Source organism: Fundulus heteroclitus, chromosome 1, assembly GCF_011125445.2.
Source record: "Fundulus heteroclitus isolate FHET01 chromosome 1, MU-UCD_Fhet_4.1, whole genome shotgun sequence".
NCBI lineage: Eukaryota > Metazoa > Chordata > Actinopteri > Cyprinodontiformes > Fundulidae > Fundulus > Fundulus heteroclitus.
The window spans coordinates 24,100,731-24,344,092 of record NC_046361.1 but is presented as its reverse complement, the minus strand read 5'-3'; the positions used below and the strand labels follow the sequence as shown (position 1 = coordinate 24,344,092).

The following is a 243,362-nucleotide window of genomic DNA, read 5'->3' as shown; positions in this document are numbered from 1 at the left end:
TCTGTAAATTTTCATATTTAATTTAAACAATTTTCAATATAATCATGATAAACTGAACAGAAGTGTACACAGACTCTAAATAAAGTGATGGACACAAAAACAAAAGTACACAGCTGCCAGCTCCTAATGGTCTAGCAATAACAAGGAATACTAGAGAAAACACAAGAAGCGTACTTTATGGTTGCATGAAAAACAAATACGCTTGTCACTGTCTGATCTGACAGAGATTTTACAGTAAACAGTAACAAGTCTGCAAAATCTAAATGACTAATAGAGCAAGTAGGAGAATCCTTAAGTGGACAGTTAAAAAAAGAGGAGGCCATGTGAACTTATATTAACATTGCAGGACAAGTCTTATGAATATTGCTAAACAAAGAGGTAGAATTAAAAAAAAATGATAACCTGTGTAGAGAAAATTAATATTTGCAAATTGAATTCAACATCATTGAGTATTGTGGTCAATAAAAGGCCTCTAAATTGACATAGTGAGGAACTAAGAGTAAATATTATACAAAAAAAAAAAAAAAAACATAACCCTAAGTTCAGTTTGGACTGTGATAGCACTAAAGGAAACATCAACAAAAAAAGGAATCAGTGGGAGCTGTCTACCTTGACATCCATTAATTACGTTTTTGTCACATGATCTGCCAACTCCAATGATAAACAGGAACTCTTTTATGAGAGTGAAACTCCTGGCTATAAATTGTAATGCTCAAGCTTTTTCTTATAAATGAATAAAGAGTGAACACAACAGCTGCACTGTACTTAAAACATTACAGTATTTCAATGTCCTGTCTCAAATTAAACATAATCTTGTAGGACGTTGATTGAGTTTTATTCAGTCTTATTTGGTAAGGACATTCAGCATTCAACATATTGACTGTGGACATATTTGCCCACACTACCTCCAAATATTTCAGCTTCTCTCTCCCATTTTTCCTTTATATATTGTGTGTTTACTTATTCTACCTGGGCAAACCCTTGATATATTTTAGAAATGTATTTAATTACTGGTATTGATTTGTATGCCAACAGGAACACCTTCAAAACCCCTGACTCCACAGCCTCCAACTCCTTAAATATGCTTGTTACATAATGTCTTACTTGTAGGAATCTGTGGAAGTCCTGGGTTGTTAATCCTTGGTCTTTTAAATCATCAAAGTTTTTTTTTTAACATTTCCCTTAAATAAAACATGACTAGATCTGCCTCTTTCCAGCTGCAGTGTCTTAAATTTAATTCTGGGTCTCTTACCGCACCAAATGAAATGAGGAATCCATGTATCAGGCTCTTTAAATTTTCTTCCATGGGTCTCCATTGATACAAGCAGTACTCGTGGGAGTATATTCATCTTAACTACTTTTACTCTTTGAGCTAAACTTAAAAAGGGGAGCAGGCTCCATCTCGTCAAATCAGATTTTATTTTGTTCATAAGGGGGTCGTGATTTATTTGTATAATATTTGGAGGAGTTTTGGTAATGGTGATGCATAGGTATGTAATTGATGCACAGTCCCAGTTCACCTTAAAGGGATTCAGTGCATATTGTTTTGGGACGTAGTTAAAAGTTAGTATTTGAGACTTGTTCATCTTTAGTTTGTAACCAGATAGATTACCATATTCAAGCAAGACTGAAATGAGTTCTGAAAGGAATAATTCAGGGCTACCTAAATATAATAATAAATCATCTGCAAATAGTGCTAGTTTTATTTTCTGCTTGATGTATTTTGATGCCTATTATTTTTGTATTTACTCTTATACACTGACTCAATGGCTTAATGAAAATAGAAAACAGAAGCAGAGAGAGAGGGCAGCTGTGTCTGCAACCCATCCCTAATTCAAACTGGGAGGTGAATTTGCTATTGATCTTTATCATAGCTATTGGTTTGTGGCAGAGAGCTTTGATAGTTCAAATAAAATCATCTTGGAATCTGAAATAGGATAATACTTTGTACAGAAAAGACAGAGTTAAAGGCCTTTTCTTCAAGTCCAAGAATAACTGCATCTAAGTTATTCTTTTGAATGTGCTGAATGATATGACGGGTTTGTAGGATATTATCGTTCGTTTGCCTCTGTCTGGTAAAACCAGTTTGATCAAAGTGTATAATAGCCTATCTGGTAAAATGGATTGAAAGTCATCTGGCAGTTATGGTAGTAAAAAGTTTGTAATCTTGGTTTAAAACACTGACACTAGGTCTGTAATTTGAGCATTCTAACTTGTCCTTGTTGGGTTTTGGAATAACAGCAATGGTCCCCTCACTCCAAGAGGTGGGGGGTTGCACACAGATTTGAAGCACATGGTTTAAAGTGCTTAATAACAGGGGTGATAGCTGTTCACTGAATGTTTTGTACCACTCCGCTGTGAAACCATCAGGCCCAGGGGACTTGTTTGCTTTGAACCATCTGATTGCCTTTTCTAGCTCGTGAGTTTGTATTTCTGCCTGCAATTTTTCATTTTGCTGGTCTGTGACTTGTGGTAGGTTTAGAGTTTGTGAAACAGCCTCAGTAGCCTTAGTTCCTTTGTGTGACTGTTGGGCATAGAGATTTCCACAATAACTTTTAAAGCACTTGAACTATGTTCCTGTTCAGCACAATTCTGAATCGCTTTTCATATTAATTCCTAAAGATTGATTCATATAACCAAAAAAAGATTTTAATAAAAGCATTTTCCACTGTGAACTTAAAGTGTAACGCACCCCCATGTAAAAGCATATTACCGCCAGCCCAGACGAATTTAAAAAAACTCCATCAAATTTAAATTGTTTTGAAACAGGGTCCCTCATTGTGTAAATTGTCCTTTCTGATTATTGTTTTCTTATTTTGTTCACTAAAAGTTTTGCAGACTTACTGCACACTTCATAATAATTTTGTCTGACAAACAGCAACCTTTTCTGTATTTCCTGTGTGTATAAATCTCCTATTTGGTTCTTTAATTCTTTAATATTTGTGAAATAGGAAGGTTGGTTGGTAAATTTATGTTGATCTTCCAAATTCTTTAGCTCAGCCTGAAGTGCATTTAATTTCTAATTTTTTTGCTTTTTATGAAATGTCATTTTTGCAATAACCCCCCCCCCCCCCCCATAACTGCCTTGCAGGCATCCCAAAGAGTTAAAGGAGACACTTTGCCTTTGTCATTTTCTTCTACATATTTAAGAATATCCATCTTTAACTGAGTTCCTGTTCGTTCTCGCAGTGCATTTATATTTAATCTCCATTTAATCTTCGTTAGAAAACTGTAGCAAATAGTGACTCTTTGGGTCACCAAGCATCCATACCAACCATTTAGACACTATTTATTGGTCAGCTGGTTGTCTGGGAAGTCTTTTCTGCCCTCATGTAAAAAAGTGTAAACAAGTGAGGTTCGCTAACTGTCAGACGGACTTTACCTGGAACCATTAACCGTTGGTCAGTAAGATGGAGTTTTTCTGCAACAAACATGAGGTAAACAGAACCAAATGAGTATACAAAACCACAATGATTAATAAACTCACTAACTGAACTGAAGACAGGCAGGCAGGATGTAAGGATCTAACAGAAACAAGAGTAACTAAATCTGTAAAGAACAACATACTAAATAACGAAAGGAGACAAGAAGTAAGGAACAGAATCTACAGGCTAACAAATAATATGAAAAAGGAGAAAAAAAACTGATGGACTTCATGATCCCCAGAAACAAAAACTAACAATAATCAAACACCTGGGGATCGTGACATAGAATTCAAGCCTGAATCAAGTCTACCCTATTCATCTAACCTGTTTTGCTGAAACTTTTAAATACATTCTTTTTACCCTATGTATTTAAAAATACATCGTTCTTACCAATCTTGTAAACCTCTCTTTGTGAACGTTCTATGTTTTCATCACTGTAATTCTGACAAAACAGCAAATATTTTGTTAGTATGTGAGGATAATCTCAGCTGTTTCCACTGTCAAGTCTTACGTGTTGCCTTTACCAGAAATTGACCTTCTTCTATGTACACATCTCTTAGGGTTATTTATTTATTTGGTTGTTTCTACTGTTGCCTCTCCTTGCACTACCGACCTTTCTGTTACCCCCTAATATGGATTTTGCCACTTCTGTGAAGGTTAAGTTTTCAGTAGTAAAGGAGTTGGTTTACTTTCTTTCGTCTTTCTGCCGGCTGGCTTGTCCCCCTGTGGGTTTATGTGGTTATAGATAAGGAGTGGTCAAAAAAATCCCTGTTCAATACGTGCCAACCTGAAATATAGGAGATTTAAATGTGCCACTACTAGAACAAAGTGGGGTATAAAAAGAATGAACATTATCTTTATTTGTATATTTTATCTGAGCATACACAGACAAACATTAACTAAGAGAACTGAAACGTATTGCATGACATTTACAAGTTCAAGCATATTGTACCGTAGAGGGTTGTAATTTTCTAAAATTTTCTGTGTAACATCATACTGCTGGAATAAAAGGTGCATCATTTTAAAGATGTTTAAGAAACACATCTTTACTAGGAGTTGTCAATAGGCATGGATGGCACGGTGATTAGCTTCAACTAAACGCAAATCTCAAACTCATTTTCTGATTTACATACTTTTAATATCGTCACTTTCCTAAAAAAATGGGTTACGGCGGGGTTTTTTTTGTGTGTGCCAATAATTATATTTCTCCCTAAATCAACTTAATAGTTTAATGCCGTATAATTTTGTGTATTTTTTTTTAAACTGGGAAACAAAAGGACTTAGGCCATTATTTTCGGACGGTGATGACATTTGCTTTCACGTTTGCATCTGTGTGGACAATTAAACCGTCCAATCACTGCTCGCTCGTGCTGCCCCACCACATCTCTTGCTCGCGCACGCGCCGGCTCGGTTAGCGCGGCCACGCGGACCCGATGGTAGGACAGGTCACAGCTGAGCCGATGAGATCATGGAGGCTGCGCTGAGGTCGGACGGGATACGGCCAACGGGACTGTTCGGTGATGGAGAGCTGCCTGTTTGGTAAGATGGGGTTGCGCATTTAGTGCGCACCTGGACTCTTTTTTTTTTTTTTTTTTAAGGCGGGATCGTTATATGATGCTATCATATGAATAGAAAAATTAAATTGAGATGGGTCAGTTTGCTTGGCAGATTATATCTTATGTAAGGTACAGGCTCGGACTCGTGTGGCCGTGTATATGTGCAAGAAACTAATCCTTCATGCCGTGGTCGTAGTAGAATTATTCGGGCGTCCGTGTCCGGGGTTGCGTGGTCACAGGGACGGTCACCGCTCCGCTTAAAAGGTCTTCTCCTCGGTAGGTTGTTCGTCTGTAGCTTTAAAACTATGCCGAACTACACAATAGACCCTTTTAATAATGATAAATTGTTACTCTGCTGTAACAGCGAGGGTGGTAACTCCACTTTTCTCTCCGCAGCAACAGCTGGTTGTCTACTCCAAAGTAAGAAGCAGACGCTTGAGGTCTGATGTAATATCAGACTCGCTTTTAAACCGAGCGTTTTCAACACTTGCGGATTTCTCTGCCCGTACTTTTCTCATATGAAATGCTAAAGGTTCTCAGAGCTGCGTGAACTTCGCTTGTATTCTCTGTAATGAACCAGCCATTTGTGGCACCTCCATCTTAATGTGTAAATACTACAACAACAAAAAAAAAGCTTTATAGGTGCTGGCTAACATGTATGTGCTTTTCTTTTTAAACATAATTTTCATTCTGCATTGTCTCATTTATAATAAAGACTGCATCTTACATTTCTATAGGCCCCCCTGAAATGCCTTAGACAGCTGTTGGTTCCATTGCATGCACAGGACATTCCGTTTATTGTCCCAAGCTATAATGGATAAGGGATTGACGGCTATGTTATGACTGACAGGCAGATTTAACCAATCTCTCAGTTGCATCCTGTTCAGGGACTCCCAGCAACCAATCCTTTCAGATTAGAGGAGGGATTACTATTTGGATTTGCCTCTGCTTCATAGCCCGTTCTCAATGTCTGCTGTCCCAGCAGACTGGGTTATGCTTTCTTTAATTCCTCCTATGGTATTTTTTTAAAAAATTATTATTATTATAAGATGCTGTTAACATTTTAAGTTTTTTTAACTTAACAAACCTAACAAGCTTTTTTTGTCACCGCTACATATGATACAGATACATGCCTGTTTATTGTATGTTAATTTACTCTCACATTGACAGCCTTTAACATAATGTACCAAGAATGATTTGGCCTAAATTCGTAGAACCCATTTTCCATCCACTATTTTTAGTTGAAGCCCGAGGTATATCTATGGCCTTGCAAAGTCTGACTGTAAATTCGCAATTAGCCCACAGGGATGGAAGATGATGAAGAGTGGTCTTTCAATTCTTAATCTCCGGAGCCCACAGCAAGTTGCACAATGTTTTCTTTTTTGTCAGACCTCTGCAGACATTTAAGTCCCAATGATTCCATTTGTCGCTGTCCGTGGTGCTAAAACAGTCACACCCATTTGCATTCTTCCTGTTTGCATTTGCTTTGGTATGTAGGACCTGGCACACGGCTTTAGGTATAGTGCTTTAGATGCAATGAGCCGGGGTTTATGAGCGATTGGTTGTTTCTGTATTCCCTCGATGATGTATAGTCTCATGGTTAGCATAGATGTTGATATTCTGTTTCTCAACACATACAATTCCTGCATTGGGAAAAGAAAGAATTATGAGGTACTACCGTAATTTATGAAGTTGTTGAGTGGCTGACAACTTGTCATTTTTTAAAATGTGTCGGCTAGAGCCAAAAAATGGTAGATATTGATACTTGTGTTGGTTTTGTCAATTTTCTTTATCTATTATTTGCTATCTTTTAATTTATTTTGTTTGTATGTCTGTCTTACTTTTTGCTGCCTAGAATCCATGATGACCTGCAGTGTAGCTGAAAATACAAGACATCCTGCTTATGTCTCTTGGAGCCCCATTGCCAACAGTCTCAATTTTCTTCGAAAAAGACTAAATAAGTCTCAATGCCTACACAGTCAGATATGGACAAGTAAAAAGTATGTGGCCAACAAGTGCCCTTTGTTGCTTATTCTTATTCCATAAATGGATAACCCAGTTTTCCCATTTCTAACAATTTCCCTCCCGATGTTATATTTTGCCATACAACTATGCCTTTAAACATAAGAGCCAAGCCCTCACACAGCAAGCTGGCTGCTGCTGCAAAGAGTGGTGGGCAAAACGATGGCAGCACGCCTCATTCACGCTTCTCAAAGTCTGCAAAACAAGGAAAAGGCAAACAGGCTGTCATCTCAGGTCCTGGGTCCCGCTCAGGACTTGAGCCTGGATCTGTGTCAGGGGGTGGGCCTCCACCAGTAGCTAAACTGGCCGGGGCACAAGGTTCAGTTTCAAAGCCGGGTTCAAGAACCAAAGTCAGCACATCAACAGGCAACAAAGGCTCAGCTCGTGGTTCAGCAACAGCTCCAGGTGGTAAAACCCTGTCCATGGAGAACATCCAGTCTATAAGTGCGGCCTATGCCACTTCTGGCACCATGTATCCCAGTGAGCGGGAATCCTTGGAACCCTCTGGTGGATACCCTAAAGGTACCATGACATTAGGCCGAAGTACCCGCCGCTCATCTTATGGCAACCGCACAACAGCTATTGGAAGCACCCCAAACATCACTCAAACAGCCTCCAGTATGCATCACATATCAGACTCTTGTGGAGACCAAACTGTGCTTTCCACAGGTACTTCCAGTTTGCGACGGCAGTCTGGAAGGTTCACTCAGACACTGGATTCTGCTGATCGGGGAGAGGTTTCCACCTATGATCTCCAGGCTCAGCTGAGGGATCTTCAGAGGGAGAATGAAAATCTCCGGAGAGAACTGGACGGAGGGAGGGATGGAAAGACAAGCTATGGCATGAGTAGTGTTAATTTCTGGAGCCCAGACGTAAAGAGAGACAAGGGGAGTAGGCGTGAAGAGGGAGTAAGGACGCCAGCTCTAAAGGAGCAATGCAGGTTAAACCAAGACGATTTACAGGTGAGAAAGCAAACTGCTACAAGGTACTGACCCCACTTTACATTTTTTCACATTTTGTCACATTACAGCCATTAACTTCAGTGCATTTTATAGCTGTTATATACTACTATCTATTAAATATTATGTATTTACTATTTATTAACATGTAGTGCATAACAGTGAGGGGAAAGGAACAAATTCTACATGGCTTTCCAACTCTTTTACAAATTAAAATCTGAGATGTGTGTACACATGTGTTCATCCTCCTTTAAGCTCGTACCCTAAACAAAATCCAGTGCAACTGCATGTCTTCATAAGTCACATAGGTCATTAGTGAACAAACAGCATTATGAAGACCATGGAAACACACCAGACAGGTCAAGGATAAAGTATTGCAGAAGTTTAAGGCAGGGATTCGTTGCAAAGCAATATTCTAAGATTTAAACATCACAGGGAGTACTGTTTTGTCATCCAAAAGATAAAAATCTCAATGTAGAGGAGTCTTAGAAGATGTTTGAGACTGCAAAAGACCTGAAAGTGGCACAGGTGTTCACCTTCCCTCAGCATGTAGCTAAAGATACAATGTAAGAACATAATTTAAAACATAAATATGTTAATACTAGAGATGCACTAATTGTGCTCTTCCAAGGCAATACTGATTTTTGGATTTTTCTTCAAAGTCTGCAGAATTTCCCCCCTTTTTTCATCTAAGAGCTATATTTCATAAAAATATAAAACTTGTGTTGCAGGTACTTGTAAAGAGGTAGGAATCTTATAGACCAACAAAAAGGGCAAACTAGCCAAACGTAATCTGTGACCAGTAGTTTGCTGCATCTCTATTAAATACAATGGATAATCTGTGTCAAAATTTAAGAAAGGCTGTTCAGTGACTCTGTTCATAGTGTCTGTGTTTGAGGTATTTTGAAGGGAGGAAAAGGCAAAAATATAAAAATGCACTCCTTTGTGTTGGTCTGTCCCATTGAATAATAATCAAAAACATCTAAGATGGTGACTGCAGTGGGACAAAATGTGAAAAAGTTACTTCAGTGAATCCACTCATTAGTCAAATTCTGATGTTTTGTGCTCATCTCTGAAAACCACTCCTCTGTCAAAACACTATTTGTTCTCATCTTCAAGGTTACACTGAAAAGCTTGGGTGCTGTTTAGATGTAACAATGTTTGCTATCCTGCCTCGATGTGTTTCCATGGAAACTTGCTCTAATGGCATGCACTCAAGGTGTTTGCCGAGTTCTCAAAGGGCTCACAGCTTCTGCTGAAGGAACAGCGACCAGTCTGTCCTGTGCAGTCTCTCCCCCGGAGTCTGTCCCACTCATTCTGAGGTGTTATCCATCTGTCTGCCTCACCCACTGCTTGGCCACTGTGGAGTGTCTCTCCTTTGTTTATCCTCCCTCTGCATTTTATCTTGTTTCCCTTCTGTTTCTTTTTTTATCGAGAAGTTTTCATCTTTGCGTCTCTTTGTGTCTGTCTAGAGTTTTTTTTCCCCAGGAGAAAATCCAGATACTATCTGCTATTAATATTCTGACAAAAATGTTGTTTGTTTGAGGCTTCATAAAGTACAGAACGTCAAAGCTATAAGCATTTTGTTGCTTTCACATATAATAAACAAAACAAGGCATAACTGCATTCCCCTGTTGTAACCAAGGAGCCTGCTCTGCATATGTATTTTTAACTTTTTCCTTTCACGTAGTCATAAAGGGTGAGAACGCTGCAGTTGTACAAATGAGTGCCACACTAGAATTTATAAAGTTCGAAATAGAAAGGAGAATTAATTAGAAATCAATGCCTATGTCAAGCTGTGTCCCTCAAATACATTTTAAAATTACTGATTAACAGTTCTTTTCTTCCTCTGAAATACGTTGAGTTTACTTGTCCTTGATAACATCTTTGCATATTAATTCGCTCAATCTTTCATGGTCTGAACAAGTTAATTTAACAGATCTACTTTATATGTAATCCTTTGTTTGGTTCTATTATACAGTTTAATCACAGTTAGTTGCTTTATATTAACTTATGTATGTCATTCTAAGCAATTAGAAACATCAGATGCAATTAAAATCATAGGTAAAAACACACTGTCCCCTGGAGTACATTTTGCTACATCTTACCCTCTGTCTCTGTTTGTGTCTTTTTCTGCTATTGTCTGTCTTTCATACACACCCGCCCACAGCTGTTGAGCTCCAGTTGTTCAGTTTTCTTCCCAATATTGATTATACTACTCATTAAACAGCAACCGTGTCTTTCCCCAGGCTTTAACCAACACTGTATCTCAGTGTTTCCGACTCCGAAAAGAAAGGAAAGTTCACTTCGATCCTCTCACTTATGTGCCTCCAGTTCAGTTCTCCTTCCCATTTCTCTTCTCCATTTCTCCCCCTCCTCCCTTTTTGAACTTTTTTATCTTTTGTGTCTCTGGAAAACAGGTGAGTCAGACAAGATAACTCCAGTTTAGCATAAAGAATGTCACCTTTTCTTTCATCCGCACTCGGTTAACCTTTCCCCTCCGACCATTTGTTTATTGGACGTGCGTGTTTGTTTGATTTGTGAAGACGTATGTGTACACATAAGCATTTGTGTATCTACACTCTCAGTTGTGTGTTTTCAAGGAGGACTGTCCTCCCACTCTAATTTGACATTCAGTGCGAGTTGTTGCATTGATTATCCATATACTCCCTCGCCTCGCTCCTCTACATCTCCGCTCTGTGTCCTTGGCACTCCCCACCTTCTGGACAGTAGCAGAGAAATCAGTGTTGGCATGACAAACAAGCAAAGGTTTCCCACAAATAATTACAGTCAATGACAATATATTAGAGGTGTATTTTACCAAATTCGAAAATATATGTGAATTACATGCGCCAAACTAATTGGGCTCTACTAATTAACTTGAAAGTTCACTGTTGTCATGCAATTCTGCAAAGTAAATGTCAGATGTATCTGAACGTCTATGACATGTCCAGTGGTGTGCAAATGTAGAAAGTAAAGCTTTCTGATGATCAAACAAAAATTATGAATTAAAAAGGGCAGTTCTCAAATGAGGAGGTCACGTATGAAGTGGAAAAAAAAAAACTATCCAAACCAAAACAAAGTGAAAAGGTAGTACCCCCGCTAAACTTGATAACATGCGGTGCCACTGTTGGCAGCAACAATTGATGGCATTAAGTCTTTTCTGTCTCTGTGGAGGTATTTTAGGCCTCTCTGTTTTCCACAGTTGTTTCAGCCACAATAGAGGGCTTTCAAACATTAATGCCCTCTTCAAAGTCACACCACAGCATCTTAATTGTAATTAGGCCCATTGCATGAGCAAACCATTCCAAAACCTTTCATTTTGTTTGCTTTTATGTGCCGCTGGTGTTTCTTGGATTATTGTGCTTCTGCACCTCATCTTAGAGTCACAAAATGTCTAGGCATTCCCCTTCAGGATGTTGTTTTAGAGAGCAGAATTCATGCTACCATCAGTGATTGCGAGATGTCCAGGTCTTGAAGCAGCAAAGTAGCCCTATTACACTATGTCAACAAATGTTTGACTTTAGGTACTACGATCCTGTCTATTTAACTTTAAATTCTATTAAACAGGGTGAGATGATTAAGAACTAGTTTTCATTTACAAACTGGGCTAGAGGACGAGATTCTCAAATTTAATTTTGTACCAAATGTCATGCAAGTTGACAGAATATTGTACCAAAAGTACTGGAGATCATTAAGATATTTCTTGATGTATATATATATATATATATATATATATATATATATATATATATATATATATATATATATATATATAGACCTTTGTGATCTTTTTGGTCAGCGATGATTTTTCACCTTGGTACTCTCCCATTTGTGCCCAGTCTCTTTCTCTCATAAACTCTAACCTTAACACTGGAAAATGAAGCATGTAGTTCTTTATATGTTATTCTGTGTCCCTTTGTGGCCTCTGGGAGGAGTTGTCAATGCAGTTTTGGAATAATTTTAGTTGGTCACTGTTCCTTATTTTCTCCATTTGCAGATAATGGCTCTCACTGTGGTTCGAATGGAGTCCCAAACCCTTAGGAATGGCTTTGTAACCCCATTACAGTTTAATAGATGTGAAGGAACCTCTCTTAATCTGTTCTGGGATGTCTTTATATTGGGGCATGATGTTTTGCTTTTTCAGATTAATTTATCCCTCTTAATGTTGTAAACCAGGTTCTATTTAAATTTCTGTGGCAAGAATTAGGACTGGGTACGGCTTGTGAAATTGAACCCCAAAAAGTGGTCAATTGCAGTTAATTCATGATTTTAAAAGGGGAGCAACTACTTCTTTACAAAAGACCAGATTGGCTTTGATAGCTCTTTTTTTAATAATTGGAATCAAAATTTGAAAACTGTATTAACTCAGGTAGCCTTTGTCTGTTATTAAAATATGTTCAATGATCTGAAACTTGAGTGTAACATAACATTTAAAACAGAAGTAATGTGTGTGTGTGTGTGTGTGGGGGTGGGGGGGGCTCTTTATGTTGTCTTTTGTCTCATGTTTGTATGTTTAACACTGTGCCCTGACATATAAAAAACAACAGCAAAACAAAAAAACTCAAACCAAATATTTCAAGGCAATTCTTAACTGGCAGGTGGTGCAGGATGATGAGGGTGGCTTGAGGTAGTAACCTCCACTTGAGCCATGTGCAATTTAGTCAGTCCAGTAATACATTGAATTAGAAATCAGTTTGTTATTGCTGCAGTTCATCTTTATGGAAATGTGTTGAGGATTTTGCAACCCCCTCCCAAAGAAATTAAATAAATTACTAGAACAAAAAACAAACCAACAGAGCCACTAGAATACAAAGAGAAATATCCTTCAGTGTCCCTCACTGGGGAAATCCCTGTGTACCACCAGCAAAGTGAAAAATGAGAATTGCAAACCATGCAGGATGGGCAAATTTAGAACATAAGAACATGTACTGTAGAGTTATCAGCTGTTAAAATTAGCATGATCAAAAATGTAAGTTGTGTGCAGCTGAGTAGGGTGATTAAAAATGTAAAACAAAATTGCATATTTGTGCATAAAACACCTCCAAACTATTTGCAACAATGAAAAAAAAAACAGTAAAAAAGAAACAAAAAGGGACCTAAACTTCAACATAACCACTCAAAATTGTAATTACTTTGACAAGTTGATAGCAAGTAAATTTTTTATACAATCTTTCAAGATAAACATGGCAAGGTTCTTCACAGCAAAAAACACAAATGACAAAAAGATTAAAACAACATCTCTAAAACAAGTCAATTGCGTCCCCCCCAAGAACAAAGCCTCTGTCACCAATTATCAGAATGTATAACTTTAGGAATTATATATACTTGTCTGAAACAAGCTTTTGCTGATGTTTTCTAGATTTTTAAAATCACTTCACTCAGTTGCACATTTCTTTAAACTAAGTATAGCATATTTAATAACTACAGTTTCTTATGTTCTTATTTGTTTTTATATTTTTACCTTTGTGTATATCTGCATGCTTCCATTAGCATTTCACTATGCTGCTGGTACACCTGAATTTCCCCACTGGGGGACAATAAAGGATATTGCTATTATATTGTGTAGGAGCAGAAATCCCCTAAAATGAGAACTGAAGGACACACAGCTGCTACAGAAACAGCTGCAATACTTCTTACAGGGGTTTTATGGAAACATGAGAATGTAAGTTGCCTTTCATATCTTTATCTTGAACTTTGAAATTCTGTAATAATAAAACTTTCATTTTCAGCTTCATGTCATTTGGAAATCTGTCATTCGATTTGGTGTTTCTCAGATGTTCAACCAGACATCCCTTTTTCAAGCACTCCGACTTAGGGAACACATAAAAGTATCCCATAAACATCTATCCAATTTATTATTGTTGTCTTTAGAGATTTATTATAATCTTAAAGAAGCAGTGTCATTAACCGCAGTCAATTTTAGAGGTATTAAAATGTAATCAGTTGTATTCATTTAAATTATATTTTGTATTGTGCATCAAAAGCGTACTATTATTGGCAGACAATATTGTGATTTTTAGTCATCTGAACCAGAGTAAATGTTTTTTAAGTATTTAACCCAAGTCTATTTCATTTTATACTCATCTGTTGAGTTAATTTTTTCTGTCTTCTATAATCTGTATTATGTCTAGGAATTTGGTGACATAAATATAAAACAGTTTTTATATGGAGTAATTCTACTTAACGCTTACTTCCACCCTGTAATGGTCTTTCCACTTCAAACACATGCTCCCTGTTCCTAGTCCTAGTTTGGCATGTGTTTCTAGAGAAATCGCGCCCCCTTGTGACCTGACTGTGTAACTACAACCCAGCAGCTTTACAAGTCAAGTTATTGACTTTTGTTTCTGTGCTTGTTTGTTTTTATCACTTTCTGCTACAGTTCGGGGATATCAGAAGAAGCAAGGTCTGTTTTTTTTTTTGGTTTTTTTTTTTGCAACACTTGCTCTTTTGTATGCAAATGTTTGTATGGATTGTGCTCAGTTTTGGCATGCGTGAATTGATTTATATGATTACTAAATATAGTTTAACTTTGTTTTTGTAGCAGCTTCCGTTAACAGTTCAGGAGCTACAGGAGGAGCTGAGAGCTCACAGAGAGACAAACAGCCGTCTGCGGCAACAGCGGGAACAGGGCAGCTCCTACCGGGAACACCGTATGGACCAGGAGTTCAGAGGGGGGGTCAGCCCTGGGCACAGTCCCAGACAAAGTCCCATAAACCTGCACAGTCCTGCACCGAAAAACAGCCCCAGAGCCAGCCCCTCTAACACCTTTAATCCAAGGCAACAAGAGGCTGACATCATCATTCATAGTCCTGGCTATGGGTCTAACACATTGGCAGCCACACAGAGACTTAGCCCAGCCAACACCCTTCATCCTGGGCAGAGAAATAGCCCCAACCAGCTCCTCTACAGTCCGAACCATGGTACGAGAGCAGTGCCCAGTTCTAGCCCCGGTGGTCCCTGTAGCCCCTGTCAGGTGCCTGGGTGTGACGGCTTTTCGTCACCTCCTCCTCAGGATCCAACGGAGGAAAACTTCTTCCGACTGCAGTCAGAACATGAGCGCCAAGCCAACGAGCTGTCCCTGCTGAGGAAGACTATGGAAGAGATGGAGATGAGAATTGACTCCCAGAAGCAGACGCTGGGTGTACGAGACGAGAGTATTCAGAGGCTTCTGGAGATGCTTCAAGGTCAGGGGCACTGGGAACGAGGACAGCAGACAGGCGTAGTTACCATGGCTGCAAAGGAGGCTGACGCCCACTTGGAGAACATGCATTTGAGAGAGGTGTGTAAATCTTCTTCATAGTTTTTCTATGTGAAATCTTCACAAAGTTCCCAATGATTGGTTATCTTCAAAAAAGAAAATCTGTATTTCTTTGGAGGATTTCAGCTTGTATGGGAGTGTTTAGTAACTTTGAAAACCCATCATACAGTTTTATGCAAAAGGCACAATTATGGTCCTTTGAAGTTTTGTTTTTACTTTGTTGTCACACTTACATGTTTTAAATTTAAACACGTTTTATTGGACAAAGATGGAGGGAACAAAGATTACAGTTTTCCTATTACTAATAAAAAAAATAATTTACTAATAAACAATCATACATATCAACTTGACACCATATGAGTAGGTGAGCATTTTTATAAGTGATTTACATCTCTGATGACATTTGGCATGTTGAAGACATGGTTTAAGGTCAAACCACAGCATCTGAATTTGATTTAAGTTTCCACCTTGACTAGGCCACTCCAAGACCTTAATCTGCTTTCTTATAACCATTCAGAACTGGACTTCCTGGTGTGCTTTGGATCATTGTCTTGCTACATAACCACTAAAATGTGTTTTAAATGTAAAACAGAAATCGGGACTTTGATGCATTGTTTCTGGTCATGTTTGTGGTTGCAAAGTTATTTGGTCTGGTATAATTTGTGAAATACAGAAAATATTAGGAATATGTGTACTTCTAATATGGGGAGTGGTGGCCTTGTGCTTAGAGTATTGTGCTTTCGTACCGGAGGCTCTCTGGGTCCTCTGAGCAAGACCCTGAGCAAAACCCTGAGCAAAAACAATCAAAAAAAAAAACTGATGGCCAGTGATTCTACTTAAGGATTTTCTGGTTAAGAGAAGAATCCATGGCTCCATCATTTATGGCAAGGTATGCAGACTTTAGCAACAAAGCAGCATTTCCACCAACATGTTTTTTTTTTCCATTAGATTTTTTTTTAACTTTACAACTCAAAAAGCAAAACAACATCACATGAGCTCAGACTCAACATGCCACACAAATCACAGGTTAGGAAAAAAAACAAAACAAAAACAAACATTAACATAAGAAAATTCCTGAAGCGTAAGGTCTGAGATTTCAGGTTCAACAAACTCCAAATATGGTTTCCAAACCTCAAGGAAAAGGTCTGTTTTAGAAAGTAATGTGCTTGTTAATTATTCTAATGGAGCTAAGTCTTGCAGTACCCTTTGCAAGCCTTTAACAGTAGGCCCTCTTGCACTAGTCCATTGCATCAGGATATTTTTCCTTACAGCAAAAGTGATTATGCAATACAATCATTACTTATCATTCAATGTCACATTTTTAAAGGTAAGGACATTGACTTCATTTTAATAACCTTTATTTGTCATTGCAACATGAAACTTGTCCTCTGCATTTAACCTATCCTTTAGGGAGCAGTGAGCTGCCACTATGCGGCAGCCGAGAGAGCATTCTTGGGCTCTTGCTCAGGGTCTTGCTCAGAGGACCCAGAGAGCCTCCGGTACGAAAGCACAATACTCTAAGCACAAGGCCACCACTCCCCGTATTAGAAGTACACATATTCCTAATATTTTCTGTGTTTCACAAATTATACCAGACCAAATAACTTTGCAACCACAAACATGACCAGAAACAATGCATCAAAGTCCCGATTTCTGTTTTACATTTAAAACACATTTTAGAAACCAAAGTAGTGTTTGTGGTTTGGTAATCTATGCATCCTAGGAAGAATTATAAGTGGTATAGATTTTCTTTCTATTGCACACGTGGATGGTTTTAGCATATTTCCAAATATTACTCCAGTCTTCATCATTAATTATAACAGAAAGGTCATACTTTACAGTGTCTTTCAGTTTGTGCAAAGAGACCATTGAGACGGAGGATAACACTTTGTATAAGACGCTCATAGACATCTTTGCATTCCCCTGAAACAGTGCCCTTTCAGCTGATGAGATTACCACAATTGAGGGGTCTTTACCCCTCAATTGTTGTCAGACAGTTTCTATTTAAGTTATGTCTTGATTTTGCAGCTCTGTCAGTAATCAGACCTGTCTTGTGAAATTGAACACAGCTGTAAAAAAGGGTTAATCACAGTTAATATTTGATTAAATGATTGAGACAATATATGTTTTGCTTGGGAGCCAAGTTGGTTTGGATAGCATTTTACTTTGATACACCGTGTGTATCTTTGTCTGATATACATTTTTTAATTGTCTAAAACATGTAGATATAACAAAAAATAAGTAAAATGTAAGTTGGTTTTTAAAGTACTGTTAGCAACAAGACATCAGCACCTTGTGTTTTCTAATACCAACACAGACTTTTATTAAAAAAGGTTACCATTAGGATCTTGTTGTGTTAAAGCAAATGCAATTGTGTCTATATACTTTTTTTTTCCTCCTATTTCTCAGTATTTGGCTTTGAGTTTTTTTTTTTTTTCATTTCGTGTGCACCTGTTTTTTTCCATGTATTTTGTGGGGTGTTAAAGCAGAAAGCAGCTCAGCAGGTCTTATCAATGGACCAGATTAACATGCGGAGACCTCTAAGCTTGTGTTCAGCCATGCAGTTTTACAATCTCGTGTCATGTGTGTGTGTGTGTGTGTGTGTGTGTACATTCAAGTACACGACCATGTTGTGTGTGTAAAGCTGCTGATCATTTCCCAGTTGTAGTGCAGCCATCTTTGCATTTGGCATTTCACTGTTCATGACATGTGAGGAGCTTTCTGTGCAGTGAAAGGTATTATTATTAAATAACTTGGGATTATGTTGAAGCATATAAAAAAAAAAAATATTCAATGTTAATCTTTTTGTCTTAACCTGGCATTATCAGAGTCCATAGCTGCGGGAAGTAGTGTTTCTGCACAGGTGTGTGTGTGTGTGTGTGTGTGTGTGTGTATCCTCGAATTTGAGGGCTCACAATAGACGGCTCTGGAGCTCCTCACTCCTGCCTTATCTATTTTTAACTTTTAAATCTTCTTAGCCTTTAATTTCCCTATCTCTGACTGTGTGTGCATGTGTGAAGCCCATGTTTGTGTGTCTCTCTGATACTGTTTGTGTCATAATGTTCTTATCTTTCTTTCTCTGAGTCTACCTCTCTGTGTCTAGTCAGAATAAAGGCATATGTGTATGTGTGTGTGTGGGTGTGTGTGAGCATGTGTACACATCTGGATCCTTTCGGCTTAGCGTTTCACGCAAGAGAACACCCTCTAAGGATTGCAGATGGGATATCCACCCATGGCGGTAGCTTGGCCAACAAGGCGACTTTTGGTTGGTTGGCTCAGGCCATGTTAATGCAGACGTGTGTGTATATGTATCTGTTTGTCATGTATGGGACCTAACCGTGATTTGTACGTAAGAAGTGAGTACCTGTTCACACAATCTTTAAGCCATGTTATTTTTAAGCATTTGACAGCTTAAGATAGGCTGTGTACGCTACAGAGGGGGAGGGCAATCATGTCTGAGTGGTCTGTCAGAGGGAGAGGGAGACATGTTAGAAAGGTTCTGTTTTTCTAAAGTAGAAAAACAGGCTATGTTTATCTGAATATTAATGTATGATTAATGAGCGAAAACACTCTGACCTCCCTGATTGAAAAGAGAGGGAGTGTTGTTCTTTCAGCTTCTTTTTTTAGTTTCCCTCTTGGAAGATGGGGGTGATAGAGTCTCTGTTGGAGCACACACACACACACACACACACACACACACACACATACATATATATATATATATATATATATATATATATATATATATATATATATATATATATATATATATATATATATATATATATATATATATGGTTGTGTTAAAGCTTCATAGGACTTATTTCAGATACTTCCAAGAGTTTTGACAGTTAGATTCCTTTGAAACTCTTTGGTAGCTGTATCAGTTTTTGAAATTCGTCTGTTTGAAGCATCTCTGAGCAGAACAAAAAGCGGTTGACTGCTGCTTCACTTTGTGTGTTACACTTGCTCATGTCATGGTTCTGAATGCGAGCCAGGATTGGCAGCAATTGTCTCTGTTAGGGGGGCACTTCTCTTAGTTATCTGATTAGCACCAACAGAAATCAGCCCAGCTTCTTTTTATTATGTCGCTCATGTTTAAATGAAAGTGCTGGATTAGTTTGAGTCAAAGGTAATAAATGTCTCGTTTTTAGTTTTCTGGAAAGTTTGTTGACAGAATCACTCAATATTTGTGCTGACACAAAAATTATTTAATGTAATAAATAATCTAACATTTGGGTGAATATTTTACAGAACCAATGATTTAGCTACAGATATGTAAAAATGTATAAACTCTTTGTTGTAGCTTTCAGAACTAACATATAATAGCCAGATGTGAAATCACTGGAAGCAAGCGTCTGCATTGATGTGTTCTGCAAGTAAATTAGTACATTTTATTCATATAGCACCTTTCTCAAGTTAAACGTCACAAAGAGCTTTACAATAGAGAAAAACCCATAGAAGATAAAGACATAAGATAAAAGATAAAAACAAAATAACAAAATAAAAGTAGTTAAAAGTCAACCTGAATAAATTAGTCTTCAACCGCTTCTTTAAAAGAATCAACAGACTCAAGACAGCATAAAGATGGAGGTAATACATTGAACAATCTTGGGGTCATTGCTCAAAAGGCTTTATCCTATCTATTCTCAAAAATGTGTTTGCGGAACAACTAACTACCTCTGACCAAAAGATCTCAGACGGAGAGAAGGATTGTTGGCCTAGAAGGTCAAAGATATAGGCTGGGGCTTGACCACAAAGGGCTCTAAAAGTAAAGACTAACATTTTTAAATTAATTCTAAAAAGTACAGGTAGCCAGTGCCAGGTTTGAACTTGAATAATGTGCTCTCTCTGTTTTTTTTGTGCTGGTTAAGAACCTTCCAGCAGCATTTTAAACTGACTGGAGACGTCAAGATTTTTCTTAACACCAGAGTTCAAAACTTGGAAATATTTCTGTACTGAGAGAAACTTAAGATTATTCCACAAGAAAGGCACTCAAATGACAGCAGAATAAAAAAAAATAATACCAAGGCGTCTGATGTTTAGTTTGACAGAGGAGACCAATACACTAAGTTATAGAAATGGATCTTGGATATACTTCTGTAATTGTTAAGCTCTGTAGGATCCTAGTTGTATTATTCTAAATAATGGCTCAACGCCATGCTTGAAAGAACTTGAAACCAAACCTGTTAAAAGTAAAGTATTAGTAATTTCTACAATCTGTAGATGTCCAGGGCCTTTCGAAAGTTTTTTTATACCTCTTTAAGTTTTTGTCCAACATACAGTATTTTATTGAGTTTTATTTGACAGACCAAAGCAAACTTGCCCATAATTGTGAAGTGGAAGAAAAGAAAAAGTGGGATTTTCAAGTCAAATTGAATGGATTTTGTTTGTGAACAACAATGTTCAAGTATGTCTACAGAATCCCAGTTGGGTTTAGGTGTGGACTTTAACTGGTCCATTCTAATACACAAATACACTTTGATCTAAACTATCTTATTTCAGTCCTGGCTGATTTTTTTATGTTGTTGTCCAGCTGGAAGTTGAACCCCCTCTCCAGTCTTTTATTGTCTCTTCTTCCTGGCTTGCTCCATCAACCTGTTCATTAACTTTGACCTGCCTCCCTGTCCCTCCTGAACATAAGCCTCCCCATGACATGATGCAGCCATCACCATGTTCCACGGTGGGGATGGGGTGTTCAGTGAAGTACAGTGCAAGTTTACACCATGCTCAGAGACATTAAGTTCAACTATGGTCCCATTTGACCAGATCATTTTCTTCCACTTGTTTGTGTGGTCCATGTAATGTCCAGAGTGTAAAAATTGTTTTAAAACCTAATTGAGTTTTATCTCTGACTTTTTTGGTATGTTCTTTAGCCTTTTGTAATGCGTTTTTTCGTTAATAGTCAAACATCTGAGGCCTCCACTTAACAGCTGTAAAGAAATTAAACTCTTGTGCACCATTTGCTGACTACCTGACTGCTGAAGAAAATTGTTAGTGCTCAATTTTATTTAGGAGTGTCAGACTGAATACAAATCTGTGACACAACTTTAAAAACGCGTAGTTCACAATTGGGCACTACTTTTTGTCAATCTAACATATGAAATCCCAATATGATGCATTTAACTTTGTGGCTGTAAGGCGACAAAATGTGAAGAAATTCCCTGGTTATGAGTATTTTAGCATGACTTAGCATAAGGTTGTGGAGCTGCCTCAGTCTGTGATGATGTAGATCTGTCAGCAGACGGTATAGGTAGTGTTGCATTCTCACTTGTTTTTCCTGTTTAGCCAACATAATAACATTAGTGCATATTGTCTGTATATTCTTTTTACTTTTTGAATCAATATACAGTATTTCACTAATCGATATTGAATAACAAGGATCAACATGGGATCCACAAAACTGGGTGAATTGTTTTGTGTCAAGTTAGTCTTGGCTGTGCTGTCTGCTGTAAAATGTGAACGCTTGCAGTAGTAAAAATGGCCACAAAGTGGTACTGTTCTGTTAGAGTTTAGCTGCTGTGGCCATTACATGCACGGTGAACCAAAGTCATGTGTGATGGGGCACACAAACACACATATGCATGCTGAGAGGCATAAATCTGGGTCTAATTGACTCTCCCCAGCTGCCAGGTCCCTGTGGACCCAATAATAACAGCAGCACCACTGGTCTTATCCTGCCCAACCCTGACCTGCTGCCAAAATTCATACACGCATATACATACACTCTCACTGTGAGATTTCTGCTTTGGCATTTATATATTCTTACATATAGTGATGTTGTCATATGTTCTGTAGGGGCTCTAAATAGAGTTAGGGTCCCTATTTCATGTGAAGACATCTCACTCAGTGTGGGATCAGTAAGGTTGAGTATATTGCTCTGCTGTTAAAAAGAAGCAAGCAAGCACTTATGACTCCCCTGGCTTCAGAACTCCTACTGCTTGTTTTGGCAGCTGCTCTCTATCTGCTCTTTTCTTCAAAAACATTGTTGAATGTTTTTAGTCTTTTAAACCCTTTAGTGCTAACCTGTTGAAATGGTAAATTCACGCCAGCAAGTCCTTATTTTTTTCCATCTTTTACAATAAAATTTCTTCTTGCTTAGTTTTTTCATGCCAACATCTGCTTAATTCTGCTTATGTCTCTTTGGGTGTCCCTGTACTCTCTCATTCTTTCCTTCCATTTGGATATGCTTTTGTTTTATTTTGGTTAGTTAGCCAAGATTCTTGGTTTCAGTCTTTGCTAATGCTGTTTCTCAGAAGTGACCTTAGAGGACTATACAATAAAATACCAACAAACACACGTATATTTTTACTCCCCTGTCCTTTTACATAACCAAACTTTACACACTCTGTTGATTCCCTAGAATGTTTGGCCAGAAAACCCTATTAAGACATTACGTTCCTCATACTTTCTTATGCAGTTGACCAATTCTTGTTCTAAGGTAGGCTAACTCACTTTCAGTTTCCAAATGTCTTGATGAACTGCTCAGGAATTCTCTTAATGAATCGGTATGTCTAAGATCTGTAATGCGACCTAGGTAAGGATTCACTGATTGCTTAGCAGTACAGATTCAATTTTGCTAATAACATATAGAGTAAGGTTTTCTCTTACTGGGTCAAGAGCGATGTAATCCCATCATATATCTAAACCCAACTTACTTTTTGATAAATAGAAATTATAAGTAACTAATGTAAATAGCAATATAATACTCTGCTAATGAAGCCAAGCATACAGTTTCAATACATTTTTTGATTGATTTAACAGTCTTCTGCAATAACAAAAGCATCATTGTGCTTTTTCAAATGTGCTGTAGGCCAATTCTAAAGTTTTAAAAAAAAATAAGGACTTGCATAGAAAACATTTGGATGTGGTCCACCTTAATGCTTTGTGGAAAGAGGGTGGGACAGTGTGTGGGTGATGATGCAACAAAAAAGGAGTAAAATATTTAAGTAGTCTGGTTATCAAAATAATGTTATTTATTTCTCTATGTTTCTAGCTTTTTATGATTTCTATTGATGGCAATATACATTTTATATACTGTATAATGTATATGCACACTTTGTATTGCACCCTATATAAATTTATTTTGGTTCTAATTCCCATTTGTTCAAAATTGCAAAACAAACAAATAACAGAAGCTCTAACTCAGATGCTACAGCCATGTTAAATGCTAAAGTTCAAGACTGCTAACGATAAAACCAAAAGAGAAACGGCATTCTCTCTGACAGGCATATAGCAATATGGTTTAGGTTAACAAAATTGCATCTAAATGAATCACTTGACTTCTAGAAGAAGGTCCTTCGACATTATGCACTGCAACAATGTTTGGTAACACTTTGACACCTAAAACCTTGAATAGCGTACAACTGTGAAACAGTAGGATTGTGGGGTGATGATTTGGGCCTTTTTTGCAACCATGGGCTTCAGGCACCCTTGCAGTCCCAGAGCTGCTCATGAACTCTGGTATATTAGAATCAAATGTGAGGCACTGCTTTGAAATGCTGGAGGTTTAGCTAAATTGGGTTGTGCAGTAGGACGAAGATCCCAAGCAGAACAACAAATCTACAAGGGAATAGCTGAAAAAGAAAAGAATCAAGGTACTGACCCAGTCAATGAGGGGGACGAATACTCACTTTATTGCTATTTTTTTTTTCATGTGTCCTGTCTGGCAGTGTAACATTAAGAATTGCTATTGAATAAATGCAATGTAAAATTTGCAATCCTTAAAAAAAGTTTTTACTTTCTTATATACTAAATTGGTGCATCTTAAACTTTTTTGCTATTCCTTTGACAGTGTTCATTGGGTACTGCTACCCTAAGACCATGACAGGCAACTTATATTATTGCTCTCATTGCATTGCTTGTTCCTGCTTTATGAGAATACTTTTCAATGTTGGATTTTGGTTAATACGTTTTCTTTTTATTATTTCTATAACCTAGTTCAGGTTTTGTTGTTTAGTTAGGCTTACAGATTGTTCTAATTTTTAATGTTTACTTTATTAGGCATCAGTGCTTCCTTTTCCCTTTTATCTGTTTTATTCCATATTACACAAACTAGTCACATATTTTCACACTCTTCATTTGTCAACAAACTCTAGAAAACGTTAGTTTGCATTCACTGGTTTGTGTTTGGCACACATAACGGCATTGTCTCAAGGCTAGAATTGAAACATCATATGGAATCCTTCGCTCAGTATTGTAGAAACTAATTGCGTGGTGTTATATTTATACCTATTTCTTCCATATGCTCAGATCTGACACATATGGAACAAAGAAGACAGCCTTTGATGACATGCTCTCTTGCATGACTTAATTTCCTCCTCTGAGACAGACAAATTTTCCAAGATCATAAAACTGTGCACACACCATGACAAACGTAAATTGTGGCACATGCATGCTCAGACTGACACACTGATACACATTTGGTCACACGTAGATGCAGGTTTTCATGGCTTGGGTACAGTGCTAAATCAAGAGTATCCAGAGGGATTATGACCGGTCGCATTTGTAAAAGTTTTTGAAAGCTCCGCTTCTCTTAGAGGAACTATCTGTGCTATTGCTGCAAAGCGAGCCAAATTGGAGGGATTGGTCAGTGGAAAGATCGAATGCTCGGTATAAAAGATCTTCAGTTTATTCTACCCACCAAACATCTTCCCATAAGGCTAAAATATCTCCAATATGAATCAGGGCATCTTGAAATGGAAATAACTGAGCTAATTTGCAACAGATTCTATTGGACTAAGATGGGATCAGCAGTGGAACAATATGGAAAATTGTGGTAGATGTAACATATTGTATTTTTCAGAAAATAAGCCGCACTTAAAATCCTTAAATTTTCTCAAAAAGTGATGCCGGTCTTTATAATCCGGTGCGCCTTAAATATGTTTACAGTTGTGCTTACCGTTGTGAGCGATTTTATGTCGTACAGTAGGCTATAAAATCAGTTATATTGTGTAAGTACAAAGCAATGAAGCTGTTCCGCTCAATGGATATTCGGAGCATTACGTTACACTGTGTCACTACCTGATCGGACCCCTGAGCAGTCTATAAGACTGCCTGACTTTCTGTTTTTAGAGCCTGATTCTAAAGGGTATGCAAAAATTGTTGCAGTGACATTTATTTTTTACATGGTACCCTCAGGTGTTTCCAAGCCAAAGACCAACAAGCATCCACAGTTGTGACTTGACCATTTCCTTGTCCACTACGGACTTCCTGCATGGATACATTCTGACCATGAAATGCCATGACAGAGAACTAAAAAATACAGCTGAACACAGGGAGCTTTTCAAAACATTTAAAATAAATGTTCTGGTGGGAAACAGTAAAGTGAAGAGAGTCCTCTCAGGAACAACTGTGAGGGAGAGCGCCTTTTGGCTGTATAGGATTCAGTGAGCATAAGTAAACTCAGACATAACAACTCAGTGTCTCAGAGTGTGTGCCCACCCCCTGGAACACGTGAAAATTCTTCATGAACTGCAAACTGCCAAAATAACACTAATCCATCCCTTACCCTAAACCTAAACAAACACTAGTATACATGTTATGATACACTACTAAGGCTACCAACAGCAACTTTGTGGGCAAAATCTTTTATTGCTGGTCATGAGGCCACTAATCTCAGAATCCATGTGGGGGCGATGGTCCTGATCAGAGGTTCCTTCAGCTCCATTTAGATCATGAAAGTTACAGTTAAGAGTGTGATGATGTCACAGCAGACTGTGTCTTGGAAACAGCAGGCAACTTTAAGCTCAGTACTAGGGGTAATGGCTGAGACAATAGAGGGATCCATAATACAGGTGAGGGTCATACACTTAAGACCAGATTTAGGCAGACACATTCAAGGAGCAGATGATGTGTCCAACAAGGGCGAGGTGAGGCAGGGGAATCCTATAAGAGAACTTAAAGAAACACATGCACAGTAGGCAAGAAATCCTGGAAATCTACTCGCACTGTCTCTCTGACAGGACTGCAAGAAAAACCCTCAGCACACAAGAAGCAAAAATACAGACAACAGCATAAGCAGACACATTTCAGGTGGGAGGGTTTTCGGGTGGGGGTCATCCAAGTCCAGTACCCTAAGTGAGCAGCGCGTATGCTCGCATCCGACCTAGGATCCTGTCCCAGGGGGAAAAAAAACAAATGTGCACTGAGAATGTAGTGAGGTACAGGTGGGTGTAATTATCACCATGTTCATATGTGAGTGTGCATGTGTGCTTCAGTATGGGCCCATGACTCTCCAGCTGCCCCCCCCCCCCTTCAGCCATAGTCTTACATGGTATATTATCAGTAGTTCAAGAAGGGCCCTGTTCAAGTTCACAGGTGTCATGAGCGGGTCTGAGCAGGGTTATAGCATTTTGTTTGCATAACATCCAGGAGAATTTGGGATAAGCCAGCCTCGAAGGTCAGTCATTTGGGCGATAACAAGGAGATTGTTTTATTGTCAGGCTGAGTGGGAATTTAGTGTCAGGTCATTTCAACAACCTCGATGGACGAAATAGACAGACACATCATCTTCCAAACTCCCTAGGAATCCATGATGTATCGTTGAGAAAATTTTATCAATTACGTAGAGCGATCAGCTGATCAGATCCATAGTTTTCCATTCGGATGATTTGCAGAAAAGGCTCTGGGAGAGTTATACAGCGGCATGTAGACAGAGAGCAGAAGCTGGAGAGGTCCGGGGAGAAGAGGCGCAGAAAAGCGTCCGCCTTCACTTAGAGCAGGAAGAGAAAAACAAAAGACAATTTGATATTAAACATGTTTAAATATTTAAAAATGTATGCAGAGACCTTGTGTACGCTGGTCAACATATCAAGTTTTTTAAGAGCTTGACATATTTACAGATTAAAGGTAAGATAATATTGGTAAATGACATGGGTTGCTCTGTCAAGGCCTAATACTGATAAGAAATAGATGTTACACAAGGAAAACATAACAGTAATAACAGGTCACATTACAGAGGGAGAGGGGACTTGTCGTGTGGGCCATTGTAGCTTTTTGGCTATTGCACTTTTAACAAGTCACATTACGGATCTGGAGTCTCGTTAATAAAGAATGACGTGCACTTTAACAGATTATTGTGACAAGGTGGGAGGCAACTAGGCTACTTTAAAGGCTGTAAACAGTCAAATGCACTTGTCCATAATGCTGCTCTGGGGTTGCAATGGCCAATGATGATGACTGGCCATTATGCTGCTTTAGACTCCGAGCATATTCTGCATGGGAAAGTGTCTACACCTCCCTGGGCTCCAACCCCTAGAGCGCAGGTGCTCACACCCATGCAGCTCTCAGTGACCATCAGCTTCCCAAATGCTTTTTGCCGTGTTCTATTTTTTTTTGTGGTGGTGGTTTATATAAAAGAGGTTTGCTCGTACAGCGAGTGAGTTCAGAGTAAATGAACATGGACAACGAGGAAGAAGAATGCCGATAGTTTGTAGGCTGATTTTAACAGAGGAAACATCACAAAAAGAAAAGTTGTCATTTAAGGGAGTGGAGACAGCACGGACAGGGGATTTACGTTTGAACATGTTGAATATCCTGATTTGTGGTTGGAGAAGTCCTGACGTTCTACCGACCAGATCACTCTAACACACCACACACTGCAGGAATATCTCTTAAGATAGTCAGGGCCTGTCAGAAGGGGAAGATCGGGGCAAAATTGGGGGTAATTATCCTGACATATGATAGCGTTAGGAGACCGACATTTTGACTTTACTTTTTTTTTTACTGCCATTAGTGTGGTGGTGGGCAGCGTGAGCCTCTTCATAACCATGGGCCCAGGGCAGCTGCACCCTCTGTCCCCCCGCTGGCTCCGCTACATAGTAATACGCTTATTGAAAACTTAAGTCTATAATATATCACTTCTTTATGTTCTTAGGATCTATTGTTATATATCTTTAGTTCATCAATGTCTTGAACAAAAAAAAAAGTGGCTCCATGACATATTTGGCTCGTGGATTTGATTTAGAACTCGCCTTGTTCTATTGTTCTTTGTAGTTTGAGTACAGTAAAACCTTTGATCAATAAGATCTATATTAAAACATGTTATACATGTTTTTATCCCATATTTCTATGACATTGAGGGGAGAACCATCTCTTATTTGTTTCTACCAAAACACTGATTAAAAGGAACATGTAATGGAAGAAAAAGTGGAATAAAAGAAAAAGGATACTTGGAAACAGACTTGACAAACAAATATTAATCTGAAAGAAGAGCATCAATTATGTGACCATCCCTCCACCGCTGCTAAGAATATTGGATCAATATGACCGACTGGTCTATATATATATATAAATATATATATATATATATATATATATATAATGTGTGTGTGTGTTTGTGAACTTTAATCGGAATCAGCAACACAAGCTGATTATGACTGGAGCTTGGGTTCAGTCTACATTGTTTGTGATTTCATCTACTTGAGTCAAAAGTCAGTAAATCTGTCTCCCTATTTAGTGTAACTGCATTCACAAAACAATTATAACCACTTTGATAGCAGAAATATTTCCTTTAAGATTAATTAAATGTGGTTTAGTCCTGTGGCAGTTGGTTTTAGAGACTTTTTTGAAACAGAGGAATAATTGGGCATTTTCGCAGCAACTTTTCAAGTGCCAGAACATGTATTTGTGTGTGCCTGCAGCTTGAATGTGTTTGTGGTCTTGTGTAGGCATCGCCGCAGGTCAGAGCTACCATTAATTATTGATAGAAAAAGCTTAGCGCATGTGCTGGCAGAAAGTGTTGCCTAGCACAAGCTTCAACATGCCAGAGACATCTGCAAGAGAGACAGTGAAAACAAGTGGGAGAAAATAAATCGAAGATTCACGCCAAAAAGAGTGATCGAGACAGATTCATCAGTCCTAAACGTGAATTTTCCGTCTACTACCTGCGAGAAAGGACAGTTTTAAAAACAGGGCAGAAAAAAGTCTCTTCTTCAGATATAGAAAGCGTATTTTGGATAGTATAACATCAGGGACAAGACTAAAGATTATACGAAAGGTTTTATTGACTTTTTATGGAAGCAGAGCAATGGATTTCCTAACATTCTTTAAGAAAACACAACCTGAGGAGCTAAACGGAAGGAGCCAGTGAGATTTATCAGTGTATCTTTGCAAGTGCCTCTGAAGCTGTGGGAGTTAGAAAAAGCTAAAGATGATGAGCCGCCAAGCTTATTTTTACCGGGTCCCTCCCCCGGAGCTCCATCGGCGTAACCAGCTCCAGGCCGATCCGGCTAAGACCAGAACTCTGCAAACTGTTATTGATATGAAGGTAGGACTGAGCAACTCCACAAGCACACATTATTTTCAGCGATAATGTCACACTTTCCTGCTATCTGTTATCAGTTCTACTACTCATGTAAATTTATCTTCAGATAAATTCTAGGTATGTAAGTTAAATTTTGGTATATTTGGCAGTGAGTGATGTTTCCTTTTTTATCCGTGTCCACTTCTGCAGCATGCTCCTTCTTTAAGCTGACTGCATCGATTTCAAATGCTACCAAGAATATACATTATACCTTGATTATCAGTTGAATAGATATTGTCACATTGTGCCTTACTATCTGTATAGCCGCCATGCCCAAAGTCCATTATTGGCCCATGCCGAGTTGAGCACTTATTCAATTTGTTTCAAATGTCACATATGGAAGCTTTCACTCTCATCTCAGCCCTTTGAAGCTGTTACTGCTGTGAAAAATGCAGTTGACTCCACATGTGTCTTTGAGTAATCCCCCACACGCATATCTAGTGTTCTTTCAGTAAAACACTTGTTCCAAAATTGAGTTCCTTACCTCAAAGCCACACATACTTTGTGACTTTTCCACCTTTTAGTAAGTCCCGTAGTGTTGTACACAAATACAAATAGAAAATGTAAATCTGACAATAAAATGCAGAAAGGCGTGAGAGACATTTTCCTAGATCTTCCTAGAAAATACACTGTTGATGTATAAGCTGACTTCGTTATACCAGCTTACTTGACAAAAACTTTCCTCATCTTTAACTTTTCTTTTGTTTTAGTCTTGTTGTGTTGCTTGTTATAAGATGTGCAAATTTCTGCTTTGTAATTGCAGAACACGAACCCCTCATTCTGTTTTGATCCTGATGTTATCTGGCAGGTACTGTAATAGTGCTCATGTGTTTCTTTTTTTTTAATCTATTAACCCCTTTACCTAAAATGTATTCCTTTTTGGTTGAAGTGCTGCAGTCTCATGTACAGTACAATTGTTTGCATCTCAGGCCTTTGGAAGATCAGCTTCTACTACACTCCAATCCTTCTGCACGTCATGTTCATTTTAATAGTCCGCTGTTTTTCTTTGCTGTCTTATTTTTTAATTATCCGATGGAAATCAGAAACATAACCTAAAATGCAGAAATTTGAACTAGTGTGTCACTGTTTTCCTTGCTATCCAAAAGCAGAATGTCAAAGTGAAGACACTGGCATGTTTGTTTCAATAATTTAATGTGCACCTTTATGTAATCCTGTTTGCTCTACCTGTGTGCTTTTAGAAGTTTACAGCACAGTGTATTTTGCAGGGCTGATGTCAGAGGATGTAATGGTGGTAAAATGTCTACATCTCTGGTTTGAGCTGATGGCACTGCACCATCTACTTCCATGTGTTGAATTATGTTTCAGTGTTTTTTTAGGTTTAGTGTTTAACACTTGTCAAAACACATGCAGCTATACAGCCGTTCCCTTATGGATATAAACAAAAATATTTGTCTTGAGCTGCACACAAATGTATACATTCATCTGTAACCAGTTTTCTTTCTCCCCACTGAAATTTCCAAATGACACAGGGATGTACAATTGTGATCAGAGGTGTACATGAAACTAGGACAATGAATGCAATGTTAATTTTGGAGTTTAAAGTGTTTTTGTACTGTTTCTTTGTACAAAATGAATGATCATACAACATCCACGATGAGCTATGTCATTTTTATTCATCATGGATACAAATGACAGCAGTTTATTTAAGCTTCTGGTCCCTTCTGATTTCTGTTGATAAACTGCTTCAAGATAATCAATCATATTTCTATTTGTATAGAATAATCCACATGATGTCTTCTTCCCTATTATTATTTTTAAGGGTCACTTAACATTATGACCCCATTACTTTGTAGGTGCAGCTTATACTGGATAGTTTTCGTCTTTGGCTTTTTGGTGATAAAATCTTATGTGTTTGCGTTATTTCTACTGTTGTATTAGTAATTTACTAGTTTCTGACATTTTGCCAAAAAAAAAAAAAAAAACTTTTGCTGGTGCAGGACACCAAGATCTCTTCCCTGGAAAGAAACATCAGAGACTTAGAGGATGAAGTCCAGATGCTAAAAACGACCGGCCTGTTGCACCCTGATGACAGGCAGGATGAGCTCAAGCAGGTGGATGTCTACAAGAGCCACACTAAATTTATGAAAACTAAGGTAGATGCTTTTTGCATGTCACCTGAGTCATGCTGCATGATGTGAGTGATGCATGTTAAATCACCAGTGTATGAGCACTTGTTCGTAAGCATGTCATTAAATCTCTATTTGATGGTTATTTCAAGCTGTTTATCATCTTGCCATGCATATGATGCGTTGAAAAAAATGGGAACAGGATTGTGGGAATGAATGTGAAGAAATTAAACATGTTTTTTGAAACATTAAGTTTTGTGATTTATATATAGTATGCACACTCATTGGTCATTTTAATAGATATACCTGGTTGTACTGGCCTGCCCTCAGAACTTCCTCAATTCTTTCTGGCATAGATTTGATTGGGTGTCAGAAACATGCCATAGATATTTTGATTCAAGCATTATGCAGTTGGATCATCCATGATATGGTAATTTTGTTTTAACACAACCCAAAGGTACTCTATTGCATTTTGATCTGGTGACTGTGGGGGCCCATTGGAGTAAAATGACTTCATCCTCAAGTTCAAGACTCCCAGTTTGAGATGATCTGAGTTTTGTGATGCAGATTAGATAAAATAAAAAATAAAACTTTTTTAATTCCAAAGGGAGACTAAATGTTGTAACTTATATTATCCAAGTTTCTTTAAAGAGTTGTTGTAGATAGTTATAGCTGTGAGCAGAAAGGATGTCCTGTAGTGGTCTGGTTTACAGAGGTTCTAAAGGAGCCTCTGACTAAAGACAGTGTTATTGTGAAACTGTCTAATGAAGTGGGTGTTCGGGGTACGGTGCATTTTACTGGCTGGATAAAGCCATCAGTAGGTCAGTACACTGTTGTCATAAAACAAAGGCCAATAGCAATACTTTTTACCAACTGAGCATGTACCACCTATCCAAACTACCAATACGAGCCTGGATCGATCCATGCCTTTATGTTGTCTACAACCATTTCTGACCTTACTATCTTAATATTTTAGCTAAAATCAAGACTCAGCTGCTCAGGGAAGATGTTCCCTGTCTACTTTCTAATTTTGGAGAGGCAGTTTGAATTGTAGTCTTTATTTCCTTGGCTGCTTTAGTCCATCTTCTTCAAGGTTCAACATGTGTATTCCAATGTGGTACTGCACATACCTCAGTTGTAATGAGCAGTTATTTGCGTAACTGTTGCTTTTCTTTCACCTCGAGCCAGTAATATCCATTCTCCTGTGACATCTGCCATCAGTAAGGCTTCTTTATCCAAACAACAGCCACTCACCGGATATTTTCTGTATTCCCAGTAGTTCAGCAGTTTCTGAAATACTCAGCCCAGGAGGTCTTGAACTAATAAACATCCTATGTTCAGAGTCGCCTAAATCCCCATTCCTACCCATTCTAATGTTCAGTTTTAATTTGAACACGTCATCTTCACTAGCTCTTGATGCACAAATGCACTGAGTTTCTGACGTGTGATTGAACAGGTGTACTTAACAGGGTGACGAGTATGTGTCAGTTATGACGTACATTTATTATGCGGATTGTTCAGAGAATAGCAGACACTGCCCTCACTTGGAGCCACTTTAAGCATTTGGCTCTCCAAGGTGAGTCAGTCTTCATCAGTTCAGACAGAGCATCTGGATAATATTAATGATTGCATAACTGCTGTGACACTTGAGTAGAACGTGTGTGAATTCTGTAGCACTGGCACAATGTTTTAATTATTATGACATTTTTGGATTGGGACACTCATGTTAATTATTTTGTTTCACCTTTCCAAAACATAAGTTGTGACAGCCTGGCATAAATGCTATGTAAGATAGTTTCAAAGATGATCGTAAACACAAGCCAGGTACACAACTTGTGTGTGTGTGTGTGTGTGTGTGTGTCTGTGGGGGGGTGGGGGGTGGTATCAGAGTCATCCTGTGTGTGACAGTAACATTTTTGAACTTCAGGAACACCCAGGAAATCATGTTCCGCAATTTAAGACTTGATCAAGATTCCTCTTTGTAGGTCTGTCCGCTGATTTTACATATGCACTCAAGTGTGTATGAACAGCATTTCAATGACATACAAATTTGAAAAAGACACTTGAAGATTTTGGATGCTCTATGGATTGGAGAGCTTAACTGGTGGAAAAATCTTTGGCGAGTGTAGAATGTGTCATCAGTTTATCTATATATATGTGAGGGAAAAAGCGGCATGTGAAACATGTTTAAATAGATATATGTGGCCTCTGGGTTAACATGCTTTCAGCGGTCAATCACAGTGCAAAAGTGTGTTATTAAAGCAATCCATTTAACATATGGTCAGAATCCCTGCTTGGAATTAGGTTTCAAGTTTCACAGAGTTTTTGTCCATATGGCTGTGATGGCTATTTATTCTACTTTGATGGCTGAGGCCGATGAATCGTGCTACATGTGAAAAGGTTTCTCTTGGGTTCATTAATGGTGCTCTTTGTATTGGCCCGTTTGTCATTGCATCGGGGGGAGTTCCAGATGCAATCATAAAAGAGATGTTTTTATGAATGGGGCTCTGAAAGATGTATGTGAGCTTACAACGGCAGAGGAGCAGAGGAAGGGCGTTCTCTCCTCACCCACGATATACATCACAGTGATGGTTCTGGCTTGCTTTCGCATGTCTCAACTTTCTGTGTACAGTCACACAGAGACACAGAAAGTCAACACACATTCAGCCATGCACAGACTCATTCTATAGCCTTGAAGTGTTTTGGGTTCTGGTGTTTCAGCTGTGGTGGTGACTGCTGCTGGGGTGCAACTGCTGTTAGAGAAACTGGAGAGGACATTGTCCCTGTCCTACCTAGTTTCCTCTATGGATTTAGATCTGTTCAAACACTTTAAAACTGTTTGGTAACATAGTATGGTAAATACTTTGAAATAGTGGTCACAAATTCAATTCCTTGAGGGTAGATGTCCTGCAATGTTTAGTTGTGTCCCTTTTGCTACACACATAATTCAAATGGCTAAACTATTTGACTAGTATGCAGTCCAGCTCTACAGAGCTCTGCCAATGAGTAGATGTTTGAGTCGGGTATATTGAAGCAGACACACGTCTAAAAGTTGCAGGACATCAGCCCTTGAGGACTGCTTTAAGAGGTTAAGCTACTCTTGTAGAGCTTTACCCTTTCAAAAGCCTTGGTTGTGTGAATCAGAACATTGTTTCTGTACACACAATTAGAACTTTAGTTTAGTGGTCGCTGTTGTCTTGTCTCTGTGTTTCTGTAGGAGCAGGCATTGTCACCATGTGTGTCTTCCATCAGACCAGCTCCCACCTTCCTCATGCCCCCCCTACTGCCTTGGATCACAGAACAAGAAGTACTTGTTTTTTTAGCCTCTCCACTGTTTGATTGTTTTTTTTTTTATTTACTAATATTTAAAATATTAGTCTGTTTTTTTTTTAATATAACGTTAAGTCTTCTGCTCGTCCATTTCCTTATGTCTCATTCTTGTCACATCTCTGATCCCGTTTTAACTACGCCTTTGCAAACATTCCACTGATTTTGCAATTCTTTCTGCCTCTGTTCGACCTTCATGGACCATTGGACAATGTCTGGTTCAGTCTAAATTTCTTTTTTTATGTATTGAACCTGCTCATTGAATTTGAGAAACCTCTCTTTGGAAGAACCTCTCTTTGGAAGCACCTACAATGACTCTAGTATTTTTCTACTCGGCAGATAAACCTCCTTTTGTTGGTGTGTTTGATTTCTTGTGTAGTTTTCTGTTATGTTTATGTTAATGGGTTTCCAAAACAGTCAGTCTGATTCCCTCAATGATTTTCTACTGTTTGATTTACCATTTCAACACAACTGACCTAGTACTTCTGAGTGAGGATTGATAACACAATAGCTATATTATTGTTGCCATTTCATATCCTTGAAAGATCTCATCCACCTATTTAAATACACATTCTGTTTTTGTTCCCTTTTATTAAATAATGGCTAAAATAATTGGATTGTGCTAAGCACCCTGGAAAGAAGTAGGGCTTGAAATGCTAATCAGCTGTAAAAAAATTGTGAAAAGAATCACCACTTCAAATACACTTATTTTTATAGAAATTATTTGAGATCTCAATAGTATTGTAATAAACTATTAGTTTTTCGTGCTTTTCCCTATTAAATTCATTTAATCAAATTGAAGCATTTTCCTTTGAGGTTATACAACAAAAAAAATCACCCTTGTTTACCATTGTTATTTAATAAGTGTGGATGGGGGTCACTTATAATTTGGTCTATATTACTCATTGTAAATACTTTCTTTTTTCTACATTATACAAGAAGAGAGAGAGAAAGAACATTTCATAAAGTCCTGCGTGTTGTAATGAAATTATGTTTTTTTAACAGTAGAGTAAACTGAAAAAAAAATAATACAAGATGTCTTCAAGTTGACACACCAATCAGCCATTTTTGGTGTAATGCAATAAATAGATTTGTTTTTGTGTGATTTCCAGACAGAGCAGATGAAGCAGGACCTGAACAGGAAGGACTCAGAGATGCAGGCTCTGCAAACCAAACTAGAGACCCTGACCAATCAGAACTCGGACTACAAGCAACACATCGAAGTGCTAAAAGAGTCGCTCAGTGCCAAAGAGCAGCGCGCCAACACTTTGCAGACAGAGGTGAGAGTGTGTACATTCAATAATGCGAATAGATTACCAGGTATGTAAATTATCAAGATTCAAGATTTTCTTAATAGAGAAATTGTTTCTGGACAGGAGAAAGATGCTATCGCAACAACCAGTCCACAAAATAAAACATTAAAATGTTCAATAAATAGCATAGAAAATCTTTTTAATAAGTTCAAAAGCTCATAAATATTAACAAAACACTCATCACTACATCAGCATCCAGTCAACTTCACATACATTCAGTTGAGTCAAAACCATGCTTAGACAAAACTATTCATCAACAGGCCCTCGAAGGCCTCCTGCATTCATCTTTGGATTCTTAAAGAAAATAGCCCATTCTGTACATAAAAAGCATTCTTTGTGCTCCTCTATTTCGTCCAATGACCACACCTGAAGCATGTGCAGTTAAGGTTTCATAGCTAAGAAGAAGATGAACCACGTAATGGTCTGGGTGAGAGGAGGTCTTGCTCTGGTTGTATATGCATGTTTATGTCACCATAACAACTAACAAGAATATTGTCATTCTTGGTGCTATATTTAACACATTTATCAATGCCAGGATGAATTGCATCCTATTTACAATGATTGATATCACCAAGAGTAGGCATATAAGCATCAGGTGTATTTTGTGGAAATGAACACAGTCTGAAATGTGGCTAGCTGCTGTTTTAGCTTTTCTATTTGGAGGAATAAATGCAACTTACACAAATATGTTTTTATATTCCCTTAGGAGGTAAAATGTCATAGATTAAGACACAGCAGATCCTGATCAGAATGATATCGGCTGATACACAGCGACATCCCAGCTTCCTGCAATACACATAGATAGAAATATGTCTAGAAAGAACACACTTTTTAGTATTATTATAGCACAATCTGGGATAATTAGAAAGCAGTTCATTTCCCGGGCATTTTTAGGAGTCATCAGGTGCTCCATTTTAAGGTTTTAGTATTTTGCTTATGTGTTATCATACTGTGCTTTTGTTTTTTTGGTTTAAATTTGTGACTTAGGAGCAAAATAACTGGAGGCAATATTTTGCTTTTTTATACAAAATTAGAGCGATGACCACATTTACATAGTTGGTTTGAGGTGTTTCAGTTTATTTTGATCTGACAGAAAGAAACTGCACACGTGAACAGGTTGAGGTTGTTCTACCTTCTCCCTTCATATTTTCTGCCTTTCTTTTGGGCATTGAGGTGGGTGGAAAGCTATCAATGCGTGTGGCTTCTTTTCTCCTCCACCATGTTTGTACATGTGGGTGGGTCAGTCAGCAAGCTGAAGAAAGCTGGCAGCTTTTGGTCATGTTTGAAATGTCTAAAGCTTTATGGCTTTAACGGTTTTATTACAGCTGTTACAAATGGAAAGGGGTTGATTGCAGAGGTGTGGAGAAGCATGCATGTAAGATGTGTGTGTGTTGGGTTTGTATGTGTGTATTCAAGCATTTACCATTTTTTTTCTCCGTCAATCTCTTTGACTTGGAACTGATACTTCAGATCTCAGTGTTTGGCAGTTGAGAGTGGCCTGCTAAGTATGTCCACTCATCATTACAGGAAGCAATTTGAGCCAAAATTAGGCTTAATTGTTGATACATGTGCAAAGAATGTTGGCTCTTGCTGTTCGCTGAATACATCATACTTAAAAGAAATGCTTTTCAGTGGGTGGCTGTCTTTGTGTCCATGTTTAACAGCTCTAAAAGCAAAGCTGCAACTTCAAGAAATGTTGTGTCATCACGGCAGAATGTGCTCCAGGGACACATGCTGTACTAGGACTTATAATTCTTCAAGCTTTAGAAAGTATTCATCAATCATATCGTTTCTGCTTATATTTTGTCCTTGTTGGCTTTTAAGGAGTATACAATTTGTATGCCCAAAGCCTGTTCATTTGGTGTGGAGAGGGTCTCAACTGATATACACAGACACACACACACACACACACAGACGCGAATAAACAGAGACCCATGCTGGCTCAGACGTCTCCCGGTCAAATAAGGTCTGCTAACTGTTGAGGAACCTGGGCACTATGAGCGACAAATGGTCTACTGGAATGCTATTGGAATGCTAGTACTCCAGTAACCCTAGGCAGCAAGGCTACATGAAAAGACTGTGGGAAACATGGATGCTTCGATACCCCCAGTCTAAATTCTAGAAAAGTTAAAAACAAAACAACTGGACTTTTTTTCCGAAGCTTGAAGATGTTTTGCTTCCTATTCAGAAAGCTTTCTGAATTCAAAATGTCAGGAGAAGTGTGGAGTTGCAAGCTTTGTAGTACTGCCCAACAAAGGCCTTGTAATGGCTTAGATAACATGCAAATTGAACCAAAACAGGTCCACCCCCTTAGCAATGGGGAGTCGTTTACAAGTCATTGTTGGCTAGCAAATTAAACTAAAACTGGTCCACGCCTCTGCAATGGGGAGTCTTTAGGGTCGTTATTGGCCTGGCTTACAAGAGCGATGTTTTGATCACCCGAATGGAGGTGGGGATTGAGGTGATAATTGGAAGGAATCAACGCTATAGACCAGTTCACGCGTCACGTCATGCGCTACATCCGGGTCCCACTGGTAGGCAAAAAACAGTACTGTTCTCGTCTATTACATGACAAAACAGGTGATTTAGAGCGTACTTTTAGTTCGTTTATTTTTGGAATCTAAACAATGCCTACGACTTGCTGTGCTCCCGGTTGCACAGAGAGGCATTCCAAATCGTCAGATGTACGTTTCTGTCGTTTACCGAAGGACGAAGAAAGAAGAAAGAAATGGATAATTTCAATGAAAAGAGCGCAGGCAGACACTCCCATTGGACTGGGGTAGCCATCATACCCCGACAGAATTTGCAGTCTACACTTCATCTCCGGTAAATACAACTTAATTCTGCACTAGTCATTGTTGTACTTAAATAGCGGCGGAGGGGAGGTGGCGATCGCTAGACGGGGCCGGGAGAAGCGGAGTCGATCCGCTGCAGCAGCAGCACGCCGCATCATTTTAGTTTTCTTCATGCAATCAGTGTGCAATAATGTTCAGACAGCGGCTGCATTACGCCCCTGTTCACGCGCGCTAGTACGTCTGTGTTCACGCTGCAATGTCGCCGACACCCCCACCCATTTTAACAAGACAAAAACACCAAAATAATCCGTAGTGAACAATGTTTTTGTTAACCTACCGGGCGGGTCTTCCGCTCTGTTGAGAGTTTGAGAGTTGGAACCTAAGTCCTCCTCCTCTGTTTGTTTTTTTTCTATCTTAATGTCAACGTACTCAAACTTTGGAAAAAAAGTCCAGTTATTTTATTTATTTATTTATTTTTTTGGAATGACCATGACCTGGATGACTGAGAATCTTTACCAGCATACCCCACTCTAAACTAACAGCAAAACAGATAGCTCAGGGTTCCAACATCCAACAAACGGCAGTTGCTTTCACAACTAGATACGCTGGAGATACAACACATGAATGCTATGGCAAGTAGGACTCAGGACACACGGTCAGATGGGGGAGTTAAAATCAAACCCCCGGATATTGGGTTCCAAGCTCCAATGATGGGAGAACAACTGACTGTGAGAACGTCTGAGATAAGATCATAGCTACATTAAGAGTCTGTCAACCCCAACATCAGCTTGAGAGGTTAACTGAAGTGCCTCTTGAGGACCTCTTAGGTGATGTGAATTTGGCACTGTTAGTATGATCCTGTAACCCCCACACTGTAGAAGTGGCTCCAACAGATGCATCTATCTATCTATCTATCTATCTATCTATCTATCTATCTATCTATCTATCTATCTATCTATCTATCTATCTATCTATCTATCTATCTATCTATCTATCTATCTATCTATCTATCTATCTATATATATATATATATATATATATATATATATATATTATATAATATTATATTAAATTATAGTATAGGGCCTGTTGATGCCTAGTTTTGTCTTATTCATGTATATACACACGTACATGCACTGCTAAAAAATGCAGGGAACACTTAAATAATACAATGTAACTCCAAGTCAATCACACTTCTGTGAAAACGGTCCACTTAACACGCAACACTGATTGACAATCAATTTCATCTGCTGTTGTGAAAATGGAATAAACAACAGGTGGAAACTGGAGGAAATTAGCAAGACACCCTCAATAAAGGAGTGGTTCTGCAGGTGGTGACCACAGACCACTTCTCACTAGTGGTAGCATGAGATGGAGTCTACAACCCACACAAGTGGCTCAGGTAGTGCAGCTCATCCAGGATGGCACATCAATTCGAGCTGTGGCAAGAAGGTTTGCTGTGTCGTAGTGTCCAGAGCATGGAGGCGGTACCAGGAGACCTCCGCCTTTGTGCAAGGAGGGACAGGAGGAGCACTTCTAGAGCCCTGCAAAATGACCTCCAGCAGGCCACAAATGTGCATGTGTCTACTGAAACGATCAGAAACAGACTTCATGAGGGTGGTATGAGGGCCCGACATTCACAGGTGGGGGTTATGCTTACAGCCCAACACCGTGAAGGACATTTGGTATTTGCCAGAGAACACCAAGATTAGCAAATTTGTCACTGGTGCCATGTGCTCTTCACAGTTGAAAGCAGGTTCACACTGAGCACATGTGACAGACGTGACAGAGTCTAGCGATGCTGTGGAGAATGTTCTGCTCCCTGCAACATCCTCCAGCATAACCGGTTTGGCAGTAGGTCAGTAATGGTGCGGGGTGGCATTTCCTTGGGGGGGGGGGGGCGCATAGCCCTCCATGTGCTCGCCAGAGGTAGTCTGACTGCCATTAGGTACTATATGCTGGTGTGGTTGGCCCTGGGTTCCTCCTAATGCAAGACAATGCTAGACCTCATGTGGCTGGAGTCTGTCAACAGTTCCTACAAGACTAAAGCATTGATGCTATGGACTGGCCCGCCTGTTCTCCAGACCTGAATCCAATTGAGCACATTTGGGACATCATGTCTCGCTCCATCCACCGATGCCACGTTGTACTACAGACTGTCCAGGAGTTGAATGCGTTAGTCCAGGTCTGGGAGGAGATCCCTCAGGAGACCATCCGCTACCTCATCAGTAGCATGCCCAGGCGTTGTAGGAAAGTCATACAGGCACATGAAGGCCACACACACTACTGAACCTCATTTTGACTTGTTTTAAGGAGAGTACATCAAAGCTGGATCCGCCTCAAGTGTGTTTCTCCACTTTGACTTTGAGTGTGGCTCCAAATCCAGACCTCCTAATAGATTTGATTTGCATTATATAAATAATTTATTTTATTTGATTCTGTTGTCAGCACATTCAACTATGTAAAGAACAAAACATTTAATAGGAATATTTCATTCATTCAGAACCAGTATATGTCATGGTTTTTAAGTGTTTGGCCCACATGCAGACACAGACAGAAGCAGTAACAGTCTTAAGGTGTTTATTTAAAGGGAAAGCACACACTGTGTTCCACAGGCGAGGTCTGAACGTCAGAGCTGGAACGACTGCGGGAAGAAAGAGGATATGTTTACAGAGGATCGAACCAGGGGGAAATGTTCCAGAAGCGGCACTGCTTACCGTTTGGATGGGGAGACCTGTCCAGGGGGGATGAGTGAAAAGGGAACTCAGTGACCGTAACTCTCTGATGTAAGGTGGTGGTTGAGTGACAGGAGGGCTGGCAGATGTAATGCAGGCGGGGGGCAGGAAGAGCAGCTGGAAGAACCAAAGTGTGACTGACAAACCAGGTGAATCCAGGAAGGGGGTTCTCATGCTCGGCCTGGTATCACCAAGGGAGTGTGAGTGGAGATAACAGAGCAAAATCTGAGTGGCGGGGATTCGGACGACTGGTCCTCAGAGCACGGAGCCAACACATGTGAGTAAATCCAAAACACGACAAAACTGGAGAAGACAGGAGAGTTTTATAAAAACTCACAGGTACAAAACTCGGGAGACAGATCTAGGGCCTAGACATACCACGACGGGGTAACACTCTGGCGTCTTCCAGCTGTCTGTGCACTCCTTTTAAGCCAGAGATGAGGGTTCCTTAATGAGACGCAGGTGCGGGCCACGCCAACCTGTCAACTGCAACCACCTGTGAAGTAGAGTTAGAGAGCACGGAAACAGAGAACTTTGAAAGTATATATATATATATATATATATATATATATATATATATATATATATATATATATATATATATATATATATATATCAGGGCTGTCAATCGATTAAAAAATGTAATCTAATTAATTACATACTCGGGCTGCACAGTGGGGCAGTGGGTAGCACTGTTGCCTTGCAGCAAGAAGGTCCTGGGTTCAAGTACACCCCTGGGTCTTTCTGCATGGATTTTGCATGTTCTCCCTGTGCATGCGTGGGTTCTCTCCGGGTACTCCGGCTTCCTCCCACAGTCCAAAAACATGACTGTTAGGTTAATTGGCTTCTCCAAATTGTCCTTAGGTGTGAATGGTTGTTTGTCCTGTTTGTCTCTCTGTGTTGCCCTGTGACAGACTGGCGACCTGTCCAGGGTGTACCCTGCCTCTCGCCCACTGAATGCTGGAGATAGGCACCAGCATGAGGGATTAAGCGGTTTGGAAAATGGATGGATTGGATATATAATTACATACTCTGTAATTAATTAATCTAAATTAATTGCACATAATTTTTGCTGTGAAATGATTCAACGTAAATACTTTAGGCGAAAATATTACACTTTTTAGTTGTTTTTCTTCAATCCCACGGTGATGTTTAGTAATTTCTGCCAAAGGCTGCAGCATTTTGATTTAATTCATCTGAATGCAGTATTTGCAAGCCATACTCTGATTGGATGGGGAAAAAAACTGTGATAGGCTTTAACAGCCGAGAGAGCGCACAGCTGGTGTTGAGCGTGGAATGAGCAGGTGTGCGCGAGCAAAGTAGCGCGCGAGCAGAGATGGAACTCACCGCGAGGACAGTGGGTTGAGAGGAGTTTTTCAGACCGTGCCAGACCGGTTTTGAGCGTTGAGAGTTGTTTCACTGCGCGGTTGGATTGGTTCCTGCGTGCTCAAACAGAAGGCACAAATATCGCTACATAGTTGAGCGGCAGCGGTGTCTTCTTCTCTGTCTTCATGCGCCTCCCCTGTGACTCTTTGGCGCCCCCCAGGGGAGGCGTGCCTCACCTATTGAAAACCCCTGCTATACGACATTGATTAATCTGTGTTATTTTTTTTAAAATTAATTAATCGAAATTAACGCGTTATTTTGACAGCCCTAATATATATATATATATATATATATATATATATATATATATATATATATATATATATATATATATAGAGAGAGAGAGAGAGAGAGAGAGAGAGAGAGAGACTACCGGACTACCAGTAAAAAGTTACCATTACAGGTGACTAACCCTCATGAAACTCATCGAGAAAAGGCCAAGAGTGACCAATGCAGTGATCAAACTAAAGTTGGGGATGTTTAGAAAGATATGTTGAGTTATTTAACAAGTTTGTGTTTAATCCATAAATCTATATACTTTTGAGTCATTGTTTTGATGTCTTCACTATGTATTTGCAACGTAGAAAGACACAAAAATAAGGAAAAGCCAATAAATTATAAAGTTGAATCCAAACTTTTGACTGGTTGTGTAATCTGTCCAATTTTTACTATTCCTTATTTTCACATGACTATATAATGAAACAGTACCAGATGGAGTACCTTCATACTAAATATAAATGTGTATTTGTTGCAAAAAGCAATTTAGAGTATCTTCAATTTGATACCAGAACTGGAATATGGATAGGTGCTGTATGCACTAACATATTGTTTAATATCCACATGTGTTTGTTTATGGATTTGTCTTACATTTTATATTGAAGAGAGAAAGCTATACTATTGTTGATTTCATGTGTAACACTGCACTCTGGCCTTTCTTCGCACTTCTCATAAGGCACTGCTAAGGACTTGTAATCAGATCCGGTCACACATACACAAACACACAGTTGAGCACACACAGCCCCATAAACACATAAAAAACATACGTTGTCAGGTCTGATTAGTCGACTCACATCTCCGGTCTGGAGTAATTTTTCCCGCTATTGAAGTGGCATCTCCCCCTTCTTTGGAATGACTCGAGTTTCCTAAACTAAGTGGGCAAACCAGAGGATGACTAAAGATATTCAGTGTGCTGTAGTGAGCCAGTTGTTGGAATGCATTCCTCTGCTGCCTGTCATTCAGCAAGAGAGAACAGCCATTCTCTCTGGACACCCCTTCTCTTCCAGTCATAGTAGTATTGGATCTTCAGCTTTCAGACCAACGTTTTCAAACTTATGCAACTAGTGCATTAGAAATCTTTATAAAAAAGGGTATATTGTTCATAGCTGATTTTTACCATGAAAACTAGTGACTGGTATGTTCCAAAGCCAAACTTCTTTTTATCAAAGACACTGTAAAATCAGTTCCCATCAGGATGGGACTAAAAGATGGCTGGCCAAAGAACAGAGAAGCCACTGTATGCAAAGGAATGAGAAAATGGAAGCGTATTTATTTGTCAGTCAAAGTTAAGGACAGCTTCTAAATGGGTGTGATTGAATCTGTCTTCAGATAACTAGAAAATGTGGAAAATAATGAGTGTACACTTTTGTGGTAGCTATGTGGGTCTGCCAGAGTCTGTGGAAACTTAACCCTTTAATACAGTAAGATGTGTGTGTGTGCCTGTCATGTGCTGATCAGGACAATGCAGGGCTGTAATGATACTCTACCAGATCGGGTAACCTATCAGGGACCTTTCTGCATATTTAACAAACCCAGGGAACAAGAGAACAGCCCATAGCTACACTGCCACATAAGTTTGACCTGGTTTCAGTTCTCAACACAAAAATTGTTTTAAATATGATGACCACCTATAGAATATTGGGAAAAACAACTCAGTAGGACTGCAAGTTTTTATTTACCTGAAGTTAATTGATAACATAAGTAAGATTTTATTTGCTTTATTTTAAATACAATTATGTCTAACCTTGAAACATTGTTTCATGTAGGCTATCTATGACTAATTTCCATCTTTCCTACTTTTAATATTTGTTTTCTATCTTTAAAAAGCAGCATATGATTATGCAAGAAATAGTATTCAATTTATATATTTCAGACAATATAAATTACTTTTGTAAAAATCATTATTATTTTTGGATTGACATGTTCCTTTTATAAACCTGACGTTTTGCAAGAGGTTGCTTACTGAGATAAATGTAACTCTTGGATTTGACTCAATACATCGTCAGAGTCTGAGCCAGGGGCATTAATAACTCAGAAAGGAAACTTAAGTTTTTTCTTCTGACTAGATATAAAAAAGAAGAGAACAAGTTCATTTTTATTTTTATTTTTTTTTGCTTTTCTGGTGCTTTCATTGTGTGAAGAAAACATATCTTGTCCAAAGCCAGCCACCAAAAAAATGTATAAAACAAACAGTTCCAATTCATATGAAGATATGTAATCAAAACAATCCAACTATGTAAACAGCTTCTAATTTTGCATTACAATTAATTACTGGAAGCGTCTGATAACAGGAAGCATTGCAAGCTAAAGGAGATAGAACACCAAGCTAGGTGAATTCTTATTAAATGTGTTTTGCTTTTTATTTTACTGTGGTACACCTGACAATTTGTTTAAGGCACAATATTGGATTTTGTAATCCATCCAGCTTCTTCAAAGATGTTTCTGTGACCAAAGAAAAAGTTAATTTTAAGACATACCAGAGTAATATCAAAAACCAAATAAAAACAGACATACTGCCTGTGTACTAGGATAAAGGGTTTCATATTTAGAATACCATTGTGTAATTTTGTCATTTGTCATTATGATCTCCTGACCATCTTGAATTGCTCTAAGCAGGGTACATGACTGCTCCCAGTAGTAAAAACACTATTAGCTAAAATAATCTGAACAGAGCTCCATGTTAGTCCCTCCAGGCATACAGTGAATCTGAAAATTCTTATGCTAATCGGGTGTCTGCATAGGGCAGCATGTGAATGTATAACTTTCTTAAATTTTGTTACAGTGGAGCACAAGTGTGGTGAATATGGCTTACATGAGTTGCAACACTAATATAAATGTATTGGCATGGCCAAAAAGATCTGTGGAAGGCTTTCCCTTGTTTTCTTTGACATAAATGGCTATGTCTTAGGTACATTATATTTTACTGTGAATAGTCAATGCTTACATGCGTGCCATGCTGTTCTGTTAACATACCCTGTCGTGCACGCACTGGAGGAGCTGCTTAGCAACGGCAGAAAAAGTTGTCCCCAGGTTGTCTCCAGTTTGCTGCTTATTCCTGCTAAAAAAAGGCTTGGACTCGCTCAATTAGTCAGTTGTTATTATCAAACTACGCCTTTAACTCAAAACATTGTGTAAAAAGCATTTTTCTTAACCATTTGAAAATATATTCAGGTATTGTTCCTTTAAAGCAGCATATCTTGATGAGAGGTTGCAAGTAACGGCAGACATGTGATAGGGTGAAGGTGGTCTCAGATTGTTAAACCCCAGTATTGTTCACTGTCTTTCACTGTGAAAATGCCAGTCCCATATGCTTTGTACCATTCTTCCCATCAGATTCATCTGGTCTGGTGATTTTTGTTGATGATAAATGATAACTAAATCATTAAATTAAAAGGCCATGAGTCTTGACTTCAATTAGTATACATACTGTATTATCCTTTGTCTCTAAAGTTATATCACAGAATAAATTTGGAGATTGGTGAAGAATTCTAGGAAGTTTTTTTTTTTTTTTTTTCTGGAGTGAGAAGTCATCAGAGCTATTCACAGGTCCCTATTCTCCCTTTTCTCATGAACAGAATTTCAGACTCATACCCATTGCTTTAAATAGGTTTTCTTAGTTAATGCCTAAGATGTTCTATTTCCATGCCTGAAATTTAAGTCCATTGAATTTATAGGAACCCATCTGAGTTTTAAGGAAAAATATATCTGTCAGCATGAGACAATGTTTTTCTTTTAACATGGTCATTGATATTTCTTCTCAGTTTTTTTTAACTTTGATTTTCTTGTGTTCTCTTTTGTTAGCATTTCCTGTCTGTCTGCCAGAAGACCTCTACTGAGTTTTGATTTTGAGGTTGAAATGTAATGACTCGAAAAAGGTATAAATGAGTCGAATAACTTGCTAACATTGACCACAGTGACAGTGATAAATAGCGAAAACAATAAGAGAATAAAAATGTGCTAGAGGGAATAATTCATGGACAGATAGAGCGACAAGAGGAAGTGAAAGTGAGATGTTTGAGCTGCTTAATAGATTGAAATGTTTATAGGCTTTTGTCAGTGAATTATGCAATGGTACAATGTACTGTGGTCCCTGCTGGTCTATTAATGTTGATTTTTCCTTCTCCTTGCTGATTGATGGTTCATATTGCTAGTGAGGCAGAGACAAGATGTGGTTTCAACCTGGTTGCGGTACACCATGGATTGTGCCCCTGGTGTGTTCATTCTTTCTTTCATTCTTTCTTTTTGCCTCGTTTGTTTTTGCTTCTCCTGTCCAGATTGTCTCCATCTCCATCACCCCCACCCCCCAGTTTCTATCATGTTTATCCTTCTTTTCTCCCCATTCCCAACTCACAGCTGTTTATAATATTAGAATCACAGATAGGCAACAATTAAAGCTTAGGTGAGAACTTTCAAAAATGAACAGGGACTTGTAGATTGAGGTTGGAAAACTTCTCTTCTGTTTTTAGCTTAGGTTGACCACTAATGATAAATTACACACTGATTCCTGGAGCTCTTCTAATGAGTCCCAAGTGTTGTGGGCTAGTTTTAACATGGCTTCATTCGAACTTGCCAGACCATGGTCACTGTTCTCAGGCCCAACAGCATGATCTTGAGTTCTTGGATTGGTGTGGTTTGGAATTTAGTGTGAATTGCACACCACTGAGCTGACTAGAACAAACACGGTATGGTCCAAAATAAAGTCCCTGCATGTTCTTCAGAGGATATGTGGAAAAGCCATAAAATGGAGTTACCAGGGTCATAATAGAGGTGAGATGTTTAATGGTTTGTACAGCGAATTAAGTACAGTAAGCATGTGAACACAATTTTTAATGTGTTAGCCCATGTAAACACATTTCTGGACCCTATGGTAGGGATGTCTTAGAAATGTTAATAAATTGTAAACTTTTTTTTGTCTCTTCTTTGCCAATAAAATATACATTGTCACCTGTCAAAAAATATAAATCTTGCCACCAAATGGCAAAATAATCCCTAAAACTCACTGTTAGAGTACCACTGCAGTGTGGCATCTTTTTCTTATCTACATGCTCACTGATTGTTTGGGAGTGACGCCAGAAAAAGTGAGTTTTCTTTCCATCCATCCATCCCAGCATATCTTCCTTTACATTTGTGGATGTGCATCGTGTTGGTTGGTAGTGGTTAGAAGATTCAAGAAGGGTTGAGGCAGCTGTGTGAGATTTGAGCCAGTATAAATGCATTCAGAGTGAAACTTCAAGAATTATGGTATTATTTATTCATCCGCTAAGTCCTAAAGAAAATTACTCACTTTTGGAAGAAATCATTCTTTTAGACAATGCTTATGTTCTAGGTTTTCTTAATCACCTTTGTGTGTAATCTTTTCCTCTTTTGGGTCTCTGGTTTCCACTGTGTTTTCCCATGTTCCTTTTATAGCCTGTGGGCAGACAGCTGTGCTGCTAAAGTTTTATCAACAGATGTTGCGGTGTACAAGGCGACCAGGTCCCTCTCTCTACCCTGCAGCCCCTGCTGTGAGGCAGTTCACATCCGCTTATTATCCTCTGCTGGCCCCTCAGGTGATCTGTCCGTTTATACAATTCCTGATCAGAGCTCAGACTGTTTCCTCAACCTAACTTTTAAGACATCCCTCAAATGACACACAGGTTGAGCCTTAGGACAGGGAATGGCACTCATTTCCGGACAGATCTGACCTAATGTCATCTTGTCTGGGTGTGGTGGACGTTATGAAGAACTTTTTAATGCATTTGCTTGTTTATTTAGTCTATGATACAACCATTTTTTAATCTGGAGTTTTCATATGTTTAAAGTGGGAGAAAGAAGTATCACCACAGGGCCCAGGAAAAACTCACACCTTAATCATAACATACTGATTGATCGACTGAAAATCCCTTGGGTGGGGTTTTATGGTACTGATCAAACTGGTTTAGATCTTTCTTGAGAGATGGGGACTAATTTATGCTTTTTGACAATTAGAAATATTGATTTTCTTAAGGCTAGAGTATCATGCAGCCTCTGTGTTGTCTGTTGTTTTGGGCTGGATGGCTGTTCTCCACCTTCTGCTCTGCTCCACTCAGCTAATTAGTGGAGCAGCTTCACCTGCACTGACTCTAATTACCTGGAAGTCATTCAACCTGTCTCTGCCTTTTTTTACCTGCCTCTCACAGCCAGTCAGTGCCAGATCATCTTCAACCCTTGTGTGAATTGCCTTCCTGCATTTATGTCCACCGCCCAGTCTGACCTATTTGCCTGTTCTTGATTCTCTGCTCGCCCAGTTCCCTCTGGATAGCTCATCAATCTTCTAACGCTTCTCAGGACTTTGACTGTTTTCTGGTTTGGATTACTGCCTCGCCCCTCGGATTGTTCATTTTGGTTCTGCTGCTCTACCGTGTATGACCTCCGCCCATCTCACGGATCTGCTCTCTGCCTCCAGTCCATTCAGCCTGTCATCTGCCTATACTGGCCAACATCCCTGCTGTGAGCAGCCTGTTAGAATCTCTGCTTATCACCTGCTCTTCCTAGATTCTTTCCTGCCATCACCTGCCTTGGTCCTGTTATGGTGTGGGTGTAAACAGGATATGAGGGGTGCAGCAATGTGGCATTCATGCTGGTGCCCTAAGTTTAATTTAGCTGGACAGAGGGAAAACTATCTCTTGGGATTGTAAAGGTTGGTTTAGGAAAAACTGTATGGTGGATCAGGTTGTCTTCCCTGTCATAGGGCAGATGTACTCTAAAAGAGGAGTGATGGAATCTTCCCCCTATTCCAAGATGAAATACCATACCTAATGTGTGTGTGTGTGTGTGTGTGTGTGTGTGTGTGTGTGTGCGTATACACAATAAATATGTATGTATTTTTGTGCCACCACATGATCACCATCCTTTATAGTCAGAGTGGGTCTGTCCATAGACGGGTCAGAAATTTCTCCATCTTAATGCAGAAAATACAGAAGGCATTATTTTGGCCCCAAAACTACAAGCTAAACTCAATAAGGGTACAAAACTGAGAGCACATAAGAGAGGTTGGAGCTGTCATTGACTCAGACCTACATTTTGAAAGGAGTGAGCAAGTATTGTTCTCCAAAGGACCAAATAAGCATGTTGTTTTCAGCTAAGGTCAACCATTGGCTAAAAACAACCTCCCCTGTTTAAATAAATATATTAGATTTAAAAATCTGTACCTTCTTCTGGCAGCAATAGACATTGTAACCAGCCAATTAAATGTGATCTATCATACCAACTACTGATTTTTTTTATTTTGATTTAACATAATAATCTTTTACAAAAACAGGTGTCAAAATAAGCATGTCTTGTATTTTACTATTTGCTTTTATTATGAGAATTAATACTCAACATGCCTTGCCTTGGTTATTGTTTGAGGTTTTTACAGTATTTCCCAACATGTACTATAAGTTTCTGTTGACTTATCAGAAAACCACGGATTATTTTACAATACCCCCCTTATGCTCATGTACGTAAGCATTGTCTGAAGTCAGGTGCCCACATACCATCTGTTTCAGGCAGTACAGTGCATATGCTGTTGGTATAGGTATTCTATAAGCTGGATAAAGCAGTTTTAGAATCACCTTTCACCAGTCTTTAATAAGACAGAGATTTGCCTGAGCAAAACCAGCTTCTTAAACCCATTAGTCCATATTAATTATCTTCTTTATTCATAGCATAAGAGCTTTTTGCATTCTCTTTAATATCTACATTTTAGCAAATAGATATTTAGATGAATGTATGTAACGTATGTAGGACAATGGTAATCTTGAATAATCTTTTAAATAAATATTTATTTCATCTTGCAGTGATTCAAACCAGACATGGTCAAATAATTGGTTTGAAAAACATGAATTAGGCAAGTATTATGCCATAAATTTGAAAGATTAATTTTCCCGCACAAAAACTTTAAATAGACGATGTCTAATAGGGCACTTTAGCTGTATTTACACAGGCCTGAGGGATGTCACACAGCCAGGAAAGTGAATAGCTCCTGACAGCGTTGTGTAAAGGCACACATGAGCTCAAGATTTTTCTTCATTTACAATTTTAGCTTTTGGTGATTAATTCATTTCTATGAATGTCATTATGGTTTAAAGACTTCGATTTGGATTTATGAGGAATTGGCCAAAGACTCTTTTCATGGCACTGGACACAAAGGTGGGTGAATCAGTGTACAAATATTACTATGAGACTTTTGGTGAACTCCCAGGCCTTTGCTGTGGTCTTTCTGGTTCTGCAGTTTAGACTGTGGTATAATCATATTGTCTCTGTGTTGCTTATTGCGGTCAAACACAGGCAATGACACCAATACCTCTGCAGATTTGCCTGCCAGAAAAACTTTTATGATGAAATCTGATGCATGGAAAAGGGAGTTGAGGACAAACAGTGAAGCTGTTTTCTTTAAGCCCCTGTTTTGCTTTGTTAACAAGCTTCCAACATCCACATTTGCCTGTCATTGTAAGCACGAGAGAAGGAAGTCTGAGGGAATTAGAGCCCGCATATGTATCAGCATTCATGCATGTTGCATGTGAGATTATGGATACATGTATGCTGATATTATTGTAGAATGTATGCATGTGTGCATGCATGTGTTAGAATAGCGTGTATCTGTGCCAATTGAAATAAAACCCACATGTGGCCAAGAATCATCATCTTATCAACTGCAGAATCTTGAATGCATATTAGGGTAATTTTTTAAATAATGTGGTGTTGAGTGAGGAGCATCAAACTTTTGTTACCAAAATGTTGTATATTAGATATGTGTTTAGTTCATTACTTTCTGGTTTCAATTCTTTTTCCAGTGTTTTTTTTTTTAATACCGGGTAGAGTTGTTATACCACCCTCACCCCAAATTCACAAGTAAATAAAAAAGATTCATTGTTATTTACAAAGCTCTCAGGACAGACACTTCTATAATCATACTTATAAGGAGTTTGCATTAGTTTTGAAAGATAAATGGTTGAAAAATAGGTATCATTGCTGCTATAGGACCGAACTGATTTATAAAGGTTATAACTAAACTAAATGGAGAGAAAGTGGGAAAAGGTGATGTTAGGTGATGCATGTCTCTACCAGCTTTGCACATTAGCAGGTATATTTTCTTTCCTATTCTGCTTTACAAAATAGCTCTAGCTTTGTCAGATGTCCTGCCTACATAAAGTATGGAGAGCATTTCATTCAAAATTAAATAGATAAATAAATACATAAATAAATACATTATTGACAAATATTCCCTCAAATGTATATCTATCTATCTATCTATCTATCTATCTATCTATCTATCTATCTATCTATCTATCTATCTATCTATCTATCTATCTATCTATCTATCCATGAAATAAAGCAAAATATACATTTACAAAATACATTTTTACTGTTTTTTATTTATTTACTTCAATAATTATCAATTTATTTATTTCAATATTTATTTAAGCCTTTTTTTATTTAATGTTCTTATATTCAAATGAGGGGTTGTCGTTTTCTCTGTGGGGCGGGTCTGGTCAGAGCTTTGCGGATTGCCTTGGCCTGCCCCCCACACACCGCTGTGGCCCTGGATGAACCCTCAAGCTGACATACAGGGAAGCCAATGGGAAAGTTTACTGGATTTATACTTTGACCATAATTGTATAACTTTGATAGCTCTGTTGTAGTTTGGGGACAAACCAAAATAATAAACTTTTACAGACTGGTTACAACTTGGTATGCTGGCAGAGCTTTGTGCAAACTGTTCATGATCAGTAGCTGGATTTAGCATGATGGGTTAATGCTAGGCTAGTGAGCAGAAGCAACTGATGAGCTATTGGTGCTCGTGACAACAGTTTGTTAAATGTCTAGACCAGGGGTGTCAAACATACGGCCCGCGGGCCGGATCCGGCCCGCCGAACAATTTAGTCCGGCCCTGTGGCTAAATGCATTATCATTATAAAAAAAAAAAAAAAAAAAAATGTTTCCAGTGTCCTAGCAATGTGGCAATAAGATGCCACAAAGAGCTCATCAGATTTGACTTTCACAAGTGGACAAGATAAAAGGAAGAGAATGATAAAACAATTATTGAAAAAAACATGTACTTCGTTTAATTGAAAATATGCAGTTCCTATATTGTCCACGAGGGGCGCTGTGTTTTAATCAGCAGATTAAGCTTCAGGTGTGGAAAAATTCAAATCATTTCTTAATTTTTATCTGTTTGATGTATTTTGTCATGCAGGACAGTGTTTTTAAGTTCCAAAAAATGTGAATAAATGTTTTTCAACATTGTATAATCACTGTGATCAGTTCTTATGCATAATGCACAAGTAAATGTTTAACTGAGTAAAAGTATTGTTGAAATTGCACATACTTTTTTTAAAAACGCTGAGGTTATTCATAATATATTGTGTAAAAGTGAAATTAACTTAATATAAAAATCAACAACAAGTCCACATTTATTAGTTCTATTTAATCTTGCAATGAGTTTACTCGTGTGGCCCTCTTGAGATCAGATTAAGCTGTATGCGGCCCCTCAACCAAAATGAGTTTGACACCCCTGGTCTAGACGCTTATTGGCATGTTGTGTGATGGCAGCAAAGTTGAAATTAATCTTAAATTAAATAAATACGTCTCGGAAAATAGATAAATTAATCTTGAAATAAATAATTAAAAATTAAATAAATAGATCTGGAGGTAAATAAATAAATGTCAAAATAAGAGACAAATGTCTTTTTTTGAATACTTATTTTGTTTAATTTCATGGGGATAATAATTTATTTTATCAATAATTTATCAAAAATAGTATCTATCTATTTAAGTATTTATAAATTTTTGAATTTTTACAAAATTGACACAGATTCTCAATTTTATTTAAGAATTTGACTTGGCTATTACAAAGGTGATTTGATCGAAATTTTCTGACTGACTCTGTTGAATTAGGTCTTTGAATGCTGGAAAATTAACTTCTGCTCCTCCTGAAATGTTTTGCAGCCTCTAATAGGTTACTTCCCCAGCATTGTCCCGTGTTTAGCTCCGTCCATTTTCCCATCAACTATGACTAATTTCTTAGTCCACTCTAAAGAACAGCATCCCCACAGATTGATTTTCCCATACCATGTTTCATTTTGTAGATATTGTGAATATGTATGTAATTAAGTGTTTGTCCTCCAAACACAGTTTTGCATGTAGACCAAAAATATAATTTAATCTAATCTGAACAGAGCTCCTTGTTTGACATGTTTGCCATATCTTCTATATGGCTTGTGACAAACTGCATATGGGAGCTACTATGGCTCTTTTTCAACAAGAGCTTTCTTGTTGCCCCTCTTCTACAAAGATACAGATTAGTGGTATGGATGCCTAATGGTTGTCCTGTTAACAAAGTTACCCACTTGACGTGTGGATCTCTGCAGCCCTTTCATAGTTACCATGGGCATCGTATCTCCTTCTGTGCTCAATGCTCTCCTTACCTGGCCAGCCAGTTTAGGTGGTTAGCCATGTTTTGGTAGGTGTGCAGTTGTGTCATATCCTTTACATTTTTGTAAGAAGGATTGAAGAGTGCTTATTGAGATGCTCAAAGCTTGGGGTACTGTACTCGGGATGATGTCTGCCTGCTGTGTTGCTTGGTGTTCATGATGCAGTTTCATTACAAATATCATATACAAACCTCTGAGTTCTTTACAGGATTTTTGTATTCACCAGTATTATGTCTAGATAAAGCTGGACCCAGAAATAACTTCCAAATGCAATTAATTTGACTGAATTTTAGGGGTATAAGGGTTTACATGGGCTAAATACAAATGCACACAACACTTGTCAGATTTTTTCATCTTCATAAAATAATAAAACCTTTTTAAACCAAAACCTATTATGCACCATCTTGCCTGGTCTATCACATACAATTCAAATAAAGTACCCTGGTGCTTGTGGTTGTAAGGTGATTAACTGGAAAAGTTCAAGGGGTAAAAATACTTTTGCAGGCCATGTCATCGGATGAAGTCAGATGGGCTACTGCTACTTCTCATTGAGTACTTTGAGCCATGGGGGAACAACATCTCTGTGGTGTTAATATCCTCAAGCCAAATTAACTCTTAAGAAATGCCATAAACTCGTTCCACCTTTCCTCACTCTGTCTGCTTTTACCCTTTCTCGTTTTCATTCATTCATCTGTGCCTGCTCACCTATGTAACTTTCTCTCCTTGTTTCTTGTGTATGCTTTCTGGCAGCGATGAGTGCTTTAAGAGGGTATTAGTGTGGCATCTGTGCAACACCATCATGGCTTAGTACACTAGTGCAGGTGTGACAGCAGGGATTTCCTGTTTTGACCCTTTACTACATTTTTGCTAAATTGCTTCTTGCCAGGTGAAGTTGAAGCATAGGATGTCTGCCTTTTTTTTGTCATATATACTGTGGACACACACATGCATGTGCACGCAAAGCAAGCACCACATGGGCATCAACACCCTATAATGTGCACACACATACTGGAAGTACAAAGGATTAGTGATATGTCTAATGTGTGTGTATGCTTGTGTGAGCAAATGTAATTTGGGGAGGACAGAGGCATCCTCAGTATTAGACTTTGGTTGTCTGCCAGAGAAGCAATATGAGATAAACACTTCAGCATCTTACACCTGGAGCTCTTGGCTTGCTTCTAATGCTTTGACATCAGGGGTACCTGCAGTACCCAGGAAAACACAGTACACTTAAAATTTACAAATGTTCATACATACAGTATCTGCAGAAAAAAACGAACCCAGCGTGTCCTGCTCCCTGCATTTCAATTGATTATGGAGCACGTCTGCTGTGGTTCTACACTTTTCCCTTTCCAACCTATTGACCTCTGACTCTTCTCAAGTACTTAGCTCAGGCACTTTATCATTATACTACATTTATTTTAAAGGTCAGTTTTATCCAAGGTAACCAAAAGATTAAGAGCACCATTGGGGCTCAAATCCTTACAAAATGGATTGAATTTATATAACACATTTCTAGTCATACCAACTGTGCTTTAAACTACAGTCACATTCACCTATGCAGACCATGAAGGCATGACAAGGGGTGTGAACTTTACTGATGATGAGGTTCATTGTTACCTAAAAGAAAGAGAGACACTGGACTGTCTCCACAGGCAGGGGACATTCTTCTTTTAACCTTTGTTTTGACTCCAGTTGCGTTACAGACTAAATACTGTTTATACTGTTGTAAATATTAAATATTTAATCAAATGCTATTGTGTAAATGTGAGTTTAAACCCTCTTGATTTAATGTTGACTTTATTAATGAAAATGCCTTGTAAAATATTTGAAAGCTGAGCTGGAACAGTCTGATCTTTAAGTCTTTTTGCATGTTTTCAAGCGATTCTTGAACATTTATTAATAAGTTAACTTTTATTGTCTCTCTTAAATTCCCAACTAAGCATATATGCACCCATTGAGTTCAAATGCAGCTTCAAAGGGGGCACTGTGTCCTATTTTGTGCTGGTCCCAAGCCCGGCTAAATGCAGAGGGTTGCGTCACAAATGGCATCCAGCATAAAACTTTTGCCAAATTTACCATGCAAGTCAATGACATGATACTGGCTCGGTCAAGGCCTGGGTTAACAACAGCTGCAACTGGTGCTGGTGACCAACATGGTACCAGTGGAGGAAAACATGTCCGTAGGCAGACAGAGAAGAGTAAAGGCAAAAAAAAGTCAATGACTGAGAGTAGGGTCTTTGAATGTTGGGACTACGTCTAGAAAACTAGAGTTGGCTGACATGATGCATGTCAGAGTCAAAGTATCTTTGCCTTGGATACAACGATCAGCTGCATCACATTACAGCTTCAATCACTAATAAGTCTCAGTGAAATAATAAATAAATATACAATAGCAAATAAATCACAGTTTCACTAAAATGATAATATTAAAACAGAGTGCAAATCAACCTTTAAAAATGTAATAATTTCAAGCACCACTGCCCTCCTGGTTTGCTGCTGTAGATCATAAGAGACCATGAACAATCATCCTAAACTATGCACTCATTGACACGTTTTAGAGACAGTGGGACGAACAAATGTTTATTTCTGTTATATTTGCATAAGGTTGTCCTGTGCCTTCTTCCGGAGTTCAGTAGCACAAATTCAGATTGAAGCATATGAGAGGAGTCACATGAAATCTTGTCTACCTGTCTGAGGATGGACTGCTCAAAAAGTTAATTTGAAGGAGGAGCCATTCCCATTATTTTACCTGCTGTCTTTACTAAGTTTAAGATCTGGGTCTTTGTTTTTACCATCAAATGACCAAACCTGCTGATGATGCCATACCTTAGTAGATACTCTATGGTAGCTCTGTAAAAAACAACAACTATATTGGTACAAACACCAAAGACTCTTAAACAACGAACAAAATGAAGATGCTTACACTGTACACTAAATTATTAGTGTACAGTGTAAATAAAAACGGTGAAGTGACACAGCCTTGACGGGCGCTTTTTCTTCTTTTAAGGAGAATAGGTGGCTGAATGGAATGGTACACTAGATTAGGTAGCCTTACTACTTCTTCACTTGGTCCAGGACACCAAGTGGAGAGGTAGTAAGGCTAGAGGCCAAGTAGCAGGATTCAAACTGTTCTATAATGTGATGATATGAAGATATTGTAGGAGTCATCTTAAAGTTTGTCAGGAATTTTCTGTTCATAAAAAAGAGTGTCAGATAGGGCGATGAGTCTAAAGTTGGAACGTGAAGGTGTGATGTTCAATGATGTCAGTGGGTATTCCCCACAGGCAGGTTGTGAGTAGAGGAGTATGAGCAATTCTGGGCTTGAGTTAGATTAATTTATGCAGAATATCCCCAAAGATGAGAAAGTGGTGACTGATGAATATTTTAATGGACATGTTGGAGCTGGAAATAGAGGTGATGAGGAAGTGATGGGCAGGTCTAGTATCCAGAACAGGAATGCAGAAGGACAGATAATGGTAGACTTTGCAAAAGAGGATGGAAATAACTGTAGTGAGCAGTCTCTTCAAGAAGAGGCTGGGACACAGGATGACTTACAGGAGAGGAGGTTGGAGCACACAGGTGGATTACATCTTGTGTAGACAATGTAACCTGAAGGAACTCAGTAACTGCAAGGTAGTGATTAGGGAAAGTGTTGCCAGACAGCACAGGATGGTGGTATGTAGAATGACTCTGATGGTGAGGAAAAAGAAGAGAACAAAGGCAGGACAGAGGACAAAGAGATGGAAGCTGAAAAAGGAAGGAAGTTGTGTGGCTTTAAGGGAAGAATTGAGACAGGCTCTGGGTGGCCAGGAGGTGCATCCAGATGACTCGACAGCTGCAGCTAATGCTTATCTGGGAGATGGGTAGAAGAGTACTTGTTATGTATTCTGGATGGAAAGTTGAAAAGGAGACTTAATAAGGAGAAATACAGGAGTGTGTTCAGAGAAAGAGATTAGCTAAGAACCGTTTCAAATGTGAAAGGTACCCATCCTTAACTATGATGTTTACAAATTACATTGTGAGAGTAGGAAACAAGTGGAGGAAAATCTAAAGATATTAAGGTTTTCCCTAAAAAGGAGAAGAGTGAAGGTTAACCGTAGCCAGATGGAATACATGTGTGTAATTGAAAGGTACCCAAGTGGAATCCTGGGGTTACATGAGCTGAGATAAAGAAGGTGGAGGATTTTAAGCGTTCAACGGTCCAGAGCAACAGTGGGTGTGGAAAAGAGGAGAAGGAATGTGTCCAAGTAGGTTGGATGTATTGGAGATAAAGCCAGAGAGGCAAGACTGAGATGGTTTGGACATGTCCAGATGAGGGATAGTAAGTACATCAGTAGAAGGAAGGATGTTGAGGTTGGATATGCCAGGCAGGAGGCCAATAAATAACAGAGAGGAGATATTTTGGATGGAGTGAAAGAGGACATGAAGGTATTGGTGTGAGAAAAGAAGATGTAGAAGATAGAGCTAGATGGAGACAGATGACTCGCTGTGGTGTCCCCTGAATGGGAAAACCCAAAAGAAGAAGATGTTGATGACTCGCTGTGGTGTCCCCTGAATGGGAAAACCCAAAAGAAGAAGATGTTGAACATATTGAGTTCAAATGAACCTTCTCCGTACAAGGTGACAAAAAGTGCTTGAAGTTAAATCCTTTGTTGAAGGAGCAGCATTTCTGCTCATCACTGACAGCTTAAAATAACAATGTGCGTATGGATCATTTTAGACTGTGCAGCAGAATACTGATGCCCAACCGATGTCTCCCAGCTCATTGCACCCAGTCAGATACATATACAGTTGGTTTTAAAGTGTGAGGCTGAACCAAGGTAGCAGTGTGATCCATGGCAGCACTGGGGACAATTGTGCAACACTCTCAATAATAACTGATAAATCTGACTCAAAGATCCCCCTTCTTTACATTGTCCATTACATCATCACTCTGATGTGATGTATATAGCGAACATTAAGTAAAAAAAAAACATTTTCTACTTCCAAATGTCAACAAATAAGTGTGTTGAGAGATTTTTCTTCTAGTAATAGCCACTTAAGGGTATAGAGGACACACTGCAAAAACGGATCTAAAAATAAGTAAAATGTTCTTAAAGTTAGTGTATGTGTCCTTCATTTGAGCAGGTGAATAATATTATCTGCCAATGGAATGAGTATTTTGACCCCTAAAATAAGATATTTAGACATCCTGCACTTGAAATAAGATGATGGAGATGAATTGTTCCTATTCTAAGTGCAAAAATCTTATTCCATTGGCAAATCATCTTATTTACCTGCTCAAATCAAGGACAAATACACTCATTTTAAAGAATATTTTACTTATTTTTAGTTCTGTTTTTGCAGTGCAATCTTTCAGCATTGTATCCTGGGGGATAATGTTATCTATTGGTTGTTCCACATGGCAATCTTGACATGCTCACCTGTGTGCACTCTTGCTCCTTGGTAGTTTCCTCCTGCTTTGCATGCACACTTCTACTGTTTCTGTATCCACTGAGCTTTGGTTTCAGCTATTCACTGTAGCTCTACTGCTCTCACAGTATACTTTAAAAATGGCTGAGAGTCACAAGAAGCATACTGTCTTACAAGTTTATGAGAAGAGGAGGAAGGCATCAGGAGAAAGAAATTAGACCAAAGTGTATTTGGGAGATTCTTTCACGTGATGGCAGAAAAGCAGGTAGGGTGGTCTTGTGCAAACACAGTTATTCAAAAACTGGCTTGGGCGTTACTTACCAAATTTCCTATACTGTTTAAATGAACAGAAGTCATTTTCTAAAAAAAATTTTTATATTTTTTTTTGGTCTTTTGTTTATTTTGTTGAATGATTTTATATTCATGTACTGTTGTCTCTCAATCCTCTGAAATACTCTTCTTTTTTCTCATATTTTCTTTATTTAAATTATAGGTGGATGCTCTGCGAGTGCGCCTGGAGGAAAAGGAACAAATCCTGACTAAGAAAACCAAACAACTACAGGACCTAAATGATGAAAAGAGCACACTGACTGGAGAAATCAGAGACATGAAGGACATGCTGGATGTCAAGGAGAGAAAAGTGAATATCCTACAGAAGAAGGTAAAGATTTCATCTTATTTTAGCATGATTTAATACAGTATTGTTGAATTTTGCACCACACCTTAGATGTTTGAGCACTGAGTTGAGATTTTTATTTTTTATTTGATGTACGTCAGTGTAAATGGAAATTCTGCTAGTTGGGACTTTTTTCATCACTATGCTGGTGACATACGAACTGCTATTTCTGTTTTTGGATTTTAAACATACTCTTTTGACTGACATAATGACATCATTATAATGTGCACAGTTTTTTTCTTAAGTATTGCTTCTAGATACAGACAATTTTATGTTTATTACAGGGATAAATAGTGTAGAATATTCTATCATCTTCTGGTGAAACCTAAAATTAAGCATTAGTCTAGGGATGCCAGAACCTTTAAGTTCATCCAGCTATTTCCAGCAAATTTAATGGGACCCTTTTTCCATTAGGAACCCAAGAAAACTGTGACAAAAGAAATGGTAAAATAAGTTTAAAAAGTAACCTTTAAGAAAATAGAGAATATATTAAATAGAGGGAAAAATACTAATAACTTACTTTTACAATAGATAAAACAAACTTTCAAAAATAAAAACAAACATCAAAGAAGAGAAAAAACTGCAAAATCTGCATATATATTTTCATATTTTTGCTTTAAAGCTCTTATTTAAGATCTGTTTAATTGGACACGGAAGATAAAAAGAAGAACACAATTATTCAATATCTTTCTGAAAATGTAGCTTTGCTCATCCACTGACTTGTTTGGCATATATTACACTTATCTTGTTAATCCCCTTTATTACAAATGTCTTTTTAGCTCAAATGTTAGTTGAGGCAGCACCATGTAAGTTTTGACCAAAGCATTAGCTTAATTTGAGATATATTAAATGATTTTTCAGGTCAATCTAACTTGAGAGGGTTGGATCTGTCGCTGAATGAGTCATGTGACTTAAAGCACTGCTCTAGATCTCATGACCCATTGTAGGTTACGACTGTACGAAATGAAACAGATATAACACCCAATATGACATACTTTTTTGGTTCTCTTATGTAGGATTTAATCTAGACGGGTAAATGTGGCCTTGTCTTTACAAGTAACTCAATGACTTCCCAATCTGCTGGTGCAAACTGGTCAGCTATCAGATTCCAAAACACAGAGGGAGACTGTTGCCAGTGTCCTTCAGGGGCACTTAACCTGGAAGTTACAGATCTAGCACCTCTAGTGGCTAAAAGTTACAAAGTGTCGCTTTAATTCAGTTACCATTAATGATAAATGACTTCCCATACAGTGCTAGGTAACTTACCTTCTGTTAAATGTTGTTATGCATTACTTATATTATGAGCAGATGGCACTTGTTTGTGTTAAGTTGTAAATCTATACCAAAGGATCAGCCAATGTCGACATCACTCTGTTTCAGCATTCCCTAATATGGATGCATGGAATATGTTGTAGACAGTACACAAAAAATGCTAATTTAATTTAGCTGTTCTCAGATGTCACACAGTACCCTCTTGCTTTGATTGCACACACACACACACACCACCACCACCACCACCACCACCACCACCACCACCATCCCCATTACCCACAGCCTAATGTACCAACAGTAAGATAAGGCACATCAAGTTAAAAGTCAACTCTATTGTGCCGCAATTTATTAAGACATTGGCTCTGGAATACGCAGAAACCTAACACTCAAGTGTGAATGTGAGGCAAATACACACACACTCACACATTTGCAGCACATGTCTCTGAGGCCTTTTAGTAGTGTAATTTTTTAGACAGGGCTTGTTGCTACCTGTGGTGTCCATGTTGGCCATTCCTCTATAGTCCAATTACTCACACATAAAGACCTCTTAACTTTGTTGTTTCCTTCCATGCCCTTAAATTAGAGATTCCTCTCTTTTTCTTCCTTCCCTCACTGAGTTTAATGAAAATGCTCCCTAAAGGTCACACACAGTGCCAGTAGTCTTGATCTGTGTATGTTGGGCTGTTTGTGGTTCAGACCGGATTCTGTAAGGCTGTACATATAAAAGGATCATTTATTGAAATGGCGGAAATCTCACGGAACAGAATATATCTCAAAATCTGTATAGAAAGGTTACAAACTCCAAAAAAAAAAGATATCATATAAACAAAATATATCAAGAAACTAAAGGAGAAAGTAATTGTAACATATTTTACTTGTTCCTTGTCTGGAGAGAGGTTTTAGGATTGATATAATAGAATAATTTCTGTCTTGAGTGCAAACAGATCCACTGACCCATCTAGGTATGGTAATAGAGGTTTGTACCAGTAAGTGCATAGAATTTCTGTGTTTTTGTTTGTTAGTTTGGTATTTATGCTCTTTTCCCAGTCAAATAGAATTTGCATAATCAGTACTGAAAGACAATAAATCTTTTCCAGATTTATGCTTGTGTGAAATAAAATGTAAATGGTAAGTAGAAAATCTAAAAAAAAAAAAAAAAACAAATGTCTAAAAAGAAGACACCTGTTTTGTCTTATAAAAATCTCAGATTTAATTCTACACTGCATCTTTACTGTTGAGGATTTTGTACCACATAGTGAAAGTCCAGGCCGAAATCCAATTAAGAATTTATGGTAGGCCTTGAAAACTGATGTTGAAACTTACTCTCCATCCAATCAGACCGAAGTCAACCTATTCAGCAATAAATAATGGTCAAAAAGTCAAATCTGTTGATGTCAAAACTTAGCTTGTACAAATTTGCACTACACTGTATTTGGAAATAAATTCTGAGAGAACTCTGAAAACCATATAATTTTCAATCCACTTCACAATTATGCAGGGCTTTTTGATGGTCCTTTTCATAAAATCCAACATTTTGTGTGTGAGTGTGGCATGACAAAATGTTAAGAAATTTAAGAGAAATAAACACTCTGCAAAGGACTATATGTCATATGTGTAAAGCCAATTATACACATTTTTCATTCATTGAAACTCATTAAAACTCAATACAGACCTCTTTCTTGTTTATTGTGTTTTATGACTGGGCAATGCAGACAGTTGGGGAAATAAATCCATATTTTTTGATAAGACTGATTTACATAAAATAAAAGCACAATGTTGTCAAGGCATGGGCGGTGTAACACTGTAGAAACTGTGTTTAGCTACAGAAAATATCTGTCATTATTTAACTATGCTTAGTCTTTGGAGAATATGAGGAATATATCTTCTCTTTCCAGATGTTATTTGGACAGTCAGCACAGTTTATTGCATAGTTTCATGATGTCATTGCTGTAGCTTGAGACACAGGTTGATCCTAATAGCAAGAGGCTCAATATGACTGAAAGTAATGAAGAAATGGTCTTTGAATCTTACAGAAAATGTTTGTGTGAGCACATTGGTCTTATGTATCACAACACAGAACAGTGGGGGCTCTGTTCAAGTCCTCGGTCAAAGAGACCATGTCGAATGCATAATGATGCATTTATTTATTTATTTTTTCCATTTACGTTTCTTTTTTCCCCTCCCTTTGGCTATGGGGGTAGGGCTGTGGGAGGTACACATGCAAAACCAGTTGTGGTATGGTTTTGGCCTACATGTGTTATTCATGTTCAAACACTGTGGTCATCATGATCCATATTCATGCTTTTAGAAAGCCTTTCTGTGTGCTTGGAAGTATAGTATCCCCACTATCATGTTTCCACCTATAGCAGCTTCGGACAGAAAGATTTGATTGCGTCTACTTGTGCTACATGCTTGTGTGTTTGTGTGTCCATATAGAAAGATCCCCTGTTCACACAGTGCACTCCTATTCATAATGTGTGGTGAGTCTCCTCTGGCCTTTACATCTTTTTGCGAACCACCTTCTGTTTTTGTCCTGTTTCTGCAAGACTCTTTCAGCGCTAACCATGGCCTTCTGTCATCACTGGCTCTTTACTAGTTTCGTCAAACTTTGGCTGTCAAGAAAAGTAGGGACAACAACACTGATTCGATTTGGTAGTGATTCCTTTGCCTTTTAATCTTCCGGTCTTGGTATCCATTTTCAGTAGCTTTTGGTTTAAACATAAAAATCTTGGTATGAATTTTTTATGGAATACACTAAACATTCATCTTTCTGGTTTTAATAAATCAGTGCATATGAGTTTAACATTTTCTCACCCATAAGTATGTTTTCTGACTGTCACAATCAACTGTCATGTATATAAGGATAGCAATGAAGGTACTGTTTGTGGGCCAAACAAAAGATATTAGTCTTGCAATAGCATAGTGTCTTATGTTACTACCTTTGTAGTTTGAAGTTTTAAAAAAATGTATTTTTGACATTGAGAGACAAAATAGCTTTGAAAGTGGAAATACTGTGTGACCAGTAATTTATTCAAATGACAATTTGGTTATTGATTATTTAGAGTTTAAGATAAGAAGTTTGTAACCTCTATCATACAAAGAGTCCTTTTTGGTCATTTTATTCAAGAATAAAATTTGCCCTGGACTTGGATTTGTCTTATTTCTTCCTTGTTCAAATCTTTCAAATAAGCCAAAGCCTATTGGTTAATCTTTTTTAACACATTTTTAAAAATTATCATTAGAGTGCCATGTTATAACGTTTTAGATCAGTTTATTTGTATATAAATTTATTTAGCAGTGACTAACAACAAGTCTCTTGGCACTTTATCAAACAGTTTAATGTTATACAGATATAAACATATCTGTATATGGGACGCCTCCCTGGTGAGGTGTTCCGGGCACGTCCCACCGGGAGGAGGCCCAGGGGAAGACCCAGGAGACGCTGGAGGGACTGTGTCTCCCGGCTGGCCTGGGAACGCCTTGGGATTCCTCCTGAGGAGCTGGCCCAAGTGGCCGGGGAGAGGGAAGTCTGGGCCTTCCTACTGAAGCTGCTACCCCCGCGACCTGACCCCGGATAAGCGGAAGAAGACGGACGGACGGAGATATAAACATAGGCAATTTAGGCAGATTATATCGACAGTCCAATTTGAACCCAGTAGTAATTGTTTTTTATTTAATTCTTACTGCCACATTGCCAGACAGGACACAACAAATGAACCTAGTAGTAATAAAACAGTCCAGTCAGCATCTTATTTTTTACGCTAATTGTACAAAGTTTTTATTTAAAAAAACCCACCCACTGTTGAGTCACTGACTTTGGAGCAACCCCCATCCTGAATTAGCATGTAGCTACTGTGAACAGTAGCTTGTATTGAGTCGTTAAATATGCAGCCATCCCTCGCCTTAAACCAGAATATAACTACAGCAGACCGTTGATTGCATTCACTTTGCAGCAATCCCTCATACTGAGCATGCAGGTGTTGACACTAGAAAGGAAAACTCTAAATAAATGCAAGATACCACTAAGGCAGTCCATACCAGTACTGGTAAGAGTAGAGTGACGGCTGGTTTTCTCACATTAAACGTAGAACAGAAAAAGTCAAATTATTTTCTTCTCCTAAATCCCTCTAAGGTTGTTTCCAAGCTCTAAGTATTGTTTCTAAAACAAGTCTCCTTATTTTTTTCGCAAATATTTTTTTTATACTTTTCGGTTTTACAAAGCTTTTAACACACAAGATGCCATTAAACTGTCTATGAAACATTGCTGATTCTCACACAAAAATGCTTTCATGCTTATACATGTTTAGCCCCACCCTCCCATGGCCAGTGTCGTTGGAATTTAGTGTCTTACCTTTCCAACAAGATATGGCACGTCTTTGTCCGACATGTCCTGGTGAAGTAATGTCAGTGTGTAACGGAGCTCACAACATCATAAGTCAAATGAACATGTAAAATTTAACTTTAAAGCAATAAGGTCATGATAACAGAAGAATAGATTAAGAACTTAGCCATGGTTGATTGAACCAAATAATGTATTTTGCTGCCATTACCGTTTTTAATTTTCTCTCACATAGAAACTACTCCTGGATTAGTACTTCTGTGTTCATTCTGTGTCTCTGCTTTGTCTTCTCTAACCCCCAGTCGGTCATATTAGATGGCCGTTCACAATGAGCCTGGTTCTGCAGGATGTTTCTTCCTGTAAAAAGGTAGTTTTGCCCTCCACTGTCACTATATGCATGCTTGATAGGAGGGAGTGCAGCAAAATCAGCCACACAATGCAAGCATCTGTTCACTATTGCTACATGTTCGTCCAAGAGCAGTGAATGCTGCAAGTCAGTGACTTGACATATTATGCCGGGTTTCCATGGAATTAAATCTTTTTACCCAATCTGTCTGTTTGATAAAATTGAACAGACTTTGTAAAATGTCTTGAGATGATGGGTATATACAGTATATAAAGTGAAGGATTTTGTGTCGCAGAAAAGATAAAGAAAATGTAAACAACAACTTTTGGTGTCTCTTTACTGTACTTTTTATGCGCCAGCAAGTCTCTGTGTGTGTGTGGGTGTGCATGCACATGTGTGTTCAGTCTTGATAGATCTGTGATGAGGCCACCAGTGCCTTTCATCCTAATGGATACCAGCTGACCAATCGCAGTGCAGAGACATGGCCACAGATAAGGCCATAGTAGCTAGGGAAATTATTGTAAACTGCCCACGAGAGGGACCCCCTCTCCTCCTATTCGATCCACCTCCCCCTCGATGGTGCTATCAGCAATCAGCCTGGGTTAATAGTTAGAGCCCAAGGCTGGTTGATTGAAGCCAGGCTACACATCCTTCAAGACAAAACCCCTTGTTGGGTCACATATGAGACCTTAGTCGTACACGTTCATCTTTGAAATGTGCATATTTCACCTCAGGAGGTAAATTGTGTTTTGTGACCTTTCAGAAGATGAAGGACTGAAAGCTAATGAAAATCCTGATGATAGCACACCATGAGAAAAGCTGGCCTGTTAACTTTTTGGCAGTTTAGCATTTTATGCTTAAAGATCTAAGGGAAGCACTTAAAGCTAATATTCTCAGTGGAAAGCAAGTCTCAGTTTGACTCTTGAACTCTGAGTTAAACTGTATGACCGAATACTTTATTACAGTTGCCTGACCAGATCACTATAAATTGGACCTGGGTCAGGCACTCCAAACAGCTGTTTTGGTCCTCACCAGGTGGCCACACTTTTATATTTTTTTCTTTTTTTTTATCGTTCTCTTTGCCTGCTGAGGAAAAAAGAGAATTAATGCTAATGGTGCTGGAAGGAGAAGACTAAAGCACCATTGTAATTACCCAGCAATCACTGCAGCTTTCTGCAGCTGGGGTGGTTCAGAGATAGAGTCTTGAGCCTAAAGAGCATGAATGTCGATCAGCTTCTCGGACGAACATGGACACACACATGCTCACGTATATGACCAAGTGCATTGTGTCTGCTTGTTTTCCTCTGCCAGGAGAAATGACTGTGAGAACGGTATTATTGTCTCCATGATCCTGTATGTGTGCACATGTGTGCATTCATAGTCAATTGATATGTATGAATGCAGTGGAGGGTTTCTGGTGAAATGGCCTTCTGGAGGCAGGAATGTGTGTAGGGAGAGGGGAGGCTGTCTACCTGTCAAATGTGTCAGTGCTATATGGTGTTCCCATTGCCTGAACCTAGCCTGACACTAGTGATAATAATCACATGGACTGATTAAAATATGTGGCTTTTCAACAATGTATTATAGTAAAGCCATGAATTGTAATAAACTTACACAATTAGACTAGTAACATGCCTTCCTGTTTGTATTGGTTCAGAGCATAAAGGTTTCATGTAAATGTAGGTTTTTCTTGGACTTATTACAAGCCGCGAGTGTTTTATCACCCATATTTTTCACTTTGGACAACCTTCGATTAATGTATTCAGATTTTTGGGTGATAATTGTTCAAAAGCAAATAAAACATGAGTACAGTAGAAATTTAACAAAGTAAAACAGTTCTAAAGGAAGTTATGTTATGTAAGTGAACAACAGAATAATATCTATTGATGTTGATATGTTGTTGCCCTGAAAAGATTGGCTGTGATAAACAAGAAACTTTTATGCAAATGCACCATTTTCTTAATAATAACAACACTCCCATTTGGATTTATTGAATACTTTTTGCACGGTTTATATTAATTACAATAAAAATAGATAAATTTCCTGGGTCATTGACTCTGTGTTTTTCTAAGATCATTTAGTTTTACATCTCTCTTTTTACCCATTTGTCTCACTATAAAGTGGTGGTAGTAGCTCTACTTAATTTTTTTTAACAGTACCATGACTATTGAACAAATAAAAATTTGTTTTACTTGATTTGTATTTAGCCTTGCATACTTTGTGTTAGGTGTGGTTCTGTCTACTGTTTGAATTTTAACATCTCTGTGTGCCTGCATACAAATGAGAGCATATGTGCTGAGCACCTACGAACAAGAGGGACATTTAAATTTTGTGCCATAGTAAAGCTGTTGGATAAATTAAGGGGAAAAAAACATGAAAGAACCTTAACATCTGTGGGACTCATTTATTATAATAGAAAATACATTTCCTTTTAGTTTCACAAAGGAAGGTCATTTGAGCCATAACAGCGAAATATGTCCTTTCATGTAACAAAGGTTTGTCACTGTGGTACTTTCTGAATCTACTCACTGGTTTGTAGAAGTCACAATGCCTACATCTCTATATTTAATTTTTCGTTTGCTGTCTGTATTATTCCAATAAGGTGTTTTTTTTAGGTTTAACTGATGTTCTTAGTCATAGTCAGTTTGTAGAGAGTGTTCATCTTGATGTAAAATCCACAAGTATAACCTAAAAAAAATAAGATACATCCTGTTCTGTCAGTTCAAAAGGAAGAATACATATTTGATATGTAATTCTGCTTGGTTGGTGTTGGAAAAGATTATATTCATTTCAAATAAATATAAGTAATTATATAAAGTCACAATAATTAAATCTAAATTAGAAAGGAACTTGACACATTGTCAAAGTTCATTGTTGTGCCAATGGTTGTAAACTGCCACATGGAGGCGCCCTCTTACACAGTATAGTGGTGCTACAGTTAAGTTCAAGTTGTGTCTGGGGGTGGAGATAAGCTGGTTGAAAGACACAGGCTAAATGAAGTGGAACCCCAGCTTTCTTGCATTTAATGTATTTTTTTCTTCCTTGCCCTTAAGGAACAAACAATGTCTGAATTCTTATGAATCACAACTCTTTGATCAAAAATTATTGAAACAAGATGCAAATTTCTGTTCTAGACTAAAAGAGATATGTTTTATTTCACGTAGCAGAGCATTATTTCCAATCTATGGCCTTTTAAACAGTTTTTACTGTTTGACTTTGGCCAAGATTTCTCCTGGGAAAGGCCTACTGTATTATTGCATATTGTTGAGATTGCGGTTATTGTCCCTTGGTATATTCAAGTGGCCACTAACATAATGGCCAGTGCCAGGATCTTTGGATTTTACGGCTGGTCCTGACATATTTTTTAAGGTGCTGACAAGCAAGTAGCTTTCCTTAAACAGTGACCAATAATTGTTTGGGCTTTTTATTGGTCCAAAAGATATTTTAAACGACAAAATATTGTATACTCATGGCGGTCACTCTCCATGCTGGCCTTCTTTTTGTTTTGCCAAATATGATTCATTTAGCAGCAGCAGTTCTGCTTTTTCGTTTGGATTGCCGACAGAAGGGTCGAGCGGGTTTGTGGTTCTGCTCAGGGAACAGGCCGCTCACAGACTAAAGGTTTGTGTGTGTGTGTTTTTTTTTTTTTTTTTTGTAAGACACAGTGCCTGACATCTCCCACCCCCTGTATTATTACTCAGTTTGTGCCAATCATGATAGTTATGTAGAGTCTACAAAGCAAAATAAAAGCTCCCAACACAGCTGTAATCTCACTGAAGTATGTATTTAAATGTTTTACTGAAGACTATTAATCTTTACATACATGTATTTCAGAAGATATATAACAATTTTTATATTTTTCCTTCAAACATGGATATCACATTTCTTCTTTTTTTCAGAATGAGGACAGTGTCAGAATCCATTTTTACAAGGCTGCTTCAAATAACTCTTGAAAGTTTATTTTTTATTTATTTATTTATTTATTTTTTACTATTTAAAATGTGGAGATTTAAGTCCTATTTATACTAGACAGTGTTTACTCCACAATACCCAAAATAGAAAAAAAATATCCTTACATATCCATAAATAATTATCTTATTTTCAGTTTTTCTGACATTAGCATTCCAGTTTGACTTCACACATTAGCAAAAACACCAAAAGGGCAGGCCTCCTAGATACCAAATAGGGAAGTGGCCAAAACAGAGAAGAGAAAATATATAATAGGATAAGAGTTAGTCAACCCTTAAAAGATTCTCCCCCTAATCAGCTCCAGAATAATTCTGCCCTTTGCCAGTTCGTACCACCATTTGTACCCACAAATTGGCCCTTTCACTTGCCATTCCATACAAGCAACCAGACCCTTTCCTTTTACATATATTTAACCATTATATCTCTTTTTATTTTTCTTGGTGGGTGGTTATTTTCATGGATTATGAAAATAAAGATCCATAAAAATGCTGTTATCTTAATTGTATTCAACTTATTACTGAATCTAGATGATGGCTTCCAGAACAAACAATGGATCTATGGTCTCTTGTAAAGTGAATTTGGGTTTAAAACAACTTTTACATCTTAAATTGGGTGTAAATCGTGAGAGATAATTAGCATTTTACAGAGAGAGATATTGTAATACCAGTCTATTCCTCTTTCAAAATGTATACCAGCATATTTATCTGCCAGCGCCTTGTCAACTCCACTACAGAAACCCACAGAGGCAAACAGATAATTTGATTTTGACAATTTGCTGCTTGCTTTCTGAATTCTGTCACACCCAACCACTCCGCTGTAATCAACTTCATGTCTTACCCTGGGGTTCCACTGATTGTGGAAGTAGGGCGCTGTGGCGTGCTTTCTGCCAGGCCCCCTATTCCACTGGGAGTGTCAGTAGATCGGAGCGCCTCTGTGCGGTTGGACTCAGATCATGCAAGGATTGCATCATTGGTCTATAGTAGTGTAATCGTAGACTTTAAATAAAATTTAAATTGTCGTCCATGGTGTCAAGTATCAAGTGAGATCCTCAGGTGGCTTGGTGCTAGAGCTGCAGGTAATGACATATTGATGCTTCAGAGTAAAATGTGATCCAAACTCTGCGTATGTTGTTTTCTTTACTTGTAAACTCGGCTGGATCCACTTTGCTTTTTATCAACTTACTTCCTGCCTGAGCCATCTGCTCTGCTCCAGATAGATGTAAAGTCGGCACGGCAAGAATAGAACAGTCTCATATTTTAGAGAATCAGCAACCCCTGACACATCGAGGACAGAAATATGCCACGGTGCACTGGGTAGAATCACTCCAACTGACTAGGGTTGCTGCGATCAGCTTTGAAGGCATGGCACAGCCACACCCTGGCACTTCCACATTCAGTGGAACCCCGGGGTTACACATGAGATCTTTTCCACCGCAACCCTGTAATCAGCTTCATGCATTGCACCTGGTACCCACACTACTTAAGCACTTAATGGTGCTCAAGTAGTCAAGATCAGATTATTAAAAGCTTTTGCCCGTAGATGGCCAGTTGGTTTTTCACATCTGATCACCATATTTTCACCACATCTCTATTTCTTGGATTTCCCTGCCTTACCTTGCAGTTGTCAGACTTCCACCAAACATTTGAACTCTGGACCCTGACCTTTGAGTTTGGTTAACATTTCAATTTGTTTTCTATCTTCTGTCTACCTGTTTATGACCCTTGCCTCTTCTATGGACTCAGAAGTACTCTACCATTCCGCTTAAAGCCTCTGCAGTGAGTAAAACCTCCTTTCACCAGTGCCTGGCAGAAACCAGTCTGCTCCTGTAGAGGCTACATCCAGGTTTCTAGAATAAATAGACCTTTTAAGCACAACTCTGTATCTGACTTGAATCTTTGATCTACAGTTTGTTCTTTCTGATATTAATTTGGTATTGAGCTAGTGTTTTCTTTGCGTTTAATCACAAGGAGAAAATTAATTGAGAATTTGGCTGTTGTCAAGTGATAATTTTCTGTTGCAGGTGGAGAAATCAAGCAGAACTGTAAAGACCAGTTTGCACTAATGAATTAATACCAACCATAAAAGCACATAACTATAATAATTATTTCTCAAAATGACTAATGATCTGTTCTCAGCAGCCCTGTAAAAGGATCAATAAGCAAAATTTTATTATTTTAGATAGAACAAAACAATAGTTTTGTGAAGAATTAAAGGTATCTTTTAAGATGGACTATGGTTAAATGTCTGTCATCTCTGTGTGTTGTTCTCCAATCTTATGAACAATGTTTGTGAACAGCTGCCCCCCCCCCCACCCCCCCGCCCATAAAATGCCACAGCAGGCACAAAATGGCGGAGAGCATGCCCATCGGATCAAAATGTTCTCTTGCTAACAGTATTATAAAGTTATGCGTTACTTACATCTTCACTTGACATGTTTATTTGAAAGGTAATGCTGTTTTGATGTGTTTTCATCCTCTGCAAATAGGTTTATATGAGCCAATGGGTGCTGGTGCGAAGATAGAGAGAGGCGTGGATTGATACACATCTTGTTTTGGTCTACAGACAGAGCTCAAGCTCTACTGAGTGTTGAAAAATCACTTGTAGTTCCGCCAAGGCTTTTTAGGATTTGACATTAACTCTCTTGTGGTTGTTTTGTAGCACAAGTTAAGTAAAAATTGTACCTTTGTTGTGGGCTTACGTTTCTAAGTTAAAATTACATACAAGCATAGCTTTTAATAATTTCTTTAGCCACATTTATCGTGATTCCACTTCTGTTTGTAGCCAAATGTAAAATAATTTTCTGATGGCATGAATAAAGATATTTAGAAAACATTCGGGATAAATTATACTGGAAACTGTAAGCCTTACCAGCTCATCCAGCACCTGACCTTACAAATGCTCTTGAAGAATGGTCAAGAAAATTACATAAACAGCCTTAAACCTTGTTGGCAATCTGCTCGGAAAATGTGGGTTTGTTGTAGCTGCAAAAGGTGGCACAACTAAGAGAGGTTTATAAGAAAAGGCAAGTAACCTAATACTTGTATGAAGAGAGTGTACCTCAGTGCGGTTTAATTGTAATTGTATTGTAACAATACAATATTGTAAATTGTATAGAAAGAATACTTAAATAAAAAGCTTTAAGTTTTCATGTAGTTTGTGTTGAAGATGAGGAACTTTTATGACGAGTGTTTCAGCTAATCTGTGCAGCTTTCTTCTGTGATGCTCTGGCAATCTGTACCACACCTCTTACCCAATGACCTCTGGAGATGGGCAACACTAATCCCCACCCCACCTTGTAACCTAAATCCCAGAAGAGCCGTCTGGGTATATCTAAAGGCAGCAGGCAGAGCTGGTCAGAGGTCAAAGCCAGAAAAGGAGCCACTGCAGCCTCTCCTCTGTGTGAACATTATTGTGAAGGGTGATGTGCATTAACAATAAAATGGATCTATATGCCAATCACATGAAAACAGGGCACCTGATCAGAATATGTCCTGGGTGCCTCCCTTTTGGGGTTTTCCAGGCACATCCCATTGAATCAAGACCCCTGAGAATACCCAGAACTCGCTGGAGGGACTACATATTCTGTTTGCCGTGTGAACGCTTCAGGATCCCCCAGACTAAGTTGGAGGATGACACTGGGGAAAGGGATGTCTGGGTTTCTCTCTTTGACCTGTTGCAACCTAATCTTGGATAAGTAGAAGAAAATGGATGGATGGATGGAAACAGGTTTTGACTGTTAAAAATAGTCAAAACCTCGGCTTGGCCGATAGTAGTCCAGACCAACAGGCTTTTGCCAGTTTCTCCTCCAGTCAACAGAGTGGGTGGAACATGGTTAGATGACACCAGTGTTAGGGTGTCAACACTGCTTAACCATTTGTCTAATTCTTTAGATGCTAAGCTAATTAATGACAGCCTATTTTTGTTCTGTGAACTCCTGTGAATTATGGAAATGTATAATTCTAGCTGCACTTAAAAAGTACAATGTATATGTCAAGTGCAAATTCAAGGCTGGTAGAAGGCAACTGTACACCATCACTCATACTTTAAGGAGAACCTGCTCCTGACCTATCAGCCTGTTTGATAAAGTTATCAGAGTCAAAACACCGAGTCTGAAACTTTAGGGAGCTGTGTGCTTGTGTGGGGGGATGACTGAGACTCACGTCATGTTTCCTCTGGAGGTTACACATTCGTGAGACAGACAATCCACACCACAGTTCCTGGTTTAAAATCTGCTTATCGTAGGTGGTCTGCGCCAGTGGGAGGTGGGTTTGGTTGGAGAGTAGGATGACATATGCACCACAGTTTTGTGATAAAGGCCATTAAATGCACACACAAGAACAAGAAAAAAAACAACACAAATACGGTCCAAAGAAGCTTCATGTACTGAGAGATAAAATGAATGACTGGTGTTTTTGATAAAAACTAAGAAAAAGTAATCGTGGACCTGCCCTATTTCTTGCCCACCCCCTCAAAGAATTTGTTCTTGCTAGGTTTATTGAATTGTAACTGAATTCCTTCCCCTCTTTCCCATATCCACAATTCACAAGACTCGTTTTCATGCAGAGGCGTAAGCGTTAAGCCGTGTTTAATGTTTTTTCTGCACAATTTCGCTGAAGGCCAAGCGACGAAGCTAAATATTTCATCGAGGGGTTTTTATTTTGTGCACCAGGCCAAAGCAAACTAAAGGCTGTTGAAGAATGTAATCATTTATCTAAGGACCAGGGGCGACATGCTCAATTTGATCTAAAATAGGCCTCTGTGGTGCCCACAAGGAGATAGAGAAAGGGTGTGCATGAGTGCATGTGTATACATTTAAAAGAAACACATTTTGTCAAGCTTCTGGACTACTACAACCAGAGGCCAGAGGAAAATATGGTGTTTGTGTAAAAGTTCCCCTTTGTTTAAAGCACATGGGGCAGAGCATGTTACAGTGTGAGTTTTTGTTCAGTCTTGACCAGTTCTTGCATAGATGAAAGTTGAATGGAAAGTTGCAAAACTTTGATGCATGATTAATCCAGTTAAGTGAGAAGAGCTACCACTTTACTTCAAAAGAACAAAAACATGAAAGAATCACAACAAAAATCCATTCTTTCTCACAGAATCCACCATAGAGTCCTATCTAAAACGCCTCCGGAAATTGCAAATTACTGGGAGTTTTATCGGATTCTGGTAGTGTGAAGCTTTCCCATCATTCCCCAAAGGCTTTTATATCCCTATCGGTTTTGCACTAACCTACCAGAGCCTTTAGCTTGGTTGTTTAATGACTATCATTAACATATCAAGATCTGCCAATGGGTGCTGGCTGCTTTTCCCACCCCTCCTAGCACTTTCCCTGGATTGCCAAAATCAAGATGGCTCCTTTAAATCTTCAGTTGGGCCCTTCTGGGGGCAAAGAACATCAAAGTCGCCAGTCTAATTGGATTTGTTTGCAAAATCGCTAAGGAAATTTGGACATTATCTGTCTATGTACCCGTGACTAGAATGCATGTTCCCTATCGGCCATTTTTTCACTGTGGAAGTAAAACTTTCTTCTCTTGGTGGCCTGAATTAATGTAGGTTGTTTAATATTAAATCGCTAAATATTGAATACTTTTCATTTTCATTATCTTTTTTTTTTTTTGTACAAGTCCTGATCTTAGAGTTTTGGTGGTGAGTTAATGACGCTTCTGGAGGAATCCCAGTTGGATATGAAAAAATATATGCTGGTGTACAAATCTCTAGAAATCCATCAGCTTTTTTAAGACTTTCTTATTTTGAATGTGCTATTAACTCAGAATTCAAAGGAATGTGTTTTCATAGAAAACAGTGATTGGCAACATGCAAATCGCCATATCACCATGACCTATCAGTAGATATCCTGTCCCTTTGAAACTAATTTGTAGACCTCAGCAGCCTCATCGCATGGCTCGGTCTCCTACCCCAGCTGCATCTGTTAGCATTTTGTTTGGTATAGCTCAGAGCGCTCTGTGTGCTCATGTGTGTGTGTGTGTGTGTGTTTGTGTGTGTGTGTGTTTGCATTCTGTTTACCAGATGTGCATCAGATAAAGGCTGTTGAACGGCACAACTGGCTATTACACCATCACCGCTTTAGCAACATGGGGTTAGCCACAGAAATGACTATGCAGAGACAGAGTCCTTGAAGTAGATGGGACAGATTAAACTTCTGACTAAGTCGCAGCAAAACTGATACCAAAACTAATTCTAGGGAGTTCAGTCCTAGAGTCACATTGCAAGAGTGTCACTGGAGAATGAGGTTACAAACGCAGCAACAATGTCACACAAAGAAACCAAATTTGAAGCAAAATCATACTGAAAAGAGAAAATATTTGACAATGTGGTTGAAAGGGAAAGGACAATGTGGTTGAAAGGGAAAGGTAAAAAAGTGTTTAAATTAATACATCTGTTGATGTCTAATTATGATGAAGAAAATTGTTTCAGTGCCTTTTATTCATTAGAGTTTTCAGTGGATGTCGGATGTTTGGAAGGACTTCTTTGGAAGGGTTGTGAGGATATAAGCATTTCCAGCTCATCTTTAATATGTTACTCCACGATTGACCAAAAAAAAAAAAAAAAAAAAAAAAAAAAAACACAACAGGAAATAATCTTTGTACTGTTTGTACTGGAATAGTTGTCATTCATGTTGTGTTACCATATGTTCTGTAGCTGTGTATGTCATAAAAATATTCTTCATGATTTGTTCCATTTTAGAGACTATTATTTACTTCTATTTTTTAAATAACATAATATCTCTTCCTTTGTTCCCTTATCTTTGTCCTTTTCTCTCCAGATTGAGAACCTGCTGGAGCAGTTAAAGGATAAGGACAAACAGGTGGTTGGATTGAGGGAGAGGGTTCAGGGCCTTCAAACGGACTCCAGTAACACAGACACAGCTCTGGCCACGCTGGAAGAGGCTTTATCAGAAAAGGTATAAGTAAAACAGGGTGAATGGCAGGGCAGTTCTGCATTTAAGTCTTTTCTTTTTGTTGTATTATTATGTAATCACACTTCTTTTGTGTGATTACAAACTTGACTAATAAAGGGATGGCTTGGTTTTTTTTAAGGGAAGCTCTGTGGGAAGCTGTGGGAATTTTGAAGTCAAGGTGGTCCATCTGTCTAGCTGCAAGCCTTTGACTACTTTCAGGACTTCTTTCATACCAACTGATAGTAATATGATGACTTTTTACTACAGTCAAGATAATTATTACTAACAATTTTCACAGACCTTGTTTAAAAGACCTAAAATATTCCTCAATCACAGTTTTAATTTATGGTTTTATTTTTGGCTGTATTCGTGGTTATCTTTGGTTTCTAATTTAAAGCTCTTGGCACGTAAGCAATGTTGTTTTGTCTGAAAGCTCTAAAGGAGATAAAAGGAACCAAAGTTACAGATAATAAGACACACATTTAAGGTAAGATCACCCTGTTCTGCACATAGGATTGATGGTTAGAGCCACATAAAAATAAGTGCCTATGACCACCAGAAAGGATGTCTAGCCATTCATTTCAAGCATCTGGCATGATGAGGTAAGTTAATTTCTTTCAGTGCAGACAACATAGCATTGTGTGAGATTAAGGGAGGTTATTACAAGGTATTCACTGCAATTTCCATTTGCAGTTACATTAATTCTCTAGTAGTGGCACACATGTGTAACATAGTATGTGAGTGCTGCAGGGCTCATTTCTAAAACTCTTTTAGGACGTCCAAAACAATCTGTGGCAGGCTGGCTCAGTTGCAGATCAAATTTTGAATACTTCAAAGTTTAATACTTAGTAAAGTAATGTCAGTGTAACATTTTGTTATGGCAATATGTCTTTTACATTGAATCAAACATTTTCCTGCTTCTTATTTGGTTCTATTTAGTTTCTGGAAAATGTTTGAGATACATGGTAGCTTCAGATGCCGATTTTATTGACTTGATTATTAAAGGGATCCACAATTAATTGTAACAATAGACTTTATTTGAGAAATATCTATTTTAGACGTAAGAAATACAGTACAAATACTGTAAGATGTTTACTTTTAATAAATTTAAACAAAATATTGGCACATTGACGTTGCCATATTGTTTGTGCTGCAATTCATTTTGGGTAAACGACATATACTAGATCCTTTAGAGCTAGCTCCTTGCAGCCAAAACAGCAATGAGTAATGTTAAACCTTTTCAGTTTCAACCAAAGCACATTGAACTTGATGACAATGTAATAATAATAATAATGATAATAATAATAATAATAATAGCAACAACGATGAATGACACCTACCTTTCCTAGGACTGTGATCCCGGCAAGTAGTGCTTTTTGTCCGGTGTTAGGGCCAATAACATTTGCTTGGGATCAGATCGGCCCGGTCTTCAGTCCGTTTAAGTTGTGGTCTTTGGTCTGGTGTGGGGTCCGTGATTTCACATTTGGTACTGTCCAAAACGGCAGTACCTTGATTATTTAAAAGGACTTCCGGTGTTGCCTGTCTCAGATGTTTTTCCCAGTGTCTTTTGCTTGGAAGGTAGCAGGGTTTAGGCACTTTATGGATATTAATAGTTGGCATGGCAGTTGGTTGTAGCTTGCTAGGGTAAAGCCCAACTGTTAGCTCCTTCATCAATTTTGTTGGTAAAAATGACCCAAAGTCCTCTGGTGTTGAGTGTTGAGAGCACAAATATGTGTCTTTCGGAAGTTGTCTTCTTGCAACACCTTTTTCCCATTGAGCTATACTTTTTTTTGTTGTTTTTTTTATATGAGGGTTGATGGTTCACCTGACTTTTCTATTGTCTATTACTTTGAAATTACAGCCAACAGCGACAGTGTGGCATTGTCTACATTTACACCAGTCAAACGCAATACAATGAATAACTCTGTAGGTTCCAGTCCAGTAGGACCCAGCATGCATTTCGCAGGTGAAAAAAAAGGACAACCTCCACGGGTGAAAAATATAACAAAGGAGATACAATTGATGGGATGAAGAAATGGTTTGAGAAATGCATACCTAATTAAGTCACACAAATATTTATACTGGCTCAATTTAAAAATCAATGAGAATAATTGTATTAACAAAAATGCAACTTCAGTACTGTTTTTGAAGCGCAAAGACAAGAACGTTGTGGTAACGCATTTTTTGATTGAAGGGTTTACCTTACAAAAAGCTTTGTTCCGGCCTGCCAATCAAATCAAATAGCCGAACACGCAACTGTATGTGGCCATTTGCATAATAGGTTGTATTGTATTAAAGTTCTTTGCACTGAAAAGATGCTGTAGGGTTCAAGGTGAAGCAAACAAACCCACACCAAATGATGGATAGATGGATGCATAGGGGAGCTGGGTTTCTGTTGTAAACATTTCTTAATTTGTTTGCCGGCAACATGTGTGAGCAGCTGGTCTCCATAGAGACTCGTTTTTACCAAGTGAAACCCAATTTATTTTACACTATATCTATGTAGATATACTGTAAAACAACTTAAGAAAATAATCATCTTTCATAATGAAATTTATTTTTTAGATTTTGATTGATTAATTTTTTAGATCTGCGTTCATGATTAAGAAGCTCATTTTATTACAATTAGAGCTTCAACTGAATATGTGATAGATTTGATGTTACTTCATTCTGACTATGATCTAACAGATGTTACGTCCCTGTCTTGAAATAATTAAACCTTGCCTTGAACTGACTGGCTTGATGTCAGAGTGACTCCATCCTTCTTAGCTGTGTTGCACGTTTTTCATACAAGCATCTACAAAGGATTGGTTTTGAACTTCAGGCTATGAATGGTTTCCATTTCCACATTTGTACTTTAAGCTAAAAGATAGCTGCTGGCTTATGGTTTTTTGCAGGAGGTCCTGCTGAAGACTTTATAAGTGAGACAGATGTGAATGTACAACTAATACGCTGGCTTACCAGCGGCTACCTTTTTTGGTGGATTTTTCATACACATTTGCGTCAGGATTTTTTTCTTGAATGAGCTCTGTACATGCAAATGTGCATTGATGGATGGAAATATTCTGAGAGCCTCCTATGTCAGATTTTTTTTATCAGCCTATTTAGAATTAGTTATTATTATAAAAACAATGCATGTGATATTTAGACTTAAATTAAATCAATCCAAAGTTTTTTACAGTGTGTTAGAAAAGTTGATTCAATTCAATTCAACTCAATTCAATTTTATTTATATAGCGCCAAATCATGAAACATGTAATCTCAAGGCACTTTACAAAGTCAAGTTCAATCATATTATACAGATTGGGTCAGATTATACAGATTGGTCAAAAATGTCCTACATAAGGAAACCAGTTGATTGCATCAAAGTCCCGACAAGCAGCAGTCACTCCTGGGGAAGCGTAGAGCCACAGGGAGAGTCATCTGCATTGTACATGGCTTTGCTGCAATCCCTCATACTGAGCAAGCATGAAGCGACAGTGGGAAGAAAAACCACCCATTAACGGGAAGGAAAAACCTCCGGCAGAACCGGGCTCAGTATGAACGGTCATCTGCCTCGACCGACTGGGGTTACAGAAGACAGAACAGAGACACAACAAGACAGACAAACAAGCACAGAAGCACACATTGATCTAGTAATCTGTTCTACATTAGATGGTAGTAGCGGGTGAGCCGTCTTCTCTGGATGATGTCACAGTTAACAGAACGCCAGACCAGGTGTACCTACTATGAAGAAAAAGAGAGAGAGCAAAAAGTTAAAAGCTGAAATGACGACAGTCATTTCAATGTAATACAATGCAAAACTAAAGAACAGTAGACTGAAGAACAGTAGAAATCAGTAGAGTGAGAAAATTAGACCCTGATGTCCTTCAGCAGCCTAGGCCTATCACAGCACAACTATAGAGATAGCTCAGGGTATGAGCCACTCTAACTATAAGCTTTGTCAAAAAGGAAAGTTTTAACATTAGTCTTAAAAATAGATAGGGTGTCTGCCTCACGGACCAAAACTGGGAGTTGGTTCCACAGGAGAGGAGCCTGATAGCTAAAGGATCTGCCTCCCATTCTACTTTTAGAGACTCTAGGAACCACCAGCAGACCTGCAGTCTGAGAGCGAAGTGCTCTGTTAGGAACATACGGGGTAATCAGGGCTCTGATATATGATGGAGCTTGATTATTAAGGGCTTTATAGGTTAGAAGGAGAATTTTAAATTCTATTCTTGATTTAACAGGAAGCCAATGAAGGGAAGCTAAAATTGGAGAAATATGATCCCTCTTGTTGATTTTCATCAGAACTCTTGCCGCAGCATTTTGAATCAGCTGAAGACTTTGAACTGCATTTTGTGGACTTCCTGATAGTAAAGAATTACAATAGTCCAGCCTTGAAGTAACAAATGCATGGACTAGTTTTTCAGCATCACTCCTGGACAGAATGTTTCTAATTTTGGTGATATTCCGGAGGTGAAAAAAGGAAACTCTGGAAACCTGTTTAATATGGGATTTAAATGACATGTCTTGGTCGAAAACAACACCAAGATTTTTAACTTTATTACCAGAGGCCAAGTTAATGCCATCCAGATTAAGTGATTGATTAGGAACTTTATTTTTTGAAGACTCTGGCCCAAAGATTACAACTTCTGTCTTGTCAGAATTTAAATGCAGGAAATTTAAAGTCATCCAGCTTTTGATGTCATCAAGACATGACTGCAGTCGAAGTAACTGATTGGATTCATCAGGATTTATGGATAAATATAGCTGAGTGTCATCAGCATAACAGTGGAAATTAATCCCATGCTGTCTGATAATTTTGCCAATCGGAAGCATATATATAGTAAATAGAATTGGTCCAAGGACTGAACCCTGTGGTACTCCACAAGTGACCCTAGAGTTTGAGGAAGATTTATTATTAACATGAACAAACTGGATTCTTTTTCACATTATGCCACATTACAACCACAACTCTCACTGCATTTTATTATAAATATGTATGTGGTGGACTAACACAAAGTAACATGACTATAAAATGGATGAAAAAGGAAACATTGTTTTAAAAATTTAGGTGTGCATTGCCTAGTTGTGTATATTCAGACCCTTTTAATCTAATGCTCCTTAGTTTAATCATTGCAGCCAATTGCATTTAGGGTTACTCAGTTTCTTTTTCTTTTTTAGGACAAGTATAAATACAAATCATTGTGCGACCGTTTAGATCACTTTAGAACAGTTTAGATCACTCCGAATACTCCACCTCCTGGTGGTGGCAGCATCACGTTGTGGTGTTGTTCAGGTGGGAAATCGAAACAGGTCAGAATTAATGTGAAAATAGATGGAACTAAACATATACAGCAGGATCCTGGAAGAAAACTTGTTAGAGACAGCAATGGGCTATTGACCGGCACAGAGACTCATCTTCTAGCAGGACAGTTGCTGTGGAATATTTAAATCAAAGAGTATCCCTGACCTGCTATGGTCCAGTTTTAGTCCAGACCTAAATCCAATTAAGAATTTGTGGAAAAACCTGAAAATGGTTGTTCACATACAATTCCCATTCAGTCTGACTGAACTTGAGATATTTTGTAAAGAACAAGTCTTACAAAGCTTTTACACAGACGTGTTGAACACATAAGCACCTGACACTTGTCACCCTTTCTTTAAATTTGGAAAATTGCTTCCACCTCAATTATTGGCCTTGTGTTGGTCTGGTTCATAAAATTGCAATAAAATACAGTTAATTTTTGGTTGAAATGTGAATGAATACTTTTGCAATGCACTGTACTTTGCCTTTCTTTGTTTTGTGTTTTAAGTGGCTTTATGCTAAACTTAAGTAGCCTAAGTGGGGTGGGAAAAACAACCAAAAAATAAAAAAGCTCTATCTAATTGTTAACTGGAAAGTAAATCACTCTGGTTGATTTTGTTCCCATGTAGAGTTTTATATTTTACATTTGGATCAAATAAATCATGAGTCTGTGCTTTATTGACAGAAACATGTCTATTAAAGGAGTAGAGTTATTCAGCATGTGTCTTGTTGTTTGAAAATGGAGAGAAGGACACAGGACAAAGATGTTTTCACTTAAAATTATTTTTTTATCACCTAAAATTTGTTTGTGTTGCCGATGGACTTTGAAATGAATAGCATAATGGGACAATAAACTGAAAATCCCTTCTCCTCGTCGGCCCATGTGCTTACCCAGAAACCACTTCAGATATAGCCTACATATAATTCAGCTGTGATGAGGAGAATGTTGGCAAGCTTTTCAGAGTTTGTGGTCAGCACAGGGTGTGTGTAATGTGTTTACAAGGGGAGTGTGTGTGTTGCTGCTCACAAACTCTGTCACAAACCTGCTCTTGGAGCCAGTCGCCGGCCACAGCGTTGTGGTTCTAATTAACGGGCTGGGGCATTGTGTTTATAGCTAGCCCTACTCGTTAGTGTATGTCTGTCTGTGACGTTACCTTTGGGATTTTTGCTTGTTTTTAAACAGGATCCGAACCAAGTCACCTCGCTGAGTCCCATTTTATTAACGCGCCCTGGCCTTTTTATTTTACCCCCCAAAATATCCTTCAGATATTTAAAGCAATAATGTGGATAAATCAAGCAGGACCACTAAGTCAAGCGGTCTCCATCCATTGCTGTACCATGCCAGATCTAGGTAAGAAATATTATTGTCCAGTTCCACAGAAATTCAAAGCTGCCAATCATGCACTGATGCCTCGTTATTACCCTCATTGCTGTGAACCTAAATACATAAAACTTTATTAACTGCCCCAGACCACAGATAAGCACACAAGCATACACATCAACAAACTCTCGATACACACTTGGTATGCTCAGGCACATGCTCTTAGTCCTGCGGTTGATTATGATTACAGAACTGAGAAAAATTTAATTGCTGTTCATCAGCAGATTGTGTGGTATTGTTTGGCATTTATACAGTAACCAGTTTTTGTCACTAAATTATCAGCTCTCTTCTCTCTCTGTTCTGCTTGGCTCTGATCTCCTCATATGGCTGCTACTGTTTATGGTTGTATTACTAATGATGGGCATGTATTGGATTTCCTTTAGTCCCACTATGTAGAGTTTACCGGTGTTCTTTTTCAGTGAGAGGATTCTTCACACATTCCTCGAAGCAAAATATCATCTATGCGCTCACGTTGTATCGATGCTTTGATAGAGATAGCCGCTTCAAGAGTTTTTCTCACAGGTTTTTCTTACTGCCGTAGGAGCGAGTGATTGAGAACCTACGGGACCAGAAGGAACGAGAAGACAGGGTGAGACTTGAGGAGATGCAGCTGATGAGGAAGGAGAACCAGGAACTGAAGGACAAACTGGCTGCCCAGCAATCTCAAAAACTGTCACACAGCCAGGTCACAAACTCCAGCTTTATCCCGAACCAGAGGCCCGATGGGGAGGTCAGTGCAGAATGACTTTAATGCTGTCTATTGAAGCTACATTGTTTAAGATGATAGAAAACTCGAAATTCATTGATTTTTTTTTATACAATTAAATAACTCATTTATTGTAGTGATTCAATGAAAAAGTAAAATTTGTAAACATTCAATATACACCAGTTGGTAAGACAACTGAGTTGGCAGTTTTCCAGGATGCGATCATTAACAACCTTCACATGGAGGGTAAGCTTTCTTTTCTAAAGAAGCTGGCTATCTTCAAAGAGTTGTACTCTGTCAAAAAGGCATATTAGACGGTTGAGTGGAAGAAAAAAAGGTGTAGAAGAAGTTGGAATAACTACAGGCTTAAGAGGATGGGAAGCAAATCCCATTCAAGAATTTGAGGGATATTCACAAACCGAAGGCTGTGGTTGGAGTCAGTGTTTCAAGAGCCACTACACACAGACATGAGCTGCAAATGTCTTCGTTAAGCCACTCCCAAATCAGATACGTCAGAAGTGTCTTACCCAGGCAAAGGAGAAGGAAATAAAACTGAATAGAAGGTCAGTGGTCTGAAGTCCCCCTCTTAGAAAAGGTTTTTTCTTTTTTGCTTAGCAGTCAAGCTGCCAGAGTGAGGAGGTAGAGTGAAGAGACGCGTAACCTAAGCAATTTAAGGTCCAGTGTGAAGTTTCCCCAGTCAGTGGGGATTTGGAGAGTCATGTTACTTGCTGGTTTTGGTCAACTGTGTTTTCTATAGTTTAAAGCACGTGCAGCTGCTTATCAGCAAAATTCTAAAGCATTTATTGCTTTTATCTGTAGACAAACTTAATGGAGATGTTGATTTAATTTCTCAGCGCGACTAGGCTCCTTCCAACACCGTCAGCAGTATACCTGGATTAATAATCTGGCATCACTGTACTCAACTGACATGTAAACTGACATAAACCACATAGAAAATCTATAGGATATTGTCAAGAGGATGATGAGGGAAGCTAAACCCAACAAGGCAGGTGAACTGAAGGCCACTATTAAAGCAACCAGGGCTTTCTTAACACCTCCTCAGAGCACCAAGGCAATCTGCTCCATACCTTTCTGGATACTTAAATTTCTGCAAAAGGAGCCCAGACCAAGTACAGAGTACATACACCGTACAACACATGAAAATAGCTTTTATTGGCCAAACATTTATGTTATGAAAATGTTTATTTGGCCTTGAAATAACCCCTCTGTCTAATAAGAATTTATATACTGTAACATGGGTATTTCCCTTTTTGAATTGCAGTGAAATAAATTACATTTTGAAGATACTCTAATTTATTGATATGCACCTGTCTGTGTATAAGTGTTAATCAGGGCTGGTGGATATTGCCTGCTTTATCCTTTATTCTGTGTGGTCTGCAGAAAAACAGTCATGTACCCTGTATTTACAAGGCTAACATCTACAGTATTACTAATTGCACCGTCTTACCTCCCTGTGAGCCTCCACAATGTTGTTGATAGTTCTCTAGAAGGAACGCCTGCCAGTGCTATGTCTCCTCAAATGAAGGGATGAATTAAGAGCGACTGATTTATAGACAGAAAGAATCCCTGTTTCCTTGTTTTAAAGCCATGTCAGGGGCCTTGCTTATTTTTTCTCTGCTCTTTTTTTTTCTTCTTCTCGTAAGCTTACAAGCCTGGACAGAGTCTGTTCCTGGCAGAGTTTACAAGACTGTTTTTTCTCTCTTTTCTTTATACTCATAAAAACGGTACACACATCTCGTTCCTGTGAAATGATACCTTGCTGGATGTTGATGAGGCACCACATTAAAGTGGCAGCCGCTCTACAACTCCGTTGTGAACAGGTTCACACTGTCAGAAATTCTGCCATAATTTGTCTATTATGTATGCTCTGCAGAAATCAGACCTGTTATGTAAACTTGCACAGCTTGAAAAAGGCAGATGAGGTCTGTGAATTATTTTTTTTTATATGTTTGTGTGCGCAAGGGTTTTTCTCTTTGCTTGTGCATGCATGTCGGCACAAAAACAGCTTTTGGCATGTGTACATGCAGGTATTTGTGTTGATCTATTCAAGTCTGTTGATCCTGCTGGCGTGCGGTGACCTGGTAGAACCTCTGTTACTCTACTGATCAGCCGAGGTTGACAGAAACAACTGGCCTTCCCCTCAGTGTAACTGTTGGCCTCCTTTTCCATAGTAACAGGCAGAATACAGTCAGATGTTGCTAAATTGCTTATTTAAAGCCATAATAAATACCACACATTGCACACAGCCATGGGAATCTCTCAGTATAGTTGGGAACATTAGAAATCAAATTCAGCTTAAGCAGGATGTTTAGAAATAGATTACATAAATACAGAAGAGAAAATCCAACATCCTGTCTAACATCTGGTATATGCATTACAAACTTTTAGAATAAATCAAGAGATCAAGCAAAATACAACACTTCCTTAGGACACTTTAATTAGCAATGTGTTAATATGACCTCTCGACATGCATCGTTTGAACTGTTTTATCATCCAACTGTGTCTTTTTCAGTGTGCAGAGATTAGAACAGAACAGAATAGCGCAATCCTTTATTAAATGGGGGACTTTCCCAGTGTAACAGCAGAAGAAAGTTGGTGCTGCATAAAATGCCTTTCTGATTTGTTGCACCCATTGTTGCTGCTGATTAGCTGAAGTGGAAAACGGAAGGAAAGTTTGAATATTTGCTTATATCTGAAGATAAGCAATGCATATGTTTTTCGTCAAAATCGGATAATGTTTGATACTGAGACTTTCCACGATTAATAGTACTGTCAGATCACTCCACTCTTGTTTAGATAGTAAATGGATGCCCTAAAGTTATTTTTCTTGTTCTTTCTACATTTAAGGATCATTATAAAGACAATTTTGTGAATCAAGAACATAAAACCAGAAAATGAAATCTTTCATGCCACTGTTACTTCATTGTGGTGGGCGTTGCTTAGTTGACTCAATTTGGACAAATTGATCTTTAGAATAAATTTGAGAAAATTATGTAATCATTCTGAAGACATTTTATACATATAATTACAGTTCACACCAGATATTTACATATCCTGTAAAAAAGATGTACCCTTTTTTTGTCTCACTACTTTGAACATGAAATCAGACCAAACCTTTCTGCTTTTAGGTAAGTTAGGATGTTTTTAGTTACTATTCAAGTTTAGGCAAGGGAAGTTTATTTGTATAGCACATTTCAGTAACAAGAAAATTTAAAGTGCTGTGCATGAACAGAACAAAGAAAAGAAAACATTACACAGGAAAGTACACTGCAGTGGAATAGTAGCAGCAGGTTAAAAAAAAGATAGGTTGGATAACAAACTTCAACATTAACATTCAAAGACAATTCTGAACAAATAGGTTTTTTACCTTGATTTAAAGTGACTCAGGGTTTCAGTTTGCTGTATCTGAATCATGTTAGAGGTTATTCATTTTTCTTGGAAAATATTGTATTACTTACCATGAGTTTTATATTTTTGGGAAAACCCATATAATGATTGCATGGCTTTGTAAGCTTCTGACTCTCTGCTTCCTTGTATGAGATTAGGGAGGCTGGTGTGGATACACACAGCTGAGGGATGGATGTAGCTACATTGTTCAGCAGATTAAAAAAAACATATTGAACGACTTTTTAAGTATAAAGAGCACAGGAATTTCATGGTAAGATGTGTTCTTTGTCCCAGAGTTGAACACATTTTGGTAGAAAATATAAGTATAAACCCAAGAAAAAAAGAGCTGGTAAAATTGTCATTATTCCTAGTCAAATGAGTCCCATGCTTGTATAGACCGAAAGGCCACTCATAGAAGCCATGACTTCTAAAGCAACGTAAAAGACCTAACCCTATTTTTCACATGTTCTTAGGGTCAGAAATCTCATATTTTGGAGGCTTGTGGTCATGTGCTATGCTGAAACTAGAATGAGGCTAGAATGACCATCATTACACATGTAGGAAAAAGGCCCAAGCTTGTAACCCTGACAACACCATAAGTACTGTGAAATTTGGGGAAGGTAGCACCATTTGGGGGTATTTTGCAGCAGGACAAAGTCATGCACTTCATGAAATAGATGACATCATGAGAGAAGGACATTGTTTGAAAATATTGAAGCAATATTATAATACATCAATCAGGATCCCCCAGGCTTGGACATAAATTGCTCTTCACAATGTACAGTGACATAAAGCATGCTGTCAAATTAGTTGCAAAGTGGCTTGAGTGACAACAAAGTAGTGTTTTTGAGTGGCTATCACAATACCCTGATATCAAATTTATGGACAGAGCTGAAAAGATGTGTGTGGGCAAGACGCCCTACACACATGACTCAGTTTCTGTGAGAAGCTTATGGACGGGTTCTCAAAGCTTTTGACCCAGGTCATACAGTTTAAATGGTTATTTTACCAAATAATAGGGAACACCGGGCAAACTTCTAAACTTAAAGACAAAACATTATCAAATATAACCTTTCTGGCAGTTAGCAAATAGAAAATTTTCTAAGAAAAACATAAAGACACACTAAAATAATTAGGTTTTAGTGTGGGTTATTGTCAGGGAGTGGGATCTGGTTTTAGCTCTATGTAAGATATATTATATTGTCAGAGTTTGGCTGAAACTAAACAGCTATTTTTTTCCCCTAACTTAATTAATAGAATGATTAGTCTACTTGTGTATCTGAGTTAAAGTGACTGTCATCAGTTTTTATTTGACTAAATGAAATGGATACACAGTTGTATTTCCTCTCAGGTTGTATACAGTCTGTGGCCCACTCACAGTACCTGCAGATGTGTTTATTTTGGAGTCAGACAAGCTGTTAACTGTGCTTTTAATCGGTACCTAAGAGCTTTGTTGACCATACTACATCCTCTTCCTCTTTCCATAAAGCTGTATTTGTTCAGTTCACCAAAGGACACCTGGAGCTAAACACAAGCATTTTGAATTGGAAAAAAAAACTCAAAGAAAGAAGTGACTATTCCAGGAATGCTTTGCAAAAATCAGCCCAAAACTCTTCTGCTATACTTACTATACTATACAATTTCTTCATCTGTCTTCAGTTACTTTTCACTTGTATTAAAAAGAGACATAGATAAACCAACAGTGCAGTTTTGTTTGAGAAATGAATATAGAATATATACATATTTTAAAAAGGAAATATAAAATGCAAAAGGTTAATGGGGAGCCTCTAATTAGGAGCAGCACACAGACCAGTGTCCTCATTTAAAAAAATATTAAAAACTATTTGCCCTCAAGAGCCATTTATCAACGAGTGATAAAAATGATTTAGTTTGTGTTGTATCTTTAGTGACTCCAGTCCATTTAAGCCTAATTAAGAGCTTTTGTTTATTTGAAGACTATATGTGGAGTTAATAAAATAAGGGCATTCTGACATGTTCTCCCTTTTTAGAAAGATCTCGAAGAGTTACTTCAATAGCCATATATTGGATACAAATTCTTATTTATTTAACCTAATCTCCTACTCCTTCATACTCATTTTAGACACATATTTCTGAGCAAAGCAGAAAACAATGCAGCAGTTGCATTTTTTACAGTTTGGGAGCCCATGTAACATATTTCAATTAATGTTTGGGCTACAAGGTGTATCTAGCAAAACAGAACTCTGGGTATTTATTTTTTTTATGCTGCTAACCCCTGTGATGGGATAGTGGCAGATAAATGGCTGGATGAATTGTAAATAAATGGTCCATGATGATGGATAGGTGGGTGATGGATGGATGAATGGCTGGATGGATGGATGGTTTGATCCACCCATCTTGAGGTAACCTGGAATAAAAAAAAAATACAGTTGTAATGTGCTGCAGATGGGCTAATGTGTTAATAATCATTAGAAACTAACTGTCTTTTATAGGTTAGTATGTAAGGTTATTGTACGTGGCAGAAATATTATCTGGTACTGACCCTTACCGTAGTGGAGTTTAAGAGGCTTTTGAGGCTGAAGCAAGGCTTCATTCAACCTATTATTCTGCAGTTTCTGATTACATAGTCTAAAGCTGGGGTAACCAACATGTTGCCCACGGGCACCAGGTAGCCCCCAAGGACCATATGTGGTAGCACAACCCTCCAGTGAGCTGCATTTAAATGTTATTTTATTAAGTTGCTTTTCCCTTTTAATCATACTTGCATTTGCATAGATTTAAAAATGACAAAAGCATCAAAAACATATTTATATTACGTGAAGTTGAGGTGAGCTTGGACTCTTGAAGTTCATAGGTCAGTAGAGGTAGCCTTTCGTATGACAGTACTGATGAAGTAACTCTTAGTTTAAAAAAAATGGTGATCCCTGGTCTAAAGCACGGAAAGATTGAAATTTGAGTTGGTAAGTTCCAGGATCTATGTCTCAGTGAAATACTGAAATATTTCACTTTCTGCCTTGTCCAAAGTAGCTCAGTTTAATATCTCCCATTAGCAAAGTTGTTTTAATCAACAGGTTTTAGAAAGTGCATCTAAACCAATAATGAAAGAAATTGCCTAAAATCTTTCATAGCATAACCCATGAAGTCTGTATCACTTTTAAGCCACAGTGAGTTTGTGATGAGACTCATTTAAAAAGGGTCAAAATTATGCATGCTTTGCTGATGAATGCTTCGGCGTTATAAGAAAAATTGATACCAGTGCATTTCTGTCTAGAGGGGACTTCTTCCCAAGAACCATTATAGTTAGGTTCACCAGAGTTAGAGTTTTACTCTCTTAGCTTTCTCCTTTTTATTTTGGTCACTTTCAAATGTTAGTCATCCTTAAAGGAGCAATACGTGATTTTTCACCACTAGGTGGGGCTTGAGCACTGTTTGTAGACAAAGACAAGATGTGCAACAAGCCACGCCTTTCTCTACCTCCACTCCAGCTTCAACCCGGCACCCCCGTCCCCTCACATTTTTCACCCGGTGACTTGTATAAATAAACGGTGCCATCTTTCAGAGGAACATGTCTAGTGAAGAAGTAACTCATAACTTTATAATGCTATTAGCAAGAGAACGATTTGATCTGCTGGGCATGTTCTCCGTCATTTTGTGCCTGGCGGTGGCACTTTACGGGTAGGAAGGGGCTAAGCACTGAGTGGCAGCTGTTCACATGCACACTCCTGCACGTGCATGCATGCACAGCTGGCCCAGCTATGTAATCAAGAGACGTCATACCACAGTCCATTTTAAAAGATATATTTAGTCATTCACAAAAATTGTTTTAGTTCTTTCTAACTGAAAGAATTACATTTTGCTTATTTTTTCTTTAAGGACATCTCAGGCAAAAACTCAAATTACTTTGACGTTTGAGGTTAAAGGTCTCCTTTATTTGTAATCCTCACACCCAACATATATAATCATAGTTAAAAGAGTTTCTTTTCTAATTACATAAATATTACCCAGATGTATAGGCTAAGTGCATGGTTTCAGATAACATTTCAGGAATTTCAAGCCTTCTTAAAGTTTGGAAATTACAGTTTTGCTAAACGGATAGATGTTGCTGCTTGCTACCATTACGGCCACACGTGGCATAGCATCTTCACATGGACACAGTTTGTCCATTATCAAGGATTGCCTTAAATAAAAAAATTCAAGGAGGAAGATAAAATGAAAATGAAAACATTACATTGTGTTACTGAAACCAAAGTACAACACTGCACATACTGTGTTGAGATTATGGAGCAGCAGAAAAGGACTGAAGGAATCGGTAAAGAAACAATGAAAACCAAACAGTTTATATGTTCTTGGACGGAGGGAGAAAAGCAAGACAAAACAATTGGGAGTAGTCAGGTGAGTAATGAACGACAGTTGGGGACAGTGAGGGCACAGAGCTAAGGGTAAAGGAGAATAATTATCAGGGACAGAGTTGGAGCAGAGAAAGGGACACAAGGAAGGATATCTAACACTAAAGTAAATCGAGAGGTAAAATATAAAAAGAATAAACTGAAAAAAGCTCCAAACAACAAAATAACAAAAATAGAGAAACACAGATCAAAACTAAAACATACCACTAGTGGATCGTGACATTCATAGCTGTCTGTTATGTATGTTTGGTGCCAATTTCGGAATCATTTATTCCACAGGAACTGAGCTAGCAGCTAGTTTATGTTTTGTTTTTGTAAATGAAGGCTGTAGTTCACCCATGATTAATGGAAACGAAAATTAAATGCAATTTTGTTTGGAGAGAGGATAAATATTGACAGCTGGTATTTCATGGCAGCAAAATGAAACAGATTAAGATTTTTTAAATGGTAGTTAAACATTTTTAGGTTAAAGTAAAAAAAAAAAAACAACAACATAATAATTTTGAATTTGTCAACCACAATAGGAGCAAATATGTAAAAGATTTACTTTTAATGTTTGTCAGGGCTAGCTGAGGAAATGAGTGCAAGTTAATGTTAAAGTTCGTGAAACAAGACTGTGTGTACAAGTGTTTGTGCACATTAAGTTGATTTTGTTTAAATTATCGGCCCCATCTGTCTCAACAAGTAAAAAAATCTTCACAAACACAGTTGACAGAGAGAGGTAAAGCTTTAAAGAAGAAGGGAGAAGTTGAGAGGAGGGTAATTCTAGGTTAGAAAGTACCTCTGGCATATTTTTTTGTTCTCAGGGAAGAATCGATTTAGTGTGGTTAAAGAAAAAGAGGGAACCAAACCAAAAAAAATCAATGAGACTGTGATGTGTGGTTTTCTCATAAAATCACAGTCAAAACATCATGGGAGTCAATAATTATGAAATGATAATAACTAAACTCACAACTTTACATGAAAAATTGCCCTGAGGAGGCAAATAATTGAAGGAAACCACAGTAAAGAAGACTTTGGGGATGTTTATTTTCAAGTAAAAAGTACAAAAAATATGCTGGTTCATATACAGTTTTCTTTTTTAATATAAAATATTTGTTTATTAACCTTTAGGTTCAACCCAAAGTAGATGGGCTTCCAGCAGTCAGCCCCACGGTATGTTCTGTATTTTGTGCCTGTTGTCTGTGTTGGGTCACCTACATGCATCAGCATCTCACACATAATTTAACCATGTGATCTTCTAACTGTAGTATAAGTTATACAGGATTCCTATACAAAAAAAAAGGAAAGAATCTGGAATTTGATTTTTTTTAAGCATAAGTATTTTCTTGATACTTCAAGGAAAAAGGAAAATAGACTAGTGAAAATGACTTGTATTTTTAGACTTTATGTTCAGATCTAACCATCCTGATTATGGGTGAAGTCCATTTATCTGAAACAGAAACCGAATTTGCAAGTATAGCTTACTTTTGTGTAACACGTGGAGATACAGTAAATTTGACAAATATCTCCTCAGCTAAAGGTTTATGGAATTCAAGCACTAATTTAAAAAAAACTGTGTTTTCATTAAAGTGTATCTGAGCATAATGTACATAGTCTAGCAGAAGTATACTATATTACCAAAAGTAGTCGCTCCCCTGCCTTAACTTGGATATGAACTCAAGTTACCTCCGGTTTTTAATGCAGAGAGTTCAATATGATGTTGGTCCACCCTTTGCAGCTCTAACAGTTTTAACTAGTCTAGGTCAAGGTCATTCATACCCAAACTCTGTCCTCATCTTGATGGACCTTGCTTTGTGCACTGTTGCACAGCCATGTTGGAAGAGGAAGGGACCGTCTCCAAACCTTCTCTTGGTAATCTGAAGCATTCAGAGTTCCTTTCACTGAAACTAAGGGGCCAAGCTCAGCTTCTAAAAAAAAAAAAAAACACCCCCACACCCGAAATCCCCCTCCACAAAACTTTACACTTGGTCCAATAGAGTCAGACAAGTACCGTTCTCCAGGCAACCGCCAAACCTAGACTCATCCATCAGATTGCCAGATGGAGAAGTGCAATTCTTCACTCCAAGAGACATGCCTTCACTGTTCCAGAGTTCAGTGGCGTTGTGTTTTTTTAACACTGCATCCAGCACTTTGCATTGGATGTTGCTGCTTGACCATGGAAACCCATCCCATTAAGCTCTCACTGTTCCTGTGCTAATCTGAAGGCTACATTAATCTTAGAGGTCTGTAGTGAGCAAATCTGCAAAAAGTTAGCAACATCTGCACACAGTAAGTCTCCGCATCCGCTGCCCCCGCTCTGTCAGTTCACGTGGGCTTCCACTTCATGGCTGAGTTGCTGTTGTTCCCATTCGCTTCCACTTTCTTGCATTACCACTGACAGTTGACTGTGGAATAATTAGGAGCAAGGAAATTTCCTGACTGGACTTATTGCACAAGTGGCATCCTATCAAAGAACAACTCTGGGATTCACTAATTGTCTCGTTCATACTTTCCATAATTGACCCGGAAGCAGCAAACACAAAGACAGTAGTGCAATGAAAGACAGTAGTGCAATGTAATAGGTTAATTGAAGGGGAATGTGAAAGTTTATCTGGGTTCTGGACAGGTTGAAAGGCTCTGGTCATGGACTGTGGGGAAATGAAAGGAGAGAGGTGAGAACAGACAACAGACAGGGTGGCTAGATGATGTGGCAAAGGCTAACTTATGGATAGGATGATATACCAGAGGGAGAGAGGCATGTAGCGGTTGCTGTTGGTGGAAGCGAGCAGAAGTGTGGCTCGGGGTTCATCCACTATGGACGGTGGACAGGCCTGATGGTAATCGAAGTCAGGGACAGCAGTGGAATCGGAGGAGCAAAGTCCAACTGGGGTGCGAGGAAGTTCTGGGGACTCAAAACCACCAGAGGACTGTCTGAGGAGAGTTCTTGGAGAAACCAGACCGGAACAAGGTTTGACTTGAGAAAGAAACCGAGGGAAACTTGGAACCACGTAGGAAACTTGGAGCAAGGATCTAGTCAGGTACCTCTCAGGTGAGCTAATGCTCCAATGCCCTCCATCCGTCTCCAGCCGCCTTAAGTACTCCTCCTGATTGGCTTAGACAGAAATCACCTGTGGCTGGCTTCCACCTGTCACACCCTGCAGGCAAAAGGTAGGAACAGCACAACACCTCTACTGCACAGAACCTGCATACCTGACACCTATTCTTCCACTAATGTTTGTAGAAACAGTCTGCATGCCTAGGCGCTTGATTTTATACACCTGTGGCCACAAAAGTGATTGGAACACATGTTTGATTATTAGGATGGGCGAGCGAATACTTTTGTCTATATAGTGTATTTTTACCCTTTAAACCTTTTTACATTTTGTCATGTTATAACCCCAAACTCCAATGTATTGTGTTTATCCTTTTTTAAATCTGATGTCCCAAAATAAAATCCACTGCAACATACTGGCCCCAGAAGCTGTAAAAAACAGTCCACCTGTCAGTATAATAACAGCTTTTCTGTCAAGTCCTCAGAGGCTTATTAGAAAATATTAGTGAACAAACAACATAATGTTGTTATACAACTTAACATCAAGTGTTAAGTTGTATAAGAGCTTAAAGCATGGTTGGGTTACACCAACATCCAGAGCTTTAACTGTCTCTCAGTACTCCTACATCCATGGTCTGAAAATAGAAAGAGTGTGGAACTACTGCAAACCTAACAAGACATGGCCATGTACCTAAACCAACAGGTCAAAAAAAGAAATAATTTATCAAACAAGCAGCCAAGAGGCCCATAGAGAATTTGTAGGAGCGGCAGAGGTCCACAGCTTAGGTGCCTCTGTTGACAGGAAAATGCACCCCACAGATCTAGCCATTAAGAAATGGTCGCAGAAGAAAGCCACTGTTACAGAGGAAGTTATTAGAAATCCACTTTGCTGTTTACGACAAGTCATGTAGGGTAAAAAGCAAACATTGGTGAGAAGGTGATCTGGTCTGATGAGACCAAGATGTAACTTTTTGGAAAATTGTCATCCAATAATACATTTTTGGCACAGATGTGTTATTGGATAACACACTGAATATACTATCACACTAAAGCTTGGTGGTAGCAGTATCATGCTGTGAGATGAAAGGACTTATAGCAGAGTGGCTTTACAAAGTATTAAGTCTAGAGGATAAAATAAAAGCATGCCACACTTTTTAATTTGGAAAGCAATAAATCATTTCTGTTCCGTGTTTAATTAGGGGCTAGTATGTATCAGTTTCACAGTATCACATAATATGCAAATACATTTGACTTTATACAATGACTTTTGAGGTTGTACTGTGAAAACATCTGAAAAAGTTAAAGGGGTGAAAAAAACTTTGTTAGGTAATGTATGTTGCATCTCCAGCTTAAAAAATGCCAGTGTAATGTACATTTCTCCATTCCATTGTCCTGTTTCTGTCAATGTAAATAAAAATGTAAATAATGAATTTAGTAATTACATTTTTCCTGCATTCTACACTGCATTACCGGAACATCTGTCAATGAAGTGCACTTCAATCCCGGGCCTTTGGCCAGAACTGTACTTTTCAGCATAATAATGTGTTTAGTCAAATATTTTTACAATATGTTTCTGTCTTTTTATCTGTTCACAACACTCATCCCACACTCACGCAAACATGTGCACACCTAAAGACCCAAAAACCAGATGAAACTGTCAGAACCTGTCCAGACATCGCAGATCGTCTGAGGCTTCTCGAGCAGGAAGTGGCCCGCTACAGAGAGGAGTCTGGGAAGTCCCAGGCTGAGGTGGAGAGGCTAAAGGGAGCACTAAAGGATGCTGAAGTGGACAAATCATGCAAGGAGAAGAAAATTACTGATCTTGAGAGGTGAGGGTCAAAAGGTCAATGGCATTCATGTCCAGCACATGCACCTTCTGGGTGTCCTCAAAGAGCAGTCCTATTCTTACTGACCGGATCTTTGCAAGATCTCAAATCCTTAGAATGCTCTAGCTATAAATGATTAATCAATCAGATATAAATTGTTAAGGTTGCGTATTCCTACCACTTGAAACCACTTCCATTCACTCATACTTCTTCTCTTACGTAATCCTTGTCTTGAAATACATGCATTTATCAGTGTAATAATCTGATTGTATGTCTTATTATTTGTTTCTGAATACCTCTGCAGACCTGGGTAAGTAGATACTTAGTGTGCATGTTAACCATACTTTCATACACTCCTCATGTTCATGTGTGCTCTTGGAATCCTCTCATGCCTGTTGATTTTATTCATTAAGTAAGTTTCTCATGAAGCTCAGATTTTGTTATCTCACTGGAGGGGTATGTGTACAATCCATTTATGACAAACAGACTCAGCCCTCATTCCAGTGACACCAATAGCACCATCAGAACCTATACGTTTTCTGATTTATAACACTGAGGAGATATGGCTTCACTTTGTGTTGACTTGGAAAAATTCTTCGCATTTTAGTGCTATCAGGGCTTCTCTCATGTGTGTGTGTTTTTTCCTACTATCACTCAACATTTGTGTGTTTTTGCCCCAGTTTTTGTGAATTCAACAGATAAAAAGTTATTTGCATTGCATGCAGTGTGTGTCTATTTGTTTCTTAAGTTTACCACGCGGCGGACCGCCAGCGGCATGCTAGTGGGAGGTGGTGTATCCAAACCAGACACTGGCTGTTTATACTGCTCTGTTTATTGCTGGCAGAGTGCTACTCAATTATCATTTGATTTATGGATTGGCATGGTGTGTATATGTACCCGAATAAGTAGTTACTTAGTGGCTGTGCGAGACTACTGTGTGTGTGCTTTGTGTGCACATTCAATCCATGTGTGTGTCCACACACAAGTGGGTTTAATACTTACCAAAGTCTTCATATCCCTTGAAGTGTTGCACATTTTCTTACATTAAGGCAATCTTCAATACATTTTTCTTCAGTTTTGTGTTATGGACCAAGACACAGTAATGCAAAACTGTGAAAAAGTATACATGATTTTCTTTTTTTTTTTTCTTTTTTTTTTTACAAATACAATTCTAAACATTTTTATTTGGCTCTTAATAATTTATAGAACCGCTCGTTGCTGCAAATACAGCTGGATGTTTTGTTAGTGCATGTCCTTGCCAGATCTGATGTAGAGACTGAACTCAGTCTTCATTACAAAACAGCTCAGGTCAGGTTAGATGCAGAGCATCCATGACCATTTATTTTTTTACTCTTGCCAAACATTTTCTATTGATTAGGTTTGGACTTTTATCAGGCCATCTATGTAATGCCATTGCACGTCAGATGGTAGGTATAGTGTCCTGCTGTTAAGTGACCTTTGATAGAGGCTGTCTTTTGCATCCTCAAACAAGCACAGATGCAGTCACCACCATGTTTCATGAGAATGGTGTTTGTTTATGTTATGCCCCACACATAGCATTTTGGATATATGTGGTGAACCAAGCCAAAATGTATTGGTTCTCTAATGTTCTGTCAATACCCTCTTAGGCCTTTACAAAATATCTGTACTAATAATGACATGAAATAGTACACAGTTGGACTATATTCAATAATTAGGTGATTTCCAAAAGCAATAGGTTGCATTTATAAAATAAAATTGAAAATGTATAGTTTTCCTTCCACTGCAAAAATATGCATTCCTTTGTCTTGCACTGTCACATGAAATCCTCATGAAATATATTAAACTTTGTGGCCTTGTGCAAAAATAAAATGTGAAAGTGCATCAGTATTAATACTTTGACAATACAGGGTATGTGTAAAAATAAGCTTGACTACTGTTTCAATGAAAACTATATATGCATTTTAAAATCTGTAGTTGGCTACTTTTCTTTTTTTTAGGACTTTAGTGCTTTCAGTAAATACATTTTAGTAACTATAGTTAAAGGAGCTATAAGTAATACTGACACCTTGTGGCTCAAATCGGTACAACACAGCAATCTAATATGCCGTTTTTAAACGGTGTATTGCTGTTGTGAATTTTTACTGACACAGGATAGGTACATGATGTTGTATTTTGTTCTATTTCTGGTCAGCTTCTCTTACTGGCTTCCATGTTAGCAGGCTGCTGCTCTTTTACCAAGATAAAATAACAAATGCTGCGTTCTGTACTGGGAACCCTGGCAATTATCATAAGATTGCCTGAGGAACCAGGAAGTACACGCGGGCTACACTCTGAACCGAAGTAGTTCTGGACCATACCTCTGGGTTTGAAAGGACAAAAACATGACTCAGACATTGTTGATGAAGAGAACCTTTTGTTCACAGGGAATGTCAGCTCTATCCCAGTTTACATATGATAATGATTTAGGTTTATTTTACAGTATATAGCTTACTTATAAAATGGTCAGAAATCAGTAAGGATGGGCCACAGGTACTGGATCCATCACAGTACACAGTACTCATTCATTACCCATTTTACACAATCCCTGCTGTGGGAAAGTGTTCTATCGCATATAGACATCAATTTGCATGAGAATACAGTAGCTGCTGCAGAGCTACTGCATAGAGCATCCACAGTGTTTCCCTGTGGGTGCATTCATTATGCCTTGTCCACACACGTGTGTTGTTTGCTTGCAGTTGCTGCAAGCCACACGTGTTGTTTCTCTCTTTGTATGTGAAGCCATCCAGGAGTCCTTGGGATAGTTGGAGGGGTTTCTTTTCCCCTCAGCTCATCTATCTTTTTAGGGCTGCTGTCTCATTAGTGTCAAGTAGGCTCTCCTATCAGCTCAACCCTTCCCCTCTGCTCGGCACACACAGGTCAAAGGTCATAGGCAAGCCCACCACAGGTTATCAAAGGAAGATCCATTTTAATCATAAACTGCAGCTGTACACATAAATATTTTTTTTCAAAGTTACAATAACAGGCGCTAGTGTTCTTGGCTGCAGTATACCTTTTTCCTTTTTGTGTTTAGATAAATATATTAAATATTTGCACACGAGTAGCTGTGCACATGTGTTGTGTGACAGCATGGATGGAGTGTGTGTGTGTGTGTGTGTGTGTGTGTGTGTGTGTGTGTGTGTGTGTGTGTGTGTGTGTGTGTGTGTGTGTGTGTGTGTGTGTGTGTGTGTGTGCTGAATGGACATCTGTGTCAGAGCATATGATACGCAGTGTGTCTTAGCAAAGGATGAATGTCTTTTTAATCACTTTGTTTCTGTTGGATCTAAGTCAACTGACCTATTAACCACCATTTGATTTGAAGGAAAAGAGAACAGATGAGCACAGAGACACTTTCTCATCCATTAGGGAACAAAGTAGAGAGGCGTAATGAGTAGGTCACTGTAATAAATAAAGTTAAACAAAAGCAAGACTATTCTACAGCCGTCTCAAAGCTTACATATACTGATTTAATGGAAGTCGTTTTATTTAGAAGTGATCTAATTTATTAGAAAAGAATGAGGATATTTTGCAGAATCACATATTAGAAAAGTCATTAATCACAACTCCATTAAAATTATCGGGTTTTAATTATTCTCAAACAATGGTGATATCTAAAGGCATGGCTGTATCAAACCATCCGCAGTTTTTAGCGATTTCAGATAAACAGAGCCTTGCAAAAGTATTCAGATCCATTGAATGTTCTCACAATTTGTTGTGTTGCAATTTCAAATTTCATGGCATCACCATGGTGGCATCACGTTTAGCTCCATGTGAATGTAGTTAATTATAGGTAAATCCTAGAGATAAACCTTTTGGAGACAACAAAACATGTTCAACTTACTTAGGTTCCCTTTCCACCTGGGTTACAACTCTATTCATAGAGGCCCTTCTGAAGTAGTTTGGATTACGTCAAGGCATATTCATGTGCTAGAAAGTCCAGCCCTAAATTTAATTGAGAACATGTGACTAGATGTAAAGGTTGCTGTTCACATTTGTTCTCCATCCTGTCTAAGTTTGAGCTATTTGAGAAAAGAAGAATGGTCAATAGCTTTTCCTTATATATTCTATGCAAAGCTGGTGGAAATTGTAACCGTGACAACACAACTAGGGCTGCAGCTGACAATATTTTAGTTAGCAAGTAATCTGATTCTTTAAAAAATGGCAAATTCTGCAGATTTTCAATTTAACTACTTAAGCAAATTTTTTAAGTAATAGAAATACACGCAAAAGGAAATGCAAGTAAAATAATGTAATTAAGATTCAATAACATAGACAATAACATAGCATGTCTTTGGCATACACTTGAACATTTGTTCAAGGATGCATCTGCAGCTAAACGTTCTAACATCAACTCGTTAAAAGCTGAACCGTTTCTGGTTTGCCTAACATAAATACAGAGCTTGCCGGATTTGTCGTGAAAATGGTCTGAAACATAAAAGGTGACAAAAAGTGTCACTTGCATGCTATATTCTTTATCTTTAAAGAGATTGTGTCTACAACAAAAAGCATAATGTTATCCAAATAACAAGCCTCGGATTTTTCCTGCTCAGGCGCGTCAGCATCGAGGATGTGTTACCATAGGTTGTTACTGTTATTCTGTTTTGCATTTCCAGCAATGCTCTGTGTTTTAATTTCTTTTAACTTTTGACACGTTCTGTTGTTTTTGTTTCATCAGCTCCCTCCATAGCTGATCAACACATTTTGCATCCACTTATCAGCAGTGTAGGCTATCATTAGTATAAATGAAAGAATATTGCAACGCAAACCACCCGGTCAGAAAAATGTGAGTAAATACAGAATTTAACGAAACCTTGAAGCAAATAATTTCCCTCCGATAATTGCAGTAATTGAATCAATCAAATAATCTGAGGCATCGTTTCAGCCTTAAACACAGTTTTGTTTATGAAAAAGAAAAGTAGAAAACCAAGTATTCTTGAGATTCCAATGCACAGTAATACATTATTTGGATTTATCACATAAGTCCCCAAAAAAAAAAATAATCTAAGGTTTGTGGCTGTAATCTGACATAATATGAAATATCTCAAGGAGTGTGAATAAGTTTACACATCAATGCACATGTTGGCAAAGGCCAGACTGAGATGGTATGAGAACACTAAATTTTTTATTGGTGGATATTAAGACTTTGCTTTTTTATGCTTTCATTCATGTTATCTGTGCTCTAAAGGGCTGTTTTACAGCTGTTTTTTTTTTTTTTACATAAAGCTTTTACAGTTATACACATTTAATTAAAACAAGCCCCCACTGACTGTTGATAGGCCTGAACTTTTCAAATGAGGCAATTTTTTACACTCACCCTACCACAGAAACATACAATGTAAGCTCTCTGGTATGTGAGGGAGGGTTTAAGAGGAAGGGAGGTACGTGTAGGTGGTAATATTAGCGTAAATGTATGCATGACCTTGCCAATGTGGATTGCATGTATTGCAGGGGAAATTAGAAAGGGTCCCACATGAGGAAGAAATTAGTAGTTGGTGGCCTACAAACTCTGACAAACAACTATTTTCATACACACAAACACACAAATAGAAGACCTGGCCTCTTTCCTGTGATTATAATCAAACACCAGATGCCGTAATGCCTGACTAAATGCCAAAATACACATAACCTCTGAAGTTTTCTTTTCTAATATTTTTCTATGGAAAAAAAAACATGTAAACAGCGTTTCTGCTGCAGGTGTTGGTGCAGATTAGGTAGCCATTTTAGGACCGCCATTGACTTGTAGATTTCTTTACTTGCTGTAGAGCTGTAAAGAAGTGGGATCTGCAACTGAAATTGCATGTTTTAACAAAATGCATGCAAGGTGTTCATTCTGTTACATCACATTAGACTTTATTGTATTTAAACATATATATATATATATATATATATATATATATATATATATATATATATATATATATATATATATATATATATATATACATACATATAAACAGATGTTTTCTTCCTCACTTGCTCATGCACCCATTAATGTGTTGCAGTGGAAAAAAGGAAATTCTAGTGGGTTTCTAAAAGACAAGCATCATAAAGCAACAAACAGACTCCCTTAACCATTCAGACCAGCAGAAAGACCAGTATCCTATCAAACAACAGACTCCCACACTTGACTAGAATCACACATCTTTCTTTATCCTCCAGTTTCTTCCCTGTTTCTCCTTTTATGTTTTTTAACATCAGATCATATCTGCTGGCAATGTATTAAACTTTTTCTCAGCTCTTTATTGAAAGAGATGTGGACGAGAGAATTGTGTGCAGGGGGAGATACAAAATGGAATATATTCTAATAGTATTTCTGCTGTAAACCATTATTCGAAAGGAAAAAGTTGTGGGAGAGTGCATGATTCTTTAACTAAACCTTATCCCAGTTGCATTACGAGCATGATTTTATGCTGCTGATAACTCCAGCAACACCAGTGAAGCCACTATTTTCTGCTCAAAGACGCATTCGCTATCCTCAGACAGGAGGCGATGCATGCCGTTTCATTTGTAGAGGATGGTTGACATGTCAAGCATCAACAGTTGACCAGAAGGGGCAGTTGTGTTTTCACATCCATCCAGGTTCATGGCCGTATAACTCATGACCTTAATAAAGCAAATCAACAGTTGAAAAGAGCAAAGCACCTTCCTGAATAGTATGATGGCTGGATATTTCTTTTGTGTTTCTTCATGTGATTGTTTGAACAGACAAATGAGGCACCTTCAGGCACATTCAGACACCTGGAAATTGTACCCAAAAGATGAATCAGAATTTTGGATGTTGACAATTTTCACCTGGTTTCTTTACAATTGTCTCTGATTTCACGTAAGGAAGCAGCATGTTTGCCTAGGGTTTCCTTTGGCAGCACAAAAGTTAAGCTAAGCTGCTTATGTTGGAAAGTGGACATATGCAGTTATTACACTGAGGTCAAGGGAGTAGGTGCCAGCTACACTCTTGCTCTTTCTTAATTTTTTTCCTGCAGTGACACATGAAAAATGCACTTTTTTCAGTAATCAACCCCTCTCCTTCTTCATCCTCTTTCACCCGCCCCAGCCAGTAAGCTTCACTCAAAGTGCCCTCATTTGCCTTCACCTAGGTCAAAACACTTAAATTCGTGTTGCACTGATAACTTTATGGGGGTATATCAGATATCAAATGGGACCAGTGTGCCTGTTAGTTTGTACACCTGTGCCAGCAGAGGTTATGTTTGTGATAGCTGATATGCCCTCATTTCAACTATGCTCTTCATGGACATGCCTCTGAGCTTATAAAAACACACACAGATCTCTCTTGATGTGGATGTGTACACACACAAAAATAGTATGTGTGCATATTTGTTATCATTTTAAATTACCCTTATTTATGCACTGGCTTTAAAGCTTTGTCATGTAACCAATAAAACCTCAGGAGATCAAAATGTGAATTATTAATAAAATAACTTACTATGCACAATAAAGATGCTAACCAGAGACATGACAAAAGAGAGGTAAAATAGGATTTTCTGCTGTGGGATTTACACATTATTGGAAATGTTAAGGTCTTTTTTTTGTTATTCTTCATAACAAAAAAGTCCCTCAAATGTCTTCATAAAGGCCTGTTGTGTGTGGGATGGTTGAGTGTGGTAAATGAATATATCATCTTGTTTGCCACACTTTACTCTAATTGCGCACCAACATCAGTCATGAAGACTGACACGCACCAGTACACACTCACATCATTCCTAGAGCTGTGACAGCAAATATTTGCCCACATGTGGGGGCTTCTTGTAGCTTTTGCCCCAGAGTAAACACACCAGTGTGGATATAGAATAATAATGTGGTACATTTTAACAGCTGCCCGGTCACCGCTTCTTTACAGGGTTTGAGGGTTCTCTTAAGCACTAATCTGTCACTGTCAGCTTTCTTGCATATATATATATATATATATATATATATATATATATATATATATATATATATATATATATATATATATATATATATATATATATATATATATATATATATATATATAACTCATTCATTGTTTTCATTAACAATAATGCTCTACTTCTGTTAATCATTCTGTTTGCAGCTAATGAAAACACCACATTTGGGATTTGAACATTATATCAATAACCACTAGTAAGAAAAGTCAATTCTAAATTAGAAATGTTGGCTTAGTGAAACCTATATTTAATACATCCCTAAAGTTTATTTTCAAAAGGTATTTTTAAGCTGACAAAAAAGACTCATTGGAATGTATATTGTAAATAATTGAATATATACTGCTCATCAAACTGAAAAAAAAAAAAAAAAAAATCAGAGTACAACCTCAATTGAGTTAAACATCTGGAATATCGGTCAATTCAGTTGTGGAGGGGGTCGTTAATTAGTGTCAGCTGTTTTGATGTCAATGAAACAGGTGCACTAAAGGTGCAACAATGAGACAACTTCAAAAACACAAATAGCTCTGTAGGTGGAGGCTTCAGATTCTGTCCTTATTGTTTTTTGACTACTTTTCAGTGGTTTTTCATTTGACCACGGTCAGTATGAATACCAATATAAGGTGGAACCACATCAATATGTACCATTGCCAGAAGGTTTGTTGTGTCTCCCAATACCATCTCAAGACCGTGGAAGAGATTCCAGAAGACAGCAAGTTACTCTAGGAGAGATGGACCGGGCCATCAAGGTTCTTAATCCATAAGCAGGAACAGTATCTGCTCCTTTGTGCAAGGAGGAAAAGGGTGAGTGCTGCCGGAGTCCTACAAAGGGACCTTTAATAGGCCACTGGTGTAAATATCTATGACCAAACCCATACAAACAGGTGTCATGAGGGAGGCTGACGTTTTCTGTTAGGCCCTGTGCACACTGCTTGGCACCGTGGAGCTCAACTGGCATTTTCCAGAGAACACAGAGAGTTAGCTGGTTTAGCACTGGTGCCTGTGTTTTTTTTCTTCAGATGAGGGCAGGTTGACCCTGAGCTCATGTGACAAACGCAAACGGTTCTGGAGAAGCTCCGGGTGGATGTTATGCTGTCTGCAACATTGTTCAGCATGATTGGCTTGATGGTGGTCTGTTTTGGTCTGGTCAGCCATATCCATGTGCATAGACCTGTACAGAATAAAGGATAGTACCCTGACTGCCATTAGTGTGTTGGGATAAATAAAACTCATATATTAAACCCTTTGCTGGTGCAGTGGGTTCCTCCTGGTGCATGATTATGCGGCCTAAAGTAGCAAGAGTATGCAGACAGTTTCTGGAGAATGAAGGAATCGATGTCATCGACTACCCTCCTCACTCCCCTGACCTAAATTCAAAAGAACATGTCTAGGGCATCATGTTTAGGTCCATCTGACACCACCATGGTGCTCCTAAGACCCTGGTCGGGATCTGGGGGGGATACCCCAGGACACCATCCGTCATCTCATAAGGAGCATGCCGGACATTGTCAGGCACACATGCGAGAACCTGGGGACCATGCTAACTACTGAGTGCCATTCTGAGTTGTTGCAATGACATTTTAGCAAATTGGACCATCCTGCCCACATTAGTTTTTCAGTTTCACTTTATTTGCGACTTCAGATTATGGTCTATGTCAGTTGATCATTTTCATGAAATGATGTGACATGAAATGATGTGTGTAATATTTAACCTTAGTTAAGTACTTAGTCCTTTGCTCAATCTGCCAGTAGAACCAGAGTCTAGTAATACATAATGCCTATAGCTGAAATATGCAATAATGTTATCTTCTGTAGCAATATTTACCATTATTTACAGCTTTGTTATTTGACCCTTTGGGTCATTAAATCTTTTCAGCTGCAGACGTGCACTGCTAGATTTTCAGGAATGTATGTGTTTGTGTGTGCTTGCAACACTGGGTTAAATTTTTGTTTTGTTGTTGATGAAAGATTTAAATTGCAGCATTACACCTCCATGAGTTGAGTCTTGTCTTGTCCATGTCTGCCAAGTCACAATGAGTCAACACACAGAGAGCCTTTGTTCGTGACCGATTTATTGCATTCTCAATGGTTCAGCTGTTTTGTTGCATGATGATAAGAGTGTTATAAATATATATAAAAAAATCTAGATTATAACACCAGAAGCAACATGTGGCAATAAATCTGGTTGAATCTGAAGTAACATAACGCTTAGTTTTTATTGGTTTGGAAAACTTTTTTTTTCATTTGCAATTAAAAGTAGATAATTTTGTATGTAAAAAAAGATGTGCCCTTTTTTTTTTCTCAGTGTCTGATATTAAATCATACTAAACTTCCTGCTTTGGGTCGAAAAAATGTTACCAGATACATTTAGAAATTTAGACACACATGCTAGGAATAATGTGTCTTTAAACAATTTAGCAGAGCATATGTAATCCTGTTGTAGCTCTGTACACTTCTTACATATCGAACAAACTACTTTATATTGTGACATACATTTCTAGAAGATTGAAGGTGTCACATTAATCTGTTCTGTTATGTGCAATTGAAAATGTCCTTCTTGGAAAGCAGATTATTGCTCTTAATGAGGCTAGTCTTTACATATAAAGCTAAAATAAGAATAAGCAAATAAATGAAAACATAGAAATGTCAAGTTATGATACTTTTTAGAGAGATGGGCTGTCTGTTCCATAGATGAATGTGTCCTGGTTTGAAATAAGTGTATATTAACCACAGAAATAAAAGATCTTTCGAAAATGCTGACTAAAGCTGGTAAGACAGTATCATGAAGGGATTTGTTTTCCTGTGACAGTATTGCAGTGACAAAAAATCCTGCACCAACATGGGCTGGAATGGCACTCAGAGAGGAACAAGCTATTACTGCAAAAGTAAAAATAAAAAGCCAGAAAACAGTTTGAAAATGCACTCAGAGACAGACTGAGTAAAATGGAAGTGTGTTGCCATAATGACCAGGAAAAATCACTTGAGCTTTTGGACCTGAGAACACCATCCTACCTGTGAAGTACAGAGTTGGGACCTTCATGTTGTGTGAATGTTATGCTGCAGGAGAGACTAATGCATTTCTCAAACTAGATGGCATCATGGGAGAATAACATTATGCAGAAGTGTTGAAACATCATCTCAGAATGCATCAGTGTTGTTGTTTTTCACCTGAACAACACTGATACTCTTTACAAGAAGGGTCAGAGCAGACTCTACCTACTGAGGAGACTGAGGTCTTTTGGAGTGCAACGGGTGCTACTGAGTACTTTATTTGAAATATGTGGTGGCACCAGTAATCTTCTATAGTGTGGTCTATTGGAACAGTAGCTTATCTGTAGCTGAGAAGAGGTGACTGCATACGCCCATTAGGAAGGCCAGCTCTGTCCTGGGATGCTTGCTTGACTCAGTGCAGGTGGTGGGAGACAAAAGGACTGTAAGAAATGACATCACTAATGGACAATGTCTCCCACCCCATGCATGGAGCTGTTGCAGAGCTGAGAGCTCTTTCAATGACATACTGCTGCATCCCAGATGCTCAAAGGGGTGTGTTCCTCCTCCCAGCTGGAGGAAAGACCTTTACAAACATGGAAATGGGTGGGTTCTGATCTGATCATTAATTGTTTATACGCTTTAAAATGCTAAGGTACACTTGCACACACCTTAGCTACTTCAAAATGCTGTTGTAATATCATGCATATTGCTTATTATCTCAAATTGTCCTATAAGTTGGCATGGAGAGGGGGCACTGTTTTTACACTGTTACCTTGGATATTTCATCTTTTATACCTGAGTATGCCATACTATCAAAAATTGTGCAGTATTTACTCTGGTATTTAATCTTACTTTTATTTTTGCTGATTCTGATAAAGCTAATACTCAAAACTAACTAGATTAGATTAGCTTGTTTTTCCCATTGTAATAAACTGTGTGTAACTCTGCCTGTGTCTTTGCCACTTTCACGCCCAAATTTCCCCATTGTGGGAGAATAAATTAATTTCTTATTTTATCCTATCTCTTATCAAGGGATCCAGGAAGCTCAAGCTTGAGTGGAAATAAGCTGCTAATACACAACTACGCTAAGATTAATGCTGAATCAGTTACAAAGTGGCCTGGGGAAAACAAAGTCAAAATTTATGAGTGGCCATTACAAATGTGTGTCCAAGCAAGGTAGCCCACAAACCTAACTCAGATAAAAACAATTCTGCATGGAAGAGTGGGTCAAAGTCCCATGGAAACTGAAAAATGTGTGACCCAGGTTTAAACAACCAATTTTAGCCTTAATTATTTTTTTTTCCCAGAACACAATCTTTCAAAAGCAGTGGGGCTTACTGAGAAGTCTCTCTCTGTCTAATAACCGAGCTCTCCAAAACAGTATGTGCATTGTGATATTCCTTAATATAATTTCATTTAAATTCAGTCCATTTATATTGCAGCAAATCACAACAAAATAAGTTGTGCTTCCATCTGTGCCAAAGAAAAAAAAAAAAATATTTTTTAAAAAACTTTATTCAACCATCATATACAAACAAACATGGAAATGTGTTTGTTTAATGTCTTCTGAGTGAATGGACCTGCAGCAGGTTCTGTGTATAGTTGAGACTTTAATGCCTTCACTAGTATAGCTACATGCTAGCAACACATCCTGTTGGTCTTTCAGCGTTACAAGATAAGAGACATGGGCACACATATGCAGTACAGGCAGTTTGCTCCAATTGGAATGACATAATCATAATAAGTGTTTAGATGAACGCTGTTTGGATTAACAATCTGCATAAACCACCCATATCATTCGGAATGCAATTTAACTCCAATTTAGCTTAATTCCATCACAATTTCACAATTTCAATTGATGTGTTTACATGACACATACTTCGTCCATGTAAACATCGCTGGTGATATTTACTGAGTGATGCCACCAAGTTAGTCCCAACTACCCTGGTTTAATAGGCCTGATGCATTTTATTTTCCATTATTTAAAAAAAAATGTAATGTCTTGCTTGTTCAAACTGGGGCTGCACAGTGGCGCAGTGGATAGTGCTGTTGCCTTGCAGCAAGAAGGTTCTGGGTTCAAATCCAACCCTGGGTCTTTCTGCATGGAATTTGCATGTTCTCCCTGTGCATGCGTTGGTTCTCTCCGGGTACTCCGGCTTCCTCCCAGTCCAAAAAACATGATTCTTAGGTTAATTGGCTTCCCTGAATTTTCCTTATGTGTGGGTGTGAATGGTTGTTTGTCCTGTTTGTCTCTGTGTTGCCCTGCGACAGACTGGCAACATGTCCAGGGTGTACGCCGCCTCTCGCCCAGTGAACGAGATAGGCACCAGCACCCCCTGTGACCCCATGAGGGAATAATAGATGTTTAAACTTTGTGAATGCACACTGAAAAGAAATTTGTACACTAGCTAAAACACTAACGTCTCAAGGAATTGAAACATTCTTTATTTCGTAATAATTATCACTTAATAATTGACCAATTATTTTTTCCTCGTATCCTTGTCATGTCGAGCTTCATGGCAAGCATGGACACTTTATACCATAAAACCTATGTCTTCCATGTTTACTGGACCATACAGTGCTGGGCGTGAAGTCAGTTATTGTTCTTTTGTGCATGCGGGCCAGTTTGGATCTGCAAAACCATTCATGCTGGAGCCAGGAAGCATTTTAAAAGTAGTGTGAGCGACATGACCCCCGGTCAGAAATAACCAATCAGAGCCAGGAGGAATGTCTGGGTCTGACCCAAATTTGTAACTCAGTTACTTTTTGGGAAAAGTAACTTGTAATTATAACTTGTTACTTTTTAAGTAACTTGCCCAACAGTGATTATGAGTGCATAAATGCATGTGTGAACATTTAAAATATGTGGTGTAGACCTTAAATTAATGGGTGCAGACAGTCACCACCATCCCCAAATTAGAGCTAGCCAATTCTAATATGTTTGTATGTTATAAGTTGTTTGTATATTCTAATTTGTTTGTATAAATGTGATTGTTTACATTTATATATCCTGCCTTTCATCAATGTTTTTGGTTTATTTTTTTCTGCTCGAAGGCAAATCAAGTCTCCAAATATCCAGAAGCAGATGGTGCCTGGTGAGATGAGGAAAGATGCTTTTGCAGATGGACACCCACACTCTTTATCACAGGTTTGAATCATATTATGTATGTTTCCAAATTAATACATTTCTGATGTCAAGACAACATTCCCATGCCATTGTCAGACCAATGACTTCAATCTGCTTTATATTAAGACCATAAGTTTTTCCTTTCTTTCCACATCTCATCTCATCTCATCTCTTTCCAAGCTGTTTATCTGGAAAGTAATTTTCCGCTTGTTGCTGTATTCCTTTGGACACTTATACTTGTGCTTGTCTTAAGTACTTTAGATTCCTAATTCCCTTAGTGCATTTCAGTTGTTAGCACAACAAATACATAGTAAAATGTTCAGATGGAAACAGTCAAGGACTGTTTGCACACTTTTTAGCTTCTCATGAAGTGTTGTTGTTTGATAAACTCAACTTGAACGTTGATGTCTTTGATTTGTATCTGTGTATTATATGTAGCTATGAGCCGGTGTCTCACCAAAATGTTCATTATGTTGACATAATGACCATAAAGTCTCTTGATTCTTGATTCAAGAACACAAGTTGTCAGGAGTCTTGATGTGTGATTTCTGATGTAAAAACCACAACTCCATATCCGTGTCAGGTGCTTTACTCTCCTAGCATGCTTGTATTTCTGACTATAGAACTTTGCTGAGGCCCACTACATAGAGTGCAGCCTTGCCAGTTAATTCCCGGGGGGCTGATGAAGTAAGCTTCAGAATGAGAACAAGACCCTGTTTTTTAAGCAGAGCCATTCTATTCTGTTTGTGCTGACGGGTAGCAACCAAAGCAATGTAGAAAGGTTGACAGGAAGCCAGCTGTAGTGGATTTTCATGGTGCTGTTGACCAAAGGAAATACTCATTTTAAGGCATATCCAGTTTCAGATTCCAGCCATTGATCATTTATGACCCACCCTACCTTTGGCAGCTGTTTCTTATGACTGATCTCTGACAGCAACCAAAGACAAATCTATTCTTTTTTTTTTTTTTGTTTTTTGTTTTTTTTTCAAGATTATACGTTTAGAATTAGCCTGAAATGTAATGGTAAAATTTTAGGTTAACATATTAATTTATACTTTACGTATATCATAGGTGGGTGTACTATTTATATTTATTTTCACTGGTGACAGTCTTTTTTGGAATTTGAAAATAGCTCATAAAGCATTTGTTAGTCATATTGTTCTATTAGAACCTGATTTTAAACCTCTGCCTTCTCAAATTACCATGTGAAAGCAAAAATAGCTGTTCTCAGATAGATCTGTCATTTTTGTTTCAAAATAGAAACGTACTTTACATGTTGTATTAAAAGTCTACATTTTCAGTATCAAATATTTACATATGTGTAATGACATACACAGTTCTTTTTACACATTAAGCTACAGTCACTGATGTCCATAAATCACATGTACACAAACATTTGTTGTACTGAGCCGACTATGTCTTTAAGTGCATTTGTATTGGAATTCTCTTTGCAATATATTTTATGCTCTTCTGATATATTGCAGTAATGGGACCTACACTCAATTCTTTTTGGCGTAGATTAAAAAAGGTACCTGAAACATTTTTCACAGGAATGATCCATATTGATAGGATAGCATCATATAATTGTTGCATATTTTCAACAGTGCATACTTGGACCAAATTAACTTTTACACTAAGACTTAGAGCTGCTCCTTTGGATTAGGATCTGGTGACCACGGAGGCTATTGCAGTAAAGTGAACACAATATCAGTGAAACTGGTCTTCAGCAGTGGTGGACACAGCTAACCAAAAAGTTAGCTTCACAAACTCATATTCCGCAAACAAAAATATTAGCTTATGTACCATTAAAGCAATGGTAAATAACTAACTTTGAGGAAGCTAATGCTAGCTGCTAACCAACAGCTGTCACTCACGCTATGTCAATCGTCAAACAAAAGAAGCTACACGCATGCACACACATGCCGCATGATGTCTGTGCACAGTGCATGGAACAACTGTTTTAGTTTAAGATAAATTACTTTTAAATTTTCACTTTTGCATGGCAGTGGATTCATTTGAGAAGAATATTCTATCCCTCTGTGCCCAGGTAGCACTCACACCCAGGCAGGGTGTGAGTGTGTGCAGCCGGTGTTGCCAGTTCTTGTGACAGAAACAAACAACTAGCTCTATGAAAATAAACAAGCCCAAAAGCAACCCAACAGGCAACCCACCACACTGTAATACAAAGGCCGCTTGTAAACAGTATAAATGAATAAGCACAAAGTCGCTCATCATAAACGGACTTGGCAACACTGCTGGAAGCTTGGAGTACAATGCAGGACTGCCTGTTTCCAGAGTTCTGTTTACCCCTCTGTCTGTTTTAACAAACATACTACAAATCATGACTTTTTGGGTTACTTATTGTTGTAACATCATTAATATCAATATTGTTATATTTAATATGCAATATTTCTTAATTAAAAAGCATAAATAAAAATAATACACTACTAATTAAAGGTTTACACTACTAGTTAAAGTGGTAGGTTAACAACAAGAAGAAGTTATCTAGAAAACATCACAGCTATTAACAATGTTGTTTTTTTTTGTGGAGCCATGACTACTACTGTTTTGTGAAGAAGTCTGTGTGGATGTGTAGTGAGAGCCAGAACAGTCACGTGAACCACAGAGGAATATCTTTTTGTGAACATTGTTATCATATTTTTACTGAGATACAGAAAATATGTTTTGTTTATGTATTAAAGAAAACCTTTTGCTTTTTTACTTTATAATTACAATAATTTTAACAACTCTCTAATAACTTGAATTACTTTTTACAGAGTATTCTAAAAATGAATCAATATAAAAAAAAATTCTGTTTAATAAAAAGTTCAATTAAAACCCGCCATGTTTTGCATAAATAAATAGTTTATTTGTTTCATTAGGCTTCAGTATCTGTTTTAATCGCTATCAAAGAAATTACCATTCATTAAATCCTGCTTGAATGGCTTTGTTTCTGTATTCAAGAAACCCCCACCACATCAGAGCAAAAAATGGCAAAAAACCCAGGTGATTTTAAGGATGCTAAAAAACGTTAGCATAATTCATCTAGTATAAAACACTTACAAAACTAACTCAATTCAAACATCGGTTTTGAAGTGAGTTAGTTGTGTAAGTGTTTTATACTAGTTGCATTTAAACAGACCAGAAAAGTAAGACCAATGTGATCTTTACCATTAGTGATAAAACAAAAAAGATACTGTGAACTAACCCAGGTTAATATCTATAAAATTGTAGGCTTCTGTCAGATTGTAGAAGTTAATATTGATGATGATGATGATGATGATGAATCCAACATTAAGATATCAAAACATGAAAGAATGATCACATGGCAGTAACGAGAAAGCGACCTCCTTCCAAAAAGGACATATGCGAGATGTTAGCTGCTAACATGAATGTTAGCTGTAAATTATTAGTGGTTTCTAATAATTTCACAAAGACTAAAGTTATAAAGGCCTTTTTGATTGTAGATGAACATTTAATGTGTTTGAGTCCAATACGCAGACTTTTACAAATAGATGGTCTAATAATTAGAAGGCTGGCATTGGTTATCCTCAAACTGTGATCTGGGAACTGACATCACTGCTCTGATTTAAATGATAAGGCAAGCCCAAATCATGGGATAGTGCCTAAAATATATATCAGATCCAGGGAATTTAAACCTTAGATTTTTAGAACCAAGACATTGAAATTAGTGCAACATTTAACAGGAAACCAGTTCGTGTAGACACGTGTGTTGGTAATGTTTCCATAACTTTTAGTCCTGTGATATCGGATAGAATAGAACCAACTCTAGATGACAAAAGCTGCTCTGAGACTTGAGTAAATTGGTCTATATTATAAAGATGTCAGTAAAACATTTGTGACCCATCATCATCGAGTTTGCAAGAAATCTGAGCTAAACTGGATTAAATCTTCGAAAACAAGATGTTAAGAGTAACAACAACAAAATAAAGCCTTAACGAGGTTCTGATTTATAGTCCAGAAGGTGATGCTTCATTCTTGAAGTACTAAAGAACAAAACTGCAGCAAGTGGTTTGTCACTTTAACAAGCATAGTCTCTGTACAATGAAGTCCTCTAAAACATGTTTCAATATTGTTGAAGACACTGACATCATCCATAAATGATATCAACTGATTCATGAGTATTTTTGGCAGAACTTTCGACAAAGAGTAGCTTTGTCTAGTTTAAAAGATAGGGTGTTCAAATGAGTTGTTGTTTTTAGCAACAGATTAACCATGGTGCATTTAAGACTGCCAGGAAAATAACCAGAATCTCAAGAATTATTTGTTTAAGATAACAGGGGCTAGCTAACATTGGAGAATATTTCCTTTAACAGTCTAGGGGAAACAATACCTAAAGTGCAGAAGGAGTTCATGCAGGAAACTGCATGCCAAACTGTACATAAATGGCAGATCACTTTACATGACATCTTCAAAGTCACTATCTATAAAGATGCTTCCAAAGCAGTCTGTACTTCACATATTGCGGTTGCTCCAGCACTAATGTTTTGTTATGGACTGTACCTCCATCTATTTCCTCATGCTGCCTTTTTTCTTTCGCTTTATCTTTGGTTCCATCAGGAACATAGCACGCTCCAAGGGTAAACACACACAAATAAACTCTCTCTGTCATTCCAGGACAGTTTATGTGGGACGAACCGATAACATCTTTTCGCTCCATTGTCTCCAGTGCACCATGCTGCACTTTGCAACACAGAGAAAGCACACATCGGAAGTATTAATTTCAATCATTCGCACATGGCTTTTATTTCTCTTTTATTTGTAATGATGAGACAACAACATCTCTCTGTAATCTATTTAGAGATCTTTAGTTCTATTATCCATATAATGATAAAAAATAAACAATTGTCATCACATGGGTTTTAATTTTCATGTGTTCTTGCACATATGGCGAGTGATCCAGCACACACTATGTGCTAATGAATGTGAAGCAAGGAATCCTGATTTCACAGCTGCTGGAAATGTGCATTTTCTCACTCTTCACTAAAAGTGATTACAATCTTTCCATCAAACCAGAGAGAGCCAGAATCATAATATTCTTTCCCAAAGGCTTTAGATGATGACTGGTTCAGCCCAAACTATGTGTTAAAGAAATTCTTGCAGCTTTCTGTAACACATTTTTTTGTGTTCTTCAAAGCAGCATTCCCTTGATACCAACAAAACTCTCACTAAACATGTCTGTATGCTTTGACACAGACATATAAAGACACACACTCTGCAGTACACACATATGCAGACACAGCTTTCTGGTTAGGGTTGCACTTTAGGGGTCCAGTGGTGGCAGCCCCCTCTCAGTGGGGCGTGTATGCATGAGTGTGTGCAGGCTTCAGTCTGTTGTGTGGGGTCAGACCAGCACTTGTTGATTCTGGTGCATCGAATTACTGCCCGTCCGTCACAACCAATTACAGTTTTGAGCTGCTGACATGCACAACACGAGTCTGTGTGTGTGTGTGTGTGTGTGTGTGTGTGTGTGTGTGTGTGTGTGTGCTGCTTACCTCTAGCTGTGTTTTGCTGACAAGACAAGCCACAAGCATTCACTTTTGATTTAGCTAACTTTAAGATATCTTCAACATCACTTAATTATTCAGTAGATGTGTTGATTTCATTGATGAAGTAAAAGAGGTTCTAAACTGATCTACAGTATTTTTATGGTATTTGTTGGAGGTAAATGATAAGGCATTCACTCCACACTTGTGTGTTACTGGCAATGTCTCATGATATGACTTTTTTCCACATCTGGGGAATACCATTACAATTAAATCCTCATGTGTGACTTATGGTACTGTTTAAAGAAGCGCTCTGCTTGTTGCAACACCAATAATCCTTTCATAGCACTGCTACACATAGTATTTGGCTGGTACACATTCCATTTATATAAATGGCTTGATGTTGCCAATAAATGCATTTGGAGGCAGAACCGCAGTTTACCTCACATGAAATATTTCTGTTAAAGACATTTCTAAGATAAAATATATGTTTTAGACTGTCTCCAAGGACTTTCAGGCACTTCAGTGTTAATCCAAATCACCTAACCTTACCTGGACCAATTCCCCTGCACATCTTTCAGTCTTCTTTGTCTGCACGACCACAAGGCCAGTACGCTGCTCTAAGAAAACTGTGAACGTGTGAACATAAAAGCAAGTCAACACTTTTGGAATCAATGAGATTGTAAAAAAAATTGCAAAAATTCAGGTGGTTTATTTTTTTATGTTCAGTGTTTTTCTTCACAGTTCCATCAACCAGTGTGCAGACGGATCATTTTCTCGCCCTCACCGCAGGTGTCAAAAAGGCCACACACAAACTGTGCAACTAGAAGCGCACGGTCTGCTCTGCACACTCACACTCTCAAATCAGATGACTCACACAAGAGCAAGCAAGAAAGTCATAGCACTTGAAATTGTGTCCCATTGATTCATTGGTTTCTTCTTCAAGAAAGCTTCTCTTTTCTAGCTACAGTTCCTTTTTCTTTTGTTTGTCCTGAAACCTTTTTTTACATGGGAAGAGGGAATTATGACATCTATTCTGCAATGTCTTCCAGTAAGACATTGACAACGACAACTTGAAGGATTTGTTTTATATCTCATCATAGCAGGCTTTACTTTTTAAAATGAAATTTGGCTACATTAATAATTTTTTTTTGTTTTTTATGCATAATTGCAAACTTAAAGATCTGCTCCTGGAAGCTCCTGTACTCTTCACTGCAACACCAATAAACGGCAGATTCTTATATAGTGACTTCAACGAGTGTGTATTAAACACCCTATTGGCTTCATCAGGTCGTGATCTACAGCTCTCACTGGAGCGGTTTGCAGCTGAGTGTGAAGTGGTCAGGATGAGGACCAGTGCCTCCAAATCCAAGGCCATGGTCTTGAGCCAGAAAAGGGTAGAGTGCCTTCTGCGGGTCGGGGAGGATGTGCTTCCCCAAGTGGAGGAGTTTAAGTATCTCAGGGTCTTGCTCACAAATGAGGGAAAGATGGAACAGGAGATCGATAGGCTTACTGGTGCTGTGTCTGCAGTGAAGCAGGTGCTGTACCGGTCTATTGTGGTGAAGAGAGAGATGAGTCAAAAGGCAAAGCTCTCGATTTACCTGTTGATCTATGTTCCCACCCTCATCTATGGTAATGAGATTTGGGTCGTGATCGAAAGAACGAGATCACGGAAACAAGCGGCCGAAATGAGTTTTCTCTGTAGGGTGGCTGGGCTCTCCCTTAGAGATAGGGTGAGAAATATCAGTCATCCGGAGGAGACTCAAAGTAGAGCCACTGCTTCTCCATGTCAAGAGGAGCCAGTTGAGGTGGCTTGACCATCTGGTTAGGATGCGTCCTGGACTCCTCCCTGGTGAGGGGTTCCGGGCACATCCTACTGGGTGGGGAGTGGCTGGGGAGAGGGAAGTCTGGGCCTCCATACTAAGGCTGCTAATCCAGCGACCTGACCCCAGATGAGCGGAAGAAGATGGATGGATGGATGGATGGATGGATGGATGGATGGATGGATGGATGGATGGATGGATGGATTAAATATTCAACCAAAGGGAAACAATATAATTTATGCTCGCTGCTTCAGTGGTTCAGATTCTATCTGCTACAAACAGACAAGTTCAGGTCTTTCTTCCGCTGTCTACAATTTGATCAAGCAATCAAAATTGGAAGCTCCGAACGACCTGCACTGCTGAGAGCAGATCAGGTTATGATTTTAGGTTTAATAAATGATGAGTAATGTAGTTAGGTGTCTTTCTCTCCCAACCAGCTATGATTATGTTATATCTAAAGGGTAAAATATTATGTTTCTTACTTATATTTGTGCTGTGAGACAGTGTTTGTTTATCATGTTAAAATGATTGTTCATAAGTTTCCCACATAAATTACACAAAGCAGAATCAAAAGATAGGAATAGGATGGATAAATCAAAGAACACACGTATAACCTTTACCCATTTTTTGCCAAAATCTGAATAAAATGCATTTATGAGCATGCTGTTGTGAACAGATAGAAAACATCTGGTATTGCACCAGTCTATTACCCGTTAGAACTGGGCAAATACAATTTTAATGACTGGCCAACTGATCTATCCATCACTAACCGATGATGTACAACAATGAGCTTACAATAATTTCAGATCAAATTTCACAGCAAAGTAAAAAAAAATCCACTTCTTTCTTTGGCTTTTGCTTCTTTTTTTTTCGAAACCTGCTGTACTTCTCCCTCTTCTATATCAAGCTTTGCACTTCCCAGGATGCCATGCGTGAGACGGCGGAGCGGATAATGGAGCTGGAGAAGGCTCTGAGGGAGACCATGAACACCTCGGCACATAGGGAGGCTCTCTGGGCGCAGGAGGAGGCTGCCCGTGTTCAAGCTCAGAGACAGGTTTATATGATGGTGCACACACTTATGGTGGACCACAAATCTGCATAAACAAACCTGTAAACGCACACACCTCATATACAGTATCCCTTTAAAGCCACCCACTGAACAACACCCCCAAGGGGTTACATGTGTATCTGCAGCCGAATAAGATATCCCTATCTCTCTCGTGCTACGGTATATTCTATGCTGTTACCCACCACCCACCCCCCAAACAAATATTTCTACTAATAGCTTTTTTGTTCTACTTGCTTGTTTTTCTCTTGACTGAAATTCAAAGCAAACTGGAAATAGTTCAAGCAGTCTGATTTTTTCCCTATAAGTTTGCCGGTATAAAAATGTAAGCACATATTTGACATGCTTTGGATTTGCGTGTATTTCTTCTAAATCTTTTGGATAAATCTGTAAACTTTAGGCTTGCAGGCTTGCCTTCCCTTTATTAACCATACATGTCCTGCTATCTGTCTGTTTTATCTGACTGCCAGCTGGTTGCTCTACATCTTAATGTAGGCCAAAAAAAAAAAGGAAGACAAATGAATGTGTATGCTTTTCATGTGTGTGAGAGTAGGTGTGTCTGCGGTGGGAAAAAGAAACAGGGCAAGGGAGCGTGTTTCCTCTCGGTGTGAGTGTGCATTTGAATGAGAATGACCTTGCATTACTTATGAGTGCCACAAGTAATACGAGCGCTAATGGTGGTTAAGACTAGAACTAACATTATGAGGTAGAAATATGCCTGTATTTCTTTAAGCACGCTCTCTACCAGAGCTTGAAACATGAAAAAGAGGACGGGTGGACAGCAGAGCCAAGTTAAAAAAGGTCAGACTCAGTTTAGAAGATTCAGCCAAAGCCAATGTTAACTGTGGTTTGTTTTTTCCTCTTTTGCGTACTTTCACGCTCAACTTACATTCAGCTTGGATACTGTGTTTATTAAACAACATTTCTATCCACGGAGAAGTTGGTATGAAATGAAAAGTAATTTTACTTATGAGGGACTTGTTGCATGTGAAGACATGAATGATTCCGCTTTGACGTAAATTAACTTGTGGAGAAGAATCAGTCAAAGAAGTCCTAGCATAACCTTGACTCCCAGTGACCTCAAAAGCCATAATCAGTTTGCTTTTTATTCAAGCTCGTTTTCATACACATAGTGAAAAAAGGGAACCATGTAGTCAAAGTAGCTGCAGTATTTGCAGTGCTTTTCAAAATTACTCATAAACCTTGAACTTTTTCACTTTGTCAAATTACAACTGCAAATAATAGAATAACAAAAATTAGTTAATATAGTCTAATCAGATGCCTCTAAACAAAATCCAGCCCAATGTACTGCCTTTAAAAGTTACCAAATTAGTAAATACTGTCCACCTGTTTAAATCCAGCTGTTCTTTGAAGGCAAGCATTAAGACCAAGAAACAAAACAGACAGATCAGGGAAATGTTCAAGCAGTTTGGTTAAAAACCAATGCCTCATGCTTCAAACATCTAAAGTAGCACTGCTCAATCCATATTTTAAAGATGGAAAGACTATTACACAACATTTAACCCATTCAAAACATTGCTTTTCACATAAAATGTCCATGGAGGAGGTGTGGAAATCTGCAGCTCATGTGGGAGAATCTGTTGGCAGGACAACCAGTAGCTGTACGATCCACAAATGGACCGACATGGAAGAGTGGCCAGAATGATGTCACTGTGAAAGGAACACAATAAAAAGTCCCGAATACTGTTTGCCAAGCCATGTACAAGGTCGTAGCAAACATGTAGAAGAAGGTGTTCTCCTCAGAAGAATAGTACTAAAATATTTGGCCAACATGCAAATTGCACATATTCCTATTGCACATCACATCACAGTGGCAGCATCACTAGCAGATCTAAAGCAGGGAGTTGATAGGACAAAAGATTGAGCTACTAACAGGAAAATCTTAAACTTAACTTAAACTGTTAGTAGCTGCAAAAAAAACTTGATGCATGGCCAGGTCTTCACCTTCCAGCAGGATAGTAACCCTAAACAATGAGCCAGACCTACAATAAAATGGTTTGGGTCAAAACAAATATATGTTTAAAGAATGTCTCAGTAAAATTGCAGCTCAAAATGTACAGATGCTCTTTATCCAATTTGACTTATCTTCAGCTATTTTGACAGTCAAGCTTGTAGAGGCATACCCCAAAACGATGCAGCTCTAATTGCAGCAGATAACATTGAGCCAAAGGGGTTGAAGACAACTGTACAAGTCACAATCCTGAAGGCATTTGGGTTTTGATTTCATTTGTTTGTGTTCTTGCACATCTCATTCTCTGTGAATGAGTCTGTCTCCCTGCTTTCTCTTCTTCCTTTTACTTCATAATTATGCACTACCTTTTATTGGTTCATAACACAAAATAAAATACATTGTAGTTTGTTGTTGCTATGCAACAAAATGTGAATACGCTAAAGGCACCAATTTCCACATAGATACCCATCCGCTGACACTCAATGTTGAAAATAAATTCAACGGTTGTTGCTCAGGAAAAAAAGGAGGCATATGTGACTATAGAACAGAAAATGGGTGATGTCTGTCGGAAAGACCACCTGACCCTGGCACCGTTTCATAGTGCCCTACTAAACTCACATTCTCACACACCCTCCCTTTTTGTTTGATTTTCTTCTTTCTTCTCCCCTATGTCCCAGAGTAATCAGTCTCATGATGTGTAATGAGCTGAAAATCTTCTGTCAGCCAGACCTGATGAAATGTAGCATGGGTAATGCCCCGGGTCACTTTTCTTCACACCCCCATCCTCTAAGTCTCTCACTCTGTCTCTCCCCCTTTTGGCTTTTTTCTTTCTCATGAAATCACCTCTACCATCCACCCTTGTTCTTTCCCATTGGCCTTCTTAAGTTGTCTCATGCAATTATGTCTATGTTGCCTTTCCAGTGCATTTTCTTTCCCTTTACCACTTTGGCGTTTGAACTAGGCTTTTGAACCAGGAACACGACATGAATGCACCAGAGGGATTTGGTCCCTACCTTTGAGTTCTCAATCAGCTTATCAACAAAAGTGGGCTAACTTTAGCCAGCCTTAACGTGGCTGGGAAGCCTTTTCTTGAAGTTGAGCTAAATTAGCATGCACAGGCTCACTGCTAAGCAGATTAAGTCCCTAATTTCACTAAAATTCATTGTATTCCTTATTAATGATGTGATTTTGCAATGGCAGCTACCCTGGGTGGTGCACTAATGAGGGACTGGCAGGCATAAAACTAAACAATGTCAGTCAGGGAGGTGCACCTAGAGGGAGATGGATGTACTACCCTTGGCCTTCAACATAAAAACAATAGGGATGTTTTCATTAAGGCCTGGAAAAAAAAGTTACATAAATGTCTGCATACTCCTTTATCTTCTGAAATTTACTTTTAAATAAAAGATAAGATGTTGTTGATTTCAGTTCAAATTCTTGGTATTCTCTCTCTGTCTTTGCTTTTAAGTCTTGTTCCATATGTGATATTCATGACTAGTGCGGAAGTCCATTATCTGACATCTGTGGAACACACCAAAAAAGCTGGAGGACATAGAGAGTGTCCCAAAAATGTGTGAACAATTTGGCTCCTTCTTAAAAGATGCCCCTTGCCTTTTCTTTTTTTTTTTGTCTCAACACTTTAGATGTTTCTCCAAATGCTCTCGTTCTGTTTCTTTTTTCTTTCCTTCTTGTTTCCCCATTAGTCTAATCTTTAAACAGCTTATATTTATGCCTATTATATAGCACATCTCCAAAGTAACAGGATTAAATAAAGATGATGGTGAGACGTTTTTTATCGTTATCTCAACATCTTGTGTAGTACTGCATCCTATTGTGAAGTACTTGTTGTTGAGCAATTACACCCCTTCCTGTGTTGGAATAAAGACGCCTTGAGGTCACGTCCTGTCTATCAGACACTCAGTTTTGACACACAGACTTGCATGGCTGGAGGGCCTCAGTGTGCTGAGGAGGGAGATGCACTTGAGAGCTTGAACATTATCTTCAGTAGCCCTGAAGTAGAACCTCACTTATGATGAAGATGAAATAAGTGGTGAAAGGGAGGAGTGTTTCCATCCCAAGGGTCATTGAACATGCCATTCAACTAACCTATGAGCCACAATGATTTTGCCTCCTTCAAGATGTCAACTGCCCATTGAGTTTCATATTTAGGCTGTCATTTCATGTCATTTTAAACCATTGCAGCACTAACAGGCATTAACATACACAGCCCACACACAATGAGAGGGTGAGACAGATCTATGTACTTTAGCTTAAAATAAATAATTAAAGCTGAATCCAGTTTTCCAGGGTCTTCAACACACACACACACACACACACACACACACACACACACATATATATATATATATATATATATATATATATATATATATATATATATATATATATAGGTATATATATATAGGTATATATATACATATAGGTATATATATAAAGGGATATATATGTATATATATATATATATAGATAGATAGAATAATTTTCTACTTTTTGGAAATACTTAAAAATTTTATAATTTAAGCTTTAAATTGTAATTGTGAAATTGTTTTAATGGAAGTTATTCAGCTTGTATTTTTCACTACATATAATATCAAATATAGGAACATTTTAAACTACATATTACAGATGTTTCCTATTAAAGATATATTAACAGACAAGTTTCTTGTACCTTCATTTACAAATGTGCAGCTAAAAACCTCTGTTTTAAAGTTCATTAAGTTTTCCACTTTCCTGTCTCACTGCTCCTCAGAAACAAGTGCGACGACTGGTGAAGTGGAGTTCAGCCTCAGTCACTTAATCATTCACTTCAGAAGACAGCAATGTGGATATGTTCTAACACCTGTCAACCTGTTGTCCCCTTAAATAGTTGGAGGAGCTGATGGGGGCCTTAGAAAAGACTCGCCAGGAGCTGGATGCCACTAAAGTACGTCTGTCCTCCACTCAGAAGTGCCTACATGAACGCGATGGACACCTCAACCAACTACGGCAGGAGAGACGCAAACAGCTGGAGGAGATATTAGAGATGAAGTAAGTTTCACACTACTTTACATTGAACAATAACATTTGACATTTAAATTAGCTTTGAAGTTTCAGATAACAATTGACGGAAAATGAATCACTTTTCCTTGTAGATCAGTGTGTGTCAAAAGGAGTGCAATACAATAGACTCTGCTTCATTCAAATGCCTTCTTATTCAGGTTTAAGACACAACTTTGAAAAAAACAAAGCCTGAATGTCAGGTTCCTTTTCTTCACCTGTGTAAAATAGCCTTGAGACGCATTGTCCTGCCACTTTTAAATGCATTTTTTCTTCAACATACCTGATTTGATGATTTAATTTCCTCCTCAATATGTCATCAACCCCAACAGAAGGCTGTAATGACCCTTCAGTTTAGATCAGATGTGTTGAGGCAGAAAAACATCTCAAGTATGCAGGCTAGTCTGTCCTGGGACCCAGACTTAGGAAATACTGTGTTTAATACATTAGAACATACAGAGTTTTTAATAAGTAATATAGAAGATAAACCGAGTTAGTGGTAATTCATTATCTAAGTTATTTCTCACTGCTAACCCAGTTTCCATCTGTTAGTTTACATATGCTATACAGTCCCTTGCACAATATTAGCACCCCTTAATGTTTTTATAATTTATTTCTATGTTACAACCACAAAGCACATGTTTAAAGGGATGTTATGTGATACAGCAACATATTGTAATGCATAATTGTGAGGTAACCATCACATTCATTGATGTTTTTTCATTGATGGTCTGTTTCCTGAATAAAAATCTTTAAATAATAGAATGCACACATATTCAGCCCCCTGATTCACCAATTACTAGAACTGGCTATTAATTCAGGGGACTGATTTAGCTGGCAGCAGCCCTGTACAATTTCTGTTTTTCTGGTAATTCTGCATTATATTTTCTTAAATGATCAACTGCAGCGACAAGGTAGGTTACAATTGGTTTCCTACTTTTTTCTCTACAACTGTCAACTATAGTCTGCCTTCACCATAACCGGTGTTAATATCAGCCACTTTATCCTCCAGCAGCTTTACAATGAAATGGAGAAGCAATAGAAGGAGGGGAACGCACTAGTTTGTTTCATTACATCTCTATTTATGTGTTTACAGCTGAAAAACATTCTCTTGTGTTGATTCATACCACAGTAGAAGGCAGCACTGCGTGAACGGAGCGTTGCATTATTTCAACGGAGCGTTGTGTATGTGCAGAACTGCACACTTGGGAAGTGCATCTTGACAGCAGAGCTCAGACCAAGACAGCACGGTCAGTGGGCTGTCCATATACATGACGCTAATATTTAAACTGAGGACATTGGCTTATGTCTTCTGGGAGGTTTACTACTTCACTGTTGAAGATACAGGAGTTTTACTGAGTTACATGCTTTGAGTTATCTGACTAAAGGACTACGGAGTCACATATCTGCTCGTCATGTGTTGCAGAGAAATGCTTTTAATATGAGCCACAGTTAAGAGAACATTGGCACGTGTGCATTGAAAGGAGAACTTTTAAAGTCCATTACGCTGCTTTGATCACAGAGAATACTAAAAAAAATGTGTATACGCATGCTGTTTGTTTCTGTGTGCGTGTGTGTTTTTGTAAGATCAGTGTGGGGCTGCCAAAAGCGTACCCTATGCACATCTCGCTTGTAATATGAACCATCTTCCTGTCTGTTTTGATTTCCGACATCCAATATTGCCAGGAATGTTAATCAGGAGGCATGTTTTTCAAATAATAAGGGCACAATCTGTGCTCAAGGTGTCTCTCTGAAATCACAGAACTGCTCTGTGACCCAGCATGGGAAACACATTCATGCTCTTGAATGGCACTGTGCTTACGCTAGTATTGTATTACCATCAGAGGATGCCTGAGAGGAAGACGTTTAGCGTGATGGTTGGTTGACATAAACAGCAACAAAGTCTATCAGAATCTTTCCCTTTTTGTGTTCAAGCCTTTGCCTAGTCTAAACTGGTAGGAGTTAATGAAGGAGGCACAGGGGGCATGAGTGTGTGTGGTCTGTTATGCATTGTATTCTATGTGTATGAACAGGTTGGGAGCTGGGGGTTTGGGGTCACTGATGATGAGGATTAAAGGACTATTGAACTGCGAGGGGGCAAAGCTTCGTGAGACAGAATGGGCCACAAAGATATGCATGCAAAATGCACGAACAACCTCAGTGGAACTCACATATAATCACTCACGTCTGCAGACATGCACATACTTACACAAACTGTGGCTTTCTGCTTTTAAAGAAAAGGGGGCCATACTCCCCACGGCACAGCTCTGGCCCAAGTTAGCGGAGAGAAAGCTAAACAGGAAAGACACAGGGCACAGCAAGAGGGGCAACAAGAGGGATAGAGAGAAATAAATGCAGGAACGAAGTAAGACAAGCAGAGTGAAGGGGATGAAAAGAAGGGGCTGCATAAACAGAGGTATTCCAAATCTTAGGAATCATGATGGAAGTTTGATGGGATGCCAGGTTTCTCTCTCTCTTTCCCTCCTCTGCAATGTGGCATTTGTCTAGAAGGTCAACCGAAGCAAACTGTGTGAGGTATGTTCCACGGCGAAACGGGGAGGTTTCTGTATGAGCTGGTGTGTTTTTGGTTTTAATGTGTGTGCGTGTAAGCCAGGAGGAGAGAGATAAAAAAAAACTTGGCTTTTCAACACTGGTAATGAATAAAAGAGACATGGAGGGAGAAATCATATTCAATATCCTCTCATGGCCTGCTGGGTTTCCTTAACTCCCAATGTTTATGTGTGCATGTGAGCTTTTTGTGCGCAAATGTTAGAGAGAGCGTATTGTTATCGTTTTCGGATATGGAGCTGAAGGCTTGATGTATAAGGAGCAATGCGGGTCTCTTCTATCACCCCACACCAGATTAAGTTTCCACCGTACTGTACAGTGTTCACACACACAGACACAGATGGTCTCATGAGGAGCAACTCATTAAATAATTCTGGGGTCATGGGGTGTAGGTGCACAATAGAGAAATTATGTGTTTGGACGTTTTGAATGGTCCGTCATTGAGATGTTTCCATAGTGTGAGCGGGATAACAGTTCATGCCACTACACTGCAGGTTCTGAAGCCGATCTTTGTAGACTTTAAATATGAGGGCGAGTTTATCGTTGTTTACATTTTGTGATGGAGCAAAGGAAGGGAAAAAAATAGCGGCACCTTTAAGGCAGGCACATACAAAAAAAAATAGACAGTATTGTGGTGAGATATTTTTACTTTGTATAATCACCTACCAGCATCATGGAAAAGGCTAAAGAGTTGACACAAGAAAAGTTGTAGAATAGTGCATGGGAGAAAGTTGTAAAGGAATGAAAATAAAGATGATATATATGGGAAAGTAGGGAGGATGGTGATGGAGAGAGTGCTGGATGAAATACATGGGGATAATTGAGTGGAGCCGTGAAGGGTGGGAGGTAACAAAGTGTTGTTGGCATAAAATGACATGAGGAAGGGTATTGAGGACAAAGACTGAACACAGCACAGTGCAGAAAACCGAGTTGTCAACAAAGAAGTCCAAGTATGTGTAAAAATACTACAATTATGCATTGAAGGAAGATAAACAAAAAAAATACTTTAAATAAATATAAAATACTACTTTATTGTTTGTTAATAGATATTTCAAAACAGACAAGAAATCAAATAAATAAGATGTGTTTAAATTTGTTTTGTTTTGTTTTTGTTTGTTTTTTCCAAAAAGGCAGGGAACTTGAATCCTTAAAGGTCTAAAAATTTGTCTCAATAACATACATATTAATAAAACATAATTTTGATTATAATTATAGAAACCTTTGTAGACACTGACTTACTAAAACAGGGGTGGCCAACCAGTTCAGCACCAACAGCCAGCATAAAACACAGCCCCATTGCAAGGAGCCACACAACTAAATGTCCACACATTTGTAATACGTCAAATGCCGTATAACATTTTTATTTCCAATGGTTTTATTCCCAACTGATTACGTAAAAATAAAAACAGCTGAAGACACAAAATGTCCTCAGGAACACATAGGGCAGGGTCACCTTTCCCGACTTCAAGCCAAGCTACGCCCCCTGCTCCTTGTGGTCAATCTGAATACTTGCTCCCACACAGGTATTAAAAGAATAATGAGATTAAAACAACAGGACCTTAATTATCACTCAATCTGGCAAAATATGTTCTAAAATGGATGGGTAGGTCTCAATAGATGAGTAGTTGAGGCAACAAATGTATTTTTTCTTTTTCTTTTTGTTCTTCTTCAGTAGGTGAAAATGACTTGTGTTATGAAGTGATAAAACATTTATGCCGTACAGGTTGCCAGTCCATCACATGGTGGCATAGAGATGCACAGGACAAACAACCATGGACACAAACTCACACCTGAGGGCAATTTAGAGACCAATTAACCTAACAGTCATGTTTTTGGACTGTGGGAGGAAGCAGGAGTACACAGAGAGAACCCACAAATGCACAGGGAGAACATGGAGAAAGACCCCAGGCCAGAATTCAAACCCAGGACTTTCTTGGTGCATAGCAATAGTGCTATAGCTGTACCACTGGGCAGCCCCAGAGATTTCCAGTTCACTTAAGGCAAGGCAAGGCAAATGTATTTGTATAGCACATTTCAGTACAATCACAACGCAACGTGCTTTACATGATAAAACATAGAAGAATAAAAGTACAATAACAGCAAGTTGGAATAAAATGTAGAACATTTTTAACAAAATAAAACATGGGTAAATGGGAAGCTTTTTAATTTTGTTCAAGAGTTTTCCTTAATACTGTTTCTGTTAAATGCCTTAGTCTTGCATTAAAATGAAAAAGTAACCAAGTTCTCCTGGACAGGAAGTGAATTTTTTTTTTTACTTTTTAGAGTTACAAAAGTTTTCCCAACTGTGCTTGGTGTATTTGCTTGCCTTTCAGCATCAAATAGAAAGTTAACTTTTTTTTTTTTGTACAATCATGTGGGTTGTTAAAAATACCCATAAAGGAAGCTATTTTAACATATTGACCAATGCCTAAACAACATCTCTAACAAAAAAATTCTGAATATTTATGTATATAGAAGCATGAAAATGGGGATTTGTTGTCTTTTTATTTTTTTTATTTTTTTTTATTTTGCTTTCTAGTCCAATGTAAATTTGCTTTGCAGTGTGGGCATTATAAGCTTATTGCTTCTGCCAATACACCCATTTTCAGACTGTTTTAATTTATGTTATATGGACACATACTTTCTTTATTATATACTTGTGTGTCTGAAATAAATAACAAAATAATAATAAAAAAAAATAAACAGACCCCTATTATGGCCTTAAGATGCTCTTCATAGAATTCTTGCCGGCAGTAATTTTGTCGTTGCAATGTTACGCAAAATTTTCATGATACTCATACGCAAAGGAAAGTTAAATATTTTACACAGTGGAAAGGAAATGAGATTTAAACTGTAACCTCAAATTAAGTTCTGTCCATTATATGCTCACATAGCCATCTAGTTACAGTATTTTATGGCATAATGAAGCTCAAAGGAGTAGCAACATTATGACTTTAAAATCCCTCATGTAGCCATCCTGTCTGCAAAGCTCCATCACCATGGTTACTCTGACTAAACAGGCAGAGAGACCAGCCATATTGGTAAGGTCATGTCCTTGCTCACTGATCTCTCCAAGGGGCCTTGACACACACACACACACACACACACACACACACACACACACACACACACACACACACACACGCACACACACACACACACACACACACACACACACACACACACGGAGGCACAGAGAACTTGAAAGCTCATACAAAGATGGGGCCTGGGCACACGTTTGGGAAAACCATATTTACATCTAAAAAGTATTGCAGTGTATACCTCTGAGCAACTTTTTCATTAAGGAGAATAATTTTAAAAATCAGCCTACCAGCTTACTGACATGTGTAGCATCATATGCTCTTTGTGTGAACAAACCTTAAACACCCAGACACTCATGTTCTTTCACAGAGCTCCATACTATACACACTAGTATTTTACCATGGTGCAATTGTTTTTGTAAGTAATGATGAGACACAGAGGGTCACACCACTGCTTATGAATAGGATTCTCTGTTTTGCTGTGATGAGGAGGGGTTGACCACACATCACCTTCCTCCTTCTTCATGCAGATTTGTGTGTGTATGTCGCCTCGTGGGAACTTCTGGTCATTCATCATGTCTGTCTATGCTCCCCTGCCCTATGACACACATGTTTACCTTCAACGTGTGTGTCAGCTGTCCGACCTATAGGTATGTTATTATGTCAGCCCCAAGCTCCGGCTCCACCCTGATCTTCCTCTTGTAATTTTTTTTCTTTTTTGTGAATGGATGATTTGGTCACTTAGAAATTCCTGCTTCTAAGTCCTTGTTCTGTGAAGTTAGGTAATGAATGCTTTCTACAGTAGTTAGATACAATAGCTGTATGGACACAGTATCTTAGTGTTAGAGAACCTTTTGGAGTAATCCATATGTTGTCATTGGATTCTTGTATTCTTCTGTTCCATCCATCCATCCATCCATTTTCCGAACCGCTTTATCCCTCATGGGGTCGCGGGGGATGCTGGTGCCTATCTCCAGCGTTCACTGGGCGAGAGGCGGGGTACACCCTGGACAGGTCGCCAGTCTGTCGCAGGGCAACACAGAGAGACAAACAGGACAAACAACCATTCACGCACACACTCACACCTAAGGACAATTTGGAGAAGCCAATTAACCTAACAGTCATGTTTTTGGTCTGTGGGAGGAAGCCGGAGTACCCGGAGAGAACCCACGCATGCACAGGGAGAACATGCTAACTCCATGCAGAAAGACCCAGGGGTGTACTCGAACCCAGGACCTTCTTGCTGCAAGGCAACAGCGCTACCCACTGCGCCACTGTGCAGCCTTGTATTCTTCTGTTCACATAGTTAAATCCATTGGCGCATCAGGCTCTGCTCACACTTTGTTTTCCAAGTTTCCTCTTAAATACAATTTTAGAATTACAGGCAGTGTTTGCTTTGTTGCTGAAAAAATAAAAAAATAAAAAAATAAAAAAAACATATATACACACACACACACACACACACACACACACACACACACACACACACACACACACACACATATATAAATATATATATATATATATATATATATATATATATATATATATATATATATATATATATATATATATATATAAAACCCCTGGGAATCATCCAGTACACTAAAGGGTGACAGTGGCTTAAGAGAGAAGGGGGTTCGTCCTGTAAATGGCGGGTTGCACTGGTTTGTTCCTTCGTACTGACGGTCTCCGTCGTTGTGTCCTTGGGCACTTCACCCGCATTGCCAGCTGTCGGTGGTCAAAGGGCCTGGTGGCACTGATGTATGTCAGCCTTCCTTCAGTCAGTCTGCTCCAGGGCAGCTGTGGCTACTAACATAGCTCACCATTGTCAAGGAGTGAATGGGTGAATGACTCACTGTAGTGTAAAGCGCTTTGGGGCAGTCGGACTTCATAAAGCACCATACAAGTACAAGCCAATTGCCATTTACCATTGAAAGTACCAATTCACTATGGTTCACCTCTCATGTTTGTCTGAGATTCAAGGATTTAATTCCACAGAACCAATTCAATTGAAAGACAATACACTATGATACAAACAGTGTTACAATGTAAATTATTATTTGCTACTCAATGAGTATAACCCCTTTTTTCAAAAAGAAAACTGTCACAAGATATGCATCTTCTATATTATAAAAATTGTCTACAATGCAACAAACCTTTGTGTAAATCATAGACTTTCAAAGAGCATATGGGATAGTAAAATGGGTTAGTTGTCATGAGCATAAACACAAAAAGCAAAAACAATCCCAAAATATTGGCAGAACACCTTTTGGGAATGCAGTGTCACATTGTAACATGACTGTGCATGTGTGTTTAGTTGAACATATATGACATGGTGGTAGTGGGGTGATTCACAAACACACACACACACACACACACACACACACACACACACGCACACACACACACACACACACACACAGAATTCAGCAGCTGACAGAGGATAGATGCCACATAAAAGAAAATTAAAAAAATTATACATTTGGAAACTATTCGTAACTTTTGTGCTAAGTTCCTCTCTTTGGTAACATTTTTCTTTCAACGGCTCCTCTGACTTTAACCTCATCACTCCTTTGACACCAACCTCCTAAACTTCCTCTGGGTATTAAATGCAGACCTGAACCTTTTGTGTGTGTTTTCTCTGTTGTTCTATCTCTGGACAAGTGGAAGAAGGCCTGGAATTTATCACACATACCTAATAATTGCTATCACAGGAAATTGTGCTGAGGAAGTAGGTGCCGTATCCTTGCTAATTAGTGTCAGTCGTAAATACACGTGCACGTACTTGCACATAAACACACAAACCTTATCGCAATAAATTGGTTGTTTTTACTTAGACCCCTTGAGAAGAACATCGCTGATTGGCCTGAGGGAGGTTAACACCCCCAAGTTTGCCTCAAAACTAACTGAGTCTAAGTTGGGGTGTCGGTATGTGCACAAGTAAGAATTGGATTAGGTAGACAGGGTAGCCATAAAGAGGCACTTCCGGTCACCACCCAGAGGTAACTGGCCATGGCCTTCTAAACAACAGTCATGCTCTCAGGGTCAGCAAGACAATGAAGAAAAGGGCTAGTTAGCTTCATTGTTTAGTCATGGCCAAAAAGAGTCTGAGAAAAATATTTTACAAAAGTCAGCTTTTATAGTGACAATTTACTTTCAGTCAATGCTGCTTTGAAGAGTGATCAGAAGCAATGCAATTAACTACAAAGTTTATGGAAAGCTCACTCTGTTTTGGGGACTCCTCTAAAGCATCTGGATATGTTCACCTATTGGGAAAATAAGCATTTTACATAAAATAAAAAATATTATGGACAACCCTGAGCATCCACTTCATCAGACTTTGATGCAAACTGCATGAGTTACAACAAAGTTTAATTCACTTCAGGGATCAATAAAGTACTTTTATTTATTTGAAAACTGAAATAAATTTGTGCTTTTTCCCCTTCAGTTAATATAAATATGGTACTTTCCATTCCTATGAGAACCTATTGTAGTTTTGCAAAAACCTCATGTAATTCTCAATATAGCCTTTGAAACTATCATGTTTGTAACCGTATAACAACATTTCTGTCAGTCTCAAAACCTTTAGCCACAACTGTCTAGAGATTTGTTTAGGAAGAAAAACTGAATCTAAGTTTGGGTAAATTGTCAAATTTAGATTGTGTAGAACATGAGCATCGGGAGTTCATTAAAACTGCAAATATAAAGTGCAGAGAAAGATTCTTAGACGCAAAGTGGGATGGGTTGCTCTTAAATACAGCTGCGTGTAATATGTTGTTGGGGCTGCTGTGTAAAACAGCCTTTAAAATGGTGGCTTTGTAAAATGCCTTGATGGTTTACCAATTATAGGCACATGAAGAACTGGTATACCCACACAAGTGATTCAGCCGGGCTTACTGGTATTTATTCACACACTGTAAACACCTCCAAGCCCCTGTGGTTGGCACACACACACCTGAGCCCACACTCGTTTTCCTTTTTTCTTCTCTGTTTCCTTCTCCAGTCCTTATCACCGTAATAGTATGTATTTGCTTTCATCTGCCAGTATCTGCATCTTGGTTATCCTCTCTTTGTCATATGACAGAGATCAGGTAAAAGTCTGTTTAACAACAAAATGTCATTCTATACAATCTCACATAGCTTCCTCCAGCAAGTGCAGCATAATGACTGACAACACCTTGAAGAGGTGCTTGATCGTAGAGCATTTTTACACAGAGGTTTTTGGCTGAGTACATCTCTTGGGGTAACTCTGATGGTCCCCATGAGGTTTTAATAGAAAACAATAGCTGAACGGGCCATTTCCCAGCACTGGGTTGCTCCAACACTGCACAACAGTCAGCTTGCGCCAAAGCAGCCCCTGGCACTTTGGGAATTTGTGTGTGTGTTTGTCTCACTTGGTTAATTCTGGGATGTAGACCCAAACTGTAATTATCATTATGTACTTCTCGGCAGAGCTAGAAAACAGCCTGAACAAGTTTGGATGAGCATAGTCGCATACTCTTACTTATGAGCATTAAAAGTGTTTTTGTGCAAATGAAAACATGTGAATACATGATTTAGTTTTTGTGTTTGTGTTTGCAAATCAAAGACAGCCCACCCACACATGTTCATACAGCAAGCAATGTGAAGCGTATAGGAGCAATTAACAATGTAACATGGGTAGATTGTGCTTTATGATGATTTTTCTCGCTCTTGTTTTGGGCCTGTTTTCAGCCAAATTTGGATATGTCGAAAACATGGCTGGTGTCTTCAGGCTAGTGGGTTTCCAGAATTTAGGACAGCTAAGAAGGGGAACGCGGTACACTTAGATCATAGAAGAACTGTGAATGCCACAACAGAGAAAAGAAAATGAATAGCGGAGAAGTTAAAGTTGCTCCTAAGATTTTACATTTCAATAAAACCAAAACTTTATTTGTCTTATTTATTTGTGGTAGGACTATACCATTCACAAATAAGAAAGTCTGTTAAGTTTTACAACTGTGTAATAAAACTTCTGCCTAGTTTTTACAATATTAGAGTTGGTGTCCAAGAAAAGAGGAAATACAAAGCAAGGCTAATGAAAAATAGTAAGGAGAAAGAATACACACAAACTGAAAAGGACAACTATTTGCAATAAGCATCAAATCTATGCATAATAACAACCAGCTTAATTGATGCAGTCCTTCATCTTTGAAGATTGCATGAATGAGTCAGCAAAAGTCTGAATGTGGGTGGACAGACTACATTGAGAAGTGACTGGTCACCACTAAATAAACAGAGAAAATACTGCAGAAACAAGATTTATTTGAGAAAGTGTGGATCAAAATATATAAACAACTTCCTCCCATTAAATTAAGAATTTTCATAAAAACAGATAGATTGAGCAAATAATTAAAAAATATATATTTAAATAGGTTTTGCATCCAGTTTAAGTCTTTGTGCTGTGTTAGAACAAGAATGGGTCTACACAGACATTATCATAACCTTGTTTAACAAATTACAATAATATTGCAGCTTTAGGAGTGGTGGCATCCTTAATTTCCTTTGGTCAATAATTTGCTTTGAAATATATTTTTTTAAATGAATGCCTTTCAATTAATGTATACATATAATGGGCTGAAGTTCCTTATCCCCACTAAGTAAAACTCCACAGATACCTGTATAAAAAAGGTATTATGGCTGATGGTTTCTGTCTCTGTTTCTCTGTCTGTCTGTCTCTCTCTCTGTCTCTGTCTGTCTGACTCTGTCTGTATGTCTGTCTGTCTGTCTCTCTCTCTCTCTCTCTCTGGTAGGTGAGAGCTCTCAGCTGCACCATTAGCGTTTATTCTTCCTAAGGCTCAGTCCGAGCTCCTTTGTTCTGGGGTGTGGCTCATGTTCCTCCTAGACTCCTTAAGAAATCCTTCTAGTTCCTTGCTGAGGATATTATCCTGGTTCCTCAGTAACTTCTAGGAATCAGTCTTGCTGTTGCTCTGCAATCACCTGATCGATAGCCCACTTGTCTACCCTTTGAACACTGGGTGCTTCTTGCCTCACAGCTACTTGCCAATCTCAGTCTCTATGAGTCTGCTCATTGCCCCCAGATGTCCACTCTTTCCACTATAGGCTCACAACCTTTTTCTTCACTTTCAATCAGAATAATCATCCTCAGATTGTCAACTAAAATTCATCCGTCCTCCTGCGTGCCATACAAGAATCCCATCCTGAACCCAAAAATACCAACTCTGTTAGTTATAATTTATATAAACTCTGTGATTCTGTGATTGTTGCTTGCACTAGTGTTAAACTATGGATGACTTAACAGATTTGTCTGGCAACTCTGCCTCTGCGGCCGAAATACAGACAAAATGCCTTCCCAACCCGATACTCATTCTGCCTCTATTTTTGTCCGGCTTGACCTCCTCAATTATACAGATCTGACACATCCATTTCCTTATCTGTCTCCTCCCATACTCCTGAGCCATTTTCCAGAGAGTGTTAGGGTGTTCTCCTCCACTAAATCCTGTTTTTTCACCTTTACCCACAATCATTCGCAGTAAAAAATATTTTGTCACTGGATTAATAAGGGACAAGGCATTAAGATGGGCTGAGACAATCATTGATGAGCTCACTATCAATCGTATCTCTTACAGTGAGTTGTTGGATCTGCTTAAGCAGACAATTTCATTTAAGCACAGCAATGAAGAACAGGCAATAAGATTGTGGCACTTGAGACAGAGAAATAGGACTAGCACTGGCCTAGCCATTGCATTTCTCCCCTGAGCTGCTGAATCCAGCTGGAACCCTACAGCTCTCACAGGTGATTGGTAAGATCACCCTCAGACCTTCATCCCTCCTCCTCAGTGACAAGTCAGAATTCAGTCCTGAACCCCGAACCCCAAAGAACCAGATGTTAATTGTAATTCTGATACATTCTATAAATTTCTTGTCTGTGATTGTTGCTTGCACTAGAATCAAACTATGGTGGACTTAATATTTTGTGAATGTGTTGTATCTCACAGCTTCAAATAAACCTAACCAGGCATAAAACGCCTTTAGAATGATAGTCTTTGAAAAGAGAGATTATGTGGAGTAAATACGTATGTGTTGTAAGCATCATTTTTTGTAGTCAACAATAATCAGAGATTTTTATTCTGGAGAATCATAGAAAAATTCTTTTGAAGAAGTTAAGGCATAGGGCCCATTTAAGACCCAAATTTACAAGGCATTGATAAAAAATTCTGAACTTTTCTAAAAATTTAAACATGTCGTAGACAATCTGAATTTCTCCACTTCATACATTACAATTTATTCCATTGCACAATGTGTAAATCTGCCACAAATCTGGCATTACTTACAATTACTCAGTACTGATCTCAAGAAAACACAAACATATATAAATGGTAAAATTTAGGGATTTTAAATGTGATTCTTCTTTTATAGGAACTGTGCATAGCTGCATGAACAAAATAAATCAGCGACAGACCTATTGATGAAACTAATTCTCATATAATCAAAAGTAGGATGTATTTATATAGCATACACTTAGTTAAATGTGGAGTGAACGATTTTTCTGAAAATGTAGGTAAGAAACGCTCAAGTCCATTTTTGAATAACTGTGCATGCGCAAGACCATCTTATCTGCTTTTCCGTTCCTCTAGGAGATCGCATGAAACAAATGTCCCAAACACAATCTGGTGTTATTTCTTCCTTTGAGGCCTTCATCTTATTCTCATAAACTTGCAAAACAGTTTGCTTCTCGCAACTCTCAGTCATTTTCAATACATTGAGAGCAGCGGAGCCGCAATGAACGGCTAACACTGAGGCAAACTGGATACATAAACACTAGAAGTGTGCATGCGCACAGGAAACTAGCAAGGAATGTGCTGCTTGGTGTTATGCGAGCGTGTCACAATGATCTTCTTTCGGAACTCGAAGTTGAAAGAAGATCATCCAGTATACCTTTAAGAAAGCCTGTTTGTTTGTTGAGGAGATGGACAGGTTGAAAGTTGATGTTAGACCGGAATTTCCATAGACTATGTTTTCAGATGACATTGTTATCTGTGGCAAGATCATCAAACAGGTGGAGTCAAATCAAAAGAGATGGAGGTTTACCCTGGAAAACAGAGTAATGAAGGTTAGCAGTAGCACAATAGAATACACATGTGTGAATGAGAAGAACACAGGTGGAAATGTGAGGTTACATGGAGCAGAGATAAAGAAGTTTGACGATTTTAAGTTAGGGTCAATTGTTCAGAGCAACGGCGAGTGTAGAACAGAGGTGAATAATTGTGTACAAACAGGTTGGTTCAGGTGGAGAAAAAATGTCAGGTGTGTTGTGTAACAAAAGTGTAGCAGTGGAAATGAAATGAAAGGTGTACAAGACGGTGATGAGACCAGGGATGTTGTATGGTTTAGAGACAATGGCACGGAGGAAGAGACAGGAAACACAGCTAGAGGCAGCAAAAATAAAGATGTTGAGGTTCTCTTTAGGAGTCACAAGTATAGGCCTGATCAAGAATGAGTACATTAGAGGGTCAGGTTACGATGGATGCTTTGGCGATAAAGCCGAAGAAGCCAGACTGAGATGGTGTGGACATGTAAACAGGGGGGATAATGATTGGTACATTGGTAGAAGGATATTGAGACTGGAACTGCCAGGCAAGAGGCCTAGAGAAAGACCAAATAGGATATTTATGGATGGAGTGAAAGCGAAATTGAAGGTAGTTGGTGTGACAGAAGAAGATGCAGGAGATAGGGTTAGATGGAGACAGATGACTTGCTGTGGTGACCCCTGAAATGGGAAAGCTAAATAAAGAAGAATGATAAATCTTTTAATGATAAAGGAACTGACATAATGAAACTATCCTGTTTATTGTGTGAAAGTTGATTTTCCTGAATGTATGTTTTATTCAAGTTCCTTTGAACAGATGTACAAATACAGTTCTGGTTCAATTATCAGAAATTGCACCCATGTTTCATTCATTCAATTCATCATGGGTTGTTAAAATCAGAGTTATGGCTGCAAAGCCTTGCATTTTTATTTATTTAACATGAGTCTAGTGTCTGTTACAGTTGACATCAGAATCATAACTATGTGAGCATTTGCAAAATTTAGACCTTCAAAGAAACTGCTGTATCATTCACATGCCTGATCGAAATGAGCTTAGGATTTTGAAGGAGCCTGACATGAGCAGCATTTCTGGCACGTAAGATGAAAATCCCACGCATTGCTAAGACATGGACTTACAGTGCCGTGAGCTCCTAGGTAAACAAAACCAGCCGTTCAAAGGATTTTAATGGCACCAGCTAAACGGGTGTGCTTAAATGCGTGCATCTTAAATATACATTTGTTACACTTGATGGAGTTTCTATCAGAAATCAAAAAGGAAAAGTACAAAAGTGGAATCTCCTTTATATCTTGTGTTTCCACTCCCTACTGACACACACACGGCTGCATGCAAACACACTCTTACAATAACATGCACTGACATATCTGACATGTCTCTGATCCCTTCTGGCCACAGGTCTCTGGGTTCAGCATGTACTGAAATCAAATGTGTGTGTTTGGCCTTGGGTTACACTCTTGATTGAATTAGGGAAATTGTGCACACGTGAATAAGGGCTCAGTTACTTATATACACAGTCATACACAAGCACAGACCCTGCCTCCCAGGGACACAGATTTTTTATTAAGTTAAAAAAAAACAGTTGATTGTCTTCTTTGCAAAGGCCTATGAAAGATTCCTGAACACTTCAAACGGCTCTTTAACCACATCACACACACAGGAAGAGCTCTGCTCCATTAGCCAGCCCATAAATAACATGTGTCTGTAAAAAGAGAGCAATACTAGACTCTAAAAAAGGTGTACAAACCGGGGGCAGATATATTGAGGTACACCTCAATTTGATTCATAAAAGTACATTGCTCTGGCTTTATCAGTTTAAGTGTTTAACACTTTTCCGATTCTAGATGTATTTTGACGTAAAGGTAAAGGCCTGAAGGAAAAAAAAAACTATGGACAAGGGCTCTTCTGGAAGAATGGCCTGGTAAATTAGTTGCACAGACAAAGAAACCAAATTCAGAAATATTTTGTTTTAAAGCACACAAATAGCAAAACATGAAAATATACGTTCCTCGTGCAAACCCACCCTACATCTGCAACATTAATTTTTTTTTTCCATCCTGTCCTCCTACGTTTTTGTTTATAATGGAAAGTGAAGTCTCAGTTATGAGGTGTTTAGTGACGAAAGGCCAAAGAGACACCCAAAAACAGCAAGCGAGAGGCAGCAAGACAAAAGAGAGAGGTGCAGAGGGGTTGGGGGGCAGAGAGGAAAAGAGGTTGACCCAGATTGGGTTTACCCATTTTTCTCTGCTTTGATTTGAAACAGATCCTCACAGTGTCTACTGTCCAAGCCACAGGCCGTGAGATATCACCCTGTGCTCAGGCTCCAGAGGATCTAATTCAAACTGAAGGTCCATTGGCCTGTTACTGACTTTGTTCCAATATGAGTTTGTGTCTTAATTATATATTGTGCAGAGGTAAGTCAGGAATCAAGTTTAAAACATTGTAAGGTTGAATGCATTCAAGGAAATAAATAATCATACACAATATTTTTTTTCTTCTTTGGTTGTGTTCAAGCTTGCAGTTTAAAATTTGGTAATATTCATTTCCATGTCTGGCATAGAAAAATCTGTTAGTGCACAAAAAAAAGGCAGCCTGGAATGGAACCTAAATTTGCCAGTGAGTGATGATGATACATTTTGAATGCAGAACTTAGGCATCAGTGCATAACAAAATTGTCACCCATGAGATAATTAATGATAGAAAAGTGTCACACTCCAATTTTTATTTGTAAAGTGATTAAAAAGTGCTCTGTTGTGAGCCAGGTCTGCTTGGAATTATGCGTATTGTAGCTGAAGTACTCGCTATATCTTTTCCGGTGTGGCCAAAAAATGGCCAGACATTCATTCAACATATTTCTGTAAAAGTTTTTTTCCCTCTCAAGTAGAGTTTTTATTTTGTGAATTACATTAGAAATGTAAATATGCTGCTATATTGTCATAGTATATATTGCATTTGGAGGTAGTGACTTAAAAAGCTCTTCCTGTGTCTGGAAATTGCATTTAAATTTCTTTTGTCATATTTTAATATCAGGAGAAATGTTGTCTATGATTCAATGAACTCAGTGAAATTAGTACAAAAATAACAAAGAGAATTCTAATCAGACCATGGATAAACAGGGCACTTTGTCAAAGAAAGGAAAATATGAGCCACAGGCTCCATCCAATTTGGAAATGTGTTCTAATAAATTAATATGGAATTATTCAGACAGTAACACTGCCTGCTGGCTTTCAAAAACATACATGACCCAGTCAGCAATATCCTGTTTGCAGAGGTCAAGTTGTAATGCTGAGGATAAAAATGCACACAAAAAAGTATTATGGCCACTAATGCCACACAGGATGCCTGCACACATACTGCTGAGACTGATGAGTGAATCTGTGCATTTGATAGTTTATGGGAGATTGAAAAATGTGACAGAGGAGGAAGAGAGCACCCCCTTGGTTTCCCCCAAGGGGGTGTTCAGAAAGGAGTTATGCACTGTGGCAGCGCTAATTGCTTGCGGCTCCTGCTGTGTGTTTGGCTTTGTTTGAGCATGTCCAATATAACCAGTCACAGGGGAGCCTCTGCCAGAGAAAACACTCTCATACACACACTACACAGAACTGAACCAGAGAGGGCTTTATGGTGCTGAGGATATTAGTAACATGACACCTTGGGCAAACACTGAGTAATAAAGCAATTGTGGCATATTGTTTAGATCCTCCTCCTGGCGTGATTTGTCTATCAGACTTAAAACTGTCTGCTTCCTAACTTCAGTGTCCCAACATGTCACTTTGAGGGCTCTGCGCACGATAACTTCAAATGCGTGCATACAGATACGTTGGCACAGAAAGCACACAACCAGGATAAACACCAAAAGCATTCATGCACATATACAAAGAAACACAAGTGGATGAGTCTGCACGCAGGCCACAGAGCAGCTATCAAGACACGTCAGTGAGAGCGCTCTGTATGCCAGTGTTTCCTCAAACTTCTAAGCAACATCCTGGTACATCTGATTGCTTGACTGCAGATTAAAGGGCAATAAACATTTATACTTGCTTACTAAACTCACATGATCATCACCTTCTTTCTGTGTTGCCGCTCTGTGACACAGACAGATTTTCATGTCAAAATGTTTGTAGGTTTGTCTGAACACCACCATCTATTTTGGATCTCTTTAGCACCGAGGTGGTCTTGAGCTTTTTTCTCTGTTTGAAAATATGAAGCGCCAAATTGTGAAACAAGAGCAATTTATTTTCCTGGTCCGATCACTTTTTGGGCTGACTCGTTTCCCTTCTTTTCAACAACTTTTATGTGTAATATTCTACCTATGCAGTAAATCAGCAAAGGCACGACTGCATTTTCTCTCTCGCGTCTAAAAAATGCGGAGCAGACTCTGAGACTTACACCAAGTTCGCAGCAATCCTAACACACTTACACACACATCTAAACATATCTGCACATCTATTAAAAAACAGCAGGGGGTCAGAAAGGGATCTAGAGTCGGTTTTTATCTTCTGGTCAGAGGGAAATGAAGGAGGTCATCTATATGAGCTCACTGAGTCCACAGTTGAATTAAGTGGATAAGTGTTAAATATTAGCAGATGACAATTGTGTAATTTATTTAATGGAGGAAACGTCCTATGTTAACAAATTTATTTCTAGTAAAATCACTGTTGGTGCAATTTTCAGCATCTCTGCTGTCAACACTTTGTTCAGGCACCTTGCCAACAGGACTACACATAGTCTTCTCCTATAACATTTCACAAGCTTTGAGAATACAGTGAGTTATCTTTCACCAATCCTATATGCACTATTGCTCTATTTCAGTGGTGTTTAAGCGGCGGCCCTCATACGGATTTTGTGAGGTCTGCAACTACCTTTCAGTAGTAGAAATTTATATATAGTATAATTCTGACATGACAAAAGTTGCCATCTTTGAAACAGTCCTTAAAAAATAAACTTCTTAATCAATCACTTAATCTGGATGGTGTTTAAACTGGCTTCTAATAATAAAGTAAAAAATCTTGGTGTTATTTTTGACCAGGGCATGTCATTTAAATCCCATATTTAACAGGTTTCCAGAGTTTCCTTTTTTCACCTTCAGAATATCGCCAAAATTAGAAATGTTCTGTCCAGTAGTGACACTGAAAAACTAGTCCAGGCATTTGTTACTTCAAGGCTGGACTATTGCAGTTCGTTATCATGAAGTCCACAAAATGCAGTTCAAAGTCTTCAGCTGATCCAGAATGCTCCAGCAAGCGTTCTGATGAAAATCAATAAGAAATCATATTTTTCTTATATTAGCTTCCCTTCATTGGCTTCCTGTTAAATCAAGAATATAATTTATTCTCCTTCTCATGTAAAAAGCCCCTAATAATCAAGTTCCATCATATATCAGAGACCTGATTACCCTGTATGTTCCTAACAGAGCACTTGGGAGTGTGTTATGGGAGGCAGATCCTTTAGCTATCACTCCCAGTTTTGGTACGTCGGGCAGACACCCTGTCTACTTTTAAGACTAGGCTTAAAACTTTCCTTTTTGACTAAAGCTTATAGATAGAGTGGCTTATGTTACCCTGAGCTATCTCTATAGTTACGCTGCTATATGCTTAGGCTGGTGGATAACAGCAGGGTCTATTTTCTCACTCCGCTGAGTTCTCCTACTGTCCTCAATTTTGGATTATTTGTTGTTATTTCAACTTTTAACTTTATGTTCTCTCCGTCTTTTTTCTCATCATAGTAGGTACATCTGGCCGGCCGTTCTGTTAGCTTTGACACCATCCAGGGGGACAGATTGCCTGCAATTACCCTCTGATCTAGAAACGATTCCTGGATCAATGTGTGCTTATTTGGTTTTTGTGTCTTTGTTGTCTTCTCTAACCCACCGTCTGTCGAGGCAGATAACTGTTCACACTGAGCCTGGTTCTGGTTCTGCTGGAGGTTTTCCTACCTTTTAAACAGGAATTTTCCTCTCCACTGTCACTTCATGCATGCTCAATATGAGGCTTTGCAGCAAAGCCATCGACAATGCAGACGACTGTCCACTGTGGCTACACACTGTTTCAGGAGGAGGGAATAATGCTTGTCAAGACTCTTTAGATAGGAACTGTTTGACCAATTTGTCGGGATGATTTCATTTAACTGACTTTGTAAAGTGCCTTGAGACGACATGTGTTCTGAATTGTCAATATATAAATAAAACTGAATTGAAAAGTTGAAATTTTGCCTGGCAGCACAGGCAGTTGATGGAAACAGTGTCTTTAAGTAAAATTTTAGTGCGTGATTTTCACTGTTGCTTGGCATTACTAAAGAAATGCAGACAAACGAAAATCTGCTTAAACCAAAAATGTTCAGTAGAACACAATTCAATCTCTTATGTTCCACATTCTTTGTTTTCTTTTTAATTTTAGAATAAAAAGCAACATTAACATCCAGTGACTTTGTTTTCTGCTAAGCAGGTATAGGTTAAACCACTTAAATAAGTGTGTATGAAGAAACAGTTTTTGTTGGTGAGAATAGGATAAAAAATATGAAAGACCTGCAAATGAAGTAAAGTCGACCATAAAATTGAGGGCATTTCTTGAATAAGGCATACATGTAAAACCCTTTTTTTATGTTTCAAATCCACAGCAATTTTAATTTCTTTCTTTTACTTAAATAGGACTTTTTAGTGTTTACTTTATTGTTGAGTAGGGACTTCTTTATGTTTTTATGTTAAAAATTCTATGTTTGTGGCCTGCTTGAAACTTCAACTTGATCATTTTGGCCTGCAACCATTGTGTAAACCACTGCAGCATTCATCCAGAGTCCTCTGCTCGTTCTTATGCGGTCTTCGCTTTAGCATGAGTCAGCTCAGGTTTTCTGTAGGATTACACTCTGACTGCCTAGGGCAATGGAAGGAGCTTTACTTTGTATAGTGAACCCTTTTTGTGGCAATTTGGCTGAATGTTTTGATCATTACCATTTTAAAAGACCCATTGTTGACCTTTTTTTCCCTTTTCTTTCAGACAAAAATACATTTTTATTCAAATTACCAGAGTATTTCAAAGACTACATAATGCCATGCACTTAAACTTGGTTAACAGAGCCCTTGGTTGAGAAACAAGTCCACAGCATCGCAGATCCTCCGCCACGCTGGACTTGGGGCAATAAATGCTTTTTTAAATATCTACCCTTTGTTTTATGTCAGACCCACCTGGAATTATTTTTAAAATCTTATCAAACTCCACGTTAACAATTGTGATGTAGGGACAGAAAGGGCTTTCTTCATCTGTTCCTCTCTAACAATGTATGTAGATTGTCGCTAATGGTTGTTTTGGACACTGATCCATTTCCTAATTTGAAGGTGAAAACAGACATGTTCTCTTGACTTTCCCAATTCTAAGAATTGCTAATAGAAACTGGCCTGTAAAATTATTGACGTTTTGATAATATTTATTTCCAAAATGAGTTTTAGGGTGACCAAAAATATCAGCACTAGTGATATTAGCAGTTACATGCTGTATTTCTTAAAATTATATTTTTCTTCCTTGCTGAAAACATGTACTTTAGATTAAAGTTTGGATTTTGCAGCGTGAGCTTTTGCCACATTCATACACAGATAGGTAGGCAACTTGGGGCCTTGCTCAGGGGCACATTGACATGTGACAGGGGAAGCTGGAATTAAACCCACAATCGTCCAATTGCAAGACAACTACTCAACCCATTGAGTAGTTGGGTGTATTTGTTTTGGGTGGAACGTTTAGGTGAAATGTCAAGTTTCATAGCAATTAAATAAGAAGAGAAATAATAATAAAAAAAAAATAAAAATATGATTCTTCTTTATTGCTCCTCTACAAATGAACATAAACTGTTGCAGAGCCTTAAAGCTACCTCACACTATAAGCTTGAAGATATGCTGCTATCAAGTAAATCACTCTCCGGCACTGTTTAACTAAAGATCTGATAATGAAGAGTATGTGGTTTGATCATCTCAAAGATTTTTTTGGACATGTGAAAATAATCCTTTACATATGTGTCAAAACCTGGAGATGCCATATATACTAGACATCCGCTTCACTACTATTATTTTATGCAAATGCTGCTTAAATGTTGTATCAAATACCTGAAAACAATATTACCTATTCACCTGCTACACCATGTACACCTTTTGTCTGCACTAATGAGGATTAAATGGCAAACTCAATGCACACTTGTCTAATACAGAGATCAAAATTGTTATTAAACAATTTTCCCACAAAATGAACTTGTGGGTGCAATGAGCAAAAATAGAAATGAAGTGAATCAGGCACATCCTACATGAAGTGTGGCTAGAAAAAAAACAAAAACAAACAAAAAAAAAACTCAGTGGATGCCCGTGTTAAAACAACCGTGATGTAATCTGACGGTGGAGCTGGCCTGGATGGGTGTGTTATCTATCTGGAAATCAGCTGGTCTGTCAGCAGCATGTAACTGCACACTACCACAGGACTTTTATTAAAACCAACAAAAAAAAAGAGAGAGAGAGAGAGAGAGAGAAGCATGCTGGAATTTTTGCACAGGTGTGTCATGGGGCCAGCTGAGCATTTATGACACGGCCTGTATTTATGCGTGAATATAGTCAGTGCATCTATTAATGCTTTTAAGGATTGTCTTTGGAACAATGCCAACAGAAACTGAATGTTCTGAATGTGTCTGCAGCAGTGATCACAGGACACTTCCTTTCCCCTCTCCTTGCTTGCTTTTGCATTTATGTACTCATGTGTTTGCACTTGCAGCTTCGATTTTCATACCTTCATCAACTATATAGACTCTCTCTCGCACAATCCTGCCTTTGCAAGACATACCTTGATGACAAGCTTTTCATTGTGTCTGATATGCTCTTGTTTGTACCCCTCACTTTAATAATAACTATACTTTAAAAGTCAGGGAATGTTTCTGTGGGGAGTTTGCAAACAACTGGTGAGCAAACGATTCAATAACACAACTGTGTACCAGCGGCATGATCTGTCTACACTGGGTTCAACATACAAATTACCCAGATTATAGAGTGGTCTGAGCGTAAATGTGTGTATGAGTGTTTCTCCGTGTGTCTACCTGTGTGTCCATTGTACAAATCACTACGTGACTTTTAATATCGGGATACTGTAGGTGCATTTGAGTGTGTAATTTGTGTGAGAACGTGCTCAAAGGTGTGCTTTTGTGTGTGTACAGACAGCAAAATAATGAGTCTTTTTTTTTTTTTTATCAGGAGACTAGGTAGTAATCACGCTCCTCTTTGATCTCATGATCCGAACTGATCTGTCTAAATATACAGCATGCATGCCCGGACCTGACTGCAGCTCTTCTAATCAGCACCCTCACCGTACCCATATGTATGAGTTTGTGCAACAGATTATTGTTTTTTTTCTGCCTGTCGTATTTTCTTACTATGAATCTTTTTCTATCCCCCAGACCTTATTAAAACACATTAAAACTAATGAAGTCTCGATGAGTTTGTATGTGGTCAGAGAGTGTGTATAGATGAGACTTTAAAGAACCCATGTGTTTCCTGCTGCTTCAACACAAAACAGAGCACTTTAAGCCGTTTGGTCTTTTTCTTACAATTTACCATCCTTCATTAAAAAAGACTATTAACTTCAGTCAGAATCAGACCATTAATAATTTGCAGATGTGTTTCTACGTGGGTGTGTGCTCAGTCTGTGTTCCCTGTGGCTTGTACACGCAGTGCAGTTACTTAAGTACAATTCCTTAATCCTGAACCACATTTTAAAGGGATTAGCCGTTTGTTTTTTTCACTCTAAACACAAGTTGCATTCAAAAGTTTAAAGCAGTTCATTAAATCACGCATTTTTAAGTGTCACAAACAAAACAAACAGATTGACTCACAGTATTAACACAATGAGGCTTCTCCACCGGCACCTGGGCATTTTTTTTTCTCTGTGTCACCTGCTCTGTGTATGAATCTGAGTAAAAATACATTTCTTATTTAATCTACAGTTGGGCACAGTCCTAGTCATTATGTCTTGTAACCTTCCTTTCATCCTCCTACACTCCTTTTTTTAATTTAGACAGATGTTCAGTAAAGCTGACAAACCAACATAGGCTTTGTCTTTATTGGCATGAAAAGTATTGGAATACCTGCCGTTACACACACATGAAGCTTAAATAGATCATATGTTTTATATAAATTATTCAATATGGCTATAGTCCACTATTTGCAGCTACTCTTCATGGGAATGTTTTACTATTTTGACAAAAGAATATGCATGAGTCCAGGCACTGATGTTGGACTGGAAGGCCTGTGTGACCGTTTCCTTTCTCATTCCTCTTATAAGTGCTCTGTCATGTTGAGGTCCGGACTCTGTGCTGGCCAGTTAGGTTCTTATTCACCAAAGCTGCTCGTTCATGTCCTTAATGGAGCTTTTTTTGTGCACTCTTGCTCAGTCGTGTTGGAACTGAGGGGGCAATTCAGAAATGATCCATCAAATCAATAAAAATGTCCAAAATGTCTTTGTGTGTTTAAGTATTAAAAGTTATTTTCACTGGAACAAGGGAGCCTAGTCCAAGTCATGAAATACTCACAAAGCAGTCAGAGAAGTGCTGTTCTCATGGTAATTGCTTAACCAAGACTGGCAATTGGATTCGCTGACAGAGATCCATGTTTAGTTTCTCCAAATAATGTGTCTCTACTCCTTTATAGAGTCCTGTGGTTACATACTCTGCAATACCGTGCACAAGGTGCAGTGCAAGGTGCCAGACATGATGTTGCTGCTCAGGCATTGAAACCCATTCCACAAAGCTCTGTAGCTGTTTTTCTTGAGCTAATTTGAAGCCCACAAGAAGTTTTGAGGTCTGTAGCTATTGTCCCTGTAGAAAGTTGGCAACCTCTGTTCAAACAGCACTTCAGTATCCGCTGACCCTGAACTGTGATTAAATGTGACCTAACAGTTGACTATAATTCAATTAATATTTGACCTTGGAATTGGTAGTGAGAAAACTTTATATCTGGACCTATTGTAAATGTGACATCGAATCACGGTACCATGCTGTAATTCACTGAACTTCTGAGTCCGTGTGCTTAGGTGCCGTTGGGGTACCTAAGCACACAAACACTCCATAACACTGATTTAAAAATATTTCAATACATGTTTGTCATGTGAAAAATATTTGTACGAACATGTGTACACCTGCTGCTCATTGTAGACTCCTGTTTAGACTAAGGAAGGTTTTCAAGATCAAGTCTGCACTCAACTGAGATGAACATTTTATTGTTTTCAACAGAAAATGTAGCTATTATTTGAATAAAAATAAACACATTTATTATTAACAACACACACCCTCTTGTCTAGCGTAATCATGGAACAGTAATGGGTTCTCCGGTGCAGATGGACAACCAACTTTGGCAAAGCAACAGCGACAGAGGCCATGCCAATTTCCTTGAAAAGACAAGTTCTTTACCAGAAATGCATTGAATGTGTTGTGGCACTGTACGGTAGCATCCAGCTGAACCTGTGTAGCAAGCATATACCCAGAAAGCCTCCGCTTGACTGAGGGGGTGTGCTGTGACCTTTTGCTTCTACATATTGCCGGGAAATAGACTAGTTCTAACTCCAAAGAAAGCTATAATTCTGGGAGTATAATACCGGCCAAAGCAGTGCACACCTAGAAACCCTTACACATTTATATACATTTACAGTCAGTTTTCTGCGTAGTGTGGTATCCTACACACTCTACAGTAACCACATTAACTGGGTTGCGTAATTTTCGGTCCGAGTATTGTAGGAAACAACTCAGGCAGATCTGTCCTTTGACCTCAAACCACTTTTTAAACAAGAAACTATCACCGTAACGCTTTTATCCAGGAAACTGCTGAACATGTGTATTCATAAGACTGTTTCGGTGAATGTGTGTGTTATTCTATGATCCCTGTGTATGAGTATGTGTTATAGTCCATTGGTTCTTTGAGGGAAGTGAGTGTGGCGGACTCCCATTCCACCGCATGTTGACTGTGGTTCAGCTGTGGTCCACTGCCAGGCCCTGCATTTGGAACCCAGAGAAAATACAGCGGGGTTCTCGCTACCACTGTTTTCTGGCCCTGTCTTTCATCGCCCTGTGTGCACATGTGTATTTTGTGTGACGGCTTCTGTGTGCGAGTGAGTGGACGTGCATGTATGCACGCACCTTTTGGTACACCACTCCACTGTCATCTCTCCTCCTGATATTTTAAGGTCTTTTGGCCCCACGTCATGAGTGTGTGCTGGATTTCCAGGCTGCAGTTAAGGGGAGCAGAGTGAACCCATGTGGAGGGCAGAAGGAATAAGGAGAGAGGAAAGAAAGGCGGGTAATTGAAGGGTTTAGGGTTATACTTAGGCCAAGGTTGGCTGTTTCAACATGTTTGCATAACATCCTTAAACTTGATATTTAGCCCTACTTTTGAGAGACTATAGGGCAAATATAGGTTGAGGGAGGGACAGAGAAGTCGGGATGATAGATGTCCAAGTGGGAGTTGGAGGTAATGCCACTTGTCTTTGGTTAGCAGCAACATGAGGCGAGAATACTGATGAAATGATGATATGGAGAGATAAAAATTAAGCTTTTGTGGCTTTTCATTCAAAGAGCCTGTGATGAACTGTTTGACAGAGAGAGTTTGTGACATCCATCCATGCATTTTCTAACACGTCTATCCCTATCCCTTGAGGCGGGTTGGTGCCTATCTCCAGCTGCCAGTGGGTGAGAGGCGAGGTACGCCCTGGACAGGTCGCCATTCTATCGCAAGGAGTTTGCGACAATAAAGGTTCATTATCTAGCATACTTACTGCTTATTGTGGTGGTTTTTACAAATTGTAACATTGGCAGTTCTTTAAAGCTTTGTTGTACCTTTGCTCACCTGAACACCAGACGAAAGGAAGCGCCTTTTATTTTACTATCTTTACAATAAGTATTTGGCAGTTGTCATGTAGCACTGTGAACATAAGTAAAAAGAAAAATCATATTTCACATTGCGATAGATGTCAAACTTGATGGAAGTACAATTAAGACATATTTTTGTTGTTTTGTTTCACATTTTGTCATTTAACATGTCTAAGTATAGAGATATATCTTTATATTTAGTAGCATATTTTCTAATAATACAGGACAAAAATTGAATTTTAAACAATTTCGTAACTGAAACATTCTACTGATGACCTTACATTTGATCTGGTGTGGCTTGCAAATGTATTCATTCCCTTTATTAGGATGACTAACACAAACTAGTTCACAATTGTAAAGTAAAAGGACAATTATACAGTTCTCAAAATGTTTTATTAATTCAAAATCTGAAATTTATGATCCACATCTGTCTTCAATGCTTTTTAAAGGACAACTCACCCACTAATCAACTTTTTTCTTTTGCTAATAAAGTGTTAACATGGATTTCCGTGAAGTGCTGTCTAGATATCTTGGTCATTATTTTGACAAATTACTGCATATTTGTCGAAATCCTGCTCGTGAGTCTAAAACCGTCAGCATGGTGCCCTCCTAACATTCAACAAGTGTCTTAAATTGAGTTTAAAATTATTATTGCTATTTGTTCAAACGTTCTTGTGACGTCACCAGGAGAAAGTGACATCAGTAGTGCTGCCGCTGTGGAGTATAAAAGCAGCTCTGTCTAAAAAAAAAAGAAAAAAAAAAGCAGCTCTGTCTTGTGCCTAAAAAGTGAGTACTGTTGCCAACTTAGCAACCTTTTAGACCCAACCAGCCACTAGCAACAAATCCAGCAACTTTTTCTGTGATATTGGCAACATTACGTGAAAGCAGTTTCTGTCTTGAGGCAGCAGCGAGTTCTTGAGCCAACGACCCAAACTGATATGGCTCTGGCCTGCTGCGGGGCTCCATAAAGTCTCCCTCAATTTCTGGTGATGAGGGGTGTGAAAAATACTCCACCTCAAAAATCAGAACCATGGCGTAACTACCAGCGTAACTTTCCATGATTCAATATGGCAAATTAAGCTAGTGGCTTCTTTCCCTCACCCCTTATAGAATATTGTTAAGAAGGTGGTAACACCTCTATATATTAAAGGTTGAATTATGCAGAAGACATATTAGAACTGTAATATGTAATGTTTACAAAAATATTTGAAAACTGGTTGCAGTCTGTGTTCCTTAAGTTAACAATATTTACCATTAAATATATTTTATTCCAACTTTTAGTATGATAATACGAGGTTGTACGATAGTTTTTAATACTGAATACTCTGGGTTATGTAAAATGAAGGTTTTTGAGAAGATTAAATATGTGGTAAAACTGTATTAAAAATAAAATTAGAACCCATTTGGAAGTTAAGGTTTTTTTTTTTTTTGTCTCTGTGGAGGTTTGGAAAGGTTTTAAGGTTCAGCCAATTTATTGGCATAGCTAAAATGGAAATTTTAAGCCTCCATTTGTGGGCAGATAAGTCCAATATGTCCTTAGAGCATCTGTCCAGGACAGCTGAAGATGAAATGTACCTGTTTCTCAACAGTACAAGTAAAAAATGTAGAAGTAGACAGACAGACTACTGGAAGTAGATTATGTATTTATTGAATAAACTATTTTGCAATATACTTACATAGTTCCGCAGCAAGTATTTACATCATTGATAGGTAGCTTTGCTTTATTTCAACGGAGCAGGTCTAAGAAAATCAGATTCTCAACATAAAACAAGAGCAGATGCATCATGTTCTACAACCAATAAGCATAAATATCCTGAGAAAGAGAGAAATATTCCTAATAAACAACAGTTAAAGCAAAACAAGAGCATCTCAGCTCCTCACCAGGAATAAAAATATGGTCCGATATTAGAATCTGCAACTATTTTCTAAAGAATTTTTAAATGAGTTAAAACATAATGCTATTTATTATTCTATTTAGAGTTTTGTTATGCTATTTTGTCAACACTAACAACATGACAAATAGTCCGATTATTTTGTGAATTATATTTAAGATAACATATAAGATGATTAATGCTAACAATCTTTGTCTGGAGTGTTTCATTGTTTCTAATACTCGTGCCAAAACTGGCAAAGTGTTCCTGAAAAACAAAACAGAGACTCACATTCTGTGAAAACATAAATCCATGTGAATTACCAGTTAATCTAATTAAACTTTGGGCTGTCCGTGCAAAAAGAGGATGCACAATATAAAATAAACAATAAAGGGCCCAATGTGCCCTGTTCACAGAGAAAATACAGACCAATAACCATTCATCGTGTAAACTGATATACAGCTGTTTTAACATCAGCTCACAGCTTTTTCACAAAGAACACAAAGAGAGAAACAGCTCTGTCAGAAGCTATAAATAATCTGCTATGGTTGTAACAACAACAGAACCTACCTGCTAAAATTAGTTAGCTCAACTGTAACTTAAAGTGTAACTCACCCCCATTTAAAAGCATATTTGTGCCCCAGACAAATTTTAAAAACTCCATCAAAGTGGGCGGAGATACGCGGGAACAGGAGGGGAGGGGGCTGTGTTCAAGATGGGGTGGAAGCCAGCAGTTAGCTTGATTTGCCATATTGAATCATTGAGAGTGAGCAGAGTTAGGCTGGTACTTACACCACGGTTCGGTCTTTTTGAGGTGGAAGATTCTTCACCCCCTCGTCCCCTGAGGTTGAGGGAGGCTTGTGGAGCTTAGCAGGCCGGAGCATTACCAGTTCAAGCTGCTGGCTCAAGACGCTGACTCATTCAAGCCTGAACCGGGGCTGCCGAGGCAGTGGAGGACATGATCAGTCCAGTTATGTATCATCATGTATATTTCCCGCTTTGTAATCCAGGCGGGATCACCGGCAGCTCTGTGCAGCATGATTAATTTGTAATGTGGACATGAAGCATGGTTGATCTAGAGAGGGAAGTTCACAGCAACCGTGGTGAAGTTAGTTCTAGGTTGGACAGTGGACGTTCGCTCTCCGCGGCTTCAGCGGCGTCTGCCTTCTGTTCGAGCCGATAGAGGGAGGCTGATCTGGGGCTGCCGCTCTCTGTCTGCTTGCTGACTGTTGAAGTCGCAGAGCACAAACATCCAATGTCTAACCTAATGCTAACTTCACCGCTGTCCCACAGCGGCCACTTCCCGGCTGCCTCAGGACACTAAGGGCAGAACAATTGGTTGCTTTCAGGTAAATTTGCTAATAACACATAAAAAAGTTGGACTTAGGCATATGCAAAAAAACTGGCCCTGCATCAGCCTGATCACAACACTCCCATGGTGAAACATGGTGGTGAGGGTATCATGATGTGGCGATGTTTTTTTAAGGGAGCTGATTTTTCTGATCTTCTGTTGCTCTTTCATAAAAATACGCCATTAAAAACGTTTGTTTTTCTTACTCCAAAAAGTATCTGAATTACATTACAAGGGCCTTAAAAACATATACTGCAACATATTCAATTAGCACTGTTTTAAGCAGTTTTTCTGAAACATTTTCAGAGAAACTGAGCAAAAGTGTGGTTGCCTTTGATTTAAGCCCAGTTACATATTCAATTAGTTTCATCTTGTTGTGTAAAACAACACATTTCTGCTTTTTTTTCTGTTAACTTTGAGTTAGTTTTCTAAACAGTTTTCTCAATACCTTGAAGTGTCTTTCCTTCCCTCTGTGTGTGTGTGTGTGTGTGTATGTGTGTGTGTGTGTGTGTGTGTGTGTGTGTGTGTGTGTGTGTGTTTCTTTGTGCGTTTGGAGCTCTATTTCCCGCCGTGACCCTCACCCCTCTCACAGAGGGCTTTAAAAAAGCCAGCTGCTGTGTCTGGTTGTGTTTGTACTTGTGTATGACTGTGAGGCAGGGGAGCCATACGTGTGTGGTACAGTACAGCCCTCTGTTTTGTTTCTTGTGCCTGGAGGTGACACCATAAGTCAGCTACATGAAATAAAGCCAGAAGACAAACCTCCCCTGTAAAAAGATTGGACAGGCCTTCTGTGCTACTGGAGCGCTCTCTCTTTGGATTCAGTGCTTACCTTACAAGTCAGGGCTAGGTGGAGAGGCCTTGAGTCCAGATGGCTCCTGAGATTGGCAGAGGCTTTAACTAATCTGATATGGATTATATTTGCCTCATACAAATATTAAAGCCTAAGGTTACTCAGGGAAAGGTATGCCCACACACAAACCTTAGGAAACATGATGAAAATATGGAGACAACCAGAGGCACAGTGACATCTGTGGCATAATCACTTATATCCCAATTGGATTTTTTATTTGTATTATCACTGCTTTTAAACACTTGATTTGGGGTTGATCTTCAGCATATAATAAACAGAGCTAAAAGAAAGAATGGACAATGATACCTGCTGGTTTGTCCAACTTTGTCAGCATCATATGTTTGCACAGAAAGTTATAATGTAGCGTCCAAGAAAAGAGCGATTACAGGCTGTCATGCTGAAAACAAGATGCAAGCCTGGTTCCATGTCTGCATGTTGAGAACATATCAGGCAGTTGAGTTTAGCATAAGGATGTGAAACCAAAAAAGTCATGTAGACATTTAATGTCTATGTGACAATTTTGAGCTTGTTTCATATTAATTATTGCATTGAAAATGAGACAATACACATGAACCCCATGGTGTCACTCTTCAAAAAAATATTTATAACATTAATATTAAATTATTTCTTTTCCAGGACATACAAAGGTTTAGGGTACTCAAAATAAACACTAAGCAATGAACAATGGATACAGGACAGGTTTTTCTTTTATTTTTAATAGCGATTAAAGAATGTCAAAAGACTTTAGGGTCTTTTGGCAGTTCCGAAAGTCAGTCCTATTTCAATATGAAGCTGTGCAATAAAACAGTCCTGATGGTTAAGAGTGTGCAAAAAATATGTATTCACAGTAGTGATATTGTAACGTGTACAGACGTGTCTCAGCACAGGACGATAGCCCTTATAGCTTTTGCGACAAAGCTGTTTTTCAGTCTGTTCGTTTTGAATTTGCTGTTCCTGAAACGTTTGCCTGATGGAAGGGGGGCAGACAGTGCATTTCCCGGGTGGGGTGGGATCTGTGACAAAGCATCTGGCCCTTCTCTGGACTCGTGCAGCATAAACTGAGTCCAGTTCTTGCAGATGGCATCCCAAAATTCCCTGTGCTTTCATCACCACCCATGGAAAGTCCTTCTTCTCCTTCACTGTGCAGCTCCAATACCACACAGTTATGACATAAAGACATAAAACGTTTTGTATTGTAGCACTGCAAAAATGGAACTAAAAATAAGTAAAATGTTCTTAAAATTAGTGTATTTATCCTTGATTTGAGCAGGTAAATAAGATTATCTGCCAATGGAATAAGATTTTTGCACTTAAAATAGGAACAATTGATCTCCATCATCTTATTTCAAGTGCAGTATATCTAATTATCTTATTTTAGGGGTCAAAATACTCATTCCATTGGCAGATAATCTTATTTACCTGCTCAAATCAAGGATAAATACACTAATTTTAAGAACATTTTACTTACTTTTAGATCTGTTTTTGCAGTGAGCTGTGTAAATGCTTTTTAGCTGCATAATGGAAAGTGCAGTCCCTTCCAATTTTCTGAGGAAGAAGAGCCGTTGTTGGGCCCTCTTCACCAGGTGGGAGGTGTTTACGGTCCAGGAGAGATCAGAGGAGATGTGAATGCTCAGGAACTCAATGCTGTTCACATGTTCCACCACCTCCCCCTGTATGCAGAGAGGAGATGAGACCCACCACAGTGGTGTCATCCGCAAACTTCACCGCTGTGTTTGTGGGGTCGACAGCAGAACAGTCATGCTGCAGATGAGTCAGAGCCTAGTGAAGTGCTAACGAGACAGAATCCTCTGTGGAGTGATTCTCCCTGTAGGTGAACTGCAGGTTGTCCAGGCCAGCAGGGATGGTGTCCTTGATGATTTGGAGGAGGATCCTCTCAAAGCACTTCATGAGGACAGGGGTCAGAGCAAAAGGACGATAGCCATTGAGTCAGGTGATGGTTGTTTTTTTGGGGAGAAGCACGATGACAGGTGATTTCAGGGAGGCACAAACCATCGAGAGCAGCAGGGAGAGGTTGAAAATGCCCAGAAAGACCCCTGCTAGCTGGTCAGCACATAATATAAGCATACTACCTGGCACTATGTCTGGACCTGCAACCTTGTTGATGTTGACCTTCTTTAAGGAGGTCACTTGGTGCAGATCCAGGATGAGAGGTTGATAGTGCTCCTCTGGCAGGGGAAGATGTACACGCTCCCTGCTGCTTTGAGAGTTGAAGTGTGCAAAGAAGCTGTTTAAGGTGTCGGGTTGTTGCTGGGCTGCTCTGGCCCTGGTGATTTTCCAAATCTCACGTGGCTTTGTTTTTGCTGAAGTGGTCCTCAATGTGCTGCTTGTATCTGTGCTTTGCTTTTTGGATGCCTTGTTTCAGCTTCTTTCTAGCTCTGCTGTAGAACAGTTTGTCTCCAGATCAATAAGTCAGAGTAGATTGTCCAGCACTTTCTCTGGCATTTCATCAAAAATTACTTTAAACTTAAATAAATCATAACTTTATTAAACACCCCAGTACCATGCCTACAGTCCAATTCCTACTGTTTTTTTTCAGTACATTTTCATGCTTGTGGATCATATTTAATACTTTTAGTCAAATGTTTGCAAACAAATCTTGGTTGTCATTATGTGACATCATTTGTTGAAAAAATGTAACCTATTGTTGTGCACCCTAAAATGTGTGCTTTTGGCTTGACAACCTGTTATGTTTATGTTTGAGACGTGTAGAAAAGGAAGTGGTACTTGAGTTGTTGCCATCCTGTGTTCACAAAGTCGGGTTATCAAGCCTTCAAGTCATTCTGGCTGACAACACTCAGTTTCCAAATCTTTAACGAAGCCTCTGACACTTTGATAATGTTTATCTAGCAGATATATGAAATACATTTGACAGTCACGGTGATAATACCGCAGTAGACTAACTGTTAAAGCGGCAAGTATCTTTTTTTGTGCCTTCCTAATGTCATGAAACTAAATGGATGTACAGTTTTAATGAGGCCGGACTTCATGTGACCATGAATAGCTCTAAATTTTACAAACCTTTAGACCGATTATAACTAGAAAACCCTGCCAAATCAGGTTTAACCTTCAACATTTTAAGACCTCTATATGCTCCAACTCTTAGTGTGAAAATGTAGCTAGAATTCGTTTTTTTTCTTGACACGCACACAAACAGCCACCTGGACCCCCTCACTCCTTTCTCTTACGGCTGAGCCCGTTTATCTCTCCCTCCTTCTGGCTGGAATGCAGTGGTGGCCGTCTGGTCTGGCTCATCTCTGGGAGCAGTCAGCCATCTCTCCTCTTCCCTGCTTCCACTCTAAACATTTGGCTAGTTTTGGCAGATTTGTTGATTTTTGTCTTCTCATAATTTCCCTCTTGTTGCTGTAAAACTGATACATACTTTTCCAATTAGACGCCCACCAGCACCACCAGCACCCACCAGTCGGAGCACTAGGGTGGGCGAGTGGGTGAGCAAAGTAAGTGGGCTGTATATTTTATTAGTGAAGTGAAAACACACATAGCTTGGTTGAGTTCTGGGACATCTGCTGTCATGTTTTTGACTCAGGAAGCACAGCAAAGGTAAGCATGTATTGTAATATTTTCACAGCATTATAATATAGGGATAAATAAGCTCTATAGGAAAAAAACAAGATTGCACATGCTTGTTTATGGTGGGTTTTAATATGGTCTGTCTTCTCAGTTACAATTAGTTAAAGGTTTAGCTCATGCAAACCTGTAAGAGGTTGGATTCTACGAGTGGCTGTGGGTTAGCCGCTAATTCAGTATATAAAGTATTCATAAACTTGTTGGATATCTTAAAAATACATTTAGCCAGCCTTTAGATTTAAAATACAGATTTATCTTCTCAGCTGGCTTTGGAATAAGCTTACAAGATGAAGCTTGAGCATGTGTTTTATGTTGAAAATAGACATTTTCCCTACCTCCTTAGTTGTAAATAACAATCTGTTCCAAGAACATAAATAATAATGTCACTCAACCACGCTCAAATCTTATGTCCTCTGCTTGCTCTCACTACAGGCCTCGAATATATGGGGCCCCAGACCCGTTCTGTACCTTCACATACTCACAATCAAGGAACAGCCATAAAATGCCAAAGGAATGCTTCTACAGAGTTAGAGAGCTGAGTGCTGGAAAGGATAGATCAGAAAGTAAAGAACTTAATAATGGATGTTGTGGGAACAGATATCCGTGGCGTCTTCTTGTTTTTTGGCCAACAACATGAACTCACATGGACGTAATAACATGAAAGCCCAGACATTTTGCATGCGTGCACATACGCATGCATGACACACGCACACGCCTAACCAAGGGGCAGCCGTTATTGATGGTTCCCTTGGGGATCAAGCAGACGCATCTGGTTCTGTCCCACTGACTCTCCACACTCATAATTTCAAGTAAGTCATAACACAAATTATAAACACATATCCCTCAACCGTGACGCCCAGGAATAACAACATGGAGTGCGCTGAGCTGATTTAGGGTAGACAGGGACTCTTAAATCTTTACCTTTGCCGTGTTCTTTGCTTCCTTTTACCCTCGTCTTCCATTTTTTTCTTTCTCTGGCATCGTAGGTAGGTCAGCTTCATCAAACACAAAGTTGTTTCTCTCTTGTTTCTTTACATCATGCCTGTGCTTAATTTTTAATGTTTATGATCTTACCACTCTACACACGACTAACTTCAATTATTTTGTAGAATTTTCCCTTTTTTAAGATGCTTGCTAACCCCATTTTCTCCCAATGTCACCTTCAAGTCTGGCTTTAACACCCATTAAATGTCTGCCCTGGCTAAATGATATTTTTATCACTTTCTTTTGTTTTTATCATCCTCAGCGGCCTCTTTTCTTCTCCCTTCTTCCACTTGATCCATTCAATATTTTTCTTTTCATGTCACTCTCACGCATTCGACCTTCTTATCATTTGGTCATGTCTTTTAGCCATGAATCTCCCGGCTCTGTAGATCTGAATGTCTCAATTCGTCCCCAGGACCATGAAGGTTCAATTGGTATCACATGTTGTAGCTGAGCTGAGAATTTCACCCCTTATAAATAAGATGTCAGCTCAGCAGGAGAAGTTATAGAGAGCTTTTCCATGGACTCTTGCAATACTAAAAATAAATTTGAGCCATGAGTGACTTATATAGCTGCACATCTGTTTATGTGAATGCTGTGTTTATTATGTCAGCTCCTACATCTTTATCTTGTGCTGTGGCTCTGTGACAATAGAGATCTAGCACTGGGATTTATTTTTGTTTTTATAGGAGTATCTTATGACTTAGCATTTTTGACATAGACTAATAGCTGGTGTTTCATGAAAATGCAATTCGTTGTCACCCTTAACAGTTAGACTGGATATAAAGATAATCCTTTGTTTGTGCAGGACGCCCTAAGTGAAAGTTAGCTTAGAGTGAGACAAAGAATGTTCACCCTCTAATTGCCTGCCAGAAGATACCGGACATATATTTTTCTTAGTGTGTGTTCACGTGTGTCTAACAGATGAATCCCGCCTGCCAGATTAATGTACACTACAACTGTGTTCTACATTTAAGGCCAAATGGCGACTCAAATTAGATGTGATTAAATACACCAGTGTGATTCAGGTTCAAAGGCTGTTTGTAATGCTAATCAGCGCACACACACACACATAGACACAAACACGAAGCACATAATCACTCGGTGAGGATGTGGGAGCCAAAGTTTTCTAGGGGACTAATCACAATAATACCCCCTTTTTTAATGTTTTAGGAAGAGATCACTCAGCAGAGTCCCGCAGCACCACTCAGCGAGCGCCACAAAGAGACAATCCTGCTGTGTTCAATGTTAACGCAGAGACTGGAAACAATTTAAGTCGCACTGAAGCATGGCAGCCACTGTGGTTTAGGGCCTTCCTTCTGTCTGACCTAGAATTTCTCTGTGTCGATCAATAACCTTCTTTTAAATTGTCATTGTATTTATTACTTGTAAGTAAGGTGGCAGGCAAGTCTATTTCTTCACAGCGTGCACAGCACTCTTAAAAGCTTTTTAGACAGTTGCAGTGCTTGGCTTATCAGCCAATAGTTGGAAGCATTTTTTTTTATTTCAATACAAATGTGTAAGTATATTTAAAAAGTAAACACTCAATTTGGCCTGTTCAGTGACTTGCAAATGTATCCATACCCCTAGAACTCATTCAGATTTTGTTGCATTGCAGTGAACAGACATCATCAGCTATAATACTGAATACAGGTGTACCACATGGTTATATATTGCATTCAGCATTCTTTGCCTCTCTTTACATATGGCTGTAGCCCACCCACACTCTTCCAACTCCAGAAATCAAATTTGGAGATGACACCACCTTATTTAATAAGGCCTACAACCGGTAGAAGGTCCAACATCAGGTAGAATAGCATACAGACAATAACCTGTTATTAAACATCACTAAAACCAGATGTTGTTGTACTCTTTCTGAGGATTAGAAGGAACACAAAGTGTCTCTTGGCCAGAAGAGAGAGGAGGTGGAAAGGATTGACCAAGTTCCTTGGTGTTTACATCAGTGAAGATCTGATGTGATCAATGAACACTTATATCCTATTGAAATAAAAGCTCAGCAAACCCCTTCCTTCCTGAAAAGACTCAAAAAGTCAAGTCTACCCCAACAGCTGCTCAAGAAATTTCACTGTTCACATTCCCTACAGTCAGTACTTGATAGAGCAAATGTTTGTGGCAATTAGAGCTGCAAGTCAATTTTGATAAATCTATGATCTTGCCACATCTTGCCACTGGAATTTTTGCCCATTCATCAAGGATTTTTTTTTAATTCTGAATAGCAATCTTTGAGTTTAACCAAAGATCCTCAATTTAATTGTGGTCTGGACTTTGACTAGGTCATTCTAACACTTTTAAAAGTTTCCCCTTAAACCACTTGAGTGTTGCTTTAGCAGTATATTTTGTACTTGAACTGCTGGAAAGTAAACCTTTTGTCCCAGTCTTAAATGCCAGGTAGACTGACACAGGTTTTGTCAAGCATATCCCAATTTTTAGCTAAAAGCATTTCATTTACAAGTTGCAATTGAATAAAACATGAAAAATGCCAGTGGTGGGGGGTCAGTGCTTTTGCAAGTTGTGGATAGATGCGACTATAAAAAAATGATATCAGTTGTTAAAGGTTTTAGGTTAAGAAACAATTTTCCAAATTTTGGACATCTTATGTAGTACTTTGTTAAACATTTTTTTAAACTATTTTTCTCCTACCAACCAAAACCAACAGACCAGGAGGAAATGATTAAGTAGAGAAACTTTAAAAAATCTGGAGGAGCTGCAGAGGTCCACAGTTTAGGTGGGAGAACCCGTTGACCAGACAGCTATTAGTCATCCAGTCCTCAAAACTGACCGTTTTGGAAGAGCACCAAGAAAAAAGTGAAGTTGAAAAAAGTGATAACAACTCCCAAATGCAGTTTGCCACAAGCCATATAGAAGAGACAGAAAACATGCAGGAGATGGGGCTCCACTCCGATTAGATCGCAATAAAATTCTAGTAAGTAATGCTACACATCGTACATAAACACACCAAGACACATAGTGGGGGCAGCATCCTGGTGTAGACAGCAGGGACAAGAGAACTTGTCTGAGTTGCTGGGAAGAGAGGTGGAGCTAAACATATTGCACTCCTGCAAGAAAAACTGCTGGTTGCAGAACACTTGGGGCTGGGGACAAGGTTCATCTTTTAGCAGGAAGTCAATCAGAAACGTTTAGATCAAATCATGTTCATTTGTTAGAAAGGTCCTGTGAAAGTCCAGACCTAAATCTAACTGAGTGTGTGGCAAGAACTAAAATCTAATGCTCACTGATTCTCTCCATTCAATCGGACTAAGATTGAGCAATTTCGCAACAATTAATAATTTCTGTCTGTAGATGTGCGAAGCTGCTAGAGACATTCTCCAAAAGGCTGCTTTACTTGCAATGGAAGGTGGTTTTAAAAGTATTGACTAAGGGCACTGGATACAAATCCAAACCACACTGTTTCTTTCTTTATTGGGAAATAATTCTGAGAACTTTTGATCATTTTCCTTCCACTTCACATCACCCAGTAACTTTTATGATGTAATCTATGGGATTTACTTGAAAGGATAGAAGTTAAGGGTGTCAAGATCTCATCACTGAGGTCTGGTTTGATCACCTATGCCACACACCTGTTTAACTCCGCCCTGTTTTTCATTACAGCTCACCTGTTCCACCTGCTTAGAACAGTATATATTCACTTTCCAAACCAGACAGCATTGCCAGATTATTTTCAAGCCTTAGGTGCGATATTTTCCAGCGTTTATACTTTGTCTGATTTCCTGATCCCGACCAGTTCCGTCTATCGACCACTGAGCCTGCCTGTCCTCTTACATTCTGTCTGCTTGATTGTGTACCGTACCTTGGACCTGTGACCCGACCACGTTTTGGATTATCCTCTGGCACCTCTTCGGATTTCTGACGAACCGGCTCTGACCTTGGACCGCATCCCCGACACCGATTCCGGATTATCCTTTTTTGATCATCCTGCTACTGTTTCCCTCCACGTCTCCGACCATCCGACGACTGCCGACGCACCAGCGTCCGGGACACTCAGGGCGGCCACCGCCGCGCAGCGTAAACAGCCAGCCGGCTGGGATTTTACATCGGACTCCGGAGCAAGTCTGGACATTGAGCTGAGGTTAGTGACCGTCACGTTTCTGAACAATCATCTCCTGATAGACGTGGTCACTAACCTACTGTCTCTGTCCTTAGTTTTCCTGCCGCTGACGTTGGAGTTGATTGCCCCGTTTCAGTTAAATAAACTGTTTATCGGAACTTACTGTTTGTCTGGTTTGAACACTGATTCCATCTAGTTCCGATCCTAACATAATAATCTGGCCAAAAAAGAAATGGATTCATCACCAGACAAACAGTGGCGCGTCGGCGTAGAAAATTCTATTACTCAGCTTGAGTCTGGTGTGCGGGAGATTCTGGCTCACCTGCGCCGCCAGGATGCGTCCGCCCCCCCACTTCCGCATACGCCGGTTTCAGTCGTGACGTCACAGCCCGTCACACCAGCTTGTCAAGAGCCGCGTCTGTCTCCGCCTGAATTATTTAAGGGGGATCCCGATCAGTGCCGGGCTTTTCTTACGCAATGTGAGATGCACTTTGAATTACAGCCCTCAGCATTCCCGACAGAACGTGCAAGGATCGCCTATGTCATCTCCCAGTTAGCAGGAAAAGCTAAGATCTGGGGAACGTCAGAATGGCAGAATAGCTCCAGCATCTGTTATTCATACCGAGCATTTTCCAGGGAGCTGGTCCGTGTTTTCAGCCCAGTTCTCCCCTGTCGGGAAGCTACTAGGGGTTTGTTTGATCTTAGGCAGGGGGAGAGGTCTGTGGCAGACTATATCATAGATTTTCATCTTCTGGCAGCTGATAGTACTTGGAATGAGGACGCCCAGATGGACGTTTTTATTAGAGGACTTAACGAAAAAATAAAGGATGAATTATCGACCCGTGATTATCCTCAGAGCCTGAAGCAGTTGGAGGATCTGGCTGTTCGCATCGACCTGCGTTTAACGGAGCGTCGAAGAGAGCGCAAGGCGATGACGTCAGCACCTTACCGTTCTGTGTTTCCTGCACCGGCTGTTTTTCCTTCAGCAGCTCGGTTATCGGACCCCGAACCTATGCAGCTAGGGCAAACACGTCTTTCCAGGGAGGAGAGAATGAGACGTCATCAACTCAATCTGTGCCTGTACTGTGGAGGTGAGGGTCACCGTGTTAGATCGTGCCCGTTAAAAGATCAGGTTCAGCAGAGGAGGGGAGGACTCTGCTGAGCCGCACCGGACTCCCCGTCTCCCCAGACTTTTTGTTTCCAGTGACTCTCTTAACTAATTCTAAGACACACAATTTTTTTGCATTCGTGGACTCCGGTGCGGACACTGAATTCATGGACGAGGGATTTGCCAGACGGTTGGGAATTAAGCTGCTCCCATCCCCCGTTGCTCGAAGGGTTGTCGCTTTGGATGGTCATCAAATCAACCACTCCCATCTCATCTCGGAGCCTTTGGAACTTCTGGTCGGAGGTAATCATAGAGAGAAGTTGTCTTTTTTGATTATTGATTCTCCGCAGGTTCCAATAGTGTTAGGGGTTACTTGGTTAAAAAAGCACAATCCCCTGATTGACTGGCAGAAAGTCGAAGTATTAGGCTGGGCCCCCGCATGTTCCAGTTCATGTTTGTTTTCTGCTCAGTTCCAGCAGTTTTCGGATAATGAGGTTCAGGAGGTTTATCCAGACCTGACTAAGGTTCCACTAGACTATCATGATCTTAAGGAGGTATTTAATAAGACTAAAGCTACCGCTCTGCCTCCACATCGACCATACGATTGTAGCATAGAGTTGCTACCTGGAGCTACACCTCCTAGGGGTCGTTTGTTTTCCCTGTCGCTACCCGAATCACAGGTGATGCAGAAATATATTGACGATTCTCTTAAAGCAGGGATAATTCGCCCATCTTCATCGCCAGCAGGGGCTGGTTTCTTCTTCGTTGGGAAGAAGGATGGGTCACTTAGGCCATGCATTGATTACAGGGGTCTCAACGAGATTTGCATTAAGAATCGCTACCCGATCCCCTTAATTAACACGGCATTCGATCAAATCCAGGGAGCTAAGATCTTCACTAAGTTGGATCTCCGTAATGCCTATCATTTAGTACGCATCAGGGAAGGGGATGAGTGGAAGACTGCTTTTAACACACCTACTGGTCACTACGAATATTTAGTGATGCCGTTTGGTTTAACCAATGCTCCTGCAGTATTTCAGAACTTGGTAAACGAGGTTCTCAGAGATATGGTCGGGCAGTTTGTGTTTGTTTATCTGGACGACATTCTAATTTATTCTAAAGACTTGGAGACCCACAAGAAACACGTCAGATCAGTACTTCTCCGTCTACTCCAGAATCAGTTATTTGTCAAAGCAGAGAAATGCGAATTTCATGTTTCCACCATGTCGTTTCTTGGGTTCATAGTTTCCCCAGACCAGATAGCCATGGATCCTGCTAAGATTCAGGCCGTTAGTGAATGGCCTACCCCTAAGGAGAGGAAACAATTGCAGAGGTTCCTGGGATTTGCTAACTTTTACAGACGCTTCATTAGGAACTATAGCCAGGTAGCATCTCCCCTTCATGTTCTTACCTCTTCTAAGGTCAGGTTCGTCTGGAACGAACAAGCCGATAAGGCTTTTCTCCGGTTAAAACAACTATTTACCTCAGCACCAGTATTGATTTCCCCCGACCCAGAGAGACAGTATATTGTAGAGGTAGATGCTTCCAGTTCGGGGGTGGGAGCTATACTTAGTCAAGAGGCGGCTGACGGTCGAATTCATCCATGCGCTTTCTTCTCAAGAAGCCTTTCCAGCGCTGAAAGAAAGTACGACGTGGGTGATCGTGAGCTCCTAGCAGTCAAGCTGGCTCTGGAGGAGTGGAGACATTGGCTGGAGGGGGCTAAACTTCCTTTTTTGGTTTGGACCGATCACAAGAACCTGGAGTATCTTAAAACAGCTAAGAGATTGAACTCCAGGCAGGCGAGGTGGGCACTTTTCTTTGGGAGGTTTAACTTTGCACTTTCTTATAGACCCGGGACAAAGAACGTGAAACCTGACGCCCTCTCCAGGATGTTCGAAGCGGACGAGGAGAGTACCAGTGGTGCAGAAGAATATATTCTCCCGGGATCTGTTAGATGTGCAGTTACTATGGTGGGCTTGGAGAGGGAGGTCAGAGACGCCCTCAAGAACCAGCCAGTTCCAGAAACCTGCCCTAAAGACTGCCTGTATGTTCCGGACAATCTGATCAACAAGGTACTGGACTTCTGTCACTGTTCCCGTCATTTCTGTCATCCTGGTGTCGCTAGGACCATTCGGACCATCCGGTCTCAGTTTTGGTGGCCGACTCTGCGTTTGGACGTTAAGGAGTTTGTGGCAGCTTGCCTGCAGTGCAACCAGGCTAAAGATCCCAGACGACCTCCTTCTGGACTACTTCGTCCTCTGCCTGTACCTTCTCGACCATGGTCGAACATCGCCATGGACTTCATCACGGGTCTTCCTGTCTCAGAAGGTAACTCGGTCATCCTCACAGTCATTGATCGTTTCTCTAAGATGGTTCATCTTGTTCCACTGCCAAAACTTCCCACTGCCAAGGAGATGGGAAACATTCTGGCCAGGGAGGTTTTTCGGCTGCACGGACTCCCGACTGATATAGTGTCAGACAGAGGGCCCCAGTTCGTGGCTCAGTACTGGAAAGAGTTCTGTGCTATGCTGGGTATCTCTGTTAGCTTATCATCGGGTTTTCATCCGCAGACCGATGGCCAGACTGAAAGGGCAAACCAGGAGGTGGAGACCAAGCTGCGCATCATATGTGAATCTGATCCCACGAAGTGGACACACAATTTACCATGGATTGAACATGCCATTAATTCATCACCGTCTAGCACCACTGGTCTCTCTCCGTTCTATATTGTTCATGGTTTTCAGCCGCCGGTGTTCACCATCCAGGAGAGGGACTCTAAAGTGCCATCTGCCCGATTGTCTGCCTTGAGGTGCCAGCGGGCATGGAGAAGGGCCAGGAGAACGATTATCCAGATGTCAGAGAGCCAAACCCGTAATGCCAATCGTCGGAGGATTCCGGCACCCGAGTATCAAGTTGGACAGAAGGTTTGGCTCTCAACGAAGAATCTGCCATTGCGGGTTGACAGTCGGAAGCTGGCACCTCGCTACATCGGTCCTTTTTCCATTTCTAAGGTGGTGAATCCGGTGGCCATTCGCCTTCAGCTCCCTCACACCATGAAGATTCACCCAACGTTTCATGTGTCCCGGGTCAAGCCTGTTCACACCTCAAGATTCGTGCCCACCTCCAGACCCCCTCCACCCACCCGACTGATCGACGGTGACCCTGTGTACACTGTAAGGCGCATCCTTAGGTCCAGGAGGAGGGGCAGAGGCGTGCAGTACTTGGTGGACTGGGAGGGATACGGACCAGAGGAACGTTCCTGGATCCCATCCAGGTTCATCCTGGACAAGACTGTGATTAGGGATTTCCATAAGGAACATCCCGAACAGCCCAAGGGGGCGTCTGGAATCCGCCCTTAAGGGGGGGGTTCTGTCAAGATCTCATCACTGAGGTCTGGTTTGATCACCTATGCCACACACCTGTTTAACTCCGCCCTGTTTTTCATTACAGCTCACCTGTTCCACCTGCTTAGAACAGTATATATTCACTTTCCAAACCAGACAGCATTGCCAGATTATTTTCAAGCCTTAGGTGCGATATTTTCCAGCGTTTATACTTTGTCTGATTTCCTGATCCCGACCAGTTCCGTCTATCGACCACTGAGCCTGCCTGTCCTCTTACATTCTGTCTGCTTGATTGTGTACCGTACCTTGGACCTGTGACCCGACCACGTTTTGGATTATCCTCTGGCACCTCTTCGGATTTCTGACGAACCGGCTCTGACCTTGGACCGCATCCCCGACACCGATTCCGGATTATCCTTTTTTGATCATCCTGCTACTGTTTCCCTCCACGTCTCCGACCATCCGACGACTGCCGACGCACCAGCGTCCGGGACACTCAGGGCGGCCACCGCCGCGCAGCGTAAACATCCAGCCGGCTGGGATTTTACATCGGACTCCGGAGCAAGTCTGGACATTGAGCTGAGGTTAGTGACCGTCACGTTTCTGAACAATCATCTCCTGATAGACGTGGTCACTAACCTACTGTCTCTGTCCTTAGTTTTCCTGCCGCTGACGTTGGAGTTGATTGCCCCGTTTCAGTTAAATAAACTGTTTATCGGAACTTACTGTTTGTCTGGTTTGAACACTGATTCCATCTAGTTCCGATCCTAACAAAGGGGCTATTCCCTTATAATTTAAACTAAACATTTCTTAAATTTACAGAAGATAAAATTCTAATATTTGACTGGAGGCACTCTGTTATTTTCCCTGTTATTTTCATATAAAAAATAAACACGTTTTCATTATATTTGTTTTTTGCACTTATTTATATATTAGTTTCTTAGACTGTATTTGAAAACATTGCCTTTAGGCCTCGCTGCCATGTGATGAAGAGAAATAGCAAGAATAGTGCTCTTAGTCTTGATGAATTTAAGGAGTATCTTGACCCATTGAAGACATAATTCTCAAACTAGGTCTGTATGAACTTAATCTTACAGACAAGAGGTAAAGCTGTGATACGGTTTGGACATCATTCAGCAGCCTGGTGTAAAGATGGCCATCCTGCAAATATGTTAGGGCTGTAAATCTGATGGACTGTTTATGAGCTGTGACACAATCTGCTGCATTCCTTGCCCATATATGACTCTGTGCATCAACTCTTCATTCAATTTAACAGGGCTTAAGATAGGGCAGTAGAACTTCTGCAAGTATTTGCACATTTGATTTCTCGTTAGTTTATCTGGTAAAGTTCATGAAAAATAATTTAGCATGAATTACACTGTTGTTTGATATGAAGAATTTGTTTTACTGCAGATTTTTTATGGGAATATTTAAACCTAAAGAGATGTTATAGCATGAATGGCCAAGTTGAGGGAGGAAAATACTCCTGCGTCTGAAGCAAATGATCTGATGTAAGTCCAATGCAGACCAGTGTGTGTGTTCCCATTACAGTTAGCATAAAAAAAAGGGGGTGTTAGGAGATGAAATGGCCACATTGGTCTTACTTTGTGATTAATGATGGTATTAGCTGCTCTAGTCTATGTAAGAACCTAAATGCATGGACTCACAAATATACACTCTACTTTCAAGCACACACAGAGGTCTATAAATGGCCTTGGATTGGAGAATCCAGATGTGACGTAGAGATAATTGTATTAAAAACACAAAACGTAGACTTCCAGACCAGTATGACTTTATTCAGACTTCAGCATGTTTATTTTTGCAACTGGGTTGTTTCTGCAGGGACTTAAATCATGGAATAAAAACACCCCATTGCAGGTCAATTCTAAACAGAATCCAAAGTGTACTTTAAATGCACCCAGACTCACTCTTCTACTGCTCACCTTACACAAACCCACACATTACTATACCGGTTAAATGCTTGTTAAATGCAATTTAAGAGTCTGGAGTTAAACTGCTTTGTTTATCCAACTTAAAATACCTTCAGAGACTATTGCAGTGAAGTTTACAGAATAGTTAGACTGCAAAGGGAAGAAATAGTATCCCTAATTAGTCAATGCTGCATATAAAAATACTTCTTAGAGTTTTTGGTTGTTTTCTTTTTAGTTCTTGGCTGATACATTTCTTATTCACATTTTTTTGTTGGCTAATTAAAAAAATAGGTGTGTGTGGCTGATTATCTGTGAGAACATTTCTGCTCCTAAGTGTGTTTACAAGAGTGGGTAGACGAGTGTGTGTGTGTGTGTGTCGCAATGCTGGATTTACAACATCCTGTATGATGACAGAGACTGTAATCAAATATCTGCTTTTAAGACACAGACTTTGCTGCACATGCTCCTCAGTCCTTTTGTGGTATATTTGTACATCTGGTTGTTAGTGTATAATGAACCTTGTTGCTGTGTTTCATCTACACCTGTAGAGAGTCATTCACTGCTTCCCCTCTGGAACAGGATGTACACTCACAGACACACACACATGCACTCATGCACTCTGTTAACCAGCGAAGACAGATGAAAGATGTCATATCCTCTTTTGCCTACAGAGTCTATTACACTGTTACATGCCGGTGAGTCACAGTGAGGTACCACTAATACGCCACTTAGCAGACCACTTCAAGGATGTCTGTATCTTTTCTGAGGAATCTCTGTGGAATAAATACACTTCAATCAAAGGATGGAATGCTAAAATTCACATGTCTGGTACTGCTAAATAAAATAAGTGCAACCAATTACATTCAGAAGTCCTCTTTGTTGAAGGTAATCTCAGTATTAATCATATCTTCTGTTCTGTAAAAAAACTCAGAGATTGGTCAGAAAAAAAAAAAGAACAAACACCATAATGAAGTCCAAAGAACATAACAGATATTTCTGGGATGAGGTCGTGGAGAAGTTTCATCTAGGGTTAGGTTATATAACGTAATCCCAAACTTTTTGTATGTCATGGTGCACTGCTCAATGCATCATTCAAAAACAGCAAAAATATAGAACAGTAAATCAATCAAGTTATCGCCGCATATCTAAATTGACAGACTGGGCAAGAAAAACATTAAACAGAGAAGCAGCCACTATGCCCTTGATAACACTGGAGGAGCTGCAGAGATCCACAGCTCCGATGGAAGATTCTTTTTTAACACAACATGTATTAGCTGTGCACTTCAAATATCCGGCCTTAAAGCTAGGGTATGTGATTTTTCCGGAAGTTTCCCGAAGTTCCTTTTTGAATAACTGCGCAAGACCGTCTTACCTTGCTCTTGCTCTTCAGGGGGATCACATGAAAAAAATCTCCCAAATCCACTTTGCTCTTATTTCTTTCTTCTGAGGCCTTCCTCTTCTTCTCATAAACATGAACGCGGTTCTCTTCTTGTGACTCTTGTGACATGTTCAAAGTGTACGGTGAGAGCAGCGGAGCTACAATGAATGGCTAACCACTAACCTAGCCGCTAACCGTACCCGGTTACATAAACACTAGAAATGCACACGCGCAGCCAGCCAGCAGAAACTATGAAGGAATGAGTACAGACATTGGCATTACTTGAACACCACAGAATGATTGACCTGTGAGATAACCAATAGATATATACCCCAGGAACTTGAGGGACAGAGGGGAATGATAGCAGGAAGGAAAACTCTGTCAAATCCATGTTCTTCCAACGGGCATGGATTGCTTAGAGTTTTTACAGGTCTGCAGCTCCCACAGAAAACTATTTTTTTAACCTCTTTCTTGTTAATACATAATGCATTTACTACTTTAAGGATGGAAGGACCATTTTACCAAATATTACAAAAAATGTTTATGAACAGGATTACCAACTATAGCTTTAACAGAACAGTGGCAAGCCATGTAGTGCACAAAGCAACCACGAATAAGTAGATGCTCTGGTCAGATGAGACCAAAAGTGAACTTTAAGACCTACATGCAAATCATTAAATGAAACTAACAATGTATATTAGCCTAAACACGCTTTGTTTTTTTCCAATAAGAACAGATGAAAGCTGTCATATCATCTTTAGTCTACAGAGTCTATTACACTGTTACATGCCGGTGAGTCACAGTGAGGTACCACTAATTCACCACTTAGCAGACCACTTCAAAGATGTCTGTGTCTATTCTGTGGAATCTCTGCCTGAGTTCAAAGAGCTCTGGGATGAGAGAACTTGCCTTCCTTGACATCTTTATATGCACAAACAATTACAGTCCAATATGTGTTTATTTTACACATATCTATTTTGGAAAACATTTGTGCATTTTCATTTGTGTTCAAAACTGATATTTAATTTTGACACTTTTCACCATATTTAATGAAGTCTTTCTCATGTTTTTGTCATTATGTCAGGCAGCAGGCTTTGTTGGCAGCCATCAGCGAGAAGGATGCTAATATTGCCCTGCTGGAGTTATCTTCCTCCAAACGCAAGAAAGCACAAGAGGAGGTGATGGCTCTGAAGAGGGAGAAGGACAGGCTCATGCACCAGCTCAAACAGCAGGTACATCCACCAGACATAGCCAATGAGAGCCAGTGAGTTATTCATCAATCCTTTTAAAAAATTAATTTTGGCCCAGAAGGTGAAATTATCCATACAGATGTACATGAACGGACAGTTCTGTTTTTAAGAATCAAAGCAGGGCTACAAATTGAAACCTGCAGCTCATAATCGGGCATTGTTTGCTTTTCAGAAGCCTCATGGGAAGACTTTTGAACTTCAAAACTAGGAACAGGGAGAGGTTAATAATTTGTGGTAGTAGTTAACAGAATATACTTACACACCTCAAACCACACTTGATGCATTTGATCATTATGTGCCAAAGCAATAAAGCTTGGAATCCAGATCCAGGCATATTATCACATGATGGAACCTATTCTCTAAATAGGTATGTTGCAATCAGAGTTACCAAATACACTCAAGCTGCAGACAAGTGTCATTATTGAGTCACCGGAGGACTGTTTTAGTCTGAAGCCTGCTGCCCAGACATAAATCAGGGTATACGCATACATCTATGCACACTCACACAAACACACACACAAACACGCACGCACAAACACACACACACACACACACACACACACACACACACACACATATATATCTAGCTATTTTCCATGCTGATTTGGCTCATTATTACCTCCGGCTGATGAAGGTATGTGGATCATTAAGGTCTGGTCAGACCGCATCAGTGACTGATCAAACATAAATGCTAACAATAATGAGCTAACAGCAGGTAGTCTACATGTACGGTCTCCTGAGTCACTGGAGGCTTCTGGGAAAAATGGGGTGTTTAAAAGACAACAGATGCAGTGGTTGGATGTGCATGTAAGTGCAAACCTATGTTTGGATCTTGTAAACAGTAAACAGTTCCTTGAGGGTGCAATTCCATTCAAGGTATTTCAAGGAAAGCCAATTATCTGTTTATCGCCATTTGATGCGTCACATTTTCCCGTTGGGTAACTAGCAGTTTCAGTCCACCTGATGATGTGATGAGAAGCTCCAATTTCAGTGATGTGGCTTCTTGGTTTGGAACAGCAGACGGAGGGGTAATCCCGCACAGGAACAAAGGGAGAAGACATGAACTAACTTTGGTTTCTTCTTGTGCAGAGAAAGCAGATTTCTTAACACATCCCGAGGGAATGTATATATTATTCTTACTTTTTTTTTTTTACACATAATAGATAAAAGACTGTTTCTTGGGTACACATTGTTTTGTTAATTTATTATAAACCAAACCAAATTGCATAAGCGGTGTGTGTAATACTAAGTTTGGGATAAGAGGGAAAATGATAACCACATGTTGTTAATCAAATGCATTTTCAGAACTGATCATGAGCAGAAGAGATTACCTCTATAAAAGTAGTTTTGACATTTTGCGGTCTGAGCAGTCCTTGATGTGCCTGTTAACACATTACCAAGAAGTGAGACATAAGTGCTGATCTTACAGAAGCAGTAGTTCGTCGTTTGCCATCTGGTAGGTTTTATAAGGCAAATTTTAAAGTCTTTGCTGTCCACCATTGTCAGTGTTTCCAAGAGAGGCTATCCTACCAAATAAATGCTGAGGTCAGACAGTGTAATGCTGACAAAAATGGCAACCTATTGAGACCTGTGAAACCAGACCACTACAGATCCTACTCCTGATAATAGTTAGACAAGTAAGAAGAAATCATTATCTCTCTAAAATGCCATGAAAAGGTAAAACTTAAGCAAAACACAGCATATCAACATAATTATTTCCCATTGCCATGTTTGACAGTTTCTGGTGCTTTCAAATGAGAGTACTTGCCTTGTTTGACATCCTAATATGCACACCTCAGTTAGCATGTTAAATTTACAAGATGGCAAAAAAAAAAAAAAAAAACATTTTCTCTTAAGAACATTAATAAACAAAGCATATCCAGACAAAGATGTCTGACCACAAACTGCTCAACATGGTTTTGGAAGTGTGAGGATAAGGGCATGTTATATTGCCACAAGATCTAGGCTTTGCAGCCACTGAAATAACCTCTGTAGACAATACTGAATTGTTCAAAAATCACTCAGACCCTCTCTGTAGTTAAACAGGATGAGTTAGCCCACGGGCAAGGGACTTAGCCCCAATTTGTTTTTTGTAACAAGTTATTTGAGTCCGATTCAGTGAACTATTTTAACCCCCATACTGATGTGTAAAAAATAAAATACAAATAAAACAAGCAAACAAACACACACACACACACACACATAGGATGTGCAAACACACTTAGCTGATTTTAGCAGGCAGAAAAACAAATATTAACAATGACTTATTGTGTGATAGCTTGCCTTTTACTATTGTTGAAGGAGGACCTAGATTTTTTCTACTGACGACTGGTACATAACTAGACTCTACAGCCATATTATAATAAATAAAACATGACATTTAAGATTAGACTATTACAGCAGAAAGAACACATGTATAATATAGAAATGTAATCCAGATGAAAATGTTTAATACCTTCGTAAAGGTTGTTCTGTTCAAAAGGTACTTTTACTCTGACAAATAAACCTTAATGGAATGCATGTTCATATTTATTGAATATGACTGTATATTGGGAACTTGATGCCTATCCTATACACTGAAATCTGTTGAGTTCTCATTGCTCGACATTGTACACTCAAGCACTTTGTCCTCTGACTCACTGACATACATTTCACAAGAGGGAGTCCTCCACAGGTCTGTAAACATCTTTTTGCGGAAGGAAACTAACTAGGAAATGCCAAAGAAGTATGGGACTCAAAAGTCTCTCTGGAGAAAGCTGATCTTGAGACAGCAGATTGATTTACAGATAGCCCTGACCTGTCTGACCTCTCCATATCCCTTTTTTTTTAAGATGCATGCGCGGATATGTGTGTATTCAACAAACTTTCCTTTCATTCATTTTCATTGCGCAAACATCCATGCAAACACAAACAAAGACACACTCTCTCACACACACACACACACACACACACACACACACACACACACACACACACACACACACACACGTAGACTATAGTGTTTAGACTTCTGGACAAGAGAGTCTCAGCAAATCTGTCCCAGTGTGGGAATTCTCTTAGCAGTTCATCTAAGTAATGGATGATTTCACATCAGTTGTGCTTTGAACTTGAGGGAAAGATGAATCAGGAAATCTCTGCGGTGTGGTTTTTTTCTGTGACTTTTCCCCTTAATCTTGCTCTCCTTATTTTTGACACACTAAAGCATCCATCCTTTCATATAACCAGACAGTTCTTTTCTGTTTTTAACTAGGATAGCTGAGTAATGCTGTACCGCCAACATGGATGGATCTGATTAAAGGAGCTTGCTAAAATGTTGTGAAACGTGTACAGCCTTTCCCCTGGCCAGTACTCTTTTTTTCTTCCTTTTATTTAAGGGCTTTCTTGTTAGCTTCCTGTGTCCATATGTGTTAATACAGCCACTCTTTAATCAGAGCTGGCTTGTGATTTACACAGCGCTTGTGTTAAGGGTCGTGATGCAGCTGTGAGTTCAGCAGTGATTGCTGCCATGTTTACATCAGCAGCTGCACATACAAAAACACACGCAGAGCCCAAATAATATAGTGGCTTTGGCTTCGAGATGTGAGGGAAGATCCTGCATTTTTTTTTCTCTATATACAGCAGTGCCACCTGTGTGTGCTGTTGTGTCTGTGATCTAAAAGCATGCCTGGGGGCCACTGGCGAGCTGTTTACTCTACAAGACTACTAATTAACACTAATTAAAACTCACACATTCCACCTGACAGGCGTTTTAAGCATGAGCACTTTTGTTTTTATAAAACCATTATGGAACATGTCTTTCTTTGTATATGTCTGTAAATTAATAAAATGGGTGAACAAATGTGAGCTGTTCTAATTTTTCAGAATGAATCGGCCCCTGATAGCTTTTGTCTCAGTTGATTATTATTATTTTTCCCTTGTCACGCCCTGCTTCATGACAAACAGAATGGTACGCTGGCTGCCGTAGTTATACCAAATATATATATATATATATATATTTTTTTTTAAGGGAGGCTTTATATCTATAATTCTCACCTGGTACCCAACCCTTGATTAGATATTTTATCGATGTTAAGAGGAAGAGAAATAACACGGACAGAGTAAAGTCCTGTCCCCACGGAGACAAGATAAGGGGAATCCGCAATGGTATTTTTTTCATTTAGGCTGTTTGTCCACATGGATGCAGTGTTTTAGGAGACCATAAACGATCATTTTTTAAGCCTGGTCCTAGATTACCTAACTCCGCCAGATAGATTTGCTCCGCATATCCATCTGGAAACCTTCCGTTGAAGTAATTTTGGGAAGGGGCGAAAATACTGGTCAGCTGATTGGCCTATGTTGGTGATAGACGGGCCAAATAAACCAATCAGATTCGTCGTCGCTCTGTTACGAGCGACGACGAAAACACAACCACAAGCCAAGCTACTCTTGCTGCTGCAAGTAAAGGCTCGTTAGCTCAGCAGAGAAATACTCTGTAATTCCGATAAAACTTGCTCGATAGCCGCGCTAACGCTAGTTTCATCGGCTGAAGCCGCCATGTTCTTTAGACTGAACTGTCGTGCTTCCCGTTGCGTCACACCGCAACCTGCCTCAAAGCCAACGCTGATTGGACGTTCGTTTGGTGAACGGCTCCAAATTTTCTTTAACGGAGAGTATCCAGACTGATCTGCGAGTGAAACCTTGAAACCTCGCGAGATCAGGATGGTCTCACGAGGCTAGGTCCTAGAGTGGATACATTTCAAAATGGCAGTTTCATTTTTCCATGTGCACATGCAAACAGCATCTTTTTTTAAAAGAATAACACTGTAGCTTCGCCTCCTTCTGTAACCCACATGCAGCTAGCTCTCACAAATAACAACAAAGATGGCACCGTCCAGTGCTCTGCCTTTTGTTATGGCTGTTAGTAGCGTCCTCTGACTCTTCCTTCCAAACAAGCCTGCTCTACACAGCGTGTTCCCTATGTCGGATCCCCCACCACGCTGCTATGTTTACTTCACATGAGTTGTCTGCTATGCGCATGCCTGTTTTTTTTTTTTTTGCATGTTCCCTTAGCGGTGTCACAGCACCTCCAATGGGCCCAGCATACCTACAGTACTACAGCCTTTTCAGCTCTGCTGCGTCCGCTATGTGGGCGCACATTCGTTCGCAACCATTTAAGAAAATGTACCATCTTCATCTCCATGTAGGCAAGGCCTAAGGTTATCAGAGAAAAGAAAGGGATGCAAAGAAAATATATAGGCAAAAATTACAAAACCAATCAACCAGCTGTTACAAAGAAATCCTCTTATGGAACCCATCAAAAAACAAGCTTGGACACCGGCAAAGAGATAAAACAAAAAAACATGGATCAACTAGTGGACAAGGGAGTCTACCATAGGGACACGACCAGATCGGCACACCCAAGACCATCGGCGCAGCAACGGCACAGCAACGGCACAGCAACGGCACAGCAACGGCACAGCAACGGCACAGCAACGGCACAGCAACGGCGCAGAAAAGGCCTCCCTGCACCCCAAACCTTATGGAAGAAATTGTGCCATTACTGTTGGTGGTGTAAGACTGTATATTATGGGAGGCTGAGTAATGTGTGATTAAAATGAGTAGCAAATGGAACCACCTGGATGGTCACTACCCCACACAGACCGCACGACCCCCAAAAACCCTAAGTCTTTGGGTGTGTGTTTTGGACTGAAGCCAGAGAAGAGAGGGGTGAGGGGATATGGGACTGGGATCATTAACAATATTTTTAAAATACCCTCAAATCTGGATACTTTCATACCAGACTACAAAGAAAGGGTCGTTCCAAATGACTTAGAAATGCGGCCATCATAATTTTGTGTCTGATTTCCAGTTTTTGTTCCGCTTTGGTCTTCTTCTTCTCCTTTACTAAGAAGATGCTAAAGATACATATAAAGATACCATGTGCAGATGGGTCACACAAAGCCTGTTTGGAAGAGCAGTTGTTGTGAAACTATATATAAAGGAGATTGGAATAGGTAATTGCCATTTTAAACAGTGTTTAGCATCTTACATTAGTTATTAGCCATGCCAGTGTACTGTTACTTGAAACAGTCTCCATTACTATTGCCTAGAGAATATAGATCCTGAACTTAAATTTTAGATTTCTGAGATGGTTCTGACGTTTCCATTTGTGACAGAGTCTGAAAGCGTAACCAAATTCAAAATACCATCTTCAGCTGTCCTGTTATTTTCTCATCTTCTCACACTGAGTTAATCCTAGAGATGAATTGGCATGGAAAAAAAATATATACATATAACATCGCTTTGCTTTCTCTTAATTAATTTTTAGACAGCTCACTGAGGAAGAGGAAGCTTCTCCTCTTTCTGTATTCACAACTTTCAAACCAAAGAGTCGGCCTGTTAGCACTTACACATCACTGACTGGAACAAAAGATTGGATACTTACATTTGCGCCAGTGATAGGTCACTGGTCAAAGTCAGTCAAGCGGATAGGTCTCTACCAAATATGCTGTGCATCTCCATACCATTTTTCTCCCTCTTTTTTACTCTCTGTAATTAGTCTAAAGACGAATTAAAAATAGGGCTTAGAAAGTATTTCAGCTTAAAACTTGTGATAATACAGGGTTGTTAAGCGTTGTGGAGATTCCACATGGACGCACCACCTGTATGTGCTGCATGGTATATGATAGTAATTCTTCTATCCTCAGTCACAGGTGGCGGGTCTGGAACTTGTAAAATTGCCCTACTCCACCTAGTCACACCTGCTAATGGCAGTAGGTATGGTCATAATGACCTGGACACCTCAGCCTGATGTTTAACAGCTTTAATCACTGGTCTGTTGTTTGTCTGAACCCCTCATCTATCCATGCCTTACCCATTGCTCCTCACCTCCCATTCCCTTGACAGTGCTCTTACCTCATCCAAAATGCTCTTTTAAAGTTTACACTAATTGCTAACGTCTTTAATACCAGCCACATCCTCTCCTGTGATCCTGACTGGCTTGTTTCCTCAGTCATTAGGCTTCATCCTCTTATCACAGCTCTGTTATCCCTAGGCCACTAACTACCGTAACACCATCTCACTCTTGTCTTCACAGCTGACTCAGGCTATTTGCCTATTCCTCCTTGTGGCTGGCTTCCATTAAACTTCAGGAAGCCACAAGGCTTTGGCAGAGAAACTGTGCATCTTTTCTTAGTGTCATCTATATCCCATGCACAACCCCACCACTGGCTCCACAATTTGTCTGCCCTGAGGGAAACTATAGAGTTAAAACAATAAAACTGAGCATGTCCATGTATCTGCAGCTACTCCTTTTCTGCCTCTCTATCACTCCAACTGTCAAGGCTGATGGCTAATGTTAGGCAGCCTAAATATCTGTCTTCCTCTGAAGCATGATGTTGGCAAGATGACAATCTTCTTTCTCATATACACAGATGCATACAGTGAACATATAGATTCACCATTTAGAACCATCTTGAAAGATGCACAATTTACTGTAATTTTAATCAGTGACATCTAAAATGAGGTTGCATCAGTGTGGCCCTAGGCTACACAAAACAACAACTGCACTTATAGGGATCTATCTTATTGAATTTAAAACATAATTTGAAATATGTATGACAGAGTTACGATAGTTCTATCAGGCGCTCCGACTTGCACAATTTACGACCTGTCAAATGTTGTTAGCTGCTCAGTTTTTATCATCTTTGATGGCTTTCAACATACGTTCCCCCCATCCAAAAATTCCTCTGCCTAATTATTCTAAGATCCAGGGTAAACTTTCATGGAACAAATAAGCAGTGTTAGAGAAATTATTGGCTTAGTGTGTGAGTGCTACAGTTGTGCATTTCAAACGATTGTGTTGCTTATTTCTTCTTTATGTTTTTTTTTTGTTGTTTTTTTGCAGACTCAGAGCAGAATGAAGTTAATAGCAGACAATTATGAGGAAGACTACATCCACCCGCAACATCACCCTCATCATTTGCACCACATGCATCCAGCAAATTTACATCACCGGAGTCTGCCGAGAGGGGATCCCCATGCCAACCACCGACTTCCAATGGATCAGGTCAGAACAAATATTACACACACACACATGAAGTAGCAGATGAACTTTGGGTTTGTTTACACAAGTTTACGTATTCTGAGACTTCATCTTTGTACCTTTAACGTTGATGGCACGTCATATTTATCAACTCCACCGGCACCCAGTTGTGGTCTGCTTTGACAGCATAACATTTCTTGTCTCCCTTCTCTTTTTTTAACCCTCAAACCCCAGTACTTCCTGCCAAGTTACAATTACTCATATAAGTCAGATAAGAAGCCTGAAGGAAAGCCTGTCAAATGATTGTTTTTGATTGATGGGGTTTATATGTGAGATTAGTTTATATATCATCCAACTCTTGTACAAGTTCCCTCCTCTCTGTCTGGGTAGAATACCCATATGGCCCCGAGGACACACTTAATGTGTCTGAAGACAGCTGAAAAAGAACAAACTGTTGTTGTTTTAAGCACAGTGACTGTGTTGTGTGTGCATAAAAGCATTGATGAGGAGGATACACATGTAGATGCATACTTGAGTGTCTGTTTGTACTGTGTACCCTGATGAGATTGCCAGGGGGTGAAGGCAATCTTTACAGAAGACAGAGAGCGTTTAACATCTTCCAATTAACCCATAAAAGATTTTGTTTGTTATTTGAATTGAATTCAAACTCATCACAGCTCTATTGTTATACATGGGGGATTCCAAACTATGAATGTGTGTGTAGGTGTGTGTGTGTGTGTGTGTGTGTGTGTGTGTCTCATTAAGTGTGTGGCTTTAAGATGAATAGGTGGGAATTTCCACCTGGGTCTATATTCCTACATTTGTTATGTTTGAAATAAATGGTTGCATGTCTCTACTCTTTGTAAATAATTCTCAATCGGCTGTCTAAATTTGCATGAATCATGAACTGGAGATCCCCTGTTCTTATTAGTGGTAAAATGCATATATATGCCTAAAATATGTCAGCAAAATATGAAGGGAGAGGGTAACTGATTTGAATAATTTCTTTTCATGCCTTTGGATAGTCAAATTTGTATTCCTTAACAGATGGGAGAGTCTGTGCTTGATTAACACTCATACCTTTCATATTTTATTAATAACTTTTAAACACATGAAATTATGTGAGCGTATGCAATCGTTTCACTCATAGAATGAATCATTAGCTAATTTTGAATCTGCTACATCAGGTGATTCAAAGTTTGGAAGCTGATATGGGGCACCTGTTTACTGGAAACTACTTTGTGAAATTAAAATGATTTATAATTTCAGTTTCTTCAAACACAGAATCAAACATTTGTTTGTTTTTCCATTTTTTACTAAAGCTGTATATGTATGTTAGATTGTACAGAAGAGGATCCATCACTGTCACACTTTACACATGTTTATATTTCCGTTACAGACACACACACACACACACACACATATATATGGCCAATTATATACCTTCATGATGGTATCGTGTGCTAGACAAGTTACTGCCTGTATCTCTTAGCATTGAAGTCACGACTAATCCTGACCAAATCTCCAACTTCAGTTGCCGAAATGCAGCACCAGGACCTCCACCATGATTCACTGTTTTTTGCAGAAACTCATTATTGTTCTGCTCTCCAAGCCTTTGGCAAACAAACTCCATGCTGCTACAGCGAAAGCTTTTTAAGATTTCAGTCCAGAGTACTTACTGATAATTTCTGCACCCCAGTTCCTATGTTTTCATGCATAATTGAGTCGCTTGGCCTTGTATCCATGTGCGAGGTATGGCTTTTTGGCTGCAATTCTCCATGTAAAGCACTCCTCGCCAAACTTCTCTGGGCAATAGATGGATGTACCTGGGTTCCACTGATTTCCTCCAGTTGTGACCTGATGTCATTGCAGGACGTCTTTTGATTTCAATAGCAAATAAGTTTGATTTGTTATTTTGATGCTTGCACTTTAAAGCTTGGTACTCAACAAATATACAACAAGATTTAAGACAGTAAAACATCCCCTTTTAGTTTCTGAAACAAAAGCCTTCCATAGACTTGGGGAATCTTTTTTCTGGGAAGGTTATCTGGTGGTGACTTCATGTTTATGCATAAACACAGTTTCATGGGTCAAGGCAAATTCATCAGCAACTAGGAATGGTTCCCTCAAATTTAAATCCTTGCATTCATGTAAACATACAACAATGTGTCAAGGATAACAGAAATTGCTACGTCATATTTTACACTTTATTCAAGAGAGAGACAAATCAAGTCAGACTTATTGAGCTTTAGCCCTCCAATTTGCATGGAAAAAGCATGTGTGTATGTACTGCTCAAAAAAAGATAAAGGGAACACTAAAATAACACATCCTGAATCTGAATTAATGAAATATTCTTATTAAATACTTTGCACTTTGCATAGTTGAATGTGCTGACAACAAAATCACACAAAAATTATCAAATGGAAATTTATTAACCCAGGTCTGGATTTGGAGCCACACTCAAACTGGAAAAACACACTACAGTCAGATCCAACTTTGACATAATGTCCTTAAAACAAGTGGAAATGAGGTATGACCTCCCTACGATGCCTGGGCATGCTCCTGATGAGGTGGCAGATGGTCTCCTAAGGGATCTCCTCTCAGACCTGGACTAACGCCTCTGCCTACTCCTGGACAGTCTGTGGCGCAATGTGCTGTTGGTGGGTGGAGCGAGACATGATGTCCCAGATGTGCTCAGTTGGATTCAGGTCAGGTCGGGCCAGTCCGTAGCATCAGTGCCTTCGTCTTACAGGAACTGCTGACACACTCCATCCACATGAGGTCTAGCATTATCTTGCATTAGGAGGAACTCAGGGCCAACCGCACCAGCATATGGTCTCACAATGGGTCTGAGGATCTCATCTCTGTACCTAACTGCAGTCAGACTACCTCTGGCGAGAACATGGAGTGGAGAGCTGTCCGGCCCCCGGATGAAATGCCACCACACCATGACTTACCATGACTGATTTGCACAACAGCATGTAAAACTGATTGTCAATCAGTGTTGCTTCTTAAGTGGACAGTTTGATTTCACAGAAGTGTGATTAACTTGGAGTTACATTGTGTTGTTTAAGAGTTCCCTTTTTAAACAGTATATATATATATATCTATATATATATATATATATATATATATATATATATATATATATATATATATATATATATATATATATATATATATATATAGGTACTGTGCGTGTGTGTGTGTGTGTGTGTGTGTGTGTGTGTGTGTGTGTGTGTGTGTAATGCAAGGAAACATCTGACAGTAAATCATCACTTGAGCAGGATGAATGGGCCAAAATCCCAGCAAACTATTGTGAGAAGTTTGTGGAAGGACTCACCCTCTACCCTTTTGATTCATCTTTCCATCTATCTTTCCCCTATCCAACCTTAAGTACAAGTGAAGCCACACCAGTGTTTTACCGTGTTGCTGTCCAGAAATGCCACTTGAAGAATGATTTATGATGATAATGATAATGATGATAAAGAGGGTCTCTATGCTCACCCTACGGACCACAATCCCTTTCCAGGATCTAGCCAGTGCCATGAATAACATAACAGTGACCACACATGTTGGTTTCTTGTCCATTTGAATTGTAGCCAGCACAGACACACAAGCCAAGCATATTTAAAACACCTCCCTGGTAAGGTGGATCGACTGACTGTTTTCTAAGGAACCAAACCGCATGTTGCTCATAGCTCATGGCCACAGTTTTTGAGTACATCCCAATCTTCTAACTTTACTATTTGGCCTTTATATAATTTGTAATGGGCCTAGTCAGAGGACAGGTTGAATCTAATTTAAAGAGACATGAACAGGAAGCGTTTTTTACTCTCTTGGAATGTATTCTGGGTCTGATTCTCAGCATGGTGTGTGCAGTTTGATGGGCATGTTGTGCTCATGCTGTTCTCATTTAGCCATGCCAACACTACCGCCAGATACTTGGCAACGTTACTCAAAGAAAATAAAAAACAGCCATAAAGGGTTTATCAGAGACTGAATTATACAAACTTTTCTTTTGGGCTGTTGTTTTTTTTTCTTCTTGCTCTTAGCATGCTGTCTGCTTTAGGTTTAAGATAAGTAGGACGGTATTGGCCGCTTTTGTTGTGTGTTGTGTGTTTGCTTATATGTGTATAACCTTGCAGAATAAGTAGTTAAGGGTTCGGCTCTGTTTACCAGGCTTGTCAAAACCATTCGCTTCATTTTGGCATTTCGTTCCTAGCATGTTGCACTGGAAAGCCATTACATCTGTAGTCTAGATGCTTCATTGTAGCCTATTAAGTTTACTAAGCTTGTCAGAACTGCTCAGGTCAGCAAAAGCCACCATCAACTGCAGCCAAGATCCGGCTTGTCTTTAGCTCCGGTGTCATATTAGCACAGACTCTGCTTTGCCTAGTCCCACTATACCATTACACATGTAAGGGATTGATTGTGGCGAGCTGCCAGTTCATGCTAATCATTATAACGTTACTGTCTAAGTGAATTAACCTTCTTGTTTGAAGAACTCTTGTCTGGAAAGTTCCAGCGCAAGAAAACCTCTTGCATACTATAGCTTTTTAACAATGGTTCCAGGAAAATAATTTTGTGATATCATAACTTCTTTGGAAGAGAGCATGGCCATTGTTGTTATAATTAAAGATCACTTGGACTCAAGAGGACAGAAATATTTGATTTCAAGTCTCAGCTTGTTAATACAGAATCTCAGAGTTCAACTGTTATTTTAAACTGAAAACATTTGTCCAACATGATTATTAAATATAATTGCAAACAGTATGTAAAAATAACATTATGCCAGAATTAATATATTGAGTATTGTTATTTCTGGGTTTCCTTCCAGGATGATGAAGAAGGAATATGGGCTTGATGAGTACTATCCATAGGAACCTGCATCTCTCCATCTCTGTGTCTGTAAGTTTTTGATACATCTTCTACTAATTGTAGATTAACTTGTCATTGCCAGGGAGCATTATATGACAGCCAGACAGTCCAATGAAGCTTAGTAGGGGTGTATCAAGACATTTAAATGCCACAATATTTCCTGTCAAAGAGGAGTCTGGCTGTCCTGTGCTGTCACCATGCAACTTGAGTTTACTCTATTTTGATGATTCCAGGATGTTATGGTGAGTCGTTGTTGTTTTTTATTAGTTTTTTAGGCGAGTCACCCTGTATCTTCTGTTGGGGAATTGTATTTAATTTTGAAGTCATAAGTCAAAATTTGGAATAGTCAAACATGGACTGAAATAAATCTGTATTGTTTATTCAAAATACAATTTGTGAATACTTTGCTGTATTTCTGAAAACAAGAATGGGGAATTTTATTATTGCAAAGCTCTTATTTCATCTTGTTTTTGTTAACCACATCATGTGTCATGTCATCCTGGCTGCTGAATGTACTGTTAGACTCCTAATGCTCAGCACAGAAACCCCTTTCAACAGGCTTGAGTTACCATATACAAGACACACTGATGGAACCACCCTTTCCGCTGCATTACTGTAGCCTGACAGAACAAACTGTAAAATAACTCAACTCCGTTTCCTTTGCTTAAGAATTTTAGTCAACTAAAAAGCATTGGTGTCTTTCAAGGTTTATGGCTCCTTTTTGTGAAGTGCTCATATGCTGGTTGTTCAGCCATGTGGTGCATGCACTCTGTGGCCATATAGGTAACTGCGTGGTTAGACCTGTATACACCCCTGCTGCCTAAAGTGAGCACGCCAAAGCCCAAAGGTGATAAAAATGACACAATGAGAAAAACCAGAGATGGGCCAGTCTGTCTGTCAGCACACTGCTTTTTCAGTCATAATAAAATTTTACCGCATTGCCCCACCCCTTTGTGTGCCAGTGTGTGGGGTAGTTAATTGCAGTACAACACAGAAAAGTTATGAGGATTTTTTTTCCTTTTAAAGCTGCAAGCTAAAAATGCATAAAATGAAGAATGCTGTCATAAATTATAATTCCGGTTTTGCGGGTTTATATCGGAGCCCCCCATTGGCTCAGGATGCCTTTAAATGTGGCCATGCAAAAAATGTGCTGGGGGGTTAGGGTTTCCTTAAAGGTAAGGTATATATGTTTGAGTCAATGAGACATAAAGAAACTACTTAGACACATTTAAATATGGCTATATAAATGTATATGTGTGGGCAACAGAGATGGAGGAGGAAAAGGGTCCGAAAAGAGAAGGGTTACTTGTGGGAACCAGACAGAAAACACGGCAGTAAGGTACACTCATAGTTTCCAGTTGATCTCCTTCTACTCCCCCAGTAATCCGCAGGTGGACCATCATAAGCAGTCCGTGTCCCTAGCATCAGTGTTGCACTTCTCCCCAACATTTTACTTTTTAGAATTCAAAGTTATATAACCGTGTGTGGAAGCAAATAGTTTATCTTCCCCTGTTACAGTTTTGTATTCAGCTGTGTTGTTTGCCCATGCGTTTGTAAGTGGGCCTGTGTTTAAGAAAGTGTTGGTGACTTATACTGAGTTGGAGCAGCCTACATAGCCTATAATCCAGTCCATGTGTGTTGAGAATGCAGCAGTGTCAAGATTCACTGTAATGAAACAGACCACACTGCCCCCTCTCTCCCTTACTTTCCATCCCTTCACATTTTTCCATCACTCCTCTTCTTTCCACCTTTCTTAGACTTTCTCAGCTCTAACTAATATCCCTCAAGGTAAGCCCGGACCTCTGACTAGCCTACCGGTTTAGAACCTTCAATCAGATATAAACTTGGGGTATGCATTTAGTCAGTTGTGTATGTGTGTTTATATTAGAACTTCTTATCCCTGTCTAATAGAATAAGCCCAGCACATTAGCCTTTTAGTGGAGAGCGGTATTGTGGCTAGCAATATCAGTGCTGCTCATCTATCCGATTCTGTTATTCTGGCAGCATGCAACACGAGTGCTGCTAGTGTGTAGAGCTATCCTTTATGGCAGAACAGATGGGAGCCATTCAGAGGTATGTAGCTACAGCGGGATAAGGCCATACCTAATCCCCATATCCTGTCCCTGAGTGAGCCCTCCCTAATATGAGCAAACAGAGATGACAGCACAGATAGACAAATATCAGAAAATCTGTGTGCCTGGTAAATTTGACTTCTGTTTCTTAATAACTACGCAAGGCAACATTGTGTTTCTTTATAAACCTTTAAGATCATGACGAACTTTCAGTTTGTATGAGTTATCCAGTTTTCTTTTCTTATGGACACTCAACCTACATATATTGGCTCATAGGTTATGCATGTCTACCTTCTGTTTACCTTCTAATCTCTTGGAACCCCCCTCTAATGAAATAAGAATGTCCTTTTAGAGACACAGCACAGAAGAAAAAGGGGGAGGGGGGTGGTAGAGGAAAACAACGATGAGAACATGGGGCCAAAAGAAAAGAGTAAGGTATAGCTGACTATATAGTACTTGTGTAGTAGTGGAATACAATATACGCAGTAAGTTTATTCGTACTAGGAGCAGGGGCAGAAATACTTTTGGTTTACACAAGGGTGTGCAAGTAGACATGCATGTATGTGCAAGTAGGAGGGTGTAAGGTCTTACCCAGGTTAAAACAAGTAAATAATTGCTTTAATTTGGCCATAAACTGTTTGCCAAAAAAAAAAAGGTTTTAGGGCTATAACATCTTTGTATTTGAATGAATAACCTGCTCTTATCAGCCCACTATAAAATATTCTATGCAGCAGCAAAATTTCACTTTATCATTTTAAGTGAGTTTCTTCACTAATGGTTAAAAGTGAGTTCTAAAAGTGAGGTGATAACCCCACTTGGGGACACCAAGTGTAGGATCTTGGGATCCTCTTCAGGAATTAAACAAAATGAAAAAGAACAGTGGAAAAAAAGATTCATGCTATAAATTAAATTTTCGATTTATTTTATTTGTATAGAAACATTTCATAACAAATGCAATCTCAAAGCACTTTTATCAAACAAAAACACTGTATAGGTACAGCAAAATATAACTATGATTAACAAAAAGTCATGTCAGGCTTGCTGAATTAGGGGCCAATATGTAAAAAGAAATTGTATATCTAACAAAACCTAGCTAATTGCCTTGAGTCATTGACTTTGCAGCAATTACGCCTCCAGAGTAAGGATATGGCAGCAGTGGAAATGAATGATTTGCTTTTAACAGGAAGAGATCTCTAGCAGATACTAGCTCAGTATGAGTATAATCTGCTGTGACCAGCTGGGGATATGAGAAGAAAGATCTGATACAAAAAAGCAGCACAGAAAACAGAAGCACTCGTTACTTATGTTAAAAGAAATGTAGAGAGAGTGTGCCAACAGTACAACACAACCTATGGGAAGTAAAACTAAATACAAATAGTTAGTTGCAGCAGTAGATCTCTCAATTGCTTTGTCAAGGAAAGAGACAAGGTTAAACACCAAAAGACAGGGCCAAATGTATAATATACAGAGGGAAAACGTGAGGTTATTGGCTAAGCAAGTAGTCTTTCCTGGAGGGTAACACATCTGAATGTGTAAAAAGAGTAAAACTCAATGTTTAAACAAAAATAAAAAAAAATCATAATGTTGACTATTGATGCTGCTTGTACTGTCAATTTACCTCTGTTTATTGATCTAGTTTAGTAGCTGTGTACTGTACCAATAGTCAATGTGACAAGTCTTTTCCACTGTTAGTTTGTGGCTTGGAAGCTGAGAACCTTTTTCAACCACTGAAGTATTTTTTTTTTTATTACTGATTCAAGATCTTTAGATCAAACTCGAACTTGTCATTCATAATTATAATGAACCAAGAATGGCATGATAAAAGCACAAAATCAATCAAAAGATGTGAAGACATGTTTGTGTCCAACGGCGTTTGAGAAAGCCACAAGCGCACACTTTCTCATGTTTCCATCCCGTCATTGCGCTGATCATAAATCAATTTCAGTTACCAAACAGCAACTTTCCAAATTCTTACCCTAATCCCAGTGCAGCTCTAACCATAAAGTGCTACAGTTTTATTTGGCCAACAAATGTTTAAATTACGTTTTAAGGAATTCTGCCTTCAAATGAAAGCCAGATTCGTATAATATGGCAGCACAAAAAGGCTTTGCACCACTCTCAAACAGACTTAAGGACATTTTTTTCTGTTTAGATCTTAGTGTAAGATTTAGTACCAATTTACTGTTTGCAAATAAACACTAAACATGCAATACAAGTGAAACTATAACTGGACCCCCTGGATCATAGCTAATTCAATCTGTAAATGCATTCCAGAAAAGCACAATGAGAATTAGGCTAGAATAAAATACCATAAAATAAATCCCAGGTTATTATTATTGCATTAGCGATAAAACATTTGACTTGACTTGAATGAGAATTATAAGTTAGGATTCATTATCTATTTACAACATAATTGGCCTGATTAGTTGTACCCCTTTTAGTGTTTTCCTGTGAACAAAACTCCCTACATCTTATTCAATGGATAAAATCAGTAATACAGCATAAAGTCAATACACGGATATAGAGAAATTAGAGTGGAAGCTGTCTCTTTGTAGATCTCTCCTTTCTGATTTCCCTTCAAAAAGTAACAAAGTCTGAGTTTTAATTAGCAGAACGATGGTCCAAAGTTTTACATGAAGGTATTTTATGTTGCAGCGCTGCTTTTTCTTCTGTCTGCCAGGTGGAATCTTGTAAACAGCAATTACCCCACACATTAATTACTGCAAGCTTACTGAACAAGTTTTTTTTTTTATTTGCTTGAAAAATGTGACTTACTTTGAAGCAAAGCCAGTGACTTTAAATTGTTTATTCTGTCTTTAGTAAACAGTGAAGACTTGATCCAAGTCTACAATGAACTTTGATATTTGACTCTAAATGTGCTTTTATTAATCATTACTTATTGGCAGGAATTGAACATATAACATCACAACGCAGATAGGAACAACAAACTTTAGAGGCTAAGTTTGGTATTTATGTAATTTTCTGAAGTTATCTTCACAAAGTTTTTAAAGGTAATTTGTTTTATTAAAATAATATTTGATATAAAACAGTTTGTTTGATCAACGTTAACTCATTTAGGCTGGAGTCCCCAAGTTGCACATCCACCGAACTCCAAAATATGTGCACTTTCTTTGTAATTTTGGATTCTGCGTCTGTTCTTGGGTAATGCCGTCCCGTGCCATGTGTCTTTGGTAATCAGTGAGCCATGACTTGAAGGTCAGAAGAGGCGTCTGATCGAGGCCATCCTTCAGCCAGCTGTCAGCGTCATCAGTCTATGAAGTCAAAGGTTGTTCCACCAGTTGAACATGAGTGGAGAAAAGTCATTAACTCTGCAACACCTGAGTAGTGACCCTTGAGCGTACTGTGTGTCAGATCTATTTCAGTGCATACTGACAAACGCCTTTATCTGTTTTATAAACTGACAGCCAAAATAAATCATCTACGTTGAAATACTGAGGACACCAGAGGCAACACAAAGGCAAGTTTGCTCTGGTGTAGGGAATTGGTTGCTCTGCAAAGCATCACACATTGAAGCTCAGTCCAAGTCGTGGCCTCTGTTAACTACAGTGGCATCATGATTAATTTGGCCAGAACATATTGCTTTTTAAAAGCCATGCACAATGTAATGTTTAACAGGTATTCAAGAGCAGTGACAGTTACTTTGTCATTGTGAGCACAGAAAGCAGTAGACACAGGATCCAGAGGCGCAGCCAGACAGAGAAGCATAGAAGTTGAAAAGATAATGAGAAAGGGAAGGTACAACTGACACCTTTTATGAGGCATGCAAGTTTATTCGCGTTTCCTCTTTTTGGAGGTTTTCTTGAGGTTGTGGCAGGAAAAGCACGGTGAAACACCTCATGTGCAGAACATAAAGCATTTGGTCTGAGTAAGCATCATTTACCCATCCCACAACACCTTCATTATGCACGCAACAACACGGCCACACATAGAGCAAGCTGGGCAAACATACAAAGATGTAGCGCTAGTTTGTTGAGTTTTGTGATTGCAAGTAAATCCTTGCTCATCAGTTCCCTATCCATGCATAGCGAATTTGCATGTGCGTGCTGCTCAACTAATCAAAAGGAATCCACAAATTCCTGTGTGGGCGACCCAAGTAACACAACTTAAATAAAGGAGGATCAGGAGAGCTTAGCAGCACATTGTATGTGTCCCACCTCTTCCGTTGGCCAGGTTCTAGTAGTGGCACTGCTTAGCTGATGCATTACATTGGCAGAAACTGGAAGTCTGTCCTAATCATTTATTTTACTACAAAACATTGACAATTAATGAAGTTTGCCCCACAACAGCTGTTGGTCACTCGAGTAACTATGCATACTTTCAAGTTCCCCCAGGCTTTTGGATATTAAATAACAATGTTTATATATGGTCATTATTTCTTTTTCTGCTGAATTGCTGAAGATTATTGAAATTCTATTATCTTAAATGAATCCAGTGGGCTACTGATGCATGACCGATAGTAAAATAATAAACTGAAACTCTAAACAAATCTAGCAAAACCTCATGTATGCATCCTGCCGGTGAGATTGGAGGAACAATATTTTCAGTATTTATGATTAAGATTTTAATAAATGAGCTAGAAATTCACTTTTGTAAACTTTTTTGTGATTACCAGTTTTTGCATCCAAAGACATTTATTCTACTCAGTGCTTCAAAGTTTACCATTTAGGAAAACTATTTATGTTGTGATCTAAAGAACTATGGTTCTGATTTTTTTTTTTTACTTGGGTTTTGAGTAATTTATCATTCATTATTGTTTTACAGTTTGTATATTCTTGTTTTTACCTGCGCTCTCTTTTGTGATTGTTTCACATGCCCCTGTGCTTTCTTGGCCCATCGTCTTCTGTTTTTATCTTCTGTCCTCCTTTGTAAGAATTCCCCTTTAGTTCTTTGGTTCTGGCTCTCTCACAGCTGCTGCTGATTCAGCTAATTAGACTCACTTGTTCATTATTCCACCAATTGTTCATCTTTTGTTCATTTACTTTTTTTTTCCAGATTCTACTATTTGTGCTCTCATTTTCCATGTTTGGAAAATGGATTTCTATGCTGCCTTTGATCCTTATTTATGTATGTTTTTGGTTCTTTATTCTATTAAATCTTCCCTTTTCTCATGACTTGGCCTGTCTCCTGGCAGCGTTTACATCCTCCACCAACACACAGAGTATTGCTTCTTATTTCTTGTGCTCACACTGTCTGCATGTATAATGACGGTGTTTTTCACACAAACCTCTGCTATCGGGGTGAGAAAGAATATCATACTGATATATGGCTACTAAGATGATTTTCTTAATTGTCTGTCCATTTAAAAGCATTGTGTGCCTAATTCTCTACTTTGTGACAATCTTGATTGTATTTACTTGCCATCAGTTGACCAGAAATCCACACAGAAAAATGGAGGACGATATCTATGCTGGTATTTCAGATCTACCTTCATGTACAATTGTCAGAAATGAAAAGTAAAGTTGACAGAGAGAGAACAGTATCAACAGAGTATGGAGAGTAAATAGATTACATGTAACAACCTGACTGTGCTAGTACAGTCATATTAAGTCAATGTGAATAGTGTTAAAAGTTAATTTATTTCATTAATCAGCTCACTAATGGAAAAAAAAATAATTACACATAATTACAATTATTTCTGTTTATTCTGTTGGTGTATACACTCACAGCTAATTAAAACATACATTTAAGATTAGAATATTACATCAAACCAATAACAAAAACATTTTTAAAACAGAAGGTACTTTTAATCTTATCATATGCCACTCATTCCCTAACAAAGTGTTTAATGTCAATGCAATGATTAAGTCATTTTGCATTCCACAGGTTCAAAAGAGTTGTGAGATTTAAAATTTTAACAAAATAAAAGTTCCACTGATTATTATATTAATTTTAAACCATTAGTGCTTAACACTACTTTTTATTGACATGAATAGGTCTAAAACTCTAATTGGACATATTTCAGTTAAAATAAAGTGTATTTCAGGCTTGCGAATTAAAAATGTATACAGCGAATACAGGTTTTGGCAGAAGGCCGTTCACAATATTTTAGGATATCTTGGTCAATGGTGCATTTGTACCAGAGTAACATCGAGTAGAGTCCCTGGATTAGTGTCTCTGTTCCATGTTGTTTCTTATAAAAATTACTTATCCTGATTTTATTGGCATGATAATTAACTTTATGATGTGTTTTTAAAATAATATGAAGACCTTAAAATCTGAGGTATGTCTCTGAGTTGAAAGCCTTTTATTGAACCGTATCATCATTTTCTTTCTGTTTGAACATGCCAGGTGCAATTTGGTCTCTGTGTGTAAACTGCTCTTTCCTCTCAGTGTTCTCAGTGCAAGCCAGACCACAGTTATAAATCAGTACACCTCAGACTATCGTTATTTTTCCCCTCTCTGGTTCTTTCTTTTCTTCTTCGCTTTATGTTACATCACAATTCTATATCACACCTTCATTTCCCATTGCTACAAGATATGTTGCAATGCTGAAGTCAAATTGAAATTAATCAATAAATACAGGACAGCTCTGCGTGCAGTTTGATGTGTGGGTGAATGTTCTCTGTGGGGATAATTGAGAGATCAAGAAAGAGAGATAGATTCTGGCAAGATTAAAAGGGTGTTTTCTGAGCTTATGTGGATGGCAGCACACAAAGCCTTTCCCTCAGGAGAAACCTGCACCTGGGGAGGGACTTGAAGTGTCTCCATGCATTTCTGCATGTGTGTGCCTGCGTATGAAATGGAGAGCAAAATAATTGCTCTTAGGGAACTCTCGGTGGGACAATCTGGAGGTCAGATTCCTTGTTCAAGCTGGATTACCTTCTAAAGGAAAAGTCTGAACCTCCACAAAGCCACGCTGATAGAGGGAGGTATTAGGATTTGGAAACAGAGAAAAGTGAATCACCGTCTTTTCATTTTAAAGCCGTAATTTTCTTCAGACTTCCTGTGCCCTACCTTGCCCTTCTTCTACTTAACAGACACTCCGAAATACACTAAAACAACCACACATCCTGAAGTCTCAGTTAAGGCCTCTCTTGCTCCCTAACCTGTGTTTTTAACACAGGGACCCACCCCTAGGCTGACAATCTGAGACGTGCCTGCTGCTTCGAGGTAGATATTCAGAGGTAGAAAAAAGGAGGTTGGAATGTGAGGGATGGGGTTTTCCTTTGACTAGACAACTGAAGCTTTACTATGTGACCACTCACACGAACTAACGTTGTACTGTACATTAAACTGTGCTGTACAGTCAGTTTGATACCTAAATTCAGGCATTGCTGCAAATTCTCACACATATGTTCTTAGACCAGCTAATATAAAACAAACATTTAGGATCAAGATTGACATTTTAGGAAACACTGTGGTGGTGAAATAACACCAAATGTATTTTAATAGGTAATAGCAAAAGGAATCTCACAATTTCCCATGCCTATTATGGAAAATCCAGAGCTGCTATCAGAATCCCTTGTTGAACTGGAAAGGAAAACTAACAGGAATCGTTTTTTTTTTTTGTTCCTTGCACTGAAAGGCATCTGAGTGCAGCATCAGCAGGGAGGGGTGCCGTGGTCGAGAAAGGGGTGCCATGCTACTACAGCAATAACAGCAGCATCCTTTGGACTGCATTTTGCATTAGGAACTGACCACTTATTAGGCCTCGCATAACAGTTGGCCGCAGTTTTCTTGTAATGCTAGTCAAAAAAAGTCTCCCAATGGGGATTGGAAGCTTGCAAAAAAGATAGTGTTATGTGTTGACACGTATAGAAATGGCAAAAAGAATGTCATCCTGATAAATCAGTTACTTGCATCCACCATAAATTAGAAATGCCTAAAAAAGTTAAATTATCTTAGGAATTCAGTTTAAAAACTGAAGCTCATTTGTTATAAAAGATTCATTACACACAGTGACCTATTTCAGATATTTAATTTAGCAATTATGATGATTAAGGCCTATAGTTAAGGACATCCCAAAATTGAGTTTCTCAAACTATTATGACTTCTACATAAAAAAAATATGTTCAACACATAAATGTTGGGCTACTGAAAACAATGTCCATGTACTATGAGGAATATTAACTCAATACATGGTTGGAGATCCATTTTTATGAACTGCTGAGTCAATGCTTCGCGGCCTGGAGGTGATCAGCCTGTGGCAAAGCTGAGGTGCTTTAATTCCTTGATATTTTTGTACAATGGTGGTAGGTCTGGTGTCTCTCAACCACCACTGACTTAAAGCAAGTCAAGTCAGGCCCCCCCAAAGGCCCGAGTGAAACTTGGTCCAACTAAGCTTGTTTGGGTAAGTAGGGAGCTTTCAGCCAGGTTGTGTATTCCAGTGAAACCTTAGAACTGGATGCCAGAGCGGCCACGCTGTCTGTTACCAGATCAGGTCAGACAGACAGATTAGCAATGTCATTTCTTGGTTTGTCGAGCACATCTAACTGTAAGTGACTTCTTTATTCAACAAACCCGTGTGTCAGGATTTTTAAAATGGGGGGGGGGGGGCTTTTTTTCATTTATTTATTAAAGAAAAGAGACAAGTGTAACATTATTAAATTGTTCCTTATTTTGTTCTTGTTTTCTTTTATCTGGGTCTTTGGAAAAGCCATGCTTGTAAGATGACATTCAGAACAGGATTAAAGCCTGTGTAAAACCCTCCTCAACTTACACCACTACTGCTAAAAGGGATTCTATGCAACCGCACTCTCTCATTCAACCTTTACTCTCCCATACTAGCACATGTAGGAGAACCGAAATGAAAAACCATTCACACTCCTTACCCACTTCCTCTCTGTGGACGGTTCTCACTGGACTTATTTCGGATTGGTTATAACAGGGATCTGTTCCTCACTGGGCTTTGAGATGTTATTTTGATGCAGCCTTTCTCTGTCTTTGCTTTTCCCATTCCTCTCTCATCTTTTCTACTCTTGCTTCATCACCAAATCTCCAAGAGTGCCTCTGGTGGTGTGTTTGATGTGATTGGGTTTGACTGACTAAACCAGAACCAGCAGTGCGTTGCTCTGTGTTTCTGCCAAATGAGCCATGCTCTGTGCAGACATGGATGCCCACAGTGTCCTTGGAAGATTTAGAATACATTATCCCTTATATATTAAAAAGTGTGGCATTAATTTGGATTCAGTACCCCTTACTATGATATCCTCAAATAAAATCTAATGCCACCAATTGCCCGAAGAAGTAACTTTATTTATGCATTGAGACGACATGTAATTCAATCACAGCTTTTCTGGGAAGGCCTCAGAGGTTGGTTGGAGAACATCAGTGAACAAACAGCATCATTCAAAAAACAAGTAGCACAGTTCAGGGATACATTTGTGCAAAGGTAAAATGCATTTATATGCAGGTAATTTATGAAGCATTTTTTTTTTCAAAATTTGAACATCTCAATATTTAACCCTTCATCAACAAATAATGAGGTAAAACTTCAAAGCCACACAGACATGGTTGTCAACCTAAACTCACAAGACCAGCAAGAAGAGCTTTAATAAGATAAGCAGCCAAGAGGGTCGTGGTAACTCTGGAGCAGCTGCAGAGATCCACATCCTATCAGTTGACAGGACAACAACTAGTTGTTCACTCCACAGCACTGGCTTTTATGTGGTAGCAATAGGAATGCCACATTGAAGAAAAAAAATAAGAGAAAAAACATGTTGCATACCGACATACAGCCAGAGCTACAATGGAAAACTGATGATGAAGTATATAGTAGCTGTATTTGAATGGCCTAAGCAGGGTCTTTCCCGGAATCCAGTTGAGTAAGATTTCAAAACTGATGTTCACAGCCAGCATCCATCTGATCTAAGTATTAGCTAGTTTGTTAAATTTTTGTACAAAATTTGTTCAATGGGGCTGACTACAAATGCACTTTTTTTTTTAAATTTGTAAATAATCTTGAAAACTTGGTATTATTTCCTTTCTACTTCACTTCACACACTACTCTGCTCTTGACCTATCACACATAGAATCCTTTTTAGCTCCAACATTTACTGTCTAAATGTGTTTGTTTTCAACAATCTTTCAATAATTTAAGGCAGAGTCAGAACATGAATCGTCTTTATTACCATCTATTTGGTATAGATAAAATCTATCATTTTCCACAAAGTATAATTAGAAACTTATCTTAGAACAAACCAGTTAAATGGCTGTGAAGAGTTGCTAAATGCAACACTTATTACAACATTAAACACTTTCTGTTTTAGAAAAATTTGGACAGTTACCGTGTGTATTTAATTATGTAACAGCTCTACTTTTAGCCGGACTTTGATGTTTTCTATCTCGGGGTTTCATCTAAAAAATGTATTTGACTGAAAACACGGGCTACTCTTTTCAAAAGACTACAGGTTTTTTATTTCAGAGGTAACATGACTGTATGAATTGTATGTCACTGTCTGTTTTCAAAAGGCAAAAATTGTGAAATTCCTGAGATGCTCAACCCAGTCTTGTAATAAGAACAAAGTTGGACATGAAACGTCCACCAGCTGGCTGACAGAGCAAAAGACAGCCAAATTTACTGAAGATACATTCATGATAATTCTTTACAACAGAGTGGAGCATGTATGGATAAAAAATAACACCAGTTATCAATAAGTACCATTTGCTCTACCTCAATATGCTGTCCAAGAGTAGAAAAGGCTGTCAGGGTTTATGTGCACCAAATCTTCAACCCTCCAGCTATGGGATTAGCGTGACTACTGGGTGGTCTTCCTAATGCTGATCTTAGAAAATCATCAAGGGTTGCTGCTCTGTCATTTTAGGTATCAGAGTTAGAAAACTGTTTAGGTCAGCAACAATCATTATCTGATGTTAGTCTTGATTTCAATGCACCAATATACCACATTTTTTATTTCTGTAGAGGAGCTGCTTATTCGCAGAGTAAAAAATGATGGCTGGTCAACAGAAAGTCAAACATACTATTAACATACCAAATTGACAGACAGATAATGTTGACCAAAACTGTTTTGCATATGTAGTTAGTCTTAAAATGACATTGGCAGTGGTTTGAGCAGTAGCTCAGCTGCTAACTTTGCACATGCTTGCATTGACGTTTTATTTACTCTTTACTTTAGCTCACTGCCAGACAGGCAAGTATTTGTTTTACACTCATGACACATACTGGAAACACACAAAAGCACGAAAACGCTCCTTTTACATAAGAGGTCAATTCTAGGTCTCTGTAAATGCACTGAATTTGTATAGCTTTACAGATTTGCTTTAATTATCTGCCAGGTCCAAAATATGTGTAGGAGGATATAGATGATGATATATGATGGAATAGCTACTTTATACTGTTCATTTGTAGTTACTTGATCTGTAATTAGCTCAATGAGGTCAGCAGATAGAAATTACCATTAAAACAACAAAGCTTGTGCACAAACAAGAATTCTCAGGTTAATATAAACTGTAGATGTGTCTTGCTGGTGCATTTAGGTTAAAACAAGTCTGTTCTTTGTTCAGTGAAATTACTCACAGTGGATAGCGTAGCCCGAAATTTTACTCAAATAAGAGTAGCAATACTTCTTCACAATATTTACTTAAGTAAAAGTAAGAAGTACAGTGCAGTAAAACCACTCCTTGAAGTACATTTTGTTCAAAAAGTTACTCAAGTAAGTGTAACTGAGTAAAAGTAACTACATAGTTTCTACCCACCTCGGGCATTGAGTATATAAGAAAAAGCAGTGGAGCTGACAGAGTCAGCAACATCCAATAGAGGTGCACAAAAAAGAAGTTAACTAACTCTAACCCTGTAGATTAGGTTGGTCTTTGACTCCGCCGAGCTGTCACTTTATTGCAAGGGATTGCAGAACAGTCTACTGGCTCTTACAGGACCTGCATCAGTTGTTGCCATCTTGCTTTCCAATAGATCTGTGATACTGCAGGCAGATGGCACAACAATGTTTATGTCTGCTGACATAAACATTGTTGTGCCCGGTGCAAAGTTCTTTTCAAGCTTACAAAGGACAAATAAACACCATCAGGACAAATGCTTGGCATATATTGTCTTATTTAAAGATGAATATATGTTTTTTTGTGTTTTCTTTTTATGATCAAAATACGTGACTGAGCCCCTTTAAATGTCTTTTCCGTTTAGACTTGAAAACCTTGTTTTCAAGTCTAAACAGACTTGTCCTTAATCTCAGAGGAAAAGGCACGCTTCCAAACCCTATATATTGCAGTATTAGAGGTGTAATGGACATGCTAATATGGGTTGAGATGGATGGAAGAAAACTGCTATTTGAGAACATCACAGCTTCTTGCTGAGCTACAGTGATGATGGAGAATCATTCAACCAGCCCCAAATGCAAAGGGAGTGTTTACAGCAGCTGACGTGCAACCAGACACCAGAGCCCTGTTGAAGGGTGTCCATATGGTGCTTCCTGACCAGGTGTGCTTCTGTGGTGCATTTAGGTACAGCTTCTACATTAGATTGCCTATATTAGAATAGCTCAAGATTCATTTTAAAATGTTCTAAAAAATCCTAAGCAATATTGACCATGTTTAAATGGTTTTCTTGTTATATCATAGTTTTATTGATATAATCAAATCTCCAGTCACTTCGATACTGGCCCCCTTTTGATACTGGAATATACTGATTAAATTAGATTATTGAAAGGAAATAATAGCCTTATTTTCCCTGCTGAACAAAGCAACGAAAAATAATAAATTATATATTGTACTTTTTTTGTTTCTCTTGATTGAAACACTGAACTGAGAATTTTGTGTACAGTTACACCCTTGTACAGTTCATATTTAAGAGGACAATATGAACATATGGATTAACAGGCGTCAAGAACAACATTGAAAGACAATATAAAAGGTATTTTTATTTGTATACAATTTGGATATTAACATGTGTTAATGTCCATTATTTTTCATTGATGATACATTTATAGATTTTTCTAAAGTAGTACACAACTATAACAACACCAGCAGGCGGGTCGCATGACAAGAGTTGAGCCGTCTGCGATCTGCTGTTGTTCCCGTTTGAATTGTTAGGAACAGAGAAAATATAAACACTCTGACACACATAAACAAAGCCTCATTCAGATTTCACTAGTTACAGAAAGCTCAACCCCCATGTGTTTATAGAGAAGATAGAGTGCTTTGCAAAAGTATTCACCTCCTTGCCATTTTTCATGTTTTGTTGCCTCTCAACCTGGGTTTAAAATGGGTTGTTTGAGAGTTCTCACCATTTGATTTACAGAACATGTCTACAGTGTTGATACTTTTTTTTTTTGGGGGGGGTTGTATTGTGAAGCAAACAAAAAATAGGACAGAATAAAACCTAAAATAAAAAATGTCAAGAAGCAATTACTGCTGCAAGTCACTTTGGATAAGGCTCCATCAGCGTCATGTCTTGCCACTGGAGTTTTTGCCCATTCCTTAAAGAAAAACCGCTCCATCTCCTTCAAGTTGAACGTTTTTTGCTTGTAAACAGCAATTTTCAAGTCTAACCACAGATTTTCAATTGGATTGAGGACTGGACTTTGACTAGGCAGTTCCAACAGATTATAAATCTTTCCCCTTAAATCACTCTAGTGTTGCTTTAGCAGTATGCTTTGGGTCATTGTCCTGCTGGAAGATGAACCGCCATCCTAGCCTCAACTCACAGGCAGACTGACACAGGTTAATTTTTTGTTTAGCCTCATTTATCTCTCCCTCAACTCAGACCAGTTTCCCTGTCCCTTCTGCTGAAAAACAGGCGCACAGCATGATGCTACTACCACCATGTTTCGCTGCTGGGATGGTTGTAATGATAAAGTTTTTCTCTTTTCCCTTCACCAACTTAGACTATTTTGTGCAAATCCATCCATCCATCCATCCATTTTCTTACTCACTTTATCCCTCATGGGGTTACGAGGGGTGCGAATCTATCACATAAAATAAAATTAAAAAGACATTTGAATTACACGTTGGAATGTATCAAAATAGGTTCAACTCCAAGGGGGTGAAAACTTTTGCAAGGCACTGCATTTGTGTAATTTATTTATGTGAAATTCTATAGGCCTCATTGGGATAAGGGCTGTTTTTGGCATTACACCGCACCTGAGTTCAATTTCACCGGCTTGTTCACAGACAGATCGTAAAGATGGCATACCAGGATGGATGCAATCTGCCTTCCCTTCTGGGTTTCAATTACATTTCTGAGCCCTCCTCTTTCTCTGTCACATTCTTTCAGTGTGTCTCCTCCACCCCTCTCCTATTTTGGCACCATGAATGAGGGATGTGTAGAGTAGCTATTGAACAAATATTCAACACAGGTGAATCAGAGCAGAGTGAAGTAATTTTATTTAATGCTTGATGTATTCACTAGAAAGAAAAGTTTACTTGCTCATTTTTTATTTTTTATTTCAGTTCCTTAAGATGTGATTGTTAAGACTTGCCTGTTGACTTGCACCAACAAAAGCAACAGATTAAAACTTCTTAACCAAAGAAGCTGTTTCTACTCAGTGAATGCCATATGTGCATACACCATAGAATATCTCTGAGGCTGTATCAAATAATAAAACATCTTTTGGAAATTAAAGTTCAAACAGTTACTGCTTGATAAAAAAAAAAACAATATTTTCAAAAGGTATTGTCCCTGCTAATAATCTTTACCGACTAAATGTATTGAGACCTGAACAAAGGACAGAGCACAAATGATTGTAGTCATTGTTTAACCTTTTTCTACTTTAAAAAGGCAACATGTGTTTGCCAGCTCAGAAAACAATAGCTTAGCAGAACCGTATGCAAGGCAGACCAAATGGACTGAAGAGTGGGCCAATGAACGACACACAAACATGTGTTTGTAATGTTTTTTTGTTTTTTTTTTTACCTTCTAATTACATATATACATCGTTATTTCTTCCACATAGTGTGTGCATAGTGTGTGTATTTCAAAAGTGTGGGCTCCTTGCATGCCTTTGTCTCTGGAAATGTGTTTCACAGCAGGCATTCCATGCTGACTACTCCTGTTTGCTTAAGCAATAAGTGGGCAAACACATCATATGTTTGTGTGCATGTTGCATGATGCCCGAGTGTCTTTGTACTGGTCCCTCAGTGCTTTGCAGCATTTTACATATTTAACAAAATATTCAATGCTGCTATTTTGAAATAGAAAACAAGTCTGTATTCACACATGTGGATCTTTTTCACATTTTCACACATTATAATCGCAAACTTCAATTCACTTTGGATTTTATGTGATAGAGCAATACCAAAGAGAACATTACTGGGAAGTAGAAAATGATCCCCCCCTCCCAAACCTCCCTCCCCAACAAGTGTTTTACTGGTTAGCCTCTAACAAGGTTTTGTTCCAGATTTGTCTTGTATTTACCTCCAGACATCTGGCCATCAACTCTGTGCACCGTTTCTGTCCTTGGTACAGAAAAAAACACCCACACAGCATCAACAAAAGATAAGAAATAATTTTATTGTCCCACAATGAGTAAATCTGGGTGCAACACTGGCAAAAACACACTAAATTAGTAGTGAAAAAAAAACAAGAAATCTACTCTAAAGTTTGGCTAACTTATCTGAAAGGCCAAAATAAAAGTAAAATTTAGAGTAGGCATTGCACAAATATTGGTGATAAGGCATATCCAGGCAAAATTATGCTGTCACCACCGTCTTTTGCAATGTTGATGGTGTTTTCAGAGGTGTGTCATTCATTCTAGTTTTTTGTCACACATAGCATTTTGCATATAAACCAAACAGTTACATTTTTATATGATACGACCAAAGCACTTTTATCTTTTCACACAGAGGTGGACTGTATTTATGAAATACTTGACTTCTGAATGCGATCAGTTGACATTTTCAAAGTTTTAATTATAAAAAAAAAATTGTAACCTTGTATTGTTTTCCTTTCCACTTCACAAATATGAACTATATTGAGAGTATTTTGCATAAAAACATAATACATAAAAATGTTAAAGTTTGTGGTCATTAGATGAGGAAATTTGAAAAGGCTTTAAAAGGAATATATACTTTCGCACGGCATTGTGCAATTATGAATCTGATGTCTAATGTATATCTAGTAGTTGCACATTTATTAACTGCTTTAATGTCTGCACCATTAAGGCCCAAGTAGATTAGACACTAATTTTCACACATGAGGGAAGATGTAAAAACACCCACATACACCTACTGCAGGTCAAGTGAGAACATTCCTTTCATTGTCAGGGGTCAAAAAGGGGATAGTAATCGCCAGATCCGCTAAAGAGTTACCAGACTAGAGCTGCCTTTTGGTGAGTCCACTCTAAAAACACACTGTAATCACAACCTTTAAATTTTATCAGTGATTTCAGTTGTTATGTCAGCTCAGAGAGCCTTACCTCTCCCTTGCATTTCCACCAAACACATCCTGATGTCAGAGATGATCGAGGCTGTTTCAATTTTGAGAATTAGGTTAGAAGCAGCTGGAATGTTAGATGTGTAACACATTTGGGTGACTTGATATGTTCACCTTGATCTTAGGAAACCTTGGCCCAAGAACCTGAGGTTGAGAAAGGCCTAAGGGTCAAAGCGTTGATGATTTAACAAAGTTCTAGAATTACAGACAGAAGTGGAGCATGCCACGCGTTTTGAAAGTTTTCCTGACTTAATCTGTGCCCCACAAAATATTTGCAAGCGAGTGAATAGTTTCTCCCCATATTTGTTGAATGTGTGTGTCTGTGCGCGCGTGTGTGTGTGTGTGTTTATGCTGGTATGATAGAATAGGGCAACACACCGTGACTTTGTCATGGCGCAGCAGAAACTGTATTAACAACTGGTGAAAGATGTTTTGTGCACATTTCTCAGATTCCCTTCTGATGGAAGAAAAATGGGGAATAAGGGAAAAGAACGGGATACGGTAACAGGATAATAAATAGCTAAAGTTTACTCGTGAATTTAAAAGGAGTTGCTATTTATTGAACATGTTAAATTTTTTTTGGCTTCAGCTCCCACTCATCCCTCTTTTATCCTTGAATTATTACACTGATATAGATGTGGGAAATTTGTTTGCTTTCCTTGTCAAACAAAAATGCTTTCTTCTTGCCTTCTGCTTTGGCGTTACCTGTCAGGTAAATGTGTGTGTGTGTGTGTGTGTGTGTGTGTGTGTGTGTGTGTGTGTGTGTGTGTGTGTGTGTGTGTGTGTGTGTGTGTGTGTGTGTGTGTGTGTGTGTGTTGTCAGAATGGGCAGGGGTTTTGAGGAGAGGTTGGGGAGCGTGAAAAAGTGCTAAACCAAAATCTTTGCTTGAGTGCCACTGCAAAGACCCAGGTTGACAGAGAGGATTGAGAGTGTCATCCGTAAGATTAGGTGTAATGACCAAGATTGACAGACAAGGCAACATTGCACACTTATATTAACATATACACGAATGCACTCAAAACATTCGGGCAAAAATGTACTCTGGCAATTATAGTGAGGCGTATCAAAGTGTTGGGAAAAGCCCTTGTTAAAATGCGTGACAGTAGGTAATTCTGTTTTCACCTCCACACCTCTAGAGCGAACCAACTAAGATTACTTTCACTTTTTTTCTTTTTTGTCCTCTTCCTTACCTTTTTCTCATCTTTGTGTGTGTACAAGTTTATATAAACAGAGAAATGTGCCAAACTGGCCTTTGGGAACTATGTCATCTGGTGTAAGACTCTTCTTTCTTGCTTTGCTTTCCCTGAAGTTAATATAAATGTTGTTAATTTAACTCAGGAGCAGCACATGTGAGGGTTTAGGAATGTTTGTGTGATGCAAGGACAATAAATAGAATCTAGAAGTTTAAGGAAAATCCTTGCAGGGGAGCATTTTTACCACACATGTGCACAGAATAGTAAGTGGAAAAGCATGCTTCCAAGGGAGATGCACAAAATTGATCCCATGAGCGTGTGGGAAGCTGTGACGAATTTTCCCACAACAATTGTAATTGCAATGTTCCCAAATTATCCCAGGGTTTATAAATCTGGTATTTAACTATTACGGTGTTAAAATATTCTGCCTGAGGAATCCAAGTTTGTGAAGTTCTCTAAAGGCTTTGTGCAGTTAAATGAAAGTATTTTGCCTTGAACAAAATAAATCTTACACAAAAGCAAATGTTGTTGAGAACATGGTATTGGGACTTTGAAATTAGGAACTAAAAATGTAAAAATGTACTTGAATTTTGTCAGTGTAGGGCAAACTTAACTGAATTCTAGAAGGTAAGCTCATACCTACCTGTCTTCACCATTCTCGTTCCAGCATGAAGTCTTGGCACCATAAATTTCATCATCTGTACCTGCTCACTAAGGTTCTCCAGAACTTCCAGCAGATATTTGCACAGACTCCAGACTTTTGTGCCTACGCTGACAGTTTGGGACAAGAGCAACAATCAAAGTCCCATTTAAAGTCTGGCACCAGACATATGTTACCAAGAAGCACGAGTTACAGGAACTTAAGTATAAAAGCAGCAATAATGCTTGTTTTAAAGTATTAAATTGTAGAGGGAACTGCCTTTTTTCACATCTAGATAAATTATGTCTTTAGAATTAGTTCACAAAAGGTACATCAATATTTAGATGAGAAATAACCTTGTTCCTTCTAATTAGTTCTTTACTTCTACTTCTTTTCTAAGTAGATATCAACACAACCAGTGCATTATCAGCCCAATGTGCTTTTGGTGAAAACTACATCTCTGCGTGGAGTACTGGTTTAACTTCACCAAAAAAAGGTGAAAATGAGAGTGGAGAAGTATATGGACACCTTTATGGTGATTGATATTAGAACAACATTCAATCAAAATATTATCATTAATTATTGCTATGATGATAGTTACATTTAACACAAGTGGTCCTAACTGTTCTTTTAAGTTTAGACTTAGACTTAGACAACTTTATTTGTCATTTTGTATGCACAGAGTGTGTACAGAACGAAATTTTGTTGCATACAGCTTGTAAATTGCAGTAAAATTAAATGACAGAAAAAGGTGCAGCAGTGATTTAAAAGTAAACAATTTAAATGTAGACAATGCAGGAGAAGTCACAGTAGTTACGTACAGGTGAGTATTTTTTAAAAACCATTTGTATGTGCTGAATTGATTGTGCAAGGGCATTTGTGCAAGAATACAGCTTGTAATTTACAGTAGATTTATAATACAGTATAAGGTGCAGAACTGAATTTAAAAGTAAAGCAATTGAAATGTAAACAATGTAGGAGAAAGTCAGTGTACAGGTGAGTATTTAAAAAAAAAAAAAACATTTGTATGTACAGAATTTGATTGTGCAAAGGTCATTTGTGCAAGAATGCATTTAAAAACTAAGAGTTTGGCAGCATTTGTAATGCTAGATGGAGATGCAATGACGCAAAATGTGCAAATATGCGAATGTTGTGCAGAGTTTATGGGTTATAGTTCAGCAGTTCAGCAGCAGTTCAACAGTCTGATGGCAGCAGGGAAAAAAGCTTTTGCAGAACCTGGTGGATCTGCAGCGGATGCTGCGGAACCTCTTCCCAGAGGGCAGCAGGGAGAACAGTCCATGGTGGGGGTGTGAGGGGTCCCTGATGATGTTACGGGCTCGGGACACGCAGCGTTGAGATGAAATGTCTTTTATGGAGGGAAGAGGAGCCCCGACAATTCCTTCTGCTGTCCTCACCACTCTCCTCACGTTCTTCCAGTCGGAGGCACTGCAGCCTCCACACCACACAGAGAGACAGCTGGTCAGAATGCTCTCTATGGTGCTTCTGTAGAAGGCCATGAGGATGGGCGGCGGCAGGTGGGCTCTCCTCATCCTCCTCAGGATGTACAATCGCTTCTGTGCCCTCTTCACCAGTGACGTGGTGTTCACAGACCAGTTGAGGTTGTCCATGATGTGCACCCCCAGGAACTTGGTGCTGCTGACCACCTCCACAGCTGAGCTGTTGATGAGCAGTGGCGCGTGGTGAGGCTGGTTCTTCCTGAAGTCGATGATAAACTCCTTCGTCTTCTCCATGTTCAGGATCAGGCTGTTTTCTCTGCACCAGCCCACCAGCTGCTCCACCTCCTCTCTGGAGTCCTGGTCGTTTTCGTCTCTGATCAGGCCCACCACCGTTGTGTCGTCTGCAAACTTCACATTGTGATTGGTGGTGAATCTGGGGACGCAGTCATGAGTCATCAGGGTGAACAGCAGGGGGCTCACGACGCAGCCCTAAGGGGATCCTGTGCTGAGGGTGATGACATCAGAGCTGTTCTGTCCGACCCGGACCGACTGAGGTCTGTTGGTGAGGAAGTCTAGCAGCCAGTTGTGAAGGGGTGTGCTGAAGCTCAGATGTTCGCCGAACTGAAGTCCAGGAACAGCATCCGCACGTGCGTGTTCTTCTCCTCCAGGTGTGCCAGGCTCAGGTGAAGAGCAGAGGAGATGGCATCCTCAGTGGAGCGGTTCCGCCGGTAGGCAAACTGGAACGGGTCGAATGTTGGGGGGAGGCTGGAGACGATGTGTTCCTTTACCAGCCTTTCAAAGCACTTCATCATGATGGGAGTCAGTGCAACAGGCCGGTAGTCGTTGAAACAGGTGACTTGAGGTTTCTTCGGCACCGGAATGATGGAGAAAGACTTAAAGCATGCTGGCACTGTGGCTTGGTCCAGCAAGGTGTTAAAATTGTCTGTGAGGACACCAGCCAGCTGACCTGCACACTCCATGAGCACCCGCCCAGGTATGTTGTCAGGATCTGGGGCCTTCCATGGGTTGACTCTCTTCAAAGTCTTCCACACGTCGGCTGTGTCAAGGCAGAGCACTCGGAGGATCATACACCGCTGTGATAATAGCCACAGTGAACTCTCTAGGCAGATAAAAAGGTCTGCCACTAATAATCAGGGTCTCAATGTCCGGAGAGCAAAAGCTTGTGATTATTCTAGCATTCCTATACCAGGTGTTATTGATGTAAACGCAGAGTCCACCTCCTCGGGTCTTACCGCTGAGTTCTTTGTTCCTGTCGGCGCCGAACATAGCTAGCCCCTCCAGACATAACGGCTTGGTCTGGGATTGTTGAGTTGAGCCATGTCTCGTCAGAATCAGAGCGCAACATTCTCTAATCTCCCTCTATGCAGAGAGCTCGAGTTGTAAATGGTCTATTTTGTTGTCCAGTGAGCGGACGTTGGAAAGCCAGATGGACGAGAGCGACGATATGGGTTAGCCTTTAGCTTAGCAGGTAAGCCTTCCTGCTACACCGCTTCCGCATCGCTCTCCACCGGCGTGAGCTGCTCGTCGATCCCACCGCCTCATAGGCCTCCGGGACTGTTCTCCTTAGTACGCCGCAGCCACGTAAACAGTCGAGCGTAGTAGTAGTAAAAGATCCAAAAACACTACATGACCGTAACTCCAACAGGCGCTCGCGGTCAAGTACTGATCAGCTGGGTAGATGAGAGATTTCTAGCGAGTTTGGCGGAATTTTTTATGAAAAATGTCGAGAGTTGGTCAGAGCTGTACGTGCAGCAGCTGCGTCGGGGGGCGCCGCCAGAAGTCCTTTGTTGTCTTGATGTCCTCAAAACCCTTTTTAGCTTTACCATTTTGGCTAATAATTTCTATATCAGATGAGGGTGCCAAGGGCAGTCTAAGTCCATGCAAAAAAAACTATTATATTAGCATGCAGTAGCATGTTTGCTATGTAGTGGAAATAAAATATCCTGAAAAATTTTCGTTGCATTGCAATGTTGATTCCAATTTGCTACATTATCCACCTCTACCTTTGGCAAACTTATTAAAATCTTACATTTTATATTCACAGTTAATAACTCAGCATAACTAGTTTAAAGGAGTACTCAGATGCTAGCTCATATGTACTCGAAACTGGTTGTTTTGACTTTTAAAACTGAATCTAGGGAGTGTATGATGTCTGTTCTTGTCAGGAAAGATGAAGTTATTCAATGGACACATGGTCAAAATAATCACATATATAAAAAATTTATATATGTTTAGATACTTACAGAAGCAATATATATTTATCTACACTGATTTTACCCTTCTGGTCTTTACATTGTGTTTGTAGCCCTAAATTCATGTGTTTCACAAAAATAAAACAAAAAAACAAATTATCTTACTTGTCAAAAGAGCTTGTTCATTTTTAATCTGCCATTTCCAAGTTAGACCTTACGCTCCAGGATTACTTGCAGGCACCATTCAATTAAATTCAATGCAGTTCAAATCAATCTATGAGACGGGTAAAAAGTGTTTTTCCCCCTCCCTGATTTCTTCATTGTTGCCTGTTTGTCACACTTAGGTGTTTCAGAACATCAAATAAATTTTAATATTAGTAAAAAAAAAAAAAACAAGTAGACATGCAGTTTTCAAATGAAGGTTTTTATCGTTAAGAGAAACACAAACCTAATAACTGGCCCTCTAAACCTAATAACTGGTCATTGCAATAACTTGCTATAAGTCTTCTCCACCACTCACTTATCTTTTCAGCATTGCAGCATTTTGTGTTTACTTCTGTTGTCTTTCACTAATATTTAAATGCTTTTTCATACCACTGTAGTTCAGTTTATTTGTAAAGTGCCAATTTACAACACATACCGTCTCAAGGCACTGTACAAAAAAGTAATTTCAACCAAAATGTACAAACAGATTCAAAGTCAAGTACATACGTTACAAATTATCCTAGTTGTCAAAAAATTAAGTTAAGTTCAGTTTACTATTCAAATTGGTCAACTGGATCAAAAGAGTCCAAACAAAGATCAGGTTTTATAGTTACCTTTTGACATTGCCTCACTTACTGACGATTAAGTAATGACATTCAAGAGGATTCAAATTATTTTATTCTTAATAGAATCTATTTTATTTATAAATAATCTCATAACATCATTACTAGAGCTGAAAGAATGAATAGCTCAACAGAGCTATAACTTTCTAAGTTTTGTAACTGTACTAAAAATAAATGCAGGATTATTCTTGTGCTCCTCTATTCATTACATAAAATTTGTAATGAATTTTCTAGTATTGTGCATTAAAGTAAGCAGCTCTGAATTAAACCAGGGTGCCAGCCTCCTGTGATTATTTACCTTCTTTACAAGTTTTCTATATTGTCTAATACAACACGCCAACCTTGCCTGCAAGCTGAATTCTCGCGGTATTTGTGCATTCACAAACTCACCGGACTCCATCTTGTCCCGCAACCACCTCATCCATTCAGGATGGACCCAAAAGGGGTCAGGCCAATCACGTTGCAGTATTATGTTTTAAAAGGTGCATAGCCACGTTATTTAACGTTTTTTATGTATACGTCAGTAGCTCGCTCGGGTTGCATACAAAGTTTTTATGAAATATTACCATATCCTGCTGGTGTATTAGTTGTTATTTTGGTGTTTTATGCTTTGTTTTTGCTCAATTTGTTAGTAATTTAAGCCGTTCATGTTTATTTATGATTTTAAAGGAAGTAAGTACTGTACACAAAAGCGTACATACAGCTACTGAATGTGACACATGTGTAGCAGTTGCTATCACATCTGTTTTGTCACAATCCGCAATGGTCAAAAGTGTCACTATCCAAATAAGTGCACCTTGACCAGCATAACTTGTTGTTTCTCATGTTGTTTTCCCATGGCCCCTGCTGCATTTTCATTTGATACCGTGATTGGCTAAAACTAACCTTTGGTAGGCTGGCACAAGGTGTCACTTTTCCCAATCACCCTGGAAAGTTCTCCTGAATGTTGCTTCTTTCCCTGAACAGATTCAATGGGAGCAGTCCCAGATTGATAATGTGCAGAACGGAGAGTGCTACACATAATCAATCAGGCTCGCCAGGTTAGCAACACGTAATAAGGAACTGACATTATGAACAAGAAAAAAATATTTCTGAAAGGGAAGAAATTAAATTGCTGCCCTCTGCTGTGTTTGTCTGTGATACTGAAGAAATTAAAAAGGGAACAGACTCTTTAAAGGTTCTTACAACATTGTCTGATAATGATCTCCTTCAATGGCATTTTCTTTCAGGTGTTTAGTACCTAGTTAAAATACACTGAAATGTTATTAAAAATGTTCAGACATGGTAAGGTTATGAAAAAATGCTGCCATTTGTTCACACTTAATGCCATTTGTCAGCACAAGGTCCAGAGTGTATAGACAAAAGGGTTGCATATGTTTTGAGTAACACTAATTGAGTCAAAAGAAAGGATTAAACACTACATTTAGACTATCCCTTTCAGTATCAACATGAATGTTAAAATCCCCCAATATAATGACCTAATCACTATTTAACACTAGATAAGATAACAAATCTGAGAAATTCATTTAAAAATTGAGAGTAACGGCCTGGTGGATGATCCCAAACAACAAATAAAAACTGTTTGCCATTTGAGGAAAAGTAAGGGTTAATTATTCAAAAGAGTTTTAGCTTTTTATTGGTCTGGGATTAATCGATAATTCTGTCAAAAATATGGTGTAAACTTAAGTTATTTTTATTTTAAAGGGATGATTGGCTTTAATCTTTTCATCTTCATTTTCCACAGTGACACTGAGTTCAAAGACACAGGAATTTTTTGCCCAGTATTGCAGCATGCATTTATTTTTCTTTAAGCATGTGCAAACTATTGACACTTCCAAGAACACTGTTCCAGGTGCTAGGACTGTATTTAATGAAGGCAGGGAAATGGCTTCAAAGAGTTGTGATCCAATCTATGCGTGCAGAAGTGTCTATGGAAACTAAAGGCATGCACTTCTATTAGCTGCAGAGAACAAATGAGATTTTGAGCTCACCCCTGTCCAATTTGGCAGTGCACAACTTACTCTTGACTGAGAGACACACATATACTTGATGTAAAACTTGTGCAAGTTAATGCTAAAAATGCATACATCCAATGAAATGACAGTCATATGAACTTATTTTCCAACTTTGGCTGATGTAGCACAAATACATTGAAGGTGGCAAGTGCTAAGCTGTAGAAATTTACATTTAAAAACGAATAAGTAAATAGGGAGAGCAGAAAAATTAAAGCCGAAAGAAAGCTTGTTTCACACATTATATTGACTTGAAAAAGTCTGCTGATTAACAAGTGCAATCCAAATGTAATTACTCATTACAACAAAAGAGTTTCAAATAGTTCTATGGGGGATTTTTTTCTCTACTTTTCAAATGAGAGAATTTTTTTTACCAGGTATAATATTTTTCTAATCAAACCACTGGAATTATTTTTCTTTGTTTTTAAACACAAGAGGATCAAGGGGTGACCTTTGTTCGAAATCCTTCTTGCTTTACGAGTGACCATATGCTTGAGTTTGGAAAGTTAAAGTGTGTGTGTGTGTGTGTGTGTGTGTGTGTGTGTGTGTGTGTGTGTGTGTGTGTGTGTGTGTGTGTGTGTGTGTGTGCGTGTGTGTGTGTGTGTGCACGCGCACTTGTTTTTGGCCACATGCTTGACTGTGTCTCTCTGGTGCCTTTGAGGTGTATTAAGGTGTGTTAGTCTCTTTGATGTTTGGCAAAGGGTTTATAAAAGACTTGGTTTGGAGGCATGAATTTTGCATTGCAGTACATATGTGTCTATGCACGGGAGGGGATGTGGTTCACCTTGCACTGGCCACCTGTAAGCCATCGAGAAAAATTAGCCTCTTTAGGTCTGATAGGATGCAGAGCAGAGAAGGAAGGGGGGTGGTGGGAATGTTATAGGAGGGTTATTGGAGAGGTTGGGGAGTTTTCAAGATATATGTGTGTGTGTGTGTGTGTGTGTGTGTGTGTGTGTGTGTGTGTGTGTGTGTGTGTGTGTGTGTGTGTGTGTGTGTGGTGGAGGGTGGGGGGAGCATGTGTGGCACACATTATGACGGACCACTTTCAAACTGCATTCTGATTTTCCTGTTAGAGGAGAGACAAGCATATAGCATACAATGGAACCATTTGTTTCTCATTTGTCTGCAGTGTGTGCATTTATTTAGCACCGGTATTCCAGTAGTGAGCCCAACATTGCTATGACTCCACTAAACACACAACTTGGACACATTACCCTCAGTAAATAAATAAGCCATTGATACCAGTTGGCGAGAACAATACACACAAATGCTAACTTATGATAGTTGTAAACCACCATGATGCCCCTCTAAGTCTGCTTTTTACCACTATATCCACAGCTCCTATTGGCTGTGGGGCTTGTGACTGGCGAGACTAATGATGTGGTCCTTGTGTTCCTGCTTCCTGTCCTTTGCTGGGGGACTTCCTGTGACAGAGTAATGTGGTCCTGATTACAGTCCACATCTAAGACCCCTAAAGCACAACTCCGCTGATAGGACACACACACACACACACACACACACACACACACACACACACACACATACACACTGGATATAGAATAACCTGCGTCCCCCTTGTCAGATATGTGATATCATTGACCGGGAGCAGTGTAAATACTGAGCATCTGTGTTTACTTCTCTTTTCTCTTCTCTTTAGGTTTCTCTGTCCCCTTCTGTTTTTTTCACATCCCTTGTTCTGTAGCCAGGAGATTGTTTCCCTTGATGAAGGGCTGAGTGGTGTTGTATTATTTTTATTGCTGTGCAACACAGCTCTGGTACTAGATTTCACAGCTGGGTTTTTAAAAAGTATGGTGGTAGTTGTGGGATTTTTGTTTTGTTTTAGACACTAATACATGTCTATCAGCCTTCACACAGAAGTACAATGTTGCTTTGTATGGTAGAAAACAAAAAACAAACCATTTGGAGTAACATATCCAAAGCAATGTAAAATATGTGTTTTTTATTAAGAGTCACATAACAGAAGCTGGTTTAACCTAATAATCGCTTACCGTTGAATGTGTAACTTTATCATATATGTATTGCAAAAACAATGGTCTTATCTTCATTGAGAATCTAACCGTTTAACAGCTCTAGCCAATGGTAAAGCTGTCATTCCTCATCTGTGCTCTGTAAAAAAAAAAGTGTGTATAGTCTCTGTGTGCAGAACCACTCTCCAAGGGGAAATTGTTAGCAAATGGGCTCCAACTGCTGGCCTTTTAGCTTTGCAAACACAACCCTAAGGCCTCCCCCCTGAAAATCCCCTCTTCTCAACTCAACCACACCTCACCCCTCCTCTCCACAAAATTCACCTGCACAGCAGTCCGCTCTTCATCTCCCTCCCTTCCATTCTCGCCTTTTCTATTGCACTCCCACTCACTTAGACATTTCCATAGCTATTCATCATTCCCTCTCCCTCTCTATCTGTGACTCCCTCTTTACACACAGAGGTTCATTCCTGAGTGGGTAAATAGAGTAAATTGAGGTTGACCCCCAGGGTTAGTAGAGGCCGTGCTCTCTTTTCATGTCAAAGCCATCTGAAGGCTGATTGGTTGATTGCAGTGCTCTAAGCTTCCAAAAGGCTCCCTTGTGCTGCTGTAATTGCCCTATCATGCACGCATACACTCACTGACATACTTAACGCTTACACACAACCACGAATATACATGCATGCAGATGTACATGCACATTCTTACAACCACATGACTTAATTGGTGTTAATTGCATAATGACAGAAGTGAATTGGACCAGGGTCAGAGGTGACACAAGTTTGAGTGGAGAGGGGGATGGAGAAAGGATGTTGGGAAGATGTCAGCGTAAACTTGGCAGAACGATTGAATTGCAAATCAGTACGCACAGACACACACACACACACACACACACACACACACACACACGTACGTATGTATATATATATATATATATATATATATATATATATATATATATTAGGACAAATAACTGAAAACTTCTGTGTGCATAACTGTTCACTTCCCCATAAGTCAGATGTTTTTGTGGCAATTGCATCTGCAGATCGTTTTGGATAAGTCTCTATGAGCTCACCACATCTTTCCACTGGATTTTTTGCCCATTCCTAAAGGCAAAAATGTGCTATCTCCTTCATGTTTGATGACTTTTGTTTGCAATTTTAGCAAACAAAAGCAATTTTAACCAGTCTAACCACAGATTCACATTTGGAGTGAAGTCTGGACTTTGACTGGGTCATTCAAACACCTTTAAATGTTTCCCCTTAAACAATGTAAATGCTCCTTTAGCAGTCTGATTTCAGGCATTGTCCCACTGGAAGGTGGACCTCTGTCCCAGTCTCAATTCACAGGCAGAGTGACAGATTTTGCTCTAGAATATCCCTGTATTTAGCAGCAATCATCTTTCCCTCAACTCCAACCATTTTCTAAGTCCATTGTGCTGTAAAACATCCCCACTGCATGACGCTGCCACTACCATGTTCTACAGTGGGGATAGTGATCTTGAGGTGATGAAATGTGTTTGAAATTGGTTTGTGCCAGTTTTCCTTAATTGCCAAAAAAGTTAAGTTTTTGTCTCATCTGAAAAGAGCACAGTCCTCCATATATTTAGGGAGTCGCCCATGTACCTTTTGGTAAACACAAAACATGCCTTCTTAATTTTTAACACTAAATGATGGCTTTTGTCTGGCCACTCTTCTATCAAACCCAGCTTAATTGAGTGTATGGCATGTTGTACTTCTGTGGACAGATCCTTTAGTCTAGAGATCACCAACCTTTTAGAAGTCGAGAGCGACTTCATTGGTACTGTGTCATATGAAGGGCTACCTGTACTGACCTTTGAACTAGAACAATCAGTTAACTTTATGTAATATAAATGTGTTTTCAATGCATTTATCATTTTAAATATATGTAAATACAAGTATGATTAAAAAGCATGAGCAACAGTTTAGATGCAGCTCACTCGATCTTATCTACATGAAGATAGAAGCAACAGTTTGCAAATGCACTCAAGGACAAGATCATAATTTTTGGAGGCATGTCCTGTAATTTGATGAAAGCAAAAATGTAACTGTTAGGCCATTATAGCTGTGTTGCCTAAGATAACCAGCAGAGGTGATGGCATCATATTGTTGGGGTGGTTTGCTGGGTAAGGTCCCAAAATGACCCCAAGAGGAAAGAACATTATGAGGAAGTATTGAAGTAACTTCTTAAGACATCAAAGATGATTTTGAAGCTGTGGTCTTCTAAATGAACAGTGACTTCAAGCATAATGTAAAATGATTTACAAAGTGGGCTGAGAACAACAAAATCAATGTTTTAGATTGGCTTATGCAAAGCCCTGACCTCAGTCCCAAAGAAAATCAGCAGAGCTTAAACAGTGTGCTCAAACAAGAAAGCCTACAAGTCAGTTTGTGGATGGATACCCAAAATGTTTGAACAAAACCATACAAGCTGGACAGCACAGATTCTTTTTCTAACTACCTTATATTTGTGTACAAAAAAGAACCCCAAGTTTTGTGTTTGTTTGAGAGGGTAGTTGAATTCTCTGTACATATAATACAATGATTAAACTCCTCCTAGCCAGCATATGTGGCTGTGTGTATTTTTAGCCATACCAACTCAGTACGTTTGCATTTGACTCCCGGGCCAGCTGAAAGAGGTCCATTGGTGAAAACGTTTAAGTCATCATCATTAGAGAGTTCCTGGTGCAGAGGTATATTTTAGTGAAGGACATAATTGGCAAGTCATAGTGCTGCGTAATCTTCTCATATTCTATGAAAACAGCAAACACATATTGGCCTTAATGGCCTGCTCAAGGTGGGACCTTTCCCTGTTTAACACATAACATCACAGTTTGATCTGGGTCAAAACTTAGCAGGAGATAGGAACAGCTAGGTGTGATCAGAAGAGGTACATGTATATATTTCTGCTTAGTATTTTTTAGTGCCTGTTTAAAATCTCAGTTATTCGAGTCATCGCAACAGCAAACAGGCTTAAATCGAAGGCAACCAGACTTTATATATATTTTTTTATGCTATTTAAGATCACTGCTAACTGCTTTAGACTGATCTCAAAACCAGAACTTTCTCATACGGTAACAGCACTGCCTCCGAGACTACCAGGGAATAATATGAAGTGAAGTGTGTTTGCATGCATGCACTTGTGTGCATGTCTCGATTCTACTGCAATTAAGTGGAAATGCACATACATCTGTGTTTTGTGTGTCCCATTCTGTGCATCCTTCATCTCTGTAGTTGTGGGAGGGAGTGCACAGTGATGGAAGGTATGAATAGAGATGGGACAGTGATGACATAGCCTTATGTTCACCTCCTCTGGATACGACGTACTCAATATTAAATCTATCAATCATGAGGAGACGGCATTGAGTCCCACATACTTCCTATAGCGAGATGTCCACTGTACATGTGGTATGCTCATCACTGTTCTGTTTAGATGGTAATTTTTGTGAAGCCTGAATTCATTTTGTTATACATACACCAAACATGTGTGTGTGTGTTTGTGTGTGTGTTTGTGTGTTTGGTGGGATGAGGCTGTGCTTACCCTCTTCAAGTGGTTTTGCTGTTCAGTGGATAGATGCATGGTTTTCCTCTGGTTTTTTAAATAGACTCCCACCAAAGGCTCATCCAGACTCAAAAACTCTTTTTTTTTCTATTCTCAGTGTGTGTTCAGTCAAACATGAATGTGCATGTGTGTGTGATGTTGATTGTAGTGGCTTTCCATGTGGATGCGTGTCAGCTGTTCTTTGCACTTTATAGAAGCCTTGTCTTTGGGCCAGCCTTTGATCCAGTCAACAGGAGATTCCTACGGTGTGAAGTAGCCCCGGCCAGTTTTCCTCAATGAAAGAGTAGACCTTAACCTCTGTTATTACCCCTTTTTTAAACATCACTCTTTGTCAAAGTCTCTCCGTGCCTTACTTTGCATCTCTGGCTTATTAACTCTTGAGTATTTACTTGTTAGCATGTGCACTTTACAAGACAAATAGAAACAATTTAAATAAAGAAAAAATATATTTAGATCAATCCTAAACAGACTCAAAGACAGTTACATAAATTCAAATCCTATCCTATTAATAATACAGTGAAATCAAATTTAGTTTATTGTGGTGGTTGGTATAAGTTGGTATTAAGTGACTAACTTTGTAGCTATATTGCCTCCTGAGAAAGCATGTGGCAACAGTGGCAGTCAATTACATTGCGTTTATTATAACTTCTGAACAACATATAACTGTTAACTCTAACATACAAGTCATATTAAACGTGCATAGTTTCTTTGTTTTTTAAAGAAATACCTGACTCACCATTGAATTTATATCTTTCTCCTTCTGACTATGTTCTCATTAGATGAAGAGCCAGACTGATGCTGGCATTTTTGTGGGTCTGTTTTATATGACTTATTGTTAATTCTGCTCATAATATATGTCAATGTGGTGAAAGAAATATTACTTTCCTGCTTCATAAACTTTGTGCTTGTCACTTAGTTTGTTTGGAACATTGTAAAATTCAGTGACTAGTGTCTGGATGCAGAAGCCTGGACATTTCATGCATGAGGACCTGGCTACTTCTGTTTTCTTTGGAATAGGGAAGAAGCCCAAGGCAGCAACAGCTGCTTGTTAAGAAGAGTAATAATTAGAGATGTTTTAATGCAGATTTTCCAAAGGTTTCCAATAATGAAAGACAAAGAATAATCTGTAAAAACGTGAGTTGCATTTTTGAGAAATGAAGCATCTGCATAGTTTGTAAATAATATAACAACAAAGTCACTAGGGTGGCAACACTGGCTGTCATAGAATAATCGAGTGCAGTGCTCAGTGCACCCAATCCAGTCTCTAGTTCGGTGTGAAAGTCCCAGTAAAGAGTAAAAACGGTATCTTGTATATATATATATATATATATATATATATATATATATTTTATGTTAAATGAAAGGCTGAATAAATCGACTAAAACTTAGATTTATTGATTAAAAGTCTGACTATATTGAATAGTTGAAATAGATGGGCACTGCCTCAATATTTAATAAGTAAAGTGGATGATTATATTAACTGAGAGTCTATGTTTATGCAGAAATATTGCTGAAGTTAATACTGTGTTTGTTTAGGTGTTAAGTTGGCTATTTTAATTACAGATTCTACTTTTCTGGTATGTTAATGCACGTGTGGAAAACTGAAAGACCATAAATGAGAAAGGAGTTGTAATTGGTCAGTTCCGCATGGGGATCTCTTCAGGATATTCTTCTAATGACAAATAATAATATTTGTATAGTAATGAATAGTCACAAATGTAAAACTGCCAAAATAAAAGAACATGTTCCACAACATGGTGCAGAAGATCAGACATAAAAAAATATGCTGTTACTATTCATGAAATTAAATGTTATTGAAAAAACCCTAACATCAAAAAAATTAAACTGGTTAAAAGTAACATATATCGGTGTACTACATCTCACATAATTGAATATTGTGAAAAAGTAAAAAGTATTTAGTTAAAATTTCACTTCATCTGTAATGAATCCATGTGTGAGATCCACTTGTGATTCAAATGAGTGACAAAAATATTGAACTTCTCAACATTCAGGTTTTTTTAAATGTGCCTGTCGATGTTCAACGCTGGTAGAGGCGCAAACTAGAGACTTGCTCTATAAATAATTCTCACATATAAAGCCCTTAATAATCAAGCTCCATCATGTATCACAGATCTGATTACCCTGTATGTTCATAACAGAGCACTTCGCTCTCAGACTGCAGGTCTGCTGGTGGTTCCCAGAGTCTCTAAAAGTAGAATGGGAGGCAGATCCTTTAGCTATCAGGCTCCTCTCCTGTGGAACCAACTCCCAGTTTTGGTCTGTGAGGCAGACACCCTGTCTACTTTTAAGACTAGGCTTAAAACTTTCCTTTTTGACAAAGCTTATAGTTAGAGTGGCTTAGGTTACCCTGAGCTATCTCTGTAGTTATGCTGCTATAGGCTTAGGCTGCAGGAGGACATCAGGTTCTATTTATCTCACTCTTCTGAGTTCTCCTAATGTTCTCCAGTTAGCATTGTTGTCATTTCAACTTCTATGTTCTTTGTCTTTTTTTTTTTCTTCACAGCAGGCACACCTGGTCTGGCGTTCTGTTAGCTGTGACATTATCCAGGGAGGCAAATCATCCACTATAACCATATAACATAGAAAGGATCAATGTGTGCTTCCGTCCTTTTTGTGTCTTTGCTCTGTCTTCTCTAATCCCCAGTCGGTCAAGGCAGATGACCGTTCACACTGAGCCTGGTTCTGCTGGAGGTTTTCCTCCCTGTTAAAGGGTAGTTTTCCTCTGTACTGTTGCTTCATGCAATTGGCGCTATATAAATTAAAACTGAATTTAATTTAATTAATGAAATACATTTGGGTTTGTCCTAAAGACGAACCAGACTAGTTTAATATATTAAATATGCTGCGATGTAATATTACACTTTGTGCCGATATTGTAGAAATATGGAAAGAGAAGATGGAGGCAGAAACAAATAGCACTGACATATTTTTTTTTTTCAAACAAGGAATTTGTTAGGACCCCCGGTCACCCTTACCACCATGCCCAAAAATGGTACCAGTAGATGTTATCTTCACAAGTTTCATTCAATACCTCGGTCTTCTAGCAGCAAAAATGACACTTACTTGGACTTACTCATGTCACTCTGCTCCCAGCTATACCCTCTGTAACACACTTTAGTTTGCGGTAAATTTACCAAGATTTAACTAATAAAGTTAAAATTGATGCTAGGAGATAGGTTGTCTGTATAACTGTTAGCCCTCCAGTATTTACTCTTTGCTATTTACAATCGTTCTCTGATAGATAAGCAAACCTTTACTAAAAGGTAAGTGGTGTCTATGGCACCACCATAGACAGCTAAAGGGTATCCTTACTATAATCATGTGTTAGCCTCTAGAAACAATATGAGCAATTGGGCCAGAAAATGTGGGAGGGAATTGTATTAAAAGTTTTCTCCTTAAAAATTTTAAAGACTCAGCATTCAGAACTACATTAAACCATCATTGTGCAAAGAGGAATTTAAGTTGCTGTTAAGCTTCACCAACTGCAGGATACAAACTGTCTGTAAAATAATGTGGAATCCATTCCTTACTAAAAAAAAACAATGGGAAAATGCCTATTAAAGGGTATTTCTGATTATTCAATCTTAATTGACTGATATCTTCTGGTAAACATTGCTTACAATGCTGCATGGTGTGTGTGTGTATTTTCTTCTCTCACATCATTTCCTGTGGAACCACTACATCAGCCAGCATAAACAGGAGGAATGACTGTGGGCAGTTAAATTAATTTAGTTGTTAATAAGGGCATGCTTGTGCTGTTTTAAGATGGGTTTTAGAAGAATGCAGAAGAATCCCTTTAGGTCTCAATGTCCAACTGCTTTAATATCAACCATATTTGTTGTATTTTTTTAGCCCCAAGTGTTTGAGTCTAAGAGTAATGAAAACCATAATTGATCCAAAACTAGCAACTCACATTTCAGTTTTTTGTTGATTTTTTTAGTTTTTTATGTTTGCCATTTTGCCTTTCTTTTTAAACAGAAATGTTATTTTTGGGTATGCTTTGCTAAAATTCCTGTTCCCTGGACTCCAGGTTGCAATTATTTTCCAAGGCTGGTAACCTTATGTTATATCATAGGAGACCAAATCCACTATACGATGTGAAATGCATGTCCAGCAACTCTTCGGATTAAACTTTCTTTTAACTCGGTAAGCAGAGTTGGGCAGCTGTCACCCATTATTATGGCAAAGTGGAAGAGAGATGTCAGGTATGCCAGCTAAACAGAACCACTCAGACATGTGGAGTAATGTGAGTGACGTTCGAAAGTCACAGTCTGTGACCTGGGAAAGCTCCTACTAAACATCAGCACATGACCTTGCTTGGGAGGCCTAAAGCTGATGCTTTTCCCAGCACCGCCCAGACTAAATGGAGTTCACACAAAATCCTGTGCAAACACACACATGGCAACATTTCATACAGCACATTTTATGAGTTACTGGAAGTCTGCACATACTTCACTGACACACTTTTCTGCAGGTCATCAAGTGTGACCTGTCAGCATCTCTCTCCCACTCCTCTTGTTATTTCCTTTCTAATGTGAAATATATATTTTTTTCTCCTCTGGATATCAATACGATGTTTGGAATAGCATGTCATACGTTTGTTTTGGTTATCTGCGTTAAAGGAGCCAGGACTGAAAGGAGATCCCTAACCTAAGAGGCGATCAATATTTCCACATCAGAAACTTCCATAAACACGGCAAAGACAAGTTTACATACATTACAGTACGTGCTCCACTCTATATCATTTTTGGCTATCATAACAAAGACATATGCGCTGAGCCAGTGCATCAGAACCTGATGCTGTAATCCCACAGCTAGACAGTAAATGTTAAGCATGAGCCCTTGCACTGTCAGTGTGGATGTCTCTATCAGCGCTTATTTAATGCGTATAGGGTGTTTGGAGCAGTAAATATTACAGGACTATGAGTCGTTTTGTCAGAACCAATGAGCAATATTTACTTTCTCCCCGCAGGCAGAGCCAAAGCTGTCACATTGAACGATGCTTATTTATGATCCTCAGCATCTCCCTTTAGATTTCACAGGCAGAGCTTTTAATATCTTCGCAGAGTGTTCCAAGGGTTTGTTAAAGGTTCAAGATAACTCTGAACAGAGAATCAAGGATTTCACTTAAGGATAAAAATTTATGTTTACAGCACTTTGGAGGGTTTTTATAGTTCAGAGAATCACTTAGAATTGCAAGTAGCTCTAATAATTTAACTTTTGCTGGGATTAATATTTTGTCAGGTACCGCTGTTGCCTGTTTTTTTTCCCAATTTTTTCTCGTACGGTCTTTCGCATTTCTTTTCCCTTTACTTTTTCGTACCACTAGTCTTTCTGTCGGACTTGTCGGACAATGTTTGCAGAAACAGAAAAATGGGAGGTACGTAGACATTTCTGAAACTATTGCATGTAGTGGATTACAATTCTAAAAGTTTAAAATATTGCTGTTACACTAGAATTAATTCCCTCCTTCATACGGGCAAAAGTAGAACTCTGTGTTTTAAAATCTGTTTCAGATAAAGTTAACAGATAGTATGACCTGAAAAGGAGTTTGAAACTAACTTATGAGCGTAACCAACCAGACAACAGTTGTGTATGTTTGAAATGATGGAAGAATATCATGTTCACTCAAGCTATGCAACAATCTTTAATAAATACAAGATGCCTGGCCATATACTAGTTGTTTTTCTGAAAATATTTTATTTGTCTTTTGTTTGTATTTCTGTACTTACATAAAAAAAGAAAAATGTTGAGGTTTAATTTTAAAATTGCCCATGAGGTTATCCTTTCATGGTAATTATGACCAAACGTTTTACTGTCAGATTAGATGTGCAAATTGCATTTTTTGCTTATTAGAACCTATCTAAATGTGGAGTTTTCATTTCCCCTTCTTTGCATTATCTTTCTCTAACCACCTTGAGGGAGCATAAAAAGTAAGCATCCGGGATATTCAAATAATAAAGTTATCAAGATTGCAGTTTAAAAACCTTAGTGCAAAGGAATTCTCATATGCAACATTGAATGTTATTATTTTCAAGTCTGATGCATTCATGCATTACAGTATGTGTCAACACTATATTTCACCAGAAAAATATTCACCCTGATAGATGTCTTAATGCAGTTTATGTGGTTTCCGCAATGTTTAAAAAGCCTCAAGTTTAAGCTTTACAGTTTCAGACCGTAAAACATTTTAACATGATTTTGATTTCCCAAACTAGGTCTTTATTTACTTTTAGTTACATCTTAATTTTGCGCATTCATTCTTTGCTATTTTCATAAATTTTTCATTAATTCATTACCTGCTCCTTTGCTATGGAAAGACATGTTAAGAAGGGTTTATCTGAAAACAGGGATTTCAATAGGATTTGCAATAATTGCTAACATAATTTTTGGATAGATATATTATAATTTATAGAAAACAATGTTCAGAAAAATAACTTAAAGCCTACTCCTAAATATTACCAGGAGTTATTTTATTTGAATGTCAAATGAAAAAGTCTTTTAAATCCAACATTTATTTTAAGTTATTTTAATGAGCCAAATGTCTATTTGCTAGATACAAATCTACTTCTAATCGAAGTCTATTTGAGAAATGATAAGAATTACCAAATTTAAAGGAAACTGGCAATTTTTTGTAGGTATTCTATCACCCTTTATTCTTGCAAAGTGACTCAGAGGTCATACCGATGGAGAGCTTTCTAGTAGACCACCAGGCATTGTGAAAGCCTCCCTCTTTATCCCCAGTGTATATCCTATATGTCTCATGTCCTAGGGCTATACTGACCTCAAGAGCACCAGACAGACACAGCCGACAACATGATTGGTCCGCCCTGAGACTGGACTTACCCAGCATTAAACACCATGGTGGAGTGCCGCCTGAACAAAAGCGCTCACTTCACTAAAGAACAACCTCTTCAGTCTGTCTTCTCCATTTTTTATGACACATTTACATTAATCAATAAACAATAGCACTATCACTAGTGAGGGAAAACAGGCACATTCATGCTAAAAAGAAATTACGAAACTAAACAAGATGCATAAATGTGCGCCAAGAACGGGCATATGCTTCACTGTTTGATGACCAAACACAAACTGTAGCTGACTGGGTGTAACTCTGTCTGAACTTGTTCACCCGAAATACCTGGAGCTCCTGAATAGACAGTATTATCAGATTTTCTTGGCACAGCTGTTTCACACATCAAGTCTTATCCACGCATCAACAAAATAAGCAAGGTGAGACAAATGAAAATAACACAATATTTGATTGATTTGAAGTAATCCTACATACATGTTAAACTCTGCCAAACCAAAAAACGAATAGGTTAATGTACGTTTATACTTTAAACTTAGTGTAAGTTTATACTCCTTACTATTTTGAAGCATGCTCATATACATTTGCACAAATGCAGATTTAAAATTCCATTTGAACAATTGTCAGAAACCTTGGTATATGTCTTTTTTTTCCCACATTTGTGTCCTAGTTAGTGTCATGGAGAGGCAATAAGAAGAGAAACTGGGCTGAACAGTGGGCAATAAAGAACAGATGGAGAAACAGTGAGTCTGTGGGCAGTTAAAGAGAGGAAGCAACTAGTTGGGTCAGGAGTGAAAACTAATGGGTCAGTGGAGTTGCTGTCATCTTGAGAAGACATCAGGAGGAGGGTGAAGAGTTAACTGCTCCCAAGAAAAGTGACAGAGCCACTGCAGCTGTGGGAATTGCAGAATTTTTATGTAGACACACATGGCAAAGACAACACTAAAAGGTAGAAAACAAACATTTTCAAATTATTTTTTTTTCTTTAATGTTGTCTGATGTTTTTTTCTCTCTTTTTTTAGTTCAACACACAAGAAGGCATATGTATTTCATTATGAATTTGTTTCTGTAAACATAACGGCAGTGAATGCACTTCAGGGTAGCAGGTCAAACCATCAAAGCAATCGGAATGCCACCATGCACCGATAATCGCCCCCCCCCCCTCACCTCCACCCCCCCACTCAAAGTTTTCCCCTCCTTCCCGTCATACCCACATATGAGTGCGCCACAACTCAACTTGCATCCATTTTTTTCTGCAAATGGGGGCAAGAGGCTGTTACCGTGTCAGTCGGCGTTGGCCTTTTATCGAACCATCAGGCTACCCTCAGATTCTCTTTCCAGATGGAGGTGAGATACGGCTTCAGAGGCCTGGACTCCCGCAAACTCTGAGAGCATGGAGGCCTCTCCTGATCTCCTACCTGATGGTGATGCTTTAATGTGGGCTCAGGTTTCCCTTGCCCCCCCCACACCCACTCCCCCACTCCACCCCCGTCCGGCAGGGCTTGCACTGCTTTCAAGACGCAGGCGTGTTTGGGCCTCTTAATGCAAGGCCCTGGTTGTGATAGGCCGCCACTGCTCTATGTCAAGGTTAAGCTCCAGGTCAAGGTGTTGTTATGGAGCAAAACCTCACTGTACTCGCTATTCAAAGCAGGTACAATGCTAATGTTGTGTTTAAAACATCGACATGAAAGCAGTTGGCACACAGCAGAGCTCATAACATTTTCCAAGGGAGCCAATGCAGAACAAAAAAAAAAAAACATGTCAATCACACATTCTCTTTCTATCCCTTATAAATCAATCTAGTAAAAAAAAAATAGCTTGCAACACTAAGAATGAGATTACAGAGGGAGGATTTTTTTTTATTCTTCCTTTCATTAGCAGGTGCAGTTTATTTTAGCAGCAGAGTTGATGCTATGTATGTGTGGTAAAACTTTGCTGTAAATCTGGATATTATTGTTTTAAAACAAAGCATAAATGATTCAGGAGTTCCTATTTTAAAAATATATTTTAGCCAACGGCATCTTGTTAATAGAGGGCACAAGGGTGCCACCCCCATCTAAACTGCAGAGAATAAGTATAGACAGTAAACATAAATGACATAGTAAAAGGTGATTATCAAATATTTTCTCTCATAAAATGTCTTTCTTTTGATTTTCCAGCATTCCCACTCCAATTTGGGTTATTTGTTTTGTGTAGACCTAAGTACATATTTTTCAATTGCAGTGGACATTGGTGCCCTGTAGACATTCTTAAACTTTAGGCTTCCATGTGACTTCATGTTGGTCTCTAATTGATTAAATAAATGTTCTCCTCTGAATGCATCTCTCTACCATTTACCAGTTAGTGCTTGTGTCATTCTTATTCCAGTCTGATTAATTCATGGTGCCTGTCAATCAAAGTCACGCCACAATCAGCTTAGATCAATGTCATTTAAAAATACAAATGCTGACTGAAGAGTCAGACAACAATGACAAGACAGGAAAGAATGATGCAGCAGCGGAAAATCAGATAATTTATTTACAAATTAAGAATTTCATAACGCTATTGGAGGAAAAAAAAGTGGATAAAAGAATTCGGACCAGACAGGCAAATGACTGGACAAATTTTAGTTGAAGTAGATTTAATTGCTGAGCTGTAATCTCCTAACTCTGATGCCCCCCCACAACTAAAAAAGAAGTATATCCTAGAGCACATAGATGCTTACATTTACTCTGAGATTTCTAAAACGCTGCCAACATTTCCAAATCCAAGATGATCCATAATAGGGAGAGGTTGAAAGCTCAAGAGGATTAAACAGACCAAACTTTGCTGTACTCTGTTCGCCCTTCTTTTTATCTGCTGAAAATCTCGCTCTCTCGCAGTCTGAGTGAGGAGATCTCAACATGTATTTGTTTCTCACATCTCTGTGCTCTGGCTTTGTTTTAAACATCTTACATTTAAACTTACTGATAATAGCTAATTTTGAGGCTTCTTTATGCAGGCCTGTCACCAGTCAAGGACAACCAAACCAAAAAATGGGCCAAGTCCAGTCCCAGACTAATTAATCACTCAGTATCCAGTTTGATAGTGTCACGGAGCATCTTGATGTCTTGGAATTTCCGTGTCTGTGAATTTCAAGATTCAGAATACTTCACAGGGTTTTTATGCAAGAATACAAACACAGTCATGCAGCTGTGCATGTTTATATGTGGGAAAAGGTGCTTGAAAATGTCAAAATAACCTCCACATAAGGAGAAGGTGCCACTGATTCCACCCCTATCACTTGTATACTGACACACCTTGGCTAGAATCAGGGAGCTAACCACCATTCCACACAGTCCATCATTCCTCAAAGGATTAGGGACACAAAAAGGCAGACAGGCGGAGGGAAAAGTTGGAGCGGGGAGTTGTTCTGCTATTTCCTCCAACAAACACAACCTTTACTATTATTAGTAAAGTAAAATTAAAAGGGTACTTATTATGCAGAATTTTGTACTTTCATTTGGGTCTCTACTCCTTTTAGAAACAGTCCATGCGCTTAAAAAAAAAAAAAAAAAAAAACATCCAGCTATTTTTTGGCAACAAGTAAATGTTTTGCTGGTGTCTGAAAAACGACCCATTCCAAAAACCTCCCCATTATCACTTTACAATGGCCGGGCATTGCCCTTCACCTAGCAATTTAAGCCGAGTCCAGACCCTCACCTAGGAACCCAGGCGGAGCTCCGCCCACTTTATCAGCTAGTTTCATTGCTGCATGTGCTGTAAATTGGCTGTTTGGCATGAACAAGATTTGTTATTTGGCACAAGCAGGGTTTACCCCACTGTATTATGGGTTTAGGGTTAGGGTTGGTGGGCCAACAGGCTTTACTCTTCCTCCGCCAGGGTAAGCATAGTTTATTTATTTGAAATACTTTTTTTTTAAATACCAGTTATACCAGACAGACAATAACAAAATGCTGAACGGTGCTATATACTAAGCTAACAGTACAACAGAGATGTTTGAGAGCAACATAAAAAGCTCAGTAAAGCTCCTGTATCTGCGACAGTGTCGTATTGAAACTCCCGGACAATAGAACCTAACACTAGCTGGTATTAGCATGACGGAAATGGACAGCGCAAAGACTGGGCATTGTTGATTTGAGCTCCCCCTTCCAGTTGCACAGTGCTGCACCACGCAGCGCTCCTGAGCGCCCCCCCCCCCTGCCAAGCTTGGCCAGTTTTCTGGGGGAATCCCTGAGAAGCTAATGCAAAAGAGTTTGAGGGTGTGCCTAAAAGTGACAGGATGCTAACATGCTCAATCTGATAGTAGCTGAAAATAGGCGGAACGGATGTGAAATCTCATTGTTTGAGAATAATTTTGTGCAAATACTGTAATGAGCATGTTTTGTATAACCAACAGACTTATCCATACATGTTTAAAAGGAAGCATAAAAGGCCTTTAAAATTACTGCTGTTTTTTTTTTCCTTCATGTCCATCCAGAATACAGTTTGAAGTGGCATAGGGAGGTAATGAAGCACTGTTTAAGCAGGGTGAAGAAGCAGCATAAGTAAAACATACACAATGTCCAATGTCGCCGAAAAATGCATTATACCTCCTGATGGGAGTTTAATAACATTGATACACAATTTTTTTTTTTCCACCAACAACAGTTAACTCCGCCTAGTGGTGTTCTTAATTAACACATTTCTGGTTACACTCAGGAATGGACTGTTGTGAGGGAAACAATACACTAGATACTGTTTATCTGCACTGACTCACTCTTCTGAAGGATTGCTGGAGAAAAGAAGATCAACACTCAAGTATAATTTGGAGTATGACTCGGCAACGGCCACAAACTGTGGTGATGATGTTTTGTCTCATGGCACTGCTAGTGAGTAGTTATGGATAGTGTTAGTAGGTCTCCTCAGGAAACTATTTAAAACTGGCATCTGGGAATCTTCCTCACACTTTCTTTAACCAAGCCAGTGTTTATTCAGACGAAGGAAATTATGTAGTTCGGCCATAAGGAATTGTTTTCTTTCGCTCTTTAGCCTGTGCCCTGCCTTTACCCCTCTGTCTGTCTCCTTGCACAGGCTCCGTCTCTGTCCAAGTCTGATGACAGCAGGAGATGGTTCCCATTTAACCTAAGCCACACCCTTGCTCACCTCTGTCATTAATTGCCATCAGTGGAAGAAAGCGCACGCTTGTCGTGCCGATCCGTTTTAGTTGTTGAAGAGCAGCTTTGTTGAAGTTCAAAGGGAGAATTTGAGAGGTAGATTTACGGGTGCACATGGAGGCTCTGTGTGTGTGTGTGTGTGTGTGTGTGTGTGTTGGGTAGAAGGGGGTTGCGTCAAGCAGAGTTGGGCTTGTGTGCTGGGAGATGGGTTCAGGGGTACACACAGGCAGTATCGGTGGGGAAGGAATGGGGAGGTGTGGACCTGGCATTATGCTCTCTAATTCCAGTCGGCCTGGAGGCCTGGAGCGCTAAGAAGGGCCTCACTGTTGCTCTCTGGATCAGCCAGGTATTGCTTACATAAAAAGCAAGTGAAAACAGCTGTAGGGATAATTAGCTTGATTCTCCATTACATGCCATGAGGGCCAATAACTAAAAAATGGAGTTTTGTTTGGGTTAGGGCTGCAGCCTCAACCAGGAGGAAGTTGTAAAAGTCAGGCGGAGAAAAGAAAGAGGAGGAAAATGAATAAAAATTGCAGGGTGATAGAATGAGCTCTTGAAGTAATTGTTGCAGAGAAGATATTTTGGGTTTCTGGGACAGCTTGATGTGCAGGTTAGACTTTTAGAATTACTGAATAAACACAGGCCCCAAGATTTATTTTAACTTACAATTTTGACCAGTGACTTGAAATCCAACAAACCTTTTGGTTTACATGTGTTGCTACATACATCTTTAAGAATGATGTGTTGTCATTAATTAATCAAATGCACAAACAGAACTGTAGTTTGCTGGGTGACTACTTTTGCTATTCACTTTGACCTAACTTCTTCTTTGACCTTTCTTTCTAAGTCTAAATTGAGGATCTTCCTGTAAACTGGATATGTCCTCTGGTCTTTATAAAAAAAAATAAGGAATATTTGCACAGATTAGTGAGAAAGATAGCTCACTTTTTTGGGCTGCTGTTGCTCTCTTTCACAGTACTTCACCCTCATTTTTTTCATCTCTTCATTCCATCAACTGGTTTGTTTAAGAGTTCTTCACGTAGCAGAGAAAGCAAAGGAGAGGCCATAATCTTTGTAGTTGTAATTGAATTTACTGTGTTTCTCTTTTTGTATCTGTGGGATTTGAGGAACACTAAAACACAAGGTAATTTCAAACAAAGATGGGATCAACTCAGCATTGGTGGTCCCCAAATGAAACACTGATTCATTTAACACGCAGTTTCTGTTAGTGCCATTTGAAGGTAAGAAGGGTTTAAACAACTCACATCAAGACTTTTTGATTTTGTTTCATTTTTCGTGACATATACAAAATCTATGTTAACATTGATGGGTGAGCTGGGGTGAGTGGTGGAGGGTGGGGGATTCACCAACAACCAATCAATGTTAAGATGCCAGAGTTTCACTTTTGATTTGACAAGAAAAAAGTACTATAAATATTGCTTATTCTGCCATTAATAAAAATTTGGATCAGTTCCGGAATAATTTGATGTCACGTCTCATCTTCCTGCTGTTTGGTTTCACATCCCATGTTATGTTATGTTAAGTAAGTCATTGCATTATGTAAATCTATGAAAATGTCCACTAAAACCATAAACGGCATTTCTAACACACGTGTTAAACTTGTGTTGTTTTAAAGTTGGCAGGTGGTGTGCGGTTGGTAGCAACCAAAGTTCCACAGGTGTGAAAAAGAGTAAATGCTGGATGTTGATGAGAACAGCATTAATACATTACGTTAGGGCATCGGTTTACAGTGATGGACATTTTTTTAAAGACCTGTGCAGTTAGACATAAGTTCTGAATACAGCAGCGAGTAGATGAAACATTGACAAAAAAGAGATGTTTTTAGTGGTGCAATGACCTGGCTTCACCCTGGTTCTAGACTTGTGGAAAACCAAGCTGGTCCTTTTACACTGTCAGTTTATGCAGCACCAGCAGGTTAAGCACTGGAAATACATTGGTGGAAAGGCGTCCTTTATTTTAATCAACAAAAGAAACATTCTAGATACATCCATCATTTATTTGTCCCTAAACACAAGCTCAACAGTTGTTAATATGAGAAAGTGTTCACCTTTTCTGATCCCACCATCAAGCATGATGGACTCGAAGGAGAAGGGAGGAAGACGAGGGTTACATGGGGAGGAGACAGGATTGGCTGATGGGAGGTGCAGGCAGAGGGGGAAATTGCATTTTGCCTTGTAACATGCTTGTTCTCCAACAGCAATGTTTCTCACTGTATTAATACCATAAGTAAAAATGCAACCGCTGACACAAACGTCTACTCTGCAAAAACGAAACTAAAAATAAATAAAATTTTCTTAAAATTACTGTATCTGTCCTTGGTTTGAGCAGGTAAATAAGATGATCTGCCAATAGAATAAGCTTTTTGCACTTAGGAACAATTCATCTCCATCATCGCATTTCAAGTGCAGGATGTCTATTTATCTTAATTTAGGGGTCGGAAAACTCAGTCTATTGGCAGATGATCTTATTTGCCTGCTCGACTCAAGGACAGAAACACTATTTTTAAGAACATTTTGCTTATTTTTAGATCCATTTTTGCAGTGTACTTGGTTTTATTTCTTACAGACAACCAACAATTATGCGCACTGCTGCTAAAATAAAAATATTTGTAATAAATTATTGTAGAAAATGTTTTCTATAACATTCATTAAGGGTTCATGTTATTTGTTGCCTGCTTGCAGCCAACTGACCAGTGCTGCATTATGCTATGCTTCATACAACCCAAAGAAAATTCTGACCACTTTCTCTGGCATCTCTTTAAAAGGTCTTTAATATCTATGAGTGGCATGGCAGGAAATTTAAGCGGTTTTGAAACAGTGACTTTGAAACCCCAGTATACCTTGATACAGGTGAGCAGTCCATGCCTGCTCAACATTGACGGTTATAATGTTTAGATTAATTCAAGTTGTTTCAAACATAGTTAAGTCACATCACCTGGCAGGAGTTTACACTTCACACCTTAACAAAAAAGAACCGATTCTTAAAATATACTCATTGTGCTCCTCAGATCATGTAGCCGCCTTCCTTCGTGCTGCCTTTAACAGCCGATGATGCAGAAAATTGTGGATTGTGACCTTTTGGCTACAAAGGCCTTAAGCACTCTCTGTCATCCGAGAAGACTGAATTTTCCATGTTGTGCTTTCGGCTTTCCCAGCTGACATAAAATGCTTTGCTTTGTCATGTGTGCCTCCATGCCCGCATAATCAAGCTCAGAAATGACGCGCCTAACTTCTCAAAACCCAAAATTTCATATGATTTTAACACTCTGTCACAACATGCTGACATGTAAAATAATCACACGCCGCTAAGCGTACACATGCGAATGACCGCATGGCAACACACTTCCTCATAAACAACACGAGCGCAGGCGTCACATGTGTGTTTGTGTAGTGAATGCATCTGTTGTGCGGAGGTAGTGAGGTGCTGACAGAGAAGAAAGAGGAGCGGCCTTCAAACACATCCACAGGCAGGTTGTGCTCTCTATTATGGCCTGCCAGGGGTCACATTTGTTGATTCTTGGGCCCCCGAATCATTAATTTAAGTGCAGTCGACGGCAACGAAACCCGAGAATGGTCAGCACCATACATAAGCAAATTCTCACACACACACACAGCTGGTGACACATACATGCATGAAGAGTGCACGTGCACACACACACACACACACACACACACATATACGAACACTTATACGATGCATAACAAATGATGGCACTTTAATTGCTACAACTGTTTATTTACCTCTACGTGTAATGGATGATCCCTCTTTGCATAGCAGCCAATCAGAGTGAGGCAGGAAGAGATTCGACACATTCCTTATAATTTGAAAGAACAACAATAGACATTTTAGCAATCTTGTTTTACACATCTTTATGTCTGTTTTATAGTTTTATCTGCACATAATTCTTGCTCTTGGCAAACAAAGTTCACTTTAGTTCTTTTACAATACCCACTGTGAATGACTGATGATAGCATCTTCGGTGATTGGTAGTTATTTTGGGGCCTGTTTGCTCAGCCAATGAGGCGCCCCTAGCGAACTATACATACATCATTGTTTCACAGCCCTCAGGAAAGAAGTGACTTGTTGCTGACTGCTGCACAGTCTGAATAACAGACACATTCCAATAGTCTTTCCCTCTTCTTTATTAATGAGCATTTGGTGTTTGGACTGTTACCACATGCATTTAGAGAACTCTCCTGGAGCTCTGTAGACTCATCAGACATCTATGAATGGGGTGGGGGTGGGGGTGGGGTTGGGGCGATGGTCTATAGCAAAGGGAAGACTGTCCACACCAAACCAGTCATATAAAGTCCATTTATCCAAACCAAGCAAAGTAAATAATTGATGAAACTAATTTCTGTTTTTGCATTTTTCACATTCCACCTCTTACTAATTCCTTTTTTTTTCTCAATGTCTCTTTCAACAGCTACAATTGGAATCAAGAGAAACATAAGCTTCAGCACCAGGACCAGCCCCCATTATAAAAATACAAAAGTTCATGAGATTTGGCTGTTCAATACTTTATATATATATATATATATATATATATATATATATATATATATATATATATATATATATATATATATATATGATATTTATCCACTGATAAAAGTCACATTCCCGGACAAGCGCAGTGGCCTGATGGGGACCCGAGCTCCTTGTGGATAAACCTCCCTCACCGCAGCGCGACTTTGGCAAGCTTGCTCCTGCCTTCAGTTCCTGGACTGTTTTCAATAGACTGGGAGCTGGATTCATTATGCAGTGCTGTTGTGCTGCAGAGGCCTGACTTCACATTAACGAGGAGTCACAACAGTGCTGATGACTACAAGCAAAATTAAGCTGAACCAGATGAACAAGCCGCAAACCCATACCTGTTCAGGTTTATGTTTGCAGGAATGTGTTTACTTCTGCAGCTAAATATCGGACCTTTGTAAATATCACAACATGGACCTCAAAATCAACTACTCACCAGAACCTCCTCAATGTACCGTGCCAAAGGAATTGCCCCAGTTCGCTGGGATAAGACGGAACTGCAACTGATTCAACCTTTATCAAAGACTTAATGGTGCCCAGTTTACTTAACTATCTTTAGTATCTTGCAAAAGTAGTCATACCCATAGAATTTTTAACATTTTAGCCCACCTACAGCCGAAAACATAAAGGTGTTTAATCGGGACTTTATGGACTGATAAAAAAAGCGCATGATTCTAAGGTTTTTTTTTTTTGTTTTTTTTGTAGGTCCACCTTTTGTTGAAATTACAATTGCAAGGCTTTTGGGTTATTTCTCTGAGTTCCACCTCGGTCAGATTGGATTGAAAGTATCTATGACATCGAATTTCAAGTCTTGCCACAGTTTCTCAACTGGATTAAGGTCTGGTCCTTCAACGGGTCATTCTAACACACAACGAGGATTCGATCTAAATCAGAGGTGTCCAACTCCAGTCCTCGAAAGCCAGTGTCCTGCAGGTTTTAGATGCCTCCCTGCTTCAACACGGCGGATTCAAATGCTGCCATCCTCATGGTTCACCATGCAGGAAGTGTGCTCAGCATGATATGCAGTGTTAGTTTTCTGCCACTCAGAGCACTATGCATTCAGGCTACGAAATGCAGTTTCGGTGGCATTTGACTACAGCAAATGACACCCTATTAGCTGTCCTCTACATGGCTTGGTCCTTAACATAAAAGCCCCATGAAATCACACAGAGGTGTGAGTTTGTAACATGATGAAGTGTATAAAAAGTTCAAAGGATAGAAAATAACTGTACGGGGTACTGCATAATAAATTTGCTGCACAGACATTAAAAAAGTAAACCTTGATACTCCTACAAAGAAGATGAGAATCCGCTTATATTCACTCAATAAGTCAGTTTTAGAGTGGAGAGAAAAGCCGTGGTTTTCCATTTCTCCTTTGGTTTAATGTGTTCTGTTTGATTTTCTAGAGTTGAATGATCTGAGTGCCACTCTTACACTTTTCTTCTTTTTACATAAGCTGTGTGTCTTATACTAAAGACTGGAGTATTTTATTGTCTATTTATTGATCTTGTGAATCTCTGTGACTGATCAAACACTGAAGTGACTTGCATTTCAAAGAACTCTTTTATTTGTTTCACTTTACTAAAAAAAAATTATTTGAGGTGACAATTATTGCTGTATCGTTCCAATTCAGCGGCTTAACAGTGTGTAAATGACTAGATATGTACAGCCACTGTACAATGTCGGTGTAGGGGTGTGTGTGTGTGTGTGGGTGTGTGTGTGTGTGTGGTTTGGTCCTGCTCACTGAGCTGTAGTGAATGTGAACGTCTGGGGGTAACAGTATTCACCCTTGGTTCATTGCAGATTGTTTGGCAGCTTTCGGTTTGTTCATGTTGTTTGAATAAAACTTTTCACTTAAGAGGCAACACGTGTTTTTATCAGAAGTACATCTGAGGCCTTGTTGGTAAATTTCATCGCAAACTTGATTTCACAAGATTAAAATATCACCGCCTCTGATGGCAGCTCCAAGAATGGCCTGCTGCATAGCCTGAAAAAAATAAAGAATTCTTCCCAGTTTTCATGGTCTACCAATTCTCTCTCCCTCTCACTCATAAACTCAGCCAGATGTTGCCCAGTTTTCTTCCTGAGGCAACATGGGGGGATGGAAGGGGACGTAGTGAGACAGGGTGGTGGAGGAGGAGGAGGAGGAGGAAGCGAGAGGAGGGGCCGTGGGGATCCTGAAATATGGCTGAGCAATGTTTTAAGTGTTCTCTGATGCAGTCTCAGCCTCCCTAGCATCCACTATGGTAACATTAACAGGAACCAAAACTGTGGACTCATGGAGGTTTGTAAGTCTAAAAGGTAATAAATGTTCAGTTCTATTGAAATCTTGTTACATCCTATATGGAAAATCTGTTTAGTTTATTTTTTTTTTCTCCAGCTGGCAAAATTATGTCAAGTCCAGAAGTGAAATGTGGTACTTCTCTTTTCAGTAAACCTTTTGTGGCAGGTTTCTAACATTACCTTTGAAATGCAACTCTATTTTGTTCAAAAGATGCATATGGAGCATTCATAATTGGCAAAAAAAAAAAGCCAAGCAATTGGGCAAATTTTAATAAAAAATAAATAAATCTAGGCGTTTTAATTTATGTATGAATTTAAAGAGGCATTTGAAGCAGCGGGATAAATGTACAGATGAATATTCACGCCACAATAAACATCTGGGTTTTTGAGGCACTTGCAGAGCACACTCTTTCACGTTGAACTCTACGGCATACCCATTCTGATCACGACATAAACCACCTGCCACTGATTGTTTGTACATGTCAAAATTTCTCCACATGAGCGCAATAGCTCACACAAGTTATGTATAATGCACATGTGCACAGACATAGAAGTGAAGTAACCGAGACTGAAGCACTGCAACAGCAACTCAAAGATAACAGTTTTACACCGCCCTGTGCAGTTGTTTGACTCACCTTGAGAAATGGGATTGTTGAAAATCTAATTGAAAGTCATGCCTCCACTTGCTTTCTGATTAATTTGGAAAAGAATTATATGACCACATGGAGTCACTCATTGAGCATGATGGTTGATCCAGGGATTAAAACAAAAGAAACAAGACAGTGACATCACAGAAAAGGAACTTATCCAGTCAGGTTGCAGCTGAACACTGTGAATCCCTCCATTGTTTTCTATATATAAAAATATTTAATAATGGAAGTGTATCAAAAGCAACACACACACACACATCAAATACTTCATAGGACTTGATGTCAGACCCATGTAATACATCTTTTTCAACACACCAGCACATGTGACAAATAGAAAGAGAGTTTGACTGGTGCCTAAATTAGAAAGGTGTGAAGTTTCAGGTTGTGCATTTATGTAATCTGGAAATCACAACTGCTTATTTTTTTTCCATTGTTACACCCAACAGATATGTTTGTTTTTCAGTGGATATGAAAAAGATAGGTCACATTAAATTAGGAACAATTTATTCTTGGTGTGATTTTTTTTTTTGCAGTTAAAACATGTGTTTAAACATTTGATAGGTGCAATATTTTGCTTTATTCACTCCATTCAAACATTCTGTCCCTTTTTTCTGTCCCTCATTATAGGCAGTAAAACTGTATTATGCAGAATCCTCACAAACAGATTGAAATATTTCAAGCCTTTATTTCTTGTAAATTTGATGTTTATGGCATAAAGACAATGTTGCATAAACATTGCAGCTGGTTAGGGCCTCCTTCTTACCATTATGCCTTGGTCATCCAACTTTGTGCCAGCTCTGAACAGGGAACAGATTCCTATCCCTCTTACCGTTGAGCCGATCACACTTGATACAAGATCAGCGAGTCGTTTTATTCATACCGGTGCATCGCAGTAAATTTGAATATCATTGAAAAGGGCATTTATTTCAGCAAGTCAGTCAGAAAATTTTTATTCATTAAATTTTAAAACTCAAGTTTCATTTTCTAAAAAAAAATAATAATAGTAGCAATGAAAAATATCTGAAACAGTTTTTTTATTTTTATTTTATTTTATTTGAATAACAAAATGCTCTCCTATGGCCAGGCTATGGCTTACACAGTCATGGGGAAGACCACTGACCTGTCCCTAAGACAAGCACCCTTGTCAAGCTAGGCCAAAGAAGATAAATACTAAGGAAGCTGTATCCAAGCCTTCTAAAGGAAAGTTGGGAGGAAAGAAAACGTGTGGTAGAAAGAGGCACACAAACAGGGTTAACTGCAGCCTTGTGAAGCTCCTGAAACAAAGCCAGTTCAAGAGTTTGGTTAGGATTCAGTGTGGACATTGGCTGAAGTCAGTGTTTCAAGAGCCGCCACACAAAGACATAGCCAGACAAAGTCCTCTATTCAAATGAGAGTAAATCTTGTACTTCATTATTCAAGGCCCTGGATTCTGGGGGAATGGTGGAGTGGCAGATAATCCAAGCTCCACGAGGCCCAGTATGACGTTTCCACACTTGACAATGATTTGGGGGAGCTGTGTGATCTCCTCATATTAGTGTTTTATCAGGTCCAAACTCAGAACCACCAAGTACCCTAAACGTCATAGAGAATCTATAGGAGGAGAGACACGAGACCTAACAATGCAGACAAGCACAACCCTAAAGCAACCCAGGCTTCCTTAACACCTAATTGCCTTTAACATTTTTTTTTTATATAAATGGTCCCATGTTAGATTCAAATGTTCCAAAGAACTGAATTTCGTTTGTTTATCAGCTGAAAGCTAATAAAAATGACAAAATGAAATGTTTAAATATATCACTGTTTAATGAATCTACGAGTTTCACTTTTTGAAGCGGTTTTCTGAAATAAAAAAAAAATAAAAACACTTTTCAATTACATTCTTATTTATTGAGATGCACCTGTATATAACCTAAGACTTAAGTGTTACCTCCTGCCATTAATCTTAGCTCGGTTTTAATTTATTTTACTGGTTATTTCATCTCAAGCACCTCTATCCGTATGGAATCCTGTCCGGCGGAGTTTTCAGAGGCGCCTTCAGTGAGCACACAGGCCGATTCAGAGCCTTCCTGTGTGAAACTATTAACTAATTTGCGTCGGGCTCATTGAAAAATATCAACCAGGAAGAGCAGACAGATTCCTGCAGCCTGTTTTCAGATAGAGTGCCATCAAATAATAATTACCGCTACGACCGTAATGCTCGCAGGCCTTCGGCTGATGAGAGCTGCTTGTCTAAGCAGCGCACGGTGTGGACCTGCTTGTCTTGATTGTGCTGCAGCGGTAACCTGATCTGCAGCCGGTGAAAATCTCCGACTCTGGCCTGGTATGGATGGGCTAATAGCCGCGGGTGCTTTATAAGTTTATTTTAGGTAATAGAGACGCTTGTTTTGTCACAGCCTGTTCCGCCCTCCTTTCTGTTTCTCTCTCTCTCTCTCTCTCTCTCTCTGCATCCCCTCCCTGCGCCACTTTGCCTTTGCTGAAATGTCTTGCTTCTTTAAAAAAAAAAAAAAAAAAAAGTTTCTCGCTGGAAGAAAACGAGAGGAATTAATTTGAAGCGCATGCGCTTTGAAGATTTTTTTTCTCCTTCTTGTTGAGCCGCGCATCAGCGCAAGTTTGAGAGAGGAGGTAGGCAACTGGAGCAGGTGAGGGAGAGAGAGAGGGGCAAGAAAAAGGGGTAGAGAGGAGAGGGAGAGCTGGTTTTCTGCACTTGAACGCAGCCAGACGCAGAGCGTGGGAGCACAAAGCAGTGGTAGCCAGCTAAAAACGCCGCTGTTCACACGATCTGTCCTCTTGCCACCGTGCGCGCTCGGAAGATAGGGGAAAGTTATCTTTCTTTTTTTATTTTTGGAACATACAGTCTGGATCGGATCTCTTTCTTTTTTTACTTCAACAATTTGTGCGGCTGTGGACTTACTTTTTTTTGCGTGTGAAAAGTTTTAAACTGCAGGGAATTATCAGAGCGCTGCAGAATGGAAGGTAAATTGACAAGTCGCGTTTGGCGAGGATCACCGTGTGGATCATTCTGCAGGTAAAGGGCGCTATGACTTGAGCGGCCGAAACGGCTGGATCTCATGTGCATGACGGGTTTTTTTTATTTTTATTTTTGGTTCTGATGTAGTTGAGCTTTAACCAGTGAGTTGCTCCTCTCCACCATCAAAAAGTTCAAAAGTAAGTCGACAAAGGGCGACAGCCTACGATCCTGCCAGAGGCGCTTTGGCTTTTATTTGGTAATTGCTGTCGCGTTATTTATGCACTGAAAACTGAAAGGACATAACAATCCCCCCTCACTGTTTTTTATACACAGAGACTTTTTTTTCTTCTTTGTATATTCCACTATTTTCACCAGACTTTTAAGCTGCTATAAGCGCACGGAGTGATTTCAACAGATTCACTTTTGAGGCGATCCTGCACACCTAAAAACTCGAAAACAGAGGAACTCTAAGCCTCTTCAAGCACTTTCAAGAGATCCGGACAAAACAGACCAAGTTTGCCTTCGGTTGCGTGAAATCCACCTGGCAAGATCTGGGATTATTTCATCGACAGCGTCTACAGAGAGTGGATTACAACTTCTAACGTGCTGTGCTCCACGGTGAGTAGTGATGTTTACGGCGTGATTAAAGGGAAAGTCCAGAAAGTGTTTATTTGTTTTAAGTATTGCACTATATGTTTAAGTGGAGAGCATTTTGGGCCAATATTTGCAGTTGAATGAGTATGTGTGTAGGTTCCTGACAGATGTGATGTGTGAAACATGCTTGGGACTTCCATGTCCAGTCCCCCAAACTGATTGGGACACACATCAGTATTCCTTAATGTAAAACACAAAATCAAGCAAGATATCAACCTAAATTCATTTAGTTTGACTATTTTTTTTAGAGAACTGTAATGTACATTTTCGAAAGTTTCCACGTTTTTCGAACATGTACTGTCACTTTGTGCTTCTTCTCAATCAAATCCTTGCTCCTGGCTCCCTCTCCTGGTTTTCGGAAAACATCAAGGGGGAGAAACGGATTCATTCATTTTCTTTGTGCTGAAGTGTGCGTTTTGAATTGTTGTTCGCCAGAAAACAGACAAAAGTCGTTCATTCGTGAATCATTGATGGCACAAAAAAAAAAAAAAAAAAAAAAATCATTGCTATCCTTCGCATCCCCTTAAGATTCCTCGATAAGGCTTAAGTACTTATAATTAGAGTTTACAATTGAATTGGGGAGCAAACCCTTTTAAGAAACAAAAGATTTTTAAAATATTGACATATTTCATTCCTTTAGAATCCCAGCTTCCGAAATGGGTCATTAAATTAATCAGCACTGATCACGTTTTCCCTTTTTTCAGCTGCTGTTTATGGTAATTCTCCTTAACGACAGTATTCTTATTGTTCTCCTGCGGAAATTTCTTCGGTCAGATTCCACTTGCGCCGACAAAAATCCGCAGAGCAGTCATCAGTCATCTTGCGAAGGTTCTACGAGCGCTTTCCTCGGGTCATATCGTTTCCAGGGGTCACTGAGCGCATGGATTTGCACAGTTTATGATGGTGTGCGTCATCATAATAATAATTAGAACAATAACACATTTAGACAACTTCAATTAAATATTAATTTCTAAATTAAATTTGTTTGTTATTTTAGAAAATAGAAAGCAATCCATTCATAAATGGGGTGTTTTCTACTATTAAATGCACAATTTAAAAATAATATAATTATGAGAGGTCTCTGATTGTCACTCTGTGGCTTTTGTGCATTAGGCCTACTGCTTTTTTTAAAAAAAAAGCACAAAGAAAAAGCTCGCTAATTTTACCGAGGCTGCACGCAAACTAGAAGCGCGTGCTCATGCAAGCGTGCTCTGTGCGTGCGTGCGAAGTTCTGCACGCGAATCGGGTGAAGTTTGGTTTTTGGTAGGCTGGGGTCTCTCCCCGACTTAATCCTGGAAAATAAAAAGGAGCATGACAAATCACAACCCTCCCTGGCCCGAAATCCACACAGAGCAGTGACTGGAAGGC

At 38.9% G+C, this 243,362-nt stretch overlaps 2 protein-coding genes across 4 annotated transcripts in view; both read left to right on the top strand.

Moving 5' to 3' along the window:
• Positions 1-4,827: 4,827 nt before the first annotated feature.
• Positions 4,828-235,438, top strand: LOC105935874 (ELKS/Rab6-interacting/CAST family member 1). 2 transcript variants are annotated; one of them, XM_036138446.1, is made up of 20 exons: positions 4,828-4,964; positions 6,837-7,965; positions 14,345-14,368; positions 14,507-15,244; positions 30,292-30,336; positions 31,487-31,642; positions 36,055-36,222; positions 60,791-60,958; positions 77,687-77,824; positions 85,034-85,222; positions 94,105-94,146; positions 97,661-97,854; positions 98,156-98,161; positions 111,837-111,930; positions 120,147-120,293; positions 125,165-125,325; positions 173,501-173,648; positions 181,552-181,713; positions 186,531-186,601; positions 235,330-235,438. In XM_036138446.1, exons 2-19 carry the CDS (start codon positions 7,093-7,095, stop codon positions 186,555-186,557), a joined length of 3,480 nt encoding a protein of 1,159 aa, XP_035994339.1. In that variant the 5' UTR covers positions 4,828-4,964; positions 6,837-7,092; the 3' UTR covers positions 186,558-186,601; positions 235,330-235,438. The 2 variants fall into 2 exon arrangements, with proteins under 2 accessions (XP_035994339.1, XP_035994347.1); XM_036138454.1 differs by lacking the exon at positions 120,147-120,293 and having other exon boundaries at positions 4,829-4,964; positions 235,330-235,437.
• Positions 235,439-240,932: 5,494 nt separating this feature from the next.
• The window catches only part of wnt5a (wingless-type MMTV integration site family, member 5a), a 13,621-nt gene continuing 11,191 nt past the window's right edge, over positions 240,933-243,362 (top strand). Inside the window, exons 1-2 of one of the 2 annotated variants that reach the window (XM_021323555.2) lie at positions 240,933-241,596; positions 241,716-241,958. The gene's annotated coding sequence lies outside the window, so the exon portion shown is untranslated. Of the gene's footprint in view, positions 241,959-243,362 lie in introns of both variants that reach the window. The other variant, XM_012876470.3, reaches the window with a different exon arrangement.

What these genes read in the sequence shown, in the direction of transcription:
- LOC105935874 (XM_036138446.1), top strand. Translation starts at nt 7,093, where the DNA reads ATGCCTTTAAACATAAGAGCCAAGCCCTCACACAGCAAGCTGGCTGCT. An exon ending in TTCCAGCAGTCAGCCCCACG is followed by an intron (nt 94,147 to 97,660) that starts GTATGTTCTGTA and finishes GCACACCTAAAG; the next exon opens with ACCCAAAAACCAGATGAAAC. An exon ending in ACCGACTTCCAATGGATCAG is followed by an intron (nt 181,714 to 186,530) that starts GTCAGAACAAAT and finishes GTTTCCTTCCAG; the next exon opens with GATGATGAAGAAGGAATATG.